Source organism: Elgaria multicarinata, chromosome 3 (assembly GCF_023053635.1).
Source record: "Elgaria multicarinata webbii isolate HBS135686 ecotype San Diego chromosome 3, rElgMul1.1.pri, whole genome shotgun sequence".
In the NCBI taxonomy this organism is placed as follows: domain Eukaryota; kingdom Metazoa; phylum Chordata; class Lepidosauria; order Squamata; family Anguidae; genus Elgaria; species Elgaria multicarinata.
In genome coordinates this window covers 51,057,298-51,309,055 of record NC_086173.1, presented here as the reverse complement: position 1 = coordinate 51,309,055, position 251,758 = coordinate 51,057,298, and the positions used below count along the sequence as shown (strand labels likewise).

Genomic DNA, 251,758 nt, shown 5'->3' with positions numbered 1-251,758 from the left:
ACGCCTCTCCCGACATGAACCTACCCGTACACTGCGCTCAACATGTAAGGTCCTCCTCCGAGTGCCTACTCCGAGGGAAGCTCGGAGGATGGCAACAAGGGAGGGGGCTTTTTCGGTGGTGGCCCCCCGACTGTGGAATGATCTTCCCGATGAGGCTCGCCTGGAGCCAACATTGTTATCTTTTCGGCGCCAGGTCAAGACTTTTCTCTTCTCCCAGGCATTTTAACAGCATTTAACAACGTTAAGTTTGTTTTTAATGGACCCCAGAATTGTTGTTTTTAAATGGATACTGTCGTTTTTATACTGTTTTTTTATGTTTTTGATGGTTTTTAAATTTTGTATACTTTTAATGTTTACTATTTTTAATTGTTGTAAACCACCCAGAGAGCTTCGGCTGTGGGGCAGTATATAAATGTAATAAAATAAATAAATAAATAGACTGATAGCAGTATGGATGTGTGGGAATATCTGGTGCTTATAGTATATTAAAAATAGGAAGAGAGGGCAGCGCAAAGAGAGGAAAAAAAGAGAGAGTTCACTGAAGCAATGTGGGCACATGAATCAACCCTGCAATTTTTAACCACACACCCTTGCTCTAAAGGAACCACAGTTTCTGTTTCAAATGGATTCTGTGGGCTAACAGCGACTGTACATCGTGCAGCATTATCTGGCATTATCACTATACTGAACACCTCCCTTGACTTTGGTTCTGGCATGGTTTTTGTGGGCTTACATGCCTCGTGCACTCTATTCTGTGGGTCGGGGGTCATTTGTCTAAGTCATTGCTGTTGATTGTCCATTTCCCGGAGTTCTCTGTGCCTTTACCCAAGAGGCCAGGGGTCAATCCATGCATTGCAATCTGAGGAATGAGCGCGCGTTCTTGGGCAAAGTCCTGCTGTCAGTTAAATTTGACCAAAACATTCCAGTAATGCTTATTCCCATGAGATGGCACTATATGCAGCAGCGGCTAACATGGTTCAGCACCTTCCCTTCATAGGCACATATCTTTCCCAGGGGTGGGGATTGTGCTCTTCCCAGCAACATTGTCATCTTTTCAGACCCAGGTTAAGCCTTTTTTATTATTATTATTCCCAGGCATTTGCTGGACTTATTGAATCCATTGAATTGTTTGCTTGTCACTGATGTTTCAGTTGTTATGGGTTTGTGCTATTTTAGTGGAAATTGTTTTTTGCTTTTAAAATTTTGTGCATTTTAATATTGTTGTACATTGCTTTGAGACTTTTTTTTTCTTTAAGAGAAAGGTGACTAAGAAGTGCAACAAATAATTTATTATTTATTTAAAGCATTTTTATAGCGCCGCCTCTCCATTTCTGGCATCGAGGCGCTTTACAATAACATATAAAACAATTCCATTAAAACCCTCAACCCACATTAAGGCAATTCCATTAAAACCCTCGCCCTCAAACCATTAAAAGCCCTCAACCCCAATTTAAACCACCCCCTCCCCAAACTCTTGTGAAAATAAAAACGCCTTACAAAGGCGTTTGAAGCAATTGAGAGTGGGAGCCTGTCGAATCTCCAGTGGCACATTGTTCCATAACCGGGGGCCAGCCACTGAAAAAGCCCTGGCCCCGGCACATTCCAATTTGTAGCGGGGGACCATCAGGACACCCTGCTCCTGAGAGCGAGTCTGCCAATGGTGAGACACAGGAGAAAGGCGAGTGCTCAGGTATCCAGGACCCAAGCAATGCAGGGCTTTATACATGGTCAACAAGACCTTGTACCGCACCCTAGCAGCCACCGGCAGCCAATGGCGCTCTTGAAGCACCAAAGTGATAGAAGACCACTTCGGGAGCCCCTTGACCAACCTGGCTGCTGCATTTTGTACAGACATCATTCAATAACCATCACTCCCACCACTGAGAAAACAGCACCCCTCCCCATGTTTGATCCTTCTGGAGGGAAAGCACTCCAGCTGTTTACTTACAGGACAGTTTTGTTCAATGAGCAGGAATCCTCTGTAGGAATGTTCCGCAAGCCCAAATGAGAGCAGTTCACGACTGTGAATGTGCAGGCACACCTCGCTGGGCACAGAGGAGACACCGAGGGTTCTTCCTTCTCATGTTGACATCTGGTTCTGATCAGCGAGGTGGCCATCTTCCTCATTCCTCCAATCCCCTCTGTGGCTTGGGGTCCTTCCTTTCCCCCCAGCCCATGCCTCCCTCTACTCTTCCATGAGTCTGCATTCCTCCAACTTGGCCACCATTCCTGTAGTGGTTTCGCCTTCAGTCTTGTTTCTCCTCTTCCTGCTGCTGATTTTGATGGCCCACCTCCTCTTGCAAGATTTGATGTTTCACCTACTTCACTGAGAATGCAAAGCAACAGTGTCCCATAAAGAAAAGCAGTCTTGGAATGATGGAAGAAGCCCCTGAAGGAAGTCCCACTTGTGGCCGCTCCTTTGGATAGTGAGAGAATACTCAGTTTGTTAAAACAGTGAAAACCCATGGTGGACTGATGATGATGATGATGATGATGATGATGGAACACAATTTCCTGGCAAAGGTACAGTTTCAAAAATGTAGTATAATCTTCTGGCTTAATCCACAATGCAACCAAAAGGCCATGATGCTTCCTTAGACCGAGCTGTTGGTCCTGTTCTTCAGGAAGGGTAGTATTTGTTGATTACTAATGTTCTAAGCAGAATGGCAAAGTGAACAATATCTCTCGCAGCTTCCTGCCAAGAGTAGCTAGGAGAAAGACTGATAGCCTGCCCCCACCCCCTGGGATGTCACAATATGCAGGTAGCCGCCCTGTTATTGGGCTTGAATATCATTCTTAATTGCAATTTTTTTTCTCAGTTGGATTTGCCATGGCATTACTCTGCACACCAATATACTTAATCGGTAACATCAATCTCGCTCTCTGCTACAAAATATTTGCAATGGAAACAGAAGATAAGAGACAGAAGAGGAAGTTGACTAGGTCTCGGTGAGTTCTCTGGAAATACCATGCCATAGCATGGGAGCTGCCTAAGAACAGCCCCTTCTTCATACCCAAATCCATTTGGTTTGTGGTTGATCTCACCCCCTGATCTCCGTTTAGCCTAAGCCCAGCAGTTTCTCATCCTGGCCTTTTCTGCAGAAGACTGAGCAGCACGGACCATGTTGCAGTAGGCAATCCACTTCATAGGGATTTTGTGCCCCCTGGAATAACCCCACATCAAACAAGGAAGCAAACTGTACATCAAAAATGCACAAAGCAAATTGGAGACTGCTTTCCTCCAGACTATTTGCATTGTTCTGTTGACTGTTCATGAGTCCTTAAACTCCAGGGATGTCCCACTGTGTACTTAGGTTAAGCAAATCCTGTGGTGTATTCTGACGCCGGTTGCTATCAAAGCATCCGTTTACGCTTTCCCTCATGGTGCTTCCCATGTAGAAAGCTGGGGGTGGCTTTGGCAGCTCCCTGTGGATTCTCCTTATAAAGCCTTCTCCTCTTTGATCCTCATCTCATCGCCTTGCCCCAGCTGTTGTCATCCACTGATCCCAATCCTAGGGCACTAGGTCCATCCTGCTGTTAAGTCCAGGAAGTCTCTTGGGCATTCCTTTGGGGGAGTTGTCCTAATTCTTTGGCAAACAAAGTCCTTCCAAGAAGAGTTAAAAGCCTGCCTTAGATGCTCACTCTAGACTTGGCTTAGCCACTTAGTGGAGCTTGCCTCGTTGCTCTGGGGGAAAGGTCCATAACCGGCTCCTCAAGGAGATGTTCCTATGTGTATTTGTCGTCCTGGCTGGAGCAGTGCAGTGCCTGCACCAAAAGCTTCCTAACACAACTGCTGGCTGCTTTCGATCAGCCCTCCCTCTGATATCCCCATGCCTATGCAGCAGGGGCCTCTGAGAAACTCCTACGTGCTTTGTCCACCAACTCCTTTCTCTACCAGCCAGCAATAGTTACAAGAAAGGCTTAGGGTTAGCATTCCCTCCCCTGCTTTGTGTCTTTCCCCATACAACAAGCAAACAGTTTTCAACATGTAGAGCTGGTGGAGTGGAGAGGAGAGGAAAGAAGAGAAGAGGCTGTAAAATTTGAAAAAAATGAATTGGATGGAAAAGCTTTCTGGTCTGTGTTTAATTCTGTAGGATCTTTGCTGCGGGATCTTTCCTGGGAGTACGTTTCACTGAATTCAGTGGGACTTCTGAGTAGACATGCATAGGATTGGACCATAGGCCTCTGCTTAGGCAATATGTACTTTTACCTGAAACTGGTAGAGGAAATCGCTTCAGAAAGTTTAGGGCAGCCTTCCCCAACGTGGTGCCCTTCAGAAGTTTTGGAATACTACTCTCAGAATTCCTGACCATTAGTCATGTTAGCTAAGGCTGATGGAAGTTGAAGTCCCAACCATATGCGGGGAGGGGGGACCAGGTTGGGGAAGACTGGTTTAGGGGGTGCCATTTTTACAGCTGGGAATGAAGTCAAACGATTTGCAACCACTCTCTAGCATGTCTAGTTCAAATTAAATCTCACTGGTTTCAATGGGAGCTGCTCCTAAGGAAATATGCTTAGCGTAAGAGTGCTTCCATTCACAGGATTTTTTGAAGGATGTCAGGAGGCACGCCGATTCACTTCCTCTGCACCTGACACTTACAATCCCCATGAGGATTGGGCTGATCTGAGAATATTAGTGCCTACAAATCAAGGGTTTCTTTTGCATTGGGCTGTGTTATAGATCAAAAGAAGGGGGAAAGGAGACATTCCCTAGTATTCCCAAAGGCTATTGTGGCATCCTTTTTCTTGTGATAGAAAGGATACAAGTGAACCTAATGCTATGGATAGATACATCCACATCTAGATGTGCTCAATCATCACTACACAGGTGTGTGTGTGTGCTTTCTACCACCTGCTTAGGGTGGTTCGCGGCCTGTTACACTCTGGGCCAGGGCGAGAGATGGTGGAACCCTCGGTAGCACGCTGTGACAAATTTGCACGGCACTTTGAAGATAAAGTCGCTCAGATTCGTCATGAATTGGACACCACACTTAATGCAGCTCCACTAGTAGAGGTGTTCAGAGCGCCGTCCGGTTCAGTTTTATTGGATGAGTTTCAGTTAGTGAGGCCCGAGGATGTGGACAAGGTGCTTGGCCAAGTCCGGTCGACCACTTGTGTGCTTGACCCTTGCCCCTCGTGGCTCATTACATCAAATAAGGAGGGGATCGCCGGCTGGGTCCAGGAGGTTGTAAATGCCTCCTTGAGAGAGGGAGTGGTGCCGGCCTCTTTAAAAGAGGCGGTAATTAGACCACTCCTGAAGAAGCCTAATCTGGACCCGGAAGATGTTAACAACTACAGGCCGGTGGCTAATATCCCTTTCCTGGGCAAGGTGCTTGAGCGGGTGGTTGCAGGACAACTCCAGGCACTCTTGAATGAAACGGATTATCTAGATCCATTTCAATCGGGCTTCAGGCCTGGTTTTGGAACAGAAACTGCCTTGGTCGCCCTGTGGGATGACCTCTGTCGGGAGAGAGACAGGGGGAGTGCGACCCTGTTGGTTCTCCTGGACCTCTCAGCGGCCTTCGATACCATCGACCATGGTATCCTTCTGGATAGGTTGTCTGAGCTGGGAGTTGGAGGTACTGCGTTGCAGTGGTTCCGCTCCTACTTGGATGGCCGATTCCAGAAGGTGGTGCTGGGGGATTATTGCTCTGTGCCGTGGCACCTAAGCCATGGGGTTCCACAGGGCTCTATCTTATCCCCTATGCTGTTTAACATATACATGAAGCCGCTGGGGGAGGTTATCCGGAGATGTGGACTGAGGTGTCATCAATATGCGGATGATACCCAGCTCTACCTTTCCTTTTCATCAAACCCAGGTGAGGCAGTGGCTGTTCTGAACCAGTGCCTGGGCACGGTAATGGACTGGATGAGGGCTAATAAACTGAAACTCAATCCAGACAAGACGGAGGTACTGTTAGCGGGTGGTTCTTCTGTCCGGCGAGGTGATGTTTGCCCTGTCCTGGACGGGGTTGCACTCCCCCTAAAGGATCGGGTCCGTAGTTTGGGGGTGCTCTTCGATCCAGAACTGTCACTTGAGGCACAGGTGAACTCAGTGGCAAAGAGCACCTTTTATCAGCTCAGGCTGATATACCAGCTGCGCCCTTATCTGGACAGAGATAGCTTAGCTACAGTTATCCATGCTCTGATAACCTCTCGTTTGGATTACTGCAATGCGTTATACGTGGGGCTGCCTTTGAAAACGGTCCGGAAACTTCAACTGGTGCAAAACAGGGCAGCAAGGTTATTAACAGGGACTGGCCGGCGAGATCACATTACGCCAGTCCTTTTACAACTTCATTGGCTGCCAGTCCAGGTCCGGGCCCAATTCAAAGTGCTGGTATTGACATTTAAAGCCCTAAACGGTTTGGGGCCAGGTTATCTGAAGGAACGCCTCCTCCCATATGTACCTACCCGGACCTTAAGATCATCTACAGGGGGCCTTCTCCGTGAGCCCCTGCCAAAGGAAGTGAGGCAGGTGGCTACTAGGAGGAGGGCTTTCTCCGCTGTGGCACCCCGGTTGTGGAACGAGCTCCCCAGAGAGGTCCGCTTGGCGCCTACACTGTACTGCTTTCGTCGCCAGCTGAAGACCTTTTTATTCACTCAATATTTTAACACTTAATTTTAACTTAAATTTAAATTTTACTGTTTTAACTCTGTATTTTAATCCTATATCAACTTTGCTGTGTGGTTTTATCCTGGTTGCGCTTTTTATACTGTATTTCGTAATTGTGTTTTAAACTGTTGGGTGTTTTACTGTGGTTTTAATTTTTGTGAACCGCCCAGAGAGCTTCGGCTATTGGGCGGTATAAAAATGTAATAAATAAATAAATAAATAAATAAATAAACAATTATCATCTGCTTAGTGATCATTTCTTTGTTTTAAAAAAACAAACTTGTGTTATTAATCCTTTGTAATCCTGGAAAGTAAACTCTTTAAACACAGCCTTACTTACTTCTGAGTAAACATACATAGGATGCCAGTATTACTCTGTTAATCAACGTTCCCTTCAGACTCGAGCAAATATAGATTTCCCCCATTTAGAAGAAAGTTCACATTGGGATGGATCCTGCCCCCTGAAAATGCTGTACAGAGTGTCAGGAGACCCTGATGAATGATGTGCTCTGGTGTGTATGGGTTGGTGGGGGAAGTGGTCCCACAAAATCGGGTGAAGACACCTTCTGTGGACAGAGTACTCCCTCTCACAGAAGGTCCCTTTTTGAATCCAAGACCCCACCAGCAGCCTGGGGCTCTCTCCATCTTTGACTAAAATAACTTTGTTTGAACTGCTTCAAAAGGATACCACTTAAACTAGATGGCCAAACACAGCCTGTTATGACATCCAGAGGCCAAATTGTTGATTTTAACTCAGCAGGAAGTTGTAGGTAAACTACTGCTTGTCCTAAGCAAGGCTCTGGTCATCCGTTGCTCAGGGTAGGAATAAGCAACACATCTCCATGTTGTACCTGGGGAAAAAGCCCCTGTCTATTTAGTCCACGAAATATATATATTATAGATTTGCAGAACAACCTTCTGGTTTTAACTTTCTTCCCCATTTCCTTCCTCAGATGACTAACTGGGCGGGGGAGAGACACCATTCAGGGCAAGAACCTAGATCATTGGTAAATTCATGCCCTTCCTTCTTAGATAATTTATATGCTTATTTTTAATCTAATGGAGCAATGCAGAATTGCATGTTGCCGCCAAACAAAAGTAGCAAACTGCAGAAACAGAGGCCCAGTTGTGTAAAGAACAAGCCCAAATTGCTGTAAATCAAAGGATAAGTAATTCTGTTTTGTGCCAGGTTGAATAGGGCCCACTTGTTCATAAAGAACAAAGAATGCTGCGTTATACAGGCTGAGACCAAGGATTCATCTAGCCTGGTATTGTCAACACTGCCCTACCTGGAGGTGCTAGGGATTGAACCGGGGATCTTCTGCATGCAAAGCAGGTGCTGTACCACTAAACCACAGCTTGATCTAGATGTGAACCCCCTAAGAAACCCTTACCTTATATCACCCCCTGATCACACAGTTGGCAACCTGGTAACCCACCCATTAAGCTCCTGCAACTGACTATTCTGAAAACCCCTAAGCTTCCTTATTCCATCTCTTCACACGCCCAAATGCTAAAAGTTGGCTGAGTTAGACAGGATCTGTGCTATTGCTTTAAAATGGTTTGGACCCAAGACACGCTCAATGTACAGTTTTCAATCCGTTTTCAAAGTGTCATATCCTGCATGTTGTAGATCTGGCCTTATTAATGGTCAGAGAGATGGTTATGAAAATCAGTCAATCCCTAAATCTTCCAAACTAGAAGCCTTTCCCCACCCGGCTCATCCATTTAAACCATGTCTGAAAGAACTTGCAGTCAAGAGACCTGTTAATTCAGCCGTGTCAGCTTGCTGGTTATTGGTGATGCTCACCTACATCTTCCGGCAGAGCACTCTTTGAGAAAAGGATTTTGTCGAGTGACCCACTTAAGCTACGCTGGCAGCACCGTATATTCCTTCGATCTATATGCAATGGCCACTTATGGCCGCAATGTGCCACAAGGTGGCAGCCATGGGACAAGATGAGACTTCTACCCTGCTTTTGCAAACGCCAATCATCATTCCCTGCCAAGGACAAACTGCTTAAGGAAGGATTTGCAATTTGCAAATAGGGTGGCCACTTATGGATCACCAAAAAAAAACAGGGCAAATGAGGAAAACAATTTGCACAACATTTGCATGTTGATGGGCAATGTCAAGACCCAGCTCTTCCTTCTGATGCTTCTTTATCTTTTAAACCGGACAGCCTTTCCAATAGAAGATGCTTTCAACATAGAGGAGAGTTCTCTGGCAGCCCTTTAAATAGAGGACTGTCCCCTGTAAAGTAGGACACTTGGCCATCCTAGCACTGGAGAGGGGAAGGCCAAATGCTTTTGGACAGTCTGGGTAATGGCTAGTACCAGTCCAGCCCAGCCCCCCCCCCCCCACCGCCAACACCACACACCCCATACCGCTGCTTCTCAAATCCCTCTTCCACATTGCATTCTTGGCAGACCTCATCATTTCAAATCCTGGATCCAGTTTTTGTTGGTATGCCTTGGTAGGGCCCATTTCTTCAGTGAACAATCATTATTATTATTATTATTATTATTATTATTATTATTATTATTTCCATTTATAGACCGCCCCATAGCCGAAGCTCTCTGGGTGGTTTAAATCTGGGTGATTTAAATCAACTTCTTGTCCCAGCCTGGTGTAAGTCTACAAAGAAGGCTAGAGCACAGGGCATTTTGCCTGGCCGTTATTGTACTGATGAAAAATACCTGTAAGTTCAATGGTCTGGATGTACAAGGAGGGACAAGGACTATGACTGGAAGCCATGCTCTTATATGAGTGGATGTCAACAATCCTGCATCCTTGAGTTGAGGGTTGAGCCCCGTTCCACCCCGGGAACCCAATGCCTTTAGGGGGGAGTTTTAGTCCCAAATTACAGTCCATTTATTTTGAGCTGGTTCACATATCATGATAAGGCATGCTGGAAACATGCCAAAATGGGCTGATTAATCCCTCTCTAAGCAGCATTGCTGCCGACAGACGATCAGGTGCTTTCCGACTTGCCATGGTTTATTTCTCTCTTTGTCCTCCCACCCACTCCCGGCATGTATCCCAGAGGCCTTTACGGCACAACTCCTCTATACGCCTGCTGTGATGAGATTCTCCCTGCACTCCTTTGTTGCCTTGCCTTGCCAAGTGCCTGTGTGTTCACACACACACACACACACACACACACACATATATATATATATATATATATATATATATATATATATATATATGCCATATCTTCAGAGTGGGGGGGGGTAGCTTACCCTACTCTTTAGGACAAGGTGGCTGAGTTTTTTATTTATTTTCTTTCTTTAACACTTAAAAACAGCCTCTGTGGTTGATCCCTGCAGCTAAGGACAAGCAGTGTTCCTCTTCATAGTACAGCTATGCATGTCTGCATGATTGACTTACTTCTCAGAAAGTGCCCAGCCCCCCACCCCCACCTGGTTTCATGCCAAAATCCACCCCCCCCCCCAATGAGGGGAATTAAAAAAAGAAAACTCAGACAATTTTAAAAATCCGCCCCCCTCTCTCTCTCTCTCTCTCTCTGTATATATGTGTATGTATCTGCAAATTTGTGCAAATCTCCCTGAAGGTGGGAGGAAAAACCCTTTAAGTTTGCATGAAGTTGTGGGGGGGGGGGGGAGGAAGTGTCGCTGCATAGGGACAAAATGGAGGAGTAAATTAACTCATTTCATTTCAAGACATAATAAAGAAAGGATATTGTTGGTGAGCTTCTGAAGAGTGGCCAGTTTTTCACCACTCTTGCCAGGTGGCTCTGTAGTTCTTTAAGACAAGCTATGTACAACCACTCTGCTGGGTTCACACATCAAGACAAGCCACCTGAACAACGCAACAACTTGCTATGTGTTCTCAGGATGGCTTGTGTGTAGGAATCAAATCATGCTGAGGAATCTATGCCTGGTTTGGATGTCATGGCAAACCACCCTGAAACAAACAAGGGTGACAACCCACCATGGGTTGTCCTGTCATGCGAACCAGGTCAAAGCAACCCCATCTGTATTTCCCCATGCCTTAATCTGTACAATTGTATATTGAGTTCCATTGTTGGTTATACTAGAAAATAAATTCATTCCCTTTCTCCTCCTCATCCATTTACCAAATCAAATCCATCCAGCATCTTAGCACTGGTGGGTTCAGTGCCTATACCTGAAAAGATAAAATGGGGAGAAGCAATCAGAACAGCTTCAGTGTTCTGGTCCAACCAGTTTAATAACGAATATCAGATTCACTGGGGCAATAAAGTGTTTGTTTTTTTAAGGTGTTTTTTTAAACCAATATGGTTTGATTGCAGTTGGAACATTCCCCCAGGTAACACAATACTATTGAATACTGTGGGTTTGTCTTTCTCAGCCCAGCTTAACGTGCAATTCTAAACTCACCAGGGAATATGTCCCATCGAATAATAGAACTTACTTCTGAGTGCACATGCATAGGTTTGTACTGTTAATGACTAAGGGCTGGTCTTGACTTTGATCAATGCCTTTTAAGTCTCCTATATCTCAAGAACACCAGAAAGTGCTCACCTCAAAATAAAAGCTACCTTAACAGTACAGAAAGCAAAGGTAGCCATGCTGGACAGTAGAAAAATTCCAATATAGGGTAATACCTTAATTAAGCCAACTCAAAGGTTACCAAAATCTCCAGATCTCTTCAAGCAAGAGATTATAAAAAATTGCAATGTGATGTTTTAGGCTTTGAACTAGGCTTTCCACGAAATTAGAGTGTGTGTATGTGTGTACGAGAAAGAGAGATAACGAGAATTGCTTCAAGCTTAGGTTCTGAAGAAGGGCTGTGATACCATCTAATCCAGTACGCACTGTGGCTGTTTAATTTTCACCATGATGATATTCATTAATGGGTGTTTGTGTTGATTGAATCATGTCTTTCATTCAAATGATAAATCTTGATAAATCATTCCAGTGATGTGAACTGGCAGGTTTCTGGAATAAGAGCATCAAAATAAACCACAGAACACTTCACACTCTCCTTACCCACAATCCCTCTCTTTCAGAATGTACTCACTTGTCCTATAAATCAATGATGAGCAGCTTCTGTGTTCTCAGAAGCCATATTTTGTCCTCCATGGAGCAATTCAGGGGCCGGAAAAGTACGGCGCTAAACAAATTGGAGTTGTCCTACTTAGAATCATAGAACAGTAGAGTTGGAAGGGGCCTCTAAGGCCATTGAGTCCAACCCCCTGCTCAATGCAGGAATCCACCGTAAAGCATCCCTGACAGATGGTTGTCCAGCTGCCTCTTGAAGGCCTCTAGTGTGGGAGAGCTTCTGAACTGCAAAGATTTCCATGATTCTTTTGTCACGGATAACTCAAAACTTTGGCAGTTTCTAAATGGCCAAGAATTCATAATATTAAGAAATAATTGTGTCTTTACTGACATTCATATTGTTGTCTATCAGTCACCAGACCCTTTTCTCCACACATATATCCCATGGGTGGGCAACCTGACGCCCTCCAGGAGTAGTTGGCTCTTCTAACAATGTCACTTCTTAACACCTTTGCAACATAGCAACTTACTCATCTATGTCAGAAGGGTTTTGCCAGGCTGGAGCAGAGGTTCCTTCTACAGCAAGGCTTTAATTTATCTTAGGATACACATCCCATGGTACAGGGGAGCAAGCAAGTGCTCCGAGTCTGCTGCCTCCCTATCAAGAAAATCAACACTAGATCTGTGGAAGCCAAGGTATGGTCCAAGGACAGATAATATAGCTGCTTTGATGCAGTTAAGCAGGTCCAGGCCTAGTCAGAGCCTGAATGAGTGGCCACTGGGGAACCCTGTTCATACTACTGTGAGTAGTACGACGGAATAATATAAAATGTATCAAGTAAATAAGCAGAGCTGGTGGGAACAGTTCACAGGGGAACTTTTGCAGCCAGGGAGAAATTATTGAACGAATGCTGCAATGCAGTCTGTTACCCACCGCCTCTCTCCTCCCATCCATGGGGATTACAGCACTTCAATAATCCAAAGGCCTGTGGTTTTTGAGACAGATGCTAATCACCCTGTGCTTAGTGCTTTCAAATCGTGAAGCCATTTTCCCCCATAGGACTCTGCACAGCACAATCAAAAGGAGCAGCAAGGAACGATGTTACGATTCTCCTGTGCAGGCACTAAGGTTCTCAGGCCTTCCAGTTTCCAGTCCTCCTTGAAGGTTGAGACAGGATTGGTGTTATAACAGGCAGGTTTTTTTTTTTTAAAAAAAGTCATTCTCCCTGACGCCTGTTCTGTTGCCTCCACTCCCAGAACAGGAAATGCGAGAAGTTATGAGAGAGGCATATCCCCTTCTCATATGCCACTTTCCCATTAAATGAAATGTGCTTTCTGCTTCGGAACTGAAATGCAGTGCAATCACTTTGTTCTCCAAGGGGATGTAGCCCTGTGCTCAGCCCATTAAGCAGACTGTGTGTGATTGTATAATTATGACAAATCTCTAGAGCAAATGCTGGATGTTAATATTCTAAATATTGATGCTTCCTTGGTTGGTTTTGAGGAAGAAAGAATAAAAGCTTCTGTCTCTGGATCCATTACCTATATTTGATTCCATTATCAGGAGGAATTGGACCAATATTAGTTTGGCTGCAGTTATCCATGCTCTGGTAATTTCCAGGTTAGACTGCTGCAGTGTGTCGTTTGTGGGGCTTCCTTTGAAGACTGTGGAAGATAGCACTTTGCTTTGCAGCATACCAGCCTCCCAGTTAATTTTTAAAGAAAACTTTGATAAAATAAAAATCAGGAGCGGGGGGCCTGGTGAGCACCAAGAGGGGTGTCTGTGGGCATATTGGTTGAAGACGCTTGATTCATACACACAAGAGAGATTGAGAGAGAACGCTGTATGCTTCTCCAGCCCACTGCACTGCTACTGGGGAGTCATTTTCTGGATCCTATGCATACTCTTGCTAGAGGAGCAGAAGGACATAGATAGGATGCGCTTCTGCCAGCTACTTAACAATTTGCTACATCAGCACTTTACATCTTGAATACCGACTGTCCCTTTGCTCCCGATGTGGCAAAACAGGTGAGCTGATTTGGAAAGATCCATACATAAGGGGCTGCGGTAGTTCCATTGATCTTTCCTACACCTGAACCAGGGGCAGGATCTGCACTACTGCTTTAAAACAGTTTATAACAGTAGTGACAACTGTTGAGGCCCAGGACACATGATCCATACACAGATTTCAAACCGTTTTCAAAGTGGCATATCCTGACGGTGTAGATCTGCCTAGGGTGAGGCTGGGTAGAAAGGGGATTTGCCAGTAGGAATCAAAAGCCTGCAATGATACTTGCAAGTCATATTAGCAATTTTATAAACCTGTATCTTGCCACTGCAATCATTTTTTTCCTAAGAACCCCAAACTGCTCAAGTCATTCTGCATCAGGTGCTGTCTCCCTCCCCCACAGCTCGTTTAAATTAACTTTTCCCTATGCTGTCCAGCTGTGCTTTTTAAATTGTATTTTTAAAAGGGACAAAAGGCAACCAGAATTGCACATTAAGTGCTTTTTTCCTACACTATCAGCCCTTTTCCTTGGAATGCAGAACACTGGATTGGTGGGGCACTGGTGGAGCATGATGGCCTAGGGCTCTCAACAATTCAAAATTTTCCCTAGGGAGTTACCTACAGGCAGTTTAAACCATAAAGCAGGCAGAGAGAGCGAGAGAGAGTGATGTATCTAATGAAGTGGATTCTATTCCATAAAAGCTTATGCTCTAATAAATGTTTAGCAGAGATGTGAGTGTATATAAAACTACACGTTTACAGCTGCAGATACTGCATATCACGCCAGTCCTTCTACAACTTCATTGGTGGCCAGTCCAGGTCCGGTTCAGAGTGCTGGTACTAACATTCAAAGCCCTAGAAGGCTTGGGGCCAGGTTATTTGAAGGAACGCCTCCTCCCATTTGTGCCTGCCCAGACCTTTAGATCATCCACAGGGGTCCTTCTCCGCAAGCCCCTGCCAAAGGAAGTGAGGCAGGTGGCTACTAGGAGGAGGGCTTTCTCTGCTGTGGAACGAGCTCCCCAGGGAGGTATGCTTGGCGCCTACAGTTTACTCCTTTCGTCACCAGCTGAAGACCTTATTTTCTCAGCATTTTATCACTTAATTTAACTTAAATTGAAACTTTGCTGTTTTAATTCCATATTTTAACCTATATCAATTTTTGCTGTGTGGTTTTAATCCCGGTTGTGCTTTTTATATTGTATTTTGTATTCGTGTTTTTAAATTGTTGGTTGTTTTGATGCTTTTCATGGTTTTAATTTTTGTGAACTGCCCAGAGAGCTTCAGCTGTTGGGCAGTATAAAAATGTAATAAATAAATAAATAAATTTATCTTATTGAGAAAACTGGAGTATGAGGCAGGTGTTGGGCTGATAGTAGACCACACAAAGCGTGTGTTTGGTCAGGATAGTCTTGCAGCAGGGCTGGATTAGGACATGCTGAGGCCCATATTGAGATTCAGAGGCCCCATACTATAAGAATATAGAGAAGTAAGTGTCTTGTATTATAATAGGAAAGGTAATGAAAGGGTCCCAATCAGCATTAGGGGGTGCTTGTAATTAAACAGTGCTAGATAGCCTTCTCTGAAGATGTGTATAAAAGGACTAATCCAATACATTGATCTGAACTTCTTTTAAACTGGCTCTAGTCTGCACTTACTGCCTCCAATACTAAGTGATGAATTGCTATACTTTCTCTATCTAAGGCAACTCTGCTGTAAGTCACACCAGGCTTTCCAGCAGATTTAAGCCCAAATGATTTCATCTTAAATTATCTAACATCTTCATTATCTCCAATATATTTGGAGGGCCCTCGTAATATGAGGCCCAAAGCTCTAGCTTACTTGGCTGGTTCCTAAATCCAGCACTGTCTTGCAGGATGAATGCCTGTGCCTTAATCTTCAGCCAAAGAGCTCTGGCTATGCAGTTGTAGGCCTAGGCTGCATGCACTTTTATACAAAACATGGCAGAGCCCTTGCTTAAAAATACATTATATATATATATATATATATATATATATATATATATATATATTTAAAAAAATATTAAATGCAAAGCCCTCATAGTTGTAGCAATAAGTGTGAATACACACCTGTTGACTCCTTTGCATTATTGCACGCAAATACTTCCACATGACAACTGTAGGATTTTAGATACGGAAAAGGGAGTGTAGAGGGCACTCTGGATCCCAGCCTGCTCTGTCGCTATTTGAGTTGACTAAATACCCAATGCTAGATCATCCCTCTTGCCGATCTTTTCGGCTAATGGGGTTCTTCAGGCCTACCGCATAACATTTTATACACGTAGGCATCTCTTTGCAAAACTTTTTCTTAAAAAAAAAATAAGGAAAGAAAGTCCTATTCAGTTTGGCAGAAGCTACTGGGTCCGGCATACACAGCAACAAAGAGGCTCTGCTTAGTTTCAGCAGAGAGAGAGAGAGAGAGAGAGAGAATGAATGAATGGATGGATGTTTTTAGGCCTCCCTACAGCAGAGATCTAAAGGCCAGTGTGGCTCAAACAAGACAACTCGTTTTAAATAGAAACAGATCCCATCATGCATCTCTCCAGACAAACAACTTCCCTACCCCCACCGAGCATGAGGGAGAGAAAGCTAGAGGCAGGCAGAGGACAGCTTCTGCCCGTACACTGCCTGGCCCGTGCTGCTCCTAACAGCAGTCCCCTCTCTCAGTCAACAAATGAGCAACTACATGGCTATTGTGAAAATGAAATTGGTTGTCTGCCTTTGCAGGGGAAAAAACATGTTTGGTGAAAGGTGAAAATTCCCATCCAAGTCCAAAAAGTCCCATATATCCGCTGCCCCCGCTCCATCGTCTCCACACACATGCTCTGACGTGCGCCCATGGAAAGAGTTCATACTCTAGGGTTCTCCTGTGGGGTGGGCATAATTATGCTGCAACCCACTCTGTTGACATTAGCCTAGCTTCTAGTAATCAATTTGCAGCCTAGATCCGTGCCATGGAGAGAATTGCAAGGCCAGGAGGGATTGCCCGGTCACATGCTGAGCTCTTTCACACGCTCTGGACTTTACAAAGATTTGAAACAGAAAATCAGCACACACACGAAGTCAAGGTGGCTTTTTTTAAACCCACATTCCAGTCAACAGATTTTCTTTCTTTTGCATTTGACATTACAAACATCAATCCAGGAGAAAACAAAACAAAACAAAAAAACAAAATTCACGGAGGAGGAATAATTTCCACGACATACACAGACATAGGAGAAAGAGAGCTATAATTAGGAAACATTTCAGAAAATGAAACAGTTTATAGATAAACTGTTAATTAAGCACTGCTATTGAACCCCCTGATTGGTTCCCCATCTCTAGGAGTACATTGAAAACCGGCTATTATTCTTGGCTGCTTTTGGTCACTTGCATTTATCCTGAAGCTCTCCCTCCCGATTTCTGGCCAAAAGAAGAACAAACCCCTCAGGCTCACGGCCTGAACTATTTCCCAGGGTTCCTCTTCCCACCCACCCTCCAAAAAGCTTCAAAGCATACGAGAGGCAATGCCATCTGTTCATGAGTCTTGTGGTCCCACAAACACCTTCCTATCAGTTGTGATATAGGAAAGCGTTTTTATCCCGCCCCCCAAAAAGGATGGAGTGTCAGGGATGGACAACTCCGGTCTGAGAAAAACAGTTCCTTGTGGAGAAGACATCACCAAAGGATTTCTGCTGGTAGTCAAATTAGAATTTCTAAGAACTCCATTCTAAACTAAAGCTAAAGGCTTTATAGTACATATTCTGGAATAGCTCAATCAGCACCCAATAGGATTTCTCTGAAGTGAGTTAGCTGAGACTCCACAGACTCATGATTTGGGGTGTTTAGCTTCAGTCTCCTCAGAGCCAATGCCCTTTAAGTAGTGCTGAACACCACACTGTGCCCCTTTAAGGTGTCAAACTCGGCACCTGAAAGCCTTGCCCCTAAACACATATTTTCACTAAAAAAAATCTTATTGAATTTGAAAAGAGAGAGAGAGAGAGAGAGAGAGAGAGAGAGAGAGAAACGTCTCCCCAGAGAAAGGACTTGGGCAGCCACAGTTCCCATCATGGATCTCATAAGGACACCACATGGGTTTCAGGCTCTCAGATTAACCAGTCCCCTCACTCTCACCACAGACTCACATGAAACCTATTCGTAGATGGTGTATAAAAATGTCTCTTCGTTCTCTTTTTTAAAATACAAATCGCTCCTCCAGAATTGTGCAGGTGGTCATCACACCATTTGTTTTCCTTCAGGTTACACAGGTCAGGTCCCTATTCCCCAGGTCAAGAGAGGGGAAGGGATGCGTGGGTCGGTGGGTGGGAATAACCCCTCCTGGGAAAATAGAGGCTTAGGAGAAAAGCCAAGGAAGATGATCTGGCGGATTTGGTGATGTTCCCCACGCATCTCCTCCCTGCTTGGGGGACTGGAGGCTTTAGAGGTTGCTGAACAGTTCGTTTTTCTTGCTCCAGTCCATCTGCGGCGCCCTTTTGCTGGTGCGTTTCTGGTGGGCACGTTCCTTTGCCACCGCCAGCGGGATGTCCAGATCGAGGCTGGGACCAGGCACGGAGCTGCGTTGCTCCACCTTGTCTTGAGAGTTGAGCTGCAAGGGCGACAGGGGGGCAAAAACAGAATAGAGTACACACCAAATACGAATGCCTGCTTTCCTGCCTAAAACCCACTTGGCAATCCTCCTCTCTGCAGAGGCCAAGATGAGATGCCACTGCTGTGGAGAAGCCACATCCCAAAGCATTCAGAGAATCCATGGGATCCAACGTGACTTGTGAGGACTGCAGCCCAAGACCAAGTGAACTCCACTCCCATCCCAAAATTGTGCAGGCTTCCTCAGGGCAGCCATGTTTGCATGCTCTGTGCATTGTTCTCCGCAGTTATTTGACCATCTACATTTTGGGGCTGTGCAGCCAGCCAGAAAATAAATGCCACAAGGGTTTGGCACCCTTGAAAATACTGGTGAGGCAGATGGAATCCATACAGAAAATAGAGCCCACCCCACACCCTCAGTCCCCCAGTTCTGGTGGTGCTGCACCAATTACCCTGGTGGACACAACTGGGAAAGACTAACTCCACCCCATTCCCCTCACCCAATTCTCAGTTATCAGCCTCCTCATCCACAATCAAATCGTGAACAAGAGATTTTATTCTGAACGGATCTGACATTCAGCATCTGCACCAACAGACCAGAGGACAACCTGGTAAAGCAATCAGGATTTTTTTGGGTGTGTGTGTGTAGACTAGAAGAGGGAACATGCCTCGTGGCTCTTCTCCTTAACTGTCCAGTTAACCCCTCTAATGCTCTCCCTCCACCTACCCATGGCCACACTAATAGGGGGCACCACATCAAGGTTAACAAACAAATCCCCCAGGCACATAATGAATAGCCAGTAAAACACTAAAGGTCCCCCAATCAGCAAGCCAGCACATCACAATTAAGCCAATAAACAGCTCAAATAACACACATTCAGATAAAAACATTTAGAACAGACCAGGCGTCTTTTTTCAGTGCTATTCCCCCCCCCCAAACAGACCTTAAAACTCCCAGAAATCCTTAAATAGGAGGCTAAAATTTATCCAGCAACAAATTTGTTTTAGGGCCAAACTGCGATCCATTGATCAAGCTTTGTTAAATAAAATAATAAAATAAAAGCATGCTTAACTCTGTCCCTTTTTATTTTGAAGGAAAAGCAGACATGAGGACTTCCAGTTTGGCAACATGCTTCTAATCTGGATCAAGCTCCTGCATCAGGTTTCCACAGAAATTGCTCTCCCTGACTGCTATTTGCTCCTAAAAAAGATGCTATTTGCCACCTTTGGGGCAAATACCAACTGGATCGGGGTGATTTTACAGCAGGAAACTAGTGCAAGGTCCTGATCTAGGTTGGGCTCTGAATAGCTATTTTCCTTCAAACTAAAAAAAAAGAAAACATGGTAGCATTAAGAATGCTTTAAAAAAAGAGAGTCAAGAACAATGCACTGTGTAGTTCAGTCCTCGGTCTTTCCCACAGGCCCACAAAACATTAGAAAATAGTATGCATTTTGCTGGTCTTCTGCAACTCCAAGGAACATCTACAGTGTAAATTTCACGTATTGGCCACACTTAGGATCCTTCCCGTCACCCTGGCTCCCTCTGTGCCCAGGCTGTTTTCATACCTCATTGTGAGCCTCAATTAGACTTGAGGAAGGAGACACAGGCACAGGGCTAGAAGGACTTTCAGAGACAGACTCTGACTGGTCATCTCTATCATTTTCCTACAGAAAAAAGAAAGGAGAAACTTGAAAGTGAAGAAGAAAAAGGTTCTGTATAAGTAGCAAGCAGTAGTATTAATTCAAAGCAAAGACAGCGGGATCAAAAGCATTATTTTCCTGCATTTTTTTTTCATTCAAGCTGGTACACATTCCTCCTCCTACCCCTTTGGCAACATTTAGGAAATGTAGTCGCCGTCTATGAAGCTCCATTCCAGAACTCAATCTCTTTGCTACTGTGCAACACTGGCACTCAAATATGGCTGGTCCCCAAATACCCTGGCCAGTCGAACATTCAGAAATGTCGGGGGGTTGGGAGTGGCAAAAAACCATCCAGAAGCTCGGGGGGGGGGGGCAGACATTCAATTGTGGAGGAACATTCAGGTGGAAAATGCTTACTTCTTTGGTGGAATGGCAACTAGCTGCCAGCCACTTTAAAAATCTCTAAGGGTAGATTCCTATGCATGTTTAGAAGGAAAACAGTTCTACAACTCCCAGCATGCCCCAGTCAGCCATAGCTGGCTTGCTGGGAGTCCTAGGCTTTTTTCTGTCTAAATACATATAGGATCCCACCCTTAAGAGTGGAACAGGGAACAACAGCAGTGTGTTTTCCTGGGATGCTGTACTGGGGTGGGGGGAAGATGGCTGCCCCCAAGGAGCACAACTGTCTAGAGAAGTTGGGAGACAGGGTCATGTGCAGCCCTGTTTTCAACGTCTCATAAGTTGCAATGCATCAGAGGGGCAGTTGGAGCAGCTCCATTTTGAGGAAAGGAGCCAGAAGGCCAGTCATCCGAATCGTCACCAATATCAAGAGCACCCACAACGAAACATGAATGCCACAAACCAAATGTTCCAGGTAGGCTTAAAATGGCCTCCTCTCCTCAGTAGTTTCCGGCCATAGATGAGGCTGAGAAATGCTGATTTGCTCCAGTCTGCCTCTTCCTCAAAAGGAAACCAGCAAATGGGAATATGGGAAAATCCACATCTAAGCACATAATCTGCTGACATACCACAGCCTGCTCTGGGTATCCTCCAGCCTCTACATCCCTGAGAAGGATTAAATACCAGCTGTGCTCCATCTCTCTCTCTCTCTCTCTCTCTCTAACAATAGGAGTTGGGATATGGGGGAAAGATCAAGGCAAGACACTCCTATCCTCTCTAACTTTTTAAACATGAGCTACACTACACCTCAAGACCTTGGCTGGAGTATGGCCAGCTATTTGAGTCCACAAGAGACCAGTTCTGATGGTCTGGGGCACACACGACTCTGATGAGGTGAGATTCAGCCTTGCTATTGCTTCTGTCACCTTGGACAGCCACCACCCTCTGTTTCTCCTCCCTGGTCATGAGATGTGTGTCCCTCCCTCTGCTTATGAACTAGAAATCCAGCAGGTTGGCTGAGTGGGGGGTGGAGAGAACTATCCCTTAGGTTGTCACAAAACCCACTCCAAACCTCAGTTTCAAAATGAAAGAAAGGTGTTTAAATAAATAAAACACATGATGCTATTGAGGGGCGGGGCAGAAAGGTCCTTTCAAAACAATCTTTTAAAAGCTTGCTATCCACACAAACTACCTGGAGGTCACCCAAACACTTTCAGCAGACAGCATCAATTGGATGGTCAACAGAGGTGACAAAGGAATAAAGAATCATATTCTATGATTATTATGTCATGTTCTACCAAATCAGGTAAGTTTCATGTAAGCAGGAAGATTCTCTTATCACCTTTTGGAATCAGGAGATATGGCTGGAAGAGTGTTATTTAAAACAGCAGTTGCTCTACCTACTTTATATTTATTTATTTATTTATTTACTATATTTTTATACCACCCAATAATTGAAGCTCTCTGGGCGGTTCACAAATCATCTTGGGATAGATGATATATCAAAATATTTTTAAAAAACTGGCTAGGGCTGTAAGCCAAAACATCTGGAGGGCCACAAGTTGCCCACTCTGAGCTATGAGGTTAGGGTTGCTGTAGTTTGCACTGGAACGGCAACCTTGTGCCATAGCAGCCTTCTGCTCTTCTTGCAGAAGGAGGAGATAAAAGAAACATTATTCTAGGACTCTGCCCCACCTTCTTGCTTTCTGAGATCTCTCTGCTGCAACAACCATGCTATCTTGAGAGGTGGTGTGCAACCTACGTACGCCAAATGAAAAACAACAAGTGCATTTCTTGCATGAACACAGTTCATGGAAAGATACGAGGACCGATAGGTATTTGGACATTGCGTCCTAAACAAAAGAAAATGACGGTGCAACTGGAGTCCACAGATCTCTTGGAATACAGTTGAAAGCAAGAGTTAAATTCTACACAGTAGTGGTTAGAAGTAGGTTTCAGACCTCACTACCTGAGAGATCCCCCGCGTGCCCTTTGTTGACCAATTGATAGACTGGACTGTAAGGAATCTACAGCCACCCAAAATGAGACAGGGAGCCCCTATTTCCAAAACCCAGTGGGGAGAACAGATTAGAAGCTTATTCTGATGCTGATTCAGCATTTACACATTCCAGCACTGGAAAAACAGGTTCATGTTTCCCTACGCCAGCCAAAAAGGAGAGAACAAGAGAAAATTATGATAGCTGTGTAAGAAAGTGGCTTTGTATGAAGTATCTCTAAATGATCAACAAAATGTGTCAAGGAATGCTAGGAGCTTGAAAGCAGATGAGCAAGACCAGAAGTGACTTAAGAATGTTAAAAGAGATCCCCCTCCATGCTTCTTACCCCCAGGTCCATGAAAGTTCTCTTCAACCTAGTGGAAGAACTGCTTCTTTATGTTCCTAACTCAATGGCTGCTTTCAGATGCAATAATAAAACATGGCTAACATTAAGAGGATGAGCCTAGCATCCTCCCAGGCTTGCATGCTCTGAAATGTCCACATCCATTTTTAATTAACCACAGTTTAGCATGTTGTCTAAACCTTAAACTGTGAGTAATCTTAGACTATGGCCAGTGAAAACAAGCCAGCTTCATAAACTATAGTTTGAAGTTGGCTTGTTTCCACTGTCTATAGTTAAGATGAATTGCAGAATGTCCAAGTTTGGATGTCATGGCAAGTTGCAGGTCATAAAAACTCCTTGTATCTGTAGCAGAGGAGGGAGGGACAAGATTTAGGCTCATTTCTCAGAACATTACACTTTGGTTTTGTATTATATCCTAAGTATTTTATATTTATTGTTCCCTGCCTCAATCAGGATGGAGAGGCGGGTAAGAAATAAATGTATTATTATTATTATTATTATTATTATTATTATTATTATTATTATTATTATTATTATTATCCAGTCCAATTTCAGCAAGATGCTAAATTCAAAGTTGGGACTATGAAACTTTGCAACACCCCAGGTGTGCAGAACAGACTCTCATGCTGGGAGATGAGTTGCTATGGACAGGAAAGAAATGCTGCCCCACATACCGGAAGCCAAATCCACTTGTGCTTCAGAGTCTTTTATAGCTGCTGCCTTGGTGTTGAAAAACACATTTCTATTCCCATTTGGATGAAAAAAGTGTAAAACAATGCATGGTCCTGAAAGCGATTGCTCTACTCCAACCTGCAGAAGTTAGATTCATCCCTTTGTGATGCAATGCAGGAATGCCGGTTTCTAAACGGGCTTGCTGATTATTGTTCAAATAAACCAGGAAAAAAAAGTTGGCATGGTTTATATTTATCTATCCAGTTTTGTTTTAGTCTGGGAACATCCTCGCTCTGCCCCTCAATGTATATTAAATTCCATGCCCCCTGCCCTCCTTTTGAGGATCTAATGAGGCTTCCTTTCCGCTCTGTGTTTAATTAGGTTTTGTTTTTTCAAAGCAGACTGGAAGTAACATGGCCTTTTGGAACAGCAGCCCCGGCTGCGAGAAAGATTCCACCCACAGGGTGAAGAATGGGCCATTCTGTTCGGTGACAAGAGGCGGGCCCTGAAATGAGTGACATGCCTTTGAGGGCTTTAGCCTCCTTGCCTCTGCCAAGGGGTCAGCTTTGCTCTGCAGCACAAAACCAAGAACCAGAAAAAGACCCTCAGTCTCCCCCCTTCCTAGCTTTCGGAGATGCTGTACTTCTGCTATGTCGGACCACTAAGGGCTGCGCAAAACATTACACATTTTCTACAGGGACAGGATTTCTCTACAGCGAAAGACAAAATGTGTTAAAACTATAGGAAGAGGGTCTCACTAGAGGCAGCTTTCATGCCACTTTTGCTTGTGTGTGCTGGGAGGCTGCAGGCAATGACAACTTCCTAGCACATGGTACACCCAGGATAGTCACCCGGGCATCTCGGCATCCATGGTTCATACTTTTTTCCTACATGAAACTGGGGTGGGTAGCACATCTATAACGTTGAAAGTGGCCCTAGCTCAACATAACAGGCCCATCAATGAACTATGTACTTGGCAGAAACCTTACCTTCTCCACATCACCATTGGCAACTGGTTCTGGCAAGGGGCCTGTGTTTGGGGGAAAACAGAACAAAAAAACCCATGCAGTTAGTGAAGTTTGCTTCTTTTAACAAGATTTCTATCACCCTTTGCTCATTAGCATATCCCTTGCAAAACTGCTGGCAGCCGGAAGCAAGAAGAGCTGCTTCAACAGGGACCCCGCAAGTGCTGCCCCAGCAACCCACCCCGATAAGAGCCCCTTTTATGCACACCTCAGCCACATCTCTGTACAGCACCACTGTATAGCTGGGTGTGAATGCCACCCATGCAGCATCAGTCATGGGGCGGGTTTTCCCCATCCAAGAGGGTGGAAAGACCCACACAATTATTCCTGCCCATATAGTGATTAACTACATTTGTTATCCCTCCTTACTTCATCGTGGTCTCGCCCACGCCCCCATTATATCGTTGCAACAACTCTATGAGGGAGGCTACACTGGGAGAGAGAGAGAGAGAGAGAGAGAGAGAGAGAGAGGTTGTCCAATGAGTCTTTGCCCAATGCTAGGTCCAGTACACCATGGTAGCTCTCCATGGTTTTCATGCACAGACTGCAGCTCCCTGGCCTAGCACCATGGGAAACTGCCCTTACACGGCTGCAGGTGAGTGACGAGGGCCCAAGGTGTCCGTCTAAAGGGCAGTGATGGCACTACTCCCCACTTCACTCCATTTTCAAAGAGCCCTGTTCTGACTGATGACTTTGCTCTTCTCCAGCCTAGCCACGGTAGGTGGCTGTGCTGGATAGGGCACGGTGGTAGCTAGGCAAAAGGTTAAGATTTGCATGTCCAAAGTCCTGGGTATCATCCCTGGCATGAAAAGAACACGAGCAGAGGTTGAGAGCTGCTGCCAACCAGCAGTTATAAAACTGAGCTGCATGGCTGCTGATGCAATTATGAACTAGCAAATGTTTGTTGCAGGTCATCAAGTTCATCTTTTGGCTCCACAAGTGTGGGTTTCCAGGCAAGGCCCCATCGACTTTTCTCCCTAAGCACCTAGAATATTGCGGCCCTCTAGATATTTTGGGCCACAACTCCCAGCAGCCAATGATGAGGGATGATGGGAGTTCTAGGTCAACATTTCTGGAGGGCCACAAGTTGCCCACCCCTGCATTAGATGCTTTTACAAATATCACACATGATTTTTAAAAGCTGAATGTGAGGTTTTTCTAAGCCTGGCGATTTCTGTATTGGGTTTAAAATTCTACAATCGTCTATTCTACCCTCTGCCCTATTATGTATGCATAGGAACAGGATTTTTGCAGAAAGCTTTTTGTTGCTGCTGATCACGTGAGAGAGAAAACTCACGACCACACTCAGAACTGGAGTAGAAAGGCTGAGAAATGGTACTAAAGGTAGATTAAGCCGATTTCATGCTACATTCCTGAAGAGTCTTGGAGAATCTCCTCCCCCGCTTCCTCTGTTGGCTAGTGAATTCCTCCTCCTCCTCCTCCTTCGGATTCTGAGTCTGATCGACTCCCCTGCAATCACTTCCCCCACAATAGGGAGAAGAGGCCTGAGCCTGACATTTTCCTCCTTTAATATGCCTTCCCCAACCTGTGTTGGACTTCAACTCCCATTCTGACTGGGAATTATGGGACCTGCAGTCCATTACATCTGGAAAGTGCTAGATGGGGATGTCTGCTCTCTACCTTCTTGAAAATCTGGGAAGACCCTTTTGATTATTGGAATATCTTATGATCCTGAGGAGCCCTTTGCAAGCAAGTGTTCCTGCTGAAGGGCTGACTAACTGTAGCACCAACAATAGGCTATTTTGGTGGGAAACGTGGCAGTTAAGAGGATCAAGGGATTCCAGAGAACTTCCGCTTCCTTGATGTGTGGCTCATGAGAGTCCTACCATGTTAATCACTCAAGCATCACTTCCTCCATTCTGTCACACCTACACATCTCCACAGGGAATCCCTCAGCAGGCTATGGGATGCTGGAGAACATGTTTCATAATAGAGACCCAGATAGGGAACACATCACAGAGGGAGAGGTTAAGACTGGGCCTTTCCAATGTTTGCGAACTTCAGCTGCATTATGCAACTAAACGTGCAGTTGCTCTACAGCAGACTAATGCAGTAGAGGTCAGGCTGGCATCCAGTGAAATATTAAACAGGCAGGTCCTGGTTCATGGGCCCAGATAGTGCCTTATGAAGTTCCTCCAAACTGAATCATCAGCAACTATTCTCTTGGCCTGAGCTAATGTTTAGAAAGACATTCATCTTTCTACGTTTGGTACTTATTGGCCAGTTTTGCAGAACACATTACTGAAACACAGTATCACTCGGGGTTTTTTAACATACTTTTAGTGGCATGGAGATAAAACTATATGTGAGCTCAAATGTGGAGAAAAAACCACACACTAGCTCAGTCTTAGGTAGCTGTGCAAACCAGGAGTCTTAGAGCCATCGTTGCAAAATAAATAAATAAACAAACCCAGAGTTGGTCTCTTGGACGACCTGCAAGCGGCTTAGAAATCAAGTTAGCGTTGGGTGCTTTCGCACGCCTTCTCATTTCTGAGCCTCTTAAGCACTTGAGCAGTGGTGGGGAATCTGAGGCCCTACACATGTTTATGGACTGCCATTCCCATCAGCCCTAGCTAGTATAGCCAATGTTGAGGAATGATGGGAGTTGCAGGCGAACAACTTCTGAGGGCCAGACATTCCCCATCCCTGCACTGGAGGCCCAGAGCAAATGCTGAGCATGAAAACCCAGATCCACATGACTGGCGTCTCTCCAGTTAAAGGAACTCCGGTTCCAGAGTGGGAAAGCATTTCTCCCCCTGCCTTCCAAACACGTTAGAGATGGCATGCACAAGAGGATTATCAATTCTCACATGAACATGCCCAAGTGGTCAAGGCCTTCTTTGGGCCTCCTGAGGTTAAGCAGCTGGCAATCAGAAAAAGGGCCTTTTTGATTGTGGTGCCCTGTTTCTGGAATACTCCCCACCCCCAGGAAACTGGCTTCCAAGTCTCATTTCTTTATAGCACCAGGTGAAGACCAGTCCATTTACAGAGGCTTACGATACCATGGAGCAATCCCGTCTTTGAGTGCTGCGGTAATTCCATTTTTACTTAGGTCATTTTTAATTGTTTTTAAGAACTGTTGGAAGCCACAGTTTAAATGGAAGGAGGGGGCTGTAAATATTTTATTTTAGGCAAAATAAGCCACCCAACTCAAGTTGCATTTGCCTAGCTTTCCCCAATGTGGTATCCTCCAAGATGTTTTAGACTACAGCTTCCATCATCCTTGACCCTTAGCCATGCTGGCTGGGGCTGATGGGAGTTGGTGACCAGGAGGGGCCCACATTGGGGGAAGCTTGGAGAGCTAGTGCGGTGTAGCGGTTACAGTGCTGGTCTGGGACACAGGATCCAGGTCCTAGTCCCCACTTGGCCACGAAGCTTGCTGGGTGACTTTGGGCCAGTAGCAAACCCTCCGCCTAACCTACTTCACAGGCTTGTTGTGAGGATAAAATAGAGAGGGGGAAGACTAGTTAAGCCACTTTGGGTTCCTTGCAAGAGGAAAAAGTGTGGGATATAAACATAACGAAAAGCATAATTAGCCACTAGCATTTAGCAAACAATAACTCCATCTGCCATGGTATGCTGCATTAGTAATTCTAAATCAAGGGTGCACAACCTTTTGGCTTGGGGCTGCATGAATGTGTGCATGTACAATCCTATCCCTGGTGGGAAAAGACACTCAAACAGAGACTGGGGAGGTCCTGCTGTCACTTGCCTCCTTCCTGTGCCCCAAGATAAGGCACTGGACCCTTGAGGCAGGAGGTAGCACCTCTTACTGGCCATTAGCACAATGCGAAAACACAAGTGGGAAAGAGATTCTTATTCAACCCCACCCCATCCCTACTCTTATGGCAAAGGGATGCCTCCTCACCTTTCAGATGGGCTTCAGAAGGGATGACATTGCACTTCTTGAAAAAGTCGTCCGCTAAACTATCCACCACCAACAGCTTGGTGTCATCTCCACCGGATCGTATGGCCGAAACAACGTCCGAGTGCTGCTTGCCTTCCATGCACACTCCGTTCACCTGCCAGGAGAAGAACATGTACTGAGCCCACACGGAGAAACAGATAGACAAGGTGCCAAGAAAGGCTGTGTCACCTTAGATAAGCCTTCGCCAGCACCAGCCTGGCACTCTCCAGATACAGACTACAGCTCCCATAGGCTGCTAGGGCAGCTGGGGATTATCAAACACATCTGAAAGGCTCCAGCTTGGGGTAGGCTGCCTTAGTCAGAGGTCCTGATATCTGTCCCATGACAATTATTAGTGGCGTGGCTACCGCAGTGCTGTGCGATGTTGTAAAAGTCTGTGCCACTCCCCCAGCAAAAGCAGCAGGCACCATCGCTCAGTCTGTTTGTCCAGCATCACGGGGTCGTCACAACTATGATTCTACATAAACTTTAAGTGCCCTGGATTGCAGCTATGGCTAACATTTTCTTTCTGCTCTCTGATAGCATGCATAAGTCTGGAGCAGCCTTCCCCAGCCCGATGTCCTCCTGTACTACCACTCCCATCATCCCTAGCCGGCACTGGCCATGGTGTCTGGGGATGATGGGAGTTGTAGTTCAACGCACCTGGAGGGGTTCCAGGTTGGGGAAGGCTGTTCTTGAGCCTTCCCATGGGCTGTTCACATTTCTAGTCATCCATGTCAACGTGGAGACAGCAGTGGTTTAAAACTCTCCCTCCACTTCAGGGCACCTCCCAAAAAACCCCATATCTGCTGAAGAACGGCCGAGCACCTGCCATGCTGCAGAGGACCATGAGGAATGTGCTAAGAAGCACATTCCTCAAAGGATCTCCTTGGGGAAACATAACCGCCATTACCAATCCTAGCACTAAAGACCCCCCCCCCCCATAGGCTTCCAGGGAACCACAGGGTCTCTCACAATAGTCCAAGAACCACCAAAATAAGATGAGCACAGTCACACAGGAAGCTACATGAAACAAGGGTAGGAAGCTGCCCTCGGTTCATCTAGCCCAATATTGTCAACACTGACTGGCAGCTATCCAGAGTTTCAGGCAAGATTCTTTCCTAGCCCTACCTGGAGATGCTGGAGATTGCACTGGAGAACTTCTGCATGCAAAGGAAGTGCTCTACCCCTGAGCTACGCCTGGCTTCTTCATGGTAAGGTTCTAGGGCTGCTCTGTGCATCCCAGAAGATTGTTCTACATGGAGACCAATGCCTTCAGAAGTAAGCCCTTCATGTTGGCACCAAATTAGAAAATATCTGAACTGCCTCCATGATTGCATGGGATACCACTGGAACATTTACGGAGTTTCCCCTGAAGTCGTCCTCCTGATCAAGAGCTTGGGACCATTGGCACTTTGGGCCTGGCAAAAACTCAGTCCTGGTCTGTACTAGCACTCTGTTTTTAATGCTTTATGTGTGTATGTTCTGTGTTTTAGGGTTTTAAATTTTGTATACTTGTTTTTACCTCAATTTTTAGAATTTCTGTAAACCGCCCAGAGAGCCCTGGCTATGGGAGCGGTATATAAGTGTAATTAATAAATAAATAAATAAATAATTCTCCAAGTTCTACTCCATCCAAAGTTTCAAGGAAGGAAATGTGGCCACAAGAGTCTGCTGCAGATTATTTCTTTTATCATTGGAAACCAGTGTGCTTGAGGTTTCTCTGCTTCTCGGAGAAGTTGCCTTGAGAACGTTTTGACCAGGAACAAGAAGTCACCAGAGCCACAACCTGGTTGTTATCTTCAGAAGCCAGGACCTGGTCTGACTCAGCAGGCGGGGCAGGAGGAAATGTGGTTGGAAGGAAGCAGGAGGACCAAAATGAGCCTGGGCACTGGATGCAGCATAATGAAAACTCGAATTCCATGTGGGCTGGAACTGGATATCACCAATTCTGATCTTTGACCTATCCTGTTAACTCTTGCTCATATTAGCAGCAACCCACGCATTCACACCTATCTGCCAAGTGCCAGCAAGTTTGACTTGAACAACAGAAGTTGAATGAGACCACAAAAGTAGCTCTAGTTTAAAGAGAAGGTGCAAAATATTCTCACTGGGTGTGGAGTTTGGACACTTTAACTTGGACATCAATTTCTGCGGCCCATTTCATTAATTGCAAGTGGGATAAATGAGTCACACTTCGTAATGAGCATCACCAGAAACTGGGCTACTATCAGTTTCCAGACCCACAAGAAGAGTTGCATTCTGTGGTTAATAACAATGTGACATCCTTGTCCACTGGTCTGCCTATGCAGTAAATCTGAGGACTGTAGGAAAAGCTTCATCTGAGTACAAGAAAAAGTTTAGGAGATCCGAGTAGCCACCGAATAAGGGACAAAAAGCTACATTTGTGAGACTGAAAGCAAAGACAGCGACATTGGCCGTAAGAAAAATGCCAACATCCATATTAGTGTAACACTTTTATTAGGCCAGTTCAAAAGTCATAAAACAATGCAAACTTTCAAGATTTTCAGCTCTCTTTATCAGGCAAGATGCAACGAAAGGGGGCGGGGAGAATAGGAGAAAAAAAGCCGACTTGATGTTGAAGTCATGTGAAGTCTGCATCACGGTCAGAGTCTTAAGATAAAATGGGGGGGGAGGGGGCTTGCAAATTGGTCTCTACTAGGTGAGAAGGTGGTTTCACCTGGATCCACCCCTAGGACTTCTAGGAACAAGAGAGAATCAAGCAACAAATTTTCACACTGTGGCTCAGCAGAACAGCACAAGTGTTGTGTGCATAAAGTGTCAGGATCAGTCCTTGGCATCTCCAGTTGAAAGGATTGGGGGTGGGGGGATGTCGGGGAAAGATCACCCAAGAAATCTTAGAAAGCTGCTGTCAGGAGGCAGCTCTGGGATAGGCCGACCACTGGCCTAATACTAAAGCAGCTTCATGTGCTTTCGTAAGCACAGGAGTCACTCAGGCCTCTGTATACACGCGGGAAATGATACACCTTATCTCGCTTGTGGTGGTGAAAACGTTTGACGGAACAGCACATGTACCAGGGAAGAAAAGGAAAGAGAGAAGAGAAAAAGCTCTGTCACATATGATCTTGCTCAGATGTGATAGAGCAAGTTTGAAGACCCTCCTTGATCGCAGAGGCCCACCTGGAAAGGGAAAGGGCTTTTTCCTGTGCTGCTCCCAAACTCTGGAATGCACTCTCTTTGGAGTTGCGACCGGTCTCTACTCTCTCCCCCTGCGTTCAGGGGACCAGACACAACTTTTTAACTTGGTTTTAAAAATGGTAGTTACTAGAGCTGTAGACCGCTTGGATTCTGGACCAAATCCGGGACCAAAGTGGGCCAATTCGGACTGCTTCACTCCAAAATCAGATCGGGCTGAAATGGTCTGGAGTGGGTTGGGAGCACTCTGGCCCAATTCCAGAAATGAACCTTTACGGCTGCTGTCGTTTGCAACAGTAGACCTAGGACAATAGAGAGCCCCCATCTTCCTTAACAATGGTGGCTCTCATTCATGAGTAGATGGGTCAGGTAAGTCCTGGCGACTTGGCCGGCAGGTGGCTTGCCAGGTTTGGGGTGGGGGAGTCCAATCCAAAGGGGGCAGAGGTGGGTCGGAGGCAATTCGGAAGCTCCGAATCGGCCTCCGAAGCAGGTTGGGGGTCCCTGCACAACCTTAGTTGTTACAGTTCTTAAGGGTGTTTTTAATGTTTTACTATTTTTATTATTATTTAATTTGCTTTTATTTTCTGACCTTTTTGTAAACCGCATTTGTTGTTTTCAGGAAGGTGGTACAGAAACAGAATAAAAATACAGATAGGGAGATAGATGATATGGCTGCAGTGATTAGAGAGAAGAAGAGACGAGCATGCTTAACTTACACTAAAAATATGTCTCCTGGCCTCTGTAGTCTACACACACCAGGTAGTCTCAGTGACAGTTTGTACACAACGTCACATGCCTGGTGCAGGCCTGCAATCTAGCTTGTGTGTATCTCTGGCCACACACACCCGGCAGCTTTGCTTGTGCAATCCTGTGCTAATCGCTTCAGGAAAATCTGGTTTTAATGAGGTTTTGCTGGCTTCTCTGCTAATCCCTGAACAGCTCCGGCATGAAAGATCTGGCTGTAATTGGTGCCAGGGCAACTAATACATTGGTCTTCCTCTAGTTCAGCAGTTCACAAGCCTTTTGAGTTAAGTGACCCAATAACGGAGCTCTGTTTGTATTCAATTCCCACAACCTGACCCACATGGGCGTCTTTCAGCCATAGCTCCTCAACCTTGGATTACTAGGAAGTTTCTCCTCTGGTCCTTAAAAAGGGGCTGGCCTGTTTAAAGTACCACTATCCAATAGATACTGTTGTGATTATTAAGCTGTGGGCCAGGGCCGTGGAATGACTTCATTCTACAGGAAGTTCAGTCTTTAGGCTTACGTTCAGCAGAGGAGAACAACGGAAGTTCAACGAAACTGAATGTATATTTCCACCTCCCACATTACCCTTGCCTCCCAACTTCCTACTCTCCTGTTGCTTCCTCATGACATATTTTAAACTGCAAGCTCATCGGGGCAGGGACCTGTTTTGTTTGATGGTGCTTTAATAAATTACCTGGGACTCCCTCCAACATCTCCAAGATTTTTAGCAAACAACGTGGATATGGAACTTCCGGGTACCTATTCTTCTGATAAATGCCTACAGCAGCCAGGTGGGCCCTTTTACCAGGCAAGAGAGTAACAGTGAGGCAAAAGGGTCTCACTCATGCTAAAACACTGCATTAATCCATTTTGCACTCCTGCTGCACATGAAGATCTCAACACACACTGGAAGTTCCAGAAGACAGAGTAGCTTTAGCACCCGCCTACTGATATACCAAAATTAAAAGAGATTTCAGTACAGTAGGTCAGATTGCCATTCTAGGTGTTTGCAACAATACAGGAGAAGCTATAAAGCAAGAGCTGCTTCAAAGTCAGGAAACGGGGATTGAACTTCCCAAATTTAATTGACAGTGTATTTATCTTGGTTTTTAAAAGAGGGGTAGGGAAGGAAATGGTTTTGAAAAACATTGGCAGACTATGCTGCTAATTTTCCCATCTTGGATTGCAAGCACATTTAACTTTCTCACTAAAAGAAGAGCAGCAGCTAGGATAATAATAATAATAATAATAATAATAATAATAATAATAATAATAATAATAAATTTCTTACCCGCCTCTCCGGTTGGATCGAGGCAGAGAACAACAACAAGCATAAAATACATAAAATACTGATTAAAAACATGTTATACACGGTTTAAAAACATCCTAAAAGCATCCTAAAATATCCTAAAATTCTACTGGATAGGCCTGCTGGAAGAGATCAGTCTTGACAGCCTTCTTGAATGCTAAAAGACTGTCAAGCTGACGAGTCTCCTCCAGTAAGCTATTCCACAGTCTGGGAGCAGCAGAAGAGAAGGTCCTCTGGGTTATGGTCAATGAAGGAGAACTCAATGACACAGAACACAGGCAGGATCACTCGAGGCCCAGTTGTAAAGGGTCTACATGCAAGAATGAGATAGGCCCGGTTCAGATCTAAACCATTCTTTTCTGTTACAAACAGGAGCCTCTAGCTTGCATGCTTCCCTCCCTGTGCCTGCAAGAGACGATATGAAGAAACATCTGCTGTTTCCTGTTACATCCAAATTCAGGAAACTATGGTCTATTCACAAACCAGGAACAAACCATGGTTTGATAATCTGGCTTGTTTTAACTAGCCAGACTTAAGACAGAAGGGGGGAAAACATTGTACAGAGCTGTAGTTTATTCAAAAGCAGATGCTTTCACTCTTCTCTTGGCACAGAGGAGAAAGAAGAGAGGCAATGATAGAAGCCAGAGGGACATCAGAGTTGGCTCTTGTAAGCTAAGGGGAGGCCCCATTTCCTCTGGGAAAACCAAGATGGAGATTGCTAGGGATGTACAAATCTGTATTTCACAAATTGATTTCTCTAGCATCCCTAGAGATGGCCTCTTGGCCCTGGAGACGAGGCTCCCCAAGACAGCTGACCTCCTGTACTCAAGGTGACAACATAGCTGGTTAGAAGTAACAGGAACATAGAGATGCATATCACAGGAAGTCGAGAAGCCACCTTGATCACATCGGTCTCGGCAATCGCACTGCTACATGCTCCATTTCCACGCCACCTTGAGTGATCTTGTTTCAGTTTCATGCCCCCCATCTTCAGTGCATCCCCATAACGCATACCTCAATAATCCGGTCTTGAGGCAGCAGCCCTGAAGATTCCGCTGGCGAGTCGGGATCCACAGCCCGGACATACTGGCCTGGCTTGTTCTTGTCGCTATGGAGGTTGAACCCATACCCGTTGGGACCCTTCTTCATTTGGCAGAGACGAGGCCGCAGCTCATTCTAAAGGGGAGAAAAACACAAGAAGCATTGGGAAGTTGGTTTGGAGTTATTTCTCTATCCACTCAGGCTTCGCCCATCAATTTCTTTTCAAGTTCTACAATCAGGACCAGGGAGCTGGCATCTGCTTAGACGTAAAACGCTGCTTCTTAAGAGTGGGTCCTGTTTGCAGGACTGGTCTGGGGTTGCAGAGGATCACATGGACTTTGTATTCTGAGGCATGCCCATAAAATTATCAGCAACAGAAATACTTCTAAATACTGCACCTCTTCCCTATCTGTGTAAGCTGAATAATGCCCATACAGAACAGCAAGAGATCTGGGAGAAGGGAAGCAGCAACCTGACACTGTGGAAATGGGTAATATCCTGTTAATTTATATAATGCACCATGAGCATATGGTGATATTTATCAGAGGAAGGAGGAAATAATCCTAACATGCTGGAGGTCAATGCTACTGGCTTGCTCTTGCCATCAGCACATCCTTTCTGTGGTTTGCCCTCATTCAGCAGAGGTCATGATTCTTCACACACAACAAACAGAGTGCAGAAATCAGCTGAGGATGCCAGTGTACATGTCTTAAAGCAAGTCTGTAGCCCATATGGCTGCAAAGGTGAGCTTGAAAGTAACGTAGGCCCAACCTAGTGCCCTCCACAGGTGTTGGACTATAACTGGTTAGGAATTATGGGAGTTGTAATCCAACACATCTGGAGTGGCACAGGTTGGGGAAGGCTGATGCAAGCAATTGCCTACCTGCTGAAAACTCAAAAAACAGAGAAGGTGTTGAATTGGACTTGGGGGAGCGAGGAAAGAGCAGAGCTTGCACGTCCCTGTGCCTCCCACAATGAGCAAAACTAGACTAAATGAGGGGATATACCCTATAAGAGGCATTGTGAAGGTCACATCACTCAACTTCTCCTTGGTGTAAAATTTGGATTGTCCAAGGTCTCTTATATTTTGTAGCGTAGAGTACACCCACAAACTGCAACCCTCCTGATGTGTTGTAACTAAAACCCCTATCTTCCTGCTGAACTTGTAAGCCACTTTCACCAGCCTGGTATCCTCTAGATATTTTGAACTTCAATTCCAAGCATTCATGACTATGAGCCGAGTTACGGGCAGTGGGAGTTGTAGTCCAACATGTCTGGAGGGTGGGCCGGGTTTAGAGGAGGCTGACCTAGACCATTCAGCCTCCAGCATGCCCTGCAAGAACTTTTATAGCCAGAAATAAACCCAATGCAAAGATGATGCAAGGAGCAAGCAAGGCGGGTTGACATTTCAAGCATGCGAAGGTATACATGCCAATGCAAGAAAAGCTGCCACTTTGCCTTTCTCTTCTTACATATTTATAACAGGCAATCCCTGTGCAGTTAGCTTCATAATCCTTAAATTCAAGGCTTCCAAAGACTGACGCACCGTTAAGTGTTTAACTGAGACTTTTGATAATATCTGCCATAGAGTGGATTGTAAACACCCTTCCCTTGCTGCCTTCCCTTCCCGGGTCATTCACAGGGCCACCCTGCCTCCTGTTTCCTCCTTGGGCAGGGATACAACAGCTGGGTGGTGAAATGTGCCATTAGCACACTGAAGGCTTCTAGGGTAGCGGAGGAGGAGGAGCTGGCACACCCAGTAGCCTTCACAACTTTGCCCTCTGCAGATACTGAAGCCAAGCCAATGATGGAGCATATGAGTTTCTTCAGGATGCAAGCAACCAGTAATTGCAGCACAGCCCACTGACCTATTGCCTGGTGTCCCAATCCATCTCGCTCATCAACCCCTTGTAGCTGAAGTACACTCATTCCTGTAATGTGGTGCTTCTTGAATTACATGTTTATTGGCCATGCTTGCTAGGACTGATGGGAGCCGATATCCAAAGCATCAGGAGGGCACCAGGTTTGGGAAAGGCTATCTTAAGCAATACAGGAACTAGAATTAAGTGAGTATTGGACTTCCAATACTCACCTAATTCTAGTTCCTGTATTGCTTAAGATAGCCTTTCCCAAACCTGGTGCCTTCCTGATGTTTTGGATATCGGCTCCCATCAATAAACAGGAATCCTAGCAGTTGTAGTACCAAACATCAAGAGACAACCAGGTTGGGAAAGGCTGTCTTAAGTGCTCAACGGATTGACCACCAGGCTTCCAATTGTGATGGCAACCCACCTTCTTCCTGCGCTCACCCTGGCATCGAACTTATCCCAGTTATGAAGAATTTTACGGGGGTGGGGGAAGTCTTCTCTAGGTGACCATTTGGCAATCATCTTCTTGCAAAGGAACAGAAGGCCCACAAGAGCTTTTCACAGGGAAGGCAGGAACTGTTCCCATTAAAAGTTTTCAGGATCAATGCTGAAATTTCTTCCACATGCCATTTTGGTATTTTATGGGAAGGAGAGAGAGAGAGACACCCAACACTGCTTCTCATTATCACATTTAAGGCTTGAAAGCCCTATGCTAAATAATACGAGGGGTGGGTGGATACTTATTGGAGCATTTTTTGATGTTGGAAAACACATGTGGGCCACCATGCATAAGACATCGTGCAAGCAGACATACGTTACTAAATATGTTAATTCATTGCGTTGCTAAATATGTTAATTCTTATCACAGTAGGATGCGTCTCTCTGGGATACAGGGCTTGTCTGTTTAGTTGCTTTTCCTATCATCGTAATACATGCACTCACAGTATTACTCAAATTATAGTACAGACTCTTAACGCAGGGATGGGCAGCCTTTTCTCTATGTTGGGGGTTTCATTCCACTGGGGCTAATCTTTCAGGGGTTGCTGGCAGCGGCCAGGACCTCTCCTTTTCTCTCCCTACCCAGGGGCCTCCCAAGGGAGGAATAGGCTGTTCTTGCCAGCGATCCGAACTGATCACTTGCAGAGGGCTTTGGAAATGAGGCTGAGGGCTGCATGAAATTAGGCCAAGGGGCTGCTTACAGATTGCCCACCCGTCTCTAAAGCATGCTGGAATTTTTAAACCAGATCTTGTTTAAAATCTACCCTGTGCCATTTGTCAGAACAGCTTGGTCTGAGTTACAATGTCAGTTTCAGTTTATTTATTTCGGTCATGGACCAGTACAACAAAAGGCATCATCAGTAATAATATGTCAAAAAAATCGATAAAACGCATACAAAAAAAATACATACATAAAAACACAGCAGTCTCTAAAATGTTCATTGTTCAGCAGTATGTTTCCCTCCCTGCCCTCCAAGTTGTTCCAATGGACTTACTGCACGAGGCACCATGCATGTCTCCTTGTGAGAAGAACTCTGATTATGACGTGGGGGGTGGGGGAAGCAAAGCATTGCAAGAAGACAATCTCATTCTCCTTTCTCCAATGAAAATAGCCTACTTGGCCTCACTTGTTAAGTAGATAGCTGAAATGGTAACAAATATCTTAGAAAAGAGCCACATTCTTAGACTGTAAGGACAGGCGATGCAAGAACTAATAAGCAATGAGTGGAAGATCACTACATGCCTACCTGATGAGAACATAAGAAGAGCCGTGCTGGATCAGACTGAGGGTCCATCTAGTCCAGCATTCTGTTTACACAGTGGCCAAGCAGCTATCTGTAGGAAACCCACAAGCAGGACATGGTTGTAATAGCACCACCCTGCTTGTGATCTCCAGCAACTGGTAAACACAGGCCTACTGCCTCTGATACCAGAAGTAGCACATAGCCATCATGACTGGTAGCCCTTGATAGCCTTCTCCTCCAGGAATGTGTCTAAGCCCCTTTTAAAGCCATCCAAATTGGTGGCCATCACTATGTCTTGTGGTAGCAAATTCCATAGTTTATTTATTATTTTATTTATTTATTTATTTATTGCATTTCTATACTGCCCAATAGCCGAAGCTCTCTGGGCGGTTTACAAAATTAAGACAATTCAAAGTATAAAACAACGGTACAAAACCATAATATAAAATACAGTATAAAAGCACAACCAAGATAAAAACAGCAGCAATACAAAAAACAAATTTAAAATACAAATTTAAAGCAGCAAAGTTAAAATTAATTTATAGACTGTTAAAATGCTGGGAGAATAAAAAGGTCCTCACCTGGTGTCTAAAAGCATATAATGTAGGTGCCAAGCGAACCTCCTTAGGGAGCTCATTCCACGGCCGGGGTGCCACAGCAGAGAAGGCCCTCCTCCTGGTAGCCACCTGCCTCACTTCCTTTAGCAGGGGCTCGTGGAGAAGGACCCCTGAGGATGACCTTAGGGTCTGGGCAGGTACATATGGGAGGAGGCGTTCCTTCAGATAGCCTGGCCCCAAGCCGTTTAGGGCTTTAAATGTTAATACCAGCATTTTGAATCGGGCCCAGACCTGGACTGGCAGCCAATGAAGCTGGAAAAGGACTGGCGTGATGTGGTCTCGTCGGCCAGTCCCTGTTAGTAACCAGTTGAAGTTTCTGGACCGTTTTCAAAGGCAGCCCCACGTATAACGCATTGCAGTAATCCAAACAAGAGGTTATCAGAACCTGGATAACTGTAGCTAGGCTATCTTTGTCCAGATAAGGGCACAGTTGGTATATCTAAGCTGATAAAAGGTGCTCTTTGCCACTGAGTTCACCTGTGCCTCAAGTGACTATGCACTGTGTGAAGAAGCACTTCCTTTTATCTGTCCTGAATCTCTCACCAACCAGCTTCATGGGGTTCTAGTATTTTGAGAGCAAGAGAAAAATATCTCCCTACCCACTTTCTCCACACCATGCATGATTTGTACACCTCTAAGGTAATGATCCCAGATAACGAACCCAATAAAAGATGGAGAAAGGTATTAGGAGCAGCACACAGTCAACACGGAGGGGATGAGTAGGATCTTCATAAAGGTTGAAGCTTTTGTTTCACAGTAGAGCACAGAGTCCAGTGTACTATCTCAACAGACCAGCTACTCTAAGTTGTCCAGTCACTTGCCTCTGATGTCTCCTTTTTAACATCCCCAATGCTTATGTCCAATTTCCAAAAATGTTCTGCTGGACTGAGAAACTATGCATGTTGCTTGCACTTTTCCAGGCAGGCAAAGTAACACCCAGCCCCACAATGAGTTTTTCTCCAAGATTCCACCACCACCTTTCAAGAGTTTTCCCTTATGTGGAAAATCAAAGTCATTGGCAAAGCAGGGCTTTGGTTTCACTTTACCTACTATGCCAGGCACAACTTTTATTGCTTTCACACAAGAGTTCTGAGGATGAAGCCTGCCTTCTTGGGGGACATTATAAATTTAGGCAGCCAAAAACGAAGCTCCATGTCTCTGAATCAATTGCTGGAACTCAGAAGTCACAGGGCTGGGTGCTGTAGAATCCTAATTCCTTTAAGGTGACGTTTTAAAGTTTCTCACACTCTCAGGGATCAGCGCAACTTAGCCAATAGGGAAAATGTACCTCATTTGCACTGATCGCTAAAGCCTTTGAGAGTTTTCAGAGGAAAGGAAAAACAACCACCCGCATTTGCATTCAAGGTAACGTGTTTGCTGCTGCATTCTTTCTATGCCCGTCACAGTGAGAACTCCAGTTATGTAAGACGTTGTAGTTTTTGGCATTGCCATAAGGAAAACGAACAGAGGTTTTGTAAAGGTTTGGCAGATTGATTCTTTGTGATGCCTACTCGCAGGTCCTCAGCTAGCATCGGCATGTAGAGTACAAAAACAAAACCAGCCACAAGAGCCCACACCCCTTCTGAAACATAGCTCCTTTCTTTCCAAATCTGGGGTGACTTGAAGGATGTGATTTCCATCCCAAGATGGGGGCTCTGAAAATTATGATTGCAAGGTAGGCAAGGAGAGTTCACAGAAGCGACCAGTCTAGTATCTCTGAATCAAGCACCTAAATTAATCCAAACAGGAAATCTAAAGGTATCAAACAGCAACACGTTCACTCTAGGTAATGTGATACAACGTTGGACCAAAACCAGATTCAAATCCAACTCAGCCATGAAGCTTATTGGGTGACCTTGAGCTAGTCAGCATCTTACAGCCTAGCCTACCTCACAGGGTTGTCATGAGGATAAAAATGAAGCAGGGAGAATCATGTATGTCGCCTTGAGCTCTTTGGGGGGAAGACAGGATATCAATGATTCTTTACAAAAGGAATGGTTCAGGCACAGTTCATAAATAAATTAAGACAGCCACTCCATTACAGCCATGGAATGGCAGGATCCCTTATTAATTCGGTCCTCACAATAGTCCTCCATGGCAGGGAGTCAGCGTATCAGGCCTTATAAAAGAAAATAATTAATTATTTGGAGTGGGGGACGGGAAAGCTATAGAGGAAGTCACCCAACACCCCTCTCCCAGTTGTGTCATGGAATGTACTAGTCAGAGCCAAGTTTACATCAGCAAGTAATTCACACACACCCTTTCTCGAACTGCACTTTGTACTTCTAAAGCACCTCTCTGTTGATTTTGTGAATTAAAACCAAGGAAATAATGCCAAGAGCAAAGAGATTATCAGCTCCCCATAATTTTAGCCAGACTTCCCCAACCTGGTGCCCTGCAGATGGTTTGGACTACAACTCCTGGCATTCCTGACCATTAACCACACTGGCTGGGGCTGATGGGAGTTGAAGTCCAAACCATCTGGAGAGCACCAGGTTGGTAGCAAATGCTAAGCCATCAACACTTCATTTTAACACATTTGAAGTGTATGAAGGAAAGGAAGGGGTGTTATTCCAAGGCAGACAAGTAGTCTCAACTAGCTCGGTATACTCCACACTGACTAACCATGGCTCTCTGGGGTTTTGGGCAGGACACGCTGGCAGGGGCTGGGTGGGGAATCTCGGCTTTAGCCTATTGTCGGGGATTATTTTACAAATAAGGAACTGAGGGAGGAAACATGCTAGCGTGAGCTGACGGAGGTCACCCAACGAATCCATATAAGATGGGATTTGTATGTACTCCATTACTCTTGGACCCCAAGAGGGGCTGTAGCTCAGTGGTAAAGCACCTGCTTCGCACGCAGAAGGTCCCAGGTTCAATCCTTGGCTTCTCCAGGTAGGGCTAGGAAAGAATCCTGCCTGAAACTCTAGGGAGATGCTGCCAGTTGGTGTCAACAATATCAGGCTTAGACGAAACCATGGTCTCACTCAGTATAAGGCACAGTGTTTTATCACTACTCTGCTTCACACACCAGCCATGCACTGCTTCACACACCTTCTCAACTACTTCTGGTCTGTGTAGTTTTGCCCAAGTGCCAAATACTTACAGAAAAAAGCCCGTAAAAAACCAGTACCCTGACAGCACAGAAATAAATTGTAGGTTATCTCATAAAATCCTTAGGGAGAATGGTCTTCATATGAATAAGGAGGTGAGGAGCCACTAAGCAGAGCTAAGATTGAACACAGCCTTCCCTGGCCTGCCATCCTCTGGGTGTGTTTTGACTCCAGCTCCCATCATCCCCAGCCAGCATAGTTGTTGGGATATGATAGTAGTTCTAGCATCTGGAGAGAACAAAGTTGGGGAAGGCTGGTCTTCAAGAAGCTGAAAAATGAATAAGAATAGGCTAAAGGCAAGATCTGTAGCTTAAACTTGGATCTGTTTCATCTCAGTTTGCAGCTTCAGAGCCCTTGTTTTATGATGAAGGCAGGCACTTGCCAGCATTTGCAGGCATGTTCCATCTGGAGCTGGATGATCTGAGCCAAAAACCTTCAAGAGCCTGCCAAAGCTGGGGGATTACTGCTCTGTGCCTTAGCAGCTGTGCTGTGGGGTTCCACAGGGCTTTGTTTTATCCTCTATACTGTTCAACATCTACATGAAACTGTTGGGGGTGGCATTTTATTTATTTATTTATTTATTTTATTACATTTATATACCTCCCCACAGCCGAAGCTCTCTGGGCGGTTTACAACAATTAAAAATAGTAAACATTAAAAGTATACAAAATTTAAAAACCATCAAAAACATAAAAAACAGTATAAAAACAACAGCATCCATTTAAAAACAACAATTCTGGGGTCCATTAAAAACAAACTTAATGTTGTTAAATGCTGTTAAAATGCCTGGGAGAAGAGAAAAGTCTTGACCCGGTGCCGAAAAGATAACAATGTTGGCGCCAGGCGAGCCTCATCGGGAAGATCATTCCACAGTCGGGGGCCCCTCCCTTGTTGCCATCCTCCGAGCTTCCCTCAGAGTAGGCACTCAGAGGAGGACCTTAGATGTTGAGCGCAGTGTACGGGTAGGTTCATGTCGGGAGAGGCGTTCCATCAGGTATTGTGGTCCCAAGCCATGTAGGGCTTTATAGGTTAAAACCAGCACCTTGAATTGGGCTCGGAAACATATAGGCAGCCAATGCAAGTGGGCCAGAATCGGTGTTATATGCTCAAACCTCCCTGTTCCAGCTATCAATCTGGCCGCTACATTTTGCACAAGCTGCAGCTTCCGGACAATCTTCAAAGGCTGCCCCATGTAGAGGGCATTGCAGTAATCTAATTTGGAAGTTACCAAAGTATGGACAACTGAAGCTAGGTTATCCCTGTCCAGATAGGGGCGTAGCTGGGCCACCAACCGGAGTTGGTAGAAAGCACTCTGTGCCACCGGGGCCACCTGAGCCTCAAGTGACAAAGATGGTTCTAGGAGAACCCCCAAGCTACGAACCTGCTCCTTCAGGGGGAGTGCAACCCCATCCAGAACTGGTTGAACGCCCCCCATCCGATCAGAGGAACCACCCACCAGCAGCATCTCAGTCTTGTCTGGATTGAGTTTCAGTTCATTAGCCCTCATCCAGTCCATTGTCGCAGCCAAGCACCGGTTCAGCACATCCACAGCCACACCTGATGAGGATGAAAAGGAGCAGTAGAGCTGCATGTCATCAGCGTATTGATGACAGCGCACTCCAAAACTCCGGATGACCGCACCCAACGGTTTCATGTACATGTTAAACAGCATGGGGGACAAGACCGATCCCTGTGGAACCCCATAATGGAGAGTCCACGGGGCCGAGCAATGTCCCCCAAGCACCACCTTCTGGAGCCGACCTGCCAAGTAGGAGTGGAACCACTGCAATGCAGTGCCCCCCACTCCCAACTCAACCAGACGTTCCAGAAGGATACTATGGTCGATGGTATTGAAAGCCACTGAAAGATCAAGGAGAATTTTAAACTTTTATATTACATTTTATCATGTTGTATTTTATAGTTTTGGAGGATCTGACGAACTGAGTATCCTATCTCCACCCATGGATTCTTCAATGGAAAAACAAAGCATCAAAATGTCTTTGTAAACCATTGAGGGTGCTTGCGCTTTTGGATGGCACAGAAATGTAACAAATGAAATGAAATGACAGCAATCCACAGTTCATTTTCTCTAGTTCACAGCAGTGCTTTAACTAATAAAGGCTAGGCTCAATCCAACATCTTCCATTCCCCTGTCTCACCCAAGTACTCTAACTCACAGAGACAGCATTTTTGTGCCATTCTATGCAGTGAGCACAAAGCACCATTTGAGTCATGAATACATCAGATTACACACAAAGGTTGTTGTTGTTTTTAAAGGAAAACAACACATCCTTGTACTGTGGTTACTTGCTAAAGGCAGTTGGGAAGACTAATGGCAGTGGGCAGGCTATCAGCAGCCTCAAAGGAGAATATTATTTTAATTGTACTTATCCTGGCTACTGCAGAAAAGCAAAGAACAAATTCATTACAATGCTTTGACTTGTCATAACCACCTAGCATTTGTGTGCATCTCCACATCCTGTCCTGATAGCATGAAGCCGCTGTCATGCACAGTTTAATACTTTTTATGCACTCCACTACAAATTTCAGCTTTTAACACCTTTGCAATGATGCGCAAAATGTACAATTGCTCAGTGATGGCTGCACACAAATGGCTAGCCATCGGCAAACAGATGTATAGAAATACCGCAGTTGCATAACCTTGTGGTATTGTCCTTAACTGTCTAGTCTCTATGGAGGAACTGAAGAGCGACACTGACTAGCTTCTACCTTGAAACTTACTGAAATCTTAATAGAAGAGTCACAGTGGCCACATAAGAATGGAGTTATGAATCATCACAGCCACACCAATATTGAAATGATCAACGCTTACAGCATATTACAATTACCTTGTTTTATTCTAGAAATCCAATTCCTAACCAACATTCAATTCTGACATTACCTAATTTGTATGTTTATAATGATGACATGGCCCTGAAAGGCAGCCTACATACAAAATAATCTGCATATTTGTTCCCTGATTTAATATTGCCTTGTTAAGGGCCTTGGGGCAACTTCTCTACAAGGAACAAATGTTTACATTACCTTTACTCCTGCTTTCATAATAACTAGAATGGAGGGTCATGCAATGAAGCTCAGTGGCGGGAGATTCAGGACAGACAAAGGAAGCATTTCTTCACATAGCAAATAGTTAAAAATATGAAACTCTCTAGCACGAGATGTAGTGATGGTCACTAACTTGAGTGGCTTTAAAAGGAGATTAGACAAATTCATGGAGAAGGCAATCAAGGCCTATCAATCATAATGAATATAACCTCGAGTACAAGCAGCAGCATGCTTCTGAATACAGGTTGCTGGGGAGCAAGAACAGGAGAGGGCTATTGCCCCCATGTCCTGCTTGTGAGCTTCCCAAAGACACCTAGTTGGCCACTGTTGGAAACCAGATGCTCGACTAGATAGGCTTTTGGCCTGATCCAGCAGGGTTCTTCTTATGTTCAGAAGTGGGGCACAGAAGAATGATCGTGGGTTGTTTCATCCAGTACAATGCTTTTGGTTTCCCTACAGCATGTTAATAGAGCTCAAGGGGGGGGGGAATAAGTGCATATAAAGTCAATTTAATAAAAAACGGAAAGCATTTTTAGCCAAGATAATCTCTCTGTTAGGGGACACTAGTTCAAAGGGAGTCCTTTTCAACTGAACATCCATCAATGCGGTGCTTATTCTCAGAGATGGCCCTAGACCAGCTTTCACCAACCAGGTGCCTTCCAGGTATTTCTTGAGGTAATCATGCCCAAGAAAGTTTAAGGATGTAGAGGCCAAGATCAGAACTTTAAATTGTGCTCAGAAGCAGACAGGTAACCCAATAAAACTGGAATAAGACCAGAGCAACATGCGCCAATTATTGACTCCAGATAGAAGTCTGGCTTTCATATTTTGGACCAGCTGAAGCTGCTCAACAGTTTTTAAAGGCAGCCTTGTGTAGAGAACATTGCAATAGTCCAGCCTGGAAGTAACTAGAGCATGGATAACTGATGCCAGCTTTATCTTCCAAGTGAAGCCACGGCTGGTGAAATCAACCAAAGCTGATTTTTAAAAAGGCACCCTTGACAAACACCACCACCACCTGAGCATCCAGGGAAAGTGTTTGGTCCAAGAGCATTCCTAGGCTTCATACCTGCCCAAGGGCAGGGCAGCCCCATCCAAGGTAGGATGAGTAGCCTCTCTCATGATCACCAGAATGCTTGACAAGATCAAGGTATTCTTATCTGGGTCTAGTTTCATTTGACTGCTACTGACTGGAAGCTACTAACCTCTTTCTCTGCTAGATGTTTTCATAATATGCCAAGCAGCACGCTGCTCTCTATTGACCTTCTGGTGTTAACAAGCCCACTTCCTCCTCTGCTCTTCCCTTTTCAATTCCTGCTACATATTGACTTTTCACTGAAGTGTTTCTATAGAAAGCTTGCCCTCTTTAAGAGGGCCTTGTTGACAAAGCCAAGCTTTAGACAGGAATTCTGAGGCCAATGAGTCACTGTGACTGGCAGAACCTTGGTTCCTCTGAAAAGTTGGAAACTAATATTTCCTGTTTCCTTTCCCTCATTCTGAGAAACCCAAAGCCACACCTCTCTGCATCCCTGTGCTGAGTCCTAGGTACGATGGGTAGTTACCAAAGGGAGGGCCTTTTCAGTGGTGGCACCTGGCTTTGGAATACTCCTTCCAGAGAGGCTGCCCTAGCATAAGAACATAAGAAGTGCCATGCTGGATCAGACTGAGAGTCCATCTAGTCCAGTCCTCGGTCTTTCCAGTGTTAGGTAAAGACCTTTTCTCTTTGCCATGCTTTTAGCTTTTTATGATCTTTTGCTCTCATTCGTACATTACATTTGTACTCCTTTTAGCCTATTTGTGAGTTACTTATTTTATTGTGTTTATGTTTTATTACATAACATTTTTATCATAAGCCATAATCTCTCCACGTCACTGTCTGCATATTCAGAGGGACATCCCAAAAGGCGGCAGCTGTTTGTGCATGGGCACACCATACAATGGGAAACCCAACTTTGCAAACGTCACAATCGCATGAAGTGCACATGTGCTGTGTAGGCTCCTTTTCAGACAGAGGGTCGGACCAGCAGTGTGTTCCTACTCCCATTTAGGATATGTATACAGGTAAAGCCTGAATGAGACACCTGTGGACATATCTACCCAAATCAGAATTAATGGGTGTATTGGAATTGTAGGACCTTACTCCAAGTGCTTAGGGCAATTTTTTATTTGTACTTGTACGCTGTCTTATTCAGGATTCTGTTACCTGAAGGGGATACAGCAGGCATGAAGAACATGTGGCTCTCCAGATGTTGGGGTGCATCTCCAGATGTTGGGTTGGCAGTCTAACAACATCTGGGTGACCAAATGTTTCCCACCTATGACATACAGGTTTGCTTGTGTGTGTGTGGGGGGGGGAATGGGAATAGAAGCTATCCAAAGCATAGCAGACTATCACAATGCCTGTCCCTACATGCCAGAAATATACCTAACAATCTTTTAAGCAGCCGCAGCAGCAAAATGACTTGGCTCCCTGCCTGTTGTACTAATCTCTCTAGAGTAACTTAGCTCTCAAAGTAATGCATGAGGACAGAGAACCAGGGAAGCAAGACAAGTTCCTTTTCAACACAGGGGCTCGATTCTCTCTCTGCTCTGGATGAACTTCAGCACTTTTGTCTACACCTTCCATCACTGCTACAAGTTTAGAGATTGGGAAGCGGGGGGGGGGGGCAACACTCAAAGGTTCCTCTGCACTGCCAAGCCAGATGTTCCTGCTTTCAAGATGAAAGTGCTTCCTCTGTAATCAGCCCTCCCCACCCCCACCCCCAAACCTGCCCAGTAATCTCAACAGAGATGCCCCTCTTCCCTTCATTAGTTTCAAACCGGTTTGCAAAAAAGAGCTTGGTCCAGTTCCTCACTAAAACACCAAATCTGCTGAACCAGCATAAGTTCTGCAAAAATGCCCATTTATCCTCATGCTAAAAAGACATCTGCTTTCTTCCACCTTGCAAACATTTAGATAATCTCAAGTTCAGTCAAAAGTCAGCCTCTTGGTCATTGGGGAGCTCCGGTGTTTATTTTAACCTTGGCATTTATTCCAAAGGAAATTTAACGTAATAATAATTGCCTGCAGTTAGGGTTGCCCAGCGCAGACCCAGAGACTCCATGGCCTGCTTCACACATAACAATTCAGAGTATGGGCTGTCATTGAATTGTGGGTTATGTGCAAACCCTGCACTATGGTTAACTCTGGGTTAACAATAAACAACCCAGGAAGAGAACCCATCACTTGTTTCTGGGTTGTTTAAAGAACCCACATCATGGATTATTTTGCTAGGCTATAGAGGCAGCAAGAAAGAGTGGTTAAAAGCAACACATGGCTACTCTGCAGCACCATGGCAAAAGTGTGACCCTATGAAGAGGAGGACGGGGCTCCTGTATCTTTAACAGCTGTACTGAAAAGAGAATTTCAGCAGGTGTCATTTGCATGCATGCAGCACATGGTGAAATTCCAGCTTCATCAAAACAGTTAAACCCGCAGGAGCTATATTAGAGTGACCAGATACAAAAGGGGGCAGGGCTCCTGCAGCTTTAACTGTTGTGATGAAGTAGGATTTTCATGAGGTGCTGCATGCATACAAATGACACCTGCTGAAATTCTCTTTTCTATTCAACAGTTAAAAGATACAGAAGCCCTGTCCTCCTTTTTCATAGGGTCACACTAAACATGGCTCTACTACAGCACCACAAAGGCATTTGGAACAGAAGGGGGAGCAGAAAAAGGAGGAGGAAATCAACAATTAAAAAGCAAATTGTACTTTGCATGATCGTTTGGAAAAGAAAGCATGGCTAAACTCTGGGTAATGCAACAACCCATACTCTGAGTTGTTGTTATGTGAGAACCAAGTCATACACCGAACAGAGCCTTGCTCCAACTTGAGTGCCCAAACAATTGTGCTGGACTCCTTGGTGCAGAAGGTGGGAGAGAGGGGCAGGTGAATGGACTGGGCACCAGGATTGTGGGGTAGGAGGAAATGACACATCACTGCTGTATATCAACTCCAACCAATGTGGATACTTAAGTGCTATTCATCATGCACTCTAAGACCTGGTTCAGATGACAGGACAGCCCATTGTGGGTTAATTAACCCTCGGGGCACAGTGATACATCCCATCAACCATTATGAATACGCAAGCCCCGGCCAGAGGTTGCTGTGGCTTGTCATCTGGTCTTGGGTGGCAGGGCTTATTTGAAAGTTAAACAACTCTCACATAACCCTAAAACAGAGAGTGAGTTATGTGAGGGTTGTTTAACCCTCAAAAAAAACCCCCCAAAACCTCTGTTACCTGGGTTTGGATCAAATGAGAAGCCATGCAGCCCTTGCCCAGGGCAAGCATAATGGCAGACAGAGCATACTGCAGACCCTCGTTGGGTAAATTAACCCAAGATAAGCTGTTGTGTTGTGCAAACTGACCCTAAGTATACTCTAGCCCAATCTCAAGCCTGTGGGAGTGTCTAACACACGCTGTGAATGGAGCCCATAAAAACAAGTCCAAGAAGTGGTTATTTATAGCAACATCCTGAATTAGACAATGTAAAAACACACACATCAAGGATTTTGTGCCCTTGATCGAAAAGTAAGAACTAACCTGCTTCAACTTACGCTGTTTATTCAAGAGCACTGGGATCTGCGCCAACCTTTGCAAACATCAAACTTTAGTGTGCTACTCTTGTTAACAAAAATAGAATTGCTCACATGTGCGATGTGGCTTCCCCCTCATAGCTGTGCTTGAAGTCAGGGGGAAGTGCAGGCAACAGGAAGATCAGACTGATGTGGAGGGAATGAGAAGGGCTACTCCTTCCAGAGGAGCAACAGCTGCACAAGCAGAACAACCGAAGCAATGTGAAAACTCTCAGGAATTCACAGGTAAACCTAAGGGAACAAAGGCATCGCTAGGCCTCCCTCACCCATGAGCTCACCTGGCAGCAACAGTGGGCGGCCTAGAGAAATTTTACAAGGAGTCAGTTGAAACACATAAAGATGAACAGGTTTCTTACCTGTAGCTGTGGTTCTTTTCAAGTAGTCATCTGTGCAATCATACATATGGGCTATGCACCTGCGAGAAGCCTCGTTTTGGGAATATTCCTTAGCTGAGGTAAAAACGTTTTTGGCGGGAAAACATTTTCGGTCATAAAGGAACTGAGGGGAAAGGCAGGAACACGCTGGACTGAGACGGTGGGGAGGGGTTCCCGCTGAAAATGTTTTTTCCTCTGCTAAGGAATATTCCCAAAACAAGGCTCAGGGCAGGCGCAGAGCCCATATGTGTGATGCACAGAGTCCACAAAGAAGCAGCAAACTTTAAATTTCTCCCAGTGCCCAGGACCACATGAAACCAGTCCTCAGGCCACTGTGGAGAAATTAAAATGGTGGTGAACAGCCACATGGGGTGGGGGTGGGGAGAAGCATGTGTCCAAGACATATGGACCCCATCGGGACACTGGGGACCAGAAAATGCTAGAGGATGCCAGTGTTGATGCCAAGCCAGCTCATCATCTTGGTGTACGGCCATGTGAATGTGTGCCTTCTCTGTAAACGCAGTCAGAGGTGAAGCTGTTGATCCGAGATAACTCCCAGTTAAACAGCCTCTCCAATGACCCTGGGGCTCCTTATCATGTAAGCAAGCTCAGCCGAGTGCTTACGTGGTAGTATCACTTCCATTGTGTACGACAGAGGATGAATTACACACAGAAGAATAGGGAACCAAGGGATATGCATCATCACCACCCATGCTGGGACTCTGACCATTTCTGAATGCTTGGAAGTGTCAAGTTGCAACTCCACTAATTCAGGATTCTAACTGCAGTTTAAAAAAGAAAAAGGAACTCTCTTATTAAAGAGGGTTGAAGCCCCTAAACCATTTTGTGAACCGCCCAGAGAGCTTCAGCTGTGGGGCAGTATATAAATGTAATAAATAAATAAATAAATAAATATCTCTACTCTACATGGAGCTGGAGCCTCTTCAGAGGATGATGATATTCTGAATTAAAAAAAGTAGCGCATGCAAGCATAAAGCATGCTAATTATGTAACTGTGTGTAGATGTGTTCAGATTTTCTCAATTTATTTTCATTATAGAATGTGTGTTTCTTGGCACAGAATATGGGCAGCTTTAAGCACAGCCACTTAACTAGAACGCCGGAGTGTGGCTTGCAATCCATCGCCTAACAAGTTTTAGTGCTTGGACAAGACCCAAAGATAGAGCCCAAGTTTGCTTTGTGCGACAAACGTACAAGGCAGTCCTTTCACACCAAGCTGTTGGGTTGGATCAGCATCCCTCAAACCAGTTCAAGATTCCTGTGTCTCCCTCCACATCTGCTTGCAAGCATTTTTCAGCACCCTGGTTGTGCTTTTTAATCCCAGGTGGAGCAGGCCAGGAGCCTTAAGAAGTGGAGAGTAAAGTGTTGAACGTCCTCAATTCCCTCTCTCTGATCCCAGTTTTCAAAGGCCAGGGAGGAAGTCAGCAGTAAAACATTCTCATTTCCATCCGTTCCAAGTTATTCCACCCACAATGGAAACTCACCTACTGCATACCAGACAAAGATGCAATTTAAATACTAGGAGGAAAGATTAAAGGGCTCAGGAAGTTGGCAGGTTGGCAGAGGTGACAAGGTCAGTAGAGCTGGGCTACACAGACAGGTGAGGAGCCTTCAGGTCAGGATGCCGCATGGTGAGCTGTTAGTTGAGTGCTCAGAAAGTAGCATGTGGCTTGAAGAAGATGAGCTTAAGAAACTATCAACATCTATTGTGGAAACCACTGTGGAAATTGGAGAGTGAGCCACAGAGAGCTAGCAATCAGCTTACTCCGCAAAAAACATTCAAGCAGAGGCAAAGGAAAGCCTCTCTGTCTCCTAGGCATTTATATGAAAAAGGGAGTAGCTAGTGGGTCCCAAATTAAACATCCTTCTAATGCCCCATTCTAATAGTCAACAGCTGTGTCCTCAGGTTTACTGAGTCACTAGAAATTCAGCTGAACATTTGTCATGCAAATAAGCTATCTATTCTTTGAGGCCCCTAAAACAAAAACGTAGAAGGGGTCTGCCTTGACAGTGCCAGATTGTCCCCTCTTTCTGGGGGAAAAAACACGCTTTTGCGGGATAGTGTCGGGTAATCCCGATGCAGGAGGCAACACGGGCATCCTGGCAGCCATTCCACTCGCTGGGCCTGCCACCTCCTCCTTGCCTGGCTTCCAGAAACTAATGGGCTGTCGCCTTCCGCCGGGGAACACCTCCAGCGTTCCACAGACAGTGGAAGAGTTGTACTGACCTCACTCTGGCAGGAAAAGTCGATGCAAGTCCCTAACTTTTCTACTGCGCAGCTTCGTGAGAAAGCCCCACAGTGACTGTGAGGTGACTGCTACGTCATGTAATTGATGCAGCGCTACTGCGCAGCCACCACAGGGCTTTTAACCTGTTTAGGCAGCCCCAAGATCTCTTTCTTGCTTAGGAATAACCTGCTCTGTTTGCTCCCTTCCAACCCCCCAAACCCACCACCACCACCTTGTGCTATGATTTTTAGCAGACTCTTTCATGGTCAGTTTTATCAAAGATGTGAAACACAATTCTCAGTGCATAAGACTTTGAAATACACAAGAGCTTTGGAGGCAGGCCATTGAGTCAGAACAGCGTGACTCTGCTGAACAGCTTTCTAAGGCAAGTTACTATGTGGTCTTTCACGGGAAGAAAATGCCATCCAGCTAAAAAAATAAAAGCAAGGTAAATATATTACAGGCTTCATCAGGAAGCAGCAGCTAGATCATATTGTACCAGGCACAGTTTCTTTGAAGTTGCTAAAAAGAATAAAACAGGCCCATCAGTGAGCCCTGTAATACTTGGCTGTAGGTCATCAGGATACCATTAAGGGCAGATAAAAGAACAATGATGGTTAATGCACTTTTAATTAAAATTATGATTTGATCAACTGATTTAAAAGACATTCATTATAAACAGTGCTAGTCTTCTTTTTTAAGATGGTATAAAATGAAATCTGAATTTAGTACAAAAATGTTGAATCCTAACTTCTCTTAAAACTGAATGCATAACCTCAGCAGCAGCCGTCTCCAGCCTAATGGTCTCCAGATGTGTTAGATGGCCAACTCCCATCATTCACAATGGTAATGTAGTACAACACACCCAGAGGGCATCAGATTAGGGAAAGATGCTCTGCAGTGCACAAACTCCCATCATTCACAATGGTAATGTAGTACAACACACCCAGAGGGCATCAGATTAGGGAAAGATGCTCTGCAGTGCACAATCTGCAATAGTGGTCCCCAGGCTTTTGGGGCCACTAGGCACCAAATTTGGAATTGTGTGTGTATTGAAGGAACTCTCACAAAATGGCTGCCAGGGTGGGCGTGGCCAGTCACAAAACACCAATTTCCCAAAAGACAATCTGGTGAGGCAGAAAGAAAAGTAATTTGCCCAAGAATCTAAGTACAAGGCCAAAGTGGGGTCTGAGCTCACACACATGGACACCCACCCACCCCACAAAACGCAAACACACACACACACACACACACACACAATGCACTAAAACAAACCTAACACACACACCAACATGACAAAAGATGCGCAAAACAGTTTTTCCTTACTCCCTGCCAACCTACCTTGCTCCACAGGGTGTTCCCTATTCAGCTAACCTTTTTTCCTGGACAGCTGGGCTCGCTTAAAAATGAAGCACTGGGCTGCAGCTACTCACCATTTTTATTTTCTAAGCATCCCTCTGAGGCCCAGAGGCAGTCATGGAAATAAAGATGGCGCTTGCAACATGCCTGCCTCCCAGTTACATTTTTAAAATAAAATAATCTAACACACACACAAACATCAAGAGGGGCAAGGGAACATGTTGACTGCAAAGGATGGTGTCCATATACAATGTTGTGGAGCCCAGGTCTACACACACACACACACACACACACACACACACACACACACACAGAGAGAGAGAGAGAGAGAGAGAGAGATCTGACATTCTATGTAAAATGAAAAACCCTAGGAAAACATTTGATTTGAAGTCAAGCATTATATGATCCAATAGGTCATATTTGTTGAATTTGAAGTCAAGCATTATGTGATCCACTACGTCATATTTGTTGTATTTGTTGCCACAGTTTACATCTCTCAGATAAACACAGTTGACATTTCCTTTCCATCTCATGGAGAAACACTGATTTGTCCAGTAACTACCATCTTTGCTTCTGTTATGTCCTGATTGTGAGCTAACACAGTACAAGATTGCAGCCCTTATCCTCAAGAAATGATCTTCCATAGCATGCCTGCATGAGTAGAGAGCCAACTAAAAATCCATTAATTTCACACATGCACACACACGCATCTAAGCAGATACAATTGCATTGTGTAAAATGGGTGGGGAGATGTGGAACTACTGTCAGATAGCTAGATGATTTGCAGTAGACACGCAAGGATTTCTGACTCCCAATTGTTTCACAAAAGCAGCAACAAAATGACTCCTTCCTACCCTTATAAGTTACTCTGTGGAAATGAAGAATGCTTAGAGTAACCATGAGTGGATTTATGTGTGGAAGGGACACAAGCTCCATACACTTCTGAACCCCAAAACCAATTTCCAGGTTTAGCATTTTCATAGAGAAAACCATGGAAGTTGTCTCCATTCATCCACTGAACAAATCAAGGTATTTAGTTTAAACCTCATACATTTGGAATTTTGTGTTTCTTGACAATACAAAATCTCTCTTGTCATAAAAGTTTGTATCCAGGATATAATTACATTCAGAATATAATTACACATTTCAAGTTCGATATTTGCCCAATCCATGCATGTAATGCCAAGGATGGAAAAGATACAACCTACATGATGATCACACAAAATCTCTTCTACTTACACCAGGAGGCTGCAAAAGGAATAAGCTGTTGTTTTTATACTGTTTTTATGTTTTTTTAATTTTTGTATACTTTTAATGTTTACTATTTTTAATTGTTGTAAACCGCCCAGAGAGCTTCAGCTGTGGGGCGGTATATAAATGTAATAAATAAATAAATAAATAAATAAATAAATATAAATGATATTTTGAAGAATTGAGGCCTGTTGAGTCATAATAAATGTTAAACACAAAGGTTTCCCCTACACCCCATGATCCTGGTTTATCCATAGGACAGCCAGTTAGGTCACCTAAACAAAACAACAGATGCTCAAGGCACTGGGACACCCTGACAGATTTTAAAGAATTGCTTTATTGCAACTGCTGGGAAAGCCTACTGAGAAATTGCTAACCCACCTCCTTCACAGCAACTTCAGATGTCTTTTTATAAAATGTCAAGTGAAGAACCACTGAAAATGCTTAATGATACAAAACTGAGAATTTGAAGATGCAACGAAGTAAAAATAATATTAAAACAAAGAGACACAAAGACACAAGCAGGTCCACAATGAATCCTGGAGAACTGAACTGAAAAATTAATTGGCAAGGTGATCTGGACAATACGTAAGAAGGGAAAGCCAGTCGCTCAAGGACACAGGTTATTTGAGGAATGAAGAGCTTTACAACTTAGTATTTCGTGACAAAGTTTATCTGAAGAAATGTTGGGACATAAAACTTTCATTTTACTAATCAAGGTCAAGTGAGTACTTTTTGTTTATTTGTTAATGGTTGATAATTAATGGGCAATAAATATGATATAAGGTATAACTGCTATAAACCTGATAAAGGAGCCTATGTGCTTTGTTGAAGATGGAGAAATTTCTGAATAAACAGCTGGATTTTATATTTTCAAACATGTAAGATCAAAAATGTGTGTGTGTGGGGGGGGGGGGGTTCCCAGCAGCCCTAGGGGCCATTCCAGCAACTGCAGTGAAAGCTGAAGCCATCACTCAATCTGCTAGGGCCTTAAGGCCTTATTTGACTATCTGCAAGACCCTTCCTCCAGCATTCCATTTCAATGCAGCTACCATGACTTCAACAAAAAGCAACCTGTTTTCCTCCCCCTCCCCTGCTTTTTGTAAGATTTTGCCTGATGAAGAGATCCGGAGATCTCAAAAGTTTGCACATCTTTTAGTTAGCCTACAAAAGGTATTACACTAATATGGATGTTGGAATTTTGCTTATGGCCAACACCACTACCATTGCTTCTAGAAAAGTTTATACACATAAGCTTAAGTAATGCATTTAGGAGTTCTCAAAAATGTGATTCACAATGAATCTTCTCTAGCCTGGAAGATAGATAGATTGTGCATCTTTGTGTATGTTTTACGACCATGATCCCAAATTTATGGGGTAGATCATTATTTAAATTAATATTGTATGAATGCACTTTGATGTTATGGGCATATCAACATCTTTACCGTCTAAAAGCTCACCAAGCCTATATACCTAACAGCTAAACAACCCATTTAGAGCTGAGTAAGAAACTTGGTACATCCTACATAGATCCGTTCCTTGGTTAGATCCCAGAATAGAACCAATACCCAGACATGAGACTTGCTTCCAAGGATGTTAAAGCATCCTTGGACACAAGTTTCATTTTCTGGGTATTGATTCTATTCTGACACTTCAGTAGTTACGGCCAGGCAGACTTCCCAAACCGTGGCAAGTCAAATAATTAGTTTAGCAGTACATTAGCAGAAAGGATTTAACAACTTGGGGGCGGGGGAAATCAAGGAGGCAAGGAGCAAATTGTAAACAGAACTAGCAGCACATTCAGTAGTGGAAACTGCTCCCCTCTTTCATCTTCCATCTCAACACAATGCAGGAAGTTGGCCTTTAACAACCCGTATCCACCTCATCCCATAAAGGTGAGTGTTTGTTTCAGTTCAATCAGACATGTCATAAAAAAGACATAAGAAAAGATGAAAGACCAATTAATTCCCAAGCTTTTAGTTCACCACAAAAAACTAATAGTGGTCCATTAATATATAAAAATCAAGGTTCCCGTAAGCTGATAGAGGATCCCATCCACAGAGGGGGCGCCTGCTGCATTTTGGCACAGTCGCTGATCTTTACCTGATAATTCCACTGCTTCTCTAGAAGATCCAGTCAACAAACAATGCTGTTGTTGCATTGGTGTAGAAATGTGGCAGAATTACCTGCCCTCAGGGGAAAAAGTGTCCCCAATACAGAGATTTGTGCAGGAACAAGGGATTGAGTCCTCTAAGGGAGAGGAGTTGCTTCATGATCTGTTGTTACACACACCCCAAAATTAAATACAATCCTGATTTTAAAATCCAAAAATCAGTGTGCCTCACTGTCAGAGGTTTATATAACACTAAAGCTAGGCAACAGTACATCTGCCTTGCGGGAAGTGAGGTGAGGGGGGCGGGGGAAGATGTCCACAGCCTGGGTCCCCTACCAACCTCTCCCTTCTCCAGCTCCAAGCCCCTCAACAAGCCAACTGACCAAGCCACTAGTCACAACAGAACACACTGGAAGAAAAAAATGCTTCAAGCTTGTTAAGCAAATAAAGGCCAAGTCCAACCCAATAAAGTAAACAGGACTCTGACACATGTAAATATCCCAGCTGGCGTGCAGGACCTAAAGGCTCATCATTAACTCCAACAGGATACTGGACTTTAAGCCTGGGGAAAATATCTCACAGCCCAGGGAAGTGCCTGACAAAAGCATTTGATCAGCTGAGATAAGTATCCGGCTTCATTCTGCTTCACCGTGCTGAACTGGTTTCAAGCCCTTGCTTTCATAACACCTCATCTTAAGCTTCAGTACAAAATGCAAGGCCTGGGTCTACTACAGGAACAGCCAGCAATAGCAGCATCAAAAGTTGGGTCTATGAGTAGAGCTGATAATTCGGCCGCAGTAGGGAGTTTTGCAAGATTCAGGGAATTCTTGAACTCAGTTCATAGATAGGCAAAATCTGGGACACAAGAGCATCAATTTCAGGGTCAGTAAGAGGATACATCTGCCTTCCCCAGCCTAGGGGCATCCAGGTGATAGGCTACAAATCCCAGCCAGCAAGCTACCTGAGGATGATGGAAGGTTACAGCCAGACTGGTATACATCAATCACATCCATGTGCTGTCTTTGGGTTGCATCCAATATTAGTCTAACTTAAGTCCCATTTGTTTCATTGAGTCCAGGACTATTTCAATATTGAAAGACAGTGTGATTATAGTGGTTAGAATGTTGCACTGGGACTCAGGAAACCCTGGTTCTAGTCCCCACTTGGCCATGGAAGTTCATGGGGAGACTTTGGGCCAGTCCCTGACTGACCCCAGCCCACCTCATGGGGTTGTTATGAAGATAAAATGGAAAGCAGGAGAAGGATTATGTATGCCACCTTTTCCTTACAGAGGGAAAAAAAAGGCAGGATATAAATGCAATAAATAAATACTACTCCCCTTCATTTCAATGGGTCTAGGACTTACTTTGGATACAAACCATCAAAGCCCAAATTATTCACTTATTATTATTTTACACATTTGTGTACGGTATTCTCATTGTAACATAGATGTTTTCTACAGAATCTGGAACCTTTGGACAACAGACCAAAAAGGACGAGAAGATGAGCAGGGCAGGATAGGATAGTCTGACTTGCAGGAGCTTTGTAAAGACATGGCCCAAGTTGTGTGGTCTAGTTTTGAAAACAAGAGGGCAAATTCTGCACTGCATAGAGGCACATACTGAAGAGTGTGGGGGCAATTTCACTGCATTCCTGAATGCTTCTGCAGCAAAGCCAAGAGCAAAAGCTAAACATCAGCCCCAAAAGGAGTATTATGAAATTCATTCTGGCCCTGATCTACGTGCTGGAAGAAATTATTGGATGTGGATACAGGAGGCTTCCACTCCTGGTCCTGGCTGTCATGGCCCATATGAGCATGCACCTAGGTGAAGTGCAGCGGGTGGCTACTAAGGAGAGGGCCTTTTCAATGGTGGCACCTCAGTTGTGGAATGCCCTATCCAGAAAGGTTAATCTGGGTGCCTACAGTGTGCCCTTTTCAGCGCCAGCTGTAGTTTTAAACTAGTAAAAGTTTTAGACTACATTTTGCCATGTTGCTGTGCTTTATGGTTTCAATGGTTGTGAACCACCCAGAGAGCTTTGCCTACTGGGTGCATAGAAATGTAATAAATAAAATAAAGGGGTCAGAAGAGAGAACGTGTCTCTATCAAGTCCTATGGGAACCCCTCACACATGAGGCCGCATTCAGGCTAGAGCGGATCCTTCCCTATAGCTGTTTTCCCTATTATCATTCAGTCATTTGGTTTCAAAGGCAAATGCCAACTCTTTTTAAAATTCAAAGAGTTAAGTCTAAGTTTTGCACAAAATTTGGTTCCAGCTCTGCCAAGGTACAAAACTAAGCCGCTCACATGACAGCTACGGAGTTCATACCACTCTTGTTTCAAACAGATCATGAAGCAAGCTGGGAAATGTGGGGTTTGCCACAAAATTACACAACAATAGGCCTCGCCTCACCGCCTCAAAGAGATGCCCTTCCTGTATGCAGGGAGAACAGGAACTGAGAGCGTGAACTTATGGTTGCCTTTAGGCACCACAGCCTTGTTAGCATTGACAGTTCAAGTTGCAAGGAAACACCTTTAAACAACCACCTTGGCTGAGGAAACAATGCCTTGTCATATAGTAATATGTATGTTTAATACTTAGTGAACTCAGATCCGGAACCGGGGGCTAGTACTTCATTTATGTTTTGAAAGCTCAATGAATAGAATACATACGTAATGCTGAGGGCGCTGGGATGTTTTTTTGTCAGTACAAGGAAACAGAGAGGGTCAGGTGTAGCTCAGTGCTGTGCATGTCACCCAAAGGTAAATGCAACTGGTGTTTGCCTACTCCTAAGTAAGTGTGGCTAAGATTGCAGTCTAAGGTCATTCCTTTGAGTCTCTCCTTCCTTCTGGGTCTGCACCGGACACTGGTGGAAGAGATTCTGCTCTGCTCCGCAGAATACCAGAACAAACAAGACAAAGACTTCGATCAATGTGGTAGTTGTAACTAGAGAGTTTCCACTATGGGGGCATTCATGGAAGACTCTAGGAATTAAGCCATTTCCCTTCTCAACCTTCATGAAAAAAATCATAATAATGAAGTGACCTAGCCTCTTAGGACTGCTGTGTGAAGAAAATAAAAGATGCACTTCTGCAATTGCTATGAGAATGATTAACAGCAGGATCATGAACTGGCCTCGTGAGAGAACTTTGTGCAAATTCAGCCGTTCCACTTCTGCAGCCATTCAACCTGGGCCCACGTTCAAAGCCTTTTGCTGAATGTCTTCCACCCACTTCTTTCTATGAAGGATATCTGCACTGGAGCCATATCATGGCTCAGGATTCCACCCTTCCACCCACCATTAAGAAAAGGTGGGGACAAGGACACCATAACCCACACACCCCCAATAAAGTCTCAAATTAAGATAATCTCCCTTAGTAGTCCTTATGGGAAGCCAGCCTTCTAGTAGGACAGGAAGCTTGTCAGCAGGAGATCTTGGGCAATACAACAGCAAAAGCACATGTAGACCTAGCAGCTGGAGAGTTGGCTACATTTTCTCTTCTTGCAATATCACAAGTTCTCCCCATGTGCAATTTTAAGTGGAAGGCTGCATATTCCGTCCATGGCCCTCATTAAAGGATACATATATTTTCAATGACATATTTAGGAACAGCATCTGCTGAAGGTCGCAAGCCAAATGCAGAAACTGCTTTAAGACCTTTCAATATCTGTAACAGGGATGGGGAACCTCTGGTCGGTGGGCCAAATTTAGCCCACCAGGCTGGCCCATCCAGTCTGCAGGACCTTAGGCCAGGCTCCGCCCCTCCTGAAGCTCCGCCCCAAGAGGAATCAAGCCTGCTCAATTTCTTCACTCCTCTTTTGCCCATCTGCTGACATCCTCCACACCATGGGGGGGGGGAGAAGTCAGGGGCACTCTGGCCTCTCCCTGCCACCATTGTTCGTCTCTGCCCTAAAACATGTATGCTAGGGCTCCTCGAACAGCTGCAGAAATCAGGGCAGGGGGGCAGCAAAAGTAAGTAGCAGAACCCTGGTCAGTACCCCAGAAAGAACTGGCAAGCAAAATTAATGTACTTCTTATATTGTGGCCGGATAGGAACTGGCAAGAAGAGGGTGGGGCAGAGCTTCCAGTAACTACTTTTTTTTCTATACATCTCTCATCTTCTCTTTAGCTTCACGATATCCAATTGTTTTATATTGGGGGAAACTCAAATGATTACAATCGGAATTAAAATAGCTGAAGTTCAACTACATATACCTTTTATATGTAAAGATGGGGAGTTTAACCTGTGAATTTCCTTGAATTGCACTAACAATTTCTCTTTCATTTCACAACAGAGCAAATCTGTCCCTAGTTATAAAACAAAAGTACTGTCTGTACTGAGTCTGCAGTGAATTTTCTCACACTGCAGCCCACTGCGAACTTTCCAATTCTGTTGCCACAACACAGTGCAGCTACCCCAATTTAGCATGCTCCAAACAGGAAAGGGCAATTAAGACAGGTGTTATCTTAAACAAAACTAAGAAATCTATCCCGCTGAAGGGGATACTGTTAAGAGTTGAAACTCAAGGGTAAAATTGGCTAAACTAAGTAGAGCTCAAGGCGCAACACCATGTAATTTAATAGATTTTTATATCCCACCTCATCAATAAATTATTCCCAAGCCTGCTTGAAATTGAAGACCTCCCCTATATTTTATCCCTGCCCTTCCATCAAAGAGCATACATTAGCCTTGCCCAATCAGAATCCCTCCAGATGTGTTGTGCTACAACTCCCATCACCCCTTGGCAGGGATGATGGCAATTGTAGCCCAACACATTTGGAGGGCACCAGATGAGAGAAAGCATCTCCACTACCCAACACCCATTTTAGCCTCAAAAACATGAGGCAGGTTCAGCTGGTTTCATACACCACAACAATCTACACTCAAGGTTGAGTATGGGTTGTTGTTGAACCATGGGTTGTTGTGTTGCATGAACCCAGTTATGCTAACAACCCTTAGTCTGTTAACCACAAACAACCTACACTTCACAACCCAACAACAAACCATGGGTTCTCTTCATAGGTTGTTCATGGTTAACAAACCATGGTTTGTTAGCACAACTGGGTACACACAACACCGCACAACTCAAGGTTGAGTGTGAGTTGTCATGTTGTGTGAACCCAGTCTGTGACCCATGATTGTCCAATGAGCTTCACATTTGAGTGGGGATTTGATCCTGGACCTCCCCGATCCTAGTCCAACACTTCAACCACTATCCCACACTGGTTCTCAATAGCTGGTAGGTATTTCTGCAAGGAAGACCCCCTCCCCTGGCCAAACAAAAGCTGAGCAGCAGGAATCATCACCCTTACAGCTGAAGTATTGCACCACAAACCCTGCCACTCCTAATAGAGAGGTCAGGATGGCCAAAGGGAAAGAGCCATCAATGTTCTAGGCTAAAGTCCAATAAGGAGAACGATTAACAGAACCATATATACAGTCATAAGCAAAAGAGAGAAAGAAGTGATGGCTCAGCACTGACAGCAAAGTCCATTGCCTCTTTTCTATCCCTGCCCTAAAGCAGAGGTGGGCTGACTTCAGGCTTGCAGGATCTACTATGATTTTTCTACTGGAACCTCAAGATCCACCAACCACAACTTAATATATAAACTTGGTTCGCACAATTGGTTCGCACATCAGCCCGTTGGTTTCTGTTCACCACTCTGCCGCAAAGATCATCTTCTTAGCACGCCGCTCCGACCATGTTACTCCGCTTCTGAAATCTCTTCATTGGCTTCCAATTCACTTCAGAATCCAATATAAACTTCTCCTGTTAACCTTCAAAGCTTTTCACGGTCTAGCTCCTTCCTATCTCTCCTCTCTCATCTCACACTATTGCCCCGCTCGTGCTCTTCGCTCCTCTGATGCCATGTTTCTCGCCTGCCCAAGGGCCTCTACTTCCCTTGCTCGGCTTCGTCCATTTTCGTCTGCTGCCCCTTACGCCTGGAACGCTCTTCCAGAACATTTGAGAACTACAAGTTCAACCACAGCTTTTAAAGCTCAACTAAAAACTTTTCTTTTTCCTAAAGCTTTTAAAACTTGATGTTGTGCAGACTTCTACTGTTACTTTCTACTGTTAGTTTTTCCCTACCCTGTGCCTGCTTACCCTTCCCTGTACCTGTTGGCATTCTCTTCCCCTCCTTATTGTTTTACTATGATTTTATTAGATTGTAAGCCTATGCGGCAGAGTCTTGCTATTTACTGTTTTACTCTGTACAGCACCATGTACATTGATGGTGCTATATAAATAAATAATAATAATAATAATAATCGCAGGCTCCGGTTGTTTACATGATTAGCCATGCTGCAGCACGGGTTGGAGTAGCGTCTGAAACCGGCACATGGCATGGCGTCTGGCTTTATATCCATCCTACAACCCCTACTGCACATCATGGGTTGCAGGGCGGGTTTGAAGTCAACCACACTGCACCACACTCTGGGTTTGGATGACATGCAGCATGGGTAATTATGTAAATAGCGGGCACAGGAGCAGGGGGAGATTCCACCCCACACGATTGTGAGAGCCTGGCCATAGAGTTACATAATTCTGATCCTAGGAATGTCTTGCCTTTCCACACAAAAATCCACTCCTAGCTATCCCTGGTTGCGGTTCAACAAGTCTCTCTCTTTACTTATGCTACCTCATAGGATTGTTGCAAAGATAAAATGGGGGGAGACCCTTTGGATGAAAGTTGGCATGTAAATGTAATCAATAATTATTAGATTAGCAACAGAAGTCCACTTCACAGAGTTGTTAGGATTGTAGGCCTAGTCTGTAAGCGACTCACACTTCCATAGAAATATGCCCTACTGAACTCAGTGGCAGTCGCTTCCAAATAAATTTGCACATGATAAGAGAGATGGCTGGTACAGTTGCTGTTTTTGTAAAGCAAGCTAAAATGAGCCAGGTTTTCACCTGCAAAGTTGTTGTTGTTGTTATTATTACTATTACTATTATTATTATTATTATTATTATTATTATTATTATATTTATTTGTATCCCGCCTTTTGCCCAATGCTGGGCCTCAAAGCGGCCTTACAAAGTTTAAAACATACATTGCGGGGGAAGGGGGGGAACAAAACCATAAACGATTAAAATACACAACAAAATTATAAGACACTAATATAGATGGAGGGCCAGATTATTCTCCAAAGGCCTGCTGGAACAAACCAAAACCAAAAGTTTCTCCTTTCCTCCAGGGAAGAGCAGCTATGATGCTACTCAATCAGCATGAGATCCGTAGGAGATAGGCACGCCCTTCTCTTGTGCAAAGATTTCCCTCAATTTATTTGATTTATACTGCACCTTTTCACCAATGAAATGGCACTCAAGGCAGCTGCTTTCATTCTCTCTTGCTCAGTAAAGTCATAGAAACTCAGTCGTTTGCATGACATCCCCCCCCATCCCCGCCCTCCCCCACTCTCTATGACAAAAAAGAAAAGTGCATTAAACAGAATGGATCGTCCCATCTTGCATTAGAAGGCCGACATGCAGGAAATCTGAGATGATAAGCAGACTGTGTCTCTCTGTTGATTAATTAGTGCAAATGTTTGAGCAAATTACTTGCTTTAGATGCTGAGCAACAGATGTCAAAAGTATCAGCAGTTACCACCTGGAGATTGCATGGACAGCTTTTCCAAGAAAAACGAGACAACAGATAGCATCTCAAGAGGCACAGCACAATGGCATGAGCGCCAGAGTTAGGGAGGGAGCCCCCCCCCCAAAAAAACCATTTTAGGTAAATAATACAGTGCATAAGTTTGTCAGGATTACTTAGCAGAAATGCATTAACAAGATCAAGGTTATTACAGAGCACTGCATGAAGGTGGATGCCCTTCCCTATTCCAGGGATGTTAATGGGAGTGCTTTTAAGCTTGCATTAATCCAGTTTTCTTCCTATTAACAGAACGACCTTACAATTGCTAATGTAAGAGCACCCGTCTGCCCTTCACCAGTACTACTCCGGAGACTTCGTTTCAATGCAAAGGGCCTGGCTTTACATTTTGATCAGGGCTCCTGAGCTACGGCATCCCTAGCACCAGCTAGTGCTGTACTACTGGCACTCCAAAACCAGCACCCAAGGGCACCTAATTAAAATGCAAAGCTGACTGTATGGATCATCCATTTAGGTAAGCAATTTTAACCAGGCTGGTGGCACTTTAAATTGGGCCAGTTTAGGAGAAATGGGGTGGGGTGGGGGCAATACACTTCTGTTACTCAGGTCCCTTTTGGACAATTCAGGTAATAAAAAGAATGGTTAAAAGTGGAGTTAAAGTGATTGATTTGCATTAAGGAGATAAAGAATATTGTTCTCCCAAACCCAATATTAATACATATTTCCTCTTCCAAAAATAAGCTTTCAATTCTGATGTTCAGCTAACTCAAGGAAATATCATTTAGGGAAGCCTCTGAGCAACTACAGATAGTTCCGTGCAGAAGTGCTTAGTAACTGGGCTTGGCCAAGGTGTTTTGTTGTCAGAGGCAACAGACAAGATGCCTTATTCCACATGCAGAAGCCAACTCAACTGGCAACTAAGTCTTACTTTAACACTAGCAATGAGACAACATTCCCCACTGCATTCAATGGGCAATGATAACACCTGGCTGCCCCTACCTGCCCATTACCATCTGCTGCCTCACACTTGGACTGGCCTTGCACATGTGTCTGCTCCAAGGGCCCTCACCACCTTGCTGCAAAATATGGTCTTTTTACTATTGAAGTGGAGGAACAGAGCCCTCACCGCTAAGGAATGTAACTTTAAATTAATTATTTCCTCCAGGTCTCTTTTCAAAGTCACTCCAGCTTTATAAAGACACGTTATAAAGAACAGCCGCAAACAATTCAAGTATGATAAGAAGTTACAAGCCAGCCCCCTGTTTCATCGAAGTGTTTAGATAAATGGTCATCATAGAACTACCGGTGGGCCTCTTAATGTTTTGGCCTAAAAATCCCATCAGGCCTAGCCAGCATAGCCAATAGTGAAGGATGATGGGAATTGTAGGCCAAAATGTTTGAGAGCCACAAGATGCCCACATCTGCTATATAGAAGATAAAAATCATTTAATTAGTATAAATATTTATGGCAGAGCTTTTGCTAGCAATACTCACGATACTTCTGTGGTTTGACTACATAAAGATGTCCCATGGGGCTACCTTGCAAGAGTATTTTGAACAATTCCAGGCCTGGACAGTACACATAGATCACCAGTCTAGGTTGTTGGCTCCACATACATTTGTGAATGAACCAGGGATCTATTCAGAAGTAGCCCCAAACTATTTCATGTTTACTTAAAATATCTAAATCCCTCACAAAGATTCCAGGGTGGCTCACAATCAACAGCTGAAAATAAAATTTTTAAAAAACTGGTTTGGTGTTAGATGAACAAGCAGTATGCTCGCACACCTTGCTTTCTCTCCTGCTTTCCAATTTAGTGGGAAATCCCAGTTTGCCATGACACCGAAACAAACTACGGTTGCTGCTGAATCAGAAGAGAGAGGCTGTAATCCAGGCATGTGCAGGGAAGAGAGAAGGAATGTGCACAAACCCTGGGATTATCCATGGAGCACCAAGCCAGGGTTTGGCAGGTACAGAAAACTGAGTGACGAACAGCCAACTTCATCAGCCAGTCATACCTATATTTGTCAGGCGTTTACTTCAACTTCGTTATCCACTGGCATTCCCATGAAAAAATCTAAATGACATGCTACGATTACCCCTTGGTAGATTTTACTGGAATGTTTCCGTAAACCATCACTAGCTATTCCTTACGGGTTGTCCTCCAGTTACCAAGAGTTAAATACAGCAAGCACTTATTTGCCCTGCAACCAAGGGGTAAAGTGTAACTTTGGAAGCAGCCCAAGGGATATAATCAAAACACAAAAGAATGCACATAGTTACAGGTACACACAACTAGCATAGCTGTTGTGTAAACATAATTAAATGTGCTGCAAGTAAGAATGTGGCACCTTGGCGATGTAATCTGAACAATTCTTGCTGCTGGATTCTAACTGTCAGTTTAAGATCCTCAAGAAGAGGGGCTGGAGAACCTGAAGCACCCAGATATTGGTGGGTGGGCTCCGATTCCCATGGGGATGATGGGAACTATAGTTCAACATCTGGAGGGCCACAGTTTATCCAGCTCAAGAGTGTGCGAATGACTCGTGAGTTGCCAGTGGTGACTGTTTAATCAGAGAGCCTTCCAGCTTCTCACTCATCTAGGGACCCTGTATTTTCTGTGGAAGTTTCATTTTAGGAAATTACTCCAGGAAGCAAGAGCTCTCAAGAATGATATGACGCAAGGCAGACACACCTGTTTACAAGGCAAACAGGGGTTTCTCAGCCACATGTTTGCCTCATAACATGACTGTGAGGGCAGCAGGGCATTGGCAAGGTGGAATCAGCAGAAGGAAGAGGTTTAACCCTTCCTCCATTCACCAGTGTTCCTCTGCAAGGCTTTGTAGCTTCTGTGGGGGAGAATCAGCAGGCCTGGGGAGGATTAAGTCCCCACACCTCCTGTGTGGCATCCTTCTCCTGACATTTGCATTACCCCTTAGCAAAGGCAGGCTTGGAAACACACGTTTGCTAAGGTAACCTGTAGCTCGATCCTTAAAGAGTCATCCAACCAAGCTGGCAGACATTTGGTGCCCATCACTACATCTTGTGGAAGTGAATTTCATTATTTATGCTCTGTGTGAAGAGCTGTACTGAACTGAATCCCACCAAACAGTTTCATGGGATGACCCCAGGTTCTTAGCTATGATTCCACTAAATGGGAAGTTATGCAAGCTTCTCCTTTGGAGGTTTTCAAGAAGCTAGACACGCAGTTGCCAAAGATGAAGTTGCATGGATGGAGCATCCTTCCACAGTGGAACCTGTCTGACAGATTACTCACAGGTTCTTGGAACATTAAGTTTCTATGACAAAACCAACCAGGCTTGATGCTCTTGATTGCTCCAGGAGGCATGGATTACATGTCTCCACCTCTTAGCACGTTAACAGTGAGGGTACAAGATATTTTGCTGTCTGAGGTGGAGCCCAAATGGTGACCCTGCCCCACTAGGGCCAGCATTTTAAAGCAGCCTTCCCTAACCTGGTGCCTGCCAGGTATTTTGGATTCAAACTCCCAGCATTCCTGACCATTTACAATCTGGCTGGGGCTGATGGGGAGTTGGAATCCCAAACATCAGAAGAGCACCAGGTTGGAGAAGGTTGCTTTATAAAATCTTGCTCTACCATTCAGATACCATTTCCTGCCTTCATTTAATCTACCTCCACACACAATATGGTGCGACCTAAAACAAATTGCATCACCCTTCTCCATGGCAGGACCAGCCCTGCATTTCAGAACGTGTTTATGATACAGAATAATCTAGGCTTGTATCGGTGGCACATACCATTTAGAAACATAGTACACCTGGCCCATGCGCAACCTTGAAGAGGTTTGCATTTCCACCCTTCCACATGCTTTTGACAATCGTTTATGCAGGTGTTTCAAATGTTTTTGGCAAATGATTTCTCTATTTAGCTGCCTACACAGCTGGAAATCAAGTTCTATCAATGTACAGCACTGCACACATTGCCAGGGTATCCCTGGGCTCTGGGAGACCAGCTCTCTTGCCAGCTTCCCCAGTTCCAGAACCTTGTAGATCCAATCCAAGAATTCATTGCAGGAAAGGTGGTCATGTGATTGTTCCCTTCCAAAGCAGCACATGGCTGAGCAGCAAAAAAAAATCCCCTTTCATTCATGAAGTTCGTTTCTGCCAGAGCTTAGCCACAGAGATTGCTTTCGGTCCAAGGGCTGAGCCCTGCAATATACAAGGGAGTTACTGCTGACCTAACTACAGTCTAATTGCTGATGTTATCAGTGATCCTCACTTGATTGCTTCTACTCTTAAATGTCCTTAATAAACACATTTCTAGGGGCTGCCACTTTATTTCGTGGGCCATCTTGTGAGGCTGGTGCATACTAAAAAGTAGGATGTAAAATAAGTAAGTACTTGAGCATATACATACAACAGGGCCTCTGAAGAAGGTGGCCATACACTACTTCTACATAGGTTTCTGGGTGGTTTCCCATCCAAGTTTCTGATGAGGTCCATACCTGCTTAGCTTCAGCACCTGCTGCTCCCAGACCATTCATGGTGCTTCTACCGAGAGCACATGGCAAAGACCCACAAACACGGCTTAGAGGTTAAGCACCAACAGAGGAAGTCACCACATGTAGTTAAAAAAGAAGCTTGTTCACACAAGCAGCTATATATACCCACAAGAAGACTCAAACAGTGGCCAAGTTTGGAGGAGTAATATTTCAGATATCCTAGGTACTGATATCCTAGGTACTGATAATTCAACAACTGCTCAGTCAAAGTCATATGAAGGCTTCTTAAAAGAATCCTGAAAAGAGAAATATGTCACAGTTCTAACATATTTAGAAGAGTTTTTAATGCTTTCTTCTCTCGCCTGCAACTGTTTATCCATTGCAAGTTAGAAATCTAATATCAACCCTAAAGAACTTTGGGCCACAAGATCCAAAGAGCCTCCTGTATGAGTTTATCCATACTTTATTTACAGAACTCCCTCTTGAAGGAGGTCAGATGGTCTTCATCTTTACTTCCCTTGAAGCAGGTTGTAAAAATGTGTGTGTGGTGGGGGTGGGGGTGTTTCCTGCTTGGATTTGGATGATTTCCTACTTCTGTTCTCTAGTTTGTTTTAAAAATATATTCCATTTTTAGTTGTTCTACTATACTGTGTTGCTTTTAAAATTGGATACCGCCTTGGGGACCATTTGGGCCTAAAGGGAGATTCACAAACATATTATGGTAATAAACAAAAATAAATAAAAGTGCAGAACGTCACGATCCTATGTTTACTCAAAAACAAATTCCAGTATGTGCAATTTAGCCTCAGTATCTTTAATTTTTACTGTCACAAACAAGCAAGAAGGTTTACTATTATTATTCCCATTTTGCACAGGGAGTACTAAAGGCGGCAGGTAATAATGACTTCCTCAAGCAACACAGAGGGGCCAAGGCAGAAGCAAGACTTGAATACAGATCTCCCAGATGCAAATCTCCCTCTCAAGTTACTGGGCCACATTGGTCTGATTCACATAATCACCACTGTAAAGCCACTGCACCGTTTGCCTAATCACCTGCCCAAGCTCAGCTTGTTGTGTTATCCAAACCCAGGCAGTGTGGCTTGTTGGAAGGGGAAACAAGCCTCAAACAATTCAACAACTGCCCATGGATTATTTGAGGGTTGTTTCTTCCTCCAACAAGCCATGCCATCCAGGTTCAGACAACACAAAAAGCTGCACCTGGGTGAGTGATTAGGCAAATCGTACCCAGGATGCACCATGGCTTATTTAACTCATGGTGATTGTGCGAACCACCCTGACTCGCTCCAAAGGGGCAGGCACAAAACAGAAGCCCAAAAACTGCAAAAAATCATCAGGACCTTGCCCAGTCATCTCAGTGGATACTACTTCACTGAAAACATGCGTAGGATAGTAATCTTAAAACAAAAGGGAGAATCCAACATCCAAGAAGCAACAAGGAACAAAGTACTTGGCACATATAATTTCACTCCTTGCTTTTTATAATTTCCTGCAGTAACTTCGTCTCAAAGCAGTAAATGCAAGCTTTTACCCCATTGGGTTTATTTTGTTTTACTGCTATCCCACCCTATCCTCAAAGTTCAGGATGGATGTAACAAGATACTTTTAATTGCACAATTGCAATTTCTTAATTCAGTAATCTTTTTAAAGGGCCTTTAAAAAGGCAACAGATGCGTTCTTTAGATGTATTGCGGGAGGAGAGAGAGAGAAAGCAGCAAGTAGGAGATTAAGGGTGCAATGATCCCAGCTCTGTCCCCAGCTCTGCTGACTGGGGATTGCTGGGAGTTGTAGGACCTTTGTCTAAACATGCCTAGGATTGCACCAGAAGGCTACAGTTCTATACCCACCTACCTGGAAGTAAGCACCTTTGAACTCAGTGAGATTTACAGGAATGTTTGGGATTGCGTTGTAAAAAACGGGGGTGGGGGATTAAGTATAGGGAAATACAAGGATTTGGGTGGCAGTTAGAAGCCGGTCCCATTTGAAGTCAGGATTTAATCCACCGAGAAGCCCTACAAGTATTTTAATTATTTTAAGACGTTATATTGGGGTGGGGTGGTATTGCTGCCATGGATATAGGCATTCCTGCCGCACGAGCAGCAAAGAAGGTGCAAATTAATGTCTTACTTCAGGTGAGTACAAGAAAAACAAATGTGATCAAGTAGGGATATACCAAATGCTTGGAAAGTACTTTCCGCTTTGGTGATCTAATACTGGAACAGAACAAGGAGAAACTTGATGACAACCCCCACCAACACACACTGTACCACCCCTTAAAGGAATACCCTGATCTCGCCCTAGTACACTGGATTACAGGAGTTACCAGATTGCTTCCCTGGGATAACACCAGAACCCCTTTTAACTGGAGTCCCCAGCAGGGAACTAATTGTACCAGGGGATAGACTATACCGCAGCCCCACTGCTAATTTTTAACTGAGCTATCGCCCTAGCTCTTAGTTTCTCTTTGCAAGTCGACACAACGCATCACTCCCCGCTCATGGGGGTGCCAGCAGAGCTCGCATTCAACTCACACACAGCGGAAGCGACCCAGCTTCCAAGAAGAGGTCACATTTCATAATGACAGAGAGAGAGAGAGAGAGAGAGAGAGAGAGAGAGAGGAAAGCGGAGCAGGGTTATTCATCAGAGAAAATGTTAATTGAGTCACCGCAGGGGAATCTATGCGGGGGGGGGGGGGGGAGAGAGAGAGAAAGTTGGCGTTCCCTATCTAACATTGCTTATCCATAAGGAAACCCATAATAGACATACACTAAGGAGTACCTGTTGTTAATACTAGTTCCTTACATGCCAGCTTTGGCATTGTACAATAGGCTTTAACAAGGTTTGCCGCTGTTGTAGTTTTTGCCGGGAACCCAACCCTCACCAAACCTAGGTCCTTGTGCCATGTGAGCAGTTTCAGCCATCCGCCACCCCGCCAACACCCGCTAGAGATTCTCTGCCTAGAAGAGCGGTGTAACTGGCAGAAATTCAGGCGGGCCTCCAACTGCAGCAGAAAAGCTCGCAAGTGCGGGGCGAACCAAAAAAACAAAATTCGACAAGTGAATTTTGAATTTAGCCTGTTGGATTTCTGCCTGCCACGCCGCTGTTTGAAATGCAGCCGGTCCTCCTCCCCTTGTTGTTGTTGTTGTTGTTGTTGTTGTTGTTATTCCTGGCAGAGGCTGCGGGGTGTCTGCGCGATCCCACGTCCTCCCCGCGGCGGCTGCTTCCGCCAACTCGCCCGCTCCCTTCCCAACCCCCCGGGGCTCTCTCAATCTCTTGCTTTCCCGGGAGTGACCTAGATTTTTACCCGCTGGGCAGCGTGATTCTTTGCCTCCCCATCCGCTTTCCTCCGCTCCTCCTCCAGTTTCTGCGGCTCTGGGCCGTCGCTCTTCGCCTCCGACGTCTCCTCCGGCAGCCCACCGACGAGATCTTCGCTGCACTCAAGGCCCAGTTTCTGCAGCCGCTCGTCGGTCTCGGCGTCCACCACCAGCAAACGCACCACGCTCGCCGAGTTTCGGATGCGGTTCACCACTTGCTGGTGACTCTCCTTCTCCACGTTCTCGCGGTTCACTTCTACGAGCCGGTCCCCAGCTCGCAACCCGGACTTCTCCGCCGGGGAATCGGGCTCCACTAACCGGATGAACTGGCCCACTTTGCCTTTCTCCCCGTGCAGATGGAAGCCGTAGCCGTTCGGCCCTTTCTCCGGACTGCATAGCCGGGGCAAGAGCTGCTGCTGCTGCTGCTGCTGCTGCTCGCTCCCTCCCCCGTTGTCCATGTTCCTCCTTCGACCGATCAAACGTCCCTGGAAGCTCAAGAGCAGGCAAGGAGTTCCGAACTGCTGGAAAGCTGCGAAGTCCCTGGCCGGCAATCCCAAGGGATGAGCCTGAAGAGCTCCGACCGCACTGCTTTGGAGCAACAGCAGGTGTTCGCGGGGCGGGGCGGACCTGGGACGATCCGAGAGCACAGGATGCCGATTACGAATGTAGCAATTAGGCGCAGCTCCGCCAATCGCTGCTTTACTCGGCGTCTGAGTGTTCCAGAACCTGTCACTGACAGTTTATCAAGGGGGCGGGCATAATTGCCGAAGGGTAACGTTGGTCCAATGAGATTCGGGAAAGGGAAGCTTTGGGGCGCATTGGGCACGCCCCTCCAGAGGCAAAGACTGAACCGAAAAGCGCAAAGGAGGCGGGAATATGTAAATACAAAAGAGAAGCCCCGCCCCTCCTTCTTCATTGGTTGTCTTCAGCGTACAAAGAAAGTTTCTCTCTCGCAGGAAGCCGGAATGTTGCGAAGGAGCAAAACTGAAACTTCGGAAGATTTGGAGGCTTCTGTTCGGGAAAAGCAGTGGGCCCGAATGGGGCAGGACTGGAGCAACGTGTGAATGATCAAAACTTCCAATGCATCATTGTGGCATGTGTGTGTTTGTTCCAGACTTGTAGGAGGCGGAGGTTCCTGTACCAGGAAGGGAGGGACCCATGTGGGGGAGTCCGAGTTAATTCATCGTCGCTCCTAAGGATACGCCCCATTTTTTAATAACTGTGGTCATCATGGCCTAGTTGCGCGTTGATTACCGCCCAGAGATCTTCGGCTATTGGGCGGTATAAAAATGTAATAAATATTATAAATAGTTCAGTGGCCTTGAACGAGGAGGTAGCTGCGATTTTGTCATAGCAGGACTGCAGGCGAAACAATAGTGTTTTGTGGGGTGCATTGTATCTCCAACACCAGAAATGGGGGGCACACATCAAGGCATTTCACACTTCACGCAGGGCAAACCCGGGCCTGCCCTCGAGTTAGGGGCATCACTCTGGGGGAATGTAGCTGTTTGCAAACAGATATGATACCTTAGCTGTGGACTGAACATGCATAAAGAGGCGTTGATTCTGTGCAGATATTTATCTACCCTCCCATGTTGATGCTAGGATGTTGAATCCACCCATTGGCAGTGTGGATCCTATTCAATTCCTTGCTCCCCACCCCGTCCCATTCCAGTGATTCTGACCATACTGTTGGGCTGATCACAGTATTATGGCCACTCTAACCTGGGTTGACCCAGGTTTTCAAAAAGTTCAGGATAGGGTGGGTTGCAGTCTGGGTCCTTGTCAGAGTATTCCAAGACCAATTCGACATGCTAGAATCATTGGAAAGTCATTGTGCCGACTAAAAGAATTATTATTTTTAATTGTTGCACAAACCAGGGCAGGATCTACCCTACTGCTTTATAATGGTATTGAAGTGCACTGACAACTGTTGGGGCCCATGACACCTGCCGTATGCTATTTTCAAACTGCTTTCAAAGTGTTACATCCTGTTTGGCATAGATCTGGCCCAGGTTTCATTAATCTGGCATGGAAAGTAAAGGCAGTTTCATCTCATGTTTGTTAAAGATTGGGCTGGGGAGTTGGAAAGAAAGACCAGGGCTTACTTTACCGGAAGCTAAACCAGAAACTACACCTGTCCCACCCATAAACCAAGCAAACGGGGGAGTACAAGGGAGGGAGGGAGGAAGGCACCTGCAGTCCAGCCACTGCACAGGAACTAGTGCTCAAAGGAAAGGAGTTTGACCAGTGGAGACTGGTGGCTCCAATTTTAGCGGGGCTGTGATTCCCTTCTGGATCTTAGTCAGATTCAGCCAGAACTCTAAAGGAGCTGATCCCTATCCCCCAAATGGGTTCAGAACCTTTGATAGCTCCTTTAGAGTTCTGACTGAAACCCAGAATAGAATCACAGCCCCACTGAACTCAAAGCCACCAGCCTCCACTGAGTTTGACACTACTATTACTGTGTCACCCATGCTAATTCTGTGAGTGCATTTTGGACTAGCAGTATTAAGTGTCAAGATTTGCGTAGTCGCTATATGGCTTGTAAGTGTCAGATACAATTATTGTGCCCCAGATCCCTACATGACAAACTACCTGCCAAAATTCCCTCTTTTGCACAGCTATTAAATGTACAGGAGCCTTGTGTTCCTTTGCACTGAGTCGCTTTACCTAATGTGATGTCATGTCACCATGGGTTAGATTGCAGTATGAACAAAGCCACATTTTAGCACAAGCCTCAGGAAATGTACCTTAAGGTTACTACGCATTGTATTGGCCCACAGCAAAACAACTTGTATAAGAGATGTGTGGATATCAGTGCGTGAGCCAGTGTGGTGTAGCGGTTAGAGAGTGAGACTGGGACTTGGGAGATCACGGGTTTTAGTCCCCACTAAGGCATGAAGTTCACTGGCTGACTTGCACTGAGCAGAGGGTTGGACTCGATGGCCTTTTAGGCCCCTTCCAACTCTACTGTTCTATGATTCTATGACTTTAGGCCAGTTATTGGCAATTAGCTTAACTTACCTCACAGGTTGTATTGAAGATAAAATGGAGAGGAGGAAGATTATGTAAGCAGCCTTGGGTTCCTTGGAAGGGGAAAAAGGCAAGATATAAATGTAATAATAATAATTAATATAACTGGTATAAATAAGTCTATTCCTCAACAACTATTCATATATTTGGTGAGGGTGGTATGTGTGTATTGATTCTCTTTTAAATGATTGTCAACGAAGGAAAGATGTTTACAGAAATTTTGCTTAGACGCAGCAGTTTTTTGTATATATATAAAAAAGGACTTTGTTTATGTTGCATACCTGCCAGCTGTTTGTACATGTATATATCTTCATTTGTTATTTTGTTGATCCTGCATGCTCATTTCTAGGCTGCAAGAGAATTTACAATAGCTGCCACACATTGCATTATTAAGCTGACTAAGCACCAAGCAAAAGGCAAGTGTGTGCAGAGTGGGGAAAAGAAAAAGAAAGCTTAAAGGGAAAGAGCCCAGACAATTATATATAACAATTCACAGCCTGAGGCCAAGGATGCAGTTGAATTTAAACAGGGAAGCATAACAATCCTTAACTTTGTTAAAGTTCCAAAGAATACCATGGGAAAAGGGCCAAAACAGATTTCATGAACTGGGGGCTGCAAACTCACTCAATTAAGTTGTTAGATAAAGCAGTTAAAAACCTTTTAATCTTTTTTAGTGTCCCTAATTAAGTGGACAAGCAATGTAAAAATAAATTGAGGATGCAATCCAATGCCTGTTTAGACAGAAAAAGGTCCTATAAGTTTGTCTAAGCATGCATAGGATTGTGCCCCAAACTGATTTTTTTTAAATATACAAATAAGCATAGCTGGGAAGCATCCCCTTAAAAGTGGCAATTGTCTCTCCCTGCCTCTTCTAAAGTGGTAGGTGATGTGGCACATGAATCTGAAGACATAACAAAAGCAGTTCCTTTTCTGTGGAATGGTTAGTTTATTCATATGTAAAGGTATGCAGATTTGATCAATCAATTCGAAGCCTTGCAATTAATCAATCAAGCTTTTCTTTAAATTGAGTGACAAGCCCTTGAGGTCATTTGTGACTGATACTGAGTAGGGAGACCAGATGCAAAAAAATAAAAAGTGGGGGGAGGATGGGATTCCTGGACTTGGACCTGTGTAAAAAGAAGAGTTTGATTGTAGCTTGGCAGATGAAGCTCGTCCTGCAGAACTGAGAAAACTTGCCTTTGCTGAAATTTCTGAATTGCTTATATGCAAGCCTAGCGAGAGATAATTATTCATGCTGTACGAAGTCAAGCTTCTGGCTTAACTTTTGTCTTGAAATGTCAGGGAAATTGGGTCACCCCCTACCCTTATACCTGCTCCAGTTCTTTCCTCCTATTTTAAGAGCAGCTTCTGCTGCACAAAGAGGAACCTTGCAGCTGAATGGAAATGGAAAGCATGTAGAATTTAAAGGGAAGAGACATTTGACAAATCACGTCAGGTACTGGTTCCTCTATTCGGCCCTGGTTAGGCCTCATCTAGAGTATTGTGTCTAGTTCTGGGCTCCACAATTCAAGAAGGACGCAGACAAGCTGGAGCGTGTTCAGAGGAGGGCAACCAGGATGATCAGAGGTCTAGAAACAAAGCCCTATGAAGAGAGACTGAAAGAACTGGGCATGTTTAGCCTGGAGAAGAGAAGATTGAGGGGAGACATGATAGCACTCTTCAAATACTAAAAAGGTTGTCACACAGAGGAGGGCCAGGATCTCTTCTCGATCCTCCCAGAGTGCAGGACACAGAATAACGGGCTCAAGTTAAAGGAAGCCAGATTCCGGCTGGACATCAGGAAAATCTTCCTGACCGTTAGAGCAGTATGACAATGGAATCAGCTACCTAGGGAGGTTGTGGGCTCTCCCACACTAGAGGCCTTCAAGAGGCAGCTGGACAACCATCTGTCAGGGATGCTTTAGTGTGGATTCCTGCATTGAGCAGGGGGTTGGACTCGATGGCCTTCTAGGCCCCTTCCAACTCTGCTATTCTATGATTCTATGAAGGGAAGCCTTTCTAACCCGTCCCTGGGGTCGTATGGGCTTCACACATGCTTTTTTGTGGATGCTTGCAAAACATGCTGACAGTAATGTAGCAAATGGGTGCTCATGCAAAGGCACACTTTTGTCTGCATTAAATTGGAGGCACACTTCTGCTGTTGCTAGGGTGACCATATGGAAAGGAGGACAGGGCTCCTGTATCTTTAACAGTTGCATAGAAAAGGGAATTCCAGCAGGTGTCATTTGTATATGGTGAAATTACCTTTTCATCACAACAGTTAAAGCTGCAGGAGCTGTACTAGAGTGACCAGATTTAAAAGAGGGCAGGGCACCTGCAGCTTTAACTGTTGCGATGAAGAGGAATTTCACCAGGTGAAATGACACCTGCTGAAATTCTCTTTTCAATACAACTGTTAAAGATACAGGAGCCCTGTCCTCCTTTTCATATGGTCACCCTAGCTGTTGCTAACTTTTCAACTGGCCACTGGAGCTGTGCCTTTAATAGCAGCTTGGTTCACAGACATTAGCTGAATGCTAATCTCTGTGCTGCAAAAAACTTCACCTGTGGATTTCTGGGATGCACCTCCTTGACTTATTTGTAGATAGAATGAATACTAAACTTCATAGAATCATAGAATAGCAGAGTTGGAAGGGGCCTACAAGGCCATCGAGTCCAACCCCCTGCTCAATGCAGGAATCCACCCTAAAGTATCCCTGACACATGCTTGTCCAGCTGCCTCTTGAAGGCCTCTAGTGTGGGAGAGCCCACAACCTCCCTAGGTAGCTGATTCCACCGTCGCACTGCTCTAACAGTCAGGAAGTTTTTCCTGATGTCCAGCCGGAATCTGGCTTCCTTTAACTTGAGCCTGTTATTCCGTGTCCTGCACTCTGGGAGGATCGAGAAGAGATCCTGGCCCTCCTCTGTGTGACAACCTTTTAAGTATTTGAAGAGTGCTATCATGTCTCCCCTCAATCTTCTCTTCTCCAGGCTAAACATGCCCAGTTCTTTCAGTCTCTCTTCATAGGTCTTTGTTTCCAGACCTCTGATCATCCTGGTTGCCCTCTTCTGAACACGCTCCAGTTTGTCTGCGTCCTTCTTGAATTGTGGAGCCCAGAACTGAACGCAATACTCTAGATGAGGCCTAACCAGGGCCGAATAGAGAGGAGCCAGTACCTCACGTGATTTGGAAGCTATACTTCTATTAATGCAGCCCAAAATAGTATTTGCCTTTCTTGCAGCTATATCGCACTGTTGGCTCATATTCAGCTTGTGATCTACCACAATTCCAAGATCTTTCTCGTTTGTAGTATTGCTGAGCCAAGTGTCCCCCATCTTGTAACTGTGCATTTGTTTTCTATTCCCTAAATGTAGAACTTGGCATTTATCCCTATTAAATTTCATTCTGTTGTTTTCAGCCCAGCACTCCAGCCTATCAAGATCACTTTGAAGTTTGTTTCTGTCTTCCAGGGTATTAGCTATCCCACCCAATTTTGTGTCATCTGCAAATTTGATCAGCATTCCCTGCACTTCCTGACTGTTAGAGCAGTACGACAATGGAATCAGTTACCTAGGGAGGTTGTGGGCTTTCCCACACTAGAGGCATTCAAGAGGCAGCTGGACAACCATCTGTCAGAGATGTTTTAGGGTGGATTCCTGCATTGAGCAGGGGATTGGACTCGATGGCCTTGTAGGCCCCTTCTGGCTCTGCTATTCTATGATTCTATGATTAATATTTTTAGAAACAAAGCCATAATGTGTGAAGGAAACAAATTTTAATGTAAGGTGGTGTTTAATGAAAAACATTGTCCCTGTGAATAAGGAAAGAAAAATGTTGCCAGGCACAGAAGAGTGAAATTCATGAAACCATGGTAAACACTCCTATGTTTTCTTCAGTAACCAGCCCTGAAGAACGACACAGAACAACATAGAACTAGCAATCATCAGAACCTGTGCCCTTTCCATCCTGCTACCTGAACAGGTATCGTTCAATAACTGATAAGGTTAAGAAAGATGTGTTTCAGCTGTATAACAGCAACACATTTTCTAAGAACTGCAGTCAACATCTCTTCCTGCTGCCACCCTAAGCATCAGCCTGGCAGCAACAGCAGCAATTCCAGTGGTGGGATGACAAAGGTATTTGGAGAATGTTGGAGTCTGCAATATGAGAACAGCAGGAGGAGGAGGGTTTTAAATTAACAGATCATGTTTACTTTTCCCTTTATCACCTTTGGACTATGAAACAAAGAGTGGAACTTTGGGTGCTCTTTACTTAGACTCAAAGTCTTAGAGGATGCATTGTGCACCCAGATTCTCCCACACCCACTGAGCGTGGCAATGCAAATTCCAGTGGGGAAAAGGCTCTCTCTTATCACTGCAATGCTATGCATGTTTACTCGGAAGTAGGTCCCAAAGAGTTTGATGGACTGGGATATGTAACTCGATCCTATGCATGTTGCTTGGAAGCAAGCCCCACGGAATTCGATGGGACCTATTCCCCTGCGTGCATAGAATTGTGGTGTTACACTGCAATCCTATTACTCCTAATAATGAACTCAGGAGAGGAGTGTCAACATGATTACTGCCAAAATGGAGCAACTGAGAAACAAGAGAGAGGTATTGAACCCAGAGATTTGCAGAATTACAAAACATTGGCTTTATTTTTATTTTTTAAATTAAGGGGATAACCCCCCCCCCCATGAGAATTTAGGATGCTTAGTACCCACATAAGGTTGACTGTCAGTTGGGGGTGGGGACCACACAGAAAAGTGAGGGGGACTGCAGTATCCTGGAAGACTGCTTGGTATCCTGAATCGGAGCGCTGCTATTAGAAAGTGAGGATACGCTGCAACCTTTTGCTTCAGATCCCACTTATGCGTACTTCTTGGGGAGTAAGTCCCACGGAATTCCATAGGACACTGCTGAGTAAACACACCTTGGATTGTTGCTGTTAACCGCCAGGATTGCAAAGTAAAGATCCAAGCTGGAAGTTGTTCCTTTGAAGAATCAGACGAACACATTTGCTCTCCAACAAACGGAGGTTTAATTCTGTAAACTTGCAACCAGAAATCCATAAATAGCAGCCAAGACAAAAAGTGTCACCATATGTCAAAGTGAGTGCTCAAGAACAGGAAATATTCTGGGTGCAAATATAGCTGCAGCACAGTAAGTTTCACAAACAGGCTGGAAAAGCTGGTCTGATACCACAGTCAGCGAGCGATTTAATTAACTCAAGAACTAGTTATGACATTCTGGGACTCTAAGCAAAGAATTCTTCAGCGAAAACACAATTTTCTGGCTGTTTATTGTTAGCTAATAATGTGGGAAGTCGTGTAGTTTTGATTGCTAACAAAGATCTGATGCCCTGATGTAATGCAACCATGAACATTTTGCTGTCAACAATAGTGAAAGCAGAAATGAACCTGGAAAGCGTTTTGCTGAGACGTTGGCTTAAATTTAGTAAATCACAAATTGCAATCCCGCACAGTTACTCTGGGAACTATCTGCAAGTAACCAGGCATAGGATTGGTCTGAGAATCTCGTAGTCCTTTATTTAAGCTGTAATGCTATGCACAATTACTTGGGAGTATGGCCTATTGAACTCAAGAGTGACTTCTTACTGAACTTGCTTAGGATTGCGCTGTAGGCCTTACTTCCCCAGTCAGTTGTAAAATGAAAGTTGTGAAGCAATGTATAATAACGTAGGACTGAACTGAAACAGGGAGGGGTGTTCCGTTTAAAAATACCTTCCTATAAATCATACTATTTTCTACTGCTGTTCAGGAATGGGTGTGTGAACATGCTTGCCCTATTCAGAGCACGCCTCAAGTCTGTCCACCTCTGAGCTAGATAATATCCTGAGAAGTCCTGTGAATTTGAACCTACCCTTTTAAGAAAGGGAAGGCCTATTATCATGATCCATGGGGTGCAGGTTACCGCCCCTTTCCAAATTACTAAAGGGATGTGACTGGAAGCAGGATAGAGCTAATAATCTGCAGCAGACTAAGGGCCACTACTCATGTTATATTTTTTTATACAAACCAGAGACTGTTGTATGCATTGGAAGCAAGGTTTCTGTTATAACGTGCATTGCAACGGAGGTGACTTTTCGACGGTGTGTACATAATTGCAGCAGATTCGTACCACTTCTTGTGACAGATTGAGCAAACTACAGACTACCAAGGGTTTGATAAACCTCTGGTTTTGTTGCTTGCCTTGTCTAGCTCCAGGCAGGCCACAACATATGGCTGCATTTGGTAGATCAAAAGTTGCACAGGCCTGGTATACAACGGTTAGGGGGCTACCGCTCAACATACACAGCTAAAAAGGCACTCATAGTGTCTTGCGCACGTTACAAACAAAGATGAATCTCTGGTTTGGAACAACGTAATGCTTGAGCAGCCCTAAAGCAGACAATACGAATGCTCTCCTCCTTCCAATGGCTTCCTTGTGCTTTTTCCTTGACATATTTACAGCATTTACTACATTGAAATATTTCAGTGCAAAGTCCATTTTACCATCCCCAGCCCTTAAGGCTGAATTGGGGCTCCGAAAGGTAGCAAGATTAGGGATTTGCCAGAGCTCAAAGGGCTCCTTGGCCCAACAGCACCACCACTCCCACTTTGTGTGGAGTACCCAAGAAGGGGTCAGAGGCAGTGGGAAAGAATGCCCAGTTTGCATGCCCCACTATTTCCAGGTTAAGGGGGCATTACTGAGGGTGCCTTGCTCCTCAAAGTCCTGGCAGTAGCATGTTGGTATTACGGGGAAAGAATTACCTGGTTCACATGATGCATTGGGTTATCATGGGTTAATTAACCCATGATTAGCCGCAGTGCGTGCAGCTGCTGTTTTGAATATGCAGGCACCAACTGGGGCGTCTGATATGCAACCTCCATTGCCCACAATGCAGGGTGGCCACTTATGCATTGCCAAAAAAGAGTAAAAGATTTGCATAATATTTGCATATGTCACTATATATGGATGTAGATTTAGAAATCATTACTATGATTTAAACAGAAATGCAACACATCTCACCCTAGTGAGGAATGCTGTGATCAGATGTGACCTGTGCGCCCGCTCAGTCCACTGTCCAAGTACTAACTGTTATCGGGCAACCTCACAGCCCCCCTCTGCTCTCCTTTCTTTTTCTTTAAACTGGACTGGACTGCCCGTCAAACAGAGGGTGCCTTCAAATAGAGGACTGTCCTCTGTAAAGTAAGACGCATGGCCATTCTACTCTGACAGTATGTAACCAGCATGGCTGGCCATGGAGAATTCGTGTGTGGTCCAATCCACATGACTTGGCAACCCATGTTGTACAGAAGTTGACCGAAATGGGATGTGCCTTTGAGGTGATCAGTAAGAATGACCTCCACTTTCTGAATGTGGACATTAAAAAGGGAGAGCCTTGATATGGGAGATCCTTCATCCAACTAAGGGTCACCACCTGATATTGTTTACAACATGGAGATACAGTGGCAAACAGCTTTCTCTTGTGATGTGTGCATTGCAAGACGGTGTATTTTGTATGCACTCGGGGGCCTGTACAAGTTGTGACATGCCAGTCTAAATGCAACCCACTAGCCATGTATTTCCTGGAAGCCAAAGCAAGGAAATAGAAGGGTGATTTAGGTACCAAAAAGACACTCTAACCTGCATTGCATAGTAAGTGGCAAAAGTGTTACTGGATGCCACCCAGGGCTAGCTAAACATGCTTGAATCCTATCGAAAGCCATTAAAGCTGCAGTCTGCTTACATGGGAATATATTCCATTGATTCAGTGGCATATACTTCAAACGAAGTACACATAGGATCAGGCTGAAAATGTGCACAGTTATCTCCGGATTATATCTATTGCTTTGAATGGATTGGCTACTTCTCTTGGGCACTGCTGGAATAAAGACATAGGAGGAGTCCCGTTATAGGAAACTAGATGTGGCATGATTCCTCCAAACATGGCCAGAGCACTCCGGTAAGGACCTGTGACATCATCCCTGTATGTAGCCCTCATGGAATGGGAGGTGTTTGTAAAAGATGGTGATGGGGACAGGTTTCGCACCAGTCCAAACGTGAATGGCCCTGGGTTTATTTTTCACCCATGCTGCTTGGATGGTATTAACTTGTGTAGGGAGCTTGCTTCTTCTCCAGGAGCCCCAACCGTGTTTCTAAGAAAGAGATGGAAGAGGTCCAGGAAGGGGCAAACACTTTACGGTGCTCCACCCTTTTCTCAAGCGGACAAACCCAGAAACGCCCACCGTGCATCTGAATAGAAGGTGCAAATGCTTCCTGGAGGGATGGAGTAACCCCTGTGAACTTCTCTTCCCAGCCCCTTGGGCTTCTTCTGGCATGTTGGGCTTTCCCTTCCCAGAAGGTCTTGGTTTGACATCAATGAAAAGAAGAGTCAACATTCTAAGAAATTTTCTTTGTTTATAGTGAGAAAAAAATATATATACAGTGATCTCTCTCCAAAACTAACTACAGTCAGCAGCATTCTCCTGACGTAACAGGCACTAGGAATAATACTTGGATCTCCTAGTCCTTTCCTTGGGGCAAAGGGAGGAAGGGAGGAGAAGGAAGGCCGCCCTGACTACAGGATCCTTGGGTGTGGGAAGCAGGAAAAGGCCAGAGGTCAAAAGGAAATCAATCTCCCTTTTCTTTACTGAATATTCTTGCTGATTTTCATTTTATCACACAAAGCATCACCTTTCAGGGCAAGCAAAAAGGTTATTGTGTCTGCTCCCCACCCCCAGTCATGTTACTACTATTAAATTAACCCTTTAGCCTGGACAGACCTCCTACACAGTGTTCCTATGTACTTTGCCAAAGGAGAGCTGCTTCTGCGTAGGTCCTGCGTTGGCAGCTCAGCATAGTCCAGGCCCTTGGCCTTGGACAGTGGGGGTTCTACCGCTATTCCAGGCAGACTCAACCCATGTAGGTGGCACAGGAGAGTGGTCACCAGAGGGAATCTGATTGGCTCTGGTAGGGTCAGTCCCATCCTTCCTAACTCCACAGAAGCTAGGCCTGGGTAATCCTACTGACCCTGACCACCTCTATTTTAAGCATAGGCTGGTTGAAACTGAACTTGAGTGTATTGGCCTTTGTAGTAATATCTCTCTCTCTCTCTCTCTCTCTCTCTCTCTCTCTCTCTCTCTCTCTCTCTACACACACACACACACACACACACACACACACACACACACCTTTCTCTTCACGTATGCCCCCCAACACACACGTGCATGCACACCAACGACAGGCATGACTTATTTCTTATTTATAACCTATGACAATATTCTAAAAGGTATTGTCTTTGGAGAGGGCCTCTCCCCCCAGCCCTGCAAAAAATCAAACCCCCTCCCCAGCTCCCTCCCTGCGTTTCCAATATGCCAGTCTGCTGCTTGGCCACTTTTCTTGGCTCTTGGTCGTCCAGGCTGCCTTGCATTCTCCTCTCTCAAAGGAAGGCGCAGCAGCTGGTCCTCTTCTTCTGTGACTCTATATAGTCATGGATTTGGAACCGGGGCTCCTCTGGCTGCAGGATGGCTCGCTGTTTGAGCTCCCTGAAAGCAGAAGGGTGGAAATGCCGCTAAAGTGTGATTTCGGGAGAAGGGTCCCTTTCTAGTTCCCACAGAAAAGCACAACTGGAAGCACATTTCAGCTCAGCCATCCTGCAGGGTCCAAAGCAGGCATGCCATGGGTGCTTAAGCTCCACCCAAGGAATGGTAATGACCGCACCCTCTCTGCTAGGACCCTGAAAGCCACCTTCTACACCGGGGGTGGGGTGGGGTGTCGAAGCTGTTTCAACCGGAAAGGGATAAATTCCAGTTCAAACAGCTCTTGGGGTCCACATTCCAGAGGTGGGTGGGGGCTGAAACCAAAAGGGGCAGGGACAATAGCAAAGGGGCAGGCCCAAAATACCAAAAGGGCCAGCATATTTTAGCTTAAGGCTCTTACTGCCAATAACCAACCTTAGGATTTTAGAATGAGGAGGGGAACTGCACAAATGCCAAGAGACCCACTAAACTATTGGTGGTTAGAGGAAAGAAGGTGGAGTCAGGGAAAGGGGCGTGGGCTTCTGGGGAACTCTGGAGGGCCAGAGTGGCTCCTCCAGGGTGGGACAGATTTGACCCCCTGGCTTGAGGTTCAACACTCCTGTTCTACATCATCTCTTGAATGTTATACCACAAATTGAAGATTAGGAGGAGCTCTGAAAAGTTCTTTCCAAATCATGGAACTGGGCAACAGACTGAGATTTGACAGAGATAGAATTATCTATGGCTACCCAAGAAACAAGCATGGGGTGAGGTGGGGGGCACACAGAGGAAATGTCACTGAAAACATCAACTCTGTGATTTATGACAGTGGGTAGAGGGAAAGCAAATTCTGTGTTCAGAGATTTTAGGAGAGGGACCAATAACAAAACTGCAAATATGATACTGTTATATAAAATCGATGACATGGCCACATTGAGAATGCGGCGTATCATTCTGGTTGCTCCATTTCAGAAATGTTATCATGGACCTCGAGAAGGTATAGAGAAGGGCAGCTAAAATGATCAAAATGTGAGACCACTTTTGGGGGTAGGATAGTTAAATGATTATGAACTCTTGTGAAAATGGGCTACATTTCTGAAGGTTGTGAGTTTGAATCTTATTTGGCCTCACACACGCTGGCCAGTTGCATGTCCTTTAGGGAAGTCCGTGGCCATGCAATGGCCACGTCACTTGGATACTCTTTAAGACAGTCAAAGAAACTGATGCTACATCAACCCAGTTGGCCAGCATGTTCTCATAGTGGGAGAGCTGGTAAGGGGACAGCAGTCTGGTCCAGCATCACTTCATGCTGCAGATGCCATCGTAATTCCTGGGAGGCAGGGACAAAATGACAACAGTCCGTTACTTACTTTGCAATGGCCAGAAAGGCCAGTTCCACGTTCATACCAGTCTTGGCACTGGTCTCCATGAAAGGAACTCCATATTCCTGAAGAGAAAATACAGCACAAATAGCAGCTAGGTCTTGCCATCAAACCCTGTGAATCCTTTCTGAGTTCTTGTGCTGGCAATAGCGCAGAGCCTAACAAATGTGAACCGCCATCTTAAAGGGGAGGGGGGAGGGAGAACACATTTTGTTGAGCTGTCCCCTTAAGAAGGTGGCCCAGCATGCTGCCCACTTTGGATTGTGAGGCACAAGAGTGCTTGTATGAGGTCACTCACCCTGGCTAGCGATTCCCCATCTTCTGTTCTTATCACTCTCTCACTGCTCATGTCAGCCTGCGGACGAAAAGGGAGGAAATTAAATATAATATACTGAGGCAGGGCATGTTCACATAGCACAGTGTGGTTATCTGATGTATTTCCATCTGTGGGGACAAAAGATAAAAATGAAGAGTCCCTGATGGGGCAACGGGTTATTCTTGGCAGGGGCTCCTCCTGGGGATCTTTTGCTGGAAGTATCCAGCTTGGCATCCTGATGTAACAACAACAACTTCTATCTATCTCTATCTCTATCTCTATCTATCAGTTTCACACAGCTATTTTAGAGCTGCCTGATCACAGCCACCTCTTCATTTGAGCTGGTCTTGGCTCTAAGGTCTCCAGTAAAAATAAATCAGGACACGAGACCAAACAGAATGGTGCTCTCTGATTCTAGAGTTGCCTCCAGCTCTGCGGCTGCAAAATGAGAACTTCTTCACACCATACCACAGCAGCCCAGGAGCTGCTTCCCAGTGGCTCCTTCCCACATGACTGAAGTGCAGTCTAGATGCTGGAGCTATCTGAGCAGGGACAATCACACAGATTCCTACTGTCCAGCTGGGACTAAGTAAGGTGGAAGGGGCACACGGGAGACCTGGAAAGAAACCATGTCATGGGACCTGACTGCCCACTTCCAGCTTCCAGACATTCCTGCAGCAAAGGAAGAAGTCATTCCTCCAACCTGATGCCCTTCAGATATGTTGATGACAACATCTATGCATGCTTTGGCTGCATGGCCATTGGCCAACACATCTGGAGGAGACCAGGTTGGGGGAGGCTGCATCAGTAAGTAGCTCCTCTGCCAAAATGGTAACATCTGAGAATCCCACCTGACAAGGCCAGCCTGATACTGGCCCTAGCAGCAGCAGCAGCAGCAGATGATGATGATGATTGCTACTACTACTACTACTACTACTACTACTACTACTACTACTACAGCATCTCACCTTTTTCCCAGTACTGTTTAATGTTTACAACATTAAAACATGTACAATTAAAACATATACATATAAATTTACAAGAGTTAAAATAGAATTAAACCTACAGTGAAATTAAAAACATGTTAAAAAAAAACTGCAACAGATAAAAAGGGGAAAGGGAAAAAATCCATTACATTAACACAGAGACTGAACTGAGGGCCAATTCATCTTATATCAATTTTGGAAGCTACAGGTGTGGTTCCAAGGTGTATTTGTGAAAAAACAAATGCTTTTGAATTCTTGATCATCTCAGCAAGATGGCACACATGACACAGAAACCTCCTGTGTTGCTGTTCTTAAGACAGGTCCACATATTCAGGCACTGCCTTTCCACAGATCTTTAGACTTCCTGAGGTTCCCAGTGTATTTCAGAAATAACGTATACAATAATCTACTTGGGGTCATTGGATGAAACCTCAGGCCGTGAGTGCCCTCTGCTGGCCAGTTGGCCAGTCTTGGTCAGCAAGGGTCCAATAGCATGGTCTCCTTAATATAACATAACATGCAAACAATAATACACTCATGTTCGTTATATATTATTTTACAGAATAATCAGAAATGTAGCCTACCTAAAGAAACATCCTGACCCACATCTAAGTTTCCAATAAGTAACACACTTGTTCCATTTTTTCACAAACACATTTCCAGTCTCTCTTCGCTCTCTACATCTGGTTGCATGCACTAACCTCATCCTAAAGACAGCGTTCCACACACTCTGCCTTCAGTCCAACCTTCCACTAAAATATCTGCAAATTTCCACCTGTCAGTTGCGATTCCATCTAATCCATTTTATCTCATGAATTCATGGGTGGTTTTCACATGATGTTTTGCAAAGACCCTTTTAAGGCCAATTCATCCAAACTAGCTTTATTGTTCCTGGAGTGATTCTTCAATCTGGCCTACAGTCATTCTGTGCTTGTTTTAACAGCAGCACAGACCATGGGACTAGGGTGTTCCAGAAGAAGCTGGAGGGACAACGTGCCAACAACAAGAGTTTGGAGATCTGTGCTTAAGATGGGAGAAAACCCACCCAGCCAGTGCAACGGCATCAGTGCAAGGAAGTATCATTACCAGTTGACATTCATGTTGGCTTAGTTTTTCTGAAACTAATACGTTTTATGTTTTGTTGGTTTTAGCATATTTAAATTCTGTATAAATATGATGAATAAAGTGGCCTTTGAATGTGTCTCATGGAATGGGGTAATTATAGAATCATAGAATAGCAGAGTTGGAAGGGGCCTACAAGGCCATCGAGTCCAACCCCCTGCTCAATGTAGGAATCCACCCTAAAGCATCCCTGACAGATGGTTGTCCAGCTGCCTCTTGAATGCCTCTAGTGTGGGAGAGCCCACAACTTCCCTAGGTAACTGATTCCACCGTCGCACTGCTCTAACTGTTAGGAAGAGCATTTTCCTAACATTTTCCTGATGTCCAGCCGGAATCTGGCTTCCTTTAACTTGAGCCTGTTATTCCGTGACCTGCACTCTGGGAGGATCGAGAAGAGACCCTGACCCTCCTCTGTGTGACAACCTTTTAAGTATTTGAAGAGTGCTGTCATGTCTCCCCTCAATCTTCTCTTCTCCAGGCTAAACATACCCAGTTCTTTCAGTCTCTCTTCATAGGGCTTTGTTTCTAGACCTCTGATCATCCTGGTTGCCCTCTTCTGAACACGCTCCAGCTTGTCTGCGTCCTTCTTGAATTGTGGAGCCCAGAACTGGACACAATACTCTAGATGAGGCCTAACCAGGGCCGAATAGAGAGGAACCAGTACCTCACGTGATTTGGAAGCTATACTTCTATTAATGCAGCCCAAAATAGCATTTGCCTTTCTTGCAGCCATATCGCACTGTTGGCTCATATTCAGCTTGTGATCTACAACAATTCCAAGATCTTTCTCGTTTGTAGTATTGCTGAGCCAAGTGTCCCCCATCTTGTAACTGTGCATTTGGTTTCTATTCCCTAAATGTAGAACTTGGCATTTATCCCTATTAAATTTCATTCTGTTGTTTTCAGCCCAGCACTCCAGCCTATCAAGATCACTTTGAAGTTTGTTTCTGTCTTCCAGGGTATTAGCTATCCCATCCAATTTTGTGTCATCTGCAAATTTGATCAGCGTTCCCTGCACCTCCTCGTCCAAATCATTAATAAAAATGTTGAAGAGCACTGGGTCCAGGACTGAGCCCTGTGTCACCCCACTTGTTGCCTCTCCCCAGTTTGAGAAGGTTCCATTGATAAGTACTCTTTGAGTCCGATTCTGTAGCCAACTGTGGATCCACCTAATAGTTGTTCCATCTAGCCCACTTTTAGCTAGTTTGTTAATCAGAATGTCATGTGGTACTTTGTCAAAAGCTTTGCTGAAGTCAAGATATAAGTCAAGATATATATTTGCTGAAGTCAAGATACATCCACAGCATTCCCACAGTCCACAAGGGAGGTTATCCTATCAAAGGCCCGTGTCACACAAATAGAGTGGTTATCTCTTTCAAGAGGGAAAAGAAAGGTGACAATTGCTTGTTCATGTGACATCATTTAATTATATTCAAAGCAAAAACTGACCACTTACTAGCATCAAAGCTGAGCACAATAAAATAAAATAAACATAAAATAAAATAAGATTACATTAAAATTCCATAAAAAAAGAAAATCATCATAATCATCATCATCATCATCATCCAGCTAGGTCTCCTTAAAATAAATAAACCAAATATCAACTTGACCTCGCAGCAGCAACCCAGAGGTTAGCGGTTCTGTCTTGGTTCCATGTAAAAACTATCCCTGGAGCCATCTAAATCCTTATTCAAAACAGAATCCTGAGCCATCTCGCATATTTCTTATGTTATATACATTTGGTTCTGCAGAGAAACATGATAGTATTTGCATTTCATGGCCTTTTGGTCCCAGTGCTTACAAACATTTTTGGGTTCCTGTGCAAACTTGACATACCGCTTCATGCATCTGATCTAGTTCATAAAAGCTTTTTGCCACAATACGTTTGTTAATCTTTAAGATGCTACAGGATTTTTTGTTTGTATTCCCTGGCCAGATTGTACCAAAATAATCCAATCATGCCTAAGCCATTAAAACTGTTTAGCACATGCAAAGCGAGCAATGGAGACTGAAAGACCATAATATTGTATGCGGAACCAAGGAGCCTCTACACTTTCCTTGGAGGGAGTTCTCAAAAGCAAAGGCAGCATCAAGAATTTCCCTTATGTGCTGATCATACCAGAGAATTGTGCAAAGCACGCAACAGTAACATCATTCTCACGTGAGGAGTCAGTCAGAGTCAAGAAAGAGGGAACGTGTTTGCAAAGCAGCACAGATCTGCATCACTTGTCAGGAAATAAAACACACCTTATTGCCTAGCAGCATAATGACCACATCCCTTTGGGCATATTCATGGACCTCTGTGAGCCAGGCCTGCAAGAGGGGGCCGGGGGAGAGAAAAGGGGGAGAAGAGAGAGACGATTTAGTGTAGGGTCAAATAGCAAATTCTATGTAATATTGAGAGCTGGGGAAAACACAAAACATCAGGCATGGAGTTACGTGGGTGGTGGCATGAGGCAGTGAAGTCAATGCTATACTGAACCATCTCATATTACAAAACCAAGCTTGGATTAAGCGCCTCCTAGCCCCACGCCTCATTGCAGCGAAGCCTAATAAGTATGTGTGGCTGAAATAAATGCCTTTTCTTCCCTGGTTTACCCTGCCTCTTTCCCCCTTCGCTATTTTCTTTATCGCCCTTTATGTCAATTTTCAGACTGTAAGGTCCTTGGGGCAGGGACTTGTCCTCTTATACTTTGTGATGTGCCATGCACACTGTTGGTGTTGCATATTAGAGTTAGCAGTAGTCACTCTTACTGAAAATATTCCTCCCCCGCCCCCAACACCACTCCCCGTTTCGAGTTCATATAGGCATGCCAGATTTTCAGGTGTCCCCTGTGGCTCTGCGTTTATCAGCAGCTTCAGGTGTAGATGAGCCTGTTTCTTTTCTTGATGGGAAAAGCATCTGCAGATTTCTGCTCATCAAGCCATGGTTAGATGCAGAAACAGCTTGGGTGGGGGGACCCCCCCACTCCCCCTGGCCAGATGGCAACCTTAAGCTCCTATCTTTGTCCCTTGGATCCAGCCCAGTGGGAGTAAGCAAGGGCTGGGTGTTCATTTTGCTTCTGTGCAGAATCACATGGTCAGACTGCAGGCGTTAAATACCCACCCGAATATTGTCGAAGGACATTCTGCTGGTTATATCGTAAAGGAGGAGGAGTGCTGGAAGACAAAAAGAGAAATGCCGTGAGGGGGATCCCTAAACTTACCAAACCATTAAGAAAATGTGAAGCTCTCTTTTACTAAATCATGATAGCAGAGACATGACAGAGGTGTGCAAAATTATGGATGGTGTGGAGAAAGTGGATAGGGAAGTGTTCCCCCCCCCTCCATTTTGCATAATACCAGAATCTGGGTTCATCTCATGAAGCTTTATCTGATTCAGGACAGGGGGGTGGGGGGTGGGATTAATTCTTCACACAGCACATAGTTAAAACTATGGGATTCATTTCTATGGGATTCACTTCTACAACATGCAGTCATGGCCACCACTTTAGATGGATTTGAAAGGGGATTGGACAAATTCATGGAGGATAAAGCTATCCATGGCTATTAGTCTTGGGGGCTGTCTATACACAGGGAAAGCCCTGCAGTCACTGTGGATCTGCGCCGGATCGGTTAGATGACGCAAGTGCAGCTTTGCAGCCACCACGCAGCTTCCCTGTGATGTTCCGATTTGAAAAAGTCAGGGATTTAGACTGACTTTTTCAAAGGGAAATATGGCAGCCAGGCTGGTCACCAGTACACCTAGGGGTGACCACATTACACCAGTTTTAAAATCTCTTCACTGGCTGCAATTAGTTTCTAAGTGAAGTATAAAGTGCTGGTTAATTATCACCTTTAAAGCCCTACACAGTTTGAGTCCAGGCTACCTACGGGATTGCCTTCTCCCGTACAATCTGCCCCACATACTCAGGTCCTCTGGGAAGAATCTACTTCAGTCAGTCAAAGTTAGGCTGACAGGTATTACCCAGAACACCTTCTCTTCTGCTGCTCCCAGACTATGGAATGGCCTGCAGGAGGAGACTCGTCAACTTAGCAGTCTACTAGCATTCAAGAAAGCTATCAAGACTGATCTCTTCTGGCAGGCCTATCCAGTGGAATTTTAAGATGTTTTTAGTAGGGATGTGCTCCACTTCTAATCGGACCGGCGAATTAGAAGCGGAGTGGGGGGCTTCGCCTGCCCTTAAGGCGGAGGCGAAGAGGATTGGGGGGCTGGAGGAGCGTGGCGAAGAGGATCGAGGTGAAGGCGGATCCTTCGCCTCGATCCGGAGCTTCGCCGGAAAGGTAAGTGGGGTTTACCGGGCCCTGCTGCTGTCTTCCAGGCCCTGCCCAGTAACCCCCCCCTGCCCTCCTCTCCCTTATCTGCCTCCGTCGGCGGTCCGTCGGCGTCTTCAATTGAACCCGCGGTTCAACCAGGAAGTCTGGGCCGCTTGAACCGCGGGCTCAATTGAAGACGCCGACGGACCGCCAACGGAGGCAGGTAAGGCCCCCCTCCCCCTTAGTCCCTTACCGGGCTCTGCCGCCGTCACCGCACAGGTGGTGATGGCGGCAGGGCCCGGTAAACCTCCCGCCCTCCTCTCCTGGCCTTACCTGGCGCCACTCCCCTCCACTGCGGAGCTCCGATTCGGAGCCAGAGTTCCGCGGCGAAGAGGAGCGGAGTATGGGCGGAGCGGTGCGGAGTGGCGCGGAGCGGAGCGATCTGAAATTTTCAGATCGGCCCGCGGGGCGGAGCGGGGGGTCTGTGCACACCTCTAGTTTTTAGAATGTTTTAGGATGTTTTTTAACAATGTATATTACGTTCGTAATTCAGTTTTATGTATTTTATGTTTACTGTTGTTCCCCGCCTCGATCAAAATGGAGAGGCGGGTAAGAAATAATAATAATAATAATAATAATAATAATAATAATAATAATAATAATAATAATAGGAGCAATGTCAATACAGTGCTTCCGCCATGTAACGTCACTCTGCAGCCAATCTGGAGTCAACCTGGAGGCAGTTCTTGCTGGAAGGCGACCGGCAATTGGTCGCCTCCCACCGGGAAGAGGGCAGCAGAAAGAGAGGCTGCCATGAGAGCCGTTGAATGAGCAACAGCAAAGTAAAGAGCCTTCCTCCTTCCCTCCCTCTCTGCCTTCTTTCTCTTTTCCAGAGGGTGGAGGAGTTGGTGGCAATGGCAGAAGCCTTTGCGTCATGGTGCTCAGTATCTTCCTCTCCGGGGTCGGGTGGGTGGTAAGGGTGGGGGCATTGCTTCAAAGAAAGTGCAGGAAGAGGGGAGGGGCAGCTGCCACCAAGAAACCCCGCGCTCCCTCCTTGGCATCGGGATTATCAGACAACACCCTAGAAGTGTGGGGTTTAAGAGGGAGGCAGCACCAACGCACCACCATGAAGACAGCCCCATGATGGCTAAATGCTACCTCCAGAGGCAGTATGTCTATGTACAGCAGTTGCTGGGGAACATGGACAAGAGGGTGCTGTTGCACTCATGTCCTGCTTATGGGTTTCCTGTGGGCAGCCGTGCAGCCACTGTGGGAACAGAATGCTGGACTAGATGGACCCTTGGTCTGATCCAGCAGGGCTTATGTTAAGTCACACCAGTGATCAGGGCTGGTGCCAGGCTATTTTGCACCCTAGGCAAGGTGAGCTGCTTTCACCCCCCCCAGCGTACCTCTCCACCCCAGTGTGCCCCCCCGCCCCCAGTAGGCGGAGACAAGCGGGGATGGAGGTCACGTTACCTTTCCCTCGCCCGAAGTCAGAACGTGCATCCCAGCATGGCTTTGGCTGGGCGGGACGCTGGGGTTCGGGGGGCGGCGGATGGACAGCTCCATGTTCTGACATCCGCCGCGTGCTGGAAGTCAGAATGTAGAACCGTCTGTCCGCCCCACCCCCCACCCCAGTGTCCCGGCTTGGTTTCGGCTGGGCGGGATGCTGGGGTGGGGGTGGGGCGGGCGGACGGCTCCACATTCTGACGTCCGGCGTGGCCGGACGCCAGAACGTGGAGCCGTCCGTCCGTCCGCCCACCCACCCCACCCCACCCCAGTGTCCCGGCTTGGGTTTGGCTGGGTGGGCGCCTAGCCAAAGCCAAGCCAGGGACGCTGGGGTGGGGAGATGGAAGGGCAGCTTCGGAACAGAGTGCCCAGAAGCTGCCCTTGCTCGGCTAGAGCAGCTCTGGGAGTGGGATGGCAACTTCTGGGCGCAGCGTTCGACGGCCCCCCCTTACCTTGGCGCTCTAGGCAGCCACCTGACTGGCCTCTATGGCAGTGCCAGCCCTGCCAGTGATCCATCTACTCCAGTATAACCTATCCTGATTTGTTGAAGTTCTCATAGGGGTACATTCTGATCCTTGCTTACTGTGGTCCTTTTGATTGAAGATCCTGGGATTAAACCTGGGGCCCTCTGCATGTAAATCATGAGGCATATATTCCACAGAGTCTGATATATGACATGTTCGCATTATTACTGGATGTTAGCAATATGAGATGTGCTCCACTGAGAATCCTGGCTCTGATCCAACCTGGAACACAGGAAGGGACCCAACTGGAGGACCTACCCTGTGCATCTCGATAGTAAGCATGAGTCACACTCCGGAACCGCTCCTGGCCTGCAGTGTCCCAGATCTGCAGCAAGGCAAAGTTAGTAAACCATGAGAAAGATTTTCATCATTCTATAGGGAAACCCAGAAGCTAAGCAAGTGCCAATGTAAGGAAAAAACCACACTCAAAACAAAAGCCTATATATAGCTTTCCTCATTAATAGACCTATCATGTTTGAACTTCTTTGCAAGAGCAGGGTCAAAATGTACTATATAGTGGCATGAACTGAAGTCCATTCAAGCAGATGAATGTGAGCCTCAAAATCTACATAAGTGTAAAATACTAGTGGCCTGTAGCCTCAGGGGGACAGGACAATTTATAAACTTGTCTTAGGCACAGAAAATTTGATCAACCATCTCTTGGTAGCTAACATTCCCCTCCCGGGCAAGGTGCTTGAGCAGGTGTTTGCAGGCCCATTCTTGGATGAAACTGATTTCCTGGATCCATTTCCATCAGGGGTCATCCTAGTTTTGGGAAAGAAACCGCCATGGTCACCCTGTGGGATGAGCTTTGCTGGGGAAATGATATGGAGTGGTACCCTGTTGATTTTCTTGGACCTCTCACTAGCTTCCAGTCTCATCAGCTATGGTCTTCTTCTGGAGAGGCTGTCCAAATTGGGGGTTGGGGAGCCACTTTTCAGTGGCCCCACTCCTATCCGGATGGCCAATTCCAGAAGGTGGTGCTGGGGGATTTCTGCATGGCACTTCTATTTTGGGGTCCCGAAGGGTTCTATTTTATCCCCAAGTGAGATCATCCAGAGATTTGGATGCAGGTGACACCTAGTTCTTCTTGTCATTTCCATCTAATACAGTGAGGACAGGGAGTGCTAAATCAGCACCTGGACAAAGTACTGGACTGGATGAAGGTCAGTAAACTGAAGCTCAAGACAGATAAGACAGAGTTAGTGGATGATCTCTCTGCCCAAATTAATGATGTTCAACTTGTTTTAGAGGATGCTGCATCCCCAACAAAGCAAGGGTGGGAAACTTTGGTGGGTTAGGGGGCTGTATTGCCCCTGCCATGGAACCCACCCGTCACCATGGGATGCACCCTGAAAGTGGCTCTGTGGACAGATTCCCAGTGATTCTGCTAGGAAACAAGATGTATGCAGAACCACAATTTCACTACAGAATTATGCTCCTTCCACTGTTTCCACACATATTCTAGACATCAGTGATGGACAGCAGAGCCAGTGGATCCCATTCCATTGGTGCAATAATTAGTGGCATCTACAGGCATGGATAAGGCACTGACACAAGCTCACATACACAGGTGCCCAGTGAATGTGTTGAAGAAGACACAACTACGTGGGCTTTTTATGGAGGCTAGATGAGCTCATTCAGCACAGCACATCCCCTCAAGACAATGCCCTCTGGTCAATCCTGACAGAAGGGATTACAGCAGGGCCAATACAGGGTATGCCAGGGGTGTTGGACCTCCAGATGTTAGTGGACTGCAATTTTTATCAGCCCTAGCAAGCATAGCCAATGATGAGGCATGCTGAGAGTTGCAGTCCAACAACATTTGGGGATGAGGACTTCTTCACCCCTGGGCTATGCTATTAAATCTACTGTGTCTTAGCAAGGGATCCTAGGATGCACCTCTCAGATCACATGCTGCTTTGTTTGTGCCCCCACCCCCAAATATCATTGGCCCAGCAGGTATCCAACACAGTCAGCCCTGCTTATGCATGATCAATGTGGGATTGACCTGTAGCATATTGCTTTTTCTTTGATGTGTATCAGTGGAGGCTGGTGTCTCTGGTGTCAGTGGCAATGTGAATCTGCTCTGGGTTTCAGTCAGAACCTATCCAAGGTGCTCTACCTATTTGGAGACTTGGATTCAGCACCTTGGAGAGCTCCTTTAGAGTTCTGACTGAAACATTGGTGCCACCAGCCTCCAGTGGTGTGTGTCAAGTTGGAGCAGACAGGAGGACATCTTCTGGAGTCATCTGCAATCTTTTATTTCCGGCTGGGTTCTTCTGTGCCCTTAACATCTGCATGATGATCAGAAGCATAACAGTTGAAGCCCCTGATATGGAGCTCTTAAAGGCACAGGATACCCTGCCAGTAAGGGGGGAGTAACAAAGCATGCCCCTCTCCCTGTTTAGAAGGAATTCATGGGATATACAAGTTCAGCGTAAGTTCATCAGCCTTACCTGCAGCTTCACATTCACACCATCCACTGTCACCACTTTATTCTGTTAAAAAAAAAAGATTAAAAAATAAATAAACCATGCTAACGTATGTAGTAGAATGATAACAGGTACTGGAAATTCATCTCTGGATTTCCCTTTAGATCGCTTGAGGGAGTTGCAACAGTCTTACAACTCCATGTTTAAAATTCCATGGGACAAACTGTAGCATCTTTGGCTGAAAAGTGAGAGAGAGAAAGAGGGGGAAAGAGAGAGAGAGATGATATGTCATAGCGCTTCACTTGAAACTGTGTTGCCCTCCAACTTCCATCCTTATTGGCCAAACAACTCTCCATAGTTCCCTCAAAATAAATTCATAAACCAGGCCGCATGAAGGATCGGCAGGCTGGATGGAGAATTCTTCACTCTTGCGTGAGATGTTGCAGCCTGCCAGTGTTTTCATACGTGAGGTTGAAAAGGGGTTCCTGCTTCAGTTGGTTTGCAATGCAAGTAGAAATTACTGCTCTCCATTGGCCAGGTGGTACGTTCATATTACAAATGCCTTTCCTCAGTTGGCTCTTTTGCATTAACCATCATAGTATCACAGCTTAAATACTGCAAGAGAGTCTCAAGGGTGATTTAAGCTTCATGTATGAACACCCAAAATCTGAGGCTGGGTTAGATCTACAGCTTTATGTCAAATCATTACGATCCCAACATGGCAGCACTATATCCCTCTTGTGCATTTATACCTCATAGGACACACAATGACATTTGTTTTGGCATTTTGGATAATGTGGAATAAAAAGCAGGGAATCATAGAATAGTAGAGTTGGAAGGGGCCTATAAGGCCATCGAGTCCAACCACCCACTCAGTGCAGGAATCCACCCAATGACATGATGAAAGCAATATATGGAATGTGTAACGTGCCCCAACAGTTGTCAGTGCGCTTCAATACCGCTATAAAGCAGTAGTGTAGACCTATTGAATGAACATCTGAAATTACCCTTTGATCTCCACTTAGCGGCAAAGAGTTCATCTTTACTGGCATGGCATGTGACCCAGCCTTATCTGCTCTTATAGTGCTTTATAGTGTAACTAACCAGCAGCTACCAACATTATTAAAATGATTTAGTGTGAAAAATCCCTCCCACTTAAGCAGAATCAGAACCTGAATATTGTTTGGGATGTGGACAAGCCTAGAGACACCTTTCCAAATCATTGTTCTTTTCTCTGCCTTACATTGCCAAACACTCAATATTACAATTGACTCTAATGTCTCGTTCTTCGTAGTGTGTTTCAACAACCCCACAAATGCTGGATTGTCCATCCAGTTAATGTCATGACAATCCAAACAGTTGGCAGCCATCCCAGAGAACTGAGCACGAGAAACATCAGCATGACTAAGGCAGGATCTACACTACTGCTTTAAAGCACTTTATAATAGTTTTGACAGTTGTTGGGGCCCAGGATACACTCCATATTCAGTTGTTAAAACTGTTAAAAAGCGCTTTAAAGCAGTAGTGTAGATCCGGCCTAAGTCATGAGCATATTTCAGTTCAATACCCACCTCTTCACATACAGAAGAGGTGCTGAACTTATACAAATAGGAAGTCTCTGGCTGAGAGCAATCAAAACTGTCTCCCCAGACATCATATGCATATGCTTGCTAAAGGATTTAGTTAATCTCTGTAACTTTTAAAAAGTTCAGATAATTGTATATCTCTTAAAAGTTTAACTGCTCCCTAATTTAACATCAGCATGAGGTTGTGAGGACTGGGGAAGGGGTGAAATACAGCTTCTCCCATCATAGCAATGCAGTGGCAGGTGAAGTTGCATCTAGGGGATTTTTCCCTCTTACAGTTCAACGAGGGGCACTGGAATGCTGTCCCATTTGGAATGTGACAACTTTATGGCCCTGTTCTTACAGTATCATGGCCCTGTGGGGAAGAAGAAGGACCGAGGGGACAGGAGCAGGCAGAAGTAACATCGGGGCCTGCTCCTGCTGGACTCTCCCCCCCCCCCCCCACAGGGCAAACTGCCATCTTGGCCCTGTGGGGAAGAAGAAGGACCGAGGGGACAGGAGCAGGCAGAAGTAACATCGGGGCCTGCTCCTGCTGGACTCTCTCTCTCTCTCTCTCTCTCTCTCTCTCTCTCTTTCTTTCTCTCTCCTCCCTCCCTCCCTCCTTGACTCCTTTTCCTTGTGTGTCATGTCTTTATTAGACTGTAAGCCTGAGGGCAGGGACTGTCTTTTTTTCCCTAAGTGTAAGCCGCTCCGAGAGCCTTTTTTGGCTGAGGAGCGGGGTATAAGTATGATAAATAAATAAAAATAAAAAAAAATAAATGTGGTAGTTCAGCCTTCTCCAACCCGTAGTTCTCTAGATGTGTTGGACTACAACTCCCATCAACTCCATCCAGCATGCCCATTGGCTGGGAATGATGAGAGCTGTCATTCCAATACAACTGTGGGAGAGAGGCAGGTTAGGGAAGGCTGTACTGAAAAACTGCTCCTATATAATTAGGATCCCAGGCTACAGCAGTGACGTATGTAAGCACTAATTCAGACAGAGTATATGGACCGTTTCCGATGCCATGCCAATGGATGGAAAGAAGCCTGATGCAATCTAGCTAAACCATATAACTGGTGCTTGCATAGGTTTCTGTTGCCATATAGAGCCCTGATTGCTCAGGAGCCATTCGTCAATATGGCGTATGGCAGGATAAATTATGAACGGAATCCCATAAATCAGGGAATGGGGATATGTAGAATAGGACAACAGGAAGGCACCAGGGGACTACCACTCGGGGGGGGGGGACTGTCTAGAACTAGCCCATGGCAGCCATGACCCATGACTTAATAAAGTGCTAGGGAAACGTCCATGTTACTAGACCTCCAACTTTGAAAAACAGCTAATACACGATCATAAGAAAAGAATTGTTGTGTCAAATTCCTGGACAAACCCAGCACTGTATCTAATGGCAATCTAATACTGTAGCATAATAATTCAATGAATCCCATGTTTATTAACCATAAAGGCTTCTATTTCCCCGTGGATTTGAGCAGACCCTTTAAAGAACATATTTGTGGTCTTGTGGCAATGAATTCCAACAACTGATGAGTGCTGTCTGTAAAACATTGTTTTAAACTTAGCAATGACAACTTTATTGCGTTCTCACTAGCTCTAGTAGTAGGCCAATAGCACCCACAGTTCTGGTTAATTCTCCCAAGCCATTAATGATTTTGTGTATATATGTCTCTATCAGATCTCACAAGCAGTTCTCCTTCTAACCCACCTTGATTTTTTGGGTAGACCTTCTTTGTATTTAACGCATTTTGTAACTCTGATCCTTTTTGTTGCCTCTTATATACCTTTTGTTTCCTGGTTCTATTCAGTCCTTTAATGAGATGTAGCTTTCCGAATCATACACAGAAAGAGCCCAAGGAATTTTAGTACCTGAGGCTGAAAATCCAAATGGTTCTCTCTCACACAAACATACACTCAGGGTAAAAATAGAATTAAATAAATGACAATTTGGTCCCCTAAGTTTTACTGCCTGAAGCCAACCTGTGAAATTGCACAGCAACCCTTCCTCTGGCAGAATGGAAATGTCACTATACAGCGAGTAAGATATCCTAACCAGGATAATGGTTAGGATTGCTCTGCCCATTTTTTTGAAGAGAAGCCTGGTTCAAACAATGGGCAGCGCAATCCTAACCGTCATCCCGGAGAGCTCCAAATCGGAGCCTCTGAGACAGCCTTTCCCAACCTAGTGCCCTCCAGATGTTTTGGACTTCTACTCCCATCAGCCCCAGCCAGCATGGCCAATGTTCAGGAAAGGGGGGGGCTGTACTCCAAAACACGTGGAGGGCACCAGGTTGGGAAAGGCACCTCTGAGACATCCAAAGCTCAGCTGGGCTCAGGCTGGCAGGATGGAAAACGAGGGAAGAGTGATGTGTCTGCTCCTTTTACCCCTCCTCAGCTGTGTGTGTGTGTTTTATGAATTGATTCCCTCCTATTGAAAACAATGGGAAGGAACTAATTTATGCCAGCTCCACGGTGGCGTTAATGATTGGCCCGTTGGGTGGTGGCTTGCTGGGAAGCCAGCTCTCTCCCTCTGGGAGTGGACCTCTTTCTCTCTGCCCTGGGGGGGGGGGGGGGCATCCAGTCTATCCTATGGCTCCTTGGATGCCCTCCCATGGGCCATAGGATTACCGTTGAAGTGCTCTGAATATATACAGGAATACCATGACCTGCCTTTCCAGCCTGTCCACAGAAAAGTTCTGTGGAACTCAAAAACTTGCACATATCCACATGATTTGCACTGTATTCAAAAACCTGTTTTATAGACACAATCTAAATGCAAATAATAAATAAATACTTCTCCCAATAACATTTTCCATCTCCCATTTGCTGGGACTAACGTGGCACAAGCATCCATGTCAGCGGCAGTGCTTTCCGACTGTCTGTTTAAAAACGCTGGGACCAACACGGATCCTTATTTACACCAGGAGAATTGATCATCTACACCCTTTTTCTCTTTTCACAAGTTCCTGCGGCCAGGGGCACATAGGCCCAAACAAGATGTGATGTTAAACATTCGCATGCCTGGTTTTTGTTCTTTAAATAGCAGCCATAAGGGAAGCGGAGAGGAATCAGGATTGACACTGCCACTGTCATAATGAAATCCCCAAACTGCCATAAGCCCCAGGTGAAAGGCTTCTATTGGTGCCAACTGAAGCTTCCCACGTGGGACGAATAGCAGCTTTGTGCATCTGAGAGATCTTTGTTGGGATCGTGCCACGTGCTACAGTCCTGATCCTGATTGCCACACACACACACACCCCCCACACACTCCCCAAATCATGGTTGCTATTTAAAGAACAAAAATCAGGCACGTTAAACCCTTGCATGCATTTAACTTCACGTCTAGGTTGGCCCTTTTTTAACCCTTTGCCTGCATTGCGCCTGTCACAGCGGAGGCACGGCAGGATGCCTGACTGTTGTTCCCTACGCTGTAGCCAAAGCATCTCCCTTTCAGGGTTGGCAGCTGTAGCGGTCTCACCCGGAAGTCTATGCCGACGGTGGCTATGAAGGTCCCAGAGAGGAAGGCCCCTTCTTTGAACTGGATGAGGAAGCAGGTTTTCCCCACGCCTGAATCTCCAAGCAGCATCACCTACGACATGGGGTGCAAAAGCCCATTAATAGTGCAAGGGACGGCAGACACCTTCAGCGGGGCTGTGAGCGGGGGAGCTGAGGGGAAAGAGGAGCAAGAGGAAGAAGAACCTGTCTATCAGAGGCCCAGGTCCTGTGGGCAGGGATACCAAGCTCCATAGAGCTTTTTGTTACTTCCTGGCCTGCTTTTTTGTTACTTCTAAGTCTGCTCAACTTCCTCTTCTCTCCCAACTTCCTTGGCAATTGTTTGCTTTTCACATAAAGGGCGACTGTCCCATTGTTTTTAGAGCTACTTTCAGTTCCTGTTAAAAAAGGATCTCTCTCATCTGAGGGCAAATGTAGAAAGCTGCAGGAGCAGCCAACAAAGACCGAAACTGGGAACTACCTCATCTTCAAACTGTGCTCTGCCAGACACCCATGGTGTGCTTCCGTGCATTAGCCTCCAAGTATCAATAGTGGCTATTAGTCGACAGGAAAAACATGCAACATAATGCAGAACAACTCCTTCAGACCTGTTTGTTCCCCTCTTATAATTAACTCACAATTTTCTAAGCCAGATTTCCCCATACTGGTACCTTCCAGGTGTTTGGGACTTTTATTCTCAGAATTCCTGACCATTGGTCATGCTGGATGAGGCTGATGGGAGTTGAAGTCCAAAACATCTGGAAGGCACAAGGTGAGGGAAGGCTGGTCTAAGACTTTCCTGAAAAGACTAAATAAGGAATAAGGCCTTTGCATACCTTGCTCAGCCTTAAGAGTCTTCCAGAGTTTGGGTTTAGGGGAGCTAATACATAACCTCCACTCCCTGCCATGGCTACAAACTCAGATTCTTTGGATTCAAATCTTTGACTGCAAACAATAAGGCAGCATCCTGTCTAAGCACTTGCTTGGAAGTAAGCCTCGTCCACACAATGAGACTTACTTCCAAATAAACATGCTTAGGATTGGATGTTATTCTGCATCAAAGATTTGGATCTGGAGAAGTTACTGGGTCAATCAAGATCCATTTGTGAGCTGTAAGAAATAGTACTGTGCTAAATTTACCAATCTATTTATTTTTGATCATTTGTTGGGGGGAGGGAGGGGCAAGGAAATGTACCTGAAAATTGTGGAGAGGGGTCAGAGTTTTGGAGACATTTCTCAGGGCATGGGGCATAAGTACTTATTATTATTATTATTATTATTATTATTATTATTATTATTATTATTATTATTGCCAAATTATTATTAGCATTACAGCCCCATAGCCGAAGCTCTCTGGGCAGTTTACATAGGATAAAAACACTTAAAAAAATATACAAAAAATTTAAATCACAAAAACATACAATTTAAAACCACAAAAATATATGAAAACAACCCAAAGCTAATTATTGCTAAATGCCTGGGGGAAGAGAAAATTCTTGAACTGGCGCCGAAAAGATAACAATGTCAGCGCCAGGCGGGCCTTGTCAGAGAGATTGTTCCACAATTGGGCCACCAGAGAAAAGGCCCCTCTCTCCTGTTGCCATCCTCCGAGCGTCCCTTGGAGTAGGCATCCAGAGGAGGACCTTGGATGTTGAGCGCAGTATACAGGTAGGTTCATGTTGGGAGAGGCATTCCATCTGGTATTGTGGTCCCAAACCATGTGAGGCTTTATAGGTTAAAACCAGCACCTTGAATCGGGCTTGGGAATATACAGGCAGCCAATGCAATTTGTGGGCCAGAGTGGGTCTTATATGTTCGAACCTTCTGGTCCCTGTTATCACTCTGGCCGCTGCATTTTGCACAAACTGACGCTTCCGAACCGTGTTCAAAGGCAGCCCCACGTAGGGGCTTACCTTACTATAGGTGTGTGTGTGTGTGCTTTTTTTTGTACCTTTCCCCCCATTGTATCCTTAGAAAGCTCCTTACAGCTGGTGGGTCGTGACCCAAAAGTGGGTCACGAGATCAGTCTAGATAGGTCACAGCATGGCTGTTGCCATCATGTTGGGCATGGAAAAATGTTGAGCAAGGGTCCCATATTGCAGGTTGGGAGTCTGGGGTGGGTCTTGGGTCTGAACCAGCTGAAGACCAATGCCCTAGAAGTAGATTTTATTAAATCTCGCATCGCAAAGGGTTTTTATTAACTGTTAGTCTTAAAAATAATATATCATATAGGAACTGTATATTGTTTTAAATTGTAAATTTTAATTAATGCCTGTATGTTTTTAATGATGACGTGATCTTTTGAAATGGTCGGAAGACTTATTCAATAAAGTTTTATTCTATTCTAGAAGACTTAGCCAGGACTTGCTCCTGAGAGAGGCACTTTTGCTTTTGTTTGGCTGCATTTATTTATTTATTTAAAACTTTTCTTGGCTGCCTTTCAGGGCAGAAGCCTTCTCGTGGCATCTTACAACAATAAAATGCATAAAAACAGTTAAAATATTAAAAGCAATGAAAACATCAACACAATAAAACAGCAGTTAAAACAATAAAAGCCAATAATAAAACCAGCAACAAGAAGGGCTGGTTTAGTAAAAAATAAATAAAATCTTTTTAATCGCAACAAGAAGGCCTCAGCTTTCAGGTTTTCAGCAGGCAGCAGCACTGGAAAGTCTAAAGGAAGTAAGTCCTGCTTAAGTCCTCTTGGGTGCTTTCTAAGCAGCTCAAACAGCTGCAGAGGCTGCAAGGATAGAAGTCGGGTGGGGGAACGGTAAAAGAAAGAGCGCACACACACCCCTAGGCCACCTCCTTACAGATAGGGAAGCACTGAAGCCCTACACCCTGAGAGATTTCTCCAAAATTCCCAATATCTGTGCCAAAGAGGCAGAAAAACAGCGGCCTCTTTTGCAGGGAAGCAATGAGGTTGTGACAGGGCAGGTGAGGTTTCGGCACAGCACTAGCATGAAACTCCCGCTCAGACGGATGCTGCATCCATCACGTTCGTCCTAAGCAAGCAAGCACCCGATCAGCTAACACAGCGTCCGCAAGTGCCCAACATCTATTAACCCCTGAAGTCGTCCCCAACGGCACAGCTTGAAACCCGGCGACTTTCTTCACTCGCTGGAGCCAGGTCTGTCATTGATAAATGAGCAGGCTGTGATTAGAATCTCTAATCTGTTTGCGGCAAACAGTTCCTTCTTTCTCTGCCCTTTGTCTGTAGAATATGCCCTAAAGTCACTGTGACCGTCAACCCACACGCCGACTCCACTGTGGCTTGAGTACCTCCCCGATAAAAAGCCCACTGCTATGGTGCATTGTTCAGGTGATGAGTGTCATGAGCACGCTTTGTCTGAGCCGGGACTCTCTTCCTCCTGTGCAACCGCCTCACCCTTGTTGTTGCAAGATAGCAGAGCAAACACGGGAGCCGGCATCCACTCCTCCTAAGCAAATAGGCTCTGGCTCCGAAGTCCTGGTTGTGCTGGCACCTCTGGATCATTTTTTTACTCCGAGTTGGGGAAAGGCATTATCTGTCTTATTAGCAGCAATCTAAAAAGGAGTCTTCTCCTGGCATCTGAAAGTCTTAGCATGGCATCAGGTTTCATGGCCTAGAGCCCATTTTCATCAGAGAGGCTCTAGTCCAGTGGTTCCCAAAGTGGGCGGTACTGGGATTGCATAGGGGGGCGTTAAGAGGCAAGGGGGGCAGCAGGGGGCACTAAGCAGCAGGGGGCGCTCGAGGTAGTCTTTTCTGAGGAGCACCTCTCCAGAAGGTCTTAAAACCCAGGGACTTTTTTATGGCAGAAGGTAGTTTGGTCCCAAGCCATATAGGGGAAGAATCCACACATGTATTAATACCATTTAAGAAACATCCTTTTAATGGTGAATTGAAATGTTTCAAAAGCACCAAAACACTAATGAAGAGACATACCCTGCTTGGTGTGCCCCGCCACGCCGGCTGCAAAACAGAGGCGTTCGCTCTCTTTTCCCTCCCTCTCTCTGCAAGTGTTTCCCATTTAAAGGAGCAAATTGAGCTACAAAATGACATTGAGCTGAAGCCAAAGTTTAAGAAATCGTACCAGGAGTTTTGGTTACAGAAGGAAATTTCTGGTCGCTATCCTGCACTATGGAGAGTGGTTCAGAAGCTCCTGGCTGCATTTCCAACATCATATTTGGTGGAATGTGGTTTTAGTGTGGTCTGCCTACTTCTCTCCAAGCAAAGAAATCAACTCCAGATTACTAAACGTGGTGATTTAAGACTCATGTTAAGTGACTTTAAACCAGACATTGGGAAACTGGTATCACTTCATCAAGCCCATCCATCACATTAAGAATTTACAGAATAGCGAGGTACTCTACCCTAGTTACTAAATGTTTTATCTAATATTCTTGCTAAATGACTATCAGACTTTGAAAAGTTGATATCACTGGATCAAAGTTCATCAATTATGTTTAATTGAATAAACTAAAAAAATGTACTTGGATTTTGAATATTCAATTAATTGTTACTGTTTTGAATTTTATTGTTATTATCTTCCTTAGTGGGTCATTGAAAACTGCTATTCTGAATAATGATTTTTATAGTGTAGGGTAGGGAGCACTGGGCATGAGTTTGTGGAACCAAGGGGGCAGTTACCTGAAAAAAGTTTGGGAACCACTGCTTTAGTCTACCAAAGTCTGTACCACAGTTGTTAGCCTTTAAGGTGTCACCAGACTGTCTTTATTTTCTTGTTAATCTTCAAGTCCCTGTTCACCTTTTAGTTTAAGTCCCTGTCCACTTTTATCCTTTTAGTTACCTGTTAGTCTTTAAATCCTGGTCATTTTATTGTATTCTTGGTTTTTTTGTATCAAATGTTTCTCTGTTTTATATTTGTGTGCTTTGTGTTTGTATTATGATGGCCATTGACTATAAACAATAAAATCTTGTGAGAGAGTTAGTCTTTAAGGCACCACCAGACACCTTTTAGTTTCTGCTGAAACAGACTCAACAGGGCGACCCCCTTTGGAATTTATCACTTTGAGAAATGTGGACTAGCAAGTACTCATCCACCTACAAAGAGTGATTCCGCCAGCCTGCTCTGAGATAAGAGCAATCTCCTGCCTATCACTAGGGGACAAACCCATCAGATCTATCAGCAGCCCTGTCAGAAAACAAACAAACACTCTAACAGTCGACCCTTTTAAAAAACAAGTATTAAAAAACACACACCTGAAGATAAACAAATAAAACTAGAAGAACTAGAAGACAAGGGGACATTTCTGGGGTAATGGAGATCTCCACAAGCAGACCAAGGCCATAGCTAGACCTAAGGTTTATCCCTGGATCATCCAGGGGTCAAACCTGTTCACCTAGGTGACACACAGGGGATCCAGTGCTCAGGCAGGGGCGAACCCTGGATGATCCCAGGATAAACCTTAGGTCTAGCTGTGGCCCAAGTCTACACCAAGCAGACCTAATCTACACCAAGCAGCATATTGCACTATGAAAGTGGAATATAAAAGGCAGGAGCCACACTACTGTGTATAGCAGTATGGGCCCATTGACACATACCATATACCGCTTTCATACCAATATATGTATTATTGTATGTATGTATTATTGCATTTATATCCCCCCTTTTTTCCTCCAAAGAACCCAAGGTGGCGTACATAATCCTCCTCCTCTTGGTGTTATCCTCACAACAACAACCCTGTGAGGTAGGTTGGGCTGAGAGTCTGTGACTGGCCCAAAGTCACCCAGTGGGTTTCCCTGGCTGAGTAGGGACTAGAACCAAGATCTCCTGACTCCCAATCCAGCACTTTAGCCACTACGCCACACTGGCTGTCACAACAGTTGGTGTGGCTCCTGCCTTTTATATTCTACTTTCATACCGCTTTCATAGTGCTTGGTGTGTAGATTAGGCCCACTTTGGGAAACCTCTGTCCAATCTTCTGAGCTGCTCCTTCTCTGCTGGTATACAGTATTTTCCCCAAATGTTTAACAGCTGAGGCACTCTTTTTTCAAGGGTATGCTTACCCACAACAGCATGCAATGAAGTCCTAACAATTTCCCTGAAAAGCAGCTTAGGGAGGGGGTGATTTCTGAGCCAAGAAAGAGCAGTGGGGAGGGGGCTGCTTGGGCTTAACCCTCCCCTGCCATCCACTTTTATGCTCAAAATCCCCACATGGGGCTCAAGTTGTATGTTTATACAAACATGAAACTTCTTATCACTCAGGGGAAGAAACAGTTGGGGTATTTTGATAGAACAAAGCAGTCACTGCTGGTCCTGGGAACTGACCCGTTGAACAGCTCCCACATCCAGAACAGCTCCGGCTTTCCCACCTACAAACTTGGAAGAGGCTCATCAGAATACCGGGTGAGCAGATCTGTCTCTGACTTGCCATGCAGGCATGGCACTAAAGCAGTTGCCGCCGCCGCCCCCCCCCCCCCCCCCGCTCCCCGCAATTCCCAGGATTCCTGAACATCAGCTCTGCTGACTGGAGCTGACGACAGTTGAACTCCAAAACATCTCAAGCCACCAGGTTGGGGAAGGCTGCAATTAAGCCATCCAAGCGCTCTGCTAGGAGGGTAAATATACTAAGACCAGAGAGGACCCCCCCCCCTCTAGACATTAGCATTTCATGGTCCAAACTTGGCTTGGTCTGTCCATGTGAAAGCGCTAACTCAGATCAAGCTGTGCACGCATCTGCACCTGTCAACAACTCTTTGAAAAAACCAAATAGCCTGGAACAAAGCCCGTTACTGGAGGATATGACTGAGATGCTCCTGGTTATGTGCACTTATTATTAAGCCTACCATATTTATAAGTGCTTTACAATTGACTGCAACTGATGGACAGTGACTATTTCCCGCTTTCCCTTATTATCTCCACTAAGGCTGTAATTGTAGGCATACTTACTGGGGAGTAAGTCCCCTTGAACTCAAGGGAACTGACTTCTGAGAAGGCAAGCGTAGGATGGCCCCCATAAGAGTGGGATGCCTAGAACTCACATATGAGTTTGGGGAGACGTGTGCTCTGCCGTCTTATCAAACCCTTCCCCCACCAGGCTGCCTTTATTCTGAAGGATGCCTCTCATGATCGGCTTCCCACAAAGCTGACTTTGAGCTGCTTCCTCTTGGTGTGGTTTGAATAGCAACTGCTGCTGCCGCTGCTGAGAGAGAGAGAGAGACAGACTCGGCTGCTAATCCATTTTAACTAGCAATCGCCCTAAAGGAAGTGAAAACTGTGGTCAGACTACTTCACTCCCTCGTGATCAGCCATACCCTGTCTCTGGGGATGAGGGGAGGGCTTAGCTTGAACCAGAGCCCATTAAAGCTTGCAATCAAGGGTCCACCAAGGCTTAGAAAGTGCCAGGTGCGAATTTTGCCACTTTTTCTGGCAGCGCTATAACAGCTGAGTGACAAGGAGAAATTCAGCAGGTGAACTGATCCCCGCCATTGCATCTCCAGGTTGGGGGAAGTAGCACCTGTTGAATTTCTGCCAGCTGTGCAGCTGTTAAGGCTATGCAGCAGAGTAGAGGGAAAGGTGGCAATCCTAAAACCTCCGCTGAACCTTGGAATGGCTGGAGGAGGGTGCCTCTGAGCTTGTGCAGATTGTTTTCCCTCCTCACCAAATGGCCACAAGCAACCTTCACCCACCTGGGATGGAGGGGAAGGGTTTTCCTGGCAGGCTGGAGCAGCAGGGGGAGCATCTTTCCTTTTGGAAGCGAAGAGGGGCCATCCTTTCTCCTGCCTAAGGGGAAAGAGGGGCTCCGTAGTGGAAGACTTAGCAAACCGTCCCTCAAGCAACAGAGCGGCGAGGGGGTTGGGTGATATTTACACCTCCCTCCCTGCAGGGTACTAAGGGTGGCGGCGGTCACGGCCCCACTGAACTCTGCCTCCCCCATCACGGCCCTAAAGGTGAGATGACAGCCACGAAAGCTCACCCCCCACCTCACTCCCCCGCCCCTCCCACTCGCGCCCCCTAGCGCCCAACCTTGCCGGCGACGTCGTAAGGCTCGTGGAGAGACGAGGCTCTCTGCGCGGCCGCAGGCGAGGGGGCCCCGTTGCGCGCAGGAGGGGCTTGCTGTCCGCCGGGCTTGCTGAACATGGTGGCTCGCGGGCAGCGAGCAGGAACTGCTCGGGAACGGAGGCTGGAGAGCTCCTCCGGCCACGCCGCCGTTGCCGCCGCCGCCGCCCTGCCCCTCTCTCCCGCCCCCAGGTCCGCCCCCTTCCGAGCCCCGGGGGTGGCGCGCCGGAGGCCGTTGCGCTCGGGAAGGCACGGGGACGGCGCCCAACCGAACCGAGCGCGAGGGCCGAGCGGGGCAGCCAAAGCCCCGCCGAGCGAGCCGCTTCGCCGGGCCCTCCCCCTCTTCGGATCTGGGCTAGACGTGGCTAAAGCTTGAACCCCACCCAGCCCGGCCCTGCGCTGCCCTGCCCTGCCGGCGCAGCTTCACGCCGCGCTGCGCTTAGTTGACACAGAGACTCTGTTATTCCCCCTGTTATACGGCTGCAGGGGAGGTGGTTGCTGTCGCTCCTTCAGCGCCTCTTTTCAGAGGGAGCGGATGCGGGCGGGCCCTTAACCGTGCAATTCTATGCGTGTCTCCGCATTGAGTTCAATGGGAGGAAGTTCGTGGAACCCAGGGGCGGGCATCTTGTGGCCTTCCAGAGGTTTTGGACTACCGGGGCTGATGAGAGTTGAAGTCCCTGCTGTTGCACCCGTGACCTGTTGGCGTGTTCCCAGTCGACAGCTGGTTGGCCACTGTCTCAACAGAGTGCTGGGCTAGATGGACCCATCGCCTGATCCAGCAGGGCTCGTCTTTTGTAGTTATGTTTCTAAACACCTGGAGGGCATCAGGTTAGGGAAAGCTGCGACAGAGCCCTCCAGCATTACGGTTTTCAGAAGGAGAATGATCTGCGGCCTTGATCTGCTAGGAAGATAAATAGAAAGACTAGAGAAGATAAATAGTAAGAGCAGATATTGGCTTTTCTTGGTCCCGAGCTGGCTTTGTTTGTTCCTGTCAAACTGTCAGTCCTGATCAAGCTACACACACATCTGCGCCTGTCAACAAATTCCTTGTTGCCTGGAGCTGATGGGAATTAGAAGCCAAAACCTCTGGAAGGCCACAAGTTGCCCAGAGTGTATAGGATTAAACAACCTGATCATACTCCCTGGTGCTGTGAGCAAGAAATAATCCCTTGGTTTTAATTGGAGCAGATCTAAAACACTTACCTGGGAGCAAGACAGATTGAACGCAGCCGATGATGACCATAATACAGGATCAGATTGTTTTTCACGCACATGAGCCCCCCTGACATACATACACACACACACACACACACCAAAGCCAGTTTTAAGATAGGGTGAAGGCAGGAAAACATCAAGGCAATAAAGCTGTGATGATGATCATGATGCTTAAGATGCCCTGTTGCACTCCAAGCCGCAAATGTGTGGCACCCTCCACCTGTCAGAGCAGGGACAGAAAAATGCACAGTATTTTGCAGATTAAATATGGGGAGAAGAGAGAAAACAAGCCTGAATCTGAAGCCTGTGGGGAAAGGTTCCTAAGAGATTTCTGGCTTGCCTGGATCTCACCCTCTAGTCCACAATAGAAAAAGAAGCTATTCAACCATTATATTGAGATGCTGGATGGATGTTGCTTTGGGACAGCTTTCCCCAATCTGATGACCACCAGATGTTTTGAACCACAACTCCCAGCATTCTTAACCATTGGCCTTGCTGCCTGGACTGATGGGAGTTGAAGTCCTAAACATCTGGAAGGGCTGGCTTAGGGAAGGCTCTTTACGACTATTACGCTTGCCTCTCATCCACTTCAGCATGTGCATCTTTAAATAAACAGTCAACTACAAAACTCACTATAAATCTACAGTGCTCTGTGCTCAAAAGGAGAACGACTTAGCAGTCCTATGCATGTTCAGGCAGAAAAAAAGTCCTACAGTTCCCAGCATTCCCCAGTCAGCCTTGTAAGACTTTTTTTTTCTGTGTAAGCATGCATAGGATTGCATCCTTAGGCTCCAGTTCATATACTGGAGCAGAAGTCACATGGAAGTTAATGAGACTTACTTCTGAGTAGGCATGTATACGGTTGTGCTTTAAGAGAACAAGACTGCTCCTAATGCCTGGCAAAGTGGATAGTACTAAACAGTACTCTGTTCCATTCCATATACATCCGCAGAAAGTAAGTGGGTCCAGTTCCACATTCCTGTATTTTAAACTCCAGGTCTTGGGAATATCAGGGCTTTTTTCAGGCATCATTGGCACTAAATGAAGGGGAAAGCAAACCCGCTCCATTAAAACAACACCTCTTATAGTAAAAAGATGGAACAGGATAGCTGTAGCTATTTGTATGCTGGTTTTCTATTGTGGAATACAATCTGGCAACCCAGTAAAGGATATCATGCAGCTGGAGACTTGCTTCTAAATTCTGCAGCAGTCCCCACCACCAAAGAGGCAAGCCACTGTTAAAACTGCACAAGGCTTGCATCTTCAGTATTGGAATTCACACACAAACCTCTCCCTTCTTTGGATCCGTCCTCCACCCAGCAACGGTATGAAATGTGTAAGAACTTCGGCATCATAAATTTGGCCCTGAGATTGAATGTGTTGGTCAATACACACTCTAGACTGATTGAATCTGAAATTAACCAGCACTTAATAAAAGTTTCATTCATCCACAACCCACTGGGAGGCACATTTTTCCCCCTTCAGTTTGACCTCTGGCCTCTGCAGATACAGAAATGCTTTGGTTGCATGCAGCATGAAAATCAAACAATATCCAAGAAAGGGTAAATTTGATGCCTTAGGAATTCTCAGATTTCATTAAAGTCTTCTGTAATCTGAGCAAATCCCACAATTAAACAGAATAAAGTGTGCATGTTTGTTTTGGGGACGGCCAGGAATTCTCTCATTTGCACAGCAGTCAAGAATCATCTTACCTAAACAATCTCCTTATCTAATCCATTTTAAGTGAGTTTTTCTCTCTGTCTTTGTACAGAATCATGTTCATGGTAATTAAAGAATATAAATCCTCTGGCTAATGTTAAAGGCATTTTTCCCTCTCTACTGAAATAGCACCCAATCTGCAGCTAATGGAAATCAATGGTTGATCTATGAGCAGAACTAATCCTTTCTCTCCACATCCTTGTCCTCCACCTGGCTGACTGGGTGGGAGTTCCTTCTGGGGATACTCCATAGTGGCTGGGTTCGGACAACACGCTAATCAACTGGCAGTGTGGGGAGGTAATAGGAAACAACCATTGATTAGCGTGTCGTCCGAACTCAGCCAGTGTCAGATCCCTGGGTTTCAAAGTAGATCACCAATCATTTAAACTGTTGAACTCTGAGATGCAACAAGAGGATAGAAATCTAACTAAAGTCCTACCTAGAGTAGGCCTATTGAAATGAGTAGAACTTAAATTAGTCTTGACTAACCTCAGTCCCATTCATTTCACTGGATCTACTCTGACCAGGACTTCAGTTGGATTCTACCCAGCGTCTCCATGGAACCTTTGACTGAAGTTGTTAACCATTTTGGCTTTCCTTGGAAAAGAAAAGGATAGTATGTTGATAATGTATTGCACAGGTGGAGAACGGCAAAATTCAATTTGAGAGAAGTTCTTGGAAGCAGCCTTCTAGTGGTGGACGGGGCCAAAATACCAAAGGGGGTGAAGTCAAGACACAAAATTACCAGCCTATTGCAGCTGGAAGCTCTTAATGCTGACAACTAAGCCCTGGGAGATGCATTTCAACCTTTAGAATGGGGGGAAATGACATAAATGCTGAGAAACCACCAAACTATTGGTGGTTAGAGGAAAGAGTGTGAGGCCAGGGGAAAGAGCCTAGAGAACCCGCCAAGGGCTGAATTAGGACTTGGGAGGACTGGATTTGCCCCCTGGGCCTGAGATTCCCCATCCTTGATGTAGTATAATGAAATCTGATGACTATGAAAATAGTTACAGCACCACAAGAAACAGAATTCAGATCCATGAGATCTGAAAGTACTGTAGGGTGCCTATTTGCCTCTTTTAAATGGGTCCAATGTTAACCAAACAGGTTTACTGCTCCTTGGAGATTTTGTGGGAGACTCACCCATTCTTTTTTTTTAAAAAAATATTCCTTCTTTGGTAGCCAGTATTATCAGCATCTCTGAGCATCATTAGATGAGTGTTTTATCGCATGCTCACTACTGCCCACTTACAGATGTTCACACGTCCTTTAGACAACGACGTCTGCCTCCCGCTCCTTCCGCTTGTTTTTCCATCATAAAATAGATCCCTTTTAATCCATCTTTTAAAAAAGGAAATGGAATGTGCCGCCATGTCCTGCTGTGTGCAGGAAATGGCAGCGTGATATAAACAGCCCCTGAATGGGCCACGTGGTTGTTGCTTCTTCCTCTTCCTCTCCCCATGTAAAGATACCGTCACTATTGTGTTACAGCCATAGTGAGTATGTTTTTGGCTGGCTGGAAATGCTGGAAGTTGTAGGATTTCTCTCTCTCTCTAACTGTGCATAGGATCGGGCCTTTAGGTAATGGGAAAATATGCCATTCTGGTCGTAAGTTACATGAGTGAATGTCAAAAGCAAAGCCACTGGAATAAATTCATTCAGGCAGTGATAAACTACAGTAGGTGCAGTTATAATTAAGATTTCTTTCCTAGGTGTGTAGCAATGCCCTGCCCCTGACCCAGAATGTAATGATGCGTGAAAAACACAGGCAAGCAGAGGGTATATGCAGTTATACTTCAGTCAAGCATTTTTTTAAAAAACTTTTTGGAGCTGCTTTCCTATGTCTCTAAGACCTCCTATTTAGCCTTTATTTTCCACTACCCCTTGCTAGAGGAACCTGTATTTCCAGTCTCTGTAACAATGCTGTGGGAAATATTCAAGAAATGTAAATGCATGAGATCCAGAAAACTGAATGTAGATTAGATTGTTTGGCGGATTGGATGTGTTTAAAATTTCCAATATGATTTAAGGTTTCTCAGAGATGTTTTACAAATGGCAATGATGCCATGATGCAGAGAAAAATTATAGCCTTCACCTTGAGCCTTCAACTAATTCCCCTAGCAGTTTGGTGAGAAAAGGAGCTTTTGGTTCCCAACAGCCGCTCAGTCAAACACGTGCTGTTTTGGCCCAAGGGCCTACAGTGCTGATATGTCAAATAGCAAAACTCTGTCCCTAGAGCCAGGAAAGAAAGAGCAGTGCAGACTCAGTAACAATGTCCCTCTGCCGATTCAAGGCAGGGCAGCTGAAGCCAAAAACATTCTTGACTCTTTGAGAAGTGTAGATATGAAGCAAGATGTATTCCTCCATGTGATGGCATGTGGCATTTTGCTCCCCTGTAACGGACTGCAGCAAACGGGCTATTTCATCTTTCCGATCTGGCCCAGCCCCTCCTATGAGGAAGTAGAATGGCCGGGTGTCCTACTTTATAGAAGTCAGCTCCCTGTTTGAAGGGCTCTCCAGTCCAGGTCCAATATGAAGGTAAAGAACCATCAGGAGGACATGCTGGGACTTCAAGTTGCCCATCAACAACATCTGGACATCAAACTGAGCAAGGCCCACATGAGTCACCTGGCCATTTTTTAAAAAACAACAACACATTTTTGGTGGAGCAGCGCCTTGTGCTTGCATGACCAGCTCTGCTGCTTTAAAGAAGAAGGAGGAGGAGGAGGAGGAGGCACCCGCGACATCCCTGCTTCCTCCCGGGATGTTGCATGTCTCGTGTGCATGCTGGGGGAGGCTCCCGTGCTGAGGATATCACGAGAGCCTCCCCCTTTCTTCCCGGAACACCAGGAGGTGCAGAAAGAGCCTAGGAGTCTCAAGATACTGTAAAGTCTAAGAGATTTCTAGTTTTACAATCCATGGAACTAGTGTGCCAGTACATCAGATGCATGAAGTGTTATCCTCCACTTGGGGGAGACAACACAAATATGATATCAAAGAATACATTTTTATTGCTTAAACAGTCTAAGAGAATAACAAGCTTTAGCTAAGATGAGGCAGATCACAAACATTCCCAAATACACACAATTTATAATCACTAAAAGTATGATGAAGGTAGGAGCAAACATATTGGTATAGTAAAAGCTAAGTTCCTCCCTATCTAACAGACAATATCAAAGATTCATATTTACCGAAATGGAGGCCATGGTGGGTGAAGCCAGCCTAAGCAAATGTAGTGGGTTTCTTGTACTCCCAGGATCTCTCTCCCAAACTGATGAAACTCTGCCCTTTTATAAGCTTCATGATTCCAATGACCTCACCTTTTGTTTCGGACTTGGTCATCATACCATCATTTTTGGTTTTTCTCAATGTAACCAAGGCCATAGCTAGACCTAAGGTTTATCCCTGGATCATCCAGGGGTCAAACCTGTTCATCTAGGTGACACACAGGGGATCCAGTGCTCAGGTAGGGGCGAAACCTGGATGATCCCAGGATAAACCTTAGGTCTAGCTGTGGCCTGTGTCTGCTACTGATACCAGTTCCTCACAGATGTAGGTATCCCTGCTAAGTTAACCTACGTGCTGCTTCTAGCACTTAACTAACCCATTTGTGGCAGTCTCCCTCTACTTCCATTTTTATATTCCATTACTCATAGTTCTCTTACAACACACACACACACATACACACAGAGAACTAGTCACACTTACAAGATACAATACATTCTTATCAATTCTACACCCCTCCCTGCATGCCATGGTCCTAGTCCAGCCTGTAGGCCTTCCATAACTTCAGGGGGATCCCCCCAAATTGGGCAGAGGCACTTTCCATGGGTGGGACTCTTCTGTCCATGGGAGGTAGATGCTGGATCCAACTCACAGTAAAAATTGGGGCCAAAATGCCATGAAACTCAAGCGGCACAGCCTATGATATTTCTTTTTCAATGTTTAAAAATTAACTTATATAAACAGAACATGCATGGCTTGAGACATTACACTTATAAATATAATGATAGTACATTAAATAAATGTGTCATATCTGTGGAAGAACGTTTTCTGTTCTGCCAAAATTCAAGATGAGGTTTTCATCCCATCAAAAATTTATTTTGCCTTCCTCCTCTTAGTCAGATTAGGCACAACTGCAGGATCATTCTCATTCTTCAAGTGTAGGACTATTGACGTTCTCCATTTTTCAACATAACAGTTTCTTGCAGGTACAAGCTTCTGGCATTTCTATGCAAAGCTCAAATGCATACAAGATCAGAACAGTGACCATTGTTCCAAAATCCATCTAATCTCCGTATTATCCATCTTAGAGCGATTCACATTGTTGTGAATGATTACTGTGCCTCTCTTGTAAACATTTGAACTTTGCATAGAAATGTCACAGATCTTGTGCATTTCATGGCCTTTTGGCCCCACAATAACTCTGCTAGCCTATAATGTGCCACAATGTGTTCATTGTGACAGACTGATACAGGTACCACTCTGCAATTTGCCTCCATAGAATCTATGCATCCAGAGCTAACTGTGGACTTCAGGTCCAGCACTGCTTAGGCTACACAATATTTTAAATCCGGTTTATAGCAAGAGAGGCAAACGTTTTCTTAAATATAACAAGAAATCCGATACACATTTGTAATTTATAAAGCACCATGCTCATTGATGGTGTCAAATAATGAAACAAGACATAAGATTGGAGATAAGATTTCTTCCCCATTAACAGAATTAAACTTTAAGTTTATATTGTACCTTAGAGCATTCAAAGAGTTACAAATATATGGGTGATATAGTTCCCTCCTCCACCCTTTTTGGTGCACCTACTTATCCTGATCTTTCCTGTTTTCTTGAAGTGTCATTGGCAAATGTGAACAAATTAGTCTATATTGCAGCCTCGTCTTGTCAATTTCCTTTACTCCCTTTAACAGTTGAAACCTACAAGGATATCGACAAAATAAGACTACACAAACTTACAAAGATATTGACAAGGTAAGACCACACATATCTGATAGCTGTAAATGTGCATTTGCCAAAGGCTGACACAACAACAACACAAATTATGACCCCATTTGCACAAATTTCTGGGGCTGGGGAAAAATTACAATGCCATTTATGGAAATTTCTGGGGCCAGTGTAGGAGAAATTTTCTGGTGGTCTTTTAAGAGGTACTGAACATAGGAGCAGGTTCCCACAATTCCTTACAACAGTACTCCCTAAATTCCCCACTATAGTAGGTGTATGGAAGATCCGGAGACAGACATCCAGAATGATTGACTTCACTCAGACTCACAAGCACAGCGAAACTGTTATAACTTTAAAACATTTATTAAAACAATTTAAGAAATTTAAAGTCAAACAGACACACAAACCTCCATTCAGCAAAGCAAATTAAAAGAAGATACAAGTCTGGCAGATTTTGAGAACAAGACAAACATAGACAAAGACAGACAAACACAGACTCTGAAGGAGCTCTTCTTCACAGAGGGACTCCCATCTCTCCCAGGCAAGACCAAACCATGCCTGAGGGAAAGGGAAGACATCTCTGTCTTATGTATCCAAACTTAAATACTCTTCTCAAAGACAAAGACCTCCTGCCTAATACATATTAATTTATTCTGAAATGAAGGGTGACCATATGAAAAGGAGGACAAGGCTCCTGTATCTTTAACAGTTGCATAGAAAAGTGTCATTCAGCAGGTGTCATTTGTATATATGGAGAACCTGGTGAGATTCCCTCTTCATCACAACAGTTAAAGGTGCAAGAGCTACTAGAGTGACCAGATTTAAAAGAGGGCAGGGCACCTGCAGCTTTAACTGTTGTGATGAAGAGGAAATTTCACCAGGTTCTCCATATATACAAATGACACCTACTGAAATTTCCTTTCAATACAACTGTTAAAGATACAAGAGCCCTGTCCTCCTTTTCATATGGTCACCCTATGAAATGGCTAAATCTATTGGTCCACGTCATTAATTTAGATCATCCCAGAATGTTCTATACCTTCTGAGGTCAAAGATGGACATTACTTCTACTTTTCATGTAGTCAACTTGTCTACTTTACTTCTCTGTTCTTATGTACATGGAGATTTTTCCAACCACAACCTCACTTGTTCTTAACCTTGGACCCTTCACCTAGTTCCCTTAAAAGGAATACATATGGTTGGTATAAGTCACAAGTTCATATGACTAATGGCTTTTGAGCAATACCAAGTTGCAAGTCCCCATGAGTAACATCTCTGAGCAATATCAAATCACATTTCCAAATCATTTTCTATCAGGTCTTATCCAAACCAAATCATCTAACCCTTGATACAGTGTTCTATGCGTGTATGCCTACTTGCCCATTTAATATTAAAGCATACCCTATCACTTTTACCCTATCACCCTGGAGAAGAGGCTGATGCTAGGGAGAGTGGAAGGCAAGAGGAAGAGGGGCCGACCAAGGGCAAGATGGATGGATGATATTCTGGAGGTGACAGACTTGACCTTGGGGGAGCTAGGGGTGGCGACAGCCGACCAGTGGGCTGGTCCATGAAGGCACAAAGAGTCGGAAACCCATTCTATGCCCCCAAAAGCTTCTTTCTCTATGCTTTGCCAACAAACTCTTATAACCTCAATCTTGCACATATTTAGTAAAATTTCAAATGAAGAAATAATCTTACACCAGGGGTGGGTGGTGGAAAAGCTGGGGAACAGAAAGGGGTAGTGATTGGAGGGGGAGGGGGATAGTACAGGCAGACAGGATGGGTTCTGATGCAAAGGATGCTGGGATACCAGCTGGAGGGCCAAGGGGAGGAGGGGGAAAACAACCCACAATGAGCCTGATCATGTCTTAGGCGCACCATGGGTTGTTTCGTGAACAACCCTCACTGTGTAGCTTACTCACAGGGTTGCTTAGTGCAACATGCAAACCTGCCTGTTGTCTCAATAATCCTTATAACAACCCAGTAAAGCGAGTCAGTATTATTATTTCCATACTGCAAGACTAAGGTTGCCTAAGGCCTCCTTCTGAACTTAGTAGCATGCTTAAGGCATCCTTCTGGATTAATGGTAGAGGTGATATTTGAACTGAGGACTTTCTGGTTCTTATCCACTCTATAACACAAGATACACTTTCTAGTTCAAGATTGGTTGTCCTATTGCAGGCCTCTTTACTCCACCATAGTCTAAAATCTTTAATTCAAAAAGGTTAAGTTCCGTGCTGAAGAACCTCCCGCCTTAACAGTTTTATTTGTTTATCTTGAGCTACTCTGCCTTGAGGATGCCCATTATATGTGTTTGGGGTAGGTTTTATTATTGTTTTTGTTTAAAACAGTAAGAGATTTTCCCACATTGGTTTCTCGCTGTTAAAGAAAGACCCTTTCATTCTAGACAGGTGATCAATTAGGAGTTGGAGTCAGGTATGTACACAAATGGAGATTTCCTTGGAGAGCTTCAAGACAGGAGGGGGGGGGGGGGAGAATCCAGACAGATGATAGGGCTTACAGGGAGTACAAATAAGTGGTTTTCCCATCCTCCCATAAACCCAGAGATAATTTTTTGTACTTAGCATAAGATTGAGATCTTCCTCCAGGCCTTGTTATTATTATTATTTATATAGCACCATCTATGTACACGGTGCTGTACAGCGTAAAACAGTAAATAGCAAGACCCTGCCGCATAGGCTTACATTCTATTAAAATCATAGTAGAGCGATAAGGAGGGGAAGAGAATGCAAACAGGCACTGGGTAGGGTAAACAGGCGCAGGGTAGGGTAAAACGTTTCACACACATTAAGTTCCTAGGGTTGATATGTTTCTGGAAGCTTCAACAAACCAAGACAACTGAAAGTATGTTATATAGTACTTACCACAAGTTAAACCATTCACCAGTTGCTCGGAAATATCCGCCCTGCAGTAGCTGAGTGCCCTCTTGTGTGAATTTTGAAGCTGCCCTGCTGCTAGATAGCTCTGGAAGAGGGGGCTAGTGGGGTCGTACTTTTGCTGTATATCTGTTCTGGGTTTCAGTCAGAATGCTAAAACAGTTATCCAAGGTGCTGAATCCCGGTTTGGGGATTGGGTTTAGTGCCTTGGATAGTTCCTTTAGAGTTCTGACTGGTTCTTACTGAAACCCAGAGTGGAATCACAGTCCCACTGAAATCAGAGATACCTGCCCCAATCCTATGCATGTTTAGAGAGGAAAAAAGTTGTAGAACTCCCAGCATTCCCTAGACAGCATGCTGAGAGATGTAGGATTTGTTCCTGTCTAAACATGCATAGGATTGTGCCCTAAGTGTTGTTGTTGTTGTTGTTGTTGTTGTTGTTGTTGTTGTTGTTGCTGTTGTATATATTCATTATTAGGATGGAAAGATCATTCAATTTCATCTCAAAGGGATGTCTTATTATGGACTTCTCCCATAAATCAGTAACAATACCCCTCAACAATTCCTTTTATTTTTAAGGGCAAGCAGCTCACTTCTATTTTGATTTGACAGAGACCACCCTTCTGGTGTGGATTCCTCCAACCTTAAGAAAGCTCCACGCCACTGGTGAACTGATTTGTCAAGGTTCTTAAGTTCATTCTGTCAGCATATCGCAACGTCACCAAATGTGTACGTACATACAGGAAAAGATAGACACATCTCTACAGTACACATATGATTTTCACTGCATACAAAAATGAGAAAGCCATGTCTCTCCCACCCCAAAAACCTGTGTAGTACCCAAGTAGGAAAAATGCCACGTATGGGCCTACCCATTATGTCTAGCATGCTAGATATGATCATTGTAAGACCCGCTAGTCTTCTTTTCTCACTCCCAATTTGCACTGAAAAATGACCGGAATCTATTTTAATCCAATCGTTCATCCATATTCTCAAATGTGTGGAAAAGACCATCCTCTATGAACTGCCAGTTCTGCAAATCTCAGAGAGGCTACCTTTTGCCTTAAATTGCCCGATAAGTGCCACAAGGGGGTAGTCTTTCACTTTATTCAAATATCCAATTCATTTCTCAGTGTGAGTCCTTATGTAGTCAAAATGGCACAATCCATGCACAAGAGGGAGACGTCAGCAGGCTCAGGGAAACCCCCGAAGTTTTCAGAAGCCCAGAAAACCTTTGTGGCGGCGGTGTGTGTGTGTGTGGGGGGGGGGGGGGGGGAAAGGACCACTAAAGGCAGGGGAAGAGACTCAAAATAGCCCAAGGCAGACTGAGCATGTTTACTGATCACAGAATTCTTTCTGACTGTTGCCACTATGCTGGCTGGGGAATGCTGGGAGTTGTAGGGTTTTTTTCTGTCTAAATATTCACAGGATTGCACCTTTAGTTATCCACCAAGTTTTGCATTTCCTGGATGTTCCAACACAGTTCTAGGCTCCATAAAGTATGAAAATATGTGGGTGATAGAAAGCCAAGTAGAACAGAGTACCCTAGAATAGGGCATGACTGGCTGGCATCCTGAACAGGAGCACTCCCACACTGCAACATTTTGTTGCACAGCCCACTTGTTTGTGACCATCACAAATAGCAGCACTCTTACAACAAAGATTCATGGTACATTGCTTGTCCTTTAAAAATGAATGGATTTAATTAATTAACAGCAGCAAGAGCATTTGCATTCCATCTTAATCTCTCCCTCCCCCCAAGTGTCCTTTTTACTACAGAGGAAAATAAGTATTTTGGCAAAATCAGCCCCCTGCCACAAACAATCTTATCATGAGGTTGTTATAAGTTATTCTGCAGTTTTTATTCTCCTGATTCACTCAGCCAGAGTAGGAAAAGAAAGTTATTTCTGCTGTTAATCTTCACTGAACAATGAGAAGCAATCTATACAATTCTGAGCCAACCATTTATAGCTAACACTGGGTGACCAGGTGCAGTTCCCATGATCTTATAACATAAGATAACATACTCTCTACAGCACCATATACACGTGCTATATAAATTAATAATAATAATAATAATAATAATAATAATAATAATAATAATAATAATAATGAAATGTGGCACGTATAGGGAGTGCTGCCTGGGACCTCGATGACTGTGATTCAAAACCTACCCAAGAAAGTTGCATACATGCACATTTACAGAATTACGGGGTTATGGATCTTGGCAACTTGGCCTTAAAATGGTACTGAATTCAACATGTCCATGGCTAAGAGGCTATTTTTATGTAGCCAGTGACTCCAGATGTTTTGGACTACACCTCCAGCATTCCATGCTGGCTGGGGCTGATGGGAAATGAAGTCCAAAGCATCTGGAGGACACCTATTTGGGGAAGGCTAAGCTATGGGATGAGAAAGCCAATTGCCATGGGATCGTGCCAAGGGCATCCACACAGGGTGATCAGGCCAACGAGGAAGAGGAAGGCTACAAACCTGGTTGGGTGTGTGCTGTGCAGGGTGCCTCCGTGCTGGGGCGAAGCAGCAGATGGAGCCCAAGGCTGAGTGGAATCCATCCAGGCAGGAGAGGAGGAAAGACAGTAAGCAAAAGGCACAGGCAAGGCGAGGCAGGGCAAGGCAAGGCAGGCAAGCTAGGATCACAAGGCAGGAACACGGTGTGAGCAGCAGCAGTTAGGCAGGAATCCCTGCATGGCTCAGTGCTACCCAGGAAGCTGTTATGAGTGGGAGACTGCCACATGACTGACTCTAACCAATCAGGACAGAGAGAGAAAGAAAAGGCGACTAGGACTGTACACACTCGGCCTGTTCAGATAGCGGTATATGGAATGTGGAGTGTGCCCCAACAGGATCAGACAACACACTAAGCCATGGTTAGGCCACTAACCCTTTTGCAGCAAGTGGTTGGTTTTTTAAACCATAGTTATGTAGCCACCATGGTTAGGAATGGTTCACACAACATGCTTCACCAAAATGCTTAACCACTGTGGCTTAGCGTGTCATCTGAGCAGGGTGACTCTCTCTTTGGGTGCTTCCAGACAGATGCCTCCTGGCACTACCAGTCCAAAGGTATTGGGCATCCATTCCACCTTTACCTCCTTAACAGTTTTTTTTTCGTGCTTTTTATATTGTATTTTGTATTTGTGTTTTTAAATTGTTGGTTGTTTTATTATGCTCTTCAGGGTTTTAATTTTTGTGAACCGCCCAGACAGCTTCGGCTGTTGGGCAGTATGAAATAAATAAATAAGAAAAAAGGCAGAAGAAGTGGTGGGAAAGCATATGAACAGTATGAGTGGAAGATGCCAATGATGTCTGGACCCCCTGTAAAATGCTGAGAATGAGGCAGAGCAATGGCACAATAAAAGGCTGGTCTGGAAGCACCCTCTTTCTCTCTCACTTTGCCATGGTTTTCCCTAATCAAGCCCATGTGGTAGTTCTTTCCAGCCTAGGAAACTCTGGGCCCTTCATTCGAGTTCTCTGGTAGAGTTAATCTGGCCTGTGCCTCCACTCTTCTTTTACTATGTCTCATCACTAATGGCTGACACTGAATGGGGGAAGAACTGGACTGGAGCTTCCAGGGGGGAATCCGCACGTGGGACGGAGAGCTCGGCAGATGAAGGCGGGGTGGAGAGCGGAAGAAGCTCTCTACCCCGCCTTCTTCCCCTGAGCTCTCCGTCCCAGCCGGCGAGGAGGGAGTTGGGTGGCACCGGCGCCGGCAAGGACGCTTCTTCCTCGGCTCTTCTACAGGTGAGTTACACGATCGTTTTCGGGGTGCACTGGGGGCGGATGGAAGCGCCCTGAGAACGACGTGCGGATTCCCTCATTACTATCGCTTCCATGGGGAGGTCCACCACCTGTGCTGAGGCCAGATTGATGAGAAAATACCACGTGGTTTATGCTGACTGGCCACTTCAAGGTGACTTCTCTAGCTTTCTGATGGATCTGACAAAATGGGTGTGAGGCTCCACCTTCGTTAATGGTGGTGATAGCAATAAAGGTTAGGTGGAGGGAAAGGAAAGGAAAATAGCAGGAACAGCACAGAGCTCTGGGGAGGGTGTGTGCATAGAGAACCAGGCACTTCTATCCAAGGCACCCATATATTTGATGTAGCTTTTTCTTATCTTAGGCTAGGAGAGGCCTTGTTGTAAAGATACAGGGAATCCCATAATGAGTGTACCATAACAATGGTCACTCCAGGTCTCCTAGGCAATATTTTACTACCACCATCTGCTGACGCTATTGCCCAGGAATCCAAACATCTGGATTTCTTCTTGTAGTAAGAAATTCCCAAACATGGCTACAGTAGTTGAGTGGTGCTTACGGTAAATCCAATGCCCACGGTTGCAGAAAATGAGCCTGGTATGAACTTGCCCTGGTCAAACTGGACTAGCAGTGACGTCTTCCCCACTCCGCTGTCTCCAACTAGGATTGTCTGCAGAAATCAAACAGAAAGACATTTTAGCTAGGGTGACCAACTGTCAGGATTTTCCCGGATTTGTCCTGGTTTTTGTTCTTTCCATGGTGTCAGGGGGGATTTTCTATAATTTTCAATAATGTCCTGGAATGACACACCTTCCTCTTTAAGGCTGCCATTAGCATGGCAGGAGGGAGTGACATGCTTTCTTGAGGCACATCATTCCTCCACCCCGAGCTCCAATTGAGGTCTTAAAGGGGAAAGTGGGTCATTCGTGGACATTATAGAAAAGGCCCCAATTGGAGTGGATGGTGGTGGTGCAGAATGAAATCCTTTCCCCTCCTCCACTCCAGTCGGGTTCTTTAAGATGGTGGGGGAATAACGTACTTTCTGCAGGACTCAGAAAGCTGCTTCCCCACATACACACTAGATGTCCTCTTTTTTGGTTTCCCAAATATGGTCACCCTATTTTAGCATCTCTTCATGAATGATGATCCAAACTAACTAAAGAACTTCTGAATCAAAACTGCTGATGTTCCATTTCTGAACCCTCAGTGTACACATGCAGGTAAAAAATGAATGCATGGTGTGGAGAAAGTGGATAAGGAGACATTTTTTATCCATCTCTCATAATACTAGACCCCCAATGTGGTCATCCAAGGAAGCTCATTGGTGGGAGATTCAAGACAGATAAAAGGAAGGACTTCTTCAAACTGTGCATAGTTAAACTATGGAATTCACTACCAAAAGACATGGATACCACTTTGGATGGTTTTAAAAGGAGATTGGACTAATTCATGGAGGAGAAGGCTATTGATGGAGGAAAAGGCTATTGCACCACTTGCTGAGGTACATGGGAGGGAGGGTGCTGTTGCATTCATATTCTGCTTATGGGTTTCCTGTGGGCAGCTGGTTGGCCACTGTGCGAACAGAATGCTGGACTAGATGGACCCTTGGCCTGACCCAGCATGACTCGTCTCATGTTCTTAAAGCATGCCTTTTTCATGCTGGAGGGAAATGTTTAGATGTGGGTCTGTGGTGTATGAACGGTGGGGAAATTTCTTACGGGCTCTGTCAGAGACTAATCCGAGACACATATCAGGTTGTTCCCACATTTGCCAAGATACTACTGATGTCCATTAGTTGGTCACTTCCCTAATGTAAGGGGAAAAGTTCTGTTCTGCTTGCAGAAGTTTGCAGGTTCCATCCCTGGGTTAGAGTTGAAAGGGTCACAAGCAGCAGGGCTGGGAAAGAACCTCAGCCTTGGAGAGCTACTTTCAGTCAGAGCAGATTCAGAATAAGGCAGCATCAGACATTTTGAAAATGAAAGGAGACATGTCTGCTGTGGGAGACAAAGCATGCCTTGAACATGCAAATGCCTCAGTAATTAAATGACCGATGAACAGCACAGAAATTACTGAAACAAGCCAGCAGTTCTACACAGGAACAGTCTAGCTGAGCCATAAGAGCTTGGCATTTCAGCAACGGTACCACGACATGTCTACAGTGAAGAATCATTCATTCATTTCCACCCTGCCTCATGTGAGGCCAGCATCAGGGGTGAGCACTGACTGTGCTTCTGGGTTCCTTCTTTTCCTTCCCCTGCCTCCCCCCCACCCCCAATATTTCTAACATTTGCTTCAAGATGGGAGGAGGAATGCTGCTTACAGGATCAAACATCAAACTTACATTTTCAAAATCACATTTTAATTTAAACGACTCCCCCACCCTACAGAAATCTCTCAGTCTGTAGCCTTTCTCTTCAAGCCAGAGGAAATGAGTGTCACCCCTACACAACTCACTAAGGCTGTACCTACTGGCTTTTTCATATTGGTACATCACATCTCTTTTAGGAAGAAAGGAAATGAACATAACATTCGTCTTCCAGGCGAGCAGCTCTTTTGGGATTCAATCACCACCACCACCACCATTACGTTTCAAGATGGTTGGAAGAATTCAAGAAGGTGGTTGCAAGACAACTACAGACAGTTTTGAATGAAACAGTTTATCTAATTCTATTTCAATCGGGTTTCAGGAATGGTTTTGGAATGGAAAAAAACTGCCTTGGTCACCCTGTGGGATGACCTTTGCCAGGAAAGGGAAAGGGGGAGTGTGACCCTGTTGATCTCTTGGATCTCTTGGTGGCTTTTGATACCATCAACCATGGAATCCTTCTGGATAGGTTGTCTGGTGGTCTTGGGAGTTGGAGGCACTGCACTGTAATGGTTCCATTCCTACTTGGATGGCTGATTTGAGAAGGTGGTACTGGGGAATTATTGCTCTATGCTGTGGCACTTATGCATGGGGTTCTGGCCTTCCTTCATCTCACATCAGTCCACTGGTCTCTGTCCACCACTCTGCCGCTAAGATCATCTTCTTGGCCCGCCGCTCTGACCATGTCACTCCACTTCTGAAATCTCTCCATTGGCTTCCAATTCACTCCAGAATCCAATATAAACTTCTCCTGCTGACCTTCAAAGCTCTTCACGGTCTAGCTCCTGCCTATCTCTCCTCTCTCATCTCAAACTATCGCCCCGCTCGTGCTCTCCGCTCCTCTGATGCCATGCTTCTCGCCTGCCCAAGGACCTCCACTTCCCTTACTCGGCTTCGTCCTTTTTCTTCTGCTGCCCCTTACGCCTGGAACGCTCTTCCAGAACACTTGAGAACTACAAACTCAATCACTGCTTTTAAAACTCAGCTAAAAACTTTTCTTTTCCCTATAGCCTTCAAATATTGAGTTTGTTCTGACTCTATACTGTTAGCTTCACCCTACCCGGTGCCTGTTTACACTTCCCTGTGCCTGTTTGCATTCTCCTTCCCTCTTTATTGTTTACTACAACTTATTAGATTGTAAGCCTATGCGGCAGGGTCTTGCTATTTACTGTGTTATCTGTACAGCACCATGTACACTGATGGTGCTATATAAATAAATAAATAAATAAATAAATAATAATAATAATAATAATAATAATAATAATAATAATAATAAGGGCTCTGTTTTATCCCCTGCGCTGGTCAACATCTACATGAAACTGCTGGGAGAGGTTATCCGGAGATGTGGCATGAGGTGTCATAAATATGCGGATGACACCCAGTTCTACCTCTCCTGTTCATCAAACCCAGCTGAGGCAGTGGCTGTTCTGGATCAGTGCCTGAGCATGGTAATGGATTGGATGAGGACCAACAAACTGAGACTCAATCCAGACAAGATGGAGGTACTGTTAGTGAGTGTTCAGCTGTTGGGCGAGGTGATGTTCAACCTGTTCTGGAAGGGGTTGCACTTCCCCTAAAGTATTGGTTCATAGTTCGGGTGTGCTCTTGGATTCAGAACTGTCACTTGAGGCACAGGTGGTCTCAGTGGCAAGGAGCACCTTTTACCAGCTTAGGTTGATATACCAACTACGCCCTTATCTGGACAGAGATAGCCTAGCTACAGTTATCCATGCTCTGGTAACCTTTTGTCTGGATTACTGCAATGCATTTTATGTGGGGCTGCCTTTGAAAATGGGTTGGAAACTACAGCTGGTACAAAACAGGGCAGCATGATTGTTAACAGGGACTGGCCAATGAGACCACATTATGCTAGTCCTTTTCCAGCTTCACTGGCTGCCAGTCCAGGTCCGGGCCTGATTCAAAGTGATGATACTAACTTTCAAAGCCCTAAATGGCTTGGAGCCAGGTTATCTGAAGGAACATCTCCTCCCACATGCACCTGCCTGGACCCGAAGATCATCCTCAGGGGTCCTTCTCTGGGAGCCCTTGCCAAAGGAAGTGACTCAAGGGGCTATCAGAAGGAGGGCCTTCTCTGCTGTGGCACCCTGGCTGTGGAATGAGCTCCCTAGAGAGGTTTGCCTGGCACCTACAGTATACACTTTCTGACACCAGGTCCATTTTCTCAGTATTTTACATTTTAGCTTTTAACTTCAGCCGTTTTAAAACTGTATTTAAATCTGTATTTTAAATTTCTGTATTGCTGCTCAGTTTTTATTCTGGTTGTACTTTTATATTGTACTTTTATAGTGTGTTTTATATTGTAGTTTATTATTTATTTATATAGCACCATCAGTGTCCTATATAAAAGTTTAAGTTTTATACTTTAAATTGTACCTTGGGATTTTAATTCTTGTGTACTGCCTGGAGAGCTTCAGCTATTGGTATAGAAATGCAATAAATAAATAAATAAATAAATAAATAAATAAATAAATTCCTACAGGATCAAACAAACTCAGATTTCAAAAGCAATTTTAAGTTTTATTTAAGGGTTAGTGGCATCTGTCTTCTCAAGCCAGAGGAAGTGGGTTTTGCTCTTAACTCATTTCCTCCCAGGAAGCCTCAGGCTGTACCCACTGGCTTTTTCATACTATTACACGATTCTGTGCCTCCACGAAGCTTGAAAAATTGTGGTCGGAGACTCCAGGATTTCAGCAATGGCAGCAACTTCTGCTTCCTCCCCCCCAGATGTTATGAAGAAGAGACAACATCTCTAATTGGGTGGGGAAAGCAGAAGTGGTTGGGGTCTACTTACCGTACAACATGTGGCATGCAAATATTAGACGGGAAAAATCCATAGCACTCTAAAGGAGCACTGAAGTTGCCTGATGCCATTCAGACGAGAAGGCGTAGAAGAAACAGGATAATGTGAGTCTTTGGAGGTGGCCAGCATGCTGCAACAGCACTTAATGACAGGATTGTCCTTCTTCCTCCTCATAGGTGAGAGATTTATGTTCGTCAGCTTACCCCACGGGAACATGGCAACACAAAGAAAGTCTATCAGGAATGGGAATGTTTTATCCACCAATGGCATCGTTGCATACCATTGTTTCTGGTGCCCGGTTGGCTTTTCTGGAGGTTTTCTTTGGCCACCACCACTATGGCAAATTCAGCACCAGTAGCTGCAAGTGCACAGAGATAGTTTGGGATCAGGGGCCTTAGATGAGGATAATTCCTTAGGGTTTGGAGGTTATCTGTGGGGCAGCTACATAATTTTAGACCCTGGATGTAATTATCGTTTGGGAGAGCCCTTGAGATGCCCATGTGTTTTCCTTAAGGGGTGAAGCACACACTTCCCGCTCCCCATCCACTATTCCTATAGCTGTTTCTATGTTGTTATGTTAGATAGGGTGACCATATGAGGAGGACAGGGCTCCTGTATCTTTAACAGTTGCATAGAAAAGTGTCATTCAGCAGGTGTCATTTGTATATATGGAGAACCTGGGGAAATTCCCTCTTCATCACAACAGTTCAAGGTGCAGGAGCTATACTAGAGTGACCAGATTTAAAAGAGGGCAGGGCACCTGCAGCTTTAACTGGTGTGATGAAGAGGAAATTTCACCAGGTTCTCCATATATACAAATGACACCTGCTGAAATTTCTAGGGGTGTGCACGGACCCCCCGCTCCGCTCCGCGCCGCTCCGCCCATACTCCGCTCCTCTTCGTGAAGGGGAGTGGCGCCAGGTAAGGCGGGGAGAGGAGGGCGGGGGGGTTACCGGGTCCTGCCGCCGTCGCTGCCCATGGTAAGGGACCAAAGGAGAGGGGGGGGCTTACCTGCCTCCGTCCGCGATCCGTCCACGGTTCAACTTCCTGGTTGAACCGCGGGCTCAATTGAAGACACCGACGGACCACGGACGGAGGCAGGTAAGGGAGAGGACTGCGGGGGGGTTACCGGGCCCTGCCGCTGTCGCCGCATGGGCGACAGTGACAGCAGCAGGGCCCAGTAAACCCCACTTACCTTTCCGGCGGAGCTCCGGATCGAGGCGAAGGATCCGCCTTCACCTCGATCCTCTTCGCCACGCTCCGCCGCCCCCCCAATCCTCTTCACCTCCGCCTTAAGGGCAGGCAAAGCCCCCCCGCTCCGCTTCTAATTCGCCGGTCCGATTAGAAGCGGAGCACATCCCTAAAATTTTCCTTTTCAATACAACTGTTAAAGATACAAGAGCCCTGTCCTCCTTTTCATATGGTCACCCTATGTTAGAACCACAAAACTGTTTGTAAACCATAGTTTAAAAAGTCCTGAGCATGTGCAGTTTTGCATTTTAAGCTCACTCAAATCACAGCCCCATCATGACTACAGGAATAAATTGGAGTTTGGTCTTGATGCCCTCAGCATCTGCCCCTCTCTGGGTGGTCATTTGGAAGGGACTTTGGGTTGCAGAGCCCCAAATCCAGCCCTAGCTGCTTCACTAGAGGTAATTTGTTTTAGGATTTTAAAAATCATTCCTATATTTTATAAGAAGATGCAAGGAGCTTGTGTTTACATTGTCTGCTTCAAGATGCAAATTAACCATTTTCACATTGGCTTCAGAGCTTAAATTTATTGGTCTTTCTTCCTTCCTTCCTTCCTTTCTTTTTTCACAGAATTTGGCACATTGTGCCAGTATAATGACAGTGTAGAAGATCTATTAGAAAGGAATCAGTGTGGGTACTACCAGTAATTTTTGTAGAGTAGTGGGAGTCATTTCCCCCTTATTACGGTGGCCCTAGCCCTGATGATAGCAACCAACGCTTGATAATAGTACACATGTAATTGACAGAAGCAAGTAGAACTTGGCTGTATGAGAAGCAGACCCTCTCTTTCCTTCCTTATTTCTTAATTGCAGCCACTTCCCCATCTCCCACGAGAGTCAGCGTAGTGACGTAGTGAAGAAATTTCAACTAGATAAGACCATGAGCAGTTGGTTGATTCCACTCACAAGAAACCCTCCTTTAAAAACAAACAAAAACATTGAGAAGGGAAGTATACAGTATTCAAACAAGAAATGTATTCTTTTAAATAAAAGAAGAAGAAGCAGAAGCAGAAGCAGAAGCAGAAGCAGCACCAGCAGGAAAAGGTGGGGTAGAGAACCTACGAGATCTACAAATCCACAGAAGAATGCAGCTTTTCTTGCAAATGTATAAGTGATTCATCAAATTTACCAGTGTGATTTCTCTATTCCTGAACTGGAATCTTTAGGCATTGCTCAAGATAAGCATCCCTGTAAGCAGTTTCAGGAGGGTGATTTTGCTTGGGAAAGTTACCTGCAGGAAAGGCTTATGATATAGGGTGACCCTATGAAAAGGAGGACAGGGCTCCTGTATCTTTAACAGTTGCATTGAAAAGGGAATTTCAGCAGGTGTCATTTTTATGCATGCAGCACCTGGTGAAATTCCCTCTTCGTCACAACAGTTAAAGCTGCAGGAGCTATACTAGAGTGACCAGATACAAACGAGGGCATGGCTCCTGAAGCTTGTCTATACAACTGTTAAAGATACAGGAGCTCTGTCCTCCTTTCCATATGGTCACCCTAATGGTTGGAAGTTTGCTTGTTTCAAACAAACCATAGTTAAGATTAACCAAGTTGGTTGTGTCTGGATGATGCAAGAAGCTGTGTTTCGTTAAAAAGCCAATAAAAGCTTCAAAACTTATCTTAGTAACTGTGTCAGAGGAGGAGGAGGAGGAGGGGGGAGCATCTGAGCCAGGGCTCACCAAGGCTCATTCTTGTCACACCAAACCAGCCTTCCCCCCAAGCCATCATGCCCAACCAGCATGGGAATTGGCCATGTTGCCTGGAGTTAATGGGGACTGAAGTCCAACAGATCTGGAAGGCACCAGGTTGGAGGGAGAAAAATGCCTCCCTATCCACATTCTCCATACCATGCATAATTTTGTACACCTCTGTCACGTCTCCCCTTATCCTCCTTTCTCCCAAGCTAAACAATCCCAGTTGATGTAACTTTCCCTCAGAGGGGAGATGCTCCAGCCCCTTAATAATTTTCGTTGCCCTTTTCTGCATTTTTTCCAGCTCTTTAATATCCTTTTTTAGGTGTGGTGGCCAGAACTGTACACAGTATTAGTGTGCTCACACTATACATTTGTATATTATTATTATTATTATTATTATTATTATTATTATTATTATTATTATTATTATTATTTCTATTACTATTATTATTATTTGTATCCCGCCTTTTGCCCAGTGCTGGGCCTCATATAGCAGTATGATACTGGCAGTTTTATTCACAATTCCTTTTCTTATAATGCCTATCATGGAGTTTGCCTTCTTTACAGCGGCCGCACACTGGGTGGACATTTTCATCGAGCCACTGATTCAGCCACAAGGACAGGCCGTTTGATTGTTTTCTGTTATAAGAAGAGGAATAATAGCTTGAAGGACTGTCTCACTTTGGGTTCCTTCTGCTTTTTAGGTTTTACATCTGCACTGACAGGACCTCCAACAGTGGCTGGATTTCTTGGCGGGTCACTGTCTGTGGTGTGTCTATACCCTAAAGGCTATCAGACGTATGTTAAATATTGGTGCCAAGGAGCCAATTGGGTCTATTGTCGCACGGTTGTTGCGACCAAAGGAACAGAGGCAGAGGTGAAAGCGGGCAGAACTTTGATCAAGGACAATCATGCACGTCGTGCATTCACAGTGACGCTGGAGAACCTCACACAGCAAGATGCTGGGATTTACTGGTGTGCCATAGAAGTAATAGGGAGCGATCATGGATTCTTTGTAAATATTATTGTTCACCCAGGTGAGTCCCTTTTCCAAACTTAACAGGCTACGTTTATACTATTACATTTATGTACCCCACATCTGAGTAGTGAGAAGTTTCAGGGGTTCACTAACTCAGGCCTCAATCTCCTTAGAAGGAAGCCAATGCATACATATGGTGTTTCTGAGATACAAGGTTTATTTACAAATATATACAGGCAGAGCATAAGATGAAGGTCCGCAGCATTAAAGGGAAGGCAAAAAAAAAAAACACCTCTGCACAATCTTGTGGTAAAATTCCTTCCCAGCCCCATTCACTGGCGACTACTTCTGCCACATCTTACTACTGGGAATGGGTGGGTGGGGAAGTCAACAACTGCAATCCTGGAGTTGCATGGGAGGTCTGCCTTTTGTGGTCTCAGGTTGAATTGGAGGCAGAACAAACCATCTGTCAGGGATGCTTTAGGATGGATTCCTGCACTGGCCAGGGGGTTGGACTCGATGGCCTTATAGGCCCCTTCCGACTCTACTATTCTATGATTCTATGAAACCAGAGATCTCACTCTGCTCACTCTTTGGCCCCACCCCACCATCGTGCTGATTGGCTTAGCAGTCCCCTCCTGGGAAGGAGTGGCAGTGCTACTGTTGTGGCTGTGCATGTGCTCTTCACCAGCCTTTCTCCCTTCGCTGCCGGCCGGCACATCTCACAACTCACTGCTTACCATTAAGCGGGGAACTCGGCCTGTGAGTGAGGAATGATGTGTGCACAATAAAAGCCTCCCATAGAAAAGCCCTTGCAGTGCAGTGGAGGGGGTGGGGGCTAGCCAGTCCCTGGACCAAATACGATTCCTCACCACTGGTAGTATTCAATAGAACGCTCAGGACCACACTACACAATATACAGGTGATCTGCGATTGGCTCCCCCAGTATGATTATTTTTTGTTTAAAATTCAAAGAACCTTTCAGTTTTGGGGAAAGGAGGAAACACACATGTTGTGAACGGGGCAATATGCTCAAGGATCATAAAGCATCACAGCAACAAGAAGGACAATACATCAAAGAGATACATTGAAATCATTGGCATTCAAATTAGTCATGATTAACCTAAGTCCCATTAATTACTGAAAAGAATCCCACCTCTGTTCCCTTTTTTGACCATTAGAGACCTCGGTCTATGGAACTCCCTGCCACAGTGTTTAGTAAATTTCTCAATTAGGGAATGTTACATTTACTATGAAATATTTAACCTCTGCCACCAAAATAAACTTTCAGTATATTTTATTTGTTTATTTATTGCATTTTTATATCGCCCAATAGCTGAAGCTCTCTGGGCGGTTCATAAAAATTAAAAACATGTAAGCCATTCAAAATATAAAACAAACAACAGTATAAAAACATAGTATAAAACACAATATAAAAGCTGAACCAGGATAAAAACAAGCAGCAATGCAGAAATGAATGCAGATTTAAAATGCAAATTTAAAACAGCAAAGTTAAAAAATTAAGTCGATAAACTGTTAAAATATTGACAAAATATAGAACCCTAGTAGCTTGGCTCCCAGTGCGAAGGGATGGGATTGACCGACATCATCACTTGAGACTTGCGCATAGCCACTTACACAAAGCCCAAAAAAGAGGATGAAAGAGGACACCAACTTGCACATTTGCATATGCTACCTGGTATGTGTAGATGCAAATGTAGAAATCATAAGTATAATTTAAATAGGAATACGATGCATCTCCCCCTAGTGGGGAAGGCTGACTAGGTGACCTGTGTGCCCAGCTCAGTCTGCTTTCCAGGTGCTAACAGCTGTTGATGGCCACTTCAAGCCCTTTCCGTACACCCCCTGCTTATGGTTCTTTATCTTGAAACCAAACTTGGCCTTCATAGCTAGATGGGGCTTTATCCCCGGGATGGTCCCTGTGCATTCATATGAAACCAAACTTGACCTTCATAGCTAGACTGGGCTTTATCCCAGGGATCCCAGGATCAGGGAGGGATGATCCCTCCCTTGCCCCAGGATCTTATCCTCCCCTTCGAGCCCGGTTTTTCGGCAGTCCCTGGCTGAGCCTGAGACCATGGAACATGTGGCTGGGCGTTGCGGTTTGTCCTGGCTCCTCACAAGTAACCGTGAGGACCTGGAACCCGTGCACAGGGTGCAGAGCTCCTCAGGAGCTCTGCACCCATTGAGGGTGGGGTGGGGGAGCGGGGAAAATATTTTTTTTAAAAAAAACAACCACCTTTTTAAAAAAATTTCAAATACCTTTGAGCGCACGAGCGCTTGTATGCGTCTTCTGTTGTCATTTAAAAAAGAAAATGGCAGCCGCGACATCCTCTCCTTCCGAGGTCGTCGCATGCCACATGTAAACGGAGGGGGGAATCTCGCGATAAAATCGAGAGACCTTCACCCCTCCATCGCACAGTAGGTCTAGTTGAGGCCAGAGACTATCTTCAAACAGAGGACTGACCTCTCTAAAGTAGACATCTGGCTACCCTCCTGTGAACAAAATGAAGATGCTGTGAGAGGAATTATTTTTTTTTTATTTTTATTTTTTTATAAATTTTTATTCATTTTCAACACTATATAAACATAGATAAACATTACCAAAATATAACTGAAACAAAACACAATAAGAAAAAAAAACATCAAATATCTGCTGCATACATATTGAATGATTGTTGAGTACAAATATCAAAAACTATTACATATACCTTATCATACTACAACATCTTCGTTCTTAACATAAAAGTGCACCCCCCACCTCGGGATCATTCTTGAGTCCAAAATCTGATCGTTTCTTCTGCTGGCGGTTTCCCACTTCCCTTAATAAACACAAACACTAGGAACTGTTTCCAAATTCCTTCAAACTCATTTATTTTAGTTACGCCTTTTCTCCACTTAATATTACATGTCAGTTTATCATTAATGGCTATATCCCATACTTCTTTGTACCATTCCTCAATAGAATATTCCCCTTGGACCTTCCAGTTCCTAGCTACCATCAGTCGTGCTGCAACCAACAAATTCGATATCAGCTCTATAGTTCCTTTTCCACACTTTATATCTTCAAATAGTGACAGCAATGCTATTTTTGGTGTTTGTTCTATTTTCATTCCCACTATTTCTTCAATTTCTGAGAACACCATCTTCCATAATCTTTGTACATATTTGCATTGCCACCACATATGTAAATACGTTCCTTTTTCCCCACAACCTCTCCAACAATTTGCTGAATGTTGATCACTTATCTTATTCAATCTAACCGGGGTTAGGTACCACCTCCATAGGATTTTAAAATAATTCTCCTTTATTCTTACTGATAAACTTCTCAACACTCTTTGTTTCCATAGTCCCTCCCAGCTCTGTCGCCCTATTTGTATCTTCAAATCTGATTCCCAAACCATTTTCTCTGTATTCTCTCTAAACTCCTTCTCTAACAATATTTTATATATTTCACTCATTAATCCTTTTGAAACTATACTCCCTCCTTTCCCTTCCTCCTTTCTTACTACTATTTCTTCAAACCTCGTCATCTTTCTGCACATTCTATTATCTTTAATCCACTTTTTATTCCATTGCTCTAATTGACCATATTCTAACCAAGATAGCTTCTTCTCCTTTAACAAATTTTCCATATCCTCTCTTGTTTTAATATCTCTTACCCAATCCTTTAATCTTATTTTATTTTTCTCTTTTAATATTTTACATAATCTACCCTTTAGAGCCTCTGGGAAATTCTTTAACATTATTATCGGTGCTAAGGGAGAGTTGCTCGGAAGCAGCTTCCCTTTAAATTTACTCCAAATTTCCCATTGAGTCCTCAGGAGTGGATTATCTATACTTCCAACCCACTTTCTTCCTCCGTCTTTAAAAAAAACATTCTCCAAATTCATCTCTACCTTATTTATGGTTTTTTCTTCCATCCAATATAAATCTCCTACTCCCATAATTGCTTCTACAACATGTCTTAATCTATTTGCTACGTAGTATAATTTTATGTTTGGGAGACCCATTCCCCCCTTTTTTTGGCTTAGGTACCAATTATTTTTATTCACTCTTGCTCTCTTTTCTCCATTACAATATTTATTAATAATATTTTGCCAACTTTTTATCTCGGTTTCTGATATTTTTATAGGTAACATTCTAAATACAAAATTAATTTTAGCTAATATCTTCATTTTTATTAAGGCTATTCTTCCGAACCAAGATAAATTTAATCTTTTATATTTCTCCAATTTCTCTAATACCTCTTTCTTTAACCTCGTTAAATTTTCCTTTTCAAGATTCTCTACATTTTTTGTAATTTTAATTCCCAAATATTTAATCTCATTCTTAACTTTCAATTCCATTCCCTTAAATTCCCAATCCTTTTCTTCCTTCTTGGTATAGTTAAACAACATCATCTCTGATTTAGACCAATTTATTTTTAACCCTGTAATTTCCTCAAATTCCCTCAACTGATATTTAATTCTTTCTAATTTTCTTAATGGATTCTTAATGGTCAATAAAGTGTCATCCGCAAACATGTTTAACTTTATTTCCCTTACCTCTCCAATTCCTTCTAACTCTTCATCCTCCCTTAGTGCCTTCGCCAAAACTTCCATAACCATTACAAACAGGACCGGCGAGAGCGGACATCCTTGTCTTGTTCCTCTGGCTAGTCGTATCTTTTCAGTAAGTCCGTCATTTACCACCACTACCGCCGTATTTTGGGAATATAGCTGTTCTATTACATTTTTAAATTTATTTCCAAATCCCAATTTATCTATAATACTCTTTAGTGCCTGCCAGCTCACACAATCAAAAGCTTTAAAAATATCTAATGCCATAATACCTGCCTTAATATTTGCTTTTTTTATTACATTTATTACATTTAAAACTCTACCCACTAAATTATGCATATGCCTTCCTACCACAAACCCACATTGATCTGCTCCTATATATTCTGCCAAAAATTTATTTAGCCGTTTGGCCATAATAGATGTAAAAATTTTTGCATCCTGATTTATTAAAGAAATAGGTCTATAAGAATCGGGATTAGTCAAATCTTTATCTGGTTTTGGGATCAGAATTATCACTGAATGTTCCCATGATTCAGGTATCTTCTCTCCTGATAATATCCTATTATAAAGTTCCATTAATTTTGGAACTAAACAGTCTTTGAAGACCTTATAATATTCTGGACCCAAACCATCTGCTCCCGGTGATTTACCAACTTTTAACTTATCAATAACCTCTTCAACTTCTCTTTGAGTTATTACTGACTCCATTAACTCCTTATATTCTAATTTTATTCCCTTCTTTATAAACCTTCCAATATACTCCTCCACCTTTTCTTGTTGAATTTCTTTACCCTTATACAATTCCTGATAGAATTCCTGAAAAATTTTTATTTTAGCTTTCATTGCATGACAATAATTCCCTCGGCTATCTTTCAACGTTTCTATCCCATTCCTCCCTTTTTCTTTTTGTGTGAGCTTGGCAAGCAACCTCGAGTTCTTATCACTGTTTTCAAAATATTCCCTTTTCATATACATTAAATTCTTTTGAATCTCTTCTATATTTAAATTTTCTAATTGTTTCTTCTTAGCTTGTATTTCCACTAATTTATATTTATCTTTAACTCGCCAATATCTTTCCTCCAAGTTTTTAATTTCTATCTCTAACTTTTCCTGTTCTGCACGTTGTTGTCTTTTTAAACTACATGTTTCTCTAATACAGATTCCTCTTACTACAGCCTTCATGGTGTCCCAAATGACTGACCCAGCTGTTCCTCCTTTTTCATTAATTTCCCATGACTCCGACAGTTCCTTCCGAATTTTATCTACTATTTTATTATATTTCAATATCTTTGTATTCAGCTTCCATCTATATGCCTCTTTATAATCTTTCTTAACTGTAAATTCTAGACTTAACAAGGCATGATCAGTTACTTTTATTACCCCCATTTCCATTTTACAAATCCTCGTTGCAAAATCTTTTGAAACAAATATATAATCTATCCTGGAGTATGTATGATGAACTGGGGAAAAGTATGAAAATCCAGGCCTATTCCCGTTAAGTAAACGCCACGAATCTAAATAATCATTTTCTTTTACTAATTTATTCAATATAGTCATATTGTTCCTCTTTTCAACATTAGTGGGATTTGACCTGTCCCGTTTATTATCCATAACCATATTAAAATCCCCAGCTAATATAACATACCCCTCCTTAAATTCTTCTATTTCTTTAAACAACTTTATAAAAAACTCTCTATGCCTCTCATTTGGGGCATAAACATTAATCAAAGTATAGACCTTTCCCTCAATTTTACCTTTTAACATAAGATATCTGCCCTTATCATCCTTTTTTACTTCTTCTAATATAAACCCACTTTTTTTTTAAATCAAAGTGGCCACTCCATTTTTTTTCGATGTCCCTAATGACTTTTCATAATAGGCTAACCACTTTAATTTTATCATATTCGAATTCTCGGAGCCTTGGTGTGTCTCTTGGACCATTATAATATCTGATCCCTCTTTATTAAACATTTGTTCTATTCTCTTCCTTTTCACGACTGCCCCCAAACCTTTAACATTGAGTGTTGATACCTTTATCTTTTTATCCATAATCACCCTTTTGAAATCTTTTCCGATCCCTTGTGCTCAGCAATTCAAACTTGCTTACATAAAAAAACAAACTCCATACATAAAACCCCCACCCTCCTACCCCAATCCCTCCTCTCCTACCTTCCCCCCCTCCCCACCCCCCCACTCTAATCCCCCCCATATCCCCGTGAGTCTAGTACTCCAGCCATCTACTTTAAAGGGGGGGGGGGGAGGCAGTGCTGCGCCTGGCCGGCAGGTTTCTATATTAGCATTTCTATTTGCAATTATCTCCAAACAGAATTAACAATTCTCTTACTCTCCAGATGTCCCAGCCTCATTCCCTCCCCCACCCACTCCAGCCCCATTTGCTTCCCCATCCAGACCCAGCCTCTTCAGCAATTCTTTACCTTGATCCAATGAGGTTACTCTGTGTTCCCTCCTCCCATATGTAAATCTTAAGAAAACCGGGTAACCCCATGCGTATGGAATTTTGTTCTGCATTAACATTCCAGTTATTGGTTTAATACTCCGTCTCCAATTTAATGTATGTTGAGAAAGATCATTATAAATTTGCACTGCTTTGCCTTTATATTGTAACTGGGTCAAAGATCTCAATTCTTTCATGATTTGCTCTTTTTTATAATAGTTACCAAATTTCACCAAAATATCTCTAGTCCCTTTGTAGTTTTGCCCCCCCACGCGGTGGACTCGGTCCAGATCCGATCCATCTATTGGTGTGTCAGGCATCAGCTCTTTGAACCAGTTCAGAATGATTTCTCTAAGATCTTCTCCTTGTATCTGCTTCAGCTGCTTTATTCGAATCGAAGATCTACGAGATTGGTCTTCCAAGGCGATCAGACGTAATTCCCATTCCTTAAATTGAATATTTGTTGATTTTTCAAAGGCCTCTTGCTTCTTCTGGTCCAATTCCGCTTTTGCCTCTATCTCTTTGATCTTATCCGAGTTTTCTGCGATCTTATCCGAAAGAACACGCATTTGTTGTCTAAATTCATTCATTTGCAGATCCATTTTTTTAAAAATGATGATATTATTCTCTACAATAACTGCCTTAATTTCTGCTAGGGAGGGAAAATTGCTGTCCATTGCTTTTCCCCCTTCAGCCATATTCTTTTCTTTATTTGGTACTGTATCCAAAGAAACTGGGTCTATAACTTCGTCTTCCTGGTCTGTTCCAGGGGCTGTATCTTCCAGGTGGGAGAGGTGGGTTAAATTATGATTTGAAGGTTTCTTTTTTTGTCTATTCAACTTTTCCCACTTCTTAATCTTTTTTTTAATGTTGGACATAGGACCCTTCTGAGTAGGGCATAAATCTTAGAGCCCCCACTTCCTTAGCAACTTTTACTGGCTTCTCTTCTATGTGCCAATCACACCACCTTCTTCCCGAGGGGGAGGAAATATATTCAGTTCACAACAGCATTCACTAGAGGGGATCAGATCCAATCATTCACAGTTTCTCAAAATCCCACATCTCCCTCACAGAATGCTGTTTCTTCCCCTTCACCCCCCCCTTCTCGGCACACCGCAAACAGCTTCCACTTTCCACTTTACAAAGATTACAGCAAACAACTTCAAAGCCAGTATTTCAATCTTTCCAACTTAAGATAAAGGATGAGAAGTGAGGATCGCTGTAAATCAGATCAACGTCTAACAAGCATAAGTTCTTTCTTTTCAAACTGCGACATCAATCATGTTACTTTCGGTTTCGCCTCTGCAGTTTATAAAGACATTCCGTCAAGCTCACCTCATCCCATCGGCTCTTCTCAACACTTTCCAGCTCCGATAGCTTTTATAATCATTTCCTGTCGTTTGCTCAAAGATTTATGCCCATTAAAAAATAGATAATTGCTTTTTCCGGCAACGCCGCTCAGAGCCTCAGAAGAAACCTGCCACCGCCATGGCTGCCAAGCTCCGCCCCCGTGAGAGGAATTATTAACATAACGGAGTAAAGTGTTGCTTTTCAAATGATAGGATAAGACTACTTTTGGGTGCCCTTCTTAGTCGGCCAGGGTTAATTATGCTTAGTTACAATTCCTAGTATTTAGGGAAGTCTTCTCCAAATAAGTCAGCTCTTGATAGCAGGCAAGTGAATGGGCCAGCAGAGGAGAGATGGATTCCTCCGTCCCTCCACTGTTACCCCACTTGGTTTCCGTGTTAGCCATGGAGGAAGGGAAGTCTCTTCTTCCGTGTCCAGCAAGGAAATCCAGCATTCTGTCAGAGGGAGTGTGTGGATGGGACAGATTACTCCATTCCTCTTCCATCAGATCTTTTTTTACTAGCCTGCTAAGAGGCTGCTGGCCTGTGTTTGCATGGGTTTCTTCTTCTCTATGGCTAGCATGATAATGCAGGCTATTTACCTGTTATCACACTAGGATTTATTATTTATTTATTTATTGACAGACTAATAACTTACATGGGCATATTTAGAAGGCTGCAATAGGCCACCTTGTACTGCTATAGTGAAGGTTTATGAATAAATACTGTAAAACACTGCAAGCAAAAGTGTGTTGTTATTACATCACAAGCTGCACCTATTCCATGTGATCTCAGACTACTGAAATTGCCTGAATGCTGGAGAACCAGGCAGACACCAGCTAGACCAGGAGGAAGGTGACAGGTTCATTGAATGCCATTTTTCTTTTCTCCCCCAGGAATTTCTCTTCCTTCCACTGTGAATTCAGCTCTTGAGCAATTCCTCACCATTCAAGCCATACATGAAAATCCCAGTTCCCCACCATCATGTGTCAAATCCATAAGTCCATGAAAATAGTTTAGAGGCCACGGTTTTTAACACATAATCCAGCCTTCCTCAACCTGGTACCTCCCAGATAGTCTGGACTACAGTTCCCATAAGCCATAGTCAAAGTGGCCAATGATCATGCGGGCTTTGATAGTGACCATTGTAGCCCATCACCTTTGGAAGGCACCCAGTTGAGGGAGGCTGGATCAATGTAGAATTCTCATATTTGCCTTCTGTTCTGCATATTAATATTGTAGTCAACTTGAATGGAAAATTACCCCTGGTACAATCTTCCAAATTAAGTTGGGCTTTGTTCCAGAAATATACATTGAAACAATCCACAGCCATTCCCCTTTAGCTGTCTGCTTTTCATATTTGAATCCATATCAATGGTGACAATTGCTAATGTAGCTCTAATCAAACCATTTCCTTCCTCTAAATTCTGTACATGTATAAATTTCATTGCCTGGCACTAGCTGTTATGGCCAGTAGGGTATCCCAAAATCTGATTAGATTTTGAAAAGTCCTTTTGTTACAAACCGTTTCAGAATGGAGCCAGCCATGTGTTGTCTCAAAACAAGAAGCCAGAGAAACTGAAGGATAACCCCATGGTTCCGGGTGGAACCTCTTGTGAATTTCCCAGGCCCTGTCTTTTAAGTGATAGAAGCTGTCTGATGAGGAGAGGGGACAGCCAAGGCCACTTTGGCCAGGTGGAGTCAGGCTTGTAAAAGCCCTTCAACAAAGCAATCAAAGCCCAAAGATCCCACTTTTCATGTAAAGAGAAGAGATGAACAATTTGAGCTATGCACTCTTACACTTTTGTGAGCCAAAATTTTTACTAAGGAAAGACACCACTTCATTCTTTCTTAATTGCTAATCAAATACCCTAGACAAGTGCCCAGAATTTAATTTTTGATTTAATGTAGAGTCGAATGTTACAATAATAATAATAATAATAATAATAATAATAATAATAATAATTTTATTTCTTACCCGCCTCTCCATTTTGATCAAGGCGGGGAACAACCGCAAGTATAAAATACATAAAATACTGATTAAAAACTTCCAAAAAAAATCCTAAAAGCATCCTAAAACATCCTAAAATTCCACTGGATAGGCCTGCTAGAAGAGATCAATCTTTATAGCTTTCTTAAATGCTAAAAGACTGTTAAGTTGACGAATCTCTTCCAGCAAGCCATTCCACAGTCTGGGAGCAGCAAAAGAGTTAGGAAATGACATGAGTTAAGTTAAAAACATGTGGTGAGACTTGCATCGGTTTTACTCCTGCTATGTTCCCAGAGCTCTTAACTGTATGTCTGTAAAGAAAGGGGTAAGATGGTGACAACTATTTTGAGGGTGGTGCCAGTGTGAAGTTAAATTATCCTACTCTCTCTTTATTTGTGTGGTTGACATCCTGTTTAGTAAGCTATTAGCTGGGTTGCTCATGCAAACAACTGCTTATATGTGTAACATCAGAGTAGGGGACTTGTGCAAGATTGCAGTTTCTCCCCTATGAACAGAAAATTACAAGGTTCAGTTCTTACTGCACAAATGGAATGGCAAACTCCTACAAGTCCCCAACCTCAGACATTACATATGTCTGAGGTCCCCAACCTGAGACATTACAGGAGTCCACTCAAGTAAGCAATTATTTGCACAAGTAAGCTGGCTAAGAAATAATCTGAACCAGCTCTAAGAAGCTACCCTAGAGTGGTTCCATTGATTTATGAGGAATTGGTGGGATTCATGTTATCTTCACTCATGTGATTTTGTTTATGAAATTTAGGAATATGGAGGAATGTCCCAGCTGTCCTAAGAGACCAGTAAAAATTTTTGTTCTGTTTTAGAGCCTACTACAACAAGACCTACAACGACTGAATATTTTTCCACAATCACTTCTACCCCAAGAACAACAGGGACCACCATTATGTAAGAATGAACAGATAGAAAAGTTGTAAAATGTAGGAAATCTAAGACATGACAACAAGACTGATCTAGGCAAGAATTGGATGGCAAGCTAAGCACCAAAGGAGTAAATGTGGAGTATTTCACATATCACCTTCCTTCAAGGGCTGAAGTTTAGTGGTAGAGCAAGTGCTTTGTATGCAGAAAACCCCAAGGTAAATCCTTGGAACCTCCAGGTAGGGATGTAAAAGACTCCTGCCTAAAACCCTGGAGATCCACAACCAATCAGTGTTGACAATACTGGGCTTGATCATCCTGACTCTGTATAAGGCAGCTTTCCATGTTCCTATTCCAGAATTCCTTTGTTTTCCTTATTGTAAATTGGGAGAATAGGTGAGGCACGTATAAAGGAAAGGAAATGGAGATTTGGAGATGAAAGTGACAGGAGCATGATCTATCTGCATTTATAGCACCAATGATCCCCTACTCCACATTCGGCTTGCCTGACCACGAGAGGGCAGTTGCAGGTGTGTGTGTGGGGGGGGGAATGAGGAGATGTTCCTCAAGCCCTAGCATTGGCAGGGCCTTGTGGTGACACGGACTGGAGGAAGAGTTTATAAGGGCAGCCAGAGGACTGTTCCCGCTGTGTCTGGATCCCTACTCAATGCCCCCCCTCAATTTGGCACTTATTGCTTGAGACATTAGGGCGTGACTGGGCACACCTGACACATCCCTTGCACATGCCTATGCCCCCAATCACAGACACCATTTAGCACTTAAGGGTTTCTCTCCTATGTAGGAAAATTCCTTGCTTCCAAATTCTGTCTAGTTGGAATGAGTCTAACTCACTCATTCACAGAGCATCCCACTCTTCACACAGTGCATAGTTAAACTTTGGAATTCACTGCCAGGAGATGGAATGATGGCCACCAACTTGGATATCTTAAAAGGGGGTTAGACAAGTTCATGGAGGACAGAGCTATCAATGGCTGCTGATCATGATGGTGAAGTATTATTTAATAATAATAATAATAATAATAATAATAATAATAATAATAATAATAAGTAGTAGTAGTAGTAGTAGTAGAAGAAGAAGTTTATTTCTTACCCACCTCCATTTTTATCGAGGCGGGGAACAACAATAAACAATAAAATAAAATACATAAAACTGAATTAATATACATTGTTAAAAACATCCTAAAAACATTCTGTCCTTAAACATCTTAAAATTCCACTGGATAGGCCTGCCGGAAGAGATCAGTCTTTATAGCTTTCTTGAATGCTAGTAGATTGTTAAGTTGATGAGTCTCCTCCAGCAGGCCATTCCACAGTCTGGGAGCAGCAGAAGAGAAGGTCCTCTGGGTAACAGTTGTCAATCTAGTTTTTGCTAGCTGAAGTAGATTTTTCCCAGAGGACCTGAGTGTACAGGGCGGATTGTACGGGAGAAGGCGATCCCGCAGGTAGCCTGGACCCAAAACATGTAGGGCTTTAAAGGTAATAAGCAACACTTTATACTTCGCTTGGAAAGTAATTGGCAGCCAGTGAAGAGATTTTAAAAATGGTGTGATATGGTCACCCCTAGGTGTACCGGTGACCAGCCTGGCTGCCATATTTTGAACTAGTTGAAGTTTCTGGACTAGGCACAAAGATAGCCCTATGTAGAGCACATTGCAGAAGTTGGGCCTTGAAGTTACCAGCATGTGCATACTCTCTTTCCAGTATCAGAAGCAGCATGCCTCTCAGTACGAGTTGCTGGGAAACATGAGCAGAAGGATGCTATTGCATTCATGTGCTACTTGTGAGCTTCCCATAGGCATCTGGCTGGTCACTCTGGGAACAGAATGGTGGACTAGGTAGAATGGTGGACTTTGGTGCTTTTCCTACATTCCTAATTGTATGTTAAAATAACCATGAGCAAGGACAGGCAAGTGGTGTCACGCATACTTTCTCCTCCTTTTTGTCTTAGAAATCCCTTACACAACAACATGATCTTGTTACCAATTGTTTTTCTGGTGCTGGTGGTAATTTTAGTAGGAGCTATACTACTAATGTGGAAGATAAAGAAACAGAAAGGTGAGTGAAAGTTTGTGGAAATTCACTGCATGTATCTTGGCTGTCTCATCCTTTTGGAGGTTGTTCCTAGTTTCCTTCCTCTTGTTTCTCCATCTTCTTCTGGGTTTCCTTCATGATGCCCAGTTATTTGACCTTTGCATGATCCCAAACTCCTGAAATCGGGTTAAGCTCCTAATAAAAATCAACAAGAGACTTAGCTGAGCAAGCATCAGTTGATTTTATCCCTCCAAATCATGATGTCAAGATCCATGGAAAGAATTTATCCACTGATTCTCTTGTTTGGTACAATATATAATTTATTTACTCGATTTTTAAACTACCTAATAACCAAAGTTTTCTGGGTGCTGTGCAATACATTAAAAACAAAGTGAAAACAATAAAACAAAAAAAGAAAAACAGAGCAGGATAAAACCAAGATAAAACCCCCAGCAAGGAAAAAGCCATTACATCATCATAAAACAAAATTAAAACCAACAGCAAAATAAAGTATTAAAATCATTAATAACAGTTCTTAACACCCCTATTATGGAGTCATACATAAATATGGATGCAGCTAGGTGACGCATTTCTACAAGTACAACCTTGTAGTGGTAGAAATGTACACCTGTGTACATTGGTTGTACATATCTCACCTAGTAGTTACTGACTGTTTCCTGGGGCTTGGGGAGGCTGTTTCATTTTCTCTGGTCATCAGTTGTGACTGCATAATTGCCAGGAAGCTGAACAGCAGCTGCTAGAAGCATCAAAGATGGAAGTGCAACTTCCTGAAAGATAAGCATTGCTCTCTTGGCGCTCAGGAAGGAGATGAAAGAACACAACTAAGTCTCCTTGAGAGTACCCAACAATCTGGCCCAGTCCAGACCTATGTAAGAGTTGGGTTGAGAGGGGTGGGAAAACATCACCCACTGCCCATAGCAACTGCCCACGTGGGTGGTTGCTATAAGAAGACTGCTTGGAGAGGATTACTTTCCACTTGAAAACTATGCTGTGGAGAGCCTAGAGATGCACCTTCCAAATGATTGTTTTGCTATTACCCTGACCTGGTCTGTCTGTCTGTCTGTCTGTCTTTCTTTAAGAAATATAGGCCTTAGCTAGACGGGGCTTTATCCTGGGATCAGGGAGGGATGATCCCTCCCTTGCCACGGGATCTCGCCCTCCACTTTAGGCCTGGTTTTTCCGCGGTCTCGGGCTGAGACCAAGACCGCGGAATGTGTGGCTGGGCGCCGCGGCTCTGGAGCTCTGCGCCTATCGGGGGTGGACTGGGGAAGTGGGGAAAGTAATTATTTTAAAAAAACCACTTACCTTTTGCGCACGAGCATTCGTGCGCTGCTGTCCCTTTAACAAACAAACAAAAAATGGCAGGCGCAACGCCTCTCCCTCTGAGGTCACCACGTGCCACGTGTGAACAGAGGGGGAGATCTTGCAATAAAAAAATCATGAGATCTTCACCCCTCTGTCCCGCTAGACCGCTAGGTCTAGCTAAGGCCATAGACTGCAATATTGCAACAGCATCTTAAAACTATCTACTATCTTTTCAGGTGCCAAAGCACGTGGGGATATCATGCAGTCTACGGTAAGCAATTAAAGGGCTGATTTTTCCTCCCCTCTCGCCTCAAAGAATTCACACGTACGCCTCCAACCTCATTGATTTGGACAGAATGAGAGGGGTTATGGAGAACATGATTATGAAGGATCACTTTCAAAAACTACACACAAAATGTATTTCCCACCTGTACAACCAACCCCACCCTTCCCTGTGCATACAATCACGTGAACAACCAAGGTGTGAACCAGTATATAGAATGACAGAGTGGAATGGGACTTCATTTTCGTGTAGTTCAACCCCTTGCAGATGCGGAAAACCCAGGGCTACAGCAGCCCTAAGAGGTGGCCATCCAGCCTCTGCTTAAAAACCTCTAATAAAGGACCGTCCACCACCTTCTGTGATAGTCTGTTCCAGTGTTGAAGAGCTTGTACTGTCAATTTCTCCAAATCAAGGCTAAAGTTCTTACTAAAGTTTAGTAGGAATGCCCTTTCTTGTCATTTGAATTCATTGGTCTGGATCTATCCATTGTAGCAATAGCGAACCAATTTTCTCCATCATCTATGTGATGATCTTTTAAATACTGGAAGATGGCTATCATGTCATGTCCTAATCATATCTTCTCCAGGCCAAACAACCTTTCTTCATAGGACTTGATCTCCAGGCCCCTCACTATCTTCCTTGCCCTCCTTTGGACACATTCCACTTTGTCAATAGCCTTCTTAAACTGCGGTGTCCAGCACTGGACACAGTACTCCAGGATATAGACAGCAGCAAGCATCATGAGTATCAAGCCAGGGTTATGAAAGGGAAAGAAGGAGTTATGGGAGGAGGCTTGGCCACAGGGTCAGGATTCCTTGATCCACCTGTAAATCACAGAAAGAGAATTTCACACCTTTGTGACTTCTTTTTGTAGTTATTCAGATGTGTTTCTATAAAAGGTACTTAGAGGCCAATGAATAAATGGAGCTGTGTGTTTGGTATGGCTGATGAAGTATTAAAACCTTTTTGGAAATAAAAGCAATGTAAGGAGATACCAGATAAGGAACAAGAGAACATGATGTGCGAAACTAAACAAGTGCACTGTTTAGGAACTGTGCAACACAGCACAGTTGGCTGCTCTTCCTTCCTTGAGGGCAGAGGGAGGTGATATGTGCCTTGGATCATTTTCAGTTCTATATCTGTGCCTTGAATCCTTATTTTCCCATACTATGGCCCTGTTCCAGTATTATGCATGTAGGGGCCTTAGAGCCACATGTGCTGGCCTCACCCCCAGTGTCCCACTCTACCAGGACCTTCCGACATTAAACAGGGTGACCTGAGTGGGGTGTCTGTCTATGTGTGTTTGGCTCAATGCACTTAGAAGCAGGGATATTGATCACAGGGACTCTTCTATACTTGTTCGGCCAAATACACAGAGAAGCTCCTTCCCAGGAAAGGTCAGGAACGGAATGGCCAAGGCTGTTCTCACATGCAATAGCTACAAAGCTTACCCTGCAGCATATATGGGCTTGCACTGGCTGCCTGTATGTTTCCATACAGGTGCTGGTGCTGGTTTTGACCTATAAAGCCTTACACGGCTTGGGACCACAATACTTGACGGAACACCTCTCCCGACGTGAATATACCCGGTCACTACGTTCAACATCTAAGGTCCTCCTCCGGGTGCCTACTCCAAGAGAGGCTCGGAGTGTGGCAACGAGGGATAGGGCCTTTTCGGTGGTGGCCCCCAGACTGTGGAATGATCTCCCTGACGAGGCTCGCCTGGCGCCAACGCTGCTATCTTTCCGGCACCAGGTTAAGACTTTCCTCTTTGCCCGGGCATATGGCGTCACATCCTAATTGCCCACATGTTTAGTTTTTAAATTGGTTTTTAATGTTTTATGTGTGTATGTTCTGTGTTTTAGAGTTTTAAATTTTGTACACTTGTTTTTACCTCAATTTTAGAATTTCTGTAAACCGCCCAGAGAGCCCTGGCTATGGGAGCGGTATATAAGTTTAATAAATAAATAAAAAATAAAAAATAAATATTTTATTTCTTATAAGATATGCATGCTACCTCCAGGGCATTTTGAAGAGGGTAGAAAACAATCAGTAATGAAATTAAATTAAATACAACATTAAAGCTGCTGACAAATAAGAACAGTATAGGTGGTATCCAAGGTTAGTCTAATTTAAGTCCCATTCATTTCAATGGGTCTACTCTAAGTAGGATGAACATTGGATACAGCCTTGTATAAAAACAGCATAAACCCAATTTGATAGGAAGTGAAACTGGGATAAGGCCTGGGGGAAAAGTTTTATAAATTATTTCACCTTCTGCTGGAAAGATAATAAAGTAGGTGCCAAGCAAACCTCCCTGGAGAGAGTATTCCATAGCCAGGGTGGTGCCATATGGAATGACCAGTCTGTGTCCTGCTCCAATTCAGGGACCAGTTTGTGCTCAGGAGGTTCTGCTGCCTGATACGAACTAGGATCCCTGATAATGGCTGCTCCTAGCTTTAGTGCTTATAAAACTCCAATGTCCCAGATACCTGTGGAACATTTCCTGACATATTGCTACAGATGCATAGCAGGCTGGGGTCTCCTCAAAGACACCAAATCAGACACCATATTGTTATGATTTCATTTCAGGCTCCTACACAGACAGAAGGCAATTCTTCCAGTGCAGCAGTAAAGTCAAAGCTCAGACCCCATCGCAAGAAGACTCCATCGCAAGAAGCCACCAACAGTGCAGGAGAAGTGGATTATACATCCGTGATAACAACAAGAAGTCCTGCTTCTGCACCACAGGTTGTCTTCATTGATAGAATTTGCCACCCATGTTTTCCATTCTTTTTTAGATCCTGCCTTTGAGTCTCCATGCATGTTAAAGGCTATGCATAAACACATTCTGAGCATGTCACAAAGAAGATAGGGTGGTTGTTGTTCTTTGAAAAGAAGACCCTGTCCATGAAGTGTTCTTCACAAAGAAACCTAAGAAAATGTGTCCCCCATAAATTCCAGCTCAGTTCCCCCATAATGGGCTTCTCAAAAGGCATGCCTATATATGGAGTACAAGATCAGTCTTAGTTTATTTTGGCCCAGATGATATTTGGCAATGCCTGGAGTGCATACATAATGGGAAAGGTATAATCTCCCTTTAGTCCATTGTAAAAGCAAGGAAAGTTCAAGGCGCGTGCCACCAAGGGTGTCTGCCACTTGTGTTGCCATAAAGTCACATTCAAGTTTCCCTCAATTCACGATACAGTTTGGCTATTGACCAAGGACTTTTCCAAGATACAAAGAAGAACTCCCCACAACAATTGACCAAAGCCAATTTTGATGGGAATTTGTTGCACCTAGGATGTCAGAGAAATGCACAAGGTTCAAATGAGTTTAGGTTTCTATGAATCTGACCATGTCTGAGTTGCACAGAATTTACAGATATATTTTTTTTACCTTTTGTGCAAATTTGCACTTGCACAAATGCATATTAGCACCAGTACACATTTGCGCCAAGTGGAACGGAATTCTCATATACCCCCTCCAATTTAATTCTGTCACTGAGTGGATAATTCATGAAAAACAGACGAGACTGATTTAACAAAATTCATGCAACTGTACTTGCAGTTTGCAAAACTGAAATCTCCCCCTGCCCCAACCCCCACCCCCACCCCCATGTTGGGTCTCCTCTCCATCTAAAGCAGTGGTTCTCAACCTTCCTAATGCCGCGACCCTTTAATACAGTTCCTCATGTTGTGGTGACCCCCAACCATAAAATTATTTTCCTTGCTACTTCATAACTGTAATTTTGCTACTGTTATGAATCGTAATGTAACTATCTGATATGCAGGATATATTTTCATTGTTACAAATTGAACATAATTAAAGCATAGTGATCACAAAAACAATATGTAATTCTATATTGTGAAATATTTATTTCTAATTACAAATAAATGAAATGGTTCCTAAGACCATCGGAAATATGTGTTTTCCGATGGTCTTAGGCGACCCCTGTGAAAGGGTCGTTCGACCCCCAAAGGTGTCCCGACCCACAGGTTGAGAACCGCTGATCTAAGGCATCAGTGTTGGCCATAGCAAGAAATGGGATGATGAGTGGAATGAATTTTCACCACAATTACACTTCCTTTTGGAGAAGCTCCAGAAGGCCAGTCTACCCAACACGTCTCTTTATCCCCATGGCAGAAAGATGCATCATGGTGACTCTGAGCCCTGTAGTTGCCATGTCTAGATTCTCCAAGCTACTACTCACAAATTCTGCCCAGTTTCAAATATGGCGATTCATTATGCAAACCAATTTGTAAAACCCATTTTACACAACTATTTTAATTACATATTTATCCTGCCCTTCCTTCAAGGACTCAACCAGGACAATTTTTTAAAAGATGCTAAGAGGCCCTGGGGCTAGGCTGCATATATGTACTACTTTACAGAGGACCTATTTGAAAGTGTTGTGTATTTGATGGGCTGCTTAAACCTGGTTCTAAGTTAAAGTACCATAAGAAAGGAGGAAGGGGCCTTGACATTGAAAGTTAGCACCTAGACAACAGCTAATTGAGTTGTTTAAATTGGTTAAATGACCTGGTTAACTTTAACCAGGTCATACCAGATCAGTGTGCTCCCCACTATGGTCCAAAATATTGTATTTCTATTTAAATTATAATAATAATTTCTAAATTTTCATCTATACATATAATTAGCATGTGGAAATGTTATGCAAATCTGTGACCTCTTTTATCTTCTCGTTTGTTGATACATGTCCTAGGTTTTTTGTTTTATGTGTGGCAATATTTAAATAGTCAGCCTACCTAGGGCTGAATATTAACTGAGGCCCTCCCTTCCTTCTCTTTTCAGTCCCTTTTCTGTTTGTCAGTGTTGATGTGTCCTGCTCCATGTATGTGGCTTGGGCCCCTCTGAGATAGTTTAGGATGAGAAAAAGTGACTTTCCTGATTAAAGTCACCCAGATTGCTGGAGCTTGATATCTTGCAGCTTGTATGCCCCACCCCCACCCCCACCCCCATGCTCTGATGGTCATGCCCCCTCTGGAGAGAGGACTTCAGACGGTCTCCTTCGAAAGGTGGAATTATCTTCTTCTAAGTCAGAGGGGGATGCTGACCCACCACCAGCCCCTGAAACTACCGATGCCTGAAGGTACAGGCTCAGACCAGGGCCATGCAAAGGAGTGACTGCTTGCAAAAAAGGACTTCTCAGGCAAAAGCAAACCCTCATGAAAAAGGCTCTGGCTAGAGCGCTCCGAAGTACTGCAGCTGAGCCCTGGGTGGGGCTCAGCATGTTCTGTTAATAAAAGTCTAGCTAGCCCCAGAAACAATGCTGTTCTTCCTGCCCTAGTGTTTCCTAGCTTGCCTCCTGGACCTTGTCCTGTGATTGATGTTCTGTGCTACTGACCCTGGGACTCCTTGACTCTGCTTCTGAATTGTGTAATGCATCTCACTCCCAACTGTGTTCTGACTGTTGCCTGTCACCTTGACTACTCCTGCCTTAGCCGAAACCCCATTGGGCTGAAACCTGTGTGCTTGTAGGTGTGCCTGTATCATTATCTTGCTTTTTGGTGAGCCCTTTCATTCAGAGTCTGCTGCAGCCAATGTAGGACCCCTCCTACCCCCTGGTATGTAACATTCTCTACTTGGAATGATTTCTTTTCACTGATCAGTAACAATTTCCCTGTGCATTGCCTTTCTAGGTTCCTGACAACACAGAACAAGTTTCTTATGCTGCCTTAAGGTTTTCTGCCCTGGATGAGCAACCTACCTATGCCAATGTGGCCTTTCAATCCTGACAACACTGGAGTACTTTGTGAGCTGAAAAAAAATAGATGGAACCTCTTCCATGGGATAGTTTCTTCCTCTTCCTGCTCTAATGGACCACTGCAACACCTCATCACTTACATTTCCAGGCACTTGTCTGTGATGTGCTTAGTTCATTCCTACCACTGTAGGACCCAAGCAGAATACTGCAGTCAAGAAGACATCTCAAATGAAATCTGCCTCTGAAAAGTGCATTGGCTATCTGTGTGAAGCTTTCACAGGTCCTCACACAGTTTATTTTAAATCGGGGATGTAAGTTCGACAATAATATTGTGTTGTGCCAGGGCTCACTGGTTTCTTGCATTCCTGTGAACCAGCCTTTCTCAACCCCCATCATTCCCAACCACTGAAAATGAGGAGAGTTGCAGTCCAACCCATCTGGAGGACAGCAGGTTGGGGAAAACTGCTTCCAGCCAACTGCTTTTGTAAGATATATTTTATATTGGAACTGATGAAATCTGAATGCTAACTATAAACTGCCATCTTGGCCCTGTGGGGAAGAAGAAGGACCGAGGGGACAGGAGCAGGCAGAAGTAACATCGGGGCCTACTCCTGCTGGACTCTTCCCCCCGCCACAGGGCAAACTGCCATCTTGGCCCTGTGGGGAAGAAGAAGGACCGAGGGGACAGGAGCAGGCAGAAGTAACATCGGGGCCTGCTCCTGCTGGACTCTTCCCCCCCCCCTCACAGGGCAAACTGCCATCTTGGCCCTGTGGGGAAGAAGAAGGACCGAGGGGACAGGAGCAGGCAGGAGTAACATCGGGGCCTGCTCCTGCTGGACTCTTCCCCCCACCACAGGGCAAACTGCCATCTTGGCCCTGTGGGGAAGAAGAAGGACCGAGGGGACAGGAGCAGGCAGGAGTAACATCGGGGCCTGCTCCTGCTGGACTCTCTCTCTCTCTCTCTCTCTCTCTCTCTCTCTCTCTCTCTCTCTCTCTTTCTCTCTCCTCCCTCCCTCCCTCCTTGACTCCTTTTCCTTGTGTGTCATGTCTTTATTAGATTGTAAGCCTGAGGGCAGGGACTGTCTTTTTTGCTAAGTGTAAGCCACTTCGAGAGCCTTTTTTGGCTGAGGAGCGGGGTATAAGTATGATAAATAAATACAAATAAATAAATATAAGCTGCATGAATCTAGGTAAGTTTGCAACAGCAGGCAAACTGTCTTTTTAGAATGACTGTTTGGGGAAACACTCCTGGGATCGAAATAATAATAATAATAATAATAATAATAATAGGATGCAATTGGCTTCTGATGGTGTGAATAAATCAAAAGCTACAGCTTGAAAGAAAAGAAATCAGAAGTAGTGTGCCTGGAAGCATTTTTTTTTTTGCTGAGAAAAGCCTTTTTGTTGTTGCAGGCTTGGTGATTGAAGGACTGAGCCATTCTGCTGAGAAAGTGGAAGTTTCCAGGCACTATTGCTCAAGAGACTCGTTGAAAATATTCATTGTGTGGGATTGAATTTCTTTTTGTAATTGGGCACAGAAATTCGGTTAAGATGCTCCTTATTTGAAGTGGGTACTAAATCTTGTAATGGCCCCAGGAGTCCTCATTAAAGCAAGCGAAATGCTAAAAGCTGAACCAGCAGAGGACTATGAGGCCCATCTGCTTGGTCAGTTCCATCAGGCTGCAGCAGAGGAAGGGAAGGGAAGCCATCATCTGTGAAACATTCCTTTCCTCTCTTTGAACTGCTCTCCATTCCATGCTGGCTGGGGCATGCTGGGAGTTGTAGGACGTTCTTCTGTCTAAACACGCATAGGATTGTGCCCTTTTTTGCTGGAAAAAACAATAACCCTGCGTCAAGTTGGGGTAGAGCAATTTGAAACAAAACCTTAACATGGTGAAAAAAACAAAACAAAACAAATTAAAAATAGTAAGATGTCAGAACTACATAATTTAAAATGCTACATTAAAAACATGCATCTTCACACCTTTCTAAATGCCAAGAGAGTGAGGGCCAATCATAGTTCTTGAGGGAGCGCATTCATTTGGGGGCTCATTTCTTTGGAAGCCAAGGCTTCCAAAAGAATAGGTCAAGATAGCCTTCACTTTATTCTACTATTCGTAGTTCTCAGTAAGAAAGGGCTCCTGCGACAAGAGTCACAACAGCATGTTTCTCTGTGCAACGCATTGCCTTTTCAACAGGACGGATTCACAGCCCCGAATCAACATGCTGATCTCCAGCCACGCCAGCACTAAGAGTTGGTAAATAATTCACAGCTGCTATGAACACTGGGGTGTAGCTCCCCACCATTCACCGGCAGTTCCCTGAAATGAGCCAAATCACTGCGTCGATAGCGAAGCTTTTAATGTTCTGTTACCTAAATATCAATCAATAGCATTAGCTCTCGACAGAATGAAAATTACAACATAGACACAGGATATAAGTTAAAGTCCTCTGGAATAGATGGGAACCTGGACATCAATAGCACATTTACATTTGGCCCATGCGTAGGCAATTAGCAGGCATAATGGCTAGTACCAATAGGCTCATTATACCGGCATTGATACAGCATCCAATATTGTTCCTCTGAATAGAAAAAAATGATGGGCAGGCTGGTGGCAGGCTCTAGATATATTATAATGGAATAACTGTGCTACTTACAGTCTTGTTTGACTTGAGAGTGGTAGATTGATGAGAATGAACTTTAAGAGATGTCTGGTGGTGGTTCCAGGCTTTCTCCTTTAGTTTAGGGATGTATGAGAAATTTATTTCAGTCCTTTGTTGACCGGAATGTATCCAGTCTACACCTCCCAGAACCAAACACGGACATGAACGCAAATTGCAGTCCAAGCCCATACATTTCTGAGCTGGTGATACAATTCACCGAACAAAATAAAAGTGTTCAAGAATGCATATGTTTGAAAATGCATACGTTTGAGAAATGCATTCTTTTTTGGGGTGGGGTGGGGGAATCTGCACGAAGATACTTTAATCTCCCCCCTCTTTTATTTCCCATTTTGTAACACCTTAAATAAATAAATAAATAAATAAATAAATAAATAAATACATTTTTATACCGCCCAATAGCCGACGCTCTCTGGGCGGTTCACAAAAATTAAAATGATGTCACCTTTGCTCCCCTGGCCTGTTCATCAGCCTTTGCTGAACTTTTCCATCTCCATACATATGGGAAACACATTCAGCTCCCTAGCAAACCCCTCCCTGCAAGACTAGGAAAATGCCTACTAGCTGCTGCATCACACTGTAATTGGGAATGGTCCCAGTAGCAGCAGCAGCAATACCCAATAGGTAGCTGCATCCTCCTTACCTGCAGAGTTGAAACTTGGGACCAGTGTCTCATGGGCAAAATGGATGCTCCAGATTTAATTAAGACTCTCATGGATGTGAAAAAGAATATGTTTTTAGGTTGCAGGTCACATAAGGAGTGAACTCTCCCTATTACATTCTTGTACAATTCACATTTTATGTAAATGACCACCATCACTAAGTAAGAAAATAAGCATATATGTATCACTTTTAAGAGGTCAAAGGGTTCACATACATTATATCAGTGATTCTCACAACAACCCTGGAAGGTAAGACAGAATTATCCCCATACATGGATGCCTGATGCAAGAGTCACTTATTCAAGGGCACTAGTGCATGTGGTTCACAGATCAAGGATTGTATCAAACGTTAGTCTAATTTAAGATCCATTCATTTCATTGAGTCTGCTCTGAGTAAGACTAACATTGGATACAAGCTTAAATGTTTCAAGCACTGCAGGGTAACTTACTTTAAACTATAGGGTTGAAACTACTGCTGGACTTAGATGTTCATGTATTTTGAAACGGACACAGCTTCTGTGCCGGCCACTACATTTTTAAATGCAGAGTTCCTCTTCTCTCAGTAAGGCAAGGAAACCTATGTAGCTGGCTCTCTTAAGGTCCGGTTACCTAAAAGCAGATCTGTTTTAAGTGGCCAGTACAGCTAGACTTTGGTTCGGGCTCCTACGGGATGGCTCCTGCAGTGTGAGGAAGGCTTACGTATGCACAAGCACAGCCTCTGGCACTGAGCTGCTATGTATTATTCATTCTCCTAACCTTTTCCAACACAATGTTATGTCTTCTATGCACTTTCTTCCCTCTCCCTTTGGGGATCTATATAAGTTCTAACATGTGACATATTTTTTGCCTCCCCCCATCTTCAAAACACTTAGCTACATTAGTTATTTAATCCATACCTATCAGGATGTACTCACATGCATTCCACGACTGGAAAAACTTTAGGTAAGGAACTGATCCAATGCCAGGCACATACAGATGATTGAGACATTAAGAAGAATCATGTGATGTAACCATTCCAGGATGGTTCCAATTTTTAATACAGGTGAGTGAATACAGGTGAGTGAATCTCCTGGAACACAGGTGAGCCTTGAATGCACATGTGCACTCATTGTCCTCTATTATAGGATTTATAGACATGGTAACAGACCATGTCTATAAATGGGCACATTGTGCCCAGTGCTGCACAATGTGTTACATAAAATTACATAATCCCTTGCCAGGATTTATATAGTTCCGGTGGAGTTCTCTGATTGGCCCATGGGTTAGTCAGAATCAGGGCCAGCCCTTCTATTAGGCAGAGTGACATGTGTCAGATGCTGTACAATGTGGAGCGGGCAGTGGTGGTAGCCCCCTGGTCATACCTACTCTGCTGGAGGTTAGAACTGTGTCCCCCCCCCCCCAGCCAGGCAGTCTATCCTGCACCCCTAAACTAATCTGCTGCCTGCAACCGTAGTAAAGGATGCCATCCCATCACCAGTGTGTGAATAAGACTCAACTGCTGTCTGGTCAGCTTCTGTAAATGGAATTTTCAAGTTGTTAATTTGCAGGAATTGCACTCAAAATGTGTGCATGTTTGCACAAAGTTCAGTCGCAATTTCCACAACTCTATTTGCACAAATTACAGCACGACACACACAAAAACGATAAGCAAAAATTCCCAGAGTTTGGAGGAAAAAAATGTGGCTTAGCCAACAAATGCAAACTGAGTATGGTACACCATGGAACTCCGTGAAGCCAAAAGAGAGAGCTGAAATACCCAGTGATGGACATCTCTACTCTCAAAGGGAGCTAATTGTTTCCTGATACAGAGTCTACTGGAACGTTCTGAATGGGAGAAACAACTGAAAATCAAGATGACATACCTCCCAATGCCAAAGTTAAGGATTTAGTGTGTGTGCAAACACACATACACCTCCAGTGGTTCTGATGCTGACAGTGTTAATTAAATTGAATGCTGTCAGGCCTTTGGGGCAGATGTCCAGGGACCTGCTCAGATGAATGAGAAGGACCACATGAAATGCAGCACCTTTTGAAGTAAGTGAAGTGAAGAAGCCTCCACCATGCCGCCATCCCATAAGACCAGTGTGTAATTTTTATTTTATTTTTTTGAAACTGTATTCTATTGCAACTTTATCTAAAGTTATAATTAATATGATTTTATTATGTCTGTATTGCTTTATGCTATAAGTTGCTTTGGGAAGATTATGGTTTTGAAAGGCAGCTATGAAATGAATCATAGAATAGCAGAGTTGGAAGGGGCCTACAAGGCCATCAAGTCCAACCCCCTGCTCAATGCAGGAATCCACCCTAAAGCATCCCTGACAGATGGTTGTCCAGCTGCCTCTTGAAGGCCTCTAGTGTGGGAGAGCCCACATGTTGAACTAGAGGTCAACAGCTGCCCAATAGTTACACAGACGTAAGCATTTTGGTTAATTTCTATTTTAAAAATTCCTAAAAATCAAGAGATGAAATGAACTGATTCAAACTTTGCATTTCTAAAGCTCTACTTAAGAGCTCTCAGGGTCTCAAGTTTCATCTCTTTATCTTTAAAAATGAGGGAGCTGTAAGCATTTTGGTTAATTCCCATATGAGCTCCAATGAGCAAGGGGGGAGGCTGCCACCTCCATCACAATGTCCATCAACAACAAGAACCAACACACAGGAGGAGGAAGGAGAAGGTGTGGGGCAGGGCAGGTGCAATAGCAGTGGGAGAGCAAACAAGTGAAAAGAGAGTTCACTGGTATAGCGACGATCGTGAAAGGGAGGAACGCTTGCTGCGCTTATGAAATGGAGGTAAAGAAATGCAGAGGAAAACCAGGGGACGCAATAGGTGTGATGGAGCTCATAGAGAGCTGAGCTGAAGTCTGGGGTATGTACACTAATAGCATCTGGGGGATTCCTCTTTCTGGAGATCTGACATGTGAGCAATGGACTTGCTGTTGGATTGATAAGCTAGCTGTCTGCCTCCACATAATTAATAATAATAATAATTGTATTATTTCTTTCCCTCTGGATCGAGGCGGGGAATAACACTAAATACAATATAATACATAAACGTAGTTAAAAGAACATATAAAACCAATGCAATATTAAAATAACAATCACAGCATCTTAAAATTCTTAGGTTTAAAATTCATCTGGTTAGGCCTGCCGGAACAGACTAGTCTTTATGTAGGGTGACCATATTTGGGAAACCAAAAAAGAGGACACCTAGTGTGTGTGGGGGGAAGCAGCTTTCTGAGTCCTGCAGAAAGTACGTTATTCCCCCGCCACCTTAATGAACCCGATTGGAGTGGAGGAGGGGAAAGGATTTCATTTTGCACCACCACCATCCACTCCAATGGGGCCTTTTCTATAATGTCCACGAATGACCCACTTTCCCCTTTAAGACCTCAATTGGAGCTTGGGGTGGGGGAATGATGTGCCTCAAGAAAGCATGTCACTCCCTCCTGCCATGCCTTAAAGGGGAAGGTGTGTCATTCCAGGATATTATTGAAAATTATAGAAAATCCCCCCTGACACCATGGAAAGAACAAAAACCAGGACAAATCCAGGGAAATCCTGACAGTTGGTCACCCTACTTTATGGCTGTCTTAAACTCAAGGAGAGAATTAAGCTGATGAATCTCCTCTGGCAGGCCATTCCCCAGTCTGAGGGCGGCTGAAAATGTTCAACCTGTACATTTGCAAATAAGCTGAAAGGAAACCAGACTGGGATAACTACAGCCCTGCTGGAATTTCTCATTGCTCAGGGATGTGGGGCACACAGAACAGCACCTCCTATCTTTCTAACCAGCCCTTGTGCCAGGCCCCAGTCCTTCCTTCAACTGACACCTAGTTTGACATCCCAGCTACCTTAGACAGAAAAATCCAGGTCACTGCACACACAACGTCATGCGAGGCTGGGATGCTGTCACAGTTGCCTCGCAGCCCTGCAGGATGAATTCAAATGTCCCTATGTAGTTTCATTATTACATGCGAAGTAGCACTCTCCAAATTTCTTTTTCCTCCCCAGGCAAGAATACAGAGCTATAGGATTCTGTATACCTTCTATGCAGTACAAGAAGTCACTTCTCATAAGCAAAAAGTAAGCAGTACCAACAAGAACCTCTAGTTGAACTTTGGTATTTTATTTATAATTTTATTTTTAGCACTGGTAAAATGCAGCTCAGTCAGCCTTATGACCATGAACAGTTTCTCCCTATTTATTTAATATATTTGTGGACCATCCTTTGAGCCACAGCATCCTCAAGGTGGTTTGCAAAGTAAAGCTTTAAACAATAAAATATAAAATACCACTAAAAGAGTAGCCTAACACATTTAACACAACAGCAATTAAAGCTTGCATTTGTAAAAAACAAAAAAAAGGGGGGGGCATACATTCATTTCAAAGCAAACTGGAATATTCAAATCTTTAAATCCTCTTTTAAAAAACTAAGGAAGGGGAACCATGGTGGGGCATTGCATATAAGGACGTGGCCATCATAGAGAAGGCCCTGTTGCTTGTGCCTACCCACCTAATAGATCTTACTGGTGGGATGTGAGCAGGGCCTCTGTGGATGATCCTAGAGCCCAGGCAGGTTCACATAGGTGCAGTTGGTCTTTCAAATAACCTGGTCCTTTTTGGGCACAATCTTATACATTTTAGACAGAAACAAAAGGACTACAATATGCTGGCTGGGGCATACTGGGAGTGGTAGGCCTTTTCTCTCTCTAAACATGCAAAGGATTGCATCCTTAGGGTTTCAAAGGTATTCAACAACTCTTTATATTAGTCCCAGAAACACATTGGCAACCAGTGCAGCTGACACAGAATTGGTATTACATGTTCTGATCGCAAGCAACCTGGTGCCTACATTTTGCACCAGATGATGTTTCCAAACCATCTTTAAAAGCAGTAGCTGTGGCCCCATCCAGGGTGATGCCCAAAGATGTGATGCCCAAACTACCCAAGAATGCCAGGTGCTGATACCAGTCCAGGCCCCCGTCTTGACAGCGGTGCTTTGGTGCCACGAGGCACCTTGCTCCCACACTTGCATTTCTTCCCAGCACCTGCATGGGAAGGAATGCAAGTGAGAATTTTCCAGCTCTGGAAAAGTAAAACAAATAAAAATGGGGGGGGGGAGGAGAGCAACAGGGCTGTTCCTCCCCCCTTTTTTATTTTATTGTCTGTATCTGGACAGTTGCACAGATACAGATAATAAAAAATAAATTAAAAATGGGGGGGGGGAGGAATGAGGCAGCCAGAGGACAATGTGAGGAGAGGGACTGGGCGAACCATGTCTCCTCCCTTTGGCTACCCATTTCTCCCCACCCACCCCACAATCCTTTCTTTTTTTTATTATCTGTATCTGCAGAGCTCCACAGATATAGATAATAAAATTTTACAAAGTGTGGGGGGAAGGAAAGGCCCATTCCTCTCCTCCCCCATTTTTATTTTTTTATTTTTCCAGAGGTGCGGGTCCACCCATAGTGACCAATCAGGGGGCACCTTGGGCTCCGTTGCCAAAAAAGTCAGGGTAAGTGCCTGACTTTTTTGGAGCAGAGTTTCCAGGGTTTGCCTTTGGATGGCTTCACAATGGTGGCTGCATCATGTAGATGACCTGCCGCTACTGCCGAACCACCCTGGGGCAATCCATTCATGTAGACGTGCCCCTGGTTCAGCTGCTATGCTTCACTATATTCAGCTGCCTAGGGTGGAAACAACTAGCCACCAGTCCATCGTATCACCATCAATTTTTCATAAGTCTATACTACAGCACCAAAAGGTAAAATTACCTACTAGAGTAAATGGTCATAAGCCACCCTACCAACCACACTAATGGCCCATCAGGCCCAGGAGTTTCACTTTACCAATGATCATTTCTAGATAACTTTAGTAACAAAATAATAATAATAATAATAATAATAATAATAATAATGATGATGATGATGATGATGATGATGTATTGGGAAGTATAACTACATGATGTGTAAAATAAAATAAAATAAAAAACACCCACCCACCCCAGAAAATACTCATTTCCTAGCACTCTAATGTTGCTTGGCAATTCCTGGTTGTTTCAGTGAATTATCCTTCATAGCATTTAAGAGCCAGCACCAGCAGCCTCTGTGGCCATTTCTACATCTGCCTTTCCCCCCGGGATCGTGCCAGGATCATCCCTGTGCATCCAAATGACACACAGGGGATCCTGGGAGCAGGTGTAGAACAGGCCAGTGTCTCAAGCGCCCAAAATCGAAGCACTAGAATCTTCCTGCTTTGCCAGATGCCAAGATCTGATCTATGTTCTTCCTCAGGCCTTGGTCATCTTTCAGTCCAGCTTTCCCACTGGCTGTGTACTGGCTGGCTGTGTACAGAAATAGACTTCCTGCCTCTATGCCGCCTCCCATTCCATATGTGCTTGCTGCCTGCCGGTTGCCTTTGCCATGAGGCTTGCTTTGCTCCTTTTTCAGCTGCTTGACTCAGCCTCCAGCCCCTGGGCATCCTCTAGTGTTCTCTTGCCCCAATCTACACATGATAATCCAGATACTGACAACTGACAAGCTGACCTTCAGGGCCAGCCCAAGACATTTGGCTGCCTGAGGCAAAGGACAGGATGGTGCCCCCTTCCCTGTCTGTGGACAGAAGTAGACTAGACTGGCAGCTGAATCTTCGTTCAAGAGTGGCAGTAGAATAGCACTGACCATTATACCTGAGGTAGCAAGCTAGTTTAGGGAGCCCAGAATGGGCTCTGTGGCCAATACAGCTCTGATCCCCCACAGAGGAAAACAGCTGGGATGCTGCCACTGCTGCCCTTCAGCATCTGTCACCTGAAGTGGTCACCTCACTCTGCTTAATGGTAGGGCCAGCCCTGCTGATATGTCCAAAACCCAGGGCAACCTTGGGTTTCTTGCTGCATAACAACCAGGATCCTAGCATAAAGTTCCAGCAGAGGAGCATAGTAATAATAGACCTACCTAATCTGATTGGGTCACATCATGCTTAGAAACTGCACAGAAGCCTTACTAACATCAGCCTTCATGGGCTCTCTGCTTGACTACCATTCTAGCAATCTCTTTCACACTGAAATAGGTAGAGGTGTTACATCATTTGTCACCTGGGCATTCACACTTCAGCCGCAGCTGAGGACCAGTGTGACTCCAAGAAGGCTAAAATTGCTTAGCTTTTCATATGGCTTTATGTTTAAAACTGGACCTCAGCTGCTACACATGTGCTATACCAAGGATCTATAGCCAGAGAGAAGTTGGACTGGCATGCTGATGTTTCGCTATTTAAACCCAGCTTAAACATATTGCAAAATGTCTGAATTCCTGCACAGGACAGGTTTAGTTTTCATGTCTGGCATCACTTCTGGGCTTGTGTCAGGGCCAGCACCAGGCTCCAGCATGCCTTTGACAAAGTGCTGTGATGCTCCTCCCACACACAAACTACCCAGGCACACCCTGCTGCTACCACTGCATCAACCAGTCCTCCCACAACCGGACAATCCTGCAGGGCCTGCACTGCAGTATTTAAAAACAGAACTTTTTTTGTCTTAGGTTTCGTGTAGCAGCGATCTGGACCAATCAGATGCTGCCAGAGGTGGGCAATCAATAAAAGTACAGGAGAGGTGAAGGCCATGGCTGTGCCCTCATTGCTTCCCGTCTCCACCAAGGCAGCATCTGATTGGTGCTACTGAAACTTAAGGTTAAAAAAACTTCTGCTTTAAAATGGCGGGGCATAGGCCCTGCAGTTGCAGGCTGATCCACCCAGCCGCTGCTGCCCACAATGGATGTGTTCAGAAGACGCCTTAAACCATGGCCTTAACCATGGTGAATAAAGGCTTTGTGGCTTAACCACCATGGTCAACGCCGTCGTTTAAGGTGTCTTCTGAACACAGCCAATACTTCCTTTTGTGCAGTGGGGCCGGCTGGGCAAGGGGATAGTGAGAAGAGGAGCAGCTGCCATTGCAGCAGCAGCATTCCAACTCCAGCAGCAGCTGCAGTGGGAACAGGCCTGCTGGGCCCTTTTCAGTCTCTGACCCTCGGCAGCTGCCCGATCATGCCAACTGCAGATGTTGGGCCTGGCAACATACAAGTATGTCTGAGAGTCCTTGGTTTGAATGTAGACCAATTTTCTCCCAACTTGGTGCCCTCCAAGTTTTGAAGTTCAGTTGCCATGAGTCCCAGCCAGCATGGCCAATGGTGAGAAATCCTGGGAATAGCAGTTCAAAATATCTGGAGGCCAAAAGGTTGGGGAAAACTGAAGTAGATGGCAAATGGAAAAAAGAAATGATAACGGCCAATAAAGATTAGCTATGTTCTAACCTTTGAATTAGGAATGTCATGAACCTGATTACCCATAAACTGCTATCTGCTTCACTGAAGCTAATTGCAAGTTTTATTTGAAGCTGAGGGAAGCAGGAAATTTTAGTTAAATAAGATTGGAAGAGAGAGAGAAATGTCCATTCTAACATCTCCTGACTACCAAATTGGCAATCAGGGAAAGCTACCTATTGTTAGCCAACTCTGAATGCCTTGCTCAAGCAATTAGCCAAACCTCCTGTTCTAGCTTTGCATCAGACTCCAAATCTACAAAGGTTACTAGTGAAAGCTGTTCTCAAATTACCTGTTAGCAATCCTGGATCATATCCTTGTAAGTCCAAGTGCTGCATCACCTGTGTGAGACTCAATTACCTCCAAGAGCACAAGGACTGGCAGGTCTTAATCAAACAAAACATTATTTGCAGGGCATGCAGAGTTATTTAATGAATGCAAATGCCCAGAATATCATACAGGTAACAAGGAAAAACGACAACCAAAAAACTGACCCACATACACATTTCTCAATGCCACCTTAACAAAATGAATGGGAGCAAGAGTTGCAAAGCATTTTAAACTGGTTGCAAAACACTGTAAATCAGAAGATCACTGCCTATCTGATGTATCAGTTAGTGCAATAGAGATGTCACCTGATCCAAAAATGCTGGAAGCAAGAGGAAACTTATGGATGTATAAATAACTGGAAATTAACACCCAACATCACTGACTCACAGCATGTGCCACATCTTGGGATATTCCATCTTCTCTGTTCTAGAACTGCCACCTTAGCTACAGGACACTTTGATTCATATGAGAGCAGCTGAAGAAGGCAAAAGCCAAAATGTGTTGCTTTAAGATTTAAGTTTTCCTGGTTTGCTAGTCAGATAGATAAATAGACAGACATAGACAGACAGAAACTGTTTTTATGTTGTTGCCATTCCAGAGTTTCTATGGTACTGGATATAAAGCTGCTGCACTTTAGATCCATAGGCTTGGGAGCACAGGTGCTGCTTTGGCAGGTTTGCAATTTTGTGTCATCTTTGTAAATATTCGTTTTCTAGCTACGACCCAACCTTAGTATTGCCCTCAATGCATTTAGAACTCATTTGCAACATACACACTGGGCCTGACTTGGCTTAACTTCCACATTTAAGGACTTGCAAGTGTCAAAAGCAGACAGATGTGCTCCTGACACTCACGATCCAAATAGTGACTGTACCAATTCCCATATTGATCATTGCTAGTCCAAATGGGCTGGCTATATTGGCATAGGTATATTAACTACGAGGGCACAAAACCAGTAATGATGGCAACAACCGAATAGTAGATACAGTTTTTCCTGTCTGCTTCCTGTCTTGGCATCACCACAATTGGGGAAACTGCATTCTGGAAGTATGCCCATTGCCATGCAACGAGGCATTCCACTCAGCCATTTGGCGAGGTTTGCTAAATACAAAAGCAAATATTAGCAAGCAGCCTACAGCAGAACCTCCATAATGAGTTTTCGCTCTAATTAAAGGTGCAATGCTATGAATGTTTAAACAGGAAAAAGGTAGGGTGATTATATTTTGGAAACTGAAAAGGAGAAGAACATGGTTGTCCCCAAAGGGGGCGTGCCCACCCACATGCCCAGCCCCCAGGGGGCATATCCAGCACCAAGGGGGTGTGCCCACCTGAACATAGCCTTGGTCACATCTCTGATTTTACGGCAAACAATTAAGGAAAAACTGTTCTACATAACATTTTAATGTTAAAATCACTGAAATAAAGAACAAGTGAGACATTCAACATATCTGAAATTTCTTCACTTACTCCTATTTTTGTAGCTTTTGCTGTATTCTGAAGCTTTGCTATACTCTGTGTGATACATTCTCCCCTTCCCTCAAATATCTTTTCTGACTGTATCCTCATTGCAAGCTGCTGCTGCTGCTGCTGTTAACTGGGCTTGTTGCCAGCCAGTTGGCTGGCTGGCTTTTTTATTTTTATATTACAATTTTTTATTTTTTTTTTAAAAAGGTGTGTATGATTGTCACAAGTTTCTCTGCTCTAACATTAGGGTGGGTGTTGTGGGCGGTGATACTACTTTGCCCATTCGCACTTCTCACTTTTATATACATTAGCTTCTCAAGGCTTGTGCATTGGCACCACTTCACACATCCAGATGTTGAACTCCAGATGTTGAACACATCCTGTCTACTTCCTGCACAAACACGTGACTCTGAGACCCTCTATTTAATGACCTGCATTGCATGCCAGCACCGTGGGGGTGTCTGAGTTGTCTGTTCAGCCTGTTGTCTCTCTTTCTCTAAGTCATTGCAGCAAAACCAAAGCCTCCAGCCTCAAACAATCTCACCCTCTTTCTTCCAAATTCTCCTGACAGTCCAGCTGGGGTGCACAATTGTGGCCAGGGGTACTGCTTATTGCAGCTTATTGCTTGGTCCTATTTGGTGATTCTGACGTTTAAAAACCTCCACTGCCAGCTGCCCCCAACTCCTCATGATGTTTCCACTGGCAATTTGAACTGATATAGTCCAGACACATGTTTATAAACCACATAGGACATGGATAGAGGCCTACCCAGGTGAATTTTAAGGTGTCTTAAAAGATTTTAAGATTTTAATAATGTATTGGTTTTATATGTTTTTAATTCGTTTTATGTATTTTATAGTATTTTTGTATTCAATGTTGTTCCCCACCTCAATCTCGAGGAAGAGGTGGGTAAGAAATCAATCCATCATCATCATCATCATCATCTATGAACTGCTTATTTGGGGAGGGGGGTTTCATGGTTGCATCTGTAAAGGTAGGGCAGCGTTCTATGGCCTGCTCCTACTGGATTTAGCACAGGCCAAGACAAAGATGCAGGAGACTCACCAAGTGAGGTAGAAGACTTTAATCAGACAAAGGGTAGGGATGATACATGGAAAGAATAACTAAAAAGAATATCATAAATGCATGCATAGCATAAAACCCAGTAACGTCTAAAACTAATAAAACTTAATGGTGCCTAAATACTCACGCCGGGCCTGGCCCCCACATCATAGTTCTCACTCTCCTCCTTGCCAGAAACAGACACACCAGGCATTAGGGGTGGGCCCCAACTTATACTCCTTTTTCCCTTCTCAGTTCCTCTGTCCCCACCCCTTTGGGCTTTGTCCTATTGCCTCTGCCCGGTGATCACTCAAGGCCTTTTGGCAGTTAAAGTCCAGCATCCTGGCGCCAAGCCTGGGCTGTCTTCCTCCCTTCTCCAGGTGTCGGCCAAGGCCCCTTGTCTTTTAACTTTAGTGCATCATAAAACCAACTAAAATTACTCCCTTCCCCACTACTTCACCCATGTGTCTTCTACTCAGCAGTCTCTCTGCTTTCTTTTACAGCATCCACAAGAAAACTCAGATTGGACTGGGGCTGGGTGAAGCTGTAGCACTGGGTGCCATTTGCTTGATCTGACTTGCCTCCCCAGAGCTTGTACTAGTAATTCCTGTCGTCCTCCCAGTACAGCAATAGAAGCTTTAGAAGAAGGGATGGAAGTCAAATTGAGAAATGAGTGCAAGGGTGAAGAGGGGAGGTGGAGGACTCCTCCAGTACATAGTTCCAATATCTGCACTCGCATTAAAAAAGAAAAGAAAAAAGAGGTCTGATTATGGATTTCAGAATGTCACATCTAGTTTGGCCCAGAGTGTTGCCAACATCATAGTGAGTTGACAGCTAGACTATTGGTTCTTCCACTCAGTAGAAACATAAAAATGTCTGGGTGTGGGTGTGTGGATGAATAAAGCCTTGAAAATTGAGTTCTTGTGTAATTGGTCTAACAAGCTGCAGACTTTAATAATGCATTTATATCAAGACTTAGAGGGCTGATGCAACCAGAGTAGGGAAGATAGTTAGACAACAATAGCAACAAGAAAGGAAGCAATTTAATGTTATGATAACAACCAATTTCCAGAACAGCCCAGATGAACATAGACATTTGTACTGCGGTTTCACTTTCACTGTTGTGCAAGAGCCCCATCCTTTTCCAATAACATATAATCACCTTGAAAAGAGAAGAGAGAAGTTTGGCCTATATAAACCTAACCTTTATTGGTTAGTTTCAAACAAAGGATTAAACAAAACTGATGTCTCTCCTAGACAGAAAGCAACCCAGGAAAAGCAAGTGGAACACATCACATAGGAAATCAGTGGTAATGGTAGCGAATGTCTAAATTTCGAGGCATGTAAATGCAGAGGCAGCTGTTGGGGCAGGGAGCAGAGACGATCACAGGTATATACATATTATGAATAGTATTCCACACATCACAGAACTGTTCCAACACCAGGATTTCTAGAGCAAGTTTGTTTGTACAGGAAACTCAGCAAAATATTATACCGATCATTTGGCAAAATAAAAAGTCATTTTTATGTGGATTTTTGCAGACAGAGCTTTGCTAGTAATCCATCCGCTAAATAATAACTTGACTGAGGACCCTTCATTTTGAACTGCTCTATCCACACTAGCGCCTCCAGTTGCTTTGGATTACAATTCCCATCATCCTTCACCATTGGTCATGCTGGCTGGGGCTAAAAGGAGTTGAAGACCAAAACATTTGGAGGGAGCATGTTGGGGAAGGCTGTAAAAGGGAATATTGCAGTCTGAAGGAAAGCTCATTAAATATCAAGAACTGGAGCCTTTCATGTTAAGAATAAGCCATCACCTCTGTTTATCTCATGTACGTTTTACCTAGAACCTTATGCACGCAAAGCAATGCCATTAGGAGCTCTCCCCTATGAGGTTGCCGCTACCTCATAGTTACATGAAGAAAGTTACCGAAGGGATGTTGCTGAGTTGAAAAAGTGCCGAAAAGAGCAACTAAATGAGGAGGAGGCTGGAGCATCACCCCTATGAAGAACCATTACAACATCTTGGACTGTTAAGTTAGAGAAAAAGTGAGGGAAGAAATTATAGAATCATAGAATAGTAGAGTTGGAAGGGGCCTACAAGGCCATCGAGTCCAACCCCCTGCTCAATGCAGGAATCCTCCCTAAAGCATCCCCGACAGATGGTAGTCCAGCTGCCTCTTGAAGGCCTCTAGTGTGGGAGAGCCCACAACCTCCCAACTGATTCCATTGTCGCACTGCTCTAACAGTCAGGAAGTTTTTCCTGATGTCCAGCTGGAATCTGGCTTCCTTTAACTTGAGTCCATTATTCCGTGTCCTGCACTCTGGGAGGATGGAGAAGAGATCCTGGCCCTCCTCTGTGTGACAACCTTTTAAGTATTTGAAGAGTGCTATCATGTCTCCCCTCAATCTTCTCTTCTCCAGGCTAAACATGCCCAGTTCTTTCAGTCTCTCTTCATAGGGCTTTGTTTCCAGACCCCTGATCACCCTGGTTGCCCTCTTCTGAACACGCTCCAGCTTGTCTGCGTCCTTCTTGAATTGTGGAGCCCAGAACTGGACGCAATACTCCAGATGAGGCCTAACCAGGGCCGAATAGAGAGGAACCAGTACCTCACGTGACTTGGAAGCTATACTTCTATTAATGCAGCCCAAAATAGCATTTGCCTTTCTTGCAGCCATATCGCACTGTTGGCTCATATTCAGCTTGCAATCTACAACAATTCCAAGATCCTTCTCATTTGTAGTATTGCTGAGCCAAGTATCCCCATCTTGTAACTGTGCCTTTGGTTTCTGTTTCCTAAATGTAGAACTTGGCATTTATCCCTATTAAATTTCATCCTGTTGTTTTCAGCCCAGCACTACAGGTGTGGAGAAATTGGCCAGGGAGACATTTTTCTTCCTAGACAAGAACCAGGGTCGTCCCATGAAGCTTATTGGCAGGAGATTCAGGACAGATAAAAGGAAGCATTTCTTCATACAGCGCATAGTTAAACTGTGCAATTCACTTCCACAAGAGGTAGTGATGGCCCCCACATTGGATGGCTTTAAAAGGAAGTTGAACACATTCAGGGAGGATGGGGCTATCAATGGCTACTAGTCCTGATGTCCATATGCTACCTCCAGAATCAGAGGCAGTATGCCTACGTACATCGGTTGCTGGGGAACATGGGTAGGTGGGTGCTGTTGCACTCATGTCCTGCTTGTGGGTTTCCCATAGGCAACTGTTTAGCCACTGTGAACAAAATGCTGGACTAGATGGACCTTTGCTCTGATCCAGCACAGCTCTTCTTATGTTCTAACTGTAGTGCAATCTTCTCCAATTTGGTGCCTTCCAGATGTTCTGGACTACAATCCCCATCATTCTCAGTAAGCAGGGCCAACCCCCTTTGCCCATACTGGCTGTGCAGGATGGGAGTTGCAGTGAAAATCATCTGGGGTGCACCAGGTTGGGAAAGGCTGCTGTAGTGGTATCCCCTAGAACTAGATCCACCTGAATCCAGTAGATATAGCAATGTGGCTCCTACCCACACCAGCATGACTCCTTCCCAATGGTTGATCATGTCAAAGCAGCAGCTACAATGCTGAGGTACACAGGAATGAGTGATGAGAATAAATGGAGGCATTTGAAAGTAAGAGCTTAGTACCTAAGTAAGAACCTTGCAAGACTGAACTCTGCAGCCATCAAACCAGTTAAACTGGGTAAGTATAAGTGAGACATTATTTGAGGATTGCAGCCTATGGCTGCAATCAGAGATGCTACAGAATTATAGAAATTCTATAGTCCAGGATAAAAGCTGCCCTGGCACTATAGGAGAGGGTTTCCTCCAAGAGACTCCGTTTGCAGGGCAAAACAGCATAGCTCACGTGGCAAGTTTCCAAAAACACCCATTAGTGTCTGTTTGCAAACATGTCCTCCTATTTCTCTTTACATTCAGTGTCTGCCTGTATCTCCTTTCCAAATTATCCTCATTAATGCTTGGAAATAAGCAAGGGTCTAGCAGTTGCTGTCCAACAGCTGTGCTGTGTTAACAAATGCCGTAGACACAAACAGTTCCATTCCCCATAATTTGCTGGCAAATCGAAAGTTTCTTGCAGTGTTGTTTTTCATGGGATTCTATAAATAAGCTACAGCCTGGCATTAATGTCCCATCACGTCCAGAACTCATTCTCGCCATCTTTTGGGCTTTACAAACATTGCAGCTATTTATGTGTATAGTTAAGAAGGAGCTTGCTCATGAAAAGATCTTAAGTTTAGGATTGGGGTCCCTTTCATGGAGCGCAGAAATCATGGTTAGGAACACAGAAAACTACCTTATGCAGAGTCAAACCACTGGTCCATCTAGCCCAGTATTGTTGACACTGATAGGTTGTGCTCTTTAGGGGTTTTCCAGCCCTATCTGGAGATGCTGAGGACTGAACCTGCATTCAACTGCATACAGATCTGCAGCTCCTCCATGATTAAACTTCCATAGTTGATTCCCCACCCCCACTTCATGACCCTTCCTTTACATTTCTTTCTATGTTAAAAGGTACATGCAATTGCAATGAATAATGAATTTGATCTGCAACACGGCTCTCTTCCTTCCTTCCATTTAATTTTAAAACATCAACAAATGACTGTGCTTAAGGAGATTCACAAACCTTTTGAAGGAGGTGCTTGTTTTCCCCAGACATTCAACTTTGAAAGCATCATATGCAAATGACAAAGTTCATAGAGACATATAAGAAGTTGGCATCCTCAGCCTCCACTCTCACCCCCCCCTTTTCCTAAAAAGTACACTACCTCTTGTTTATGTTGTTTCATGCATTGCTTCTTAGGTTAACTCTAGTTCATTTCAGTGCTCTCTCTTGCACTCACAAGATCTCTCTCCCCCCCCTCTTTCTCTCTCTCTCTCTCTCACACACACACACACACACACACAGAGAGAGAGAGAGAGAGAGCAAGTCTGTAGTCTGTACCTTGTGCAGAAGGTCCTCGTTGTAGTAAGTGCTGCTTTGGATGCCAGCTCCATTGGCACCCATCCCCGAGTAGGCATAAGGGCTGCCAGCCCCGCTCTGATATCCCCAGTAGGTCTCCATTTCTTTATCAAGAAAAATTTTCTTGCGTCAAGGCTCAAAGCATCGGCTCCGAGCCAGACCTCAATGCAGCAAGCAAGCCCCGCGGTTTTCTCTGCTTCAGCCTGCTACATTTTCCTCCTCTCCTGGAGAGAAAAAGGTGCCAATGAAACACATCTAAACAGAGCTCGTCCTGAACCGAGCTGAGTCGGAGGGCGTGAGGGTGTTGTTGATGAGACTGGATTCGGTTTCTCGGGAATGCAAAGGTGCTGAGCAAGCGAGAAACTCCCAGCTTTTAGGGATCCATAGGGCTGCAGTGCCCGGACAGGCTTTCAGCACCAAGGCTAGCTCCCGCGGCCCAAGAGATCGAAAAACCTCTTGCGCTCAGCCAAGCAGCACCACGAAGAACTCTCCAGCACAACGCTCCTCCGCTGCAATCGCTGCCCTTCTATCACGGGTCAGCACCACGGACGGCGCTCGCAATACCTGAACGACTCTGCGGTCAGCACCTAGGACAGTGCCCCAGGCCGCAGACTTAAAATAAATAAATGAATAAAGGCATTGCTATAAAGCGACTGATGTTGTCCCTTTAATTTTCCAAACTTGAATAAACACTCTGCCTATCCTCTTACATCACAACACACACCGCCCCCTGGATCCTTTTCCAGCACTGCCAGCAAGTTTCCAACTTATCAGTGCAGGATTCAGAGTAAATAAAAGGGGTGTGAATGTGTGAAAGAACCTCCAGCTATAATGCTTCCTTCCCACATTGTATAAAATCTGGTAAAATCAGCCCAGCTCCCCTCCCCCCACAGCACTTTTCAATATCCTTTCTTCTGTTGGGAAAGCAAAATATAATCCTTGGCCCTTGTCCGATGCTCAGGGGAGCAGAGCTGACTTCATCCATCGTGCAAGCAGGGCCACATGGGATTGGAAAGGGAGATGTACCAGCTATTTCAAAATAAAAGACAGCTGCTGTAGGAAAACAATTACTCTAGTTTTTCTTCTGTTTGCATTTCAAAGGGAAAGAAGGGAGATTCTTACCTGAACAGTCTGTTTAGGTACCAAGAACAGAGGCAACGGGATATGGAGAAGTTCCGTTAGCCATTCTAAGTTCAAATGTTGGTGTGCTCAGTGCCATCTTTAAATATACAATAATACTTTTTAAAAAGTCTGTCAACTCAAAACAGTTCATACTACTCCAAAAATTGTTCTAAATAACCTGAACCAAAGCTATGAAAGATTATATCACCATCATTCTTATTTAACACACTGCAAAAAAGCTGTCACTATTCAAGTTTCAAATATAACTAGGAAATCCAAAACATGGACTCACAGTCCTTAAAGCAACCTTCTCCAGCCTTATGTTTTGGACTATAACTAGGACCAATGTTCATATTAGCTGGGGCTGTTGGGAATTGTAGTTGAAAACAACTGGAAGATTCCAGATGGTGAAGGCTGTCTTATTGGGCTTCACCACACCAGGCTAAAAACTGCATCCTTATTAGGGCTGCTTCTTCCAGAGTCTTCGCAGGATTATGATTGGCACAATACATGCATTCCCACCCACCCCAATTTTTGAGCCATTTCCTTTGTGGGCAACTTCCATATGGTCCATTTATACAGCAAGTAGATAGTGCTCTGATACTGTACAATTTCAGAAATCCATGACCACTTTGATGGTGGTCTATATTTATTACTGCATTTTTGACAATTTACAACATGGCAGAATAGAGCTTAAAATGATGGGAGAGGCACTGGAGGATGATGACATCATGAAAAGGACCCCAGAACATCTGTGGATGCCTAACAAGATGCAAGATGCACTGAATGGCACACATCATTCAAAGTGTTTGCTTGTGGGTGGCAAGTGAAGAAGTAGATAGGCAGAATAATCCAAAATCTAAACAGAAGTCCAAATCTGGCCTGCCTGGGGTCCCCAAATGTCACACCCCTTTCTCTCTGACCACCAATGGTTTGGAAGTTTCACAGCTTTTCTTCAGTTTCCCCCCCACACACCCCATACTTAATGATTGCAATGCATCTCCTAAGGCTTAGTTACTGGCAGTGAGAGCTTCAAGCTAAAACATTTGTAGGGTTTTTTTTTTAACCTTGCCTTCATTTACCTTTTGCCCTGCCCCCACTGAAATTCAGTTCCCAAGATGTTCCCTGAAATTCAGGGTGGGCCTTGGGTTGAAAGGGGTTCAACAACCTAACAATGGCAGGGCAATTCAAAGGGAGGATCCATGATGGAGAAAATCCCCAATCTCAAGCCCTGCCTGGTTCAGATCAGCAGGGTGGAAGGTTGGAGGAGATATGCCAGCTTCCGGACTGGTGCACTCCCCCCACCTTCAGATCCAGTATATCCAAAGCTTCTCTAGATCTTCCCCCAGCACACACTCCCTTTGGCACTGGTGGTGAGGATTCTGTGTCTGCAAGGAGGAGGTTAACGAAGTGGAGCTCCCTCTCTGCCCATGGACCTCCCTTTCCACAGGCAGAGAGGAAGATCTGCTCCATCCTATGTCCCCCAGGACACCCTAACATGGAATTTTGGATTGCAGCCATAATACCCCATTGGAAGATAAAAGTAACAATACAAAAGGATCTGGTTGCTGCAGCTGAAATTTATGTTCCAAAATTTGTGCATGACTTAATGCAGCAAAAGCCTTTATACAGAACTAGTCATTCACTCTGCTATGAAAGAGATAAAATAGCTGCAAGTTTAAGACAATATTTAGATATTCCTAAATATCTTGGACCAGAGCATCAAACTTCCACTTCTTTTTCCTTTTAAGAATGTTGGTTAACACTGAAGCACATTAGGTACATTTATCCAGATTTTGATTAACTTTCTGGATTATATTGTTAAATCATGGGAGTGCTCATATCATGGGAGAGCCAGTGTGGTGTAGTAGTTAGAGTGTTGGACTGGGAGTCAGGAGAACCGGGTTTTAGTCCCAACTCAGCCATGGAAGCTCACTGGGTGACTTTGGGCCAATCACAGACTCTCAGCCCAACCTACCTCACAGGGTTGTTGTTGCTGTGAGGATAAAAATGCAGAGGAGGATTATGTATGCTGCATTGGGTTCCTTGGAGAAAAAAATGGCAGGTATAAATGTAATAAATATCAGTTTATAGCAAAAGATATAACAGGAGTTTACCCATATCTTTGCTTTATTCATAGATTGGCAGCACAACCAGGATAATAAGAGGAAGGAACCAATTACAGGGAGTTGCATTGGGAACCCAGAAGGACACAGATAAGAAAAACAGGAACACTGGGCTGAAGTCCAGCAGAAGCTTGAAGGATGTATATAGCAGTCAAAATAGTCTTCAAACTGGACAGGCTGCTTCTTGCAGGGAGTTTATAAGGCCTGCTGAACTAAGGAAGACATGCTCTAGAATTTATTAGTTCTACTCTACAGTATCTTTGACTGCATGCACTATTCAAGGTATAGTCAGCTTCTGGTTTTGTCCAAGGGTACTCACATAAATGATTCCTTTCTTAATCTTTCTTAGCAGTGCCTGACCTTCAAACTGATGCAGTGCACCAAAAGGATATTTTTAGTGAGCTACGGCAGGGTTCAGTGCCTCCAGGGGGGAGGGTTTCCCTTATGGTAGCTAGTTATGTCAGATTTTCAGCTATAAGGAACACTTGCTCATTTGGCACAGTCAGTCCAGAACAATGAGATATGAGAAAACTGGAATCTTGCTGTCATGTTTCAAAGGCGTCTGGGACAAATGTATCCCAGTCCTAAAGGAAGTAACACAAAGTGTGTGCCTCTGGAATAACACTCAACATTGCACAGACAGGACAAGAGCAGCGGGGAGTGCCCAGGTCTATGCGCTCCCCAGCTGCCCGAGGAACAGCCGTCCCCTTTGGACTGCTGCCTGCTGCTGCCAACATCCAAACTGCAGGTTCATTGGTTTGAAGTACAAACCCAGTTTAGTAAGAGATTGCAGTCTAGGACTGCCAGCTTCATACTGGCCTTGCTCTTATGTCTTTCAACCTAACATATTGACATTAAGCAATACATTAAGGAATTCATAGAACTTGGAGGACATGTAGTCCAACCCGCTGCTCATTGCATGTTTGGTAATGGAAGATGAAGCTACAGTGACCCTAAGAGATGCTTAAATACCTCCAGCAAGAGAGAGCCCATCACCTCCTGAAGCAGGCTGCTCCTCTGTCAAACAGCTCTTACCATTAGGAAGCATCTCATAACAGTTTAGCTGAACTCTACTTCCTTGCCATTTGCACTGATTGGTTCTAGTCCTGCCCTAAGAAACAACAATGGAAAGATTGCTCCATGTTTTATATGATGGTGTCATGTCTTACCTGGAGGAGGATTCATCAGATGAAGAAGAGGAGGGGGAGAGCCAGCACAGCAGGCCCCAACCAGAGCCAGGCAAAGAGCTGGAGGCTCCGGTTGACAACATTCTCCTGGAACCATTAGAAGAGCAGCCTGGCCCTTCCAGTGTCATCTATGGGCTCCCCCAAATGTAGGAGGCAGAGCTGAAAATTTTTCATCTCTCCGAACAGTGTAGGCCCAAACGCAATCAACAGAGAAGCAAGAAGAGGCCACAGCATGGGGCCTCCCTTAAAACCAACACGCTGACCTAATTAGCCAGCTGTGCTGATTAACAACCAGCTATAAATCAGCAGTGTTAGAACCAGATCTCTGTTGCAGTCAACTTCAGCATGTTGCCTTGCTTCTCCAGACTTTGCTGCCTCCTGGACTCTCAAGGAGCTAGTTCTCTCACCCAGGAGCAGGAACATTAGAAGAGTTTTTATGTTGGAGTCAGTGGAACCTAGAAGAGTCTAGCATTGGGTGCTGGCTTGGAAAATGTTGGATGCTCAAGTCTTCTCTTCTCTGTGTTCCACATCCATCATCCACTCCTGTTCTAATGCACTTTCTGGGTTTGGTGCCAACTGAGCAGGAAAAAAACTTAAACAGTTTTTCATTCATTGTAACTCCCTAACTCCCACATCCATCATTCTGAATTTTTTTTTGCAGATTTCTTGCCGAGGGACACTTCTATGACATGTTATTTTCATACAAATTACCAAAAAGTTCCCCCTCTCAACACCTATCATTCTGAAAAGTTGCAGGTTTCCTAATTTAAGGCTGCCTCTATCTTATATTACATTTTAATAAAAATTGTCTACAAAAAGTATAGGGATGAGCACATCCTCTTTTATGGCAAGAAAATATGGGAAGTGAATCTCTCTTACTGATTTGTGTTTTTTTAAACTAAACAGTTTTGCCCTAAGTAATAAAATATAAATTATTTTAAAAACTGAGAGCTTCAATCTTATATATACTTACTTGGGAGTAAGTGTCATTGAACGTAATTGGACTTATTTCTGCATAGATGTATGCAGGATTGCATTGTAATGTATTCTGCTATAAGGCACAGCTTTGTTTATAGCTAATTTATGAAAGATTTTTAAAGGAACACACACACACTAGTTCCAAGAACCATTTGTACCTTTGAGAACTGCTGGTTCACAAACTCTTCCTGAACAAGTTAATTATATCTCCTTCCTTCCCTCCCCCTTTCCATCTGATGGCATAACTGCTTGAATTCATCTGAGCAGTCTCAGCAATAAAAGTAGCACAAAATAGTAGAAGGATGGCAGCATGGAGCAAAGAAGGAAGAGTCCATCATTCCCCAAGCTTAAGCTGCTACGTTAGAGACAGCCTATTGTAAAACACTCCTTCCATAAGGTGAAGATGTAAGAACATAAGAAGAGCCCTGCTGGATCAGACCAAGGGTCCATCTAGTCCAGCCTCAGTTCCCACAGTGGCCAACCAGCTGTGAACCAGGAACCCTCAAGCAGGACATGGGTGTAACAGCACCCTGCCACCCATATGCAACTGGTGTATATGTAGCCATGAATCAAAAACCTAATAACCATCCATCAGAACTCAGAACTTGGAATCCTATAAGATGCAAAGCCTTAGCATTTAAGAACCAGACATGGCATTTCAATTTAAACATAGCTCTGAATGACACAAAGAAAATAAACCAGTGCCTAAGAGCCATTCTACACATTATTAGAGCCGGGTAAATTATCCTGGGTGAAGTCGTTATTTTCTCAGCAAGTAACAAATTTGCTCACGTTCGCTCATACAAGAATTCTCCTTTAATACAAATAGTTGTTCCGTGTATATGGGTTGTTGCACATGCACAATATCAAACTCCATCTTGGGAAAGGTGTAGTGTGGCATGACATCATGCAACCTGGTTGGGTGTAGTGTGGTTGTTTTCACATGGCCCATTTGTGTGATGTTTACTCGCCATCACCAATTGCTGGTATAGGGAGGAGAGAAGAAGATGGAACTGCAGAATCTTCCTCCTCATCGAGGTGCCAGAGTTGCAGAACTAATGATGAAGGATGCCCCGGGGGACACACTGGTTAAACCAACCAACACAATGCATGTGCAGAAACTTTGTTTGTGATCCAAAGCTCACAAACAACTTTGTACTTAATAGCAGATTTCTAATACATGGATACAGGCTCACTATAAAGGTGATTATTATGAATTCATGAGTTTTGCATTATTAATGGATGAGACTAATTGTGAAATTTGGCAGCATCACTACACATTATGCAGAATGAAATGGCAGCAGCCTTATGCAGAATGGAATGGTGGCATCCCACTTTAGGGGTGAAGGGGGTTACATTTTTGAGTGTTTACCAATGCCATAAATTCTGATCATGTAGTGAACTAGCACCTCAGGAAAGAAGGTTTAGCATAGCCCTCTCCTTTATTTGCTAGTTTACTACTTGTGGAGAGACGTTTCTGTGGGAAAAACAACAAAGAGGCTTGTGGCACGTTAAAGATGAACCAATGTGTTTTGGCATAAGTTTTCATGGACTATAGTCCACTTCATCAGATGCATGATGGGAAACGTTGTAAACTATGACACAAACACTCTCTCTCTAAAGTGGTAGAGCCCAGAATTTCACCACCTCCTTCTGTGCAGGACAGTACTAAGATTATAACATATAATTTATTGTACAGCAAACCTCCTTAAATTCATAACAACAGAATTATTTTTAATTCAGAGAAACAAATACAGTGAGTATTCCCATCAGCTTTCCCTCTCGTTATCCTTTATCTCTTGTTTATTTGATTTATCTGTTTTGTAAGTCTATTAAGTGTAGACAAACTGTATCCTATGGAGTCAAATGCAAATTGCCAATAGCATAACCTTCCCCAACCAGTTGCCCTCCAGATGTGCTGGACTGCAATTCCCATAATACCCAGCCAGCCTTGGCATTGAGGTGCTGATAGGGTTAGCACTGCAGAAGAGGAAGAGGTAATAATTCTCTATTTTCTTTCTTCCCCCCCCCTTCTGAGCTTCTAGGTGGGCATACCTGTCATCGCGTGGCCAGGTCAGGTTCAGCTCCAGGACTAACTATCCAATGACAAGCCAGAAAAGAGGGGAACAGATCAAGGATGGTGGTATCTCTGCAAGAGGGCAGTTCAAAGCAGGAGAAGACAGTAAACAGGCAAAGGTCAAGAGCCCAGAATTACCAGTTCCAAGAGAAAGGTTGAGGCATGGCCAAGGTCAAAACACAGGTAAACAGTCCAGGTTCAAAGTACTGGAGCTGACAGAAAGTCATTGTTCCAGCAAACAGTAGATCTAAACTGAAGGATTATATGTTGGAGCTTCTATTGCCCCACCCAGGACTTGGCTGCAACACACTGGAGGCTTGTGTAAGAAGTTCTCCTAATGACGAGAGCCCTTCTCATGAGGTCCTTTACTGATGAGGAGTCCTCTGCAGCAAGCAGGACCTCCTTCACCTGGCCACCATCCAAGCCTGAATCTTAAGGAGTTGGTGTTCTTAGGGACTAGTGGCTTAGCAGCATCCTCTGCCTCAGAAGCTGAGCTTTCAGCTCTTGAAGAGGTGGAACTGGAGGAATCACCCTGACGGTCCAGGACCATCTTGTGTAGTGCTGGGGTCCTCTGAGGTCTGAATGTACCCAAAGAATTTAAACACATTATATAGTTCTTTGCATGTATTTTTCCTCTGTATTTTTAAGCTAAAACAAATAAGGAAACATTGATCAGAGATGTGCCTTCTGGCTCAGAGGACAGGATGTTCCAGAGGGGAAAATGGCCACCCCAGCAATTAGTTTGTATTAAGTCAGCATAACCATCTTGAAATTAACAGAACATTGTAGATTTATACTTTGACTACAAAGCAATGATCTTACTACATTTAGATAACTTGAAGATTATTCTGCAAGAAAATGGAACAGATACACTTTCTGCTAAAGAACTATTTAGTGCATAGCCTTCCTGGGTGTCTCTGCCTAAGTGTTTTCTCTCTCTCTCTCTCTCTCTCTCTCTCTCTCTCTCTCTCTCTCTCTCTCTCTCTCTGACTCCATCAAAGGAGCCTGCTGCTTATTGAGTAATCCAGTTAGCTAATTAAATACTGGGCAGCTGTATTCAATAACAGGAAGCATCTCTTCCTGGCCCTAGATGTTTCCTTTGATTAAGGATGAACAAGCTACATTCATCATGTGTGCAATTTGGTCATCCCTACAGTTGTTTTGTTTGGTCAACAACTCCCATCAGCCCCAGCCAGGGCAACCAATGCTTAGGGATGATGGGAGTTGTTGGCCAAAACATCTGAAGGACCACAATTTGCCCACGCTTGCAGTACAGATTCTACTTTTGAAGAACACTGATGGCAAAGCAAGATTTTTACAGCATCAGCCTAGGAACATCCAATACAAGCTTGGCCCAGAATAGAGACTGGTTGCTATTTTCCACAAAACTCTAGTGAAGACAGGCTAAAGTTGACAACATAACTCTCTGCTTATTATGACTTTGTATTGCCAGAGTGGCAGAGTTAATTTCCTGAATGACCACTAGAGGGCAACCATATGGCAGAAGGAAGCAATAATATACAATGCAGCTATAGACAAATAAATACAGAATTTAAGCATGAGATGCAAGCAAACTGGAATATGCTAGCTCTTGCTCTAGAGCAGTTTCCTCCCAGGTGATCTGGGCTGGAGCAAAAGGGCATGCATTGTCTCCCACCTGGCAGAAAGGGCCGACTAGATGCAAAGGAGGATTGTGTAACTATCTTCTACAGTTCTGTGGAAGAAAGAATGCCAGCTGTTTTTGGCTCTTGCTTATATTCATCCTCCTCCTCAAAGTGTGCTCCAAGCAGCTCACAGCACAACAGCAATACAAAACCAAAAATGCATACTAATACATCAATTGCAATAGTATACTAGACTGTATCCACCCCTGCCCCCATCCATTGTGTATGCACAGATTAATTTATGTTTGGCTTCTTGGCATGGGAGAGGGAGAGGAATAGGAGCTATGGACCTAAGGCTGCTGGTTCCAGATCATGAGAGACCTCCTGTACTTCTAATGCAACAACATTGACAATCTGCTTGATTGCTGATGAAGTGTTGGATCCAGACTTTGTCATCCTTAGAAGAGACCATTGAAATCAATGGGACAAGGTAATCATGAGTAACCTAAGTCCAAATAATTGGCTTTACTCTAAGCATGACCAAAGCTGGACCCAGACCAGGAGGACCTCATTGCTTATTAAGGTTGCCAAATGACCAGGGGTGGAGGAAACCAAGTTGGGCCACTCCTGATATGTGAACATGAGCAACTGAAGACAAACATGATCATTTGCTGCTGTACAAAACAGGCTACTGCTAAAGGCATAGCTACAGTGGTTGGTTGACAAGTTGGCAATCGTATGACTTATACATGGAGGTTACATTTTCTGGCAGAAACACTCATACAAATATGCACGGGTGCAAATTCTCAGAGCCAGCAGCACCTCTAAGAGAACTGCAAAGATGCTAAGGCCAAGCTGACACCTGCAGTTTGAGCATCTGGAAGTTTGTATTAGGATGTTCTCCACATGTTGCTCACTCACTGGATCAAGGAAGCTACTACCTGATTGACCATCAGGCTGTTCCTTATACTTTCATCATTACTATATGAAGCAAACTTTGGGCTGGTTATCATGTACATGTTCATCATTCGATGAATGCAACATCTGGTGATTATTTGCATGTGTGAATGGACTATTGCAAACATAACACCACAAGTTGATTTCTTTCATTTTGCCTTAAACATAAGGCTTTTCAGTGGAGTCAGTTCACACACCCAGTTGCCAGTCATCAAGTGTTTAAAAAGAAATCCTGCATGTGGATAAGGATGTTGGAGAAATTTATTTTGGGGTGAAATTCTACGAGTTTTCCTAGGTTCAGTCTGATTCCCGCTGTAGTGTCAAACTCAGTCTGGAGTAAATTGGGCCTGTTTGTGGATTTTCTGGGCATTGGGCGTGTGTGTGTCAGGTTCTGCAATTTGTGCAAATTATGGCCAAATTTGTACAAATTTCTGAGCAATTTGCACAGATTGCAGCTCAACCCCCTGCTCCCCAAAATTGCACACACAAAAACAAGTTCCCAGAGTTTGGGGAAAAGTCTGCAGCTTGGATTATAAATGGAAATCGAGTTGAACACAATCCATCAAGCAGAAATAGCTCAGATCACAAATGGAAGTTGACAATGGACACCCCTATATGAGAGTAAATCCTCTGTAACATCCAGACAATGATTTGATCTGGATTGCTCCCTGAAACAGCTTAGACCATTTATTGTTTTTAAATGTTTTACCTTATGTGAACTGCCCAGAGAGCTTTGACTATGGGGTGGTATACAAATGCAATAAACAAATAAATAAACTTTCCATATGTGGGCTGGATCTAGCCAATGGGGCAGGGGTCACCCACCCAGCCTGCTAGCTTTTCTCCCAGCCCCCTTCCCCTCAAAGCTACTCCCCATCAGGGTTTCCCCAGCTCATTGCTTCAGAAAAGGGCCTGCCTTCCTGAGCTGGGAAACTCATGACATCAAGGGGCATGGTTTTGGGGAAAGGGATGAGGCTTTGGGAGGGAGGACCATCAGATATCATCCACCCTTTGGGGGTTTCCCAGGAGGCAATCCAGCCCACAGGGCTGACACCGTTCCCCACACCTGAGCTCATCATTTATGTCATCTGAATGGCCGCTTCATCCCACACAGCTAAGAAAAGAAAGTAACAAAAGAATTTGATCGGGCACACTTCAACGGTCTCTATCATTGTGAGGGATGTTCAATGTTTTATTTCGTTGCTTTCAGAGAGCTGCCGTGCTATCACTGAATGTGGTGGTTGTCGTCTGGTGAAGTTTGGTATCTTCTTCCCTTTGTTGGCCCAGGTATACATAGAACTAGAGGTCTGGTGTTGCCATCATGCCGTAGCTACCCAACGTCTGCATTCCCCTGCCTTGAACTCCAGGACACAGACAACAGGCAGAACTTCATGGCTCAATGTCATACCCAAGAAACCCCAATAGGAGGAAAAAGCAAGAGCATTTCACTTTTTTGTCGTAGTTCTTATCCAAGCACTGAAATCAGGTCATGGTTGCCTTGAGTGATGACAGTCTGAGCAGAAGCAGTGCTGGGGGGTACGAGTAGCACTTGGCTGGATGCTTCTTTGAAGTGCTGCAGTGATCTCATTTGGCACCAATAGCAATGTGTGATCTTATTTCTAGCTCCTGCAGAGGTCTATTATCCACAAGTGTGAAAGTGTCGCCTGTGGCTCAGCGGTAGAACACAAGCTTGCCTGCAGAAAGTCCCCGGTTCAACGGCCAGCATCTCCAGGTAAGGCAGGAAAAACCATGGAATTGCTGCCAGTCAGTGTTGACAATACTGGGCTAGATGGACCAAAGTTCTGACTCAGTATAAGGCAGCTCCCAATGTTCCTATGCATGTATGCAAGGCTTTTTCTCCTTGATTTGAAGCTTAGCCAGTCTGTGGAGCTCTGTTTAATGTCAGGAGAAGTCTTGCTGAATAACCCATTCATTCTTCTATGTCACATTTGCAAAATATGATGCAGGTATCTGAAGGTTGTGATCCTAAGCATGCTAAATAGGGAGTAAGTCTCATTGAATGTACAGGTTTGGCATGAATGAATCCTCCTACATCCAGAATTAAAGCTCGCTAACATTCCAGATGGTTTAGAAGAATTGTTTACAAGCTTTTAGGAAACGGAAATGCAGGAATTTCTTCCGGATATTGGCTTTCTCCCAGGTTATGCCAACATACCAGATCCCCACAATACAAACAAATATGCCAATGCTCTTCCTGATAATTGCTAGCCGAGATATAATTCACAAGAGTTTCTGGATCCAATAGCCCTGATATTGCAAGACCAGCAAAGCTAGCATCCTTTTGTGATAATGGATGCCTTTTCTGTATTTCCTCTTTTGCTTCTAGGTGGCTGGCTCCTGGGGCCAGTGGGGAAGCTGATAAGTGGAAATGCTTATTATCTTAATTATTTACCTTGGAAGTAGTCTTTAATGTAGTGATGCCACTAGTTAGCTAAGAAAGTTACCATGGTTGGGCCGCTAACCACGGAAAAATCGAAATTAACGGGTAGGGCGATATCGCAGGGAAAGCGAGGAATCATCTCTCCCTGCTCCCAGGATGCCCTGTGCATCATGTGGACACACAGGGACAACCCCTGGGCTATCGCCCCGTCTAGCCATGCCCCAAGTCATCACAAACACATCAACAGAAGGCTTTTCCAGTGAAGCTCATTCATAGATTCATCAGTGACTCAACACGCGTTGTGTGATTCAGTGATGAGAAATCAGGCGACATGAGCAAACCAGCCCTGAACCCGTTTCCCCACATTACTTGGCCATAAGATATAGAAAGCATACCATGCTAACCAAGGCTGCTGGGCTTGACATGAAGATTACCACAGCAGCCCTAACCGCATGGAAGCCACACTTCTGAGGTCACAGTTCAGTCAGCTCTCCTTCACCTACTATGGTTCTCTCATACTCACAGCTTGAAGGAACTATGAGGTCTCCGTCCACCCCCATTTCAACACTTATGTATCATTGGCTGTCATCATAATTGATAATAGCCTTGTTATGAGCCACCTTGAGGACTCTTGATCAAAAGGCAGGACACACATTTTAACGGAAAATGAAAGGAAGGCTCTTAGATCATTCAGTCCATGAACTAATCCTTTAGAGCCAGCTCATTGGTAGAATAATGCCTACTCATAAAGTCTCATCTATAGGGTTTATTATATCAACCTATTCAGCACATGATTTTACTGCAAATGCATAGATTACTGCAGGACAACACATCTAAACAAGTTTAAGGATATGGACGATGGATCGGAAAGTCAGGACTAGGGAGATTTGGTGCTGCATTTCCCCAGCGGCATTTTCTGATTTGAGAAAAGGAATTGTTCTGCCTTAGCAAAATACATCAGGTGCATCTAGAGGTGTTACATAGTTTTATAAATATGTGAGTAATTGGACAGGAAGGAAATGTGCTTGCTGCTTTGGTGTGTCTGGAGAATAATTAAATGTGTTAATTGTGTGCACAAAAATTTATTTATTTATTTCATATTTCTACTGCCCAATAGCTGAAGCTCTATTAGAATGCATTCTAATAACATCATTATGAACTGTAATTGTGTTGCATGCTGCTGGGGGGCTCATAATGAATCTACACGTATTAGTTCTTTCCCTTTGTATTAACAGAGTTCCTGGTCCTGAAGGCACTCAGCCTCTCCAAGCCTTGGACCAACACTTGATCCATGGGCATGTCTACACTAGGGGAGGGTGGGGGAAGATCTTGTGATATAGTGATCACAAGATCCACCTCCTCAGTGCACACACGGTGCGCGACGTCCCGGGACGAAAGAGGATATCACACCCATCATTTTTTTTATTATTGAAGATGAGTGCACAATCACTCCAATGATAAGGTTAGTTTCTTTTTTTTAAAAAAAATCCCGCTCCCCCCTTCCACCCCCCATGGGCATGGAGCGCCTGAAGAGCTCCATGCCCGGTTCCCATCTCCTCATGTTTACTCACGAGGAGCTAGGATGAAACCGGGATGGCTGCCCACATGTCCTGTAGTCTCAGGCCAATCCCAAGACTATGGGAAAAACTAGGGTAAAAGCCATCCCGGTTATCCCGGGGAAATGGAGGGATCATCCCTCCCTGCTCCCAGAATCCCCTGTGTGTCATGTGGAGGCACAGGGATGATCCCAGGGCAATCCCCAGGATAAGGCATGGTGCAGACATGCCCCATGTTAGCGTCAATGCTGGCAGCCTTCCCTGACTGATTGTGCTGCCTAGTTTGTTGATTGTTAGTTCTTTGATTTTAAATGTTTTAAACTGAGAATGTTTTATTTTATTTTAAATGTTTTAAGTGAGACATTTTGTATTCTGCTTTAAGTGTATTAACGGCGGACACTTTGGATTTTTTAAACTTTTACATAGTTCACCCACTTCATGATGTCTTTTTAGATATAATCAAGCTGTCTGTAAATGGATTAAATAAATAAATAAATAAATAAATAAATAAATAAAATAAGGTATACTGTATTATACATTGACTTAGGCCAGATCAAATCTAATAATGGCAAATGGGCTCAATAGAACCTGAACAATATTTGCTGCCTTTGTTTCTATGTGAATTCGTATTTAGTTCAAATCAGCGTGTGTTTAAAGTAGGCATGAGACACATTTGCATGAATGGAGATTTTAAACAATGCAGTTTCTAACCCTTACCCACATTCACGCTCTCTCTGCTCCACTGCCCGCCCATTTATCTCCTCCCATCTCTTATTGCACTTGAAAGCTCCTATCCAGCAATGTCACAAAGGATGCATGTACATGTGGGCCAGTGTTTGGAGTCGTTTCCTGAATGTCCTTCCAAATTTCTGCTTGATGTCTAATTGCGTTGCCTTAAAGCCACATTCTTCTGAGCACTGACCCAAATAGTTTTATGCCTTTTCCTTCCACCAGATGAGCAGGCATTTCAGTGATTAACATGCTGGCTGCTTATGCAGGAGTCCTCTCCACCTCTCTCCACATCTAGAGATTCCTCTTCCCCGAAAGGAAACTGAACCCCCTCCCCTCCCCAAGGCCATTGTTAGCAATCTTTGGGTAGTTTAAATATACATCCTTTAGTTGACATTGAGCAGGCTTCAACAACAAGAAGACTATTTGTTTGTTTTTAGCAGCAGTTTATGGCTTTTTTGATGTAACAATAGGATTCCTGACAGTGGAGGCAGGAGATCACCAGCCAGCATCATATTCGAACTATAAGAGGCTGCCTAAGGGACAGCCCTACCATTAGGCACAGGGAACAGATGCTGGGCGATGTTGGACATGCCTACACCACAGGGGTGTAGGGGAAGGATCACGGACTTACCAGCTTCCGTGATCCTCCCTGGGTGTCCAGATGGCTGTGTAACATCGTGGAAGGATGTTGCGGCCGCCATTTTTAAAAAAATGAGAGAGAGGAGTGCATGGGCACTCCAACGAAAAGGTAATAATAATAATAGTAATAACCCATCCCGCTTTCCCCCCACCCCTGATGGGCACAGAGCACCTGATGAGCTCCGTGCCCTGTGGCCGGTTCCTGCCTCCTTGTGTTTACTTACAAGGAGGCAGGACGAAGCTGGGACGGCCGCCCACACCTCCTGAGACCATGGGAAAAATCAGGCTAAAAGCCATCCCAATTATCCCAGGGAAGGGGAGGGATGATCCCTCCCTGCCCCCAGGATCCCCTGTGCATCATGTGGACACACAGGGATGGTCCCGGGACGATCCCCGGGATAAAGCATGGTGTAGACATGCCCGTTGAGGGTGGACGCAGCAGCCCCCCACCTGGGCTCCCTTTTCTGTTTGTGTGTTCCATGTGGCTCATCCTGGACTCCTGCCCCTCCTAAGCTACCCTGCTGACCACAGGTGAGCTGGAGGATGCTGTGAAGTAAGATCCAGCTAAGGTGACCTTTTATGCATAGCCAAAAAAGAGGACAAAAGGTGATACTATTTACTAGCTGGTACGCCTTCGTGGCAGGAAGTTACTGTTTTATTGTTTTATCCAGTACAGTGCCATGTGCATCGATGGTGCAATAATAATAATAAGCATAACTTTACACATGCTTTACGTGTAAATTTAGAAATATTTATTTATTGCATTTCTATACTGCCCAATAGCTGAAGCTCTCTGGGAGGTTTACAAAATTAAGACAATTCAAATATAAAACAACAGTATAAAACCATAATATAAAATACAATATAAAAGCACAACCAAGATAAAAACAGCAGCAATGCAAAAATACAAATTTAAAATATTAATTTTTTAAAAATAAATTTATTAAAAACAAATGTAATAACTATAACCTAAATAGAAATACAATACATCTCACCATAACAGAGAAGACTGTGATCAGGTGAGATATATGCCTTCTTAGTCTGCTGCCCAGGTGTGTTTAGGGATGTCAGAGAAATCTGCAATAGATTCAAACGTCTCCAGGTTTCTACTATCTGACCTGTGGATTCTGCAACGGACTGATCCCCGACCCCCAAGTCATACAGATTCCTTGGACTTGCAGACCAGTTTTTCACTTTGGGGCGGGTGGGCGGGGTTGCATTAATTCCAATTAACACAAGGGGACATTAACACAATTGCAATAATGCACATTAACTAATTTGATCTAGCACATTTGTGCAAATGTGCATTAGCAGTGACCTGAATTAATGCTAATGCAAATTACCACAAGCTTGAGTCCCCTACTTACCAGGGTCCAGTTGTGCCAAAAAAACAACAACAACAGATGACAGACAAAAACAATCAAAAATTTGTAGATGAAACCTTCTCCCAGCATCACCACTCCACCTCTTCAATCTCACTGTGGCTCCAGCAGAGCAAGTTCTGTGCTGTAGAGTGATCCTTTCTCATCCTAGCACTTGCTGGCCCTGCTACAGCCCTCTGTAGGTGCTGGAAAACACAGCTGGAAGAATCAGATTTATTGGCAGCTAACTCATTATCTCAACAATGGTAAACATCTGGATACTTTCCTTGGCTGCTTGTGAATTTGTACTTTCTGCTATATCATTTACTTCCCAGAAAATTGATTATCATGTGCTTTTCTAAATTGAGCAAGACCTGACTTCCCCTGGCAGAAAAAAAAAAACTCCAGACTTTTCAGCAAAGTTCTGGTGAAAGCACCAACAGAGAGAGGCTGCAAGATTTGTTGTTGAGATGCAAATGAAACAAGCTCTGTGAAGCCCCCTCAGAGGAACCACATTCTCCAAGAAGGACCTCAACAAGGACCATGAGGCTGTCCTGTGGCTTAATTTGGACCCTTTTCCAAGGTAAGGACCACTAGCACGTGGGAACTGATGTGGCATAGGTCACATCAGGCTTGGGCAATTTAGCAAATGTCCATGAGGTCCATCTTTCTTTCTTTTGGCTGAAGATCAGAATTGGAAAGCAAGGCATGGGCAGAAATCCAGAGAATGTGGAAGAGAAGGGCTCTCTTGGGGATCCAGAAGGAAGCAAATCTGAGAAGTTCTACAACAGAGGAAAGATCTGTATTGGCAAATGTTGTTGCTAGTTATATCAAGCAATTCAGTGATCTAGCTAATAATGTCGGGATGGGGGTGGATGTGGAAATGTGTCTAGTTCAGAGGTCTGGATGCTGTTGACTCTAGAATCCCTTGGAAAGCCTATTATGTAAGTAAAACCGTAGGAATATCCCAGGTTTTATTTTTACAAAATGCATAACCATTCAAGGAATATATCTTGACGCAAGTGATAAGGTTCCATCTAGTCACAACCCGCATTTGTCTGTAATGGCACACAACCAATCATTTTACTTTGAGCTGGTTTGTGACGTCTCATATTCTGTTCTTCGATCTGTGATGCTTCACCTTGAGCCATTCTTTGATCTGAGCATTCTGTGTTAACGTTTCTCAACCCAATTCTGTTCGTTTCTGGGCCCCAGGCCTGGCCTCAACACCCAGCATACTGGGGCAGTTGCTGGTGCCCATGCATCCTAGCAGGCCCATAAAGTTCTAATGCCAACCCTGTCACTGCCCTCATCAGGTCCCTGGCCAGCATTGTATTTTGGTAAATATAAGATGGGCAGGATTGCCTGTTGCTAAAGAAGCATGCCTAGGGGGAGGGTAGAGTGACCAGGTCCAGGAGCCTGATGATGGTGGAGGTGACAGTAATGCTGGGGGGGGATCCAGGTTGATGCCAGGAGCCCACCATGCCAAGGGCTCACTAAAGCCTGGCACAAGTCTTGCTGGGTCCAATTCAAGATGCTGAGGACAGAATATTGGAAGGACCTCTTTATAAGAATGGAAGAAGGGCCCTGCTGGATCAGACCAAAAGTCCATGTAGCCCACTGTTCTTTTCACACAATGGCCAACAATTGCCTGTTGGAAACCCATGAGTAGGGCATAAGTGCAACAGCAATGTTCTCAGCAACTTCTTCCCACGTGAACCTTCTTGCCAACTGTGTTCGTCTTCACAGACCTTGCGTTGCACTCCACCAGGAGAAGACCATTTGGTTGCATGATCGAACAACGGGGCCTTTTCTATAGTGGTGCCCCTGCTGTGGAGCTTCCTCTCAAGAGAGTTTCCACAATTGGCCCATCACTGGTGGTTTTTAGGAAGGCAGTTGATATATTTGTTTTGCGAGGCCTTTGGTTTATTTTAGTTCCTACCTGCTTGTTTTATTGATTGCATTCATTTATATGTCTTTATTTGGGTGGTCTGTTTTAATGTGGCAAACTGCCTTAGGGGTCCTCTCAAGGCTTGAAGGTGGTACTGAAATAATTTTATAAATCAATTTTAAAATAAATATTTCTTTGGTCCCCTCCCATCCCCAGCAGTTGACGTTACCTCATGATATGGACATGGGCAGAAAGTCGTGTTAGTAAGCCAGGGTTTCAAATAATAGATATTCCATTGCTTTTTCTATTTGTTTCTGCAGACCCCCAAGGATGAGTCGCATGATCAGGAGAGGTGTTTATCTAACCCTTCTGTTTGTTTTTATAGTTTCCATATAATTTCGTATGGAGGCTCAAGTGGGACCCTGAACAGTGTGCACACTCTTAGGTCTTTTTTTACTTTGAGTGAAAACTGTTTTCTGCTCCTCTCTACTCTTCACAGTTTGCTGGGCGCTTGAGGGGCCGGACACAGTGATCGCGCCTCTCGGTGGCTCAGTGGCTCTGCAATGTAAATATGGAAGGGGTGATGAAGAAGCGGTGAAATACTGGTGCAAAGAAGCAAGATTGAGATTCTGTTCAAGTGACCATATTATCCAAACAACAGGCTCAGAGGCAGAAGTGAAGTGGAAAAGAATGTCCATCAAAGACAACCATACATTTCGCGAATTCAGTGTGAGCATGGTGAACCTCACAAATGGAGATGCCGGGACATATCTTTGTGGGGTGGAGAGGAGCTACGACATCTGGCACAAAGTGGAAGTTATCATTACTCCAGGTAAACACTGCTGTGTTTACTCTTATAGGGAGAAGGCTGGGGACTTGCACAGGAAACTAATGCACTGCACCTGCTATCCAAAACTAGGGACTGTGTTGGTGTAACTGGGCATAGGCTGTGCCCAGAATTCAGAATCCTGAGCACTGTAGCTTCAATTTTAAAAGAAAACACATTTATAATTCTTAAGGCTGCAATGATAGATTTCAAGATGCGTGAATATAACGCCTGGTGACATCTTGGCTATTGGGCAATATAGAAATGCAATAAATAAATGAATAAATAAAATTTCAGAAGCAGGGAAAGTGTTTGACCCCGTTCAGATGACATGCTAAGCCACAGCGGTTATGCATTTTGAGCTAAACGTTATGGCTTAGTGTGTCATGCGAACCACGACTCAGTGTGTCGTGTGAACTATTCCTAACCGTGGTAACAACATAACCACAATTTCAACACGCTCACTAACCACTTGCTGAAAAAGAGTTAGCAGCACCTGTATAGCTCTTTGCCAATCTGAATAACTAGCAGAGAAATAAAGTGAATTATGCAAAGTATAGGATGCCAATTTCTGTGCCTTGCTTTGGCCCAGAATTTTACACAGGCAGGGTCAGCTGATAGCAACACTAATCCAAAGCTCTTAATAGGTGAATTGTGGTTGCTGTTTTTTATTATCTGCTTTTACTTTATATATTTCTAAACTTGCTTTTACTGAAATACATCTTGTTGACTTGTTTTATTATGTGGTTTTTTTATTGTGTTTAACGGTGAAACTTGTAAACTGTTTTGGATATTATTTTGTTGTAGAAAATTTTTATATAACTATTTTAAATGAATAATAAATAGATGGCTTTGGTAGGTTTGGCACAAGACGTTGACTGGGTCATGGATAAGTGCACAAATCTGAAATTCAGCCAGCTCTCCATTATCCAGTTACTGTCTTCCTCTTTAATTTCTGAATTCTCATATTGCAAGTTCCACTCAAGATACCACCACCTGGAGGGCAAGCTGGACCCACTTTGAAATCTCCTTCTAATGCATCAGTCAGGAAGTTGGAATACATTTACTAGGACTGTGCAAGCCTCAGTTTTGGATTCGGATATCCGAATCCTCGGCAGCCATGTTATGGCGAAGCTGCCATTCAGTTCACAGCCCTAGTGGGGAAAGAGACTACAACTCCCAGCATGCAATGCCTGGGAGAGATGGACTGACTGGGCCCTAGGAAGGATGGGCACTTGTGGCCTTGCTAGTGCTGCCACAATCGCCTGCCCGTGATTCCCTGCCAGCGTGATCCAGGAGAGGAAAGTTGCTTGAAGTGGTGCCAGGTTCCATGAGAGCCCTGCAGCCGCCTGCTTCCCCTGAGTTCTGCCTGCTTTTGGTAAAGGAGGCTCTCAGGAGAAGCAGGTGGCTGCAGGCTGCTTGCAGAACATGTGGCGCCCCTTCCAGGGACTTGCCCGTCCTCAATCATGCGGGTGGGTGGCCGATTGCGCTGGTGGGCAGGTGATGGTGGTGGTGGCAAGGCCAAGGCCGGATCTGCACCTTGTGTCAAATCATTACAAATATGAAATGAAAAACAGGATATAACACTATGAAAGCGGTAATATGGAATGTGGATTGTGCCCCAACAGTTATCAGTGCACTTCAATACCACTAGAAAACAGTGGTGTAGATCAAGCCCAAGAGTCCCTGCCATTCCTGGGCCCGGTGAGGCCCTCCCTTCCAGGCATTGCATGCTGGGAGTTGTAGGCTCTTTCCCCACTAGGTCTGTGCACTAAATGGCGTCTTTGCCATAACATGGCTGCCAAGGCTTCAGATATCCAAATCCGAAAGCAAGGCTTTCACCACCCTAACATTGATCATCCCCTAAGTCAGGATTTGACAGTATATGTTCTTCTCTGCAGATTTTTCTGTCTCAACCCATTTTAGAAGCATGGAACAAACAACAGAAGAACCAGGTGGAGTAACCATAGTTCCTGAAAGGTACAATTAACATTTGTGCCCTACATGCTCTAAGGGAGACTCCAAATGTAGCTTGTCATTATAGCTGAATAGCTAGATACCAAGTCTTCTTGAAGATTGTGGGCCTGGGCATTCAATTATATCTTTTCCATCTCTCTCATCTCTACCAAAAATGATTGCTTATTCATTCATTCATTCTTGAACTTATATTTCTACTAGGAATGTGAAAAGAATCTGTCTTGTGGGGAGGGGGGAGCTCATCAAGCTTTCATCGGGTTCCCAGACTTTGGCTCATTTTCCCCTGACCTAACCTGACTCAATCTGCTAGCCTGACTCAATCAAGCTAGTCTGACTCTTTTCATTTCTTTTTTAAATTGCATAAATAGCCATTTGTGGCTCTAATTAGCATAATTCGTGCAGATTCAGGGCATTTGCTCAAATTACACCCAGAATGTGCGTAAATTATGGCCAAACGTTGCACAAATTATGCAATTTACAGCTGCAACTTGCCCAAATTGTTATTTATGCAATTTTTGTAAAACCCCAAAGTTCCCAGAATTTGGGAAGAAACCTCCACCTCAGTTCTAAATCTGGTGAGCCCAAAAATGACATGCTTGTCTTTATTCATTAAAAATAGTGGAATGTCTCTCTCCTTAGAATCCAGCCCAGCAACACTGATTTACTGTTTCTGGTCCTCTTGAAAATTCCCGTCTTCCTAGCCATGATAGTTGCTATAGTCTGGGTGCATGCATGGTACAGAACAGGTAGAAGCTCTGACACCAAACTTCCAAAGACACGAGAAGAGCATCAAGCAGCCACATCAAAAGGTGACTATTACTTCATTTCATTCAGTCATGTAAATAAATACCAGATTTCCAGGTATGACATGAGAAAATGAGAGGGCGGGAGACAGGTCAGACAGATGCATCGTGGGGACCTTTAACTAGAGGCGCAAGAGACAGTTTACATGGCTTGGTTTATGCAATCAGAGATCCTAAAATTGTGACAGGACTTGGGTTGTTATCCTGAATCAGGTCAGACAGCTCATACTCAAAGAGCCTCTCTGCTAATTACACCACGCCAAAGGGGAGGGGGCACAACTCATAGGGTAGAGCACCTGCTCTGCATTCAGACGTTCCCAGGTTCAATCCTCAGCATCTCCAGGAAAGGCTGAAAAAGACTCCTGCCTGAAACCCTGGAAAGATGCTGCCAGCCAGTGTCGACAGTACTGGGCTAGATGGACCAATGGTCTGACTCAATATGAGGCAGCTTCCTATATTCCGATGTTCACTTGTGGCCCATCCCAGCTTTCTGGCACGTGTATCAGGATGGCACACAAAGATGGTAACATATGTTTGGTGACCATGAGAACATGTTACGGTTTTACTTAAAATCTTTTTGCATTTTAAGTAAGTGGGGAATGGGGGAGGGGGGGCTTACCTGGGTCCAATATTGCTGCCGGCTTGCATCCACCAGCAGTGGCAGCGGATGGAGGTAAGGGGGAGGGGGGCTTACCTCTGTCTGGCGACGGCTAGCGTGTGGCAGACACAGTGGCAGAAACAGGTAAGTGGGGAAGGGGGAGGGGGGCTTACCTGCTGCCTCCGTCACCACCTTTCTTCTGGCGGCTTCCAGTGCCGCCAGCGGAAATGAAAGGGTGTAGGCCGTGCGATATCTTAAAATCACATGGCCTACTTCCTTTCATTTCCGGCGGTGGCACCAGAAGCTGCCAGAAAAAAGATGGCAACGGAGGCAGCAGGTAAGGAGACTGGTGGGGGTCTGGGGTCTGGAGGGGGTAGGGTAGAGGGGGCTGTTCCGAAGCGCCGAGGTGGTCCAAAGCTTTGGAGTTAATTGGCTTTGGCTTCAGGCCGCCTCGGCCTTCGCCCGAACCACCTCGGATCCGGTTTGGAAGTGTCTGAACCCCCCCGATCTGCTTCATATTCAGGGTTCGGATCCAAGGTGGTGCATAGCCCTAAAACAAACCACCATTAAAAGAATCATTTCGTGGCTGGATTATTCCTTTAAACTAGTTTTAACCTGAGATGTTTCTTTTTTTAGTTAGGATACACCACCTTCTTCCTTTTTCAAACAACTTCATTTCTAGTCTGTAAAACTACCAGCACATTTGAAATAATATACTGCATTGTCTATGAATTTTCATCAAGGCCAAGAAAGTTAAGAAGAACCAAAGCAAATGTGACAATTCAAGTGCCACTGTTTTAATCTAGACCACTTTCTTGTTGTTTAAACTAGGAGTTTATCAAGACAAGAAGACTGTCCTCTAACTCCATGCACAGAAGGCATGCGACTAGTACTTGACGATGGATCCAGCTGCCCTCTCGCTGGCTGCCTTATGAAATAAGAGGCTTTGGATTGAGTCAACACAAGAGGAAAGCAAAGCATCAATTCAGAATACTTCTACTTTACCAAAGTTGGAAAACAGAACACCCACATTCTGAATAGTTTAATCACTTATCAGAAAGAGGCCCATGCTAAAGGAATTGTGTCAATTCAAATACTTAGCAGAGGTTAAACTGGAGTTTTTAGTTTTTCCCATTTGGTGTGCATTGCCTTGACTCTATTTCCTACCTATGATCCACATCTTACCTCACTTTAATCTCCTGAGCAGATGTATTATCTACACTTGCAAAGTCCTTTCAATAAATATTGCTCAATTACATCGTTGCACTACAAGCCACAAAGACCCTTTGCTGGCATAGTAACACCACCTTCTTCCCTTTTCAAACAAATTCATTTCTAGTCTGTAAAACTACCAGCACATTTGAAACGATATACTGCTTTGTCTATGAATTTTCATCAAGGCCAACCTGAGGTCCTTCACCTTCCAAAATTTGTTATGGGATTCTCTTTGCAAGTCTGCATTCATTTAACACTCCTTCTCAAATAGTTGTTGGTTTAAATCGGAACAGATTCAATTCTGACATGGTTCACATCACTGTGTGTCATTCAGGATTATGTCCATTACCCTAAAACTATTCTTAATCCAAAAAAATCATTTTGTAGAAACGATGAAACTCTTAAAGATTTTATGTTATGTTTTATTTTAGGGTTTAAATTTTTGTGAACCACCCAGACAGCTTTTGCTATTGAGTGGTGTAGAAATGAAATGAATAAATATGGTTACTCTGTTCTTTATTCCTGCTGTAAATGTGTGTGAAAATAGAATACAAAATATTATTCCTTTGGATACCTAATATCAATTAATTCACATTCCAGATACATTGGGGAGCATCCTAAAATCTAATGTGTGGACAGCTGAACCAGTACACCTGTATATAGAACTACTGGCCTGTAACAAACCCTCCAGGTGAACATGCAATAATGTCATTCCCTCTCTGCTGCCTAAGCTGGGCCAGGACCAGTCAAGAGCTCCAGCTATTGGGCGGTATAGAAATGTAATAAATAAATAAATAAATAAATAAATAAATAGGGAAGCACTAGAGCCAACAGGAGAGGTTAATATCTGCTCCAGGACAGTTGTCTCTCAGGCCTTGGCAGGGCTGGCCCAAAGTATTTTGCTGCCTGAGGCAAAGGACAAGATGGCAATCTTCTGCCCCCACTCCAAGTACAGAAGTTGACCAGACTGTCACTTGAGCCTTACTTGACTATGTCCTCCACCACATCCGAGGGCAGCAGGCTCAGTTAGGGAGTATAAGGCTGCCAGGCACACAGGCAGGTCTGAAGCTCTGTCCTCCAACACCTTGCCTCCCCAGCATCTGCTGCCTCAGTCTGCCTACTGATAGGTCCTTGCTGAGTGGTCTGTGGTCTCTCACCCATGCGGAAAAGGATACATGTGTGTGTGCGCTCAAGAAGAATCTCATGCAAACAGTTGTCTGACACTTCTTTGCTGAGTGGGGAGCAAGAAGGTGTAAATTAAGTTCAGAAAGAGGGGCGAAGGAACAAAAATTGTCATATGCTAAGGGACCAAGCTGTCACTGCATCAAAAAGAAAGGCTCTGTGGCTGGTGACGATGCCAGTGAAAATGCATAAAAAAGAGGAACTTGTTGTGGGATGTGTGGGTGGCCGGCATCAAGAAGTGCAATTCCAGCGGCATCATGGGATATGATGACACAAAGCCACAGACAGCCAAGAAGATTCACTCTGGCCAGTTCAGAGTGAATTTCCCCATGGGACTTCTTGTTGTGGCAGCCACCATTCTTAATATTGGGGTACAATGGGGGCGTAGCTTATTGTTACCTATGAACCTGGTGAGGGTGGATTGTGTGGTGGTTGACAAGCAACCCACGATCATAAAACAGACCTTCGGTTCTGGATGGCTTGTCAACCACCCCAACAACCCACCCTCATTGTGTTCACATGTAATAAGAAGTCTTGGTGATGTGGATTTCGACTGCCAACCTGGCGCCCGCAGGTGCTGCAGCTCAATGATCATGGGAACCAGGTCATTGACTTGAGACTGGAGGGGAGAATCTGCTTGCTGAAGGACTGTGCAACTCCACCTCACTCAGAAACAGTTTTATGTGCAGACACAACAGAACTAAAGCCTATGAAGAGGAGGGAGAGGAAGATGTACCAGGCTTTGTTTTAAAACTTTTAAGCTCTTTCAGTGGTATGTTACAGTAGGTGGGCTCAGAGTTTTTCTCAAGGGGGAGATCCTTTACAGCCACAGGTGTTGAAAAACCCAGTTTTTCCTTTTTTGTTTAGCAGGGATTACATACATCAGCATGAAACTGGAGCAGTTAGAAGCACACAAAGCCATCTAGTGATGGAATGATGCATAGTCATTCGAAGGTAACACTGACTGAAGGATGAACTTCCTTCAGTAAATGAAGGGAACGGCTGTTTTTATTGCTTTGCATGTTGGCATGGAAATATTCCTGCTCTGTAGCAAACTTGTGCTTACTTCGCTTTCACTGTACTGAAAGAATGCAATTCAGCGTTAAACAAAAACGATATTTCAGTTGCTTTGTTGTCTCTTTTATTATTTACTTATATAGTATATAAATCTGAAATATCATACCATTACTTAATATAATACCGTAACAGAAAACAAAAATGAGAGATGGGTATCAGTGTAGGCAGTAAGAGAGGTGCCACATCATCCAAGTGACAATCATAGAGAATGAGGCAAGCAGCTGAAATCAAGACAGAAGCAAAATGCAGAAGTTGCAAATAAAAAAACCAAAAAAACACAAACTAGAATAATATTGCAATAATCCAGGTGGGGCACAATCAGAGAATGAATCAAGGGTGTGCCTAACTCAGAAAAAAAAAAAGGACAAGGACAAGCTCTGGCAATGTCCTCAGAGGTGAAAATGCAAGTTAAAGCCATGTAGGCAAAGAGAGCAAAAGAAGAAGAAAGTGAGCCGGGTTGGCCCAGTGAGCTACACTGAAACTGGGGCACATTACACATTCCATATACTGCTTTCATAGTGTTATTTCCTGCTTTTTATTCCATATTCATAATGATTTTACAAAAGGTGTTGATCTGGCCTGAGTCCCTGAAGCCATTTTAATCAAGATGTTTAAACAATTCATCTACGGTCTTACTTGTAAGAGGAAGAAGAAATGTTTTCAAGTGATAAGAGACAAAGTTCCAGACATCTCACTCTAATCTGGAATTTCCTGGCTATTCCTGTGTACATACGTTCCATACTTTTGAAACCTTGCTGCTTGATGGATCCACCTTTATTATTGAGCCTGGCCATCCCTGTGGAGGTCAGACTGCAGCAGAACACACTTCTACCCCCTAGACCACTGCCCTCCACTCCAACCACGGATCAGGAAGTTGCCCACCCTTGCCATAGAGAACAAGACACGGTGTGTGTGTGTGTGTGTGTGTGTGTGTGTGTGAGAGAGAGAGAGAGAGAGAGAGAGAGAGAGAGAGAGTCCTGTCTCCCATTTTTAGGTTGTTTTGCCTATCTCATAAGACTTTCCATCACAAATCACCCAGCTGTGATTTAGAGCATTCTTTGCCTTCTTGTTGTAGCTTAGAGCTTGTTGTTTGTAAAAGACACGGGAAAAAGCAAAAAGGAAGTAATGAAGCAACATTAAGAAAGAAGAAGCAGTGAATATTGTTTGTCATCATCATTATTTGCAGATACTGCATCCAGTGAATTCTTAACTATCCCAAAGAGAAGGTAGATTTGCTTAGAAGAAAGGCAGCAGCTCTCTAGACAATGCAGTCACTAACTTTGGTTGGCCTGATGCTCCTCCTGCCAGGTGAGATGTTTATTTATTTTGATGCATAACATTTAATCAAAAGCTAGCTTTCCTGTGAATCTGACTTCAATTGGCAGAAATCAGTACAGGTCAAAATGTGCTGGACACCAGTAAATGTTACAGTAAATGTCAGAATCTTGGTAAATATTAATATTTAGAAGTAAGTCTGAAGATTTTAAATTGCCTCTGGGAAATGTAACAACAACAACCTGCTATATTTCACTAAATCTCAAAAACAACAGAGTGCCTTTGAATAATGTCCAAATAGACATCATTTTCCTCATTTACTAGCAAAGTGCAACATCAACCATAACCTAGTAATAAATGATGCCCAAAACCATGAGCAACAAATATTTCTGACATTTACTGGTAAATCTCAAGGTCAATCCTGTGTGTTGCAAGCCTTGTTTGCAACGTGTACACCAGGGCAATGTTAAATATCATCCATGAAAGTCGGTACTTTGATGGGTTTGAGAACTCTTGGTAAATATCAGAAATGTTTATTTTCACAAGATTTGGAAAACTTAGCAATAGCCCTAGTAGGTTTCATAATGAAGACGTTGCGATATTCTAGAATGATGCCATAGTCTCTTGCTCACAGAGTTTCAGCTTGGAGTTATTTGGAAATGGGGGTGTGGGGAGAGAACATAAGATCATAAGAAGAGCCCTGCTGGATCAGACCAAGGATGCATCTAGTCCAGCATTCTGTTTACACAGTAGCCCACCAGCTGTCAGCCAGGGACCCATGAGCAGGACATGGTGCAACAACAGCCTCCTACCCATTTCCCCCAGCAACTGGTGTATATAGGCTTTCTGCCTCAGATACTGGAGGTAGCACATAGCCATCAGGACTAGTAGCCATTGTTAGCCTTCTCCACCAGGAATTTATCCAACCCCCTTTTAAAGCCATCCAAATTGGTGGCCATCACCATCTCTTGTGATAGTAAATTCCATAGTTTAACTATGCGCTGTGTGAAGAAGTACTTCCTTTTATCTGTCCTGAATCTCCCACCAATAAGTTTCATGGTATGATCCTGAGTTCTAGTATTATGGGAGAGGGAGAAAAATGTCTCCCTATCCAAATTCTCTATACCATGCATAATTTTGTACACCTCTATCATGTCCCTCCCTTAACATCCCTTTTTTCAAGCTAAACAGTCCCAGGTGTTGTAACTGTCCCTCATAAGGAAGATGCTCCAGCCCCTTGATCATTTTATACTTGCCCTTTTCTTCAGAGACTTGAATTGTCTGGATTAAGCCATAGTATCTGATAATATGGTGGTGGTGGCCAGCTGCTGCCCATCCCCAATGAGAGCCATTTTAAGTGAAGATAGGAGGTCTTTACTTTCATAGATCTAAGGTCTCAAACTATGGTGGCTGTAAAGGGCTGTTTCTGGAACCTGCAATGACCAATCCACTTTGGGTGTTTGGATCTCGCTTTGGATCTGGGTCTGAAGTGGGTTAGCTTGGGCCCAAAGCACCCAAGTCAATTTGGATCTGGATCTGAAATGGGTTGGCTAAGGCCTGAAGCATCCCTGAGTCGAACTGAACCAGGGGTCTGTGCTAGCCCTAGTAGTTAGCATGTATATAGCACCTTCAAAGTCTTCATAGTATTTCTGAAACATCATTTCAGTGATCCTTAGAACATCCCTGTTGATAGGCCAGTGGTGGTATCTTCATCAGCATTGCCACTACCACCACCACATTGCAGATGTAGGGCTGAAGCAAAGATAATGGTGGCTTGCCTACAGTGATACATTTTGAAATGACAGTTCCCCCAGCTGTGCTCCCACAAAGAACCAAAAAATCCAGAGAGCTGTGAAGCTCCATATCAACAAACCAGTTCTAGCAGTTTTAATCTCCATCAGGAGAAGGTCTTTTGTAAAGCTCATGGGTCTTAATTGCCCGTTCAAAAGCAAGCCCACCTGAAAATAATTTGGATCATTTATTGTATTTATTATATATTTAGTATGTTTCTAATCTGCCCAATAAAAAATGTTCTCTGTGCAGATTATGAACAATTAAAAGACTAAAATGCCATAAAACAGTTATAAATACAGCACAAATGTTTAAATGAATAAAATACAATACTATGCAAAACAACAAACAGCACAGGAATTGGAAAAAAAACAGCTAAAAAAAATCTAGAACATTAGAACAGAGATAGCTCACAAGAATATGTATTTGCTTGGGGGGAGAGGGGGAATCCATCCCCTGCCCCATATCAGGTACTGTAAGGACTGCAGTTAATCTCCACTTAATGGATTTATGGCTGAACTGAGATGCCAACAGGGGAATTCATAGTTCACGCCTTACACTCTTGGAGGGTTTCTTTACGGCAGCACTTTGGCCGTGCACTGCATAAAAACCTTGTGGAATGGCAGCTGTGGGGTGGGGGCCATGAATCCCCATGGCAGGAGGGAGTGCAGGGTTTTCCAGTGGACATCTGGCTACTCAAGCCCACTCCCTGCCCTCTGCCCAGCTTCCAGCAACCAACCAGTGGTCACCATCCACCCCAGGATGCCCCCAGCTCGATGCTGAAGCAAGGTCACAAAGCAGAAGGGCCATGGTGACCTCACTTGGAAGGGGAAAGTCAGCAACTTTTAAAATACGCAGCTTCAGGGGGAAGCCCTGTGGTGGCTGTGAGTTGGTGGCTGCATCTTATACCTGTCACAGCACTAGTGCGCAGCCACCACAGGGAAAATAATATGTATAGACATCCCTCTGGACAATATATTGCACTGCACCACATGAGAACAATATTATAAATGCAATAAGAAGAAGGCATTCTTCGTGTGTATTAGGGGCTTTTGGGTGATGCATGTGGCATGGTGCCGCACTATGATCTCTAATCCCCAGCACAGGCTGAGGCATTGTTTGCACCACCAGCAGATGAGGGGATGATACACCTGTTTCTGGCTGCACTACTTCAGCTCACAAAGGGGGGAGCACACACTGCAGGGCTGCAGCAGACCAACCCTCCCACCAAGTAGAAATGTAGATGGCAGAGGCAACGGTTGTAGCCAACTTGTGTCTTTTTTACTTTTCAGAATGTACCTCTGACCTAACTGGCCCTGAGACAGTGCACGTAATCCTGGGGACATCGGCACACGTGCAATGCAGATACAGTCCAAGTTATGGAAAAAATGTGAAATATTGGTGCAGAAAAGCCAGCCGAGCTACCTGTCCCATAATAGTTCAGACGTCAGGCTCAGAGGACCCAGTGAAAAAGGACAGAGTCTCCATTGAAGACAACCATTCATTACACCGATTCACAGTGACAATGGAGGACCTGACAGACAGCGACATCGGCATGTACAGCTGTGGAGTGCAGGTGAACGGAGGTCAAGATTTAGTGGTGCCTGTTAACATGACAAGTAGGTGACTGGGACCATGCTCTGGTTTCACTCTGGCAGGTTGAACCTCAACAGAAATGACCTTGTGAGCATTGGAGATGTAGTACAGCATTGCCCTGTGAAACAGGCAAGAGCCTTCCTCCAACCTGGTGCCCTTCAAATGTTTTCAATTTCAACTACGATCAGCCCCAGCCAGCATGGTCAATGGTCAGGAATCTTGGGAGTTGTCCTCCAAAGCATCTGGAGGGCATCTGGTTGGGGAAGGTTAGTCCAGTGGAGGCTGATGACTCTGATTTCAGTGGGGCTGTAAATCCATTGTGGGTTTCAGTTCGAATGAGTCAAAACTCTAAAGGAGTTATCCATGGTTCTGGATACCAGCCCCCAAATAGGTTGAGTACCTTGGATAGCTCCTTTAGAGTCCTGCCTGATTCTGACTAAAAGGCAGAATGCATTGACAGACCCACCAAAATCAGAGCCACCAGCCTTCCTTGGGCTAGTCTACACAGATTTCAGACTGCTGTCTATTGCAGCCCTACCTAGCAATGCCAGGTACTGAACCTGGGATTTGCCACATGTCCTCTCCTCTACACTGAATTACTGTGGCCTTTCCTCAAGCCTGACCTCTAACAGTAGATGTGCAAAGGAGAGCAGCAAAAGCAAAGCTCCCAAGAGCAGGAGTGTAGATGAAGAATAATAGGGAGACCTGAGGTGCTGGACAGCTGGATCTTCCAAGCCTCAGCCACAACTCAGCCATGATTAGAAGCTCAGAGTTGATTCCTCAATAGTCTTGCTAAAATAAACTGTGAAAGCAAGGGGGCACTGGGCAATCAAGGCACATGCCCTATGGATTCAAAACATTTTGAAGCAAGGGGCAATGGAGCATGATGGATTTGAAGAAGGGACTAGGGCTGTGCACAGACACACACACACCGAATCTGCCTCGGACCCCGATTCGGACCTCCCAAACAAGGCCTGATCCATCTCGGATCGATTTGGACCTCCCCCAATCTGCCTCGGATCTGTTTTAGAGAGGGCCGAATCACCTTGACCTGCTTTGGATTTGGGATTCAGATCCAAAGCGGTGCACAGCCCTAGAAGAGACAATTCTTGAATGCAGCCTGCCCCAAACTGGAAACCTTCCAGATCTACACCAAGCAGGATATGACACTTTGAAAACAGTTTGGAAACTGTATACGGAGTGTGTCCTGGGCCCTAATCGTTGTCACTACTGTTATAAACTGTTTTAAAGCAGTAGTGTAGATTTTGCCTTGGACAACAGGTCCCATTATCTCAACCATCATGGCCAACAATCTTGCTGGGTTGGTGGGAGTTGCGACCCAAAACACCTGGAGGATGCCAAGCTGGGGAAGGCTGCTGGAACAGAAGCAGATGGAAATGTTAGGCTTCAGCTCAAGTTGCAGTAAAACAAAAACTCATAATTGAAGTGGGCCACAGCAATGCCAGGCTCTTTGTTTCTCTGGTTAATAATGTTTAGTGTTTTTCCCAAATAGCCAAAGATCAAACAGAAACCTCAAGGTCTGCTTTGAAGTTAGAAATGAAAGTGACACCCAAAGTGCCGCTTCCCAGAGCTCCACCCTGCATCTGTTGCACTTCTCCTTTTTATGCCTGCCCATGCGCAGCGTTTCTAGAAGGTGTACAAGTGGCACGGAGCATGTTCAGCCCTTTATAGCTCTTCAAATCTTCCCCTTGTTAGTTAAACACTTTCTTAACTTGTTTTTGCTTGGTTTGTGACATGATGGTGTTAACAGATCATGTTTGTGGTCTACACTACAGCTTTAACCAGGGCAGGATCTACACTACTACTTTAAAACAGTTTATAACAGTTTTGACAACTGTAAAGGCCTGGGATACTCTCCATATACAGATTTCAAAATGTTTTCAAAGTGCTTTATCCTGCTTGGTGTAGACCTGGCCCATGTCAAGTCCTAATGTTTGAGAGTGCAGTCCTTTGATCACTGAGAGGACATACTGGGAGCCATTGGATTTTGAAGTTCTCCTTCCCTGCCTACCGAGAGGAAGACTCACTTGTGAAGGAGGAGGCCCACCCTCGCAAGCCTCCTCCATGCAGCTGGAGGAAAGACTGGCGCTACTGCTTTTCCACTGTCATCGAGAGGGCAAAAGGAGGTGTTTGAGGGGCTGACAGAGGAGGGGGGCACCCACATGGTCTAAAGAATCCAAAGCCCTCCCACGTGCCCCCCCAAATGGGGAAACTGGCATTGTTTATTTTGAACAAAAAATTAAGAAAGGAAGGAAATGACAATAAATGGCCCCCAAAGAAGGAAGAATTCTGCCCCTGCTTTTTGCCCTGCTGGCACAAGCCCAGCAAGGTATAGGAAGTCTGGCCACCACACAATGCTGGATCCAGATTTTTGAGCGACCTTGGGCAAGAGACCCTCAGTGACCCCCCACCTCACTCAGTGAACCTACTTTCTCACTGCCATTGTCACCAGCTGTTCCTGCTCCTCTTTTTCAGTGGACACATAGACAGTGGCATCTACTCCTCCTTTTCACCACTCCTATTGTCTCAGCTAGGGCAAGGACCAGGTGACCAAGCAGGGTGCATTGGTGAAGAGGGCCTCTGATGGGGTGTGAGCCCTTGACAGGTGCCCAACCATGCCTTCCCTTGAAGCCAGCCCTGCCACCACAGATTCTCCTTTCTCCATGTAGGGTGGAGAAGGCATTGCTCTGGAAAGATAGGACATAGATGCAAACCTGGGCCAGATCAACACCAATCAGGATATAACACTTTGAAAATGGTTTGGAAAACAGTCTATCGAGTGTGTCCTGGTCCCCAACAGTTGTCAATACCATTATAAACCATTTTAAAGCTGTAGTGTAGATTCTGTCCTAGTCCACTGATCACCATCAAAGGGAGGTCATGAGAAATATCCATCTATGATTCCAGGTCAAAGTCAGGTTTATGTCATTCCCACTCTTAATGTGTAGTATCCTAATTTCATACTTTTGTTTCCAATTCTGTTTCTTTCTGCATCAGCAGCTACCACAGAACCAGATCACCCTGAGCAAAGCCATGACTCCAGCTTGCCTATCAGCTCCATCAGGTGTGTGAGATTCCTCCTTGGCACAAATCATAGCACATTCTGCTTTGAGCCCTCCCCCCCCCCCGACTTGCCGATAGAATGGGTCTCAAACTGACTTTCCCAACCTGGTGCCAGTGGCCATGCCGGCTGGGGCATGATGGGGGATTGTAGTCCAACACATCTGAAGGACATCAGGTTGGGGAAGGCTAGGCTACAAATTCTTCATAGAGGAACAGAAAGATGCCTCCATTTCTCCCAGTTCTTGTGGTAACGTGTGTGTTAACTCAGGTAGGATCTGGAGGCCTACCACAAACACAATTGTTGCAAGGTGACAAATCTTGAAATTAATAGTTATTGTAATATAACCCCACCTCCCAACTAAGCTGATGTATCAAATGAAAAACCAAACCAAACACCTTGCTCTCCAAAAATACTGTCTCTGCATAGCCCCTGAAAGCAAGCCTTTCCGGCCAGTCCTATGCCTACCTTCCTCCAAAGTCATGCCTACTGCTCTCTTGATGGTATAATTGCAAGGTTTTGTAAAAGGGCATGATGAGATAAGTACAGAATTAATTATACCTGTTTATAATTTCTATAGCTCTGTAAACAAAATAATATATGAGTTCACATGTAAGAAAGGGAGCAGAGTAGATAAGCATTAGATAACTTCAGGTACACATTGTGATGGGAAGAGCCACTTGAGAACCAAAGCTGTTCATGTGCTCAAATCAAAAAACCCTGAAAGGATGACGCTAGAAAACAAGATAGTGGCCAAGAAAGAATCAGGGAATACTACTGATTAATCGAGAAATAAAAGGACTAACCTCAGCACAAGCACAAAAAGCAATGTATTGAAATGGCTCCAGTTTGTGCCAAAAATGTACTGAGCAGTCATTGGTTAAGAAGTTCTAATGGACAGGTAACCATCTATGGTCAGCGATCAAATTAAGATGGGGCAGAGAGGAAACAGTGCCGCATGGATACACACTTCGTAAGTAGAAATGGCTTACCGTCGCCCGAAGATGGGGTAAAAAAGAACGCTCATTCAGCAGACATGCAGCGCGGTTAGGGGCGCATTTAAAAAAATGTTATGGGAATCGAGAGGCTTCAGTGTGCACTGCAGGCATGAGGAAGTGCCTCGACTATGATGTGTAGATGCCCCCATAGTCTTGGAGGCATCGTGTAAGGAGCAAAGCTCCCACTCTTACTTTTTAAACAAAAAAAAAGTAAGAACGTTAGAAGAACTGTGGTTGATCGTTTTGTTCCCACAATGTCAGTCAGGGATTCTCAGGGAAGCCCATAGGAGGATACAAGTGCAACAGCTCCCTCCCACTGGTGTTCCCCAGCAATTTGTATGCACAGGCAGATGCCCTCCAGTAAGATATAGTAGCAGCCATCATGATTCATAGCCATTGACAGTCTTTTCCCCCATGAACTGTTCCAATCCCCGTTAAAAGCCATCCAAGTTGGTGGCCACCACTACATCTTGTGGTACAGAATGTCTCAATAGTTGAACTATGTGTTGTGTGAAGAAGTTTACCCAGGTTAGGCACTGGATCCTGTGGTAGCTGACAGATTTTGTTTTCTTTGTGTATCTTGAAAGGGTCTTTATTAGAGAATAGTGGAAAACAGTATTGCTTTCTTTCCCAAGACAGATAATATTCTGCTTCTTCAATGCAGTTCCCTGATCTACGTGTCCTTCCTGGTTTTGATTGGCTTGAAAGTGTCCATCCTCCTGTGTCTGGTCTTCACAATTATCTGGATACATAGAAGGTGCAGATGGACCTCTGAAGAGGTGACACCAGAGACAACACCATGAGAGCGTGGACAGTATCAACCACACTGTAGGAAAATGCAATGAAACACTCGCTGTCTTGTTCATCACTGCCATTCTGTGATCTACCAGGCTCCTGACCAGGGCCAGCCCAAGACCTTCTGCTTCCTGAGTCGAGGGACCTCTCTGCACTTCATATATAAATATCAATCAGGCTGGCAGTTGAATCTTACTTCAGCACTGACAATGGGACAGCTCTGACGGCAGCAGACTAGTTTTGGGGGATCAGGACAGGCTGCACAGCACTTACAGGTCTGTCTTCCAACACCTTGTTATGCCATTCAGCATCTGCTGCCTCACATGGGTGACACACATTTCCCAGTGGTAGGATTGACCCTGTGCATGACACAAGGACTGCCCCACAATTGCATGAGGAGGGGATAACCTTACAGCTCTAAAATAAATTTTAATTAGATAAAAAAAGAACCTAGTGCTTTCTTCATCTGCCTAGCTGTGGCCCATGAATGACTCTTTCCTCTCTGAATAATGAATCACAAACAACAAGAAGGTGTAGTTGACCTGGGTGGCCAGTGTCCTATTATACAAAGAACAGTCCTCTATTTGAAGAGTGGTCAGAGGACAGTCCTCTGTTTGAAGGGATTTTCTACCTGAAAGCCTGCTCAGCCCAAGTTCAGTATGTTGACAGACTGCTTGGCTGGAGTGCAAGTCTTGCACCACCACCCCAGAGTGGTTACATGGAAAAGGCTAGGCATGAGCCCAGGCTTGGCATTACTTTAAGAATTGGAGCTGCATAAAGCTCAGAGGCCTTGGGGTAGGCAGGATGTGACATTGGAACTCAGGCATGATGTACACCACTGCTTTAAAATGGTTTATAATGCTGAACATTCAGAAAATGCTGAACGTTCTCATATTGTCAATGGAAAACTGTGCATTGTTACCCAGGGATTTGGGAGGACAGGTCTATTTGAATAGGATGGGCAGTAAATGCACCTCACATTTCACACCAGACCACCCCTCCACCCTCAAAATCACTAAAATGCTGCTCTCACAATTCACACCCTACAAACAGGAGGTGAAGTTAGGGACCATATGGCAACTTGGGACTGCAATCAATCCATTTTCCAGTCAGGTTTGTCATCATAAAGCCTGCTGAGGAAAACAAGGTTTGCCTACATTTTAGGAAGTTCACATCCCGGCCTCCGCACATACACACACGCACGAGTGAAGAAGAGAAGCAAGAAATAGTCAAGTGCGCCAAATATAAAGGAGAAATATTCTGGGATTGGCAGAAGGAACTCAGTCTCCTTCTCTTAAATCCCTATTGTAAATCATCTTTCTAAGCTACACCTCCTTTGTGGTGACGTCCACTAATTGAAATGGCCTAATTCTTTTGTTAATTACTGAGCCTCCACTGTAGTATAGAGGATGAATAAGAGCTACATGTACCTAGAGCAAAAACAAACATTAATTTCAACCCGTATCTAGGGGCTATGTCTTTTTACTCGAGAATAGGTTCAGGGATCCTGATCTAGATCTTTAAGACAAAAACACAGCAAAAACTAACCTCACTCTCCATGGTAGAGTCCTGAATTGGATCAGACCCCTTATACCTATTCTAAACATGGTGGTGGTGGGGAGATGGACCTGCTAGAAGAGGGTTTGAGCATGTTTCGTACTGCCTGTTTTGTTGCTTAGGCTTCCATTCATTGGGAACAAGGATTAAGAAATGAAGGCAACAGTGTAAGGGAAGAAGTGCATTCTCAGCTGGGGATTATATGAAGAGAGATGTAGAACCACAGAGGTGTTTTGAGAACCCTAAGGATCAGGAAGGGAACATGGCCCTGCCTTTAAAGATAACAGCTGATCTGTGAGAGTCTCAGGGTGACAGAACTGGAGGAATACAGGATTTAAAACACCAGATAAATTCAAAGTGGTTTCTCAATACCTATTAACCATGCTAGCTAAATGGAACCTCCCTATTCAGAGGCAATATAGCTTGGAGCACCAGGTGCTAGGAGTAAATAAAAGCTTGTGCTTTCATGCTTTATGTCTGAACTTCCCACAGGCATCCGGTTGGCTGCTGTCAACCGGATACATGTGAGAGCATGCTGAACTCAGTGGACCCTGGGTGTGACCCAGCAGGGCAGTTCTGCTTGTGCCTACTTTATACAGTAACCACAGCAGGAAGCGTACAGAGGACTGTAAAAAGAGAGCCTTCCTTTTTTCCCTTTCTGAAGCAAGTTCACCTGCTCTGCCGCAGACTCATAAAGGTCTCATCTGTGAGCGTTGATGTGTCTCTTCCAGCTCCTGGACTGCAAAACCTTGTAAGACCATCTTGAGAAGCTCCACCTTATTTCCCTCCAGCTTAGCTACAGAAGAGAAGCAGAACCATGAAGCTATTGAGGATGTTACCTCTTCTGGGTTGGGTGCTCATTCCAGGTAGGGAAGAGAGAAATGTAGTACTGCGGCCACAAGTCTTGAAGTGTAAAGCAGGTCTCCAAAACATAGATGTGATCACTTGTTATGGAAAGTACCCTGTGGAAGCTATTGTATGGTGGTGATGGTTTAAGTTCTCTTGGATTGAATCATAACTGACTCACCAATTATAGGTATCACATGTTGCAAATGCTTTGAAAAAATGCCTTTTCTGTTTGATATTGGCTTGCATTTTCTCTCACTCTCCATGGGAATCTTCACACTGCCACTTGGGAATCATACAATGATTGAGGGTGGGGTGGGGGCTGAATGGAGAGACATCTATTCGCCACATACATTGTGTATTGTGATTTCTTGCTCCACGACAAATTGCTGGCACAAGCTGTTGCTTTGGCTGCTATGCCAATGTTTAAACTCCTTGCTTTGTTAGGTGAATCTTTAAATTGACTGGTTTGTTGCTGGCAAGGGGCAGGGTCTAAGCAGTAGTGCCTCTTGCAGTGGACCTCAGGACCAAACTCTGGGCCCCACAGTCTGGGGCCACCAACAATAATCCACAAAATACTCCTGACTTTTAATAGTGTGGTCACTAAGAAGCTTTTTTTTAAAGTCTAAAACAGCAAACTGGAAAGAAGTGTTCTGCAACCCTATGCTTACTTCTGAGGTCTTCTGTTTACTCAGAAGTAAGTCTCTCTCTGTTCAATGGGGTTTACTCAAAGGTAAGCATGCATCAGATTTTAGTATGACTTGGATGTAAATGCAGTTGAAATAATGGGATTTACTCTTGAGTAAGGGAACAGCAGATCTTTATTTTATGAACTGGAGATGCACAGCTTCGCTTGATCAAAGTAAAAGAAAATAGATCCTCCACAAATGCAAACAGGTGGAATAATTTCGTATTGGTGGAGTATCAGGGAAATGGTTTAGGGGGGAGATTTTAAAAAATCCTAAAAAATCAAGGGATGAACTGATCTGATTCAAACTTGGCATAGCTAACGGCTTCCTTAAGTGCTATCACTGTACCAGGTTTCATCTCTTTGTCTTTAAAAATGATGGAGATGTAAGCATTTTGCTTAATATCCATAGGAGCTCCAATAAGTGAGGGGGAAGGCTGCCACTTCGATCACAATGTCCATCAAGGACAAGAACCAATGAACTTGAGAGGGAAGGAGAAGGGGTGGGGTGGGGGCAAAAGCAGCAGGAGGGCAAACAAGTGAAAAGAGAGTTCACTGGTATAGCTAGGATCGTGAAAGGGAGGAGAAACTGAGGCAAAAAAAAAAAAAATGCCGAGGCAAACCAGAACAAAAAATAGGTGTCATGGGGCTCATCTACACCAAGCAGGATATTGCACTATAAAAGTGGTATATTAAAGAGAGGAGCCACACTACTGCTTTATAGTGGTACTGAAGTGCACTGACAAGTGTTGGGGCCCATGACACATCTACACCAAGCAGGATATAACACTATGATAGTGGTATGTGGTAAGTGTCAATAGGCCCAACAGTTGTCAGTGCACTTCAATACCGCTATAAAGCATTAGTGTGGCTCCTGCCTTTTATATACTGCTTTCAGTATATAAATAGTGCAATATCCTGCTTGGTGTACTGTAGATGAGCCCATGGAGTGTTACCCTATGCACTAAAGGATTAGTCCCATCAAGCCATTCATTCATATTAAGGCAGATCCTTCCGCATCTACTCACATGGTCTCACTCTGTAGGTCTGACCTATACTGAACTCTGCTGTCAGTCACCTGCTTTTGGATGGGCAGCCTTCTTCCTTCATTTGACTAACAATTCGGAACTGCACAACTTTCCCATTCAAACTGCAGAACGTGGTTTAGAACTGCCTCTCTTTTTTTTTTGGTAAAGGTGCACATTAAGAAAAGCCCTGCCAGCAAACTTCCCTAGGGAGGAGGTGACAAAGGACATGTATCTTCCCCAAGAAGACTTTACAGGCAATGGCACTCAGAGCAGCATCTCATCAGCTAGCCTAAGCACATGGGGCTTCATGCCAGAAAAAGCAGTTTGTCAGGACACATTAAAGCATGACCATATGAAATAAGATGGATTATTATCAATGCCTACAGTTCTCCTTATTTTCCTCGTTCTCCACAGATTGCTGGTCATTGACAGACCCTGACAAAATAAGTGGACATGTAGGAGGATCTCTTGCTTTCCTCTGCCATTATGACAAAGGCTATGAGAAGAATGCAAAGCATTGGTGCAAAGTGAAGCCACGTTGTATTTTAAATTGTTGTCCTCCATTAATTGAATCAGAATCAGAGATAAAGGTGAGCAAAGGCAACATCTCTCTCAAAGACAACAAGAGGAAGAAGCACTTTGAAGTGATGATGGAAAAGCTGAGAATGGAAGATGCTGGTCTTTATCGATGTGTTATAAATCGTCTTTTTTTATTCGATATCACACAAGATGTTAAAGTGACTGTCTCCCAAGGTAATTACTTCTCCTTCTCTCCTTATTGTAATGATAGAAATCCCAGGATCAGTTGCAAGAACATGCAAATTTCTGTGCAAATGGATAAATTAAAAAACATAGAACAGTAAGGGATCAGTGAAGCTGTCCTTTTCGTAGCCTGACATGTGGCATATTGTTATATTAGTGGAACGTTCACCGTAGGTTTTGTCTTTAGCCCCCACCTTAGATCCAGAAGGAAGGCTATCAATTACCAAAGAACAAGAACGGCCATCAACTACTGAAGAACAAGAATGGCTGCCATCTAACAAGCAACAAGTATTGTTATCAACTACTGAGCAAAAAGAATGGCTGTCAACTACTGAAGAACAAGAAAGGTGGTCAACTACTGACCAACCAAACCTTGACCTCTCCGTAGGGGGAACAGTTGAATCCAGTCCCAGCTCTGCTCCCTCAGGGTGAGTGTTGTGATTTCCTCTCTGTAACCATGAGGGCTCCTTTCTTTGAAAGATCAGGGCAGGATCTACACTACTGCTTATAATGGTTTATAATGGTTATGACAACTGTTCAGGCCCTGGACACATTACATATACAGTTTTCATACCGTATTAAAAGTGTTATATCCTGCTTGGTGTAGAGCAGCCCCTGTAATCATGAAGTGCTCACCATGCCTCCTTTTCTCCTCCTGACTACCCAATATGGGCAACATCCCTGCAACAAACAACCCCTGTGTCTGATCTGTCAAATTCAATGGGGAAAAGTTGCCTTTGAAAATGTTTCTGATACATGGTGGTGACACTGATGTGATGATGGGCATCTGTGGTACCAGGCACCCTTAAAAACGTCAAGGCTGGGGAAACCACTACAAATCCTTGGCTTTCACAGTGCTCTCCTGTACTGTGCTGCTCAACCAGAAAGAATCAGGTCTTGTTATAGTGCTTAATGTCCCACACTTGCAGGGTTAAAAGGACTTCTATATCCCAAATAACATGGTTTGAAGAACAGAGGTCAAAAATGACCAGGATAGGCCATATTTACAATGTTTATTTATTTATTTATTTAAGGATTTTTATGCCGCCATTCAGCCAAAAAAGGCTCTCATGGCGGCTTACAAAAGTATTTCTTGACAGTCCCTGCCCACAGGCTTACAATCTAAAAGACATGACACAAAAGGAAAGGAGATTGGGAGGGAGGAGGAGGAGGGGGGAAAGGAAAGCAAATTCAGGCACTACAATCTTAGTTGGAAAGTTCAGCAGTTACAGGTGACAGCAGGAGGGAGGGGGCTCTCAGCTGGAGCTGGACCCAGGCACGGTGGAGAGGTGCCTGGCTGCTGCTTCCTCCCTCACTGGTGGCCTCTGCAGAGATAGTTGGTAGCAGGAGGGAGGGGGCTCTCAGCTGGAGCTGGACCCAGGCACGGTGGAGAGGTGCCTGGCTGCTGCTTCCTACCTCACTGGTGGCCTCTGCAGAGACAGTTGGTAGCAGGAGGGAGGGGGCTCTCAGCTGGAGCTGGACCCAGGCACGGTGGAGAGGTGCCTGGCTGCTGCTTCCTCCCTCACTGGTGGCCTCTGCAGAGAGAGTTGGTAGCAGGAGGGAGGGGGCTCTGAGCTGGAGCTGGACCCAGGCACGGTGGAGAGGTGCCTGGCTGCTGCTTCCTCCCTCACTGGTGGCCACTCCAGAGACAGTTGGTAGCAGGAGGGAGGGGGCTCTCAGCTGGAGCTGGGCCCAGGCACGGTGGAGAGGTGCCTGGCTGCTGCTTCCTCCCTCACTGGTGGCCTCTGCGGAGACAGTTGGTAGCAGGAGGGAGGGGGCTCTCAGCTGGAGCTGGGCCCAGGCATGGTGGAGAGGTGCCTGGCTGCTGCTTCCTCCCTCACTGGTGGCCTCTGCAGAGATAGTTGGTAGCAGGAGGGAGGGGGCTCTGAGCTGGAGCTGGACCCAGGCACGGTGGAGAGGTGCCTGGCTGCTGCTTCCTCCCTCACTGGTAGAAGTTGGCATGGTGATCCCAAATAATCAGAGGTCTTCATGGGCCTCCATGATCTTTCATATTGAGAGTATCGCTTTCCTGGTCCTCATGGTGGTAGCAAACAGTCAAAAGGTGTCTGGTTACTGACAAACAACTAGAAACAAACCGGTGCTTAGCAAGACTTCTGCTGGCCAAGAACACCCTGACCAAGCAAATGTGCAGTGGAAGCCAGTGAGACAGTTCACTATGGGAAACCTGCTGGTGGCTACAGCAGAGCGAGAGAGGGAAGAGGGCTCTTCTCAGTGCCAGGAGGGGTCACCGTGTCTGAGTACTGCAAGGTAGGGGTGGGAAGGCCCATTTCCCTCCATTGCCACTGTTACAGAGGAGCTCCAGATCTGCTGGCTCTCTGACACGTGTATTGTGCACTAAGGATCCGATCTTTCAGATTGAGAGAATTGCATTCCTAATCCTTTTGATGGAAGCAAACAGTTCAAATGTGCCTGCTTACTGGCAATAGGAACCAAAGGATGCTTAGCAGGGCTTATGCTGGTCTGCATCCTGCAAAGCTTCCTAGCACTTTTCTATGGTGCTCGTCTTCATCTCTCCGGTACACATTACATTGACCCTTATTTCTTAATGAAATTGCAATTTAAAGGAAATATGTAGAAATGGGGAATCTGGTTTTATTTTTCTTTTGAAGGAAATATGTGGAAACAGGTGTTCTGTCTTTTTTTTTTGCCAGCAGGTCTTCAAAATCACAACTCCACGTCCTGCTATATTGCATTGTCCCACTGTTTATTCTTCTCTTACTTGTAGCTGTGGTGTTGATTGTGGTGTCCAGGAAAAAGAGAACAGGTTAGAACAATACTGTGCTTTTGGTATATTACTGAGCCTGGGGGGTGTCTATACAACGATGCATTGGCGTCATGGCCCCCGAAACCCCTGCACTTGCGCTCCTGTGGGGTTGTCCCCATGGCAAGGAGCGAGTGTGAGGTTTGCAAATAGCCGCCCCTGCCCCGCATGCCCCCCTTCCCTGTCCCACCGCTGCCTCTTTCTGGCTTGGCGGCTGGCTGCGACAGCTCACGCAAGCAGAGAGGCTTCCATCCGACTGTTTCTGGCCATCCTCCTGCAGCTCAGCAGGCTCTTCCACCACAAGAGTGAGTCCAAGGACTCCGAGACAGACACGAGTAAGGCCCTTCACCATCTCTTCAGGGGTGGTGGGAGCATTGCTACAGTCGCCTGCCAGCAGCCCCCAAAGACCGCAAGAACTGCTCACTTTTCAGCCTCTGGTGCCTGAAGCAAAAGTGGAGGCATTCCAGCAGCCATTCGGCTTGCTGCCCCCCTGTCCAGGTGGATGGTGACCAATCAGGGGTTGCCATCAGATTGGCCACAGCTCCACCGTAACAAGGTGACAGATGCAGATGCACCGAAGTTGTCTTGCTCCACAGAAAAATGTCAGGGTAAGATTCCAACTCCTTAAATTTGATGATCTTCAGGGGAAAGCCCTGGGATGGTTCCACAACGGCTGCTGCGTCATAAAAATGACACAGCGCCACTGTGGAGCCACCCCAGGGCTTTCCCCATGTATAGACAGACCCTTGGTTGTCAACCCCTCCCTACTCCTCATTTCACACTTTCTTCCCTTTGATCCCAACCCACAAACCCCATAAAATAATTTCTCTCAGCAGTGCATTCTTCTGGAAAAATAAAAGGCAGCACACATAGTTGGAAGTAGTTTAAAATGAAATGTTTGATATATATAGAGAGAGAGAGACAGAGACAGAGACAGAGACAGAGACAGAGACAGAGACAGAGACAGAGGAAATAACAAGAAAAACTCACTGACTCCCCAGCAGACGAGACAGGATGTATGTGAGTGCCCTGCTAACCCCACTGCAGGAAGTGGGTAGTGAGTGGGGGTGGGGACATCCCACCACATGACACGCTAAGCCACCATGCCTTGGGGTCATGTCTGAACAGGCCCCAAGACTTTAAAGGGGCATGAGGGTGCCCAGTAGATGCAATTCATTCCAGTGGAATTTTAGCCAAGCAGATTTCCCCTCCTCTTAACCTGTTCTTCTTCTTATTATTATTATTATTTATTTATATAGCACCATCAGTGTACATGGTGCTGTACAGAGTAAAGCAGTAAATAGCAAGACCCTGCTGCATAGGCTTACAATCTTGTGTCTGTTGAGTTTGACCTACCTGGTTTCTGATTTATGTGCCAATTTCAGGATCGTCGTTGCCGAGAAAAAATGAAATAAACATATCAAACACGGTAAGGCAAATCATCATATCACCCTGTGCACTCTAAGCACCAGTTTTTAAAAGGTGCCATAATGTCACAAGGAGATCTGTCTTAATAATGAAAATTGTTTCTTGGCTATTTGCTCAGATCTCTGAATTAACATGTCAGGTCTGCATTTTGGCCCATTTACAGTGCAATCCTATACATGTCTACCCAAAAGTAAGCCCTGTTGAGTTAAATGGTGTTTCCTCCCTAGTAAGTGTGTATATGATAGCAGCTTTAGAATTCATTTTCCACTCAGAAAACACAGCAACTATCCAACTTAATATCTTAGATGTAAAAGTAAGGGTACATTTCTAGCTATACCTATTACATATATTTATGCCATTTTAGCTCCTCCTTATTGTAAAGATGGGGTGAATTCTGTACCGGTTGGAATTTGATTTAGAAAATTCAGTTCCGGTTGGGCCAGAATGAATTCTGAAATTTGAAACCTCCCGCAACCTAAGATGTAGTGTGCTTCCAGATTTCTGCTTTTGTAGTGATGGCAGCTCTGGTGAAATGGTAATGGGGAGGGGGGGGCAAAGAAAAAGTACTACTATGGCTGCTTTTCTACTCCCCTAACAGTGCAGTCCTATATACCTACTCAGACATAAATCCTGTCGAATTCAACAGGACTACTCTCAGGTAACTATGTATAGCATGAGTGCTGGATTTAGTGGCATACTTAAAATAGGGCCAGCTGGCAATTATTTTCTTGAGTACCAAGCATATCACCTGTCTTATGCTCCTCCTCTGTGAAGTAATATAAACAACAGGAACTAGCTCTTCCTGTGATTGGCTTTCTAAGTCTAGTTCCCTTCCTACCTACCCAGGTGTCTACATACAATATGGAAGATGCCCACAAGGAGGAGCCCATTCCTGATCATCCCCCAGATGCTGATGGGATGGGGCTCTACAGAATTGTTGCTGTCCATCCTCAAAGTAACAACAAGGGGATCCATTCCCAGGAAAAGGTAGGAAGAAAAACATACAGCATAATCGGTATCCTCAGTTAATGTCATGTTAGAAATGGTTGACTGATCCAGGTCCATTGTCAATAGAGCAAGTGAGAGAGGCTAGTCCCTCAAGGATAGTCCCAGGGCCAGCCATCTCTTTTCTCAGATGGCTGATGATGGGTGGCATCAACAAGGTGTTGGAGGAGAGACTTGTGTGCCATGAAGCCTGCTCTGTGTCACCTAAGTTAGCCTGCTGTCTTCAGGGGCAGGAGAGGATCTGGTGCAGTGGCCCATCATCAGAACTGAAGGCACATTGATCTCCTAGTCCAGTCATTTCTTGTACATGGAACTGGAGGGGGCGGACCATCTGATTCTTCTCCTAAGGCAGCAAAATATGTTGAGCTGGCCCTAGATAGTCCAGCCACCTTCTCTGAATTTCCTGCTTTCAATTAAAATAAAATCTAATAACATCTCAAGTGATAAAAGCACTCTAGTCACTTGCTCACTAAGAAATAAACCAGGTTCCCATCTTCTCACATTTTCTTGTTGGGTTACCAAAAGTAATGTGGCAGTTTTATTCTATTAAACTAAAATTCGTTTTATTCAAAGTTCGTTTCATTCAGCTTTTTCTTCTGCTCTGCATTGATTTGCGGTGCTCCTCGGGGTACCCTTAGCCCTGGTACCCACACAATGTGTAGCTACAGCCCAGGCCAGTTTGGGGGAAGTAAGGTGGATCTCCTGACAAAAGAGTGCCCATGTGCTACTGCCGCCTGCAGATTGGATGGAGTTTGCTCTGTTTCAACACACGTGCAGATGGTTCATCTAATTTTCATTGCAGGATTCAGAGAACAAAGATGAGATTCCTTATACCACGCTGGTTCTTCCGGATCTGCAGCATCAAGCCATCTATGACAACGTAGCTCTCCCCAGCCATGCCCTTCCGCAACCACCAAATCAGGAAGTCATCTATACAGAAGTGGCAAAGAAGCCAGGCCATTAACAAATACTGAAGCCCTGAAGTGCATTGCCATGTTGTTTTCATTCAGATTCGTCCTCTAGCTCTGAGCTCTTTGAAAGAGCAGTGGGCAAAACAGTGGAACTGAAGCACTGCTCTGCTTCAGCACTGCCACCTGCTGGGCAGCTGCAGAGTGAAAGCATTGTCTAGATCTGCATTATCTAGAGCTGTGGTAGGAACTAGGCATGTGCTCCGCTCCGATTAGAAGCGCAGAAGCAGGAGAGAATTGGCCTGCTCCGCCTTGCCCAGAGGTGGAGTAGAAGCGGACCGCGGACCCCTAGAAGCAAGGCGAAGAGAAGCGCCCATTTTCGGAGCGCTCCGGTTTCCGCGGTCCGGTCCGATCGCTATCTTGAAACATTTCGCCCATAGGATTGCATTGTGGAAAAGAAAGGAGGATAACTGTGTTGTTTTTGAAGCTATCGTTCTGAAAATTCTTGTGCTCAGAGAGTCGTGGATGGGGGTCATTTTGAGACTATTCTCACCTCTCTGCGTGGTGCGGGTCGCGCGCTAGAATTTTTAAAAAACTGGCGGGAAATACCTTTTTCGAAGGGCTGAGGGGCAGAGTCAATTCCCGGTCATGATCACATGATCCCAAAGTTGGAGGAGGGGATAGGCAAAACGGGTAACTTGGGATTCTGGGAAACTTCTCTTTCTTAGTCTGAACGGACTTTTCCCAGTGTTTTTTAAAACAGTAGCCCCACCAAATGCACAAACACAACCTGAAATCATATACTAAGCCAATAATAAGAGATAGAAACACAGCACTGCTACCCACCCTAACTTTGGGGAACAACTGAAAAGATGTGGTGCAAGGGGATGAGCTCCCCTAGGGCATCCCATGTGGACGTGCCCTCACTCTCTCCTGTACTTGGAAGGCCATCAGAGCCTTCCAAAGAGAGTAACCCGGTGGAGCAATGCCTATCATGAGTTGAAGTGAGCGGTCTACTTCTCTTAGTGGTGGAGCGATGCCTATCATGAGTTGAAGTGACAGTTCTACTTCTTAGCGGTGGAGCAATGGCTTTCATGAGTTGAACTGACAGCCTTGCTTCTTAAAAGACTGGTTGACCACCAGTCAAATTGGCAGCTGCTTCCCCCTGCCCCGGGCACGTCCCCCTATTACTGGTAAAAGACAGATATAGCCTTTTTAAAAAAGTTCTTCTTGTTTATTCAGCAGCACTGCTGCTTTTAATTCCACCCCTCCTTTGTTTATTTATTTATTTATTTATTCCATTTTATATGCATTACTGGCTTATCCTTGGCTCACTTCCTTATGCCCCCAGAAATGTCTGCTGCCTGCCTGCCTTCCCTCCCTCTCCCCCTGCCCGCCTCGCAGGGATGTTGTGTGTGTCTGGCTGACTCAGGGGAGAAGTCTTTCCTGCGCTCAAGTTAGACTTTTGGAAGTTCCAAATCCATTTTTCAAGTGTGGAAGAAGATTTCATAGGTTTATCTCTACTCCCCAATTCATGGCATGTTGGGATTTCCTTTGAAATGGCCCCATTGAGATGTCTGCAGGTTTAAGCCCCGCCAAAAATCAGGGGATGATGGGACTGCCTTGAGTCTTGGCGTGCGTATGTATCCTTGGATAAGCTTTCATGGTGGCGAGTTTGAGATTTTTAACATGCAAATTGACGGAGCTATGGAAAGGGGTGTGAATGGGGTGTTGGATTTTCATAAATTCCCCAAAAATCAGGGGATGATGGGATTGCCTTGAGTCTTGGCGTGCGTGTGTATACCCCCATGAGGTGTCATGGTGCCAAACTTGAGGTTTCTAACTTTCACAGAAAAAAAGTTGTATACTTTTTTAGCTTAATGCAAGCCTATGGGGTGGGGGGGAAATGGAGCTCCGATCCGGATCCGGAGCTCCAAGCGGAGCGGAGCGGACAGATCCACAAATCGCGGATCTGGAAGAGAAGCGGAGCGGGGGGTCTGTGCACACCCCTAGTAGGAACATGTCAGAGAGGTCAGTATCATTTGAACAGGAAAGGGGCTGGTTTCACAGTACCTTAATGCAGAATTCTATGTCTTTTTAATCTGCATCACAGAATCAGGTTCTGACCTACTTTTCAGCTTCCTGAAAATGATACGCTCACATGGAAAAAGTAAGCATGTTTCTGAAAAGGAGAAATTCAGAAAGTGACAAGGAACTTGGTCAGGAGTTCTAGTAGTCAAAAGGTAGAGCTGATGCATCCTGCACAGCATTTTCCCATGTGGTAGTTTTTATTCCCTGCCCCAGCAGGTGCAGGGGAGTTAAGGTCTTTCCAGACAAGGGTTTTATGGTGCATTAGCCCGCCTCATCCATGGAATTTTACAGGAGGCCCACAGACACCATCATGCTCCTATATGTCTGTCTGTCTGTCTGTCTGCCTCTCTCTCTCACTCACTCACACACACACACACACACACACACACACACACAGACCTTCTCCCATCTTTTCTCAAATGCAGAAAATCCATTAAGTAGGAAAGAGTGGAACAAAAGCACAATCTTTGTGCAGGTGTGGATATGAAAATGCAAGACACAATGGGGAGAGCTTTTCCTGGTGAAGGTGGGTGATGTGTTTGAGATGGCCTTCCTTCCTCTACCACTTAACCTGCCTTTCCGGTTGGAGAGTCAGTTCATGTCCTGAAAGGCAACTCCTCTAAAGAGCTTTTGCTTCCCTTCGGATGTCTTGCCTCTTTATTTTTTTGCCTTCCACAATGTTTCTTTACAAAAAGTGCAGATGAAAGCATTTCATGTTACCTCAGGCAGGTCCTGCTCCTGCTCCTGCTCCTGCTCCTGCTCCTGCTTCTCTCTCTCTCTCTCTCTCTCTCTCTCTCTCTCTCTCTCTCTCTCTCTCTCTGTGCATAGCTCTCAACTACCTCTTAATTGATTGCTTCCTGAACCTTCCTTCTCTGGCTGGGTTCATGCAACACGCAAAACAGTGTTGCATGAACCCAAGTTGAACAGTGGCTTGTCGTTGCACCATGGTTGTTGTTGAATGAGGGTTGTTGTTTTATGTCAATCCAAACACACTAACAAACCTTGGTTTATCAATCATGAAAAACCCAAGAAGAGAACCCATGGTTTGTTGTTGGATTGGAACTGCGGGTTTTTCGTGAATAAACAATTTTCTCATCACCTGAGAACAAGCCTAGGGTTGCACAACACATCAAGCCATGGTGCATGCCCACTGCTGCTTGCAAATTCAAAATAGTGCCTGGTGTGTGTCATGGTACTCTGCAGGTGAATTGACCCATGGTGCCTTACCATGACTTGTGAACCAGCCCTCTGCTGTCTTGCCATTCAATTAGCCACATAATTAGAGGATTCTACTGTGCCATTTTCTTTGTTTTTTAATTGACTGAGTACTTGTGTAATTCTGATTTAAAGAAATAAACATATTGGAAAACATTTTTAAAAAATGGGATTCCATTATGCTCTTAGTCTGGGTGAGGGATAATGTGGCTTTCTGGTAAAATGCAGAAGCAGTTAACAAGCAGCAAAAATCATACTTGCAAATTTTCTATCTGCATTGTGAACTGACTCTCTAGGATTATAAAACTGTCTAGATCAGGTTGTCTGATAAGCTCCACTTGTAATATTGACTTCGTTAGAGATTCGGCACTCTCTGGGAAAATCAATGAGACTTTCCACCCAGTCTTAACATGTTTTCCAAGAAGTAAGCTTAGGTGCAATCCTCTAGTCCTGTGCTGTAGGAAGCTTTAAAAAATGTTAAAAAGAAATTTCTGAATAGTGGAATAGCAAACACAAAAAGAGGGATCACATTGCAAACAGCAAAAAATGAGAGAGGAAAACCTCCAAGTGCTACCAGCAGATTGTTATTTATTCTTGGCCCAATGCGTTTGGGATTGTAAATTCTTCTTCAGAGTCACTTTTGCAATCATTTTGGGGGAGGGGGGATGGCTCCACCTCTAGATCAAAGGTAACAGCCAGGCACAGACACACCTGGTACGCCCAGCATGCAGGATTTAATTTGGGTGCATGGAGTACACTGCAGTGAAGTGCGCAGGAGCCACATTTAAGAAGAAAACCACACGAAAACCATTTTCAGAAAATGCAGGTTTTCAAGGAGGAAGCTGTGTGGTGGCAATGACGTGATGTGTCACGATCCACACTGAAGTGCTCTACCTCCACACTAAATCACACGTGTAGATCACACCCTAAGGTCATCCTCAGGGGTCCTTCTCCGTGAGCCCCTGCCGAAGGAAGTGAGGCAGGTGGCTACCAGGAGGAGGGCCTTCTCTGCTGTGGCACCCCGGCTGTGGAATGAGCTCCCTAAGTTGGTTCGCCTGGCACCTACACTATATTCTTTCAGACACCAGGTGAAGACCTTTTTATTCTCTCAGCATTTTAACAGTCTATAAATTTAATTTTAACTTTGCTGTTTTAAATTTCTATTTTAAATTTGTATTTCTGCATTGCTGCTGATTTTATCCTGTTCTGCTTTTATATTGTATTTTATATCATGTTTTTATACTGTTTGTTTTATGCTTTGAACGGTTTTAATTTTTGTGAACCACCCAGAGAGCTTTGGCTACTGGGCAGTATAAAAATGCAATAAATAAATAAATAAAATAGATGACCCCTGATCTCCTTCTCTTAATCCCAATATTAAAACATCTTTCCAAACTGCACATGTAATTCTGCTTTTTGGTGGTATCCATTAATTGAAATGACTTAGGGCACCATCCTATGCATGTTTAGACAGGGGGGTGGGTGGGGGAACTGTACAAGTCACAGCATACCAGCTGGGGAATGCTGGAGTTACAGGACTTGTTTCCTTTTATATGTGCATAGCATTGTGCCCTTAATTATTTAATTAATTAGTCACCCCCATCACAGTGTGTGAGATAAATATGATCAAATGAAGATGGGTACACATATGTAGTCTTCTTTTTAGCTGGGGAGAAGGACTAAGAGGTTATGGGAAGTGTGCATGGAAGAGATGAATGCAGAGCTGGGGTGCTAATGAAGAGCGAGATGTAGCACCACATAGGTGTCGTGAGAGGGCATTTCACGCTCAAGGAGAACAGCAAGGAATATGGCCAAGTCTCCAAGAGGGTAAGAAATCCTTGGATAGAGCTGATTAAACACATCTATAGATCATCTGTTAATTATGAAGGCTAAGTGGAACCTCTCTCTTCGGAGGCAACATACCTACGAGATACTGGGAACAAACAAGGGGAGGGTGCTATTACCTTCATCCCTTGTGAACTACCAAGAGACATCTGTCTAGTTAGCTGCTCTGGAAAAGATCATACTGGAGTTAATGCACCCTTGGTCTGGTTTAGCAAGACCAATCACAGTTCTGCATATTTAAAATGAAAGAAGAAATACATTAACCACAACATTATGAGTAGAGAGGATTGCAAAAGAGAAATTGTCCTCCTTCCCATTTCTGAAGAAGGACAAGCAGCTATGTCTTCAGACTTATAAAGATCTCGTCAGTGAGCTTCAAAGTGTCCCAACTCTTGGACTACATAACCCATGGTGTCTTACCATACTGGTTACTCCTTTCAGCTTGGCTAGAGAAGAGAAACAGAACCATGAAGCTGTTGAGGACATTGTCTCTTGTGGGCTGGATGCTACTTCCAGGTAAGGAAGAGAGAAATGGTGGAGGAAGGCCACTATTGTTGAAGTGATAGGCAGGGCTCCATGAAGGGGTGGGTACAGTTGCTATGGAAGGTGCAAGCAGACTCAGAAATGGGGGTGGCAAAAGACCCGGGGCACAAGTCTGGAGAAAGAGGGGGGAAATAGGGTTGTGCGCTCCACACCAGAAAGATCACAGTAACCACGAATATCCACGGAGCATTCAATCTTCCAGAGTGGAGATTGGCCATTTTCAAACTCATCGAATAATTTCAGAGTGGAGGAATACCCAATAGGAGCTTCTAACATCTCTGATATTATCCGACTGTTTTTCAGGCATTAATGCTGTGTGTGTGTGTGTGTGTGTGTGTGTGTGTGTGTGTGTGTGTGTGATTTGAAAATCTCCATATTTGGAAGATGCAGGTTGGGGTGAGGGTAGCTTTGACGTGACATCTGTGGCTAACCAATTTGGAATTGCCACAGCGCTATCCGTGACCATGTTCTCCTTCAATTGAGGTGTTCGGGGGAGTGCAAAACACTAACTGGCTGCTGATTCTGACTGTGGGGCGGAGAGGGATCATGTTTCTGCTCAGACTCATAGAAGTCAATCATCCACAATGTGAAAGTGCTGCTGGGCTGGCTGGCATTGTGAGTAAGCTTCTACACCTAAATCAGGCAGGCTCTTTATTTCAGTTAAATTATTACTCCTGTTGACTGGCTGGGCTTTCAGCGCAAGGGGCGGGGAGTCTGTCCAATAGATCTGGAGGGCACCAGGTTGGAGAAGGCTAGAGTAGAAACTTCCATCAGCAGCAGTGGAGCTCTGCATCAGCAAAGTAAAGGATAGAACTCCCTCCATAAATGCACAGGGTTGGATTAACATGTGTGTCTTTAAGGGGGGTGGAAATGGTTTGTGGGGGGGAGATTAAAAATTCCTTTAAAAATCAAGGTATGAAGGGATCTGTTTAAAACTTTGCAAGTCTAAAGACCTACTTAAGCGCTATCATTGTGCCATGTTTCATATCTTTATATTTAAAAATGAGGACGCCTGTACATGTGTATTCTTATCAGCTCACATTCAAAGAAAATCATAATAAAGTACATTATTGTCATCATGATGTATTTTTTTATATAGTGCCTTCAATGCACATGGTGCTTTTCAGTGTGCATGAGAAAAGAGGTCTGTTCAGACAACAACACACTAAGCCAAGGTTAGACCGCTAACCCTTTTGCAGCAAATGGTTAATGAGTGTGTTTAAACCATGGTTATGTAGCCACCATGCTTAGGTTGGGTCATATGACATGCTAAGTCGCACGACATGCTAGGCCATCGTTTTTAGATCAAAATGCGTAACCACCGTGTGTTGTCTGAACAGGTTCTACGTCCTGGCCTTTCACTGAGGAGCTTAATCTAAAATTTGACACAGGGAAGAGGAAGGAGGAGGCAAGGATAAGCAGGAGAAGAAGATGGTATAATATTTGTGCGTATATATAGCTAGATAGAGGGGCGGGGAGAAAGAGAGACAGAGACAGGGATGGAGGCGCAAGCTCTCCAGTGGCCATTAGGCTAGCTGGGCCCAGGCCCTGCTCTCTGCCTGGGTAGGCAGTGACGGATCAGGGGTCGCCATCTGCCCGGCCACACCTCCACAGCCTCGCTCCAGAGAAAAAAGTTGGGGTAAATCCACAGCTTTTTTTCTTTGCAGCTTCGTCGGAAAGCCCCAGGGTGAGTGTGTGATGGCTGCTGCATCGTATAATTGAAGCACGGCCACCGCGCATCCACCCCACTGCTTTCTGTGCATTAGACAACCACAGAGGGGGGGGGGAGAGAGAGAGAGAGAGAGAGAGAGGATATGATCTGAATGCTTTACTTTTAAATCATTTGTGCAGAGATTTGTTACAATTACTATATGGGCACTCAGTGCCAACCCCCACCCCTCCCTCACCTACCCCCCAAAAAACCAAAGCCCAAAGAGAAAATAAAAATACAGAGTTTAAAAATATTACTTGGAATACATTGCCATAAGTCTAGACAATTAAATACATTTTCCTCTTTTACTAAACATTGGTACGCTCGGACCCAGTGGACAATCTAGGAACCTTCCAGAAATATATATTTTATTTCCATGTTGTGCTAAGCTCAGCTATGAACGGGACAATTATACACATGTCTTCTCAGACATTAGCCCCATTAAGTTCAACAGTGTTTACACCCTGAAAAAATAGTATATGATTGATTGCAGCCTGGTCTGAGATTCAGATACTTAAAGATAACGGCTTGAGCGGCTGTCTCAATTCTATTTTTCAGATTTTACATCTGCTCTGACTGGAGCTCAAACACTGGCTGGATTCCTTGGCAGGTCACTGTCTGTGGTGTGTCCATACCCTAAGGGCTATCAGACGTATGTTAAATATTGGTGCCGAGGAGCCAATTGGGACTATTGTACCCTGGTTGTTGCGACCAAAGGAACAGAGGCAGAGGTGAAAGCGGGCAGAACTTTGATCAAGGACAATCATAGACGTCATGAATTCACAGTGGTACTGGAGAACCTCACACAGCAAGATTCTGGGTTTTACTGGTGTGCCATAGAAGTAATAGGGAGCGTTCATGGATTCCTTGTAAATATTATTGCTCTCCCAGGTGAGTCCCTTTTCCAAACTTAACAAGAAACTCATATTTGCATAGGAATGCATCCATTGAATTTTAAGATGCCTTTTAATAATGTGCTTCTTTTTGATAATGTATTAGTTTTATATGCTTTTTATCAATTATATGTATTTTATGGGGTTTTGCATTTGTATTGTACCCCGCTTCGATCCAGAGGGAGAGGCGGGTAATAAATAGAATTATTATTATTATTATTATTATTATTATTATTATTATTATTATTATTGAATACAGTGGGACATACTTCCAGGTCAACATGCTTAGGATTGCACAGTTAGTCTGGACTGATAGGCTTATTCCATTTTCTGATCACACACAATCCTCTGCTCCAGAAGCTGTTCATCATACAACCTGGGCTTTCCTAAAGGTGCTGTTCTGTACGGGAAACCAGCACAAACCCTGTGACAACCGTATTGCAACCAGGCCAAAGCTATTAACTGCATTGTACAATACCAGCATGAGCAGCTACTGATGTTGCTGATTCCTTATAATTAGATCACAGCCTGTGCCCTGGAAAAACAAATAAACCTCCAAAACATTGCATTTGGTAGCATGAACACTGGAACATGGACTAGTTCTTCGGGGCTCCATGAACTTCCCCAGGTTCTGGGCCCCTGCAGCCCCAACCGGCCTTGGGTTTCCACAGGAATGCCAGGAGTGCTCTGTGCAGTGCAATCTGGTCTCATTGCTCAAGAGCTCATCGTTGCTCAGTATCTCACTCTGCTTTTGCTAAGTATATGAAATGTTGCCATCTTTGAGGGCAGCTTATAAACATCTGTTGCTGATAATGTCTAACTATTTTCTTTATGTCTCTACTTAATTGCAGAAGAAAAAATAGCTACTACAAAACAGCCAAACCTTGACATCTCCATAAAGACTACTGGTGAATCCAGCCCCAGCCCTCCTCCCACAGAGTGAGTAATTCTCCTCTCTAACCATGTGGGCTCCTTTCTATGTAGGGTCATCCATGGCCTTAAAAAGCCTTAAATATCCCTTCCTCTCCCTCCTCCACTGGCCCAGGTATGGGCAACATGTCTACAGCTAATCTCCTGTGGCTGAGATTTCAGATGAAACGGGGGCTATAGGCAGTGGCACTTCTCAAGGCAAAACAGCTGGCAGACAGGGCACAGCAACAGAGCAGGGAAGGACCATCCCAGCCTTACCTGTTATGGCCAGAATACACGGCTTCCCATTATCAAAAGGTATGGATTAGAAGGCCTCTCTTTCCACGACCATGCTGTGACTGCCTCCAATCTCAACTTGTGAATCATTTCATCTGCTGGCACAAGACACTTTGGTACTAGGCACTCTTACAAATGCCATGGATGGGGCAATTCCAACAATAGTTTGGCCCTCATGATGCGGCTGTATTCTCTTCTTGCAGAGACAGAATAACTTCCGCTTTTACCTTCTGATCAACATGGCTTGTGGAACATCTGCCATGTCTAGCCAACATAAGACTATTTTCACAGCTCTCTGATACCCCTTCCAAAATCTCAGTTTTTCATATTTAGAGAAATAAGTTCCTAACTCTCATGGTTGAAGAGAGAAAACGAAGCTCAGATTCCTGACAGATTCCGAGCATCCTGCATGGTTTCCTAGCATTTTCTATGGTCCTTATCTCTTTTTATTTATTTGTTGCATTTTTATACCACCCAATAGCTCACGCTCTCTACCCTTCTGAAGCGCTCTACCCCTTGTTTGTACACAGACCGTATTCCAAGCAACCTACTCCAGAATTAGCTTGTGCTGTTCACACAGTGTCACACATCCTTTGTCAATTAAACAGCAATACCTGGGATCTTTTTCACAAACTGTTATTCCTCTTAAAGGGCGACCAAGAGTGCTGCTGCTTAGGATTGTCAAGTCTGCTCTCCATTCAATTAAAAGCTATATTCACAGAGGGTCCCAGTCCTGATTTCTACAAGTCCAGGGTGCACTAACATTGCTAAACTCTGTGAGCCAGATAACCTTGGTTTGTGTGTCTTGTGCAAATTGTGTTTTATAAGACAACAGTGGGAAATGGCTTTGGTTTTTTTCACAAGAAGAATCATGTTCTGTTTTTTTTTTTATTTAAGCAGTTACCCGTTCTATGTGCCCTACCTTGTATGGATCGGCCTGAAAACATCCATCCTCCTCTGTCTGGTCTTTGCAATTATCTGGATGCATAGCCAGAGCGGATGACTTCTAATGCAGTGATACCAGAAACACCACCGTGAGCGCATGAACTACCACACCATGAGAAAATGCAACACATCCTGTTGCATTTATCACAGCTCTCAGTTTATCATGGCAGACCTTAATTCAACGAGGAGAGCATCCAATAACTAAGGTCTAGCTGCACAGCACATGAATAACTCTTTCCTTATCCAAATCAAGACCAAGAAGATAGAACAGACTTCCCTTCTCCTCAATAGCACCCACGTCTTGCTTGTGGGTCCCCAGTTGACAGCTGGTTGGCCACTCTGTGAACAGTATGCAGACTAGATGGACCCTTGTTCTGATCCAGCAGGGCTCTTCTTATGTTCTTATGATGCTTGCTTTGTCACCCCTGTGAGTATTGTGCCACAGTTTCTCCACCTGCAAGCAGCAGAAACAGAAGAGGCCATCTACTCTCTAGGTCACTTGTGGTCAACGTAATTGTGTTATCACACATCCTCAAACACATGCACACACACACACACACACACACACACACACACACACAAACACATGAATTCACATATATACTAATGTAAGAAGAAATGCAGGAAAAAAGGGGGTTTTGTCAGGGATTAATACACTGTGCTTCAACAAATGGGAAACAACTACTTTAAAGAAGGGGGGAATTAGCTCAAACAACCATTAAAATCAAAGGGTAGAGCTTTTATTTTAATACACTGGGTGGAATCCAACGGGGCACTTACACCCCCAACAATTCTCTTGCACCCTGAAGATTATGTTGCTCAAATGGTGGGTCCCACCGATTCCATTTCATAAGCAAGACCTACTGCTTGTAAAGCACAGATTTAACACTTTCCAGAGGAAGCCCTGAAATGAGCAGAAACACACTTGTTTCTCAGTTGAGACTGGTCAGCAGAGCTCTCTTATATGAGTTCCACCAACATGCCCTGTTCCAGAAATGAATACTTTGCCCCCAAAGCTGTAAATCTTCTGTCTGCCAGCAGTATGTGCTGCTTGAAGACAAAAATTGATGGGGCATAAGAGAATCAGCAGAGGCGTAAGGGCCCCATTGGATTCTGTCTGTTGTGACGAATATTTGTCCCGGAAGCCTTTGCAGCTGGCAAGACTCAGATATCAACCTAGGTAATAGGCCACCATGCAAATATTTCTCCAAAATAGAAATGTTAGTCTACCACATATTTCTCATCAGCATATCTCCCTCATAAGTTTGTAATTTTCATAAAGAAACAAATAATTTATTAAAATGTATTATCAACAGAAGTTTGAATCTGTTTGAGTCTAACAGAGGTATTCTTTCAGAAGCAGGAGTGCTGACATGCTGTGATTTTGACTAAATATCTCAGGACCACTAAGATTACAGACATGAGAAAAGTGAGGTAGATTATTTTAACAGCTGAAACATGAAAAAACAAAATGTGTTTCAGATAAGTAAGTTGGGAAAAGAAGAATAACTGCTAGACTATTGTTCATGTTCAGTTTTGACAGAAATATGGTAAGAAGTAAACAGGGCCTGCGAAAATGAGGTAGGTGTTCCCCTGTTTTGAAGTGAAGTGTGGCTCAGAAAAGCTGACAAGTAGTGAAGAAAATATGTGTCTTCCCAAAAACCTAACTGAAAATTTGGGGGAAAATATTAACTCACTGTTAAAGAAATTCTGTTTTGCAGAAGGGAAAATATATATTGGCAGGTGAAAAGAAATAATTTAAAGATAAGAGGGGAAATACAGGAACTTGAGGACATTCCACTTGTCCTCACAGAACCCACCATTGGTTCTCTGTCCTCAGGACAATGGCACCAGTCCTAATTGACTTCTCTGCTCTGTTTTGCTCCCAGTTGCGAAATACTATTGGGTAAGATGCTGTCAGTCTTCTCTTCTCCAGGCTAAACATGCCCAGTTCTTTCAGTCTCTCCTCATAGGTCTTTGTTTCCAGACCCCTGATCGTCATTGTTGCCCTCCTCTGAACCCCCTCCAGCTTGGCTGCATCCTTCTTGAAGTGTGGTGCCCAGAACTGGACACAGTACTCAAGATGAGGCCTAACCAGGGCCGAATAGAGGGGAACCAGTACCTCATGCCATTTGGAAACTATGCTTCTATTAATGCAGCCCAAAATAGCATTTGCTTTTTTGCAGCCACATCACATTATTGGCTCATATTCAGCTTGTGATCTACAACAATTCCAAGATCCTTCTCGTTTGTAGTATTGCTGAGCCAAGTATCTTAGGGTGACCCTATGAAAAGGAGGGCAGGGCTCCTGTATCTTTAACAGTTGTATTGAAAAGGGAATTTCAGCAGGTGTAATTTGTATATATGGAGAACTTGGTGGAATTCCCTCTTCATCACAACAGTTAAAGCTGTAGGTGCCCTGCCCTCTTTTAAATCTGGTCACTCTAGTATAGCTCCTGCATCTTTAACTGTGGTGATGAAGAGGGAATTTCATATATTCTCCATATATACAAATGATACCTGCTGAAATTCCCTTTTCTATGCAACTGTTAAAGATACAGGAGCCCTGTCCTCCTTTTCATATGGTCACCCTAAAGTATCTCCCGTCTTGTAACTGTGTATTTGTTTTCTTTTTCCTAGGTGTTGAACTTGGCATTTATCCCTAAAAAATGTCATTCTGTTGTTTTCAACCCAGCGCTCCAGCCTATCAAGATCACTTCGAAGTTTGTTTCTGTCTTCCAGGGTATTAGCTATCCCACCCAATTTTGTGTCCTCTGCAAATTTAATAAGCATTCCCTGCACCTCTTCGTCCAAGTCACTAATAAAAATGTTGAAGAGCACTGGGCCCAGGACTGAGCCCTGTGATACCCCACTTGTTACCTCCCCCCAGCTTGAGAAGTAAATTCTCAGTTGCTCCGAGGTCATGACATTGTTTCGTCGTTTGTCAGTGGTGGCTTTTGGTTTGAGTCATGGAAGTGGGCATTGCTAGGGGCGGATCCAAGTGCAGTGCAATTGTGGGAACGCAGGGCAGGCTTGACAAGCCAAAGAGCAATGTATTTATTTATTTATTTATTTATGGATTTTTATGCCGCCATTCAGCCAAAAAAAGGCTCTCACAGCGGCTTACAAAAGTATTTCTTGACAGTCCCTGCCCACAGGCTTACAATCTAAAAGACATGACACAAAAGGAAAGGGGATTGGGAGGGAGGAGGAATGTAGCACCACAGAGGTGTTGGAAGAGCCAAAAAGAACATGTCCCTGCCTTTAAACTTAGCAAGTGATCTGTGGGTGTCTCAGGGCAACAGGAATGGAGGAATACTGGATTTAAAAGGATCAGACAAATTTATTAACCATGCTAGTTAAATGGAACCTCCCTATTCAGAGGCAATATAGCTTGGAGCACCAGGTGCTAGGAGTAAATAAAAGCTTGTGCTTTCATGCTTTATGTCTGAACTTCCCACAGGCATCCGGTTGGCTGCTGTCAACCGGATACATGTGAGAGCATGCTGAACTCAGTGGACCCTGGGTGTGACCCAGCAGGGCAGTTCTTCTGCTCTTCTGCTTGTGCCTACTTTATACAGTAACCACAGCAGGAAACATATAGAGAACTGTAAAAGGGAAGCCTTCCTTTTTTCACTTTCTGAAGCAGGTCCACCTGCTCTGCCTCAGACTCATAAAGGTCTCATTCGTGACCGTTGATGTTGCTCTTCCATCTCTTGGACTGCAAACCTTATCAGACCATCTTGAGAAGAAAGTCAAGCAGCTCTGTTCTCAGGCTCATAAAGACATCATCAGTGAACTTCGAAGTGTACCTTCCAGCTCCTGGGCTACAAAACCTTGAGCTTCCTGGGAGAGATCAGCATCACTTGATCTACCTCCATACCTCCAGCTTGGCTTCAGAAGAGAAGCAGAACCATGAAGCTGTTGAGAATGTTGCCTCTTCTGGGTTGGGTGCTCGTTCCAGGTAGGGAAGAGAGAAATGTACTATTGAGGCCACAACTCTTGAAATATAAAGCAAGTCTCCAATGAAGAGGTGTAGGCACTTGTTATGGAAAGTCCAAGATAGAAGAGGGGATATCAAAAGATTAGAAGGCACAAGACAGAGAAAGATAGCATTTAACACTCGTGCAGACATACAGTCATAAAAAGTGAGGTTCAGAAAAATAGGCTTGTTTTCATTAAACTTTCGAGGAGCTTCTAATCAAAATTTTAAATACAGTTTGCACACATTCACACTCTTCTTCAAATGTATTTCATTTTATCGTTAAGTAAATTTACTTTCATGCCTGTGATTTGCTGTGTCCCATGTTGGATTCAGAGGGTGATTTTAATGTAATCATTCAGAATCATCACTTGGTGAGATTCCGCAGAATTGGGATTGCCTGAGAGTGACTAATATGCAATGGACTATTCCCACTTGATGCCTTTGGCAAACTATAAAGATCTGGTTCACCCAAAGGATGGTGGCCACATCCAGTCATGTTTTGGATGTACTAACACGTTCCAGTACCCTGGAGGAGCTATTGTATGGTAGTGATGGGTTAAACTCTCTTGGCTTGCATCATAACTGACTCACCATCACTAGCCAGGTATTTCCAAATGGATGGCATAAGGTTCTTGGCATACTAAGGTGGAAAGTCTTCCTCCCACAATTTCAGCAGTTAGAGATGTGTGGCATATAATGTCACACCAATTACACTTTGACCCATTTTCTCATGCTAAACTGATTATATGGGGAAATCCAGACTTAAAAATAGGAATGAAAATGTTTTTGTGGCAGACTTGGACAGACAGAATGATTTTTATCCTGGATCAATTACTGGGTGCAGATGGTGAGTTTTTGCTATTTTCAACTTTGTGAGATAAATTCGAATTGCCTGATACAGCTGGATGCCAGTACTTGTGACTGCAACATTTGTTAGAATCTAGATTCAGCCCTGTGGCTTTTACAGATTCGGAGTCTCCTTTGCTTTTGGAAACACTTATTGAAGCTGACCAGGTATATCGACCCATGATTCATGTTTATAAATACTTATTAAGAGTGAAACAAATATGATACAAAGGGTCTTCAGCAGGAATGGAACAGGGAATTGGAATGTCTTATTTTATCTAATCAATGGACTGCTGTTTTGGCATCATTAGCTGATATATCTGTGGACCTCCAGCTATGTCTTGTTCAGCAAAAACATTTGTTTCAGGTCTATTGGATGCCACAATGTCTCTTTAACAAAGGTTTCTCTAAGGCCCAATCTACACCTACAGCCCTTTTGCAACAGAGGAAGGATAACTGTAAGGTTTCACGCTTCCGCGATCATTGCTCAAGGGGAACACACGAGGGAAGTTTCCTGCAAGTAAAGGAGAGCCGTTGCAGGAAGACATGTGCCCCATGACAGCAGCTCCGAATGTGCATTGGCAGAAGAGGGTGAAACTGGACAGATGGGTATGGGGCACAGAATTATTATTTTTTTAATAACTCCTCTGAGATATGCACCAGCATAGACACAAAGTGACGCAGGGGGAATAGGTACTGCGTTGAAGATGCACTCCTGATCATCGATATGTTTGTGTTAAAAAACAACAACACATGGACAGTGCCAAAAAACTCCAATAACTAAACAAAAAAAAATGAGCCGAAAATAGCAGACGTCCACTCCTGCACACATCCAAAACCACTGGACATGCCCCCGACAATGGGTTGGCTGTTCGCAGAGCCGAGAGCTCACGCTGAACAGCAACAGCTTCGGGAAGGGGGGGCACAGCAGCCGCGGATGTCGGAATTGTAGTAAGATAGTTGGGAAAGCTATTATTATTATTTATTTATTTATATAGCACCATCAATGTACATGGTGCTACAAATCCAGTCAGTGGAATTCCTAAATAACTGAGGGGTTGACATGAGATCACTGCGGGAATAGGTGAACGTCATGTGGTCTGGTAGGAATCACTGTGATATTATTTTGGAATAAATGGCTGGTGTAGATTAGGCCATAGTTGGCTAATTGTTGGAGGTATGAGACCCATATATTTCACATCTCTCTGTACCTGTTAAGCCTATGTCTTCCCTGAGCAGGCAACCGTATAAACCTTTTTGAATAGCCCTGAGGAAGGACATTTTCCATCCGAAACGCGTAGGCTGCTTTTATTAAATCTTTTTCTATACAAATAACAACTTGCAAGATTATCCTCGGTTCTGCCCCTGCCTTCGGCTCGTTTTTCACTCCCCCACGGGGTTTCCCTTCTCTTTCTGTAATTGTTGGAGGTGCCATACAGTTAATGCTTCTTATGTTCATATGTTCTGGAAATACCCAATAGTCGCCTCCTTTGGGGAGAAAATCATCAGACGCATAAACTTTGTGTTGGAAAACTCCTTAATATTTTGATGTATATGTTATCTTAAATAATGTACATGCTTCTTGAAATGTTACACATGGTCATCCTGAATGGATATTTCATGCCTCTAGATTGCTAAAAGACTTGATACTACAACATTTCTCATTCTGTTCTCATGTAGACCCCCCCTTGGTCTTCCACAGGTTGCTGGGCCATCACTGGCCCTGACAAAGTGGACGGTTATGTAGGGGGATCCCTCTCTGTGCGCTGCCATTATGACGAAGGCTATGAAGACAATGCAAAGCTGTGGTGCAAAAAGAAAAAACACTTTCTTCGCAATTCTTGTCGTACATCACTTGAATCAGAAACAGGGAAAAAGCTGAGAAAGGGCAACCTCTCTATCAAAGACAACAAGGGAAAGCTGTACTTTGAAGTGACCATGGACGAGCTGAGAATGGATGATGCTGGTCTTTATCAATGTGTTGTAGATGGTCCATTATTCGATATGCAGGATGTTGAAGTGGTTGTTTTCCCAGGTAAGCCCTTCTCCTTTTCTCATTGTAAGGATAGAAATGCTGGGATGAGTTGTACATACATGCAAATTTCTGTGCAAACGGATGAATTAAAAATATCTAGAACATTAAGGGGTAAATGAAGCTCTCCTTTTCATTGTCTGACACCTGGAATGCTGCCATATTAGAGGAACGTTCACCATAATTTTCATCTTTAGCCCCCACCTTTGATCCAGAAAAATGGCCATCAACTACTGAAGAACAAGAAAGGTTGTCAACTACTGACCAACCAAACCCTGACCTCTCCATAGGGGGAACAGTTGAATCCAATCCCAGCCCTTTTCCCTCAGGGTGAGTATTGTGATTTTCTTTGTAGGCACCTTTCTTTGTAGGATCACTGACCGTGAGGTGATCACCATGCCTCCTTTTCTCTTTCTGCCTACCCAATATGAGCAACATCCTTGCAACAAACATCTCCTGTTTCTGATCTGTCAAATTCAACGGGGAAAAGTTGCCTCTGAAACTCTTCCTAATACATGGTGGTGACACAGATGTGATGGTGATGGCTGTGGTACCAACCACCCTTAAGAACACCAAGGCTAGTAAAGCCCTTGGATTTCACTCTGCTCTTCTGTGCTGTGTTGCTCAACCAGAAAGAAACAGGTCTGTTTATGGTGCTTAGTTTCCCACACTTGCAGAGTTAAAAGGACTTTCACTTATATCCCAGCTAACATGGCTTGGAGAACAGAGGTCAAAACTGGCCAGAATAGAACATGTTTACAGTGTAATGGGGGAATATAGAATTTACCATGGGTATAATTAACCTGAATGATCTGATGTCTCCATGGGCACTTTAGGAATCTGACCTTTCATATTCAGAGAACAAGCAGTTGATTACCACCCACCCCGCAAAAAACAACAACCAAAAAACAGTTCAGGGAGAAAAATCAAAATCTAACAAAAGATTTAACTTAACTAAAGATGTACATAGACTTTAAAATGTTATTTGGTTAAATTTAACAGCTAAAGACTTCCTTTCTGGGCAATAATTAAACTTTGATTCATTTAGTTTTAATTATAGGTGTGTCTCTGAATTCCTTCATGATTTGTTTACAGGCCTTATGTTACAGGCATATCATTGAATTTTGGCCTGAAATTGTGTTTATAAAGGTGGGCAGAAACTTTTGTATGTGTTCATATTTCATTTTACTCCAATTTGCAATTGTGTGTTTAATTATACTTGACAGTTTTTGATACAATTTTTAATAGTACATTGTTATAGAAGATAGCCTAATTTATTTCTATTTAAAAAAAAGAAAGAATTATGGACATAAATTCCCGACTTTGAATTATACTGAAAACTGATGTAATTCATGGTATCTGCATGTCAAGAATTTTACAATGAAGCATGTTTCATGAGACTCAGTTAATGGGAAGACAGTCAAAAAGGAATGATCAACTTATTCCTGTCTTTGAATTATATATTTAAAATTGCTTTCCTGATCCTTGTAATGGAAGCAAAAAGTGCTGGCTCTCTGACCCGTGTATTGTGCATTAAGGATCTGATCTTTCATATTGAGATGATTGCATTCCTAATCCTTATCATAGAATCATAGAATCATAGAATAGCAGAGTTGGAAGGGGCCTACAAGGCCATCGAGTCCAACCCCCTGCTCAATGCAGGAATCCACCCTAAAGCATCCCTGACAGATGGTTGTCCAGCTGCCTCTTGAATGCCTCTAGTGTGGGAGAGCCCACAACCTCCCTAGGTAACTGGTTCCACTGTCGCACTGCTTATGATGGAAGCAAACAGTTCAAAGATGCCTGGTTACTGACAAAAGAAAAGGAACCAAAGGATGCTTAGCAGTGCTTATGCTGGTCTGCATCCTGCAAAGCTTCCTAGCACTTTTCTATGGTCCTCATCTCCACTCCTCTGGTACACATTACACTGACCCCTTTTCATGCAATCTTCTGTTCTCAGTATGAGAAATAGCCTATGCTAAACCGGTGTCCAAAACCGGCCATAGCTAGAGCAGGTGTTCAGTTGTTATTTTCTGCTTGTTACATATGAATTATGGTTTTCTTAATCAAATTGCCATTTATGTGGATTCTGCTTTAAAAAAGAAAAAGAATATGTGGAAATAGGTGTTCTGTCTTTTTTGCCAGCAGGTCTTCGGAATCAGAACTTCACACTCTGATATATTGCATTGTTCCACTACTTATTCTGCTCTTACTTGCAGCTGTGGTGTTGGTTGTGGTGTCCAGGAAAAAGAGAACAGGTTAGAACAATGCTGTGCTTTTAATATATTACTGGAGTCTGGTTGTCATCCTATCTCTACTCCCCAGCCCTGTGCACCTTTTCCTCCTTGAACTTAATCTGCAAACACCATTAATTAAGAATATAAGTACATAAGAAGAGCCCTGCTGGATCAGACCGAGGGTCCATCTAGTCCAGCACTCTCTTCACACAGTGGCCAACCAGCTGTCGACCAGGGACCAGCAAAGCAGGACATGGTGCAACAGCACCCTCCCACTCATGCTCCCCATCAACTGGTGCACACAGGCTTACTGACTCGGATACTAGAGGTAGCACGCAATCATCAGGGCTAGTAGCCATTGATAGCCTTCTCCTCCAAGAATTTATCCAACCCCCTTTTAAAGCCATCCAAATTGGTGGCCATCACTACATCTTGTGATAGTGAGTTCCATAATTTCACTATGTGCTTTGTGAAGAAGTACTTCCTTTGATTTGTCCTGAATATCCCACCAATCAGCTTCATTGGATGACTCCAAGTTCTAGTATTTTGAGAGAGGGAGAAAATTGTCTCCCTATCCACATTCTCCACACCATTTTGTACACCTCTACTGCTTAATGAGGATGGCAAATTGATAACAGATGGCAAAGAAAGGGATGAAGTGCTCAATTCCTACTTTGCCTCAGTCTTCTCCCAAAAGTGGGTCTATGACCCCCCTGGAAAAAGTGAAGCAGAAGTTGAGGGGCAGGATTGCAGTTTGAGATTGATAAACAAATGGTCAAAGAACACCTAATTTCCTTAAATGAGTTCAAATCTCCAGGGCCCGATGAACTGCATCCTAGAGTAATGAAGGAGCTAGCGGAAGAACTCTCAGAACCTTTGTCTATTATCTTTGCAAAATCATGGAAGACGGGTGAGGTGCCGGACGACTGGAGGAGGGCTAACGTTGTCCCTATCTTCAAAAAGGGCAAAAAGGAGGAACCTGGGAACTACAGAACAGTCAGTCTGACATCCATCCCTGGGAAAATTCTGGAGCAGATTATAAAGAAGTCAATCTTTAAACACCTTGAAATCAATGTAGTGATTACTAGAAGCCAACATGGATTTGTCAGGAGCAAATCCTGTCAGACTAATTTGATCTCATTTTTGATAAGGTAACCTCCCTTGTGGACTGTGGGAATGCTGTGGACGTCATATATCTTGACTTCAGCAAAGCTTTTGACAAAGTACCACATGACATTCTGATTAACAAACTAGCTAAAAGTGGGCTAGATGGAACAACTATTAGGTGGATCCACAGCTGGCTACAGAATCGGACTCAAAGAGTACTTATCAATGGAATCTTCTCAAACTGGGGAGAGGCAACAAGTGGGGTACTGCAGGGCTCGGTCCTGGGCCCAGTGCTCTTCAACATTTTTATTAATGATTTGGACAAGATGGTGCAGGGAACGCTTATCAAATTTGCAGATGACACAAAATTGGATGGGATAGCTAATACCCTAGAAGACAGAAACAAACTTCAAAGTGATCTTGATAGGCTGGAGTGCTGGGCTGAAAACAACAGAATGAAATTTAATAGGGATAAATGCCAAGTTCTACATCTAGGAAATAGAAACCAAATACATAGTTATAAGATGGGGGATACTTGGCTCAGCAATACTACAAATGAGAAGGATCTTGGAATTGTTTTAGATCACAAGCTGAATATGAGCCAACAGTACGATATGGTTGCAAGAAAGGCAAATGCTATTTTGGGCTGCATTAATAGAAGTATAGCTTCCAAATCATGTGAGGTACTGGTTCCTCTCTATTCAGCCCTGGTTAGGCCTCATCTAGAGTATTGCGTCCAGTTCTGGGCTCCACAATTCAAGAAGGACGCAGACAAGCTGGAGCGTGTTCAGATGAGGGCAACTAGGATGATCAGGGGTCTGAAAACAAAGCCCTATGAAGAGAGACTGAAAGAACTGGGCATGTTTAGCCTGGAGAAGAGAAGATTGAGGGGAGACATGATAGCACTTTTCAAATACTTAAAAGGTTGTCACACAGAGGAGGGCCAGGATCTCTTCTCAATCCTCCCAGAGTGCAGATCACTACTGCTTTAAAGCGCTTTATAACAGTTATAAAGCGCTTTAACTGCTTTAAAGCGCTATAAAACTGTTATAAAGCGCTTTAAAGCAATAGTGTAGATCCGACCCAAGACACGGAATAACGGGCTCAAGTTAAAGGAAGCCAGATTCCAGCTGGACATCAGGTAAAACGTCCTGACTGTTAGAACAGTACAACAATTGAATCAGTTACCTAGGGAGGTTGTGGGCTCTCCTACGCTAGAGGCCTTCAAGAGGCAGCTGGACAACCATCTGTCAGGGATGCTTTAGGGTGAGCTCCTGCATTGAGCAGGGCATCGGACTCAATGGCCTTGTAGGCCCCTTCCAACTCTGCTATTGTATGATTCTATGTTTCCCCTTAGCCTTCTTTTTTCTATGCTAAACAATCCCAGCTTTGTAACCTCCCCTCATGGGGGAGATGCTCCAGCCCCTTAATCATTTTAGTTGTCCTTTTCTGCACTTTTTCCATCATCATCATCATCATCATCATCATTATTATTATTATTATTATTGGTGTGGTGACCAGAACTGTACACAGTATTCTAAGTGTGGTCACAACATAGATTTGTATAAAGACAGTATGATACTGGCCATTTTATTCTCAATTCCTTTTCTTATAATGCCTAACATGGAGTTTGCCTTCTTTACAGTGGCCGCACACTGAGTTGACATTTTCATTGACCTTTCCACCCCAAGATCTCTTTCTTGTTCAGTCACTGCCAGCTCATATCCCATCAGGTTATACTTGAAGTTGTGTTGGGTTTTTTTGCCCCATCGTGCATCACCTTACATTGAACCTCATCTGCCGTTTGGAGGCCCACTCTCCCAGCTTGGAGATATCCCTTTGGAGCACTTCGCAATCTTGTTGTGTTTTAACAACCTTAAATAATTTGATGTCGTCAGCAAACTTGGCCACTTCACTGCTCACTGAATAAGTTGAAAAGAATTGATCCTAATACCATACCCTGTGGGACCCCACTATTTACTTCCCTCCATAGGGGGAATTGGCCATTTATTCCTATTCTTTGCTTTCTGTTCTTTAATCAATTACTAATCAATCAATCAATCAAATTTTATTTGCACCAAGCCATTGGCCATTGTAATTTAGAAGAATTAACTGAACATAAGGCATAAAACAGACAATAAATGTCCACAATTCAAGAAAAAACAAAGTCCTGATCCATAAGAGGACCTTTCCTCTTTCCATTATTGCTAAGTTTGTTCAGGAGTCTTTGGTGAGGGACTTTATCAAAAGCCTTTTTGAAATCTAGGTAAACAACGTCCAGCGGATCACTGCTGTCTACACGTTTGTTGACACTCTTAAAGAATTCTAGAAGATTATTGAGACAGGACTTGCCTTTGCGGAAGCTGTGTTGATTCTTCTTCGGCAGGACATGCCCTTCTACAGGCTTACTAATTTTGTCTTTAATAATGCTTCAACCAATTTACCTGGAATGAATGTCAAGCTAACCGGCCTGTAATTTCCTGGATCCCCCCTGGATCCCTTTTTTAAAAATGGTGTTACATTGGCCATCATCCAGTCCTCTTGTACAGAGGCTGAATTTAGGGACATGTTGCATATTTTTGTTAGAAAGTCCACAATTTCATATTTGAGTTCCAACTCTAGGGTGGATACCATCTGGGCTTGGTGATTTATTTGTTCACAATTTGTCAATAAGATTGAGAACTTTGTCTTTTGTCACCGCTATTTCCCTCAGTTCCTCAGACTCCCTTCCTGAAAAATATCAGTTCAGGCACAAGCATCTGCCCTGTATCTTCTGCAGTGAACACCAATGCAAAGAATTCATTCAGCTTGTCTGCAATCTCCCTGTCTTCCTTTAGTACTCCCTTAACTCCATTGTCATTCAATGGTCCAACTCCTTCCCTAGCTGGTTCCTTGCTTCTGATATATTTAAGGAATTATTTATTGCTGGCCTTGATCTTATTAGTGATGTGCTCTTCAAAATGCTTTTTTGCATCTCTTATTGTTTGCTTGCATCTCCTTTGTGCCAGCTTGTGCTCCCTTTTATTTTCCTCACTTGGGCAAGACCTCCATTTTCTGAAGGAAGCCCTCTTTTCTGCAATAGCTTCCTTAACACTGCTTGTTAACCATGCTGGTGACCTCTCTGCAATGCATTCTACACACAGCAGTCCTCTACACACATACTTGTGAGTAGTTGCCATTAATACCTGAGGGAGGGAACTTCCTTCCAATGAAAAAATGTAGGGCTGTGATCCACTTCTCTTCGGTTCAGAGAAGCAGAAGCGGATCAGGGGGCTTTGCCTCCGTTACAGGTGGTAGAGAAGCGAGTCGGGGGGCTAGCAAAGCATTGTGAAGAGGAGTGGCCACAAGCGAATCACTCCTCTTTTCGCGAAGCGCTCCGCCCGCCATTTTGGACATTTTTCTCATAGGATTGCATTGCAGAAAAGATTAGCGAATAACTTTTTTGTTTTGAAACCCACATGCATGAAACTCACTGTGCTTAGAGAGTGGTGGTTGGAGGTCATTTGTGGATATGTTCGGCCTCTTTCATCCTGCGGGTTGCTTGCTATTAATTTGTTTAGAATCGCTTAAAGCGGGAGGGGGTAAGGGCTTTTTAAGTGATGACAGGCAGATTCAACTCACAAAGGTGATCACCTGATGAAGCATCCTCCAATCCCAATGTTGGAGGGGGGGGGAAATAAGCAAAACGGGATACTTAGTAACTTGGGATACTGGGTAACTTTTCTTTCTTTGTCTGAATGGACTTTTTCCAGTGTTTTTGAAGCAGTAGCTCCACCAAACGCACAAACACACCCTTAAATCATATACTAAGTAAATAAATAACAGGAAACACAGCACTGCTACCCACCCTAACCTTGGTGAACAACTGAATAGATGATGTCCATAGGGCATGTGGATGTGCCCAGTGCACTCCTGTCCTTGGGGGATCATCAGAACCCTACAAAGGTTAGCCAGTGAAGCTACTATGCCTGTCATGAGTTGAAGTGTGAGGTAGCTTCTGAAAGACTGGTCCCTAGACAGGAGCGGTCAAATTGCCACAGTTCCCCCTCCCCCTGGGCACGTCCATTTTCCTCTTACTGGTAAAAGACAGACATAGCAATTTTTTTTAAAAAAAAATCTTCTTGTTGTGATTCAGCAACACTGCTGCAGTGCTGCTTAATCACCCCTGCTGTATTTATTTATTTATTTATATATTAAATTGATATACCACCCCATAGCCCAAGCTCTCCTGGCTTTCCCTCTTCAGTGAAGTCAGGTAGGCTTTCATTGTGGTTTAACTTCTTATTGATTATTATTATTATGATTATTATTATGATTATTATTATGATTATTATACTAGTAGTGCTATTATTAACATTATTATTATTATTATTATTATTTGCTAATGGCTGTGTGATCACAGTGCAGTTAATCAACTCTGAAGCAAGGAAGACAAAGCTTTACTCTATCCTCCTAGCCCCCTATTAGTTATGCAAAACTAATGCAAAAGGCATCTCTCTATGCTGTTCCCGCCTCACAGGGCTGGTTTGCATACTGGCTTTGATGGCCTGGAAAGTGGAAACAATCCTTGGCTCACTTACTTGTGCCCCCAGAAATGTCTGCTGCTTGCCCGCCTTCCCGCCTCCACCTGGGTGCTGTTGTTGTGGAGTATTGGGATTTGCTGCCTGGGAATTACTTCCCCATAGATCTATGGCACAGTGTGTGTGTGTGTGTGTGTGTGTGTGTGTGTGTGTGTGTGTGTGACCTCTCTGCCTGCCTCTCTGCCCTCCTGGGAGATGTAGATGTGCTGTGTGGGTCAACCCCACAAGCTGCTTGCATGCTTGCTCCCACTGCTTCAGGCTAGGGCATAGCCACCACCTGCTGCTGCCTCTCCTCTTCTGTGCTTGCCTCACAGGGACGGTTTGTGTGTGTTTTGCTTTGACTCAGGGCATTAGTCCTTCCTGCGTTCACCCTTTTTAGACTTCTTGAAGAAAATTTTTGAAGTATGGAAGAAGATTCAAAAGGTTTATCTACTCCCCAATTCATGGCATGTTGAAATTTCCTTTGAAATGACCATCAATAAGGAAAGCCCACTGAGCTGTCTGCAGCTTTAAAAATCCCTGAGATACTGGGGTGTCGGATTTTCAAAAATCCCCCGAAAATCAGGGGATGCTTGGATTTTCTTGAGGCTTGGCACGAATGTATATACATGGATAAGCTGTCATGGTTCCTAATTTGAGGTTTCTAACGTGAAAACTGATGGAGTTCTAGCATGGGATTTGAATTGGGGTTAGTTAAAAGGTTAAAAAATCACCAAAATTCAGGGGATGATGGGATTGGCTTGAAGCTTGCCATGAATGTGGACCTAAGATGGCATCTATGAGGGTGCCTATTTGCAAGTTTGTATCTGTAAAACTGTCAGAGTAAATTCCATTTCTGAAAATGGGGTGTCAGATTTTCAAAAATCTCCCAAAAATCAGGAGATGCTTGGATTTGCTTGAGGCTTGGCATGAATGTGTATACATGGATAAGCTGTCATGGTGCCAATTTTGAGGTTTCTAACATTAACAGAAAAAAGTTATAGGCATTTGGATTTCAATGCAAGTCTATGGGGGGGGAAACAGAGCTCCGATTAGGAGCCACAGCGAACCATAGGCGAATCGATGTGAAGAGAAGCGGGCCCAATCCGGAAGTTGCGAATCTGGAAGAGAAGCGGATTGGGGGGTCCATGCACAGCCCTAAAAAAATGCATAAGAACAGGCAGTGTGGCTGCAATCTTGTGTCTGCTTACTTGAGAGAAAACTTCAATGGAAACTGTTGGGCTTACTTTTGGGTGAAAATGCAAAACATAAAAAAAAGGTCTTGTCTTCATGGCAGGATGAATTACTATGAGAAGAGTGGTTTACTGACTAACCTGTTGCTGTGTCTGTTTCATTTGATCTACCTGGTTTCTGATTTATATGCATGTTTCAGGATCATCCTTGCTGAGGAAAAAAGAAATAAATCTATCAAACATGGTAAGGCAAATCTTCATATCACCCTATGCACTTTAGTGACCAGATACAAAAGAGGGCAGGGCTACTGCGTGCCTTAACAATTGTGATGAAGAGGGAATTTTACCAGGTGCTGCATGTATACGAATGACGCCTGCTGAAATTCTCTTTTCTATACAACTGTTAAAGATACAGGAGCTCTGTCCTAATTTTCAAATGGTCAGCCTAATCACAACAGTGTGTCTTTTAGTGTTACCCAGACTCCAACCCATGTTGGGTCTCATGCTTGAAGCATTGTGTTCAGTGGCACAGTTAAAATAGGGCCAGTTGGCAAGCATTTTCTTGAGTATCAAGCGTATTGCCCAGCTTATGTTTTTCTTCTATAAAGTAAACAAAGGGGACAAGGCAACAAACACTTCAAAGCTTGTTTCATCATTTATAGGAGCCTAATTCCAGAGTGACAGCATTTCAGACAATGGGCCAAATGTTTCCTTCTTTAAGATACCAACTGTTTGAGCTCTTCCTGTGATTGGCTTTCTAAGTCTAGTTCACTTCCTGCCTACCCAGGTGTCTACATACAATATGGAAGATGCTCACAAGGAGGAGCCCATTCCTGATCATCCCCCAGATGTTGATGGGATGGGGCTCTACAGAATTGTTGCTGCCCATCCTCAAAGTAACAAGGGGATCCATTCCCAGGAAAAGGTAGGAAGAAAAACATACAGCATAGTCAGTATCTTCAGTTAATGTAATGTGTTAGAAATGGTTGACTGATCCAGGTCCATTGTCACCAGAGCAAGAGAGAGAGGCTGGTCTCTCAAAGATAGACACAGGGCCAGTCCTACCATTAGGTGAGTGAGCCACTTTTCTCGGATGGATGATGCTGGGAGGCATCAACAAGGTGTTGGAGAAGAGACTTGTGTGCCGTGAAGCCTGCTCTGTGCTGCCTAAGTTAGCCTGCTGTCATCAGGTGCAGTAGAGGATCTGGTGCAGTGTCCCATCATCAGAACTGAAGGCACATTCATCTCCTAGTCCAGTCATTTCTTGTACATGGAACTGGAGGGGGCGGACCATCTGATTCTTCTCCTAAGGCAGCAAAATATGTTGAGCTGGCCCTAGATAGTCCAGCCACCTTCTCTGAATTTCCTGCTTTCAATTAAAATAAAATCTAATAACATCTCAAGTGATGAAAGCACTCTAGTCACTTGCTCACTAAGAAATAAACCAGGTTCCCATCTTCTCACATTTTCTTGTTGGGTTACCAAAAGTAACGTGGCAGTTTTATTCTATTAAACTAAAATTCATTTTATTCAAGGTTCGTTTCTTTCAGCTTTTTCTTCTGCTCTGCATTGATTTGCGGTGCTCCTCGGGGTACCCTTAGCCCTGGTACCCACACAATGTGTAGCTACAGCCCAGGCCAGTTTGGGGGAAGTAAGGTGGATCTCCTGACAAAAGAGTGCCCATGTGCTACTGCCGCCTGCAGATTGGATGGAGTTTGCTCTGTTTCAACACACGTGCAGATGGTTCATCTAATTTTCATTGCAGGCTTCAGAGAACAAAGATGACATTCCCTATGCCACGCTGGTTCTTCCGGATCTGCAGCATCAAGCCATCTATGACAACGTAGCTCTCCCCAGCCATGCCCTTCCGCAACCACCAAATAAGGAAGTCATCTATACAGAAGTGGCAAAGAAGCCAGGCCATTAACAAATACTGAACCCCTGAAGTGCATTGCCATGTTGTTTTCTTCCAGATTCGTCCTCTAGCTCTGAGCTCTTTGAAAGAGCAGTGGGCAAAACAGTGGAGCTGAAGCACTGCTCTGCTTCAGCACTGCCACCTGCTGGGCAGCTGCAGAGTGAAAGTATTGTCTAGATCTGCATTATCTAGAGCTGTGGTAGGAAAGTACAGGAACATGTCAGAGAAGCCAATATCATTTGAATAGGAAAGGGGCTGGTTTCAGAGTATCTTAACACAGGACAGTATGTATTTTTATCTGCATCACAGTATCGGGTTCTGACAGTATCGGACTGTATGTATTTTTATCTGCATCACAGTATCGGGTTCTAATTTTCAGCTTCCTGAAAATTATAAACGCAGTTGTTAAAGCAAGCATGTTTCTGAAAAGCAGACATTCAGAAGCCGATAAAGGTAGCGCAACCATATGACAGGGAAAACTTGGATTTGTTAGGATTTTTGGATACAAATTAGAAAGGTTTGGGCATTATGAAATTTGAAGAAAAATCTGGATTTTTCCCATCCTCCCCACCCAAAGGGCAGCTCTACTTTAATGGGAATAAATAAAAATGCTTACAGCTCTGCCATTTTAAAGATAAAGAGATAAAACTTGGCACCATGATAACTCTTAGGTAGGGCTTTAGCCAAGCCAAGATTGAATCAGATCCAGCCATCCGTTTATATGTAGGATTTTTTATTTAAAAAAATGAAGTTTAAAATTATTATTTTTAAAAAAAAACTATCATTTTTAAAGATAAAAAGATAAAACTTTGCACTATGATAGCACTTAAGGAGGGCTTTAGCCATGTCAAGTTTGAAACAGATCCATTCATCCTTTGAATTTTAGGATTTTTTTAGGAGTTCAAAGTCTGGATGTGCAAAGTGGTGCCAACGCACAAGCCTTGAGAAGCTAATGTATATAAGTGAGAAGTGTGAATGGGAGAAGTAGTGTCCACCGCCCACAACACCCATTCTAATGTTAGAGTAGAGAAACTTGTCACAATCATACACAAGTTTTCTTAAAAAAGAAATTTAATAATAAAAAAGCCAGCCAGCTGGCAGCAAGCCCTGTTAACCACAGCAGCAGGTTGCAGCCGAGTGAGGATACAGTCAGAAAAGATAATTGAGGGAAGGGAAGAAGGGAAGAGGAGGGCTTTCTCCGCTGTGGCACCCCGGTTGTGGAACGAGCTCCCCAGAGAGGTCCGCTTGGCGCCTACACTGTACTGCTTTCGTCGCCAGCTGAAGACCTTTTTATTCACTCAGTATTTTAACACTTAATTTTAACTTAAATTTAAATTTTACTGTTTTAACTCTGTATTTTAATCCTATATCAACTTTGCTGTGTGGTTTTATCCTGGTTGCGCTTTTTATACTGTATTTCGTAATTGTGTTTTAAACTGTTGGGTGTTTTACTGTGGTTTTAATTTTTGTGAACCGCCCAGAGAGCTTCGGCTATTGGGCGGTATAAAAATGTAATAAATAAATAAATAAATAAATAATGTATCACACAGGGTATAGCAAAAGCTTCAAAGTACAGCAAAAGCTACAAAAGTAGGAGTAAGTGAAATTAATTTCAGATACATTGAATGTCTCACTTGTTCTTTATTTCAGTGATTTTAACACAGTGATTTTAACATTAAGATGTTATGTGGAACAGATTTGTCTTAATTCTGTGCTGACCAAGGCACAGAATTTGGGTGCCCCCCCCCCTTGGTGCTGGACACGCCCCCCTGGGGGCTGGGCATGTTGGTAGGCATGCCCCCTTGGGGGCTGACCATGTTGTCATCCTTTTTGGTTTCCAAAATATGGTCACCCTAGAAAAAGGGCTTTGAACAAGAGTTCCAGTAGTCAAAAGGAGGAGGGCTTTCTCCGCTGTGGCACCCCAGCTGTGGAATGAGCTCCCCAGAGAGGTCCGCCTGGCGCCTACACTGTATTCTTTTCGTCGCCAGCTGAAGACCTTTTTATTCTCTCAGTATTTTAACACTTAATTTTAACTTAAATTTAAATTTTACTGTTCTAATTCTGTATTTTAATCTTATATCAATTTCTGCTGCGTGGTTTTATCCTGGTTGTGCTTTTTATACTGTATTTTGTATTTGTGTTTTTAGACTGTTGGTTGTTTTATTATGGTTTCAATTTTTGTGAACCGCCCAGAGAGCTTCAGCTATTGGG

At 44.3% G+C, this 251,758-nt stretch overlaps 6 protein-coding genes across 9 annotated transcripts; 4 read left to right on the top strand and 2 right to left on the bottom strand.

The window, feature by feature from the left end:
- Nucleotides 1-16,715: 16,715 nt before the first annotated feature.
- Nucleotides 16,716-73,070, bottom strand: NHERF1 (NHERF family PDZ scaffold protein 1). The gene is made up of 6 exons (XM_063120247.1): nucleotides 72,352-73,070; nucleotides 34,510-34,671; nucleotides 28,224-28,377; nucleotides 24,299-24,339; nucleotides 19,803-19,901; nucleotides 16,716-18,237 (listed from the first exon to the last, which is right to left on the bottom strand). Exons 1-6 carry the CDS (start codon nucleotides 72,817-72,819, stop codon nucleotides 18,070-18,072), a joined length of 1,092 nt encoding a protein of 363 aa, XP_062976317.1. The 5' UTR covers nucleotides 72,820-73,070; the 3' UTR covers nucleotides 16,716-18,069.
- An 11,506-nt stretch (nucleotides 73,071-84,576) lies between these two features.
- On the bottom strand, nucleotides 84,577-175,040 carry RAB37 (RAB37, member RAS oncogene family). Of its 3 annotated transcripts, XM_063120244.1 has the most exons (10): nucleotides 174,357-175,040; nucleotides 125,670-125,780; nucleotides 102,521-102,631; nucleotides 97,480-97,521; nucleotides 95,279-95,345; nucleotides 91,837-91,889; nucleotides 90,978-91,043; nucleotides 86,605-86,661; nucleotides 86,295-86,371; nucleotides 84,577-84,951 (listed from the first exon to the last, which is right to left on the bottom strand). In XM_063120244.1, the coding sequence occupies exons 1-10, from the start codon at nucleotides 174,474-174,476 to the stop codon at nucleotides 84,846-84,848; spliced, it is 810 nt and encodes a 269-aa protein (XP_062976314.1). In that variant the 5' UTR covers nucleotides 174,477-175,040; the 3' UTR covers nucleotides 84,577-84,845. The 3 variants fall into 3 exon arrangements, with proteins under 3 accessions (XP_062976314.1, XP_062976315.1, XP_062976316.1); XM_063120245.1 differs by lacking the exon at nucleotides 102,521-102,631; XM_063120246.1 differs by lacking the exons at nucleotides 125,670-125,780; nucleotides 174,357-175,040 and adding an exon at nucleotides 110,505-110,598.
- CD300LF (CD300 molecule like family member f) lies at nucleotides 130,354-154,957 on the top strand. Its single transcript, XM_063120243.1, has 7 exons — nucleotides 130,354-130,472; nucleotides 133,945-134,277; nucleotides 145,436-145,517; nucleotides 147,460-147,566; nucleotides 149,105-149,139; nucleotides 151,744-151,902; nucleotides 154,815-154,957. Exons 1-7 carry the CDS (start codon nucleotides 130,424-130,426, stop codon nucleotides 154,908-154,910), a joined length of 861 nt encoding a protein of 286 aa, XP_062976313.1. The 5' UTR covers nucleotides 130,354-130,423; the 3' UTR covers nucleotides 154,911-154,957.
- A 16,520-nt stretch (nucleotides 175,041-191,560) lies between the features above and the next one.
- LOC134396673 (CMRF35-like molecule 7) lies at nucleotides 191,561-198,569 on the top strand. Of its 2 annotated transcripts, none has more exons than XM_063123220.1 (5): nucleotides 191,561-191,697; nucleotides 193,505-193,821; nucleotides 195,714-195,811; nucleotides 196,448-196,617; nucleotides 198,041-198,569. In XM_063123220.1, the coding sequence occupies exons 1-5, from the start codon at nucleotides 191,658-191,660 to the stop codon at nucleotides 198,070-198,072; spliced, it is 657 nt and encodes a 218-aa protein (XP_062979290.1). In that variant the 5' UTR covers nucleotides 191,561-191,657; the 3' UTR covers nucleotides 198,073-198,569. The 2 variants fall into 2 exon arrangements, with proteins under 2 accessions (XP_062979290.1, XP_062979291.1); XM_063123221.1 differs by having other exon boundaries at nucleotides 193,505-193,837; nucleotides 195,733-195,811.
- A 3,343-nt stretch (nucleotides 198,570-201,912) lies between these two features.
- LOC134396860 (CMRF35-like molecule 7) lies at nucleotides 201,913-210,611 on the top strand. Its single transcript, XM_063123453.1, has 4 exons — nucleotides 201,913-201,991; nucleotides 205,042-205,368; nucleotides 208,364-208,430; nucleotides 210,090-210,611. The coding sequence occupies exons 1-4, from the start codon at nucleotides 201,949-201,951 to the stop codon at nucleotides 210,226-210,228; spliced, it is 576 nt and encodes a 191-aa protein (XP_062979523.1). The 5' UTR covers nucleotides 201,913-201,948; the 3' UTR covers nucleotides 210,229-210,611.
- Nucleotides 210,612-233,249: 22,638 nt separating this feature from the next.
- Nucleotides 233,250-249,559, top strand: LOC134395337 (CMRF35-like molecule 1). The gene is made up of 5 exons (XM_063121497.1): nucleotides 233,250-233,254; nucleotides 233,563-233,579; nucleotides 238,207-238,539; nucleotides 248,400-248,557; nucleotides 249,398-249,559. The coding sequence occupies exons 1-5, from the start codon at nucleotides 233,250-233,252 to the stop codon at nucleotides 249,557-249,559; spliced, it is 675 nt and encodes a 224-aa protein (XP_062977567.1).
- Nucleotides 249,560-251,758: the final 2,199 nt, after the last annotated feature.

What these genes read in the sequence shown, in the direction of transcription:
- NHERF1 (XM_063120247.1), bottom strand. Translation starts at nt 72,819, where the DNA reads ATGGACAACGGGGGAGGGAGCGAGCAGCAGCAGCAGCAGCAGCAGCAG. An exon ending in TTCTGAAGCCCATCTGAAAG is followed by an intron (nt 24,340 to 28,223) that starts GTGAGGAGGCAT and finishes CCCCAAACACAG; the next exon opens with GCCCCTTGCCAGAACCAGTT. An exon ending in CCAATGGTGATGTGGAGAAG is followed by an intron (nt 19,902 to 24,298) that starts GTAAGGTTTCTG and finishes TTTTTTCTGTAG; the next exon opens with GAAAATGATAGAGATGACCA.
- LOC134396673 (XM_063123220.1), top strand. Translation starts at nt 191,658, where the DNA reads ATGAGGCTGTCCTGTGGCTTAATTTGGACCCTTTTCCAAG. An exon ending in ACATCTGGCACAAAGTGGAA is followed by an intron (nt 193,822 to 195,713) that starts GTTATCATTACT and finishes AGGATTTGACAG; the next exon opens with TATATGTTCTTCTCTGCAGA. An exon ending in GTAACCATAGTTCCTGAAAG is followed by an intron (nt 195,812 to 196,447) that starts GTACAATTAACA and finishes CTCTCTCCTTAG; the next exon opens with AATCCAGCCCAGCAACACTG.
- RAB37 (XM_063120244.1), bottom strand. Translation starts at nt 174,476, where the DNA reads ATGGAGACCTACTGGGGATATCAGAGCGGGGCTGGCAGCCCTTATGCC. An exon ending in TTACTATCGAGATGCACAGG is followed by an intron (nt 91,890 to 95,278) that starts GTAGGTCCTCCA and finishes TTTGTCTTCCAG; the next exon opens with CACTCCTCCTCCTTTACGAT. An exon ending in GCCTTTCTGGCCATTGCAAA is followed by an intron (nt 84,952 to 86,294) that starts GTAAGTAACGGA and finishes TTCTGCTTTCAG; the next exon opens with GGAGCTCAAACAGCGAGCCA.
- LOC134396860 (XM_063123453.1), top strand. Translation starts at nt 201,949, where the DNA reads ATGCAGTCACTAACTTTGGTTGGCCTGATGCTCCTCCTGCCAG. An exon ending in CCTGATGCTCCTCCTGCCAG is followed by an intron (nt 201,992 to 205,041) that starts GTGAGATGTTTA and finishes TTTACTTTTCAG; the next exon opens with AATGTACCTCTGACCTAACT. An exon ending in GGTGCCTGTTAACATGACAA is followed by an intron (nt 205,369 to 208,363) that starts GTAGGTGACTGG and finishes TTTCTGCATCAG; the next exon opens with CAGCTACCACAGAACCAGAT.
- LOC134395337 (XM_063121497.1), top strand. An exon ending in TGAAGTGGTTGTTTTCCCAG is followed by an intron (nt 238,540 to 248,399) that starts GTAAGCCCTTCT and finishes TTCTAAGTCTAG; the next exon opens with TTCACTTCCTGCCTACCCAG. An exon ending in GGATCCATTCCCAGGAAAAG is followed by an intron (nt 248,558 to 249,397) that starts GTAGGAAGAAAA and finishes TTTTCATTGCAG; the next exon opens with GCTTCAGAGAACAAAGATGA.
- CD300LF (XM_063120243.1), top strand. Translation starts at nt 130,424, where the DNA reads ATGCTGCAACAGCACTTAATGACAGGATTGTCCTTCTTCCTCCTCATA. An exon ending in AAATATTATTGTTCACCCAG is followed by an intron (nt 134,278 to 145,435) that starts GTGAGTCCCTTT and finishes GTTCTGTTTTAG; the next exon opens with AGCCTACTACAACAAGACCT. An exon ending in GTCCTGCTTCTGCACCACAG is followed by an intron (nt 151,903 to 154,814) that starts GTTGTCTTCATT and finishes TTGCCTTTCTAG; the next exon opens with GTTCCTGACAACACAGAACA.